We start from the raw sequence: 237,442 nt of genomic DNA, 5'->3' as shown, positions 1-237,442 counted from the left end.
GGCACGCTGAGCCCAGGGTGGAACCCGAGAGGCCAGCTTTGCTGGTGACAAGGGTGGTATCGCCCTTGAAAACAGGACCCGCGAATTTCGGAGCAGATTACGGAGGCTTCGCCAGCCAGGCCACTCAGCTCAGGGCCACAGCAATGGAAGGGACGCGTGTTCGGGCCAAAAAACCGAACGGCCCGTGTGACCAAAATAGCCTAATCTCATGCAACCTGTCAGGGGGACGGAGAACAGGCCTGCTCTGCAGCAGACAATGCCAGGAATCCGGGTCAGAGGGGAGGCGGTATCTGCTCCCGGAGCATTGTGGCGGCCCCTGCGCGGCGGGCCACGGACATCCTGCCACGGCGGCCCCCCTGGGCCCCGCCAGGAGCAGGCTCTCGGCCCCAGGTTATCGTGAGAGGGGCCAGGCCCATGCGGGCGCAGGCAGGAAGGAGCCCCGGTCCTGCAGAACTTTCTTTCCTCCAGAAATAACATCCCCTCTGACAGCTGAGTTTATCAGCGTGATAGCAGGTTAGGCCTGAACAATACCAGCGGTCCCGGCAGCTCGTGCAGCCCACACGGGGTGTCCTCGGCCACCGCTGTCCACACCTGTGCTCCGGGGGAGGGGACGCCCTGGGAAGACCCCAGTGCAGGGGCCCCGAGGGGGGGCTTCTCCCTCGCACCCCGCCCGGTGGGCCCCTGCACAGATACCGCGTCCCACATGGGTGAGTGTCCCCTCACCCTTCCTTTTGTCCTCACAACGGCCTTAAGGGATGGGCACTGCGGCTCCCGCTTTACAGAGAAGGAAACTGGGGCAGGGCGGGGCGGGTGAGGGGGTGCAGGGAGCTCCCTCACCACAGGTCCGCAGGCTCCCCTGTCACCACGGCCCTCGGCAGCTGTCCGCACTCCCCTCCTCCTGCTGTGAAGAATGAGGAGGACCTGGGAGACCGCAGCATTTTGGGATTTTTTTCCCTCTCATAAGAAATCATTTCTGCCCTGGCTGGCGTAACTCAGTGGATTGAGCGCGGGCTGCGAACCAAAGTGTCACAGGTTCGATTCCCAGTCAGGACACATGCCTGGGTTGCAGGCCACGGCCCCCAGCAACCGCACACTGATGTTTCTCTCTCTCTTTCTCCCTCTCTTCCCTCTCTAAAAATAAATAAAATCTTAAAAAAAAAAAAGAAATCATTTCTTTTCTATTTCCAGTCCTGCAGACTCGTCCTTACCCCCCGCCCCCCTGAGGGTGTGTATGTCCCTATGTCCCCGCTAAATGACGGAAAAAGTGCAGACAAGAGCAACAGTGATACTTCCCCGGACATCCGACCCCTGCCGGCCCAGCACGCCGGTGCAGTGCGGGGAGCCCGGCTCGGCCGGCGCTGGGCTGGGCTCGCACAGAGATGCGGCCCGCCGGAGGGCCGCCCCGGGAGCCCTACACACACCCTCTGGGTGTGTGCCCTGAGCCGGAGGTTTCACGGCAGGACGTTCTGGGTGGAAGGAACAGTGCGGGCGAAGGTACGGGGGTTGGCAAGTCCAAGTGTGGACCTGTGACAGAGAGATCTGGTCTGGCTCTTTGCCTTGGCGGGGAGGGGGCTGCTGTCCAGACAGGGCGGCAGGACACGCCTGTCCCCACAAGGGTTGGGACAGGAGACCAGGGCTTGCATGTCAGCCTGGGGACCTGGGATCCGGACTCGGCGCCTGGGCTTGCCCGCAGCCCACAGTCCGCAGCCCGCAGCCTGCAGCCCACAGCCCACAGCCCACAGCCCACAGCCTGGGGGGCTCTCACAGCGTTCACTTCCCCTCCAGGGTCCGGTGACGCACGTGCGTTAGAAGCCCGTTTCTCAGGCGAGGGAGCCGACCAGAGAGGCTCAGCCACAGGCCCAAGGTCACGCCGCCAAATCCCAGTGCGAGCTCAGCCGTGTCTGGCTCCCGCAGGTGAGGGTCGGGGCCGCACACCCTCTCCTCCCCCACCCCCGAGCCCCCCCACCAGGTGTCTCCCCTGAGCAGTGTGGCTGGGGGTCAGCACTCGGGGTCTGTAGCCCTCCCGGGACTGGCAGCTGGGGGGAGGAATTGGGGAAAGTCCCCAGCCACGTGGAGACCCGAGTCGTCTTTGCACAGACAACGATTCTTTGGGGGCGAGACTGGAGGTTCCGAGGTTGGAGGTGAAACCCACTCTAGCCAGCTCAAGGGCGTCTGCCCGGGCGAGCTTTCTGTGGGGCCTGGGCCAGCCTCCTCGCTTCCTGAGCCTCCGTCTCCTCTGTGCTGAACAGGGAGGGGGGTCCACCTCAGGGGGCCGTGCTGTGAACCAGGCCCAAGTGCTCGTGTGCCTGCCTAGGCCAAGTGCTTAGTTTGGCAACGGGACTTTTGCTGTCACCTCCTCACCTGCACCGCCCTCCCTGCACCCTCCCTGACTGCCCCCTCCCTGCCTGCCCCCCAGCCCCCTCACCCTCCCTGCCTGGGGGGGGGGGATGCTGCCCAATGCATGCATCGCCTAATAAAGCCAATTAGATCTTCGATTTTACTTGGTTCCATTTTTTTTCTTTTTTCTGACCCCTCCCCCACATGCTTGCTTCAGTTTTGTTAACAGGTGCAAACAGCCCTATTGCCCATCGACTGATGAATAGGTAAGCAAAATGTGGTCTCTCCACGCAATGGAACATTATTCAGCCTTAAAAAACAAAAACAAAACAAAACAAGGAGAGCCTTTTACATTCTACCACAGGGATGAACCTTGAGGACATCTCGCTCAGTGGCACAAACCAGCCACAGCCCTGGCTGCTGTGGCTCAACGGGTTGAGCACTGGTTTGCACACTGAAGGGTCGCCAGTTTGATTCCCAGTGGGAGCACAGGCCTGGGTTACTGGCCAGGTCCCCAACCTGGGGTGGGGTGTGCAGGAGAGAGGCAACTGATTGATGCATCTCTCCCTCTCTTTCTCCCTCCCTTCTCCCTCTCTCCAAGAAAAAGCAACGTCTTGTGTTGGAGATTTCTCGCTGGCTGATGCTGCACCCTCAGGTAGACCAGTTGAAGTTCATAGCCATTAAATCGAGATATTAATTGAGAACAATCAATGTTATACCACGCAGAAGACAGCCCGCATACTCAAAACACCCACATCAATAAAGTTACTGATGAAAATGAAAAAAAAAAATGTGACTTTTATTTTACAGAAAAAAAAAAAAACCGAACGGACTTTTTGGCCAACCCAATAGCACGTGGGGGTAGAGAAAGGCCTGGAGGCCGTGGGATGAGAGCACAGCGCCCCTCTCTGGCGTGCGGAGCCGTGGGGCCGCCTGCCCGGGGAGGAGGAGCCACAGACAGTAGGGGCCGGACCGGGTCCTCCCAGGATGGGAGCCTGACCACACCCACCTTGATATTTCCAACCTCCTCTGGCAGGACCTGACCCCAAGGGATCGGCCTTGGAAACCAGCCTTCGCACGTACGTCTCGTCCAGGAGACAACGTTTACTGAACATCCATCAGGAGCCAGCGGTGGCGGGCGCCCTAATGGCCTCGTCTGTGTGATTCCCCTGGTCTCTCACCTCCTCCTCTGGCTGCCCCTGGAACACTGAGGCTGAGGGCGGTGGAGGGACAATAGCAGCAATGGGGCGTGAACTTGGCCAGTCGGCTGCCACTAGATGGCGCTAAAGGCAAATGACGATGACGGGAAGTAGCCTGGGAGAGGGTGGTGGGAGGTTCCAGGAATCCCTGTAAGCCCAGCTCTTTTTCCAGGGAGGCAGCAGTGCGAATGGTCAGGGTTTCTCGGTTCAAACCCAGGCTCTGCCACTTATAAGTTCCACAAAATGTTACCCCCTTTTTAATTGATGAAATAAAATAATAATGATAATTGAGTATAACTTTTTTGTAATACAGGTCTACTAATGAGTAAATGGACTTTTTTTTTGAAGAGGAAGTAGAATAAAGTTCACTTAATTGGAGTTAAAAGTTAGCGTGTTCCCTACCATCAATCGATTGCAAATGGTCATCGGTATCAACCATTCTTAGCTTCAAGCTGTGAGCTATAAAAAACAGGTGGTGAGCTGGATGTGGCCAGCAGTCAGTTGACTTCCAATCTAGAAGTTTCCTTGACGTTCAGTTCTATTTTTGTGCCTTAAAAAGAACAACAAGAATATGTTTATTGGTTTGACAGAGAGAGAGAGAGAGGGAGGGAGAGAAAGAAGCGTCGATGGGAGAGAAACATCAATTGGTTGTCTCCGGTACCCAAGGTCAATTGGTGTTGAGGATGGAGCCTTCATAAATGGGATTAGTACCCTGATAAAAGAGACTCCACGAAGCTCCCTCACCACATCTGCTTTGGGGTGCACAACAAGATAAACATTTGTGACCAGGAAGCAGGCCCTCACCAGACACCAATCTGCTGGCACCTGAATGGTAAACAATTAGTTTGTGGTGTTTAGAAGGTACCCCATCTCTGGTGCTTGTTGTCATAGCAACCTGAACAGACCAAGGCACATGGCGTCAGCCTAAACGCTGCAGTGAGGATTCGGTCCAGGTCTGGCTGCAGTTTTGTTTCTCACTGGACCAGGCTACTTCTTCCTGACAGATGGAGTTCACGAATGAGCTGACTTTGAGCAGGCCACGACTGATCGCTGTGAGCAGAGGGCAACATGTCACACCATCCCGGGGACAGAAAAGGGGCCACACACTAAACCTGACAAGCTCAGGGGAGGCCTGCCTGCATGGCGGCCTCACAAACTCGGAGACCAAAGTGACCACATAGGATGGTCTGAAATGAAAACTTTCTAACTAAACGCAGTTCATGGAAGGTAGTCATGTCCTAGGGCAGTATTTTTCCCTAACAAAGGTCAGTCTGCACCACCCTCACCTTAACTGAGCCTGTTGGGTTGTGTTTTTTTTTTTTTGGCACCCACAAAATCATACCTGATAACATACCTTTGGTGTATCACAGTAATTCCCTTTTTTTCTAGGCCCCTCAAAAGTACAACCACTGCACCAGAGCAGGGACCACAAATCCCCAAATTGTTATCATCATGTTAACTGTGGACTGTTAACGATCCCATACCTGCAAAGGTAAATGCAGTCCCAAAGGTTGCCCTCCCCTGCCCAGCTTGGCTTTCTCTGGCCTCCCTAATCTATCACCAAGGTGTAGTTCACATAGCCCCCTTGCGCCTCCTCCTCTGATTGTAACGTAGAAAATCAGGTGCATAACTGCTATTCCCTGGAACATTTTCTGAAACCGTTGAGATTTTGCTTCCCGGCAATAGTTGTCAGTTTGACTCAAATGAACTCATGACAATTATTACAGGTTTGGAGGTTTCTCACGCTGGCAATCCTTATAACAGAGCCTACCCGGTAAGCGCAACCACAGTCCTAATTTTACAGGCAGAAGCTGAGCAGCAGAAGGAATCAAGACACTGGACTCAGCGCCACAATCACCACGCCGCTCTGCCTCAGTATCAGGGTCAGTCCCGCGCCCAGACCCTTCTCAACCTCATTTTTGGGCCCTGAAGGTTGTGCAGCTCCCGGGGATAACCGGGCTGGCTCTTCCCTGGCTCTCAGCCCGGGACAAACAGGGTGCCAGGCTGGAGGGGTCGAGACTGGCGGGGAGAAAATCTGATCCCGGAAGCAGTTGCGGCGCCGGCGGTAGCGTCTTCGGTTGCCAGGGCGCCGCCCCGGAAGTAGGACGCGCAGGCTGGTCCGCTGGGCGGTGGACGGTGCCCTCCTCTGAGCGCCGGAGTGGGGCTGGAGGCGGGGCCGGGGCGCGGTGCGGGGACGCCCTGGCCCGCGCTCCTCCGCGCTGCTCTGCGCTCCGTGCCCGCAGGTGAGTCCCCGCGCCGGCGCCGCCGCATCCCAGGACCGAGGGTGTGGCTGTGCGTGGGTGAGCGAGTGCGCGTGCGCGAGCGGGTGCGGCCGCTCTACTGTGAGGTTCGGCTCTGCTGGTGGGACCCGAGCCGTCCTCGGGAGAATACTCTGAGCACTGTGCCCTTCTTCCTCCTCCGAGTTCCTGCGACTTACCTGGTGCCGCCCGATTCTTGTAACTGCACTCTTCTTGAGATTGGTTATCCCAGCATTTCAGTGTTGCTAGGCTTTCGCTGCGATCGGTACTGTTTCTGTTGGCATCTTGCAGCGCGCAGGGCACCTGTGACGGGAGCTGTGGGCAGAACGCTGGAGACTTGTCTTCCCCGCTCCACCCACCTCTCTCTGGGGTCTGGACCTAGGTATCTCCCCGCCCTGCTGCCCATTGGGTAGAGGGGTCGGGGCAGAGCTGGTGGTCCACCTCATAGAGTCGCTGCAGCGTTACAGGGGACTCATTCTAAAAGTTAAAAGCATCCTGTCGTTGTAAGCCGTTTAGGGTTTGGAAAGCGGTTCTTTGTTCGGGAGACATTTCTTGAGCACATTTCAGTGTTCGGCTGTGGCAGTGCGAAAGATCGGCGAAGAATTAAAGGCACGGGTACACAGTCGGGTGAACAGTGGCGCGGAACAGGGCACTGCCCCACAGAGGGGGCGAGGAGACGGACGGCTGCAATACAGCGGCCACAACGGATGCACTGCGTGGATGTGAAGTCATCTACATCGTTATGTATTGTTCTGTTGAAAAGTGGCTCTTTTTCCTTTTCAAAGAAGGCTAGCGGGAAACGAATCCAGTTGCCCTAGGTCTTGTGGCCTGGCTGGGGCTTCATGGAACGTGATAGTGAGCCCCAACCGGTGTGGCTCGGTGGGTGGGGCGTCCTCCCGCAAAGCAGAAGGTCGCCGGTACTATTCTGGGTCAGGGTACATGCCTGGGTTGGGGGTTCCTGGTCTGGGCAAGTACGAGAGGCAACAGATGGATGTTTCTCTTTCACATCCATGTCTCTTTCCCTCTCTTTCTCTCTTCCTTTCTCTCTCTCTACAGATAAATAAGTAAATAAGTTTTTTTTAAAGAGAAGAGAGAAGGAAAGTGATAGCAATAGTTCGAGGCGGTGGGATGAAGGCGGAGGGCGCTCGGGTCTTACACGGCTGGGCCGGACAAGCGAGGGGAGGCCCTCCAGCTTGCTGCTTCTCCCGAGAGGTGCTCCTGGCTTTTGCCTCAAGTAGTTCTAACTCCAGGATGTGAAAGGCCTCTTGGCAAAGTTCACACGTCAGGCTGCTGCTGGGTGGAGAATGGGCGGCGCTCGGGAAACCAGATCCTGTGCTTGTCCAGGATCTCGGGGGTGCTAGGGAGAGACGCGGAAGGACATGGAATCTTCTGGAGGAAAGCTGACCTGATTTGGTGCCTGACTGAATGACTAGTCAGTGCCTCCCCGTGGCCGCAGTGGGACTCGACTTGCTGGGCTGTTAAAGCACTTTGCCCCCCGGCTTACAGCTTGCTGTTGGCGCCCCTTGCCTCCTCCCCCGGATCAGAATTGTGCCGGAGCACCTCGTCTGTCCCAGGTAGCTGTCCGAGGTGGCTGTCGGTGCTGAGCGGCTGCGTGGAAGCTAGACTGTCGGTCGCCCAGGGGCCCCGCCTTGGAAACTTTTCTCGTGTTTGTGAAGATTCTGCCCACTTGCCCCAGGAATGGGACCCACACTGTGCGCTGGGAATGCCAACAGGCGTCTGTTTTCCGGACGGCTGTCCAGGGCTGGCAGCCCCCAGGTGGTGCAGCCCGCCTGGATTTCGAGCTTCGACCAGAGTGAAGATCGGCCCGTGGCTGTTTCTCCTGGTTAGGTTGGACGATGCCCGGCGTTCAGAGTGGCTGACCACGTGGCTTAAAATCCAGACGCCTCCGTTCCTGTGAACCAGACCAGAAGTAAAGTGTTCAAGTTCATCGCACAGGACCATTAACCCCACTTTTTTTCTGTTTCAGGAGGAAGTGACAGGAAGACGATCAAACAGCAGGTATTTATTTGTTCACTTTTCAAAGTGGAAGAGCTCACTATGTCTTCGGGTTGGGAAGGGGTCAGCCTGGCTTCTCTACTGTGGGGTGGGCCAGCTGGCACCTTTGTCTGCTCTGCAGACGATTTCTGAGCCCCCTGCCCTGTGGGGGTGGGGGTGTGGGGGGCGTTTGTTGGGGGGCAGTGGACGCCTGGTGTGGGAGGGAGGCAGGGTGGGCTGACGGCAGGTTGCTGTCTCTCCCCTGCCTCCTGCTCCCTCCACAGGTGGAGAGAACACCTGCCCTAGGGCCGCAGGTGAGCCATCAATGATGCACCTGGCGGGTCCAGGGCGGTGGCGTGACTCGCTCACGGACACACGGCGGCACTGACGGGTGTGGGGCCGCAGTCAGTCAGTCTGGACTGAGCACCCCCCGAGTGCCAGGCACGGTGCCAGGCCCTGGGCACGCAGCAGAGGGGCAGGAGGCCAGTTCCCTGCCCTCCGGCGGGTTCAGAACCTCGGGGGTGCCAAGGGGCACGTACCTGGTCTGCAGGGTCAGGGCGGCCGAGTGGGGCAAGGGGCAGGTGAGTGGGGGGTGGCCTGGCCGGGCGGGTGGGCGGGGTTTGTGCAGGCAGGGGTGTCCAGCGTGTGGCAAGGCCCCCTGGGGGGGGGAGCAGAGCTTGGGCGGGGAGGTCCAGTGTGGCGAGAGCAGAGCGGCTGGCGGAGAAGGTGCACAGGTGTGCCTGGGGAAGCAGGCCAGGCTGGGGGTCTGCACTGTGCAGCTGCCCTGGAGAGCCATGCTTGTTAGGACACAGAGGAGCGACGATAAGCACTTGGATGTCATGCACTCACAACAGAGAGGGGACTGGAGTGGGGCCGGGAGGAAGCGGCGGGACAGGCTGCACTTGAGGAGTGGGGTGCTTGCACTGGGGCAGGTGCTCTCGCCCCCCATTCCCACGGAAGCCATCCCCAGCCACCCTGAGCAGGGCCGTGCCCCTGCCCCGGCCCCTGCCCCGGGGGCCTCTCCTTGGCGGCTCCTGTCGCAATTGCAATCGAACATTTGTCGGTGATTGTTTCATTGTTGCCTTTCCCTCCCGCTCCGCCAGGGTTTCCCGGTCTTGGCACAGTGGATGCTGGGGCCGGGTGGTTTGTCCTGGGGGTCTGGCCTGCATGTGTGGGGTATGGGGTGTGAGGCGGCCTTCCTGGCCTCTCGCTAGGTGCCAGCAGCATGGCCACCCGCTCAGTTGTGACAAACACAGTTGCCTCCGGAGTTTGCCACGTGTCCCAGGGCACCGAGTGGCCCCTGGCTGAAAACCACTGCTGGGGGGACGTGAACCTGGGGGGCTTGTGGGGTGTGAGCTCAGGGGGTGCAAAGGGTTCCTTTGGGCGAGGGGGACTGGGTGAAGTTTCTCAGCCCTAAGAAGTGAGTTGATCTGTTCCAGGATTATGGCAGGAAAAGTGAAATGGGTCACCGACATCGAGAAGTCAGTGCTGATAAACAATTTTGAGAAGAGAGGCTGGATCCAGGTGACAGAGAACGAGGACTGGAATTTCTACTGGTGAGTGCCAAAAGCAGGGGCGGTGGGCTCCCGAGCCTGCTGGTCGGGGTCCTTCATTCACCTGTAGGTGGCGCCTGTGCAGGCCCACGTTCCCAGGGGTGGGTGTCCCCGTGCCGTCGTGCGCCTCGTCACACATCTCTTCCCACAGCGCTTGGCGAGCGCACACAGAGACGCCCTTGCCCCCCCACTCCACGCCATTAGCGTCTCTCACTGTCTGCGTCTTAGCGCCCAGCGCCCAGGGTCTGCGGTTGGGGGCGGGGGAGCGGGGTGGCTGCACGTCCATGCGCTTCCCTCGGCCGGACAGCAGAGGGCGCTGTTGGGCCTCGATTAGAAACCAGCGGCTGGAAGGGGAGTGTCTCCGAGAAGACAGGCAGAGATTTGGCGTCGCCTCCCAAAGGGCACTCCCTCACTCCCTCCCACAGGGGCCTGGGAGTTGTTCCCGACCCTTCTCCACCAACGCCCTTCCTGGGCTGAGGTCTTGCATTGTCTTCTTCGGTCCAGGCCTGCTCTGCCCCCTCCCTTGGTGGAGACAGAGCACAGCGCCCTCCTTGGGGCAGCCCCCCCCCGCCGGCATGGTCACAGGACCAAACTGAAATCCAGCGGGTCGTGGCGGCTGCCGGCCTGACAATCTGCAGACCTGGGTCTGGAGATTTGCCCTGAATCTTTGAGTGTAGGGAGCCAGGTCATGCCTGGTTTTGCCACCGCTGTCTTTGTGGCCATCAGCTAGCAGAGGACTTGACCTCTGTCCAAAGTTCAGTTGTTCGCGGCTGAAATGAGGCGGTAAGGCGCAAAGCGGGGAGCAGTGCCGGCCAGCGGCGGCTGCTCCATCAGCAGGTGCCACGCTGTCCTTCGCACACGGCCCACGTGCCGCCCGCCCTGGAAGCCACCGCTGCCTCCCAGGTTCCCAGACCGCTCTGTTCGGTGTCAAGCAGCACATGCTGTGACTCCGTGCCCGTCCCCGGTTTGCACGCTACTGGGCAGCTGGGAGAGCGAGCGTGTCGCCTGGCTCATCGGCACCTGCACAGCGGGCCAGGCCCGGGGCCGTGCACACCGGCATCCAGCTCCCACGTCCAGCAGTGATCGGGGGACGGCCTTGCCCGCTCCCAGGGCAGGTAAAGCCACCCGAGCTTTAAACCACGGCCGATTTCCCTCCAGGAACCTGGAGTGCAGCCGGGGAGGGCGCTTCTGGAGTCATCAGCGCCCACAAGAGGCTTGGCGTCCAGCTCATGATCTTGCTGCTCAACAGTGAAATGAAACGTTCTGTCTGGATCCCCGTTTCTCAGGCGCGCTGGGGGGAAAGGCTGGGGCGGGGCCTGCAGCTGCGCCTTTGTGGTTCCCCCGGCGCCATGGTGGGGCTCGGAGGGAGCCCTGGGTCCCTGGGCTTCTCCCAGCAGGTGCACAGGGAGTGTGGCGTGTCTCCTTTCTTTGTGCCAAATAAAAGCATTTTCATGCTGTTCTCAAAAAAAAAAAAGAGAAAATGAGAGTTTTTTAAACTATAATAATTTTGGATAGTTGATATCTTAAGAGCTTTTGTTTTAAGCACTAAGTGTGCCGTCTGGTCTGAAGCTGGTTAGGGTGCAACTGTGGGAAAAACCTAGGGCTCATCGCCGGGGAAAGGTGAACTGAACGGTTCCAGTGTTCGGGACATTGTATGACCACCCACATGCAGAAAAACATCTCATGAAGCCTCTTGCGTTCTGAGAGCAGCTGTGCAAAAATAGTTTCGTATCGACAGGAAGGAGAAGCAGCACGAAACGGGGAAACGAGCCCGCCAGCCCGGGTGCGTTGGTCATCTCTTGCCAAGCTAATGGTGCGTAACGAGCACCACAGAACCGAGGGGCTTGAAACAACCGTTTTCTATTACTCGTGAGTTCCGGGGTTTGGCCCGGTGGTTTTCTCAGTCTGGCAGGCCGAGCCGGTCTGCCTGGGCTCCCTCGTGCATCCGCTGTCACCTGGTGGGTCACCTGGGGCTGGGCTGGGCTGGGCTGCCCTTGGCGGGAGAAGAGGGGCTTCTCCCCGCAAACCCGTCACCTCCCTCCAACAGCTGGCCTGGGCTTGTTCTCATGCTGGGGACGGAGGGTGGTGGCTCTCTAGGCCTTTCTGAGCTAGTGTCAGGGGTGACATCACTTCTGCCAAGGTTTGTTTGGCCAAACAAGGCCGAAGTGAGGCCCAGGTGGTAGGGAACCGGCAGCCCCCACTTCCCCGGAGGCTGCCTCGTGCGGGAGCTCTGCACTGCCCTGCGGGGAGCCTGCGGCCTGGGGCTGCCTTGCTGTGCGGCTGTGGCGGCTGTGCCCAGCCCTGCCTGCCAGGGTGCCAGGCATGAACGAAGCCTTCTTATACCCCCCCAGACCAGTTTGTCTCCCACGGGGTACCACCGAGTGACGCTCGACTGAGCCCTGTCCAAATTCTGCTCCCACAAAACCGCGCGCTGCCGTTCCGCGGTCACTGCCTGCAGCTGCTGTGAGCGGCAGCTTGTTTTGCAGCCGTAGGCACCCAGAGCGCCCTCGTCCCGGGCCGGGCGGCGGCCCAGGGGAGCCAGCTCGTTGCTCTGTAGACCCAGACGCAAAGGCAAGGCCCGGTGTGTCGTCGGCCTCTCTGTGCTGGGGGAGCCGGTTTTCGCCGACGGAGGGGAACCCCTCCCTGTAGGAGCAGTCCCGCTGATGGATGAAGGGGGCGTGAGAGTATAACGTCGCTGCCGTCTCGTCACCCCTGATGCATGAGGACCGGGGCCTGTCCCGGGCAGGAGCCGCTGACTGCAGGGCTGCTGAGCACTTACCCGTGGCTGGTCCCCAGGGATGTGCTGTCCCGTGGGACTGCATGCCACGCCGTGGAGACTTAGTGTGGAGAAGCAAACATAAGGTTTCTCTTCGTTGGTGTTTATGTTGATTATATGTTGAAATGGCAATATTTTGGATATATTCAGTTAAATGAGATACATGATTTAAGTTATTTTTACCTATTTCTTGTAACCTTTTTAATTTAATATGGCCCCTAGAAGATCCACCACGACCTCCGTGGCTCCACGTGGGTCACGTTCCCTTTGTTGCTCCGGGGAACTGACAGACACTGTCAGGCAAGTGCTCATCTGCCACTCGCCTGCCAGTGCCGCACACGCCCCCACCCCCGGGATGCGGTCCTGCCCAGAAAGCCCTTCACACCTTTAGGTCTGACTCCCACAGGCCGCCAGGCCGGGGGAGTGCCCACGCAGGGAGTTTTTAAGAAGAGAGCCCTCGAGAGACAGACGGCCCAGGGTCCCCAGCACGTAACTCAGAGGAGACCAGAAAAGGAGGGAAAACGTGTAGGTTCAGAGATGCGAGGGGGAACGACAGAGCAGACGGCCCAGCCCTTGTGTCCGCACGAGCCGCAGAAAATGTCAGACGACTGGGAAGTCGGGACGCCGGTTAACCTTTGATGCTATTCGGGGGTTGACGCTGCTGCTTCAGGTGTGACCACAGTGTAAAACGGGATATCCTGTAACGTGCAAAGGAGTCCTCCGTGCTGGAGGTTCCCAGAGGAGCCTTGGGGACGAGACGGTAGGAAGTGGGGGACTTGCTTAGAGCAGACCAGGGCTGCTGTCGGCCCCAACGAAGGATGGGGAGCAGGGCAGTGGGCAAGTGCGTGGGGAGGGATGGCGCGGGGCGGAGCCGGCTCCTGGGGTCTGGGTGAACGTTTCTCCCTACTGTCCTGTACGGTTGAGCTTTTCCATAATAAAAAGTTAAAAGAAAAAAATCTTACTCTAATGATCATGGGTGCTCCAGACGCCCTCTTTCGGTCGGTGCACTGGGTGGGGTCGGGGCCAGGGCCACGGAGAGACAGGCCACAGGCTGCCTTGTTGAGTGGCCGTGGTTCCCTTGTGAGTGCAGGTTTTCTGGCCCCCAGGGCTGGTGAGGATGAGGAGGGTGTGGTGGGGACCCTGGCTCTTGGGGTTGGGAGGGATGTGGGGGTGGAAGGAATTCTTTCTCTGTCCACTCTCCCCGTCACTTCAGCGGGGGGCCTTGAATAACCCCCCAGGTTTTGGTTGTCAGGGGTCTCTGTCCTTCCTGGCTTTGGGTGCAAACGCTGTGCAAGTGACTTTCCCGACTTCAGAGTATGAACGAGGGGTTTGCGTGAGCTGGTTGTCAGTAATCGGTGTTGTTGGCCCTGGCTGATGCGGGTTCGATCCCCGGTCAGGGCACACACAAGAATGAACCAAGGAATGCATTAATAAGAGGAACAACAAATCGACGTTTCCTTCACTCTCCAAAAATCAGTAAATTAAATAAGTTATTTAAAAAAAATCAGTGTTATCATTAATTGGTAAACATTTCTTGAGCACCTATTGTGTGCCAGACAGTGAAACCGTTCAGGGTTGAGTCAAAACAGTTCCTGCCTCCAACAGTTCATGTCGTTGCTGGTCCACTGTGGAATGGGGGCTGTGGGCGGGGCACCAGGCACCACTTGCCAGCGTGCTGGGCATGGGGGCGGGCCGTGAGCGAGGGCTCCGGGAGCTGCCCGGGCTGTAAGGACAGCGCCCCCACGCGGACGAACAGGAGCTTCCGTCCCGCATAGCCCCTGTGTGCCCCGCCCCTTTCAGGATGAGCGTGCAGACCATCCGGAACGTCTTCAGCGTGGAAACGGGCTACCGGCTCTCAGACGACCAAATAGTGAACCACTTCCCCAACCACTATGAGCTGACCCGGAAGGACCTGATGGTGAAGAACATTAAGAGATACAGGAAAGAGCTGGAGAAAGAAGGGAGTCCGCTGGCAGAAAAGGACGAGAATGGGAAATACCTCTACCTGGGTGCGTGCCTTTTCCACTGGCCTCAGCCTTCCAGTGTAAATAGTCGAGTTTTTTTCACTTCTGCCCCATGAGACGGCAACTGTTGGGTGAGTGTGTTTGTGCAAGTTGTGCCGGGCGCCTCTTTCGTCCCAGCGTCTCTAGAATGGGGGGCGGGGGCTCAAGGTGGGAATCTGAGTGAGTACCTTGGGAATGTGTTTTGTATGAGGAAGGGGGGGACGTCCCCAGTGCTCAGCACGAGTGACAGCTGCCTGAGCTACTCAGTGCCCCAAGGGATCGCTGCTGCTCCCAGTGACGTCCCTGTCCCGTCTGGCGATGACAGCTGGGCTGTCGGACAGTTTCAGAGCCCCTGTGCACTCCTGGGCACCGCTGTGGACGTGGCCCCCTCGGGCCCCCCCGTTTCCTCATCTGTCGATTGGGGGGATCGGTCCCGAGCTCACAGGTGCTGCGGGGAGCAGGCGATCCACACCTGAGAGGTGCTCACATGGCACCAAGGGCAAGGCAGTGTTGCGCGGGGGCGGGGCGGGGGCGGGGCGATGACGCAAGGCCCGGAAACGGGAAAAGGCCGCGGCAGAATCTTCTGTTCATGGGTTCTCTGGGTCGGCTCACTGTGTCCCTCCGCTCGCCCGTGCAGACTTCGTGCCGGTCACCTACATGCTGCCGGCGGACTACAACCTGTTCGTGGAGGAGTTCCGGAAGAGCCCCTCCAGCACGTGGATCATGAAGCCGTGCGGGAAAGCGCAGGGCAAGGGCATCTTCCTGATCAACAAGCTCTCGCAAATCAAGAAGTGGTCCCGGGACAGCAAGACGTCTTCGTAAGTGCGGGGAACCCCCTGTTCCGTGTGCCTCCTGGCTGGCAGACGGGTGTCATCTGTCCTCCACCAGCCACGGGCTGGGTGGCCCTGGCTTGCTTTTGCGGGAGGTCGGGGCGAGGCCTGTGGCTGCAGAAGCATCAGTAGTGACGGAACCTCCCGAGCTGGGGGCCAGGGGGAGCGGTGCTGAAACCAGCATTGGTCCCGGGAGTGGGAGCCTCCGAAGCAGCTGCTGGGACCCGGGACTCGAGTCCCTGGCACGTGGTGCCTGAGCACGTTTTGTTGCACAGACCCTCGGCTTCCGCACCTGGGTAAACTGAGGACAGCGCCACCCCCAGGGGGCAGCTGGGGGCGGACCCAGTGCAGCCACACCTGAGCCCGGGCAGTGGGAGGAGTTGCATTGGGTCAGGTCTGGCCTCTGCTGTGGGTTGGAGGGTCTCCTCCAAACGGAGGGTTCCAGGCCATTTCGTCCGAAGCTTGCTCTTGGCCTCTGTGAGGTCCTTCACTGCTCTCCGTGTAATACTCTCCCACTGGAAGGCTCGCCTGCCAGGCGTTCCCAGAAGTGGCAGGGTCGCCTCCTCTGGCAGCACGTTTAAATCTGTTGCATTGGTAGCACTCAGGAGGGTCCAGCCAGGGAGCGCTTCCCTGATGAATCCCAGGAGCCACTGCCACGTCTCCTGGGCAGGAGCAGGGGTCCCTCGGTGGACAGCACCTCACCCCTGCCTCCCCATCTGAGGAGAGGCAGGGAGCTTTGGTCTCCGCCACCTGTCTGACCCGGGCTCTCCCCGGCACCCAGGTTCGTGTCCCAGTCCACCAAGGAGGCCTACGTGATCTCGCTCTACATCAGCAACCCGCTGCTCATCGGCGGCAGGAAGTTCGACCTGCGCTTGTACGTCCTGGTGTCCACGTACCGCCCGCTGCGCTGCTACATGTGAGAGTCCCGGGGCCCTGGCGTGGTTCTTGATCGTGCTGTGACGTGACGCTTACCCCTTGGCGCCGCCATGAGGGCTGGTGAAGCGCGTCCGCGGCTCACAGCTCCTGGCGTGTGCTAAGCGTCCAGCGAAGTGCTTGATCATGGCGCTCACGTCGGTCTTCCCGATAAAAGGTGGCTCTTCTCGCCCTGCAGACGGCTGTGCTCAGTGCAGGGAGCCAGCCACGGAGTATTGCGTAGTTCTGTTTCTGCGGAACGCCCGGGGGCGGGTCTTTGGAGACAGAGTGGATTGGCGTTTGCCTGGCACCGGGGGTGGGGAGGGGCTACGCACGGTCAGGGGCTTCCTTTCGGGATGATGCAAATGTCGTGAACTTCATTGCGGTGATGGCCGCAGGACTTGGAATATACCAGAACCGCAGAACCGTATGCTCTAGGGGTGCCATAATTCATATGGTGCATATGAATTGTATCTCCATAAAGTTGTTATAAGAAAAGAACCAGTAAAAACAGAAAAGGACTGCTTGTAAAAGTTTAAAAGAACAAAAATCGCACAGCTCCTTGTAGAGAACAAAGTGGTGTATTTTTTTTAACTTGGGTAGGAATTCAAGAACTTTTTTCTTCTTTTTTAAAGATTTGATTTATTTTCAGAGAGAGCGGAAGGGAAGGAGAAAGAGAGGGAGAGAAACAGCAATGTGTGGTTGCCTCTCGTGCGCCCCCTGCTGGGGACCTGGCCCGCATCCCAGGCCTGTGCCCTGACTGGGAATCAACCAGGGACTCTGGTTCACAGGCTGGCACTCAGTCCGCTGAGCCACACCGGCCAGGGCCGAAGTGTTACATTTTTCTCTGCGTTCCCTCAGAGTATTGAGTTGATCTGCATCCCCACGCAGGTACAAGCTGGGCTTCTGCCGCTTCTGCACCGTGAAGTACACGCCCAGCACCAGTGAGCTGGACAACATGTTCGTCCACCTCACCAACGTCGCCATCCAGAAGCACGGGGTGAGCGCCGCTTTCTCCTCGAGCTTAAGGACACGGGTGGCTTTTGTGGGTTTCTTTCTTTTCCCGTTTCTGCCTGAGAGGGTGGGGTGGGTGTGGGAGTGACATCGAGGTGCCCTGGCACCAATGGGGCGCGGTGGCCCTAAGTGTCCGGTGTGGCCACCCTGCCACCAGCTGGACCAGTGTGGGGAGTGGGGGAGCGGGGCGTGGGGCAAAGGAAGCCGAGTGCAAGCCCTGCCTTTCTAGTTCGGGGACCTTGGGTGAGTTCGCTGCACTCTCAGAGCCTCAGTTTCCCTGGTTGTAAAAGGAGGTGACATTGTCACCTTCGAGGGTCACGGGGAGGACCAAGTGAGAGCGCTCAGGCCCAGTCGTTCGTCCAATAAGCACGCGCTGAGCCCCCGTCGGGGCTGGTCCCTCGCCAAGCGCCGGGGCTACAATGATGGGCAAGCCTACCTTGGTCCCTACACACGGAGCCCAGAGCCCCTGGGGGAGACGGGCACCAGGTGACCTCACTGACGAGTGTGCAGCCCCCAACTGTGACATGTGCTCTGAGGGAAAGGACGCGGGACCAGAAGAGTGTGGCGTGATGAGTCCCCCTTGTCCCGGTGGTTGGAGAAGGCCCCCCTGCAGAAGTGGGGCTTGAGCAGGGGTGACCCAGGGGGAGGTGGGGAAGGAGCCTTCTAGCGGAGGGTGCAGCATGTGCCAAGGCCCTGTGGAGGGCCCTCGACGTCACTCCCACACCCACCCCACCCTGCGGAAGGGCCATGGCAGGAGCTGAAAGGAGGTCAGGGTGGCGGGAGCCCCCAGTGCGAGGGTGGTGGAGTGAGAGGTGCCACGGTCTCAGGGAGGGCAGGGGGGGGGGGGCCCATAGCCTGCAGTACAAGGTACGAGTGATTAGTTGTGAGAATATTCCAGAGCTGAGTATTTTAAACACGTGCACATGTGGGAGGCCCAGATCCCCCAGGGGCAGGTCCACCCGCAGGAGGGAGGGGGCACTCGGCTCCTCTGCCGAGCGATGCCTGAGGCCCCGCCCCCTTCGCCCCGGCCAGGAAGACTACAACCACATCCACGGGGGCAAGTGGACCGTGAGCAACCTGCGGCTGTACCTGGAGAGCACCCGGGGCAGGGAGGTGACCAGCAAGCTGTTCGACGAGATCCACTGGATCATCGTGCAGTCCCTGAAGGCCGTGGCGGTGAGCACAGTGGGGACACAGCCCGGCGGGGGCTTGGGAGCTGGCAATGCTTGTTGTTCCGTGCTAAAAACACCTGTTTTCGGGGCCTCACCTCCTCCTGGTCTGCTCCAGGCTGAGGCCGGTTCGGGAAGGGGGTGGAGCCTCTTCCAACTGGGCGCTGCCCGGGGTGCGCTGGGAGCTGGGCCCCCTGCCGGAGCCACGGGCCTTCTGTGCCCGTTGAGTCAGTAGGAGGTATTTCAGCAGAAGCTGGTGTTTCGGAGGCGGACGTGCAGCAGCCTCCTCGTGTTTAGGCTTCTTGCTTTGCTCTGTCGTGGATGTGGGGGGCTGCGGCGGCCCGCGGAGCCCGCCTTCCCTCCACCAGTGGGTGCCAGGCTGGGCGGGGCTCCCCCGGCCTCGGGAGTCTGCCGTGTCACACGCGGGGCTTTTGGCCACGTCCACGCGTCCACTAACGCACAGCAAGGCCTCACCGTGGTGTCCATGTGCCTCCCTCACTGCGTCCCGTGGCCACAGGCAAGGCCCCTCCTGCTGGCCTTAGCCCGTGCAGCCTGGGAAGCCCGGGAATCTGCATTGCATGCAAGTGCTGGTCGGGGTCTCGTGGACCTGCAGAACAGTTTGTAAAGGGGGATTGAAAATGGAAATCCCCCCAATTTAAGTCAACAGATGGACTGTTGTCGCAGAGAACGGGGGCTCGTAGCCTGGCGCTTGCACCCCCAAGGGCCCAAGAGGGGACCCACAACGGTGGGCGGTGTTGGTTGGTGTAACTCGGGTGCCCGGGCTGGCGCTGGGTCTCCGTTCTCCCTGAGGACGGTCTCGTGCCCACGGAGACGCTCTTTCGTGGCTGGTCTCTGAGCCTGCGGTGAGGGAGGGCTGGGGACACCCAGGACTGTGCCATAAATCGCTCTCCAAGGTCGTCAGAAGTGTCCCCGTCTGGGCCCCGGAGGAGGGGCAAAGGAAGGAGGCGGGGAAGGAGGCGGGGTGGAGGCGGGAACCCACTGGTGGTGGAAGTGAGGCGCGGTGCGGTACAGCACAGCCCTGCAGGGGGCGCTGCGGCCCCCGCGGCCCTCGTCAGAGACTCCGCTCTCTCCTCCGCAGCCCGTGATGAACAACGACAAGCACTGCTTCGAGTGCTACGGCTACGACATCATCGTGGACGACCGGCTGAAGCCCTGGCTGATCGAGGTGCCCGCCCCGAGGCCGCCACCCCGCCTCAGACCCCCGCTGGCCCGGCGTAACGGCCCCGGGCCGGACGGCAGGACCAGGGCATCGGATGGGTTTTTACATGTAATGGGGGCAGGTGTCCGGGTGTGTCTGTCTGCCGATGGTTGAACGTGAGCCCGCCCCGGGTCCGTCGCCTCCGGTGGGCCCAGCCCACGGGCCGGAGCTCGGTTGGATCCACACTCGGCCGCCTGGCCGTGTCCTCGAGGGGAATGTCATTCCTGTTCAGGAAAGGAGCCACAGATCGGAAGCCCTTGGGAAGCGGTGGCTTGTCAGCCAGAGATAAGGAGGGGCCTTATCTTCTTAGGATGAAGGCAGCGTTTGGATCAGTCTCCCTGTCTCAAGGCAGAGACAGAGGTCCTGGTGGCCGTTCTGGGAGGTTTTTGTTTGTTTTTTTTTAAGATTTTATTTATTTATTTTTAGAGAGGGAAGGGAGAGAGAGAGAGAGGGAGGGAAAGAGAGAGAAAGAAACATCAATGTGCGGTTGCTGGGGGTTCTGGCCTGCAACCCAGGAATGTACCCTGGCTGGGAATCGAACCTGGGACACTTTGGTTCCCAGCCCGAGCTCAATCCACTGAGCTATGCCAGCCAGGGCTTGGGAAGTTCTAAAAAGGGTGAGGTGCCTACACCCTTTTCCCTTTCCCGTGACACGCCTGGGTGAGGCCACCTCGGAGGACAACAGCCACCCGTGGCCGTGGGCGCTGGCACGCCCACCGAGGCCCGGAGGTGGGGCTGTCTTGTGGGGTCGCCCGCTTTGCTCTGGAACCAGGAAGGGGCGCTCCGGCCTCCGTGGGGACAGAGGGCCTGAGGTGCCATCAGAACGAAGCCCGTCCACTCGGTCCGTCCAGCTCCCTGTGTGCCTCTAAGCGCCGGGTCTTCTTGCCACGCCCACTGAGAGGCGGGCGGCGCAGGCCCGTTTCGAGCTGGGACAGCCAAGTCCGAGAGCAGCTGGTAGTGAGCGGCCCCACGTGGGCAAGTCTGCGGAGCCCCTGCAGGGAGCTGCCGGGCCGGCCGGGCTCCCGGGGAGCGAGCGGTGCTCCAGAGCAGTGCCTTGCAGGCCGCTGGGCACTCCCGCCGAGGCTGTGCGTGAGCGTGCGTGAGCGGGTGCCACCTGGGGGGCAGGTGCACGTAAAACATCTGTGTTTCCTCCTCGTCCACCTTAAATGGAGTGACGTGAGTGGAAGTCAGGCTTCCCTTGATGAGCTAGGACCCTAACTGTTACTTCTAACCCAGCAACACCTCCGTTCTAGCACATTCCCGGTGAGAACCACGGTACTATGCTTATGAGACAGTGCGGGCCCCGGGGGCCCCTGAGTCCCGGACACTCCCTCTCCCTGTGCATGAGACCCGCTGCCTGCAACTCGAGGACAGCCAGACTGTGGGGGGACGGACATCTGGACAAGTGACAGGCTTGCCGCCTCTGCTCTCCCAGGTGGTCACAGCTTTGTCACCGCACATAAGGGGGAGTAGGCAGTGGCTGAGGGCCAGTGGGGCTCTCCTTGGGGTAAATGTCTGCTTTTTTTTTTTTTTAAGATTTTATGTATGTATTCTTAGAGAGGGAGGGCAGGGGAAAAGGGAAAGAAACGTCCATGAGAGATGGAAACGTGGGTTGGTTGCCTCTCGTCTGCCACCTATGGGACTGGCCCGCAACCCAGACATGTGCCCCGACTGGGAACCGAACCTGCCACCCTTTGCTTTGCAGGTCAGTCCCCAAACAACTGAGCCACCCTGCTCAGGGGGGACGTCTGCTGTGAACACGTGGGTTTTGTGACATTGCCAAGCTCCTCAGAAGCCTTAGGAGACTAACTTCTCATTTGTCATGTGGGTTCCTCGTTTGGGTCAGAATACTGCTTTATGGGTGAGGTCTCACTCTCCCGGCGAAACGGGGCCCGTCACCGTGTACCCCAGCCCCACGCTGCTGCCTGGGCAGGCTCGTTGGGTTCCCGGACCTGGCAAAGCTCCAGGCGCCTCTGGCACCGAGGACAGCAGCAGCCCGTGGGCGGCACTGGTGTGTGTGCGGCCCCCGTCGGCCACGGAGTTGCAGGACGCCGTGCTAATCTCTGTGCATCCTTCGTTTCACCTCACCCCTAACGAAGGCAGAGCGCAGAACCCTCCCTCCCAAGCCGTCCCGGAGGCACGAGGCGTCAACAGCGTGAGGCGGCGACAGCTAGACCTCGTGCGGGTGGCTGTGTTCTCACCCCGCAGGAGCGACGCAGGTGAAGGACGCGCCTCTCTCCCCTCGCAGGTGAACGCGTCCCCGTCGCTCACCTCCAGCACGGCCAACGACCGGATCCTGAAGTACAACCTGATCAACGACACCCTCAACATCGCGGTCCCCAACGGCGAAGTCCCGGACTGCAAGTGGAACAAGTCCCCGCCCAAGGAAGTCCTCGGCAACTACGAGATTCTGTGCGTGGGATTAACTTACTTCTTTAGAGAGAGGGAGGGAGGGAGGAAGAGAGGGAGAGAAACGTGATGTGTGAGAGATTCATTGACTGGTTGCCTCTCGCACGCCCCCCAACCGGGAACCTGGCTGGCAACCCAGGCATGTGCCCTGACCGGGAATCGAACTGGCGACCTTTTGGTTCGCAGGCCCACACTCAGCCCGCTGAGCCACACCAGCCAGGGTGAGCAGGATGTTAATTTTGTTGATGATGTTACGGGATGCATCACGTTGTAGCAGAAAAGTGTGGGTGCCACGCCGAGCCTCTGTCGGGTCTCTGCATAGTACGTGTGGATGAGGCACCTGCCGCGTGCCAGGACCGGGCGCCCCCGACCCCTGGCTGCAGCGGGGTCGCTCAGACCTGCCCCGCAGATGCCGTGTGAAGTATCTCCAGACTCCACTCTCTCCTTCCCTGCCCCGATGGTTCACTCGGGTTCCTTTTGGGGCCGTGGCCAGGTGCCGTCCGGTCGCCTGGATAAAATGGCACCTGCGGGGCTGGGGACGGTCCGCAGTAACAACGGCACAAGGTTGCACTAACGTGCCCGTGGCCTCTGGGCTGCCCACAGCAGCCACACTACTTCTCCGGGTGACACGGCACTTGCCACGCCGCAGCCCGGTCCACCCAGTGCTGGGTCCCAGAGCCTTTGTTTCTCCACTTCTCTGTTTCCAGGTATGACGAGGAGCTGGCGCAGGGCGACGGGGCCGACCGAGAGCTGAGGAGCCGTTCGGGCCAGGCGGCGGGGCCCAAGGGGGGCCGGGCGAGAGACTCGGGGAGAGCCGCCCTCACCACCTGGAAGTGACCCCAGTGAGGGCGGGACCCCAGCCTGGACCTGCCCCTCCCTGAAGACCCGTTTTGAAATTTCGTTTTTCTAGAGCTTTTTTTTTTTTTCCTTTCCTAAGCCATGTAAATAAATAAAGGCACTTCTTTGGAAGATTTAGGAGTCTATTCCTGGGGGAAAACTCCATTCCTCCTTTGCCCGCACAGGCACAAACTTCTGAGGCCAGACGTGTGGGGGTGTTCCCCACGCCAAGCAGCCCCGCATCCCCCAGCTGGTGCGGGTGTCCTGTGGGGGGGGCCTTCAGGTCTGCCCCTTCTGCTGGAGGGGGCAGCAGGTCCCTCCCACGGGCACAGGGCTCCCTCCCTGGGCCTCTGACCACAGACCGCAGACTGTTGGGGTGATTTGTTAGAGTGGCTCGCGGAAGTCAGGACAAGCGGACTTACCAGATTACTGGTTCACGGTACAGGACCCAACCCCGGAGTGGCCAGGCGGCAGGGATGCAAAGGGCAGGGTGTGGGAGGGGCCGCGGGCTTCCCGAGCCCTCCCCGGGTGGAGGGCAGCACCGCCCCCCAGGCCCTCGCATGCGCAGCTCCGTGGGAGCTCCCCGAAGTCCATCGTTCAAGTGCCGGAGCTTGGGGCACTTACGGAGGCTTCTTCGCATAGCTGTGATTGGTCAGATCCTTGGCCACTGGTGATCGATTCAACAACCTCCGGGAGGGTGGGCTGTGGGCCTGAAGGTGTTAACCCTATGACCCTGTGGTGGGTTCCCCCCACAGCCACCCCCCGCCCCCCAGACTGGGGCTATTCTGCAGCCCCTGCACCCTTCATTCATCACAAACTTGGACGAGGCGGAAGGGGCCTGTTCCGGGTGGCAGAGACAACCAGTTTCACCTTCAGGTGCTGGAGCTAGTTCCGGAGCTGAGAACAGAGACGGCCAGGAGGAGGGAGGTGTAGGGGACTAACTGGTAGTAGAAAAAAATACAATAAAGCTTACATTAAAAAAAACTACAAGAAATTTTTTTAAAAAGAAAAAAGATGGGCCCTGGCTGGTGTGGTTCAGTGGATTGTGTGCTGACCTGCAAACCGAAAGGTCACCGGTTCGATTCCCAGTGAGGGCACGTGCCTGGGTTGCAGGTCCCCAGTTGGGGGCACCCAAGAGGCAACCAATCAATGTCTCTCTCACACATGGATGTTTCCTCCTCCCTCCCTTCTTGTCTCTGAGAATAAATAAAACCTTTTTAAAAAAGTCTCTGTAGCTCTTAGCTACAGGCTAAGACAGGCTTCAGGGGCTGAGTGCCTGGGTGGAGGTGAAGCGCGTGCACACACACACACACACACACACACACACGTTTTTCTTGGAGATCACAGGGTCACTGCCCACCTCATTGAGGCCGAAAGAGCTGGCCACACGGATAACCCAGCCCTTTCAGAAGAAAGTAACGGCTTTGGTGTGTGATTCAGTTTATTATAAGGCATCCGTGTTTTCAACATGTAACTGAATTAAAGACACCGCTAAAACCTGGACATCTTGCAGACTCACACCGCTGCGAGAGAGCGAGAGTTTTAACCTGGCCGCTGTTTTGGTTCCGTTCCTTTGGCCGTGATTTTGAGGGAAACGGGCAGCTAGAAACATGCTTCAGTCACCGGTCTTCCACAGGCCTCTGTCTGGGTGCTCGCAGAAGACACCGGCCGCCGTCACCTCAGTTTTGCAGGTGAGTCACCACTGTCCGGTGAGCCCAAACTCCTGCCGCGTGGCTTACGGGGCATCGGCGTCCCAGCTGGCTGCAGAAGAGGCAGGCGCTGTTGGCGGCCATCGGCGGGGCCGGGCTCCTGTGTGTTTACACGAAGCCACTCTGGACACGGGACGTAACAGAGGGATATGGGAGGAAACCCCAGCCGGCTGGCCAGAGTGACTGACGCGTTCAGATGGCCCTCCAGACGGGTGCTCGAGCCTCTGCCGTGGTCCCGTTTGCCGGTGGAAGCGGGGCTGCTGTGGCGTCTGAATTTCCTGAGCCCCTTGCGGGAGGATGCGGCTCTGTGGGGTGGTGTACCAATGATGCCCCATCTCCAGCCGCCTCGCCGTGGAAAAAGGCCAGTTTTCAGCAGGGCCAGGATGAAGGCCACTGGCCAGAGCTTGTGCTCCCCGTCGAGGTCCAGTCCAGTCCAGCAGTGGCTGGCTCAGCATGGGCTTCCAGCTGCGGCCCTTTGCTGGGCTTGGGTACCCGGGCTCCCCCCCAGGGACCATGGAGAGAATGGGTGTGTGCCACGTGAGCACCTCGAGTGAGGGCAGGAGAGGGAGGCGGGGAGACAGAGAGAGAGCATGCAAGTTTTTTTTTAAGATTTTATTTATTTATTTTTAGGGAAGAGATGGAGAAAGAGAGAGAGAGAGAAACATCAATGTGCGGTTGCTGGGGGCCGTGGCCTGCAACCCAGACATGTGCCCTGACTGGGAATCGAACCTGCGATGCTTTGGTTTGCAGCCTGCGCTCAATCCACTGAGCTACGCCAGCCAGGGCTAGCATGCAAGTTTTTTTGTCCCCCTGGAGTCATAACCTGGAGCGTGGACTTGGGACGGGCCAGGTGCTTTTTCAAAAGAAACACTCAACTTCCCGATCTTGAGAGGGCGGCCCATGGGTCCACACGCCCTGGTTAGGCTGAGAGGCCCCCAGGGCCCAGCCCCTCTCCTTGCGCCCTGGAGGGAGGGGGTGCAAACCCCACCCCAGGAGAGAGGCTGCTGGCCCCCGGAGTGTGAAGCGGCCGCGCCCCGGCTGAGTGAGCAGGCTTCTCCCGCCCAGTTTGTTCACCTCCAGGTCTCTTCCCTCTGCTGTCTCCTGGCTGAATACCGACGGCAACACGGGGACCCCCGCTGCTGAGCTTCTTTTACTAAAACTCTGCACCTGTTTTTGTGACGGTGTCGGTGACGGGATCTGGTTCTCACGGTGTGGCTCTGAGGCCTTCCTTAGAGGTCTTTCCCTCCCCGACCCGTAAACAGGCGTCACTGAACATGTCATATCGTGTGTGTGTGTGTGCGTGCGCTGCCTATGTTTAATGACACCTCACTGCCAGTTAGGGAGAAGGTCCCTTTAAGTGGATTTAGTACCTTCTAAAGTGAGAGGAGCGTCATGCAAAAGGTATGCAGCCAGAATCCAAATAAACTGCAGTTTGGGCCGACCTGTCTGCTTGGTTCATGCACGCCTGGCCCTGTTCCCACCTATTGATCCGATCTGCGTGTGCCTTTCCTGCCTTCCTCGATGTCAGGTCTAGGGGCGCCGGTTAGGTCTAGGGTCGCGGTGCTGAGCGTGGCCGGAGCCTCCGACTCAGAGCCGGGCCTGTGGCTGGGCTCTGCCCTTTACTAGTCCGTCCCAAGGCCGTCAGTGGCTCTGTGGACCTTTGCTTCCTAAGTGTGTAAAAAGGGGGTTTATTATATTTGCCTCAGAAGTCACAAGTGCCACCGCCTTTCCAGCCTGGCTCCTGTCACAGCTCTGGCTGTGTCGTCTTTCCCGGGAGGGGGCATCCGTCATCCCTGTGGCCGTGGCCTCCACCCTCGGCTTCTGCACACAGCCTGTCCCCACCCCTGCTGGTTCTGACCACCCGGTTCCTGGTTGAGTGGCTTTATTTTTTCCTCCTGGATGTACCCGGGAAAGGGTGGGGCCCCTGGTGGGGACGGCCGGCCGTGCTCTGAGCTGGGGAGGAGGGAGGCCGTCTGTTTGCCGAGGGCCCGGTTGCTAGGTGAGAACAAGTGTCTGCTAAATAGATTTGTGTCAGACACTGACTGTCACTTGAGTCACGCGTTAGTGAAGTCACGTTCTGGGCAGATGCTTCCTCCCGGCACGTCCAGAACGCAGGAGGGCAGGAAGTGGGGTTCCCGAAGCAGGCCTGGGAAGTGACAGGCTCATCGCTGGGTCTCCCACCTGGACCCCCGCCAGGCTCGGGCCACAGCCCTATGGCATCCAGCCGGGCCCCACCCTCCGGCCAGCGGACTCTTGCGACCTGTGGCCGGGGTCTCTGTGCAGCCCACGCTGCCCGTCCTCGGAGGCCCTCTGGCGTCTCTGCCCGTGTTGCCCCGGGAGCCTGGGGCATTTCTTGCCCGGCCACCGCCCCCCCAGCAGCCAGAGTGGGGCTTCCGCGGAGCTGCCTGGCCCTGGCTCTCCCCAGGGTCAGGCCCCTAGACCCCCACGGTCCAGAGAGGCGGGCCAGGGTCTGCTGCCAGCTCGCCTCCGGGCCCAGAGCCTGCTGCAGCCCAGGAACCGGGGACCGACAGGGTGCCTGTGGTGTCATTTAACCTGCGCCGTGCCCCAGCGGCTTGCCCTCGGGGCATCCCAGGACCCTTTGAGAGGAAAGAGGGGAGCTATTCAGTGGGCTCTGGCTTCTCATTTAGGAAGACGGGTGTTTCTGTGTCTTTTCTGATGGGTGCCAGCCTCCAACCATACTGTATGAAGTAGCTTCCCAAGCTTCTGGGCCTGGGTCCCAGTGCGCTCCCCACACACCTGTTACTAGGAGCGAGCCTGGAGGACGCAGGGTACCCTGTTTGCCACTTGTCCAGCGTCGTTTTTCTTTCTCAAGTTCAACCCCCTGGATTTTTCTTATACGTGAATGCCATGCCGCAGCCCTGGCCGGAGTCCGGGCTCTCTTCCCGCTTCCTCGGGGGAGTCTTGACAAGACAGCAAATGACCGAGCAAAGTCTCTCTCCAGGGCTCAGGGGCTTGCATGGGGCACAGGAGGTGGCCGGGCAGCCCTGGCCTCACTGCCCGCCACCAGCAGCCGCTTCTGAGGCTGGGGGACCTGGCACACCCCGCAGAGCCATGGGGGGCTTGCCGGCCCTGCTCCCTGTGGCCCCCCACACCAGGCTGTGGGGAGCTTGTCCAGGGTGGCCCTGCACGTGGCAGCGGCGGCTTCCTTGGAACACGTGACCCCCCCTGGGTAGCCTCCGGTGCCAGCTGCTGGGTCTTTTCCTGCAGGGGCATCACCCTCAGGGGCTCAACCCTGAGGGCCATAAGGAGCTCAGACTTCTCTGTGGGTGCAGGGGGTTGAATAACCTGCACCCCCCCCCGCCCCCCCGCCAATGCAGTTCTACCAGGAGCATCAGAATGGGACCTTATCTGGCAACCAGTCTTTGCAGGTGCGATCAGCTAAGGGTCTCAGACGAGTGCACGTCTGATGGAGGGTGGGCCCCTGCTCATTTTCCGGTCTCAGCGTATCAACCACCAGCGTTGTGGCTGGACCAGCCCTTGCGGTTCTCACCGTGAGTACCCGATGCCCTTCAGCAATAACGATCAGGGAACTCTGACAAGATACAGGTTTATTTCTTACAAGACCTGGACATGACCGGGGGCCACAGGGCCAAGTGGCAGGGGTGCAGGGAGCCCTCGGGCCTGGGGATCTGCTTTCCCTGGGGCGGGGATGGGGGTCTGGGCTTTCTCAGGTTCACTCTTCATTGGTGAATTTGTTTTTTGTTTTTTTTTTAATTTTTAAAAGATTTTATTTATTTATTTTTAGAGAGGGAAGGGAGGGAGAAAGAGAGGGAGAGGGAAACATCAATGTTCGGTTGCTGGGGGTCATGGCCTGCAACCCAGGTATGTGCCCTGACTGGGAACCGAACCTGCGACACTGAAATGAGAGATTGTAAAATTGACAGATATCGGCTGTCCCTAGCCATAGCCAGAAGTGCACAAGGGTGACTTCAGGGGGTGACGGAACAAGGACAGAATCGGTCATCAGAAGACCCAGGCCCCTTCCGGCCCTGATGCTTGCTCGCTGTGTGACTGCAAGCAAGTTACTTAACCTCTCTGAGCTTTGCTTCATCCTCCGCCAGGTGGAGGCTGTAACCTGTGTGCTACGGACCTTGCACGGCCATTACGAGGAAGGGAAGACAGTAATTGCAAAAGTGCCAAACCAGTTTTGTAATTTTTGCTATGACTTTTGTTTTAAGGCCCGGTGCCCGTCCTCAAAGGGATTCGAACCTGTTTCTTGCAAGGACCAGACATACGCAGCTGCAAAAGAGACAGCGCAGGCTCAGGGCTGGGGAGGCGGCCCGGACAGTCTGCAGGGCAAGAGTCCTGATCGGGGCTGCCCCGGTGAACTGGAGCGGCCTCCTCCAGGTGTGTCTCAGAGGAGTGGACACTGCATGGGAGGCAGGGAATGGTGGGGGCTGATTTCAGAAAGATGGCTCAAGGCCAGATTATGAAGACCAAAGAATGTGGGCAAATTCCATAGGCACTGGGGAGCCATTGAGTGTTCTTGAGGAGCGGAGTGGCGAGATGGGTGTTCTTAGAGCTGTGGCTCTCGGGGGTGGTTCGGAGGATGGACGAGGTGGAGGCGGGGAGGGGCTGGCGGGAAGCCTAGCAGTGGAGCGATGAGGATGTGAGCTTGGGTGGGGCTCAGAGGCCGGGTGCAGTGGGGGCAGGGGTGGCTTCCCGCGCCTGGAGGAGGGAGATCTTCAGAGCCCTTCAGAGCCAGGAGCGAGCCTCAGCTGCCCAGCAGGGGGCAGACTGTAAAAGGGGTTCCAGCCCTGAAAGCGGAATTAAGTAAATTTAGCAAAGTTGCTTTAAGGAAAGTTCTTTGCAGGAGCGGTTCAGTGAGGTCCTGTTGCTACGTGGTTAGGAGTTTATTTATACCGCTCTGGCGGCATGACTAAGTAGTGAGACAGCTGCTGGTTTGCTTCGGTTCCTGAATCCTGGACTAGTTAAAATGACATCAGAGCTCTCGGAATGAGATTTCAAGTACGTCTATAGGGAAGCTGGCTTGTAGGCAAACTCATCTTTGAACTCGGGTGCCCCAGGAGAACCTCTCCCCAGCTGGCAGAAGTCCCTGCTTTTCTGTCCAGTCCCCTGGGGCCGAAGGAGCATCGCGGGCCGACCAGCACCGGAGCTGGGGCGCAGCGATGGGCCGCAGGCGGGTGGGTCTTCGCTCCCCAGAGTCCAGTCTAGTGAGGAGAGAGAAGCGAAGGGAACAGACCCAGAGGACGGAGGGCAAGAAATGCTGGGGCAGGGAGGGCAGCCCCCACCCGCACCCCAAGGGGAGGCCTGGAGGGGCTGAGCCCGGCTGGGGGCCGCCAGCAGAGGCTGCCCTCTGGGGTGTGTCTGCCCGATGCTCAGATTAAGGAAGCAATGCGGCAGTGCTCAGGGGCACAAGTCAAGTGTACCGTTCAGTGTGACCCTTCAGCAAATGCACAGAGTTGTGCAACCACCACCACAATCTACTTTTAGAGCATCTCCATCCCCCAGAGGTCCCTCGTGTCCATTTGCAGTCCCTCCCCCTCCTGCTCGCAGCCCCTGGTCCCCACTCGTCTCCTTTCTGTTTCTGTAGGTTTGGCTTTTGGGGCCTTTTCATGTAAGTGGTACCCTACAATGTGTGGGGTGTTTTTAAAAACTATTTTTAGAGAGTGGGCAAGGAAGGGAGAAAGAGAAGGAGAGAAACATTGATGTGGAAGAGAAACATTGATCGGTTGCCTCTCACACCCCTCCTATTGGGGACCTGGCCTGCAACCCAGTCATGTGCCCTGACTGGGAATCGAACTGGCGACCCTTTGGTTCGCAGGCTGGTGCTCCATCCACTGAGCCACACCAGCCAAAGGAACTGTTTTAAAGAGGTAAATTTTCCAGTGCCCACAGGACGTTGTGGCTTTTCTCTAATTCTGTGGTAGAAGGTTTCGGTGGCTTCCACGAAGCCTTTGCTGGTAGCTCTTGCCTACACTGGTCTCTCCTTCCCCTTACATTCGAAAGCACAAGTCAGACCCTGCGTGAGGTCCGACGCCCTCCAGAGGAACGCACCCGGAACTGGGAAGAGGCTCAGGCTCCCGGCCTTTCCAGCCTCGCCCCCCGCCACACTCCTCCTCCACCCCGGCTTATTTCGCTGGAGCCTCGGGGGCCTCTGAGTGCGCCATGCCCCTCCCTGCCTCGAGGCCTTTGCACTGGCCATGCCCTTGACCTAGAATTCGCTTCCCCTTGAGAATTTCTGTAGGGTTAGGTTTTTATTTATTTTTTTAAAAGATTTTATTTATTTATTTTTAGAGAGGGAAGGGAGGGAGAAAGAGAGAGAGAGAGAGAAACATCAGTGTGCAGTTGCTGGGGGTCATGGCCCGCAACCCAGGCATGTGCCCTGACTGGGACTCGAACCTGCGATGCTTTGGTTCTCAGCCTGTGCTCAATCCACTGAGCTACACCAGCCAGGGCTAAGTTTTTTAAAGTAAACTTCTGTTTTTTTGTTTTTTCTTTCCCCAAAGCATTGCCTCTATCTGAAATTACCTTAGGTGTTTATTCACTTTTTTAACTTTCTTTCCTGCAAAACCACCACGGCGTCTGCCTGGCACTGGCCCGGCGAGGAGCAGGCACTGGCTGATGGACTGAGGCAACCTCGGGTCTCTGCCTGCGGTGACCGTCCCCGCCCCCCCCCGCCCCCCCACCCCGGGATTTGCATGGCTCCTGCTGCCTGTCCGGGCCTTTGCCATCCACCCCCAGGCTGAGAGAAGGCAGAACCTATGGTCAGGGTGGTCTTCAGTCCTGGTCCCCTGGGGACCCTTGGTGGCCATGCGGTGACACATTTCTGGACAGTGTTAGAGCGGCAGACAGTGGAGGGGACTGACGGGCCGGAGTGCGACCAGAGGGCGTGTGGGGAAAGGTGGGAGCACTGAGGACATTTATTCTGCAGAGGAGAGGGTTGGGCGGGACCAGAGGCCGTGCGGTGATGAGGAATAACTCGGGATGGGTGTTTCCGGGGGCAGGACCCGGAGCAGCGGCTGGCGGAAGGGAGGGGGAGGCACGTGTGTGTTCGGTGTAGGGAGGACCTTCCCGTCGGCATTCTCTCGGCGTGGAACAGCTCCCGTGACGTGACCAGGCAGTGAGCCTCCTGTCCCAGGGAGTGCCACCCCCCACCCCCACCCCCCGGGGCGTGCTGGGGAGGACGCGTCAGGAAGAAGGGTGGGACAGGCAGCTTGTAGGAGGGCCTTTCCACCTGGGAGCTTCTAGGAATCGAAGGTTGTTCCAGCTTCCAGGGGTGACCGAGAATTTTCACCGGGTGCCTCCGGGGAAGCGAAGAGCCATTTAAGGGCGCAGGGAGGAGAGAGCAGCGTGGAGCGCCGGCTGCAGGGGGAGGCTGGGCCAGGCTCTGCCGCCCCGAGAGAGAATCTCCTGTTCTCCTGCTGACCGCTCCCGTGCCCCTCCCTCTCTTAGAATATCTGCCCCTGCGGGCAGGGGCCATCTCATTCACCGGGCATGGCCAGGGCCCAGGCCAGGGTCCAGGGGACAGTCGGTGCCCAGTAAACCTGGGCCTTCAAAGTCCGTCTGGGAACCTGGGCCCCGGGGGATCCCTGCCCGCTTTACCGGCTGGGTGCTCTCCGGTTGGCTCCTTCACCTCACTGAGGGTGTCTGCTTGTCCTCTCAGTGTGCATGGTGACAGGAGGGTGACTGACAGCTGTCCCTACCAGCCAGGTGAGCAGCACCTGTCTTTGTTGTTAGGTCCCCTCCCCCACTCCCACCGTCCCCTGGGCGGGCAGCGTCCAGGCCCTGCCCGCTGGCTTGCAGAGAAGGGCAGGCCAGCTGGTGGGGCCGGAACTTGGGTGAGCGCCCAGGGAGGGTGCGCTCGGGGCTGGCAGAGCCCCGGGCAGGGTGAAGGTTGAGTCACATCCATGACATCCTGGGGGAGGGGGGTGTTACGGTGACAGGGCACTCACTTCCGGTGAGGAGGGTGCGGTGTCTCACGCCTCAGGGCAGGTGACCCCACAGAAAGGCTTTGAGAAGGAAAGGGAACGGGAGCCCAGTGGGAAGTGCCAGCCAATCGCCGCCCAGGAGTCCCTTGGGCTGGGGGGGTCTGGAGCATGAGCTCCCACCTGCCCCCGCCCGCCTGCCTCCTGGCCTGGAGCTGCTCCCTACCCCCCCCCCGCCCCCCCCCCCCCCCCCCCCCGTGCAGGTGCGTTCACAGCCGCCCGTGCCCACCTCACGGTCCTGCCTCCACCCCGGCTCGCCCTAGTGCCCAATCCCAGCATCCTCTTCCCTAACCACGCCCCCAGCTGACATCCTGCCGGTGCCGAGGCCCACCCTGTTAACACGCCGTGTCCCTGAGGCTTTAAACCATCTATTTCTTCAAGATTTTAATTTATTTATTTTTAGAGAGAGGGGAAAGGGAAGGAGAAAGAAAGGGAAGGAAATATCAGTGTGTGGTTACCCCTTGCATGCCCCCAACAGGGAGCCTGGCCTGCAACCCAGGCACATGCCCTGACTGGGAATTGAACCGGCAACCCTTTGTTCGCAGGCCAGTACTCAGTCCACTGAGCCACACCAGCCAGGGCTGAAGCATCTTTGGACACAGCCCCTGCCCCTGTCCTCTGCCTGCCCTTGACATTTCAGGCCTCGGAGACGGCCCCTGACAGGTCAGCTGGTGTTCCACACTCGTCCCTCTCGCCCCTCTCTCCTCCCACTAGGCCGTCCTCCCTCTCCAGGGCTTGAATGGGGCCTGCCGGCCTCAAACCAGCTCCTCCGAGCTCCTCGCAGACTTGCCCGAATTGCTCACAGGGGCTGTTTCCGTGCTCACAGTTCCGACACGAGAGGCTGTCGGAACAAACGACTGCTCATTGAAAAGGGTGGCATCGCTCCTTGGTGTTCATTCACCCAAGCAGGCTGAGAACCTACGTACACACGCACGCACACACACACACACACACGCACACACACACCCTGCACACGAACGTTTACAGCAGCGCTATGCATAATTGCCCAGGCTTGGAAGCCACCAAGATGCTCTTTGATGTCTAAATGGATAAGCACCTTGTGGCGCATCCAGGCCAAAATGCATGTCACTAAGCGAAAGACACCAACTTGAGAGGGCCGCGTTCCGTGTGGTTGCAACAATGTGACACTCCGGGAAAGGCAGAGGCATGGAGACCAGGGGAAGGCCAGGGCTCGCCAAGGGCTGAGGGCGGGGCGGGGAGTGGGCAGGTGGAGCCCAGAGGGTTTTTAGGGCAGTGAAACCATTCCATGTGACGGGCTGAGACGGACATGTGTCATCATCATGCATTGGTCAAACCCCACAGAACGCACGACAGAAAGGACGCAGCCTGATGCGCCCTGTGGGCTTCGGTCAGTGGTCACGCCCTCGCGGGGGCCCTGCGGCTGTGACAAGGGCACCTCAGTAACACGTGAATGGCAGCGGCCACTGTGGTGGGGAGGAGAGGGATGTGGGTAAGTGGGGAGGGACTCTGTGTTTTCAGATCAACTTTTCTGTACACCTAAAACCGCCCTAAACAAAGTCACCTCTTTTTTTTCTCTTCAGCACTGAGGAGGTTCCCCGCCTTTGGACGCTGTGCCTCTGTCCTCTCTGTCACCCTGTCTCCCTTCCCCACGGGCCTGAGCCCCGGGAAGAGCCGAGGAGGCGGGTGCCGAGTTTCCTCTCGCGCTGGGTGCTGGGACGCGCCGGCCTGGCTGAGGAACTCACACACCGGGGACGCGGTTGGCAAGTATGAATCGTTCTCGAGCTGTGGACTGGGTGGCCGCTGGGGCGCGAGGGGGCCTGGGTCCGGCCTGCGTCTCCAAAGGGGGAGCGGGCGGCCTGCGAGGTCTTCCTCAAAGAGTCGCCGAGAAGGTCGCCAAGGAGGAGCCGCGGCAGCATGTGTCGGGGGGGGGGGGGGGGGGCGGCGGGAGCCAATGCAAGGAGGGGAGAGCACTGTAGAGCAGGTGCCTCTAGGGGCCTCCGGTGTCCAGGCAGGCCCCAAGGCCCAGCTCAGGGAGGCCCGGGCCTGGGCACGCTGGCCAGGGACGTGACCTCTGCTGCCCCGTGCCCTCCCCACCGGGAGACTTAGAACCGTATGAGGTCATGCAAAGAGCACGGCTTTGGAGCCAGACACAAGAACAGCGTGACCTTGGATAAGTCACTTTATCTCTCCGAGCCCCAGTCTCCTCAAGTGCAAAGCGGGGTTATTTTGAGGACGCCGGAGTATAAGCCATCATCACAGGCCTGTCACCACAGAGGGAAGTCACTGGGGCGGCAGCCCTGATGGCTCCTGGGGGCCGGGAGAAGCCGGGGCCAGGGGAGCCCAGGGAGCCCAGCCCATGGTGGTCTGACCCAGCAGGGGCTCGGTGAAGGCGGCCCTAGCGGCAGCGCGAATGAGCGGGAGGAGGCTGGCTCCCAGCTGGTCCCGCGGAGGGCCGGGCTCCGGGTGCCCGCGGTCTGGGCACACAGCAAGACTGCTGTGGCCTGTAATTAACCCAGGCCCGGCGGGCGGGCGGGCGGGCAGACGGGTGGACGGGCCCTCCTGTGCCCACATGATACTCCTGGCGGCCTCAACGAGTGCACGTGCTGCAATCTGAAACCCGAGCCACAGGCTGGAACCAGTTGCACAGAGAATAGAGTTGTCACAACAGGAAGGGCGGGTCCACAAGGGACAGTGGGAGGAGGCCCCGGCTCTGCTCTCCAGCCCCCCAGGCCACCCGGGAGCAGCCGGGACCCAGATGCCTCGGGAATGGCTACCAAGGGCATGAACTTGTTGGCATGCTGGGTTCGGCCCCTGGCTGGCTGCTGCCCCTGACCTTGGGCTGAAGCTCCCAGGAGGGCTGTTTGCCCGTGGCCTTCAGGCATCTGCCCAAGCTCGACCTCAGGCCTACAGCCCTTCCCCCATTACCTGCAGGCCCCGACCCCATTACCTGCCCCTCGAATGTGACCTTCCAAGTCCGGCTTACGTTTGGGGGTCCGCTCAAACTCTGCCTTTCTCAGGAGCCCTCTGGGACCCCCCAGCACACTGCCGGGGCGCTGTCGAGGCCTGCTCACAGCCTGCCTCCCCTGCTCCCTCGGCTCCCCCCACCCCCGCCCAGAATGAGTTGCTTGAAGGTAGGGAAATGCATATTTTCCTTTTTTTCTAAGGATTTTATTCGTTTATTTTATTTTATTTATTTTTGTTAAGATTTTATTTATTTATTTTTAGGGAGGGAAGGAAGGGAGAGAGAGAGAGAGAGAGAGAGAGAGAGAGAGAGACATCAATGTGCGGTTGCTGGGGGTCATGGCCTGCAACCCAGGCATGTACCCTGGCTGAGAATCAAACCTGGGACACTTTGGTTCCCAGCCCGCTCTCAATCCACTGAGCTACGCCAGCCAGGGCTTTATTCCTTTATTTTAGAGAGGAAAAAGGGGGGAGAGAGAGAGTGGGAGAGAAACATCAATGTGCAGACCTCTTGCATGCCCCTCGCTGGGGACCCAGCCCACAACCCAGGCATGTGCCCTGACTGGGAATCAAACTGATGACCCTTTGGTTCACATGCCCGTGCTCCATCCACTGAGCCACACCAGCCGGGGGAATGTGTAGTTTCATTCACGCCTAGGTACTTGGTGGCATGTGCCTGCGGTGTCAGAGTGGGCGTCACTGAGGAGGGTTTTGAAGTAGCGTGTCTGGGAGGGCACGTTAGCAAAGGGAAGGACGGTGGGAACCGGTGCAAGGATGCGGGCAAGGGCACGGGGACCAGCTGTGTGAGGGTATCATAGACTAGACATCCGGGGGAGGGTGCTGCAGGAGCCCGGAGGCCCGAGCGTGAGAGGTGCCCCTGGCCCTGATGGCTGGCAAAGCTGGACAACTCCCTGGACTCCCCTGGGCCTCTGCTTGAACTTGAACCTGCTCAGGCCTTGGGCTCTCCTGGCTTCCACGCACTGGTCCTGCATGCTCCACGCAGCCCCTTTACCGGTCTCTCCCCCCACCTGCCCAGCCCTGCGCGTCAGTGGCAAATCATCGCCCCCACGCCTGTTAACCTGCCGACCCCCCATTCTGACTGCTCCATCATTCACGCACCTGAAGCAGAAAAGTTTCAGTGCAGATTATTCGGAACCATCTGTAACCCACCCTGGTTGCATTACCCGTGGATTGAGTGCTGGCCTGTGAACTGCAAGGTCGCTGGTTCGATTCCCAGGCAGGGCACACGCCTGGGTTGCTGGCTGAGTCCGCAGTTGGGGGTGTGCGAGAGGCAACTGATCAACGAATCTCTTACAGAATGTGTCAATGTTTCTCTCCCTCTTTTCCTCCCTCCCTTCCCCTCTCTAAAAATAAATAAAATAAAATAAAGTCCCATCTGTAACTCGCCCTGGCAGCCTCTGGCTTGGATCTATTATCTGCTGACCAGCCCTAGAGAGAAGAGAAAGTGGGTGGCCGTAGGCAGTCCACTGGGCAGGGGAGTTGCTTGAACTTGACATGGGACTGTTTGGGTCAGAAGGTGGGTCCGACGGGCCTCAGACCCGGCTGGAAGCTCCTGCAGAGGGCAGGGGGGATGGGGCGCCCATGCAGGGCAGGGATGGGGCCTGGGAGGAGCCGAGGGCCGTGGGAGTGGGAATGCAGGCAGCCGGGTGGGGCGGCCCTCGAGGCAGAGAGACGGTTTCCACGTTCCTCCGTGGGTGATAGCGCCAGTCAGCCGGGTGTTGAGCTGAGCTGGAAGTCCGCCTCCCCTGAAACTCATCGTCTCGGGGGGCGTAGCACCCTGAGCTGTGCTGCTGTTGGGGCAGGGAGCACAGAAGGACCGGCAGCTAGCCGGTCCGCCGGGGCCTGCCAGGCGTGTCCCCTGCTCACTGTCCCTTTCCCAGCCCAGGAGGTGGCTCAGGTGAGCACGTGCATGATGGCCAAGGCCATACCGGTAACAATGGACTGAGCACCTACTGTGTGCCAGGCGCTATGCAAATGATTTCATCCATCACCACGCTAATTTCCTTCCCTGCACCCCCCTGCCCCCCAAGTAGTGGCGAGCCATCATTTCCCAGTCTAGACAAGGACAAGGACACTAAGGCCATGAAGTGAGGGGACTTGCCCAATGCTATAAGCCTAAAACTGCTCTAAAAGAGAAAGTCTACTAAAATAAAACCAAAACAAAGCAAAAAAAAAAAAAAAGTACACAGAACCAGTGAGGCTAATCTTTCCTAATTGCTGGAAACAAAAAAGCCTTTTTTAACAAAAGATAAGGCTGGGTCTGTGTCGCTCAGCCTCTCCTGCTCCTTCTTTCGGACACCAGGAAGTGCCCAGGACGGAGTTAAACATTGAACCAGAGGGTGGGGGTGTCTGTGGAAGTCTGACCTTCACCGCCGCTTCTTGGGCTACTGCTGGGAGGGTGACATTGAGCTACCAGAGTCCTGACCCTGACTGAGGGGAGCGCCCATGGCCACCTCACCCTCCCGACCCCCCGGGGAGGCATGCGTGTCCCCCAAGCCAGAGTCTCTGTCCAATGTCACGCAGATGGTGATTCAACAAGTCAGGCGCGGATATGCAGAAGGACAAGGTCCCTCTTTGTCCCCAGGACCTTGGGAAACAGCTGGACTGGGGGCCAAGAGCAGCCCTTGATGGCTTCCCACTTGTCATGACACCTTACATGTAATCAATAGCAGCGTTTATGTTGGTGTATGTTTATTTTATAATGTAAATATTGGCGTGCAACTTCTAAGTTCAGGCTTATTAACATTCCTTTGTTATAAACTGAGCCCGTAAGAGCAAAGTCACTGTTTTGATGACTGTACATTTTGAGACTGTTGTAGTTTTTTAAAACAAAAGTTAGCCTTCCGTATCAAATATAGCAAGGAAATCTGGATTCCCAGAAATAGTTGCGCGTGATAACAAATATCTTGTTCTGCAATCACAGGGTGACCTTCGATGTATCTGATCCAGGAGCTGACAAAGTGTAAGGTGAGACTGCTTTCAGAATGCAATCTCTCCCGGCTTCCAGGACCTCCTCATCCTCCGGGGTTTCAGGGACCAAGGAAGGAGTTCCCCAGGAAGTTTCTGTCTTCACATCAGGGCAGAAAATACTTGACAGTGTATCGCATAAAGCCTGCATTGTTAGTCTTCATTCAAAGTTTTAAGCACTCACTTTAATGTATCAATTTTGTCATTGACACTTGTTCCACTTGGACACCAATGGCAACATTGTAACCCTAACCCCCTCAGAAGGAGCTTTTCCACTTAGTAAAAGTTAGAAGTATCTATCTGTCGGGAACAGTGCTTTCAAAATGCATGATGTGTAAGAACCAATTGAGAAACTGGTGGAAAACGGGGCAATCCCGAGGCAGGGTGTCCTGGAAATGCCCACTTTGGGAAATGTCCACGTGGCGTGAACATACCCCGCCGACTTCGGGCGGGAGCAGGCTCCAGGGTGACGTATCTTTGCCAGGGGCATGGAGTGGGACGCGGCACGCTGTGGCGTGGGAGTGGAGCCGTGTGCTTGCCGGTACAATTTTATGTGAGCAGGCGTGCGCAGGCCAGAACAGAACGGGGCGAGGAAGGCCGGGGTGATTGCCCCCTAATCAATGACACATTTGCAAGGAATTCAGATCTTGACGCAGCTTGGCAGCGGGGAGCTTCATTCCAAGGTATATCTACAACTGTGTGTCCCTGGCCTCAATGGTTAACGCGCCGGTGTCCCCCAGTGCACAGCGACTGTTAACCACGCACAGAACATATTCTTGGCTCTTCTTTTAATCGCAATTTTTAAAATTGATTTTTAAACTTTATTTTTTATTTAGAGATAGGGGAAGGGAGGGAGCAAGGGAGAGAAAAAACATCGATGTGAGAGAGAAACATCAATCAGTTGCCTTCTGAGTGCACCCTGACCAGGGACCAAAACCCGCCACCCAGGAGCATGTCCTGACCGGGAGACGAACTGGCAACCTTTCAGTTTGCAGGACAACGCCCAACCAACGAGCCACACCAGCCAGGGCTAACCACCCATTTCTGTTTTATTTATTTATTTGTAAAGGCTTTACTTACTATAAAATAATGTTTAGAGAGAGGGCAAGGGAGGGAGAAAGAGAGGGAGAGAAACATCAATGTGCGGTTGCCTCTCATGCGCCCCTCACCAGGGACCTGGCCTGCAACCCAGGCATGTGCCCCGACTGGGAATTGAACCAGTGACCCTTAGGTTCACAGGCCAGCTCTCAATCCACTGAGCCACACCAGCCAGGGCTAATGACCCATTTTTAAAAAGAGCACTTTTACAAAATGTGCACGAGCCCTCGCACACACTCAGCCACCACGGGCTGCGCCCGCTGCCTCCTAAGAGCCCCACGGTGTGATCTCAAGGATCCTTGTACTTCCCTGAGTACCAGATTCTGTGGTTACCCCCATTTCACAGCTGAACTGAGACTTGAGTGGCGAAGCAACTTGCTAGCACCACATACCTGCTGGCCGCTCAGCCGCCTTCCCCACGGCAGGTGCCCTCACCGCTCGTGTCTGCAATGCGCTGGCCCAGCGGAACCTTCCTCCCTCCTTGGGGAGCAGGGTTTCTCGCCTCTGGGCCTTTGCGCTCCTGACTGCCATCCACCTGGGCTCGGTCAGACGTCACTGCCTTCAATACTGTCGCCCTCCTGCTGGAGGGTTTCTCCTCCCACGGGACCACGGCCACGCCTCAGTGGGAGTCTCTCCTACGGCTTTTCTATATGCCAGATCCTGCAGAGCCTCCCCAGGAGCCCGGGCAGGACCCGGGTTCACCTCTCCCTGAATCCCCCAGCCATGCCCCGCCCCCCCGCCCCCGCTGCCTTACACTTTGCAATTAAGGATTGAGTGAATGTCTGTAGCAAACTTTAACATTTTCCCTTGAAAGAAGCATGTATGCCGATGTACAAGAATATTTTATCGGCGATACAACTATATTTGGATGTTTTTATTATTATTATTATTTTGAGAGTGTTTTGTTCTCTGTGAAAGCATGGTTTAACTCCTGGGCTGTCTATTTATCCTGGCTGCTTAGTGGGAAATGGCTACTATGTGACTAACCCGGTCAGCCTTGGTTCCGGACCCAGGCAACGGGCACATTCTGTGGGAGGGAGGGGGGGAGCGAAGTGGCAGCTGACAAAGTGTGACCACACGTTAGCCGCTCAGATGTGGAGCGCTCACCTGCGCGCCCAGAGCTGCCCTGCACGCTCCCGCCTGCTTTGCCCTGTGGACTCCTCGCCACACCCTGTGCCACAGATAGGGACCCAGGGGTGCAGAGAGCTGCAGAGACGTGGCGAGGCCCCTCCGTGGGGAGGGGGAGGAGGCAGGGCCGGGCTCCGGGCTCCTTTGAGTATGATCAAAGGGGGCTGGATGTAATGTTGTGAAATATTCGTGGGGATCAGAGCTGGCTCATCGCTGGCACAGGGGGGCTCTCTTTGGGAAAATACCCCGAGGAGCTGCTGGGACAGAAGGTGAGACCCAGAGGGTTCAGCAACAGCGTCAAACTGGTGCGTGCAAGCGAGTGAGAGGAACTCTGGTGTTGTCCCTCTCACTTGGGCAGAGGAAAGAGGGTCATGGGACAGGTAGTGACCTCTTGGGCCACGAGGTCAGAAGGGCTCGGGAGGTGTTTTGTGCTGCTAGGCAGTGCCAGGCTCCATGCCTCATAGCTGCATCCGGGCCGCAGCGGTCCCTGCCAGACTTGCAGTTCTCAGGATGAAGGGGATTTATGGGAGGTGCGTGTACAGGGAGAAGGGGACGGTGCTGAGGACTGTGGGAAAGAGCAGCAGGCTTGAGGCAGAGGTGACAGCCACTTTTCAGACACCTCAGGGAGGACTCTGGATCTTCACAAGGCGTAGGACAGGGGTGGGCATGGACCTTATCCAGATCTTAGGGGCCTGGGAGACCCTGGCTGATGCCTGGGTTTGGCATGCATGCTCCAGAGTGGTTCCAGTGGGCTGAGTCCTGGAGAATGCCAGGGACTTCTTGGCATTGACTTATCCTGGCACAGCATGGTGGTATCTTTTTTTCCCCTTTTCTTTCTCAATTATTATCATAAGCACAATGCAACAGAATAGTTTGGAAAGGGAACCACCCCTCTTTCTTGTGGCTTCTCTTCCAGTCCCCACCCACAGGCACAGGAGTAGCAGTTTTAGAGTTCCCGCCATCGTGGATTTTGTATCTGGCTTTTTCTTCTGGTGTTTTTAGCATTTTTATCCTGGCTCTGCCGTGTACTCTCTTTATTCCGGCCACTCCCCCAAAAGCTACCTGGTGCCAGTGTCCCAAACCCTCCCTTGGGCTTTGTACGCAAACCACCGCCATCATCCCTCCCACCTCTGCTTTGTGTGAACTAAGCCGGTCCAGCAGCGTGAGTGTGAGGGAGCCCTGATGACATCAGCTTCCCGAGTATCTTAGCAGAGGAAACTTTCAGAAAGTCTTCCCTAAAGTCCTAATCAGATACGGTGTTGCCGTGCCGCGCTCCCCACCCCTGGATGCCCGCAGAACCGTAAACCTCTAGCTCCATAGTTTCACCAGCTGAGCGACCTCTGAGAACCACAACCTCAAAGTCGTTCTGGGAGAGTGACCTAGCAACCCGCTCAGCCGCTTAAGTAGGCACAGACCTTTTGATTGACAGGGGAAGCCGCCAATGGTGTCCAGGCAAGCCCCTTTTGTGCTGGGGGCCGTGAGCGGCTTCTCTTCTTTGATCCAATAAGATGCCCAGAAAGGGATGTGGGGTGGGGCCCTGCTCCCAGCAGCCAATGGGACGAGCACAGCGGGCGCGGAGGAGGCGGGGCGCTCGGCGCTGGCGGCAGAAGCGGCTGCGGCGGAGCAGGGCAGGGCCGGTTAGCGCTGCCGGAGCCAGGGCCGGAGCCGGAGCAGGAGCCGGAGACGCGGTCGCTGCCGGAGCGGGGTGCGCGGCGGGCCCGGAGACGAGCGGCGGCCGAGGTGAGGGGCGCGTGTGGGCGGTTGGGGAGGCTCGGGCGGACGCGGGGACCCTGGTCGGCGGCGCGGCCCTCGCGCTGTCAGGCCGCCGCGCCCCGCGCCGCGGGCAGCCTCTGCGGCCGCTCTGCCAGCGCGCGAACTTCCTGTCGCCGTGGGAGGGGGTGTGTTCGGGGCGCCGCGGGCGCCGCGGGGGGCGCTGGAGAGGACACCCGGGCGGGGGGTCCGGGGGATCGTGGGGGTGGGCTTGAGGAAAAGTGGGAGGCGGTGGGGCGCGGGCCGGGGGCTCGCTGGAAGGAGAAGCGCCGGAGCAGGGCCCGCGGGGGTCAAAGGGGTGCGGCCGAAGGGGACGCGGGCGACCCCGGGAGCGACTTAGGGAGGAGCGGGGCCGCGGCTGGGAGGGCAGCCCGGGAGCGCGGAGGTCCCCTGGTGGAGGCGCGGGCCGGCGCGGGCGGCCGGGGAGACGCGCCGGCGGAGAGGTGTGGCTGGGAAACGCCTGTGCGAGGGCTCGGCCGGGTCCAAGGGTGGCCTGGAGGGAGGGGGCGGAGGGAGCGGGCCGGACGCGCAGGCGGATGCGCTCGTTCGGGGCGCTTTGATGACCGCCCTCCGCTTCCTTCCTTCCCAGCCCCGCTGCCCCTGTCCTGGCTCTGGACGGGCGCAGAGCCCTTCCCCGTGAGCCGGTCCTAGGGCTTCGGGGCCCGGCAGGAGAGCCTGGGGCGGTTTGCCCGTTCGCCCCTCTGAGTTTTCCCGGACTGTCACTGGCTTAGGGAAACGTGAGCGTCCTCCCTCCCGCACTGGGGTTTCGAGCCTGCCTGGCATCCAGAGAGATCCGGGATGGGAGAGTGTGCGATTTCTGCTGCCTGATTTCGGTGGTTCCTGGGGTGGGGTTTTGCCCCACCCTTCCCCCCGAGGGGTGTCCAACCCGGGGCCGCGGGCTGCGTGCGGCCCGGGATGGCTATGAATTCAGCCCAAGGCAAACTCGTGAATTTACTTAAATCTTTTTCCCCATCCCCTCATCAGTGTTCTTTAGTGTTTGTGTATTTAATGTGTGGCCCAAGACAGCTCTTCTTCCAGTGTGGCCCAGAGACGTCACAAGGACGGACATTCAGATATCTTTTCAGACACAGCTGGTCAGGGAAGGAGGCTGGGCTGTGGCCCTGGGGCCCACCCAGCTGCAGCCCTCGAGGCTGCTGCTGCTGGCCGAGTGGAGCGGGGAAGGGAGCCTTCAGGTGGGGCGGTGTGTTCCCTTCCTGGATCTTGTCTTCTTTTGGGTACCCCAACTGCTGCGTGTTTTCGTGGTTAAGGAGGGTAGGCTGCTTACAATCTCCAGGGCTACTCATTACACTGTTAGCCAAACACTCCCTGTCTGCCCTCATGAAAAGAGAGAAGCCAGCTCCGAGAATTTAAAGCTGCAGAGGGCAAGCTGGCGCCTTCCTCCGGTCCTCGTAGGTACCTCCCCTGAGGTTGTCCCCATATGCTGAAGCTGTGTGCCGCCCCTCCTAGGACTGAGGGGTTGGAGCCCAGGGCAAGGCGGGGGCCAGCCGTTGAGTGCCAGCCCTCCCATTCTCACCCCAAACATTCTTACTCCCCTTGATCGCAAGCCTGCCTGCAGCCTCCTTATATAGAGGCACCGGAGCGGGTGGGGGCCGGCAGTGCCACTCGGGTTTCTCTTGATTCACGGGGGAAACTCATCTGCGTGCCTTTAAACTTAACGTTCGAGTTTGGCAGTCTCCTCGGTGAGGTCGTTCTCCTTGAGGTAGAGGCCAGGGCATCAGGACCTTCCCTGTGGTGTGTTTTTCTTGTGCCAATTGTCTTGAAGCTTTCAGGAAAGTGGCCATTAGGCCGATGATATTTATTACTTGGGAAAGTAACATAACACAGACGAGCAGATCAGTGATTAGATCTGCACTCCGTTCACTTTTTGGGAGAAGAATGAAAACTCATTTGAATGGAAATGGCGTTCTTAGCTCATGCTGTTCGGGAAGTGGAACTTTATTACTTTCAGTCTCAAATGTATAAGAGGTTGTAATATGGAAATCATCTAAAAGCATGCGCATATATATATATATATATATATATATAAAACCAGTGTGTGGGTGTTGAACATGTTCTGCCTCCGGGAAGTAAAGTTGACTTTCCCCAGTCCTGGACGCCGACCAAGTCCATATCTCCAGTGGCCAGGCCAGTTTCTGGGTGGGAGCTGAGGTCCCTTTGTCCTTAAGCTTTTTGTTTCTTCTCAATTCACTTCCAAGTGAGTCCATACAGATTGAGTTAGGAGCATGCGGTTCAGGCTTCCTGCTTCTGGGGGGATCCTCTGTTGCTGCAGGGTGTTACGGAATATCAAAAGATTGCAGAGATGCCTTAATAATAACAGTGATAATAGCTCCTCGTGTGTAGAGATCCTGCCAGCGTCTACCGAGCGCTCTCTGGCCACTTTCACCTGAACCCCCCAGCCGACTTGGGCCTGCCTTATCTGCCATCGGAGTGTAGCAGTGGCTCACCTACAGGAGGCCACCCTGTAGATTACGGGGTTAGTGACCGCCGTCACATGCGCGATAGTGCTGGTTCAGTTTTTTTCCAGTGAGATTGCTGGGAGCGGCAGCCGCGTACCTGGAGCAGTAGTGCCTCAGCTATGACGTCAGTTTGCACTCCGCAGGCAGCTAGCCGCCTTTCTTTCTGGCCCTGGCGGTGACCCGTCACGTGCACGAAAGCATCATCCTGACTGCCCCCGGGGTGGTCCCTGGGCGGGCTGTGTGGGGATCCCTTCAGTGTTTAGTGTCCGCACTGAGGGGTTCCTTAGCATTCGGGTACCTGGGCTCTGGCTGCTGCTTGGAGACAGTCTGCAAAGGAGTCTCGAAGTATCCTGTGCGGTGCGACGTTCTTGGCGTCCGTGTGGTTCCAAAGGTGACTGACCGCCTAAGGGACCACTGCCCTCTCAGAGCACAAGTTTTGGTATTTTGATTAAAAACACAAAGAACAACAACAAAAACCTCTTTTCTTTAATTATGGAATGACTTGTATTTCTTTCCATGATTGCACATTTATCTGTTTGCTTAATAAAGCAGCGCCATTTTGTCTTTTTTGTCTCCTAGATGAAAATCCTTATTTTTAAACATTGACATGTACTTGACATATAAACTTAATTAAAAAAAATTTCAACATTAAAAAATCATATTTCCTGTCTCCAGTTACTGAACTAGACAGATGAGAATATAGAAATGTATAAATGTAGACTCAACTATCAAAAACCTCAGCTAGAAGCCTTAAGAAGGAAAATAAGGATAGAAATTTGCCATAACCTGAATAAAATAATATTGAACGTCAACTGTAATTGAAAAATAAAATAGTCCTGGCTGGTGTGGCGCAGTGGATTGAGCACAGGCTGCAAACCAGAAGGGTTGCCAGCTTGATCCCTGGTCAGGGCACGTGCCCGGGTTGTGGGCCTGGGTTGCGGGCCAGGTCCCCGGTAGGGGGCGGGGGCGGCACCAGACTGAAGTGTGTCTCGCACATCTGTGTTTCTCTCCCTTTTAATCTCCCTCCCTTGCCTCTCTCAAGGAGTAAATACATAAAATCTTACAGTAAAGATTTATTATTTATATATTTATCTAAAGATATAAATTTTATTGCATTTCTTCTTTTTCTTAGATTTTATTTATTTATTTTTAGAGAGAGGGGAAAGGAGGGAGAATGAAAGGGAGAGAAATAGCAATGTTCGCTAGAAATATTGAGTGGTTGCCTCTTGCTTGCCCCCCACCTCGGGCCTGGCCCACAGCCAGGCGTGGGCCCCAGCTGGGAACTGAACCTGGGAATCGAACCCGCAACCTTTCTGCTCACAGGCCGACACTCAGTCCGCTGAGTCACCCCAGCCGGGGCTGTAAATAATAAATCTTAGCTGTGTCAAAATGCTTAGAAAGAAAACAAGTGGAAAGATATAAATCAAACCATTGCAACTGTTTTGTTAATCTAGAAATGGCTGTGTTCTCTACATTTTTTATTATAAGATTAGGAATTTTTCATGGAAGGCAGAGCAGTATATTCTTTTAATACATCCAGCGTAACTTTTAAAAACAAAGCAACTTGGCTGTCATGGAGAAGCCACGTGTGCAGTGGCCTGCACCGCGCACCCCGGCTGTCGGAGGTCTGCGTGACCCTCCTCCCCGACACTGGGGGGCGAGGGGGGGCGTGGGAGGGGCATGATGGCCACCAGTGGCCCTGGGCTCTGTCTGGCTGTTCCCTGACCAACCCTGAGGCCTGAGAAAATCACATTCTCTTTGAGCTCAGTTTTCATATTTGTAAAATAAGGGGCTTGAAGGTTCTTAACCTTCTGAGGATCTGATAACAACTGTGGGCTTCTTCCCGGAAAGCAGACAGGCGGGCAGCTTCCGAGGCCCGGGCCCAGAGTAAGAACTGGACCATCTCGTCTCTGAGCTCCTGCTCCGCCCCCCCCCCCGCCCCCCGGCCCTCACACACTCTGAAGTCCTGTCTGCCCGTCGTCTTTGAACTAATAATAGCGATGAATAATGTGCTCACAGGGGATACGTTCTAATACCTCTCCCTCTCTCTCTCTTTTTTTTGTCTTTAAAACATTTCTGAGAGGTGCGGGTGGTGAGGGATACTCTTTTTTGTGATGAAGAAAGAGGTACCAGACCTGGCCACCGCTCGGGTAGGGCTGCACAGCCAGAGGTCTGCCTTGGGATCAGACCCGGGCTTCTGGTGGCCAGCTTGGGTTTTTTCCACTAGGTTTCGTTTCCTAGGTGGTTGTCTTTACGAGTTGTGTCTGGCAGTGCAAATATCCCAGAATGGGTCACTTGCAGAGGAAACTATTTGTTCATCTGCTGAAAGAACTGTTTTTTGTCTGAATTTGGATCACTAAACACCTTTCTGCCTGGCCTTCAAAAGGTTATTTATTTTGTTTCTGTTATTTTTTTTCTTGCCGTATTTTCCATAGGGACATATTTGTAGGCCTTGGTGTTTTGAGCAGACTTGTTTAATGTTTATGATTTTTTAAAAGATTTTATTTATTTATTTTCAGAGAGGGAAGGGAGGGAGAAAAAGAGAGAGAGAAACATCAATGTGCGGTTGCTGGGGGTCATGGCCTGCAACCCAAGCATGTACCCTGACTGGGAATCGAACCTGCGACACTTTGGTTCGCAGCCCGCGCTCAATCCACTGAGCTATGCCAGCCAGGGCTATGTTTATAATTAAAGAGTACATTGAAATGATTACTTCTCAGTATGGCTTAGCACTTGAGAAACTTGTGAAATAAATGTAAGTGAAAATCCCAGACATTTGACTCATTCCGTTCACACACGTCCTCACGGACGGGACATGGTCCCTGTAGCCGAGAGGCCCCTCCCTGGGCTCAGAGCCGCTGGGCACAGGTTGTGCCAGCGACCGTCACTGTCCAACAGTGGCTTCTTGTGGCCTTCTGGACGTTTTAAGGACTGATTTTTTTTTTTAAGTTTGTTGACAGCTCAGTCTCAGCTGCATAAAGAGCTTATGTGCGCAAAAAGACACTGAGCTTGAAAGCCTCACAGATGTCAGACGGTTTATTGTTGATGAAAAGAGTCGCCCATTGTAAAGGCCTTTGGATGCTCAGACTCGGAGGTGACAGGATGGCATGTGGGGGTGTCACTCTGGAGCTGAGGGTGTGTGTGTGTGTGTGTGTGTGTCCGTGTCCTCCTGGCCTGTCGTGTTACGCCTGACGCCCGTCAGGAGACGGGCTGACATCACCCACTGTCCAGGCGTGGGAAGAGGACTTGCTCACTCCACAGTGCGCTCCTTTAGGGTGGCCGAGAGGATGAGGCAGACGCGCACAGCCTCAGTGACACCGCCCGCAGAGCCTGATGTCACGTGTCAGCCTCCCTAAGCCAACTGTCCGCTGGAGAGGGCTCGGTGGAGGCGTGGGGCCGTCGGTGAGTTCCGCGCGCCCAGCAGTGGACAGTCACCGGGTGGAGGCGCCTGGGCAGGGAAGAGGCTGCCGGAGAGCAGGGCCCACGGCCGGGTGGAAGCTCAGGCTGCCGCCACTGTGCGGGATGGCGCCCCGCCCACCGCACGACCCGCTGTAGCGCCTCCTCCGTGAGCCCCGCCAGAGTGGGTGAGCGTGTGCTCTCCCCCGGGAGCTTGCGGCCTGGAGTCAGCCCTTCTCTCCCGGGGGCCTCCCGACGTGATTTACGTGTTGACGCAGTGGCAGGGTTGTCAGCAGTGAGCTCAGGAGTGCCGCTGGTGAGGCCACTCTGTGAGGGCTTTGTGCTTTTTGCTTCCCCGAGCTGGGTGGCGGCCTTCGGAGGGAGAGTGTGTGGGAGAAGGGAAGCGGCCGCCCTGGCCCCTGAGCGTGCGGTGCCCCCGGCACCTGGCTCCACCCACCGTCCTGGGATTCTGAGATTAAGGTGACTTTGCACTCTGCAGAGGCAGCTCGGTCAGCATGCGGGCCGAGAAGCAAGCACATTTCATCAGGACGGTGGAAAATAGGGGTGTGTACGAAGTAGGGGGGCCAAAGGGGGCCGGTCTGACTGCCCTCCGGACCCTGCGGAGGGCTGACCTTGAGGGAGGTGACCGGAGTGGCCGTGCCAGTCCGCAGGTGTTTCCCAGGTGGCAGTGACTGGAGGCAGAGGCCAGGCAGAGGCCTGGGGCTGTGACGAACCTGTGGGTGTGAGTGGCTTCGTGTGAGGGGGGCCGCTGAGGATGGGGGGTGGAGGGCTGGTGGGCAGGTTCGGGCTGTGGGCCCCGCCTGGCACGTGCGCCCGGGCCGGGCCTCTTCCTGGAGGACGAACCTCAGCTGCAGGCCGTTTCGGGGTAGCAGACCCAGCAGGCCCAGCAGGCCGATGCTCTGCAGAGAGGCAGGCTGCCACTGGAGAAGTCGGGGGTACAGATGGGGGAGGGGTGACCCAGGTGGCTCACTCTTACAAAGGTCACCTGTGTCCCCAGGGACACGAGGACTGCCACCGGCGTTCCGAGGGAGCACTGGCTGGACTCTCACAGCAGACTTCCAGGTGGGCTGGGCCTCGGCCTGGCCTCGGCTGCTTGGCCTGCGTTTACGTTTCTGGTTAGGAAGGCGGTGGCTGCCTGGGTTCTGCTGCTCCTTCCACGTGGCTTGTGCGTGCAGGCCCATGCTGCCAGTGTGTGACGTTCTCCCCCCCATCCCGTCCTGCAGGAGAAAGGTCACGCAGCCCTGGGCTCTGCCTCTGCTCCACCCCTAGGTAGCCATGTGGTCCTCCTCGGCCAAGTGCTTCAGCATCCCCCTGAACAGGTGCTGATGGCTCCTCCTCATGTGACCGAGGGAGGCAGTGTGAGGTGGGCCGCGGGGCCGGCTCGCTGTGGCTATGGTCCGGCTCAGAGTGCATGGTCCGCATCTGCTGAAGTGCATCTGCTACTGAAGCGAAATATACTGTCCTTAAAGTGCCCAAGTTGATGCACTGTTACCAGTTCTATTGAAAAGCTTTCTAAAACGTGTTATTCTTGCCCTGGCCAGGTGGGTCAGTGGGTTGGAGCATCGTCCCACACACCAAAATGCTGCAGGTTCGATTCCTGGTCAGGGCACATGCCTGGTTGCATGTTCTACCACGGTCGGGGTGTGCACGGAAGGCAACTGACTGATGTTCCTCTCTCTCTCTCTCCCTCTCCGCCCGCTTTCCTCTCTCTCTACAATCTATAAGAAACATATCTTCAGGTGAGGGTCAGAAAAATGTGCTCTTCTTTTCTCCAGCCGCAGCATACTTACTGAGTGTCTTTGGCCCTTTCTTTGGTGACTCAGGGTCACACGGGAGCTGGCTGGCACGGGCGAGGCCTCCAGCCCCGCGTGGGATGCCCTCCCGTCCTAGCGCTGTGGGCAGCCTCTCTCCCCTCTCCTTCCCACCTCCGCCAAGCGCCCGTCCTCCGTCCTCCGGGCTGGGGTGCAGGCCCGGGGGCGCTCACAGCCCCGTCGGGTTTTGAGGGCGGCCCTGCCCCACAGAGGACTGCGCCCGAGTTGAATGTCACAGGTCCGGGAAGCCCGCCCCGGCACGCTGGCCGTGGCTGCGGCCCAGGGGCTCTCGGCGTGGGAAGGGGGTGTGTTGACGGTGACGGTGCCGCAGCCCAAGGGGGTGGAAAATGCAGAGACTTGAGAGAGCAGATTGTCGGGCTGTGCGGACTCTAACCAGGTGTGCGGAAGGTCAGAGTGACACACGGCCACGAGGCTAAGGTTGCAGAATCACGGGAAGTTCCTTGTTTTTTAAGCTGTACCATTGCCCTTTCACCTTCAGAAAGCATATTTACGTAATAGCTTGATTTTATAATTTTTTAAAAGTTTTAAAGCCCTGGCTGGCATAGCTCAGTGGATTGAGCACAGGCTGCAAACCAAAGGTTCGATTCCCAGTCAGGGTACACGCTTGGGTTGCAGGCCGTGATCCCCAGCAACCGCACATTGATGTTTCTCTCTCTCTTTCTCCCTCCCTTCTCTCTTTCTCCCTCCCTTCCCTCTCTAAAAAATAAATAAATAAAATCTTTTTTAAAAAGTAATAAAAAACTAACTCAAAAAAGATCACAAAAAAAGTTTAAAAAAAATTTTAGTTAGTTATCTTTAGAGAGAGGGGAAGGGAGGGAGAAAGAGAGGGAGAGAGACATCAACGTATAGTTGCCTCTTGCACACCCCTACTGGGGACCTGGCCCGCAACCCAGGCACGTGCCCTGACTGGGAACCGAACCAGCGACCCTCTGGTTCTCAGGCCAGTGCTCAGTCCACTGAGCCACACCAGCCAGGGCTTGATTTTGTCATTTATATATGTATATAACATATCGATATATGAGCAGCTTGGGCGCCGCCTGGATGGCTCAGCTGGTTGGAGCTTCGCCCCGACACGCCAAGGTTGTGGGTTGGATCTCCCTTCAGGCCACACGTACAAGAACAAGCAGTGAGTGCATAAATAAGGGGAACCACACATTGGTGTTTCTCTCTCCCTCCCCTCTCTCTAAAGTCAGTAAATAGAACAGCCAGGGTGTGTAGGCATCTGCAGTTCACCAAGAACTTTCCAGAGCCGTCGTCTTGCTTTTGGAGCAGCCTTGTTGGTTCGCTCCCCTCTTCGCCGTTTGGAGGAGGAGACGAGGGAGGCCCGGGGGGCTGGCGGTTTCGCCTGAGGGTGGTGGGCCAGGACCCCACACGGGCCTCACCCCAAGTCCCGAGCTCCCGGGGCGCCTGCTTGCCGGGTCCTCGCCGGGCCTGCCGGTGGTCCTCGGCAGACGGAGTAAACTGTGGCTAGTGTTTTGAAGTTTCCCAGGCCATGGAATGGAATTTTATTATTATAAAGCGATGCCCAAACCTGAGTTCATGGACGTTTTCGTGTTTTAAACGACGCCTGTGTTCCACTGCACCCAGTTACAGCGTCGCCAACGGAGCGTGCCAGGTCTGCGCGCTGCGGCCTGCAGAGAAACCGCAGAGCCGGCGGGGCCCCGCGTGGGCCTCCGGGCCTGCCATTAGTGGTTTGGTAGCTGGCTCACTGCGGGGGGCGGAGCTGGCCCGCCGGGGGCCCTGCGGCGTGGCCGTGACGGGGTTTCAGCTGAGGAGGCCGTGGTGACCTCTGCACCAGCGAAGGTGTCATCGGCTGAGGGTGGGGCAGCTCCAGGGGGGGGTTCACCATCTGAGATGGTTCTCCCGGTGCAGAGCTTTCTGAGGGGCCAGACGAGAAGCTTTACACGCTCCTGCTCACTTGATTCCTGCGCGCTGTCGCCTTAGTCCACTTCTCCTGAGAGTGGCCCGGAGCTCTGAGAGGTGACGTGGCCTTCACAGCGTCACCATCAGAGCCACAGCTCACGTCACCTCTCCTGCTGCCTTGAGCGAGGGAATTCTGAGTTACTCGCCTGCCAAAGTGAAGATCACCTTTACAGGTTGTCTCCTCCCCCGCCTCTCGGACACAGAAGCAGGGCAGGTTAGGTGGTCTTTCGCTTCGTCGAAGGTAGGATCGGTGCCCGCAGCTGGCTTGCTGAAGGTAATCCGAAAGTGTGCAACGTGTGCACGGGTGGGAGATAAAGGCAGGGAGCGGCTTCTAGCAGCCTCGTGCCAGGCGTGGTCAGGCTGATCTCTGCGGGGCGGCCGCTCCCCTGTCCCTCGTCCCCTCCCCCTGTTGCTGGCCGGCCCCCGCCCCCGCCCGCGAGGGGAAGCGGCGGGGTCCCACGCCGCCTTAGGAGCAGCGCGGTCGCCTCACCTGCTGCTCGCTGCCTTCGGGAAGGGGTCCTGCGCTCGTCCAGAGCAGGCAGTCAGGGGGCAGAGGGCGCCTCTCTGTAGAGCTCTGATCTCGCACCGCACCCCGTAGAGTTGGGAAAGGCTTCTCGCCTTGATGACATTGTGACGTCAAGTGAAGATTATGCAGGTAAACTAGAGTAGAGGGTTGTTTCTGTGCTTGTGAGAGTTGTCATTTTTGTGTCAGAAAGCTTTCCCCCCCCTCTCTTGTCTTTTAAGTTTTTTAACTATTGAAGCTACAACATAGAAAATAGAGTTTTCTGTCCCGGCTGGTGTGGCTCAGTGGACTGAGCGCTGAACTGAGAACCAAGGGATCACCAGTTCGATTCCCAGTCAGGGCACGTGCCTGGGTTGCAGGCCAGGTCTCCAGTTGGGGGTGTGCGAGAGGCAACCACACACTGATGTGTCTTTCCCTCTCTTTTCCCCTTCCCCCTCCTAAAAATAAATAAAAAAATCTTTAAGCAAAACAGAGTTTTCTGAGTAAAGAACGCACTTTGTATTTTACCTTCCACACACAAAGGGGTTTATTACGTATCTTGGAAGCAGCAGCTAGCCCCTACTAACTGCCAACTTTGTTCCACGGCTCAGAAGAGGCCCGGCAGGCGGCCTGCCTCTGTCCACCTCCACGGTTACCAGTTTGCGCGTGAGGACGCTGCAGGCGGTGCCGTCCTGAGCTGGGCCCCAGGCCGTCTGGGTGCCGAGCGGGGGAGGGCTCTGAAGCCCACCCTTGACCGCACACGCCGTCGCCTTGTCGCTGGTCCATGTTGCTGCGATTGTGTTGCTCAGATTTCTTACGTGTTTTTCGTGTTTTACCTTTGTCTTTAAGCAGCCTCAGTGGTTGCATAGCCCTGTTGCTGTCCTGAAGTGAATGTATTCCCCTCAGGCTGGACATTGTAGGTTATTTCCACCTTCCTCTTCCTTTGCCATCATGGATGGCTGTGAGGTTTGTAACTTCATTTTTTCACTTTTCATCTGTGTAATTGGTGCCTGGGGTTCAATTCCCAGAAGCAGAGGTGCTGGGTTAAAGGGTCAGCACATCTTAGAGGGTTTCGAACGCCTGCTCTGTTGCTTGTGGGTTTATTTTCTTGGATTCTTTATGGGTAAAAATGCTGAGAAATTCTTTCTCTTTAAGGCACCTTGGCCTTTAGAACTTCCAAGTATCTGTGAGATAAGAAACTTTTGTGAACGTTTCTTAAATGAGTCACATTTCCTTCCTAAGTTTCTGGATATCATTTTACTTGAATTGGTTGCTTTACTTTTATAAGTAAGAAAAAGTCTTTGAAAAAGTCCTTCCTACTTTATTTATTTTAAAGGTTTATTTATTTATTTATTTATTTTAGAGAGAGAGTAAAGGAAAGAGAAAGAGAGGGAGAGAAACGTAGATGTGAGAGAGAAACATTGACCGATTGCCTCCCACATGCTCGACCGGGGACCAGACCTGCAGCCCAGGCCTGTGCCCTGACCGGGAACGGACCTGGCGACCCTTTGCTCTGCGGAACGATGCCCACCCAATGGAGCCACATCGGTCGAGGTGGAAAAGTCCCTTCTACTTGATTGGTGACCCGAGCTAAGGGTCTCCGTTCCCGGGGCTGCGAGTGTGTGTGGCCGGGGGCCTTCATCAGCTCAGCTGCCGTGTGCCCTGAACCTCGGTGTGTCCGGCAGGGCGTCAACCCGCAGCCTGTGGGCCGCACCCGGCCCAGGATGGTGTTTAATGAGGCCCCACACAAAACCGTACACTTACCTAACACCTAACGGGATTTTTTTGTTTTCATTAGTGTTTGTGTATTTAGTGCATGGCCCAAGACAACTCCTTGTCTTCCAGTGTGGCTCCAAGACGTCGGAAGGCTGGACACCCCTGTTAGAAGGGGTTCTTGCTTCCTTCACCCCCGCCTGCACGCCAGGACAGTCTGGGCAAGGCTGTTGGCCGCGCCGCTCGCCAGCGGGCAGGCCTGGGGCCATCCCGGCGCCCTTCGGCTCCGCCTGCCCGGCCCGGAGAGGCGGTCTCGGGCCGTTCCCGGCGCTGTGCGGGCGGCTCAGAGAGCACAGCGCGGGGTGTGTCGTGCCGGTGCTGCCTCTCCCTGGCGTTCTGCTGGCTTGTTTGTTTTCTGTCCTGAAGTCACGGTGTCCTTCGCCGTGTTTCTTCTCCGTGGGCTGGCTTGCTTTTTCGCCTTCCACTGTCCCTCGGGTATTCACCCTCAGACCGAGTGGGGTCGTCTTTCCCTGGGCGCTCATCTTCCAGGGTCTGCACAGCGAAGCGTGCTTAGCAGGGATGCCGAGGGGCTCCGGGTGGGCGGCAGCAGGCAGGCCTCGGCTCTCAGCCCCGGTCCCCGCCCTTGGGTGCCCTCAGACCCCATCCACTCCTCTGTCAAGCTCCCGGCCCCTGCACCCCCTGCACCCCCGAGGGCTGCTTCCCCTTTAGTCCCCTGGCCTCGCCGTGGACACACACTCTTTTCTTGGTTCCTCTTACACTGGCTGAGAAAGGCTGAGGCTCACAATGAACAAAGGACGTTGTGACGCAGCGAGGCGGGAGCAGGGGGAAGTGACCGCAGCCGACGCAGCGGCATAGCAGGGGTTCTGTTCCCAGGCACAGCGGGTCCTGGTGCCAGCGCCGCGGGGCCGGGTGCTGCCTGGCTTCCTGCTTCCCCTCCCCACCCGTGTTTATTTTGTCAGTAAACCCAAACTCTAGAGTAATGCCGTGCTCTGTGCTCGGCAGTCTGCGTTTTTATCACAAGTGTGGAAGTTGTACTTTGCCCTGGTTTCCACAAATGCCTAAACATGTCTAGGTTGGCCGTTGCCTAGGCAACTGGCAGAGTTGTTGGTTGTGTGCGTGGTGACGGCTGTGGCAGGGGTGGGTGACGACCTGAGGGTTTCTCAGCCGAGCTGGGTGGTGACCACCGGACCCCAGAGGCACAGGCTCTTGGCTTCCCTCTTTCCCTCCCCCTGAAGTCATGGAAAACGTGGATGTGCCTGGGCCGTGGGAGCGCTGTAGAATGCCCCCTTTTATGAAAACGGAGGGCGGGAGTTGATGGAGTCACTTTCAGACTAACCGTTTGTTGTGTGACCTTTGATGCTGCTTTTGTTTCCTTTTGGATTTCTTTCTTTCCTCTTCAGTCTTGCAGGTGTGGGCCTGGAAGTCGGTGCTCACCTCCAGAATTGCTTTTTTGATCTGTGTTTTTTGGTTTACAAAGTCTCCCAGCACCTGCAGGTTCATGAAATTTAGAAATAGTTGGAAATAACATGCGTTCTTGCTAGTAAGCAAAGACAGGTGAAAAAACCCTTGAAATCCGTGCCTTACAAAACTTTAACGTCAGCCATGTGACTGGAGGGGTGGAGCCCCGTTCTTGGAAGACGCTGTTGGCCCGCGTGGAACTGCTGGTGGGAGGAGGGGACTTCCCCTCCCTGCCCGGGACGTGGCAAGTTGCCAGCATCCACAAGGGTAGATGGGGTAGACTTTATAGACACTCGAGGTTACCAAATGCATGCATTTGCTGTTAGCAGGGTTGCCTGTCCCGCCCTCAGTCCCAAGGCACTGGCTCGCGAATGGCGCTGGAAGTGGGCATCTCTGCGTACGGGGCTGAGGCGGCTCACGCGCACCCTGTTGTCCCAGCCGGACAGCTGTGTCCTCGTTTTAACTTTCCAGGCGCTGCCCGCTGGGCAGGAGCGGCTTCCTGAAAGGTCGCTTTGAGAGCTCTGTGTCCCCCGCAGACGGGGGAGGGAACGGCCCTCGCGACCCTGGCCCAGCCCTGCCGTGACGCGGCGCTGTTCGGACTGCAGGTTTGCTCGCTGACCCCCTCCTGGCAGCCCCGAAGCACTTATTTTTCATTTCATGGCGCCACAGCTCTGCTCCCAGGATCCCAGGGCTGGCCTCCGCTTCCCTTAGAACACAAGCTGCACTTGCGGAGTGACTCTGAAGCGTGACGAAAGGCTGGGGCCCAGCTCCTCCCCAGCCAGCCCTCACCGGGGGCCAGCGCTCGGCCTGCGTCCGTTCCGCCGGCCCGTGCTAACGCGGTGGGCAGTGTCCAGTCGGGCTCTCTGGGCGGTGGCATCCGCAGAGGCCCGCGGCTGGGAGGGGGAAGTTCTTTTGTCACGTGACCAGGGGCCGACGGCTGGAAGCCAGGTCCGGAGAGGGGCTGGGAGGTATTCCAAACGCAGTTTCCAGTCCGAAGGGGTGAGGCGGGGTGGGGGGGGGGGTCCAGGTGTGAAGTCCAGCACGATGGAGATGATGGGGGTGGGGGGTGAGGTGGCTGACAGGGGAGGGTTTCTGAGTGGGTGGGGGGCTGCTGTGGCCCCTTCCCCTGGCTGCGGGGCCGTGGCCCCAGGGCCGGGTGTGCCACGTGGGCCCCCTGCCCTGGGCCCTCTTCTCAGGCCGCCCTCCCCGGGGGTGAGGGGTCTGCAGGCCGAGGGCTGTGCCTGCTGAAACCTGTGCCCCACCCCTGGGCCCTGCACAGGGACGGAGGCCTCGGTTCCCTGTCCCGGCGACCCCTAGCCCACTTACAAGTCTGTGTCGGCCCCTCCCCTGGTTGGCCCCCTGAGGCCGGGCTGTCCCTCTGTCCCTGTGTGCCTCAGTCCGAGAGGTGGCCAGATGGTGGCGGTGCTCAGGGCATGGGTGTGTGGACGGAGCTGGGGTGTGCAGGCCGGGGCGTCCCCAGGAGGGCCGGGGACTGCAGGGTGCGGCTCTGGGGTCCTTGTGGACTTGGTTTCCTGAACTGACAAAGGCTGTGCTTATGTACCGTGTGCGCCTGTCCCGGGCCCTCCCCGCTGCTCCTCCCGCCCTGCAGGGGCAGAGGCGTCTCCTGGTGTGGGCAGTGGGGTGTGTGTGGGGGGGGTTCCAGCCCAGGCCCAGACCCTGCTCAGCCGTCCTCCCCACCAACCCAGCCGCACGGAGGAGGGAGGAGGGCCGCTCGCTGAGCCTTTTCCCCGAAGTCTCCTTCTAGGGCTTGGCTGCCTGAGGTCCTTTGGACGTCGTTAGCATCTGGCACGGAATCAGAAGGAGTCCAGCCACATCACAGTGCCTTCAGAGCTCTCTTTTATTCCCATGGTGGCTCCACGGGCTTCGCCTGGAAGGTTCTCAGAGAACAGCTGTAACGACAGGTGAAACTTTCCCTGCAGCGGAGGCCCAGACGCCCTGGCTCTGGGGTGAACGGCCCTTCTGGAAACAAGCCAGGCCACTGCCTCAGCGGCACAGCCGTGCTCCGGGCATGTTCTCACTGGGACTTCTTGTCCTCCCGGAGGGCAGGGGCGCGGGGTCTAGGGCCCCAGCCACAGTGTCCCACGGCACGCATGGCCGCCTGGGCCCTGCGGGCGCTGGGGTGCCCGCCCCTGCCTGGGAGGGGCCGCCAGGTTGGAGGCGGGGACGGCGGGGCAGCTGCCGGGGGACCGTGGGGCTGTGGCTGTGCCCCACCCAGAGGGCCGCGAGAGCTGGCCTGACACGGCGTTCCCACCCACGTGAGGAAGGGAAGGACGGGGTGACTGTGCTGTGCTAACAGGCTAGGAACTGCCTTTTCTTGGGAAGAGCTCTCTTTCCGTACAAAATTGTGACCTTTGTGTCTCTCAGTTTTAAAATGTCCTTTGGTGCGGAGGTGTTGATGAGAGCTGGTCATTTTTAAGAGTATTCTTAGACAAAATAAAACGTTAGTGGCTTTATAGACTTTTCCTCCAGGATTTCATGGTTTCATCGAGTATAACGAGCAGATAATTAGTTGCACGTATTTAAAGTGTACAATTTGATAAGACTGGTCATGTGAACACACCCGTTAAACCAACACCACGGCCAAGATAATGAACATAGCCACTGCCCCTGAGAGTGGCCTGCCCCCCTCACTCCGGGCGAGTGCGCACCTGCCTCCCGTCCCTGTGGGTGAGCTTGTACTCTCTAGAGCTTTACACACATTGAGTCACGTGGTGTGTGCTCCTTGTAGTCTGGCTTTTTCACGCGGCAGTACTGTTTGAGATTCATTTACGTAGCAATGTGTCCTTTTGCGGCTGACGGGCACCGGCTGCTTGTCGCTCGGGGCTGGTGCGCACGGAGCTGCTCCGAACGTTCGCGTGCAAGTCTTTGCGCGGACACACGCCCTCCGCTCCCCTGGGGAGGCGCGAGAGCCCCGTGGCCGCGCCCCGGCCCCCCGCCAGCTGCCAGCCGTGAGTGCGAGACCTGGTTAACTCGGGGTCCGCACCGGCGCGTGGTCAGGTGGGTCTGCTCCCTTTGCGCCACTCGGGTGGGTCTGCCGTGGTGTCTCACTGTGGTTTTAACGGGAGTTTCGCTAACGGCTGATGGTGCTGAGCATCCTTCTTGTGCTTGTTTGTTGTCCGTGTGTCTTCCTTGGTGAACTGCGTATTCAAATCGTTTGTCCACTTAGAACACTGGGTTGTTTACTTCATTATAGCTGCTCCTGGACTTATGATGGGGTTATGTCCCGATAAACCCATCATGAATTGAAAACATCCCACGTTGAAAACGCACTGAACACCCCCAGCCCGCCCAACACGCGCGTGGCTCAGCCCCCCTGCCGCACCGCGCTTGGGGTGCTCGCGCCAGCCGCCGGCTGGGCGGGGTCCTCTGACACAGTCAGGGGTCTGTGGTTCACCCCGGGATCCCGTGGCTGCCTGGGAGCTGCAGCCACTGCCCAGCGTCACCAAAGAGTGTCACTCGCCCCCTAGTTCGAAGTCTGATTTCTACCGAACGTGTGCCACCCTCACACCGTTGTGAAGTCGAGACACCGTGAGTGGGGGACTGTCGGGCTCTGCCACACTCTGGGTGGAGTCCTTTGTCGGCACGCTGTTGGCGAGTGTTTCTCCGGGTGTCCGGCTTGTCTTTTCATTCTCTTACCGTGGTCCTCGAAGTGCGGAACGTTTGCTGGTCATTTTGTTCTTCCGTGGTCCGTGCTGCCTTGGGTGGCGTTGTAGCTGAGGTCTTTGCCTGGTCCAAGGTCACGTTTTGTCGTAGACGTTTTACAGTTTTAGGTTTCACGGTGAGGTCTACGATCCATTTTATTTTTTGTGCATGGCGTAAAGTGTGGATTGAAGTTCATTTTTTCCCCCTATGGCTATCCGATTGTTTGTTGAAAAGTCCCCAAAATTTTAGGGGAAATTTGTAGTTAGTGAAACCCAAAGGTCCGGGAGCTATGGCTCCCGGCACACAAATCTCTTCTGTTTGGTGACTGTTGACTGTGTGCGCCAGCCGAGCAGGGCCTGGCCTTGCTTTGTTCCGTGTGCGGCCCCAGACACCCGGTGGCCCGGGAGGCGCTGCCCCGGGCCGCTAGCGAGAAGGGGGCGAGGACACGCCTGCTGGGACTTCACGTGGTCTGTCCCCCTGCCCTGGGCCTTCAGGGACTTTCTGCTGGACGGGTTCCGGGCAGCGCCCCATTTCCAGAGGGGACCATGAGGGGACAGTGACCCTTCTGTGCCCCTGTGGGTGGGGTGCCGCCAGGCCGGGGACGTGGCCGCAGCTGAGGAGGGTGGGAGGGGCCGTTCCCGTCTAGATGGGCGGGCAGCCGTGTGGTCCGCCCTTAGACTGAGGGACTGTGGCTCCACGCTGGGCCCCTGGCCACCCTGGGCACAGCTCCGTGACCTTGTGCCTGCGGGCAGGTGTTTATCTTTCCTCCCCTTCACTCGCAAAGCGGGCGGGGCAGCTCTGCCTCGTTCCGCCTCGCAGCAGCGTCCCGGGTGGCGGTAGGGCCTCCGCCTGCTTTTGGGCCTGTGGCAGTCGGTCTTGACTCACAGTGAGGTCCTAGCACCCGACACCGCGGGGCATTGCCTCTGCTCCGGGCCCTTCACGTGTGGCTGGTTGGGGTGCTGGTTAGTGAGGGCAACCCTGCTGAGCCCTCCATCGGGGTCTGGATGTGGAGGGCAGGGAAGCTGTGGGGGCCTCCAAGTGCTCCCACCTGTTGGTCTCAGAGCGAGGAGTGTGGAGCCCAGCCCGCATCTGGGGGTGAGCGCCCCGTCCCGAGGGCTGTGCAGCCGGGAGGAGAGGGCCTGCCCCTGGTCCTGGCTGCCCTGCACACTTCCTGGTCTCGTGTTTTATAGGAAGCAGCTGGCTCTCTGACCTTTGGTCACCAAACAGAACAAACCCACCTGTTACCTCCCTCTGGGGTTGAGTTGGGGCAATAATGAAGTGCTGGCCCCACTTTTGCTTTGCAGCTGCCCCCCTCCCTTGCTTTGGGGGGCCAGGGAATTGTCTCTTTTGAAGCAGCCCCCACCGCTTGGCTTTACAACCTCTTTGTTGTTGAATTGGCGGCATTGTCACTGTGCCAAGGGGAGGAGACCCGTGTCCCTGTGATGGAGGGGTGCCCAGTCCCGCCCGGGTCAGGTTAATCTTGTGGCAGTCAGATAGGCTGAAGCTTCGCAACCTTTGGGCACAGGCGAAGAGAGAGGAATGCAATTTCCATTTCCTCCGGCTGCTTTGCTGCTTACTCCCCGACGCTCTGAAGCGCCAAGGAAAGGGAGGGGTTTTTCCGCTGGGGGCCGTCTCCCATGGGTGCAGCTGACCAGCCGTCCCGGGTTGGGGACAGGTGGTCCCAGGCACCTTGCTTTTGTCCCTGGTCGGGGGGTTTCTCACTTTATCTCCAGGGTCAGCTTGGAGAGAGCTGGAGGTGGGAGTGGAGTGGCGTTAGGCTCACATGTCAACCTCAGAGTACCTTCAGGGACACCTGGGGTTTTCCTTTAGATTAGAAAGTGAGAATTCTGAATTAGGTGCTTTTAAAATTTGTCCTGGTCTTTAAGCAGGTTATATAGCTAGCTTTCTCTCTCTCTCCCCCCACCCTGTCTTTCTTTCTAGATTTTATTTCTTTCTAGAGAGAGGGAACGGCAGGGAGCAAGAAGGAGAGAAACGTCGATGTGAGAGACACATCAGTCACGCGTCTCCCCAGCACGCCCTGACAGGGACCCAACCCACAGCCCAGGCACGTGCCTGACTGGGGACTGAACCCGTGACCTTTCCCTTTGTGGGACGACGCCCAGCCCGCTGAGCCACAGCAGCCAGGGCGGCTGTGTTTTCACCTCTGGCAGGGAAGAACGTTCTAGCGCCCCACTAAGTGCTGAGTCCCACAGCCTGGGCATCACTCACTCGGCTGAGTCTCCCGTTTGCTGATTTTCCGTGAGGCAGTGCCGGCCCCAGGGCTGGACGTGACCCCTGACCGGCGGTCACTCGGAATTCGTTTCACGGGGCTGGGACTGGCCCGCAGCCAGTTACCTGAAGAAGCTGGGCAGAACAGGAATCATAAACATCAGCACAGAGTTCAGGCATTTTATTTTTAACTTAAAAAACATCGATCTGTCTCGTATGCCAGTCTTCTGTTGACCTTTTTTTAAACTTCGGACCTGCTGGTCGGAATTTCGGTTGTTTCCTTGCACGGACTGCACCCGCCACTCCCTCACTGTGTTCGCCGCTTGGTTGGTGCCCGGAGAGCTGAGCTGCGCGAGGCAACCTGTGCTGTGAAATCCTAGATTTTTACAAATTTTCACCCATTTCGTTACACTTGTCTTACCTGTCTCACCCACACCTGTAGTTTAGTTAGGATTTTAAAAGGAGTTTTTAGAGTTTTAGCAACTTGTCGTTGTCATAAAAACAACTGTGTGCTTCTCCCACAGATTTGTATCGCCGTGTGTGCGTGTGTATATTTATGAACACACCTGTACCTGTGTGCGCGGCTGGCGCAAACAGGGTAGGGAGGCACACCCCGCTCGGCGCCCTGGGCTCCGCGTGGGTCTGTGTGCCCGGGCGCTCCCTGCACCCCGGGGTCCTTCAGGAAATTAGACAGCGGTTCCGTTCTCAGAAGCGTGCAGCCTAGCGGGGCAACACCCGTGTCCCCCCGACTCTAACACACGCTCAGGAGGTGGACGCCGGCGGGGAGGGCGCGTGCCCCCGGCAGGAAGGGGTCAGGGAGCTCCCGGGGAGCAGGCGTTCGCCTGGGCCGTGCACGCCTCTCTGTGCCTGGTCGGGTCTTCTTCCTGTAGGGAGAGGCGGGAAGCACGTGGGTGCGGGTCCCCAGTGCCCGTGCCCAGGGCTGCTGTAGTGGCGTGGCCGGCTCTCCCAGCTGCGGGTGCCCCGTGCCCCGTGCCCCGTGCCCTGTGCCTGTGCAGGGGGTTGGTCAGGAAGGACAGCGCTCCTCCCAGTCAGGACACAGCGGAGCCGGGTGGCTGTGTTGTCCTAAGCTGACCTGCGCACAGAAGCACTTCCTGGGACAGTGAGCGGGCGGCCCCGCAGACCCAGGGGGAGCCTGCATCGGGGTGGGAGAGGGAGATTGTTCCAGAAGGGTGGGGCAGGGTGGATTCCCCGAGGCGCAGCTGGAATGCTGTGAGGAGGAGGAGGAGGAGGAGGAGGAGGAGGTGGCATGGGCACTGGGCAAGGAGCGGCCCTCTCAGACATGCTTCGTAGAGTGCCCCGTGAGGTGGGGTGACACGTCAGCCAAGGGCCAGGGGGCCCCCAGGAGCGAGTGGACTTTGTCTCTCCCGTGAGTCCACCTGAACTCCTGGGCGCTAAGCAGCGTAGCACACCCTCCTCAGGAGGTCAAGAAGTGCTATGATAGGAATTCGAGAAATGTTGCCAGACTGCCTCCCGAAACCTGCTGCCCGCAGGGGCCCGGGAGCCTTCCTGCGTTCCCCGGCGCGGTGGGCGGACTCAAGTGGGGGAGCGGTGGGTCACCTGAGGGCCCAGAGCCCCGCTCCGCCCGTCGCTCGGCGGCAGAGGGTAGACTCTGGGCTGTGCCACCAGCTTCGTGCGGACCTTGTGCTCCTCCTTTGTTGTGTGTAAACAAGAGCTGTTTGCGGTTTTCTTTATTAGATTCTCAAAGTGGCAGGCTGCTGCAGTTGTTACCATGTGCTCACGCCAAGCGGAACAGAAAGTGTCTACACAGCAAAGCGGTAATAACCCTCCCGCCCAGCACTCCGGGCTGCCGTGGCGGAGCCTTCCCCAGCCCTCCCCAGGCTCCCACCGGCTCCGGCGCACGCTGCAGGGGCGGGAAGGGCTCGCTGCAGGCCTCACTCGGGGGCCGGCCGGCTGTCTCACTTCCCTTCGGCGTACGTTCTCCCGGCTGGGAGCGCCCTGAGGCCGAGGCTCTGGCAGCGCTCTGCCCGTTGTGGGTGTTTGCTGCCGCGTGAGCGGACACAAGCACACACGCCGTGCCCGGGAGAGCTCCCCAGGGCAGCGGTTCCGGGTAGCCCGACCCCGGATCCAACTGCGTGAGCCCCGTGGCGGGACAGCCTCAGGCCAGCGGTGTGAGACTGCGCCCTGTCTGGGCACCTCCCCCAGCGCCAGAGGCTCTGTGCCCGTCCGACGGGTGAAATGCCACCTCAGTGTCGTGTGAATCCTATTTCCCGGAGTACCGGTGAAGCTGAGCGTCATTTCACATGCGTGTGGGCCACTTGTGCTGCCTTTTCTCTGGCTCCTGTGTCCATTCCCTTTGTCCATTCCTTCCCCTATTGGATGTTTTTCTTTTCAGCCGTAGGAGGCCTGTGCAGGCTGGGCCGCACCCCCTCTGCTGTGCGTACTGCCCGTGTGCCTGCCCCCGCCTTCGTCTCTGTAGCTGGTTTGTGCTTTGTGTCGGTGTCGTTATCTGTCACATTTAAAGGTTTTTATGTGGTCAAAGGTGTCTCTATTTATAGTGTTTATTTTAGGTTTCCTGTTTCATGGGTGGTCTAGAGAAGACCACAGACTGATTTCCTGTTACGTGGGTGTGTGCAGATGTCTGTTTTCACACACACACACACACATGCACACGCTTGCACACGCAGGGTGGGGTAAAAGGTTTGCTGTTGTATGTGAAACACAGAGTTTGTTCTCATGTTGCTATTTATTAATTATTGTATTATTTTCCATATGAGCGACTGTAAACCTACTTTTGCCCCGCTCTGTATGTATGTGTATATATATTTGCACCATTTCTGCATAAATGATAATTTGAATATAGTGGTGTATTAAAAGACTCACTCTCCGTGGCCGGGTAAGGTTTCTCCCAGAAGTACGAAGACTGCCTCCGGCCAGGAGCTGGGCCGGCTGGAGGGAGCTCGGCCCAGGCCGTGGGCACGGTGTGTGCCAGCGCTGCGCCCACGGACTCTGACCGGGGCAGACTGACTCAGCCTCCCCGTCTGTGAAACGAGCAGGGCAGAGCAGTGGCGTGAGCAGGGTCGGCGCAAGGAGGAAACGGCACAATGGTGGAAAGGGTTGGAGCACAGGGCTTGGTGCACAGTAAGTGCTCAGTCAATGTCATGTTGACATTCACTGCACAAAAGTAAAAGGAAAGCCTGTGCCGATATCATCTACTTACAGATGTTCGAAAGGCATATAATAGAATTCCATGGCTAACCCTAATCAAAATCTAAGTAAGTGGTCGTAGGAATAATCCACATAAATACAAAAATAGTCACCAGAACCCAGCAGCAAGCACATCAAGTGGCCATTTCATGGGGCTCCGGGCATGACAGGGAGGCCTGCACGGAGCCCTGGTCCCCACACCCGTGCCCCTGGAAGTCAGCGGACAGGCTCGAGGGGAAAGGAGCCGGAGGGGTGGCTGGGACAGTGCCTGTCCAGCCTGGCCTGGCGTTTCTTTCCTGCAGTCCGGAGCATGTGACCGCCTTGTCCCTGAGGCCTGCACTTCGCCATGGCCTTTCACCACGTGAGGTGAAGGCCTCCTGGTCTCACCCTGCAGGAGCCAGGAATGAATTCCTGGAGTTGGGTGGGGAAGAGGGTTGTGAAAGTAACCAGCCACCTGGGAGCGCGGCCAGGGGAGCAGTTTCGGGAGCAGGCGGAGCCCTGGGTGCCAGTGTGACACCTACAGGCCGAGGGCGGCAGCAGGCGGGCGGCCTGGCAGGTGCGCAGGGCTCTGCGCTCTGTCTGCGAGGAGCCGGCGCCGGCACGGCTTCCCACCGCCCTCCCTCGTCCACCTGCCCGGTGAGCATGCCAGCGCTCTCAAACTGAGAGGGAGGGGGGCCTGGATGCCCCGAAACCGGGGTGGGGTGGGGGGGGGGGGTGCCTCAGGTCAGATTGGACCTTCCAGATGGGCCCAGAAAGCCTTTTGGGCGCGGGGGAATCTTGGCATTGGCCTGCTGTTGGCCTGGCATTTGGTGAACACATGTTTCTTCCCTGTGTCTTTCTCATGGCACTCTTCACGTCCACCTCTAGCTTAGAACTGCTGTGTTAGACACCTGAACTTGATGTAAAAACGGTGACGGGTTTGGAAGTGTAATCACGAAAACCTGGAAGCCAGCCTCCACCTCGACACCGTCGTGCACCGCAGGGCGGCTGTCCTCACGGGCCCTTCCTGTCCCGGGGAATGTGTTCCAGTGAGTGTCCTTGTTCCCGATCCCCTGGCTTTTCTTCCCTTCTCTCTCTCTCTCTTTCTCTCAGAATACTTGCACATCTGTGTGTGCATAATACATTCAGCTTCTGTTTGTGAGCTTTATAAAGAAGGAATCAGGTAATCTGCAAATTGGGGTTTTCCTTCGTTATTGCCGAATACTATTCCACTGTACGTGTTACATTAGTCGGGGCTCTCCACTAGGATGTGTGCATGTATGGAGAGCGATTTGTCTAATGGGCGTGGCTCGCGTGACCACGGAGACCAGCACACCCAGCTCCGCAGCCCCCGGGAGCCGCTCGCCCAGCCCAGGCCAGCCCAGGCCAGACCCGGGGCTGGCGGCCGGGAGGCCCAGGAGAGCCCACGGGCCGGCCGAGCCCGAAGGCTGGCGGCACAGGACTTCCTCCTACGTGGCGGAGGGTTGGGGTTTTCTCCATTGTCCTGTCCAGGGCGGGCGATCTACTTAACCAGTTAGCGTGTTAATCTTACCTGAAAGCGCTCCCACAGAAACACCCAGAGCGATGTGTGACCTGATATCTGGGTCATTTGGGGCTCAGCCGAGTTGACACATGACATTAACCGCCACGTGCCTGGGCTGCAATTTGCCGCTCTCCCGTGGGCAGGTGCCGCCTTCTGTTTGTTGACTGTTGGGAGCACTGGAAATAAAGAGGGCTCTGAGCTTTTCTTTGTACGGGTCTCCAGCTGCACTCCCTCCTCCTACAGGAGCAGACTTGCTGGCTCCCGGGGCCGGGTGTGGGCCACAGGCACAGGTGCCACTCCCAGGTGGCTGTGCCGCTGGCTCTCCGTCTGCCGCGTGTGCAGGTTCCCACGTCCTCTCCCACACTGGCTGTCTGTACGTTTCTTTTTTTTTTTTTTAATAAAGATTTATTTACTTACATTTAGAGAGAGGGGAAGGGAGGGAGAAAGAGAGGGAGACAAACATCAGTGTGTGTTTGCCTCTCGTGCGCCCCCTACTGGGGACCTGGCCCACAACCCAAGCATGCGCCCTGACTGGGAATTGACCCTTTGGTTTGCCAGCTGACGCTCAATCCACTGAGCCACACAAGCCAGGGCAATTCTATCCTTTAATAGAAGTATTTTACATCTGGCCAAGATGGAGGCGTAAATAGACACACTTTGCCTCCTCACACAACCAAAAAAAGGACAAAACAAATTCAAAAACAAAAAACAACCAGAACTGTCAGAAAATCTTAACTGTATGGAGGTCTGACAACCAAGGGGTTAATGAAGAAACGTTCATCCAGACTGGTGTGCCAGGATGAAGAAACATGGCCCAAATGAGAGAACAGATCAAAACGCCAGGAAAACGTCACTTAGTGAGTGACGACGAGATAGCCAACCTGTCAGATGCAGAGTTCAAAATACTGATAGGATGTTCACAGAAATGGCTGAGTATGGTCGCAAAATAGAGGAAGAAGTGAAGGCTATACAAAGTGAAATAAAGGAAGTGAAATAAAGGAAAATATGCAGGGAACCAACCAACAGTGAAGGGAAAGAAGCTGGGCCTGAAATCAACGATGTGAACCAGAAAGAAGAAATAAACACTCGCCAGAACAGAATGAAGAAACAAGAATTCAAAAACATGAGGAGAGGCTTAGGGACCTCTGGGACAAATTTAAATGTTCCAACATCAGAATCATAGGGGTGCCAGAAGGAGAAGAGGAAGAGCTATAAATTGAAAACTTATTTGAAAAAACAATGAAGGAGAACTTCCCCAGTCTGGCAAATGGAATAGACTTCCAGGAAGTCCAGAGAGTCCCAAAGAAGTTGGACCCAAGGAGGAACACACCAAGGCCCATCATAATTACACTAGCCAAGATTAAAGATAAGGAGAGAACCTTAAAAGCAGCAAGAGAAAAGAAGACAGCTACCTACAAAGGAGTTCCCATAAGAGTATCAGCTGATTTCTCAAAAAAATGAAGGAGAACTCCCCCAATCTGGCAAAGGAAGTAGACTTCCAGGAAGTCCAGGAAGCCTGGAGAGTCCCAAAGAAGTTGGACCCAAGGAAGCTCATACCAAGGCACATCATAATTACATTACCCAAGGTAAAAATGAAGGAGAGAATCCTAGAAGCAGCAAGAGACAAGGAGACAGTTACCTACAAAGGAGTTCCCTTAAGACTATCAGCTGATTTCTCAAAAGAAACTTTACAGGCAAGAAGGGGCTGGCAAGAAGTATTCCAAGTCATGAAAGGCAAGGGCCTACATCCAAGATTACTCTATCCAGCAAAGCTGTCATTTAGAATGGAAGGGCAGATAAAGTGCTTCCCAGATAAGGTCAAGTTAAAGGAGTTCGTCATCAGCAAGCCTTTATTATATGAAATGTTAAAGGGACTTATCTAAGAAAAATAAGATCAAAACTATGAACAGCAAAATGACAACAAACTCACAATTATCAACAATTGAACCTAAAACAAAATCAAAAGCAAACTAAGCAAACAACTAGAACAGGAACAGAATCACAGGAATGGAGGTGATATGGAGGGTTATTAGCAGGGAGGGGGAGGGGTGAGAATGGGAGAAAAGGTACAGGGAATAAGCACAAATGGTAGGTACAAAACAGACAGGGGGAGGGTAAGAATAGTACGGGAAATGGAGCAGCCAAAGAAGTTACACGTACGACCCACGGACGTGAGCTAAGGGGCGGGAATGCTGGAGGGAGCGGGGTGCAGGGCGGAGGGGGATAAAGGGGAAAGAAATGGCATAACTGTAATAGCGTAATCAATATATTTTTAAAAAGGAGTATTTCAGTCTTATCTTCCTTATGAATAAATCACAAGAACAGGGACTTTGTCTTAACGGATCTCTCTGCCTCTTAAAAGCGCTTGGCTTTGTAGTGAGTGTACGGTGGGGGCTTCATGAAGGCCAGTAACCCGAGCACGGACACTGGGTTTGAGAGAGAGAGCGAGTTAGGCTCGGGTTCGGACCTGCCGGAGAGTGGTGCGGGACCGGAACACCCCTCGATGACAGGCGTGGTGGGCACAGCGTGGCATGGCTCATGCGGGGCACTGGCCAAGGGGACTTGGACCTTCGAAGCCTTGGCACAGCCTCTTTGAAGGTGGGCCGGGTCTGCAGAGCATGCATACCTGCTGCAGATGGCTGTCTTGCACCGGTCTGGGGTGGAGACAGGAGGGAAAGAGGTGGGAGGTGCTGGTCTTTTTACGGTCAAGGATACTGAGGCTCAGAGGGAAGTCAGCTCGTGGCTCCGCAGCTGGCGGGCTGCCAGCTGAGGCCACAGTTCTGTCCCCGGTACCTGGTGTTCCCGCCTGAGCCGCGCTGCCCGGGGGTGAGGTTGCCATTTCTCTCACGGGTGTTTTCCTTTCTTCTTTCAGGATGCACCGTGCCCCTGGGTGCTGAGCCCTGTCCTGGTGCTTTCCAAGGACACCGGTGCAGTGGGTGTGAAGGGGAAGGCCCGGGGGACAGGCTCAGGCCTGCCTGCCTCCTTGGCAGCTCAGAGAGGGGAGCAGCCCCGTCCCCTGGATGTCTGGGGCAGGGGGCTGAGCCTGGCGCCGCTGTGGGGCTCCCCAGACTTGGGGGAGCACAGGCGCGTGGCCCAGGAGCCTGCCCTTGAATTTCGAAACTGTCAGATATGTAAAGTCCAAGGTGTATTTGGAGAGTTTCTAGTTTAATAACACACTTAAACAATGAATGGAAAAAGCACATGTAGCCTTTTTCTCAACGTGAAGTTAAAAGGAGGAAGCCCCAGTGGAGGGCTGGGGGGCCCACAGCGCCGCTCAGCTCCTGGCCGCGGAGAAGTGAGGACGCGGCTGGGGAGGGGCCGCCTCCGTCCCTTACAAGCTGTTCCGGCGGACAGGTGCACCTTTTCTAGAGTGTCTTCTGTCTTTTCTAAAATAGGTTGTTCTTTAAAAACACCACTGCTGGTTTTCTCCGTGTTTCAGCAGAGTGCGGCAGGGCACTTTGGGCGGGAATGTTTCGCACGGAGCCCCCCGTGGCTGACGCTCAAGTGTGTGGCGCGACTGCTGCGGCGAGTGGGCGGACGTCGGTCTGCCCCGGGGAGCTGCTCCCTCTCACCTGAACCTCGGGGTGCAGTAAACCCCACATGCCGGTCGTACTTTGAAAATCCGGGCCTGTGCTTTTCTCTCCAGGACCGTGTCCCGTGGAAGCGTGGGAGGGCGCCGTTGTGGGGAAGGGCCTGCGGCCTCCGGGAAGGCTGGGCGACGGTCTTGGGGAGGCGGCGGAGCGAGGTGTCCGGGCCCTCCCGCCCGCCCCGCACACAGCTGCACGCAGCTCAGGCTTCCTCGGCACACCTCTTTTTTTTAAAATAGATTTTATTTATTTACTTTTAGAGAAAGGGAGGGAGAAAGAGAAGGACAGAAATATCCGTGTGTAGCTGCCTCTTGCACGCCCCCAACTGGGGACCCGGCCCGCCCTGCGTCCAGGGGTGTCCTGCCGCCCATCCCCTCGTGTGGGGCAGCCTTCCCCGCACAGCGGGCCCTGCCTGCATTTCTGGGCGCTTATTTCCTCTGAGGTATTTAAAAACAAACGGCTGTTTCTTTAGGCTTCATTGTTCCTGCCTTAATTTTAAAGCGAAGACCACATTGTCAGGGACTCCTTCCGGTGAAGGATATAATGAGTATTCGTTAGCCAGTTAAAATGTTTGTGTTACCATTTCTGTAGTAAAGTTTCACTTTGGAAAAGTCTTAGACATGGAGAGACACAGAACAGCCGCAGAGGTGGCGGAGTTCCCGGACTCCGGTCCCCCAGACGCCCGGCGTCACCGCCCCGCAGGACGACAGCACCGTGGTCAGAGCCGGGGGATGAACACACACATCCTTCCCGACTGGCCTGCAGGCCCCGTGCAGACCTCGCCAGCTGCCCCGCTGTCCCAGGGCCCGGTCCAGGGCACCGCACTGCGTCCAGCCGGCAGGTCCCCCCGGCCCCCCGGGTCTGTGGGGTTTGCCTCTCCCTCTCTTTCACGGCCCTGACCGTGTGGAAGGGTGCTCATCGCCGGATCATTTGTGGGGCGGCCCTTGGCTTGGGCGTGCCTGCAGTTTTTCCATGCTGTCACACCGCGCTGGCGGGTTTTGGGGCAGCGTCCGGCGGGGCCGAGGTGCCCTCCTCGTCACATCACTGCCCGGAGCACAGCGACGTCCACGGGGCTCGCCCGCCCGCCGAGTCACCGGCTCTCCGTAAGTTTGCTAGTGCCTTAGGGACGGCCCTGCTCTGCCTGCTCCGCGTCTCCCCGCCGTGAGGGCGTGTGCTGTGGGCGGCAGGGGCGCGTGGACCCCCCGGGTCATGCGGAGACACGTCTGGTGGCGTGATCCTGTGAGCATTAATGGTTTTCACAAGCACCGGTGAAAGGAGGCTGGCCATTGCTGGTGTCTGTTGAGATTAGAGGTTATTTTCTAGTCTCTCTACTTTTTATGTTTGTCATTTTCCATAAAAAATAAAGAAAAAAGCTTTCCAGCCTGCAGACATGGTGCACCCCAGATGGTCTTGCCAATGAAGGTGTTGGGATGTTGGGTGTTGCCAGGGCTGTTCAGGCTGCGTTTGGCTCTCTCTCCAAGGCCTCCTTAGGGAGAAGAGCCTTGTGTCCAAACCAGTATTACGTGGCATTGCCAGTAACTATGTAACAATAGCATTCCTTAACATCTTTGAGGAAGACAAATTGTGCCATCAGAAAAGAATTTTAATTAAGATGAGGTTACAGTCCCGGCTGGTGTGGCTCAGTGGATTGAGCACTGAACTGTGAACCGAAGGGTCACCGGTTCGATTCCCAGTCAGAGCACATGCCTGGGTTGCAGGCCACATCAGGCCCCCATCAGGGGGCACAGAGAGGCAACCGCACATTGATGTTCCTCTCCCACTCTCCCTCCCTCCCTTCCCCTCTCTCTAAAAATAAATGAACTCTTTAAGAAAGGTTACAGGTTAGTTGGGGTACGTGTATGGAACAGGAGACCTTCACCACTCACTGTCCCCCTGATTTGTCGGAAGGAGCACCCTGGTCTCCGGGATGTGGGGTGGCCTGTTTCTCATCTGTGTTCAGACGTTACAAACTCGAGGTCTGGTCTCTGCACAAACGTGGCAGAGAAACGCTGATTTCGTGTAAAGATCCTAGTCCCCCCTTTGGAACCCGAGACGCTTTCCCCCCGTGGGCGGGGGGTGTGCCGGGGGCACAGGCACGGAGGGACCACGGGGCTGGGGAGACCCTCTGTCTCCGAGGTCCCCCTGTAGCCCACAGGCGCACCGTCACAGCGTCGCGAGTTGTAAAGGTGTGCACGGCGTAGAACGTAAGGTGGCGTCACAGCAGTGGCTCCCGGGGCCTGCAGACCCCCCCGCCCTGCTCTGGGGGTGCTGGCCTGGCCCTTCTCGCCTGTCTCTGGCCTTCGTCACGGCTTCTGCGTGCGTGCCTGTTCGTGTACAGGTTTGGGGGTCGCCGAGCACGCTGTGGGTCCTGTGCGCTGTCGGGGGCACTGGGACCTCTGTCTCCTCTTCGGGACGGTGCGTCTGGCTGCTGACCCTGCCGCTCGGGGTGGGCACTTGGAGGGGCCTGTTGTCAGAGCCCGAGGGGTCGGTCTCTCCCTGCCGGTGTGAGGCTGGCGCTGGGGCCGGGGCCTTCGTTTACTTCTGCTCGTCCAGAGAAGTAAGAGGGTTTTTTTTTTTTAAAGATTTTGTTTGTTTATTTTTAGACAGGGGAAGGGGGAGACAAAAGAGGGAGAGACACGTTAATGTGTGGTCGCCTCTCATCCCGGGGACCTGGCCCGCAACCCAGGCGTGTGCCCTGACCGCACATTGAACTGCTGACCTTTTGGCTGGCAGGCTGGCACTCGGCCCACCCAGGGCTGGAGGGCTAAGAGCTGTTTGCTCACCCGAGCGTCTTCCCCAGACCTGCCTCTGCATGAAATGAGCTCACGCGATGTCGCGGTTGGAAGGACCTGCTGGCTGTGGAGGAGACGGCTGCTCTGAGGCTGGGCCAGCACCTGCTGCTTTGGGGTGCGGCGGGAGGCCTCGGCTCTTCCTGGGGTTTATGTTCCTTTTTCAGAAATGGCTCATAAAACTCAGGCTTTAGGGAGCCAATTGTGTGAAGCACCCCGGAATCATGGTCCCTTTCCCACGCGAAACACTGCCCTGTGGGAAAGCCAGCTGCAGGGGCGATGCCGCCCTCCGGGGGCTGCGGTGCTGGCGAGGCAGACCTTGGCCGAGACTCGTTCTAGGTCTGTCCGGGACGGGACTCGGCAGGAGCCTTGCAGGTGGGGCTGTGCCCGTGACCTTCTGGGTCTGCCGGCTTGCAGAGGGCACGCCCGTGCTGTGGTCCCGACCCCCCTGGGCAGCCCCCCACACTGCCTCCGTGCTGTCTGCCCAGGCTTCAGAGCTCAGAAAGGAGCTGAGTGGGCTCCTTCGTTACAAAGTTGACTCACGCACCCTGCAGAACACGGACGCAAACTCTCTAAAAAGGAAAGCCGCCCCGACACCCCGACGTGCGGTGCCCCAGACGGGCACGCTGACCTGAGCACTAGCGGGTCTGTAAAGACAGGCGGGGCCGCACCATTCAAGCGTGTCCTAGCCTGCCCGTCTTCAGCCAGTTTCCCGCACGGGGGTCGCCTGCTCCTGTCCACACCATGTCCTAAGCTGGGCCACCTGTTTGATCACAAACGCACAGTGACCACTGCCTGGCCGAGCGGCCGGCTTTCTCCCTGCGACTCCCGCCAGGCTGCTCGCAGCACGTGCACGGCAGCCCCCCAACCCGCCGCGGGGGCCCTCGAGTCCCTCTGGACCCGGCACCCCGGGCAGAGCCCCCCGCTGCTCCCCCCCCTCACCAGGCCTGCCCTCACCTGTACTGCTCTGCTCCGAGCGAGGTGAGTTCTGACAGGCGGCTCCGTTTGGATTGCTGGGGCCTCGGTGCACTGATTTTCCCAGCGTTTATCGGTGCCTGCTCTCTGGGCTTCCTGGGGTTAACCTTGTGCCACCTAAGGGTGCGTCCCCCTGTGTTCTGCCCCCTCGGGCCCCTCTGGGGCCTGAGCTGTGATCAGTGTCGCTGGGCGCTTCCGGTCCTGTCATCAGAGGGTCACCGTGGCGACCATGTGAAGCGCACTGCATGTGGGTCACCTCCCGCGATCTTCGCGGGGCCCGAGGTGGCGCCCGAGGTGTCCTCGTGCTACAGGCAGAAGAACCGCCGCTTAGAAGCGGGCCAGGGTCCGGCCTCTGCTCCCCGCTGTCCCTCCTGTGCTCGGCCCACGCAGCGCTGCTCCCCCCTCACCCCGCCCCCGGCAGGGGCACCAGGGGGTCCTGCAGGGGACCGGCCCGCACTGGTGCCTGGCACACGTCCTCACGGGGAAGGGTCTCGGCCCGAGCTGAGGTACGGCTGCGGACACGCTAGTGAAAGACTGTTTAAGTGCAGTAGACTTTAATTAAATGGTAAAGGTGGGAGAAAAACGAAACATTGGCAAAATGAGATGCACGTTTAAGTTTGGAGCTGGTGTTCCATTTTCAGTCAGCTCCGTATTTCAGACTCGGGATGGAAGCTTTTAGAGGCTGGAGGCCAGGTTTTCTAAACCGAACTTATGTAACACCCAACAGTGTTGCAGCAGTCAGATCACTCACTTGTTAAACACCTAGTGTGTGCTCATTACAGGCCACGTGGAAGCGCGGTGTTAACAACCCTGGAAAGGGGTTCCGGTGCTTCTTGTTTCGTGGCACGTAGGGCTCGCTCTTCTCGCCCACCCTCCCCAGCCCGTTGTTCCCTGGCGCGGGCCCGTGTGGCGGAGACCGGAGGGGATGCAGGCGGCCTACTGGGGTGCCTGGAACTGTCCACACACAGTGCCCGTCCGTGCCTCTCCTGCCCCAGAGGAGGGCCGGAGGCGGCTGTTCGGAACCACGAACAAAAGCCGAGAGGGCAGGACGGCACTTGCCGTCCACTGCCCCAGAGCAGCGGCGGCGAAGTGCAGGGTTAGTTCTGACAAGGACCAGACCTCAGAGGCCACCGAGGGCCTCCCACGGCATCGTGATGTGTGTGTGTGAGGGGGGGCTGGGCAGGCTGCCCCCCGCAGAGCTGAAGTTCTTCATCTGACCAAGGCGGGCGTGCTCCCACCTTGCGGGGTTATCAGGGTATGTGAAGGCCCTGGCACGTGGGGCGTGGAGTAGTATCTCATTTTACTGCCTGTCTGCAGGGGTCCTGGGTGCCAGCGCGTGGGGACGTCTTGACCGTCATGCGGCCGCAACACCGGCGGTCGCTTCTCTTTTACAGAGCTGACGAGGTTTAGTTTGAGGCTTTTTGCTCATTCTGACTTGTTTTTTAGTGTTAAAGTGTCTTTTACATTATTAAAATGCCTATGAATGAAATAATGGGAGGTGGTAGGGTTTTTTTTCTTTTGATGTCCTTAGTGAGCAAACGTTAAGTCGGTGGCCTGGTGTCAGGCGCTTCTCCTGCCCTCAACAGAAGACCCAGGTCAGTAACATTGGGAGCTGGTGCCAGGTGCTGCCCTTGCCCTTGCCCTTGCGGAAGGAGGAAGCCACAGCCAGAGAGGGGAGGCGACAGCCAGTGGGACAGAGTGACCCAATGCCGCCTTCTTTCAAAAAAAATTTATTGTTCAATTACAGCTGTCTGCATTCCCTGCCCACCTCCCCCGCTCCTGCCTACTCTCCCCCCCCCCCCATCTTCACCTGGCCCCGCTGAGAGCCCGGCTTGCCTGGGGAGTTTTCCCCATCTCTTTCCAGCACCCCCTCCCTCCCTGCAGCGCTCCCTGCGTCAGTCTGTCCTGTAGCGCTTGTCGCACTGGGTGGTCCTCCGGCAGCCTCCCTCCCAGACTCGGAGCTCGTGAAGGACGAGTGTGGTGGATTATTAACTCCGTAACCCACAGAGCCCAGCGTGGGGAAGGTGCGTGTGAGTCCATGAGGGACAATTCACAGCAACAAACCCCGATAAATCATTAACATGGCGTGTCCCTAACCTCCCCACAAACCTTGTTCAGCCCTCCTTTCTGGATTCAGACCTCCCTCCCGGGTCCTTTCCCTGGTCCGTGTGTCTCCCGAAGAAGGCGCAGGCGGTTCTGGGGCCGGGGGTGGGGCTGTGTGAAATCCCCCCCCACCACCACCACAGGTGCCGTGCCAGAAGGTCAGGTGTTAGTTCTCACGGTGGCCTTTTTATACCTTGTGTAAGACAGAAATTAACGTGTTTTTCTGTCACTTTGGTGCTTTCAAGTTTTTTTCAGTCGCGCTTTCTGCTTTAATTAGTCTGGCTTCGTTTTCCTCCTCCGCTTTGGGCAGGCGCCAGGGAGCAAAGAGGCTTATACAGAGGGTTTTAACGTGTTTTTTTTTTTTTTACTTTGCCAAAGATAGAATTGGTGCTTAGTTCAGCTTGTCCTGGCACCTTCTTCAACAGAGAACGTTAGAACGTGGGCGTGGTTGGTTCCTTTTTCTGTGTGTGTGTGGGGAGAGCAAAAGAGGACGACTCTGTTTTCGTCTTGGTCCATGGAAAAGACGAAAGTTTAATAACAAGTAGGGTTTGCGCACGGCCTCTGCCCTCTCCGCTGATGCGAAAGGGGACCCGTCGCGGCAGAATGTTCACGTGGCCTGTTTGTGAATGTGGCAGGTCTCCAGGAGCTAAGACTCACTTAAGGCAAAGGGAAGCCGGTACCTGTGACTGTCCCACTAGATTTCGTGTGTACTCACTGAGCAGCCGTTGAGACCCGTCACTGAGAGCTGCCGTTTCTGTGTGAGCCGCCCGCCTGCCGGCCTTGTCACTCCGTTGCACTTGACGGTGGGGAGAGCTGGGCTAACCTGGTTGGGAGTGGACGGTCCTGGCTCCTCACAATCACCTGCGTGTGTTAGAGGATCGATTTTTCCAAGAACCGAGACCCAGTGCAAGGCCTTCGCACTAACGCGACGCGGGCCTTGTGTGGGTCTTCGAGTCGAGGCCCCGTGCGCGGCGGGGGTGTGGGCGTGTGCGGGCGTGCGTGGTGAGCGGCAGTCCTCTGCTGGTGTGGGTGCGGGGGCCAGGGAGCAGGGCCTGCTGTTCAGGCCCTGCCGCGGGGGCTCCTCCTCCTCGCCTCCTCCCTCCCCTCCTTGCCTCCTCCCTCCCCTCCTCACTCTCCCTTTCCTCTTTAGCGAGTCGGGATTTATTTACACGCACCTGAGTGCGCGCTGGGCCTGGGCGGGCTCTGTCCCGGTCCCGACACAGAGCTCGTCCCACTCCGAGCAGCCCGCTGTGCCCCCGTGCCGTGTCGGGCTGTAGACAGGTGCTGCCCGCTGTAGGGTTTCCTGTGGACAGATGCGTGCCGGCAGGTGCGGCTGTCTGCATAGCAGGGTGGCTAGGGACTGTCCACGCGCTTCGAGTGGGTCAGGGGCACGCTTCTACAGTGCCAGCCCCCCCCCCCCCCCCCCCCCCCGTGAACCCTTCCCTAACCCCGCTTCCCACGCTGCGCCATCGCCCCCTTCACGGAGTCTGCAGACTGGGTCCCAGCACTGGCCGGCTTGCGCCGTGTTTGTGGAGCTCCGCCTCCGCCGGCCGTGCCCCGAGGCCCTGCGCCCTGTGCTTGGCTCTAGGTTGGTTGAATGAATGCCCCGCGGTTCCAAGTCTGGTGACAGAAACCGGACGGGAACTGGAAATACCAGTTCAGGTGTGGAACACTAGAGGTTAGCAGACGGGTGCCCCTGGAGCAGGGTTTCTGCCCCAGCACCGCCCGGGACGGGAGAGCTGCCTGAGCCGGCCCTGCCCTCTTGGGCGGGGGGGGCCACTCTGCAACGCTGGTCTCCTCGCTTCATCGTCCCACTGCTACCTGCATGCTTAATTTAGCTCAAATAAAAAATTCGTTAGGACCTAGTCCTTCAGGGAAGCCGGGGTGGAGAGGTGGTGTGGCGTAGCGGTTAGCAGCTGGGCTCTGGAGGCTGACTGCTTTGGTTCAAAACCCGGCCCCCCAGCAAGTCAGCTCCGGGGTGCTGGGCAAGAAGCACCACCTGTGTACTCAGTCAGCTCACCCGGAGAACGGAGGCGGTAGCAGGACCTGCACTCACGTTGCGTGAGCAGCCTGTGTTGGGTTCAAACAAACAAACAAACAAGGAGAACGGGAGCGTTAGACAAACAAAGTCATCGCTCTCCCTTGCGTGGCTGCTGTGACTGTCCCCTCCCGGAGCCGCGCCCCCCGTGAGCCTCGGGACAGAGAAGGGGTTTCTGTCCCGTGGACGGCCAGCTTGCTCTGCCGGGACTCTTTGTACAAGAAAATACCCCTGGAAAAGGGCTTTTGTGATCCCCTCTTTTTGTAGTGCCTACGTTTAGTTAAAGTGCTTGGAGAGAGAACCGCCAGCCCACTGGCCCAAGGAGCCTGCCCGTGCTCTGCGGCCGGCGCACTGAAGCGCGCTCTGGAGACAGCATTTGGCCTGCTGCTCCGTCTCTCCCAGCCTCGTGTCCGTCGCTGGACAAAACGACCGTCAGGCAGTTTGGCCCTCAGCTCCTGATCCCGCCTGTCCCACCGCAGACCTGGGGTGACGTGGCTGGCCTCCCCGCAGACCCGAGGGCACTGCTGGGGGAGTCTGGCCGCCCGGTGCGCCCGTGCACGCCCCTCTGCGAGGGGGTCACTGACTTCACGAAGCTGGCCACGGAAGCTGGCCCCGTCGGGGCTGGACGGCGGTCTCTAACGTTTTTTAAGTGGGAAAGCTTCAGGCAGCTTAGTGGTTGTGCCTCCTCCTTACTTCCGCTGAGGGAAGCATTGTATACAGCATGTATTCCTGTGGCCACGTACATGTAAAATGAGGAGATCAAGGATCTGTTTTTCCTTGACTAAAATTATATTATTATTTTTTTCCCTTCACTGTTAGTTCTTTGTGAAACTCTAGGAAGTAAGGTGTTTTGTGTTTGGGTGTTCCTCCGAGGTGATCACACCTGCGGATTTGCGGGTCCCCACCCGCCTGCCACAGTAAGCCTGCACCCCCCCAATGAGCTGCTTCGCCGTGGTGTGTGGAGTCCGAGAGGGGCTGAGTTCTACGTGTAGGGACAATGTAAGATTATCTCATGCAAGTAAGTCCCTGTCACGTTAACCCCTGTGCCTCCCGGCTCCTTAAGTACAAAGCCTGTCTTTTTTCTCCTAAGGGGAAGAATCCGGAATACAAGAAGAGATTCTGAGAAAGTCACATATGGTGTCACTTAGTGTATCGATTCCACGTTGAGGTTGGGGGAGGATATGAATTCTGTTCTCAGACCTCGTCTCTCTGGTTGTCCACGGGACACCAGGGTTTTTATTGGGCCACTTTCTGAAAAGAAGGCTCTTTTGTGACGGCCGCAGAAGGCCCAGAGCCCGCGGTCCGGGGACCTGGTGCTGCAGGACAGACGCGTGCAGCGGTCCAGCCCCGTCTCGGCCGAGGAGCCGGCGGCCGGCAGGAAATGATGACACGTCCTGGGATCGGTCGCGGAGGTCAGACGCTCCGGCAGGGCTGCGTGGAGCCAGGCGCGGGCGCTGAGCTGGGAAGTCAGGCCGTGGACGCCGGCCTTTGACAGAAGAACGTGCGTGTGCTGTTTAAGGTGGACATCTCCTTTAAGGTAGACCCTTTTGAAAGTAGAGTTTTCTTTGGTTCTGTTTTTCCATGGGCTAGTGCTTTAGCAGAAACCTTCCCTTCTCAGCTCCCCTGGTTTGAGAGCTTCTGAGGAAATGTTTAGGCAGCTCAGTGTTAACTGAGCAGTGTGGACTGTTTATCCAGAAGGCTTTGAGAAAGGGTCCCAGTGTTTGGTTTCCTCGGGGTGTGTATTTGGCCTAAACAAGTGAGGGGCTGTGCTGTTTAGTGTCTACTCTGGCTTCAGAGCATACGTGTGTGCTTCGTTTCAGAGTGGATGGAATAAAGACCCCGGCCTGGTTTGCACTGGCTCGCACGCTTCCAGCTGCGTTTTCTCTCACTGGGCTCCAGATGAGCTAGTTACTTGAAGCGGCTGTAACGGAGGGTCCTTCCGTCCCCTGCTCTCAGGCGCCGTGGTCACTGCTGCCGCCGTGTCCTCTCCTACCTAACAGCCAGGTCTCCCCTGCAGACGTGCGGGGGGACTGGTGAGGGAGGGCGGAAGAACCAGCCTCCCCGTGTTCTGTTGTCGCCGCTTTATGGCCGTCTGCTCCACAGTCCCGGCCGGGAGCCCGAGCTCCTGCCGCGGTCCCCCCCACCGGTCCCCTCCGTCCGTGCTTTCTCTTCCCCACACGACCCTGTGCCCGGCCCCACCCGACTGCTGTCGCTGGACACTGTCCTTGCTTTCTCTAGGGAGCAGCACGTGGAAGTTGTGTGGCTCCAGTAAATAAGGGGCTTGCATACGTGCTTGTTTCCGGCCTTGGAACTGAAAAAGGGCGGCCCCTCCCCTCCCCTCTATTCCGCCGTTACCGTGGCGGGAGGTTCCCCCGGCCTGACACCCGCGCACCCGCGAGGCGGCGACCCTGTTTGTTGGAGCGCCTGTCGCACGCACAGCAGAAAGGCGGCGCCCCCCCTCCCGTCTCCGGGGGGTGCCGCCTCTGCCTCGCGGAGGGGCGTGTTCTCCTGTTCGGTCATCCCTGCGCTTTGCACGTTTCTGTGCTTTCAGAGTTGCGTGTTTTCTGTTTCCTAGAAATCCCCCCAATATGTAGTGTTTCTCTCAGGCCTGAACCCGGTCTGTTCATTTTGCCTCTGCTCTTGTAATTCTGAGCACTTCCTTCAATCCCTTCTTAATTCGGTGTCTGACTGACTTACCTCTAGATGAAGTTTAGATGCTGCGTTTATGAAAAACAATAAAGTGATGTTACAACCTCGAACCAGAGCAAGTCTTGCGGGGCTGAGGTTTACGGCACCAGCAACAATGAGCCTCCCTTGCCCCGACGACGGCCCTTCCTTTGTCTGCGTCAGCAGCCCTCTGTTTTCCCCGCTACGGCGCTCTTACTGTTTGGTGGCGTAGTGCACAAGGCGGGGCGTGATGTGTGGAGTTGTGGTAGTCCTTGGAGTCAGGGTGGTTAGTCTTCTTCTTCCTCCTCCTCCTCCTCCTCCACCACAAGGAGGGAGACGGAGAGTCAGACAGCCTTGGCGACCTGTCCGGGGTCGCACAGCTCAGTCGCTGAGCGTCCGGAACCCAGGTCCCCTGCGTGCCGGGTCTCGCCGGCCTTTCCTGTGTCTGCTTCCTCCACACAGTATCTCGAGGCTGAGAGGACCTGGGAAAGAACGGCTTTTTTCTTTCGATGAGTCCATTTTCATTCTCAAACACTCAGCTTTTATTTAATGGTTTTCTTCTTCTTAAAAAGATTTTTATTTATTTATTTTTGGAGGGAGGGAGGGAGAAAGAGAGGGACAGAAACATCAGTGTGTGGTTGCCTCTCATGTGGCCCCCAGCTGGGGACCTGACCTGCAACCCAGGCATGTGCCCTGACTGGGAATCGAACCAGTGACCCTTTGCTTCACAGGCCCATGCTCAGCCCACTGAGCTACACCAGCCGGCGCTACTTAATAATTTTCTTAAGTGGCATAGGTACACATTGAATTACTTCCAGCACAGAGAGCATTGAAGTTTCTCCCCCTGCGAGAGATTAGGGAAAAAAAAAAAGGATTTCTCTGCTGCATCGAGTTTTTCTTGCTTCCCCCCTAGTAAACTAGGTCTTCATGGTCTCTTTACGCGATCAACTGCTAGGGGAGGAGCCCAAACTTAACAAAGTCACCCCGAATAAAAGACACAGGTGAAGGAAGGCGCTGGAGTCTGCCCTGAAAGGGCGGTCTCCGGGGCGTGGAAGGACAACGCGGACTCAGGGAGCGTGCGGCCCCAGCGAGAGAGCCGGAGGCCGCTGGAAGTCTGCTAACTCCAGGTCTGACCCGGGTTTGGGGAAAACAGACTGAAAAGTGACACATTACGATGCAAATAGAGGAGGAAGTGATTTCCACGGATAAAAAACCAGAATTTACCCACGACTTCCCAGTCACTTACTGATAGTCTCTCCTCAATATCAAGCTTGAATCTTTCTGAAGTTCCAGTGTGGGAATGCGATGCAAACCGAGGCCTGCGGAGAACAGCGGGCGACTGTTCTCAGACCTCGGCCGAGGCTCCTGCTGCCTGTCCCTGTCCCGTCACCTTGAAGTACCTGGGGGCGGGGGGAGGCTCATGGAACAGCGTTTGTTTGTATTTCTCTGAAGTGTTTGGAGTGTAGGTGCCTTGAGGAACTTCTGAAACAAATATACTATGGGAAAACAGGCATTTCCACAAATATATTTTTAAAGATCTTATTTATTTATTTATTTATAGAGAGGGGAAGGGAGGGAGAAAGAGAGAGAGAAACAGCAATGTGTGGTTGCCGTGGACTAATGATGAAGCGGGTCCTGACTTCGTTAACTCACCATCTCCGGCCGTTTAAGCTCAGGCTCCCCTAGTCAGCCCTGACCTCGACTGTGCAGGAAGGACGTCACGCAGCGCGAGACCGCGAGGCCACGCAGACGAGCAGCAGGACAAATCTTCTCGTATGTAATGTTGAGCTCTAAGGCATGACATTTGTTCTTGGGCACATCCAGTGAACTGCTAAGGTTGAAGAGTTTGGAACGGGTGGTAGAAGTCGAGATGGTGAAAAGTCACCACGTGAGGTTTACGCAAACTGTCACTGTCCCGTGTGAAGGCGCCTGAGCAAGCCCCATGCTTGTTTCCCCCTCCACCAGGTCCCTGCCCGGAGGGGCTGCCTGCCAGGGTGCCGCAGGCCGGATCGGTTGTGCGTTCGTGTGTGCGTGCGTGCCTGCCTTTCATTTAGCTGCTAAGCTGGGTGAGGACCACTTGGCATGGGTGTCCAGTGAGTTACCTCAAGCACAAAGGCATTGGGGTGAAGAAGACCAGGCTTACAACCAGCAGCAGCCAAGGCAGAAGGTAACACACACAAGGAGAACTCCAGCTCCTGACAGTAGCCAAACACTTCCCAGGCATCTTCATTGTAAGCCATTCCTTGGTTTCTCCTTTTGAGAGAGATTTTCCTTTAAAATAAAGAGTTCTGGGCATGCTCGGGAGGCGCCAGCACAGTGCGCTGGTCATCCGTCCCTGGGGCCAGACCCTGTCTCCTGTGGCTCTGGGTGGCGCCTGTTGCAACAGGCCCCCGCCACTGCACCCGAGAAGACGTTTGAGTTCTCTGTGAACGCTGGGAGGGAGAGCGCCAGAGCTGCCTGCCAGAAGCTGTCCAAACAAGAGAAATGTCCCCAGGGTGGGTCTGCTTCTCTCCTTGCTCCCGCCTGGCTCTGGCGCTGTGGGCGGCGGTACGGTCTGCGGTACGGTCTGCGCCTGCTCGAACGCCTGTTCCCTGGGAGGTCTGATCGGGAGGCACGCAGGTGTTTTCCTGTGAGATTCCAGAGGGCCTGCACAGAGCCAGGCTAAGATGGCTTCGTTACCTCTTTCGTGCACGAAACCACCCCTTCGTCATCCTGCGCCTCGTCTTGCAGGGAATGGTTTACACTGGAGACGCCTGGGAAGTGTTTGGCTGCTGTCAGGCGCTGGAGTTCTCCTTGTGTGTGTTACCTTGTGCCTTGGCTGCTGCTGGTTGTAAGCCTGGTCTTCTTCACCCCAAGCTGTGTGGCCGACTCTGGCGCCGCAGCAAAAGTAAACGGATTGTTGCTTCTTCATGCTGATGAGTCTGACGCAGTGATGTTCCCAAAGAACATGAGCCCGCTGCGTGTGACCGGAGGAGGCCAGCGTGGTCCAAACCCTGCGGTGTGTGCGGCCGGAGCGCGGCTGTCCAACCGCCACTGTCGGGGCTCACGGCTGCATCAGCCCGGAGTGCCACGTACTTCCCCGCCTACCTCCTGACGCCGATGGCCTCAGCCGCCACCGTGGTCACGGTGGGCACGGTGTGTCTGGTCCAGTCGGTAGTGGTGTCGGACTTGTACCTGGAGACTTATGCTGATGACCTTGGACGCTCCCGGGCATCGACACCATCTTTCTCGTTCAGTGCCTGTGCCTGGCCCTCCCCAGGACCGTCTCGCGCCGGGCTCCGTCGCGGTGCTGGGCTTCCTCCTGGGCGGCTTCCCGCGGTTTGCTCGGCGCCTGACCGCCGCCAGCCAGACCACGAACCAGTGGGGCAGAGGTGACAGGCCGGGGCGGCGTCGCTCGCAGGTGACTTGGCTCCATCAGCGGAGCCCCAGGTCTGCCGACATTCCCTCCCGCGGGCTGGGAAGCAGGCTTGGAGAGATCTTTCTCCCCACACCTGCACTGTGTGAGGGGGAAAAAGGAAGGAGGCTGGGAAGAGTAATACTGCCTTTTAAATATAGTGGACAATGTATTTGTACATACGGACACTTTCTAAAAAAAATAGAGTTTGCTTTTGTCCACTCAGTCGGTGTCCACTATCATTCCGGTGTCTCCTGGCTTTCTCTCTTGTCCTCAGTCTGGTTGCCGTTCCTGCTGGCTGCCTTTGTGATCTGTTCCGTAACTTTGAGGCTTTATGATTTGGCTTTAATTTGTGGTGTTGTGACTCTCTCTTTTTAAAATCTTGCGTGAGTTCATTGGGCTTCCTTGATCTGAGATTTAGTCTTTGAGCATCCTGAAAACTTATTTTTAGATGCTGCTTTTTCCCCATTCTTAACGTTATCTCCTTCTGGAACTGGGTTAGATGTGAGTCAGTTTTCATACCTACTTGTTTTTCTGGGATTGCTTCTTTAACTTTGTCTCTTTGGTGTCTTCAGCTTCCTCTATTTCCTGCTAGCCCGGCGACGCAATCATTTTTGTTCAGCTTTTCATTTTGCAGCAGGAGAGTCGTTGAGATACCTGGTGTGCCTCGCCGCTGGGAGCAGGAGTCTGCCTGTCACCGTGTTTGCGCTGGGGCCCCGTGCCTTCCGTGACTCACTCGTTCCGGACGTGTGTGTCGTGTGCCTGTCATGCACCAATGCCAAGGACACGGGGCGAACAAGGACTCTGTTCTTCAGGGGCTTGCGCGCTCCTGAGTGGGAAGAGATCGTATACAAACATGCAACTGGGCGCGTGGGGCTGAGTGTTACTGGGAAAACGGAGCAGAGTTGGGGGCTGCGTGTCAGAGGAGTGGGGCGGACCGGGGAGGGCCCTCAGAGGACAGGGGCTGCAGGCAGACAGCTGGCCGGCCGTGTGAGGGAGCAGGGCCTGCAGGCGCCGGAGGAGGGCTGCTTCCTAGCAGGGCGTAGCCACTGCAGAGGGGGGGCGGCGCCCGGGCGCTTGGCAGCCCGCAGGGCGGCAGGAAGGTCCCCGTAGCCGGAGGAGTCAGGAGCCGGCATTGGACGGAGCCGAGACTGGAGTGGGAAGCCGGGGTCAAGTGGGGTCTTGTAGGTCGGAGAGGGCAGGGCAGGTAAGCGTGACGGGCACCTGTCGGCAAGTTTTGAGTTTGGTGGCGTGAGCCAGGTGGCCGAAGCGGAGGTGGTGGGAGGCAGCCACATTCCGGCCCCGTTTCAGGGTGGAGCTATGGGATGTGCGGCATGAGGGAAGGAGAGGGGCCGGGGCAGCTGTGCGGGTGACGGACTTGTTTGCTGAAGGAGGAAGACTAGGGTGGGCTCCCGTGGTGGTGGCGGGGGGGGGGGGGGGGGGGGGCAGAAGGCGAGTGAGTGTAGGGCTAGGGCAGTGTGCCTGAGAGGCCGCCCGAGAGAGCGCCCAGGAGCGGGTGCTGGGCCGGTGGCTGCACCGCGCCGGGCTGGGCTGGAGTCCGCTCCGGAGGGCGGCTGTGCTGGAGAAGTGGATCCGGAGGCTGGCGGCTCGAGTCGTGGGAGGAAGGCGGCCGCTGGTTCGCCACAGCCGTGGGTGCTGCCCGGGTGCGCTGCAGGGCGGGCCGGAAGGCGTGTGGGCGCCGGGGTGAGTGAGTGTAAGCGACACTCAAGCCAGCGACCTGACGTGAAGTTCAGGAACTCAATTCCTTTACCGCAAACGCTTGAATCCGTGCTGCGGAAATGACAGCAGGTGCCTAGGCAGAGCCTCTTTTTCCCTTTGGATTTTCAAAAGTAACCCGACTGATACATTTTTAGGGAAGAAAATTAAGAAATACGTGTATGGAAAAGGAAAAACCCACACTCACATATTCCACCATGCAGAGAAGGGGAATAAAGGTTAACATTTATTCCAGTGTCTGCTCAGATGCTCCTCAGGAGAACCTTCCTGACCACCGCCGTGTCTGCAGCGGAGCCCGCCACTCTGACCCGCACTGGCCTAGGGCCTCCCCGGGCACCCCCGCCGCTGCACCCCTTACTGGTCTGTCTGTGAGTCCTCTGGCCCCCCAACAAGGCCGGCATCTCCCAGGCCCTCATTAATTACGTCTTGGTGAGGGAAAGGATGCTCGGGCTTCGGCGCTGCCTCCCAGACAGACCTCTGTTCCAGGCAGCACCCCCCTTAACAGGCCTTGCAGAGCGAGCTCGAGTCCGTGCACGGCGCACGGGGGAGCATCTGTGCGCTCCGGGGCGTTCCCTTCCGCCTGTCTTTCCAGCTTCTCAGGGCAGCCTGCGCCTCGGACTCCTCCCGCTGGGCTGCAGGCAGCAGGCTCCCCTTCCTCCGCCCTCGCTGCCCCCTGGCTCGCTCCCTCCCAGCCCAGTCCCACGTGACCTCGACTTACCTTTCCTGCTGCCGCACTGGGCGCCCGGGCCTGCCGGGCCTGTTTCACTAGGGGCTTCCTTCACCGCCTTCCGCCAGCTCTTAGCAAGGGTTCCGGCACTCGGGGAGTAAGTGTTTTCAGGATATTCGGGAAAACATACATAAACTAATAGAGCACCATTGTTTTGACTTAATGTTCTCCTGAGTTTTTCAGAATAAATTACATATTTTATTGAAAACGTTTGAAAATTTGGGACACCGGCTACTTTTTAAGCCAGCCAAATCGACAGATGTTTTGTTCAGGAAAGGCTGTGTGTGTGTGTGTGTGTGTGTGTGTGTGTGTGAAGGGACGTGTGGAGGGAGGGAGGGAAGGAGAAAGAGAGGACGGGGAGTGCGTGCAAACGGTTGTGTGTGATATGACCTGTGCTCCTGCCCATGTCGGGGTCCGGGGCTGTCCCTGCAGTTAAGAGAAGCCACCTCCTGCAGGGCCTCTCACGTGACCCTCACCTATGGGAGCTGGTCATTTCAGCACACGTGGGAATGCCACCAATTCTTCCCCTTTGTCATCTGGGGCCTGGAAATGTGTCCCAGGCAGGTAGCATCATGAGCAAAATACGCAGGAGGCTTAACACCGCAGGTGTTTGCTTCGTGTTCCTGGATGTCTCAGTGGCACCGAACAGAGAAGTCGGGCCTGTTTGCTGGGGTGACTTGTGCCCTCCGGGGTGGGTCATGGCCAGAGACTGGGGCGTTGCAGGGACAGGCAGGTCCAGGGGACGTTCGCTGCTCGCCTTCTTACTCAGGCATGTCACTCACATATGTGTGCCGTTTGAACCACTCATGATGTCCGGGGAAGTCAGCCAGCCCCGGGCACGCCCGCTGTGTGGGTGAGGTGCACGGGGCGCAGAGACGAGAACTCGGAGCCGCCGCCACTGGTTCAAACCCCATTCTCGCTCGACTCTCCCTGTTTAAGGGGAGCTTCTGCTATTAATTTTGTGCTTGGTTTTGGCTCATTAGTTTCAGGTTGTTGCCTGGTAAGTGGGTCCCGTGTGTTTTGTCAGATTACTGGGCAGACCTTCGAGTTATGTGAGCTTTCAGAGAGGAAAACCACCGTCAGATTAGAACTCGGTTGTCGGTTGGTCACGCCGGGTCCAAACTGGCCCCGTGCCCCTCTTTGGACAGGGGACTCTGGCTCCAGCTCACACACTTGAGAAAGTTGCACCACAGTTGAGTGCAGAGATGTCTGCAAAGTACTTAAAAACCAAATCCTTTTGTGGTTTGCGTGACTATTTTTGACTTCAAAGGCACAGGTCTGCCGCACTGCTGGAGAAGCACTTGACCGCTTCGCTTCCGGACAGAGTCCTCATGGGCTCCTGGGGTGGGGGGGGGGTGGGGGGGCGGCTCTCACTCAGGTCCAGCGGGTGGGTGGGCGGGGCGGGAGTCTCTTCCTGCGGCGGCTGGCAGTGTGGTGAGTGACTCGGCCGGCAGCCAGCCCCTGTGCCCACGGCGCTCTGCCCTTGGTAAACTCTCCCTCCTCTCCTCAGAGGCCACCTCCCGGGGCCTGTTCCGAGGGCCTGCGCGCGGGACCCTGTGCTGAGCTGGTGGGTGCCTCCTCTTTGCTTCGCGGGGTCTTCTCCCTGGGGTGCCTGTGTCTGCCTCTCCAGCTGATGAGGCCCCGTGGAAGTGTCAGCCCCGTGCATCCCTCCTAAACCCCGCCCCCGTTGGTTCCCACAGTGTTTTCAGCAGAATCCTCTCCAAGCACTTGCCCCCCACCCCCGTGTCGGAGGGGTTGCGTGTCCGTCAGCCTCGTGGGAGGGGCGTGCCCCGTGACCATGCCGGGCTTACTGGACAGAGGCTGGCCCGAGGTCACCACCCTCACCCTGGCACTGGGACCGACTGTGGAAGTCCTGCACTGGACAGTGCCAGGCCCCAGGCGGATGCCATCTGACCCTCAGAACTTGAAGGCAGGCTGGGTTCCGTTTTACAGATAAGCAGCATCGGTCACCAACCTCGTAAGGGTTTTGCAGGAGGTGGCGGGGCCATTCCGCAGTCCCGCCGCACGCCTTGGAAGGAAGCACAGAAGCACGCTTCAGAGACCTAGACCTCTCCGAGCGCCACACTCTTTGATGGGGTCCTCTCCAGTCTCCGGGTGGGCGACAGTCCCCTTCGGCCTGGGCTGCAGCCCCTTTCCGAGGGTCCAGCAGGGCTGGGTCAGACTCCGGGTGCGGGAGGAGCCCGGGAAGCACCCCGGCTCTGTGCAGGGAGGAGGCAGCGGGGAGCTGCCCACAGAGGCCCTTTGTGTGGCCGGAAGCCCTGCTCCTCCAAGGGGCCGCCCCGGAGCTGCAGCGGCTGACCCGGGGCCACCCTGACTCACGCGAGCTGTCAATGACGCCCTTTGTGGGGTCTTGGGAGCCCGGCTCAGCGGGCCTGGGGGGGGGCCGCCCGGCCACCCGCTCCTGGGGGTCAGCGCCTCTCCCATCTCGTCTGCCCGTGCTCAGTGCCGCCGTCTTCCTGCCTGGACAAAGGACAGCCTCCGGACCTGCTCTTTCCTTCTCCTGCTGCTTTTGCCAGAGAACCTTCCAGCCTCACCTGGGCCCCTGGGACTTTTCTTTTTCTAGGTGTCAAGTGTGTGTCTTGAGTTGGAAAACTTGCAGCTCAAGGAAGGAGTGTCCCCCCGGGCGATGCTGCTGCCTGAGAGAAGGCATCTCCGGGACGGACGGGCCTGGTTAGCCCCACAGCTGGTGCTGGTGGTGGCGGCGCCCCCACAGCTCGGGGGCAGAGACGAGGCGAAGGTGCCTGAACCGGCAGCCGGGTTCCCTGCGGCTTCCTCGTCCACCATGTCTCTCTCCCCCGCGCCGCCTGTCCCTGGTCGGGTGCTGGGGGTAGGGGGGTGGCGGTGGTGGTGAGCTGACCCGTCCCCCCGTGCTCTCCAGCCCTGACCTCCAGCCCTGACCTCTGGTAAGGAGCGAGGGGGCGGGGACTCCCGCAGAGAGAGGGCGTGTGTGTGCGCACTGCCTGTGCGGAGGGACTCGGAGGTTGAGTTGGAATGACACGGCCTCTGCCCTCGGCGGGCAGCTTGCACGCTGTGGCAGAACCGGGGCCCTCCCTGGGTCGGCAGGGTGGCAGACCGTGCACGCCTGTCTTTGGAGGCAGGGAGCGAGTCTTCACCGGACGTGGCTGCCCGGGCAGCCCGCGCAGGCGCTGACGCGTTGGGGTTGGGGAAGCCACGTCTGCCGGGCGTGTTTCATCGTGACCCGTCCACGCCTTCCTTAGACTCTGGTGACCTGAGGTCGCACCCCCTTCCACGTTTGGAATGGTCAAAATCAGAAGTGCAGAGTCCGTTCTCACGCAGCCCGCCCCCAGCGTTGCGGAGAAGGGGAATCGGGAGGGGGGGGGGGTTGTGTGTGCGCAGGGCCCGGCCCGAGAACAGCTCCTGCCCCCTCCGCACCTGCGTGGTGGAGCCCGGGGCGGGTCCCCCACAGGCGGCCCGTGCAGACTGCAGTGAGCATTAGGGTGGCGTGGAGAGCGGTGGGCACACGGCGAGCTACTGCCGTGGCCGAGTCGGGCGCCCGGAGGGCCCGTGGTGTGCGCCGGGCTCCGGCTGGGGACGCGCAGGCAGTGCTCCCTCCCTGCTCCCCGCCTGGCGCTGGGCCTGCGCCTGCGTCCTGCTCCGTTCTGCCCCCTTAGACCGAGGGGCTTCGGGCCCCTGGGGCTTTGGAGGCCGCGCCGTGGATGAAGTGAGGCATACTGCATCACGCTCACGCTCGGTTTAAAGGTTTCTTAATACCGCAGAGCTAGTTGGAAGGGTTTTTTTACTTTTGCCTTTGAAAGTCTTCAGCGACGAGACCTCAGCTCCTCCTCCCGGCACGTGTTTGTGCGTTCGCTCGAGGGGAGGCACGCGTGAAGCCGCAGAGGCGACGGGCGAGCGGGGCTCGTGTGGCCAGCACTGCCCGTCGTGACCCGCGGCCGGAGCGGGGACAGTGTGACGGGGTGTCGAGTGCAGGGGCTGGGGGGCAGTGGTTAGAACTGGGAGGCCCTGCTGGCCGCAGTGAGAAGTGTCGAGGGATTTCAAGTGGGAGCCCAACTCGGTTTCTGAAAGACACACTGGCCACCGTGGTCGCGTCGCGGAGAACGAAAGGAAAGGAGACCAGCTTGTGGCTGGGGACCGGTTAGGCCACCAGTGATCTGGGCAAAAGACGGCGGCGACCCGAACAAGGGTAACCACCGCCGTGAGGACGGGGGAAGTGGGGGGACTCGGGGGCTATTGGAGACCAGCGTCGCCAGGCCTTGGAAGCTGACCGACTGCGGCGGGCCGGGTGTGCGGCGGGCGCGGGGTGGGACCCTTCCTGCACGGGAACCCAAGGGTGGCAGTGGGCCTGGGGAGGGTAGGAGCGGTTTGCAGGGACCGTGTCACGGCCACGTGGAGGCGTCCCGTGGGCACTCGGATGTGTGGGACTCGAGCTGACGAGAGAGAGCTGGGCCAGAGGGGCCGGTCGGTGGTTGCGAGGTTCGGGGGTCCGATGGGCGGGAGCAGAAGGGCTCGCCGGGGCGGAGTGTGGTGGGGCACGAGGGCCAGGCTGGGACGGAACCTCGAGGCGCCCCTGCCCCCCAGGCCTGGGCTGAGGAGGAGGTGGAAGGCCAGGAGATGCAGTGGGGGGACGGCAGGGGTGCGGCCGGGGGGCCGGCGCGGGAGAGGTGGTGGGAAGGCCTGAGGCCCGGTCTAACACCCGCAGCCGCAGCCCGGCACCAGCGAGGGCTGGGCTCTGCAGTCCAAGCAGGTTCACCGGGAGGACGGGCGGGGCAGCGGTGGGCCGAGCAGCGAGTGGGCCGGGTGAGGACTGCGGGGCTCGGAGCGGGCAGCTCTTGTCAGGAGCTTGGCTGTGGCGGGGAGGGGGGCGAGCGGTCCACGGAAGACGCAGAGAAAGGGACTGGGGGGTGGGGAGGGGACTCGCGGCCGTGAGAAGAGCGGGATGCGGGCACGGCCTGAGACACGAGTGTGCACGGAGGGGCCAGCCTGTGGGTGGAGGGGCTTCCGACTGCCTGCTGGTCCCCGTTCCGTGGGGTGGGATGCGTCCTCTGCTGAGAGTGCGCGGGAGGGAGGTGGCCAGGGAGAAGGTCTGCAGGGTGTCACTGCGGGAGACAGAGGCGGCGAGGGGGGCGCCTGCAGAGGGGCGAGGCCCCCCAGCACCCAGCAGACTGCCTATGACGGTGGGGAGGCTGAGGCCGGTGTGATCCGGAGCTGCCCGGGGGCGGCACGGCCAGCCCAGGGCGGGGCGGGGTGGGGCATGGTGGGTTTAAGGCAACACCGGGAGACCTGGGGAGGGTCTGACGACGGACAGCTCCGTGATCCTGCTCTTGAAACTCCTGGTGAGCCGCCTCTCTCGGCGGGCCGTTGGCCCGAAGGAAGACCCTGGGTTTCCACGGGTGGGGAGGAAGGCCCTGCGCCCGAGAGGAGGAGTCGGCCGAGACGGTGTTGGGTGTGTGCGTGGCGAGGTCTCCGCTGTGCAGCCACCACTCCTCCAGCCCTCCGGCATGGCCTTGGGGGGCCTGGCCCCACGTCTGTCTGCGCCCAGCGCCCACAGGTGGCCTGCCAGCCTCTCCCGGGACTCCAGGGACACCGCCCGTGGAGGACTGCTCCCCGGTGCTGGGGAGATGGGGTTCCCGTGAGCGTTTCTCTGTGTGAAGCTACGCGTGGCGTGCCCATTCACTCCCTGGAAACGTGGGCCCGGCTTTGTTGTGTGAAAACAGATTTCCCGTTCCCTGCAGCATATACGTGCATCGTGAAGGGGACACACGCCGAGGCCTCGGCACAGAAGCGAGGCTCAGAGACGCGCTCCCTCCCCGCAGTCTCCTCCGTCCCTGTCGGCCGCCCCCAGGGCTCGGTCCTTTGTTGCGGCTTCAGACCTTCGGTCGCTCAGCGGGCACTTGAGCGTCTGCCGCACGGGGCTGCGAGGGTGAAGGCGCACAGCCCTCGCCCTTCAGGTCCACGCGTGCCGACTGTGCTCGCGGCGTGCTTTGTGCCGGCTGCTCCCCTGCGCCCCCACCCGGGCTCAGGCGTCAGACAGCCCTCCCGCCATCGTCGGGTCCCCGCTGGCTTCTCCGCTCGTGGCGTGGGACTTGACCCCCGGTCTCTGCTGGCACGGACGTCCCCGAGAGGAACATTCTGTTCGCGCTGTTTCTCTTGGAGTCCGTGCGCTCGAGGCGTATTCCCAGAGCGGGACTGCAGGTCAGAGGTCGGTGGCCGCTGTCTGCCTTGTTCTGTGTTTCCAGATTTTTCCATGATGCCTGTTGGCAACGGTAGAGTACATTCCTTTTTTCCTATAGCCCCACTGTGACTGGCTTGTCATTTTAACCTTTCTTATTTCTTAAGTTATTTCCATTTTTTAAGGGGAGTTAATGCACTACTTTCCCCACATGGTAGTCGGCTGTGTTAGTTGGGCTTGGCCAGGTTGTGCTGCAGTGACAAGTAAGCCCCGAATCTCAGAGGCTTAGCCCGACAAGGTTGCCTCTGCTGCACACTGTGCACGTCCCTCATCGGGCACCGGGCCATCATCCCGCACACTCGGGGCTGGGCTGGCGGAGGAGCCGGTGTCCTGTGGCTGCGGCGGGAGGCTTCTCAGTGCATGGCAGGCAGAAAGGAGCGGCCCGGCCAGGGACTGCGAGGCTGCTCGCCGGCTGCGTGGCCTGGCGCAGCGGGCGGAACTCCAGGGCGCGCTCCGTCCGCGCCCAGCTGTCTTCTCTCCCGCGTGCTGCTCTGCGGCGGCCTCTCTGTGCGGTGCGCTGGGGTTCCCCCCTCCACACCAGCCCGTACCGTACTTTAGAGAGAAGATTGTATCAGTTGTGTTGAATCCGTTTCTTTATTTGCTTTCCACATGACATTTTATCACGCAGACATTTAAATAATCACGTAGGTTTTGGGCCCATCCATCATACTTTCTGGTATCTTCTGTTTCTTTTCTTTTTCTTTCTAATGATCTCTGCCTGTTTATGGGCCTCTTGCCCCCAAGGGGTGCCCCACGTCTGCCGCCCTAACGCCTCAGAACTTCGGTGTCACTGACCTCAGACGCCAGTTTGCAGTCCACAGTCCTGCGGGGGCGGGGGGGCGCCCGGTGGGGGGGGCCTTTCAGATGGGTGGTGTGGAGCCGTGTGTCCCCAGGATCGAAGTCCTCCCCTTCTCCTAGCAGGTGGTGCTGGGTGGAGCAGCATTCCCGCCGTCAGCAGCTCGTGGAGGGCCTGGCGTGTGTGGACCCCATCACAGTGCGAGTTCTAGGAAGCTGGGGACTCGATCTTGTGCACCGTGAGCTTCCGGACCTGGACTGCAGTGGGCGCCCAGGATGAGGGAGTTAGCGACTGAGGCAGTGGCTGGAGGGACGGACCACAGGACGCAGTAGCACGGCTGGCACAGCGATTTAGGGAATGCCTGTCTTCTGGCAGGCGGGCAGGTGGCGTGTGCAGGTCAAGGCCAGAGGGAGCATTGGAATCCAGGTCTCCTGGCTCCGTGGTCCCACCCCAACCTTGAAGGCAAAGGTGGTCCTATTTCTCACAGAAATACTGTCCCGTGGGAGCGCGTGTCATTCCCACTGTGGGGTGGCCTCTCCTCAGGCGGGGGTGGGAGGTGACCGGACTCAGGTCACTGACTCACTCAGCTAGGCCCTGAGTAACTTTTCTTTTAAATCTCAGTACTCTCCCTGTACATATTTTTTTTTTGGTACTATTGTTTGCATTCTCACAAGAGTATCAGCTTGGAAAGTTGACATTTTTGTCCTGTTTAAAGTAACTTTTTCTATTTTTAAACCTGCGGAGCATCGAGTCCGTATTTAGCGTAGGGAGCTCTCCGGCCCGAGTCTCCACGTTCCCAGGGCGCCTGCCAAGCAGCGGTCCGGCAGAGCCTCGCTGGGAAGATCCGCCCCGGTACATGAGACGGGACACGGGTGAGCGCTGTCCGCCCCTCGCGAGACACGTGTGGGGGAGCTGGCCCTGAGCTGGGCTGAGACCAGGCGACCCTGGGCCTCGTCCTGCCTCTGTTGCCCGCTCCCTGTCGCCTGAGACATGCCACCCGGAGCGTGGAAAGCCATCTGAAGACGACTGGGGTGGGGTGGGGGGAGGGGCACCATGACTTGTTTCCCGTGAGCCAGTGGGTATAGGAGACACCAGAGGCAAAAGGTCGTCTTTCAAGGGTTTCCGCACGTCTCCAGATCTACGTTTAATGCGGATTTCTCTCACAGACAGCGCCACTTTCTCTGACCTCTGACCTTCAGGGCCCAGCTCCAACGGCCGTTCCCCTCCCTCCCTCTCTCCCCTCCGCCCTGTGGTCCCGCCTCGTCTCCAGCGCCCCTGCTGTGGGTTGCACACGGGTGAAAGCGCAGAGACCTTCCCCACGGACTTCCAGGTGGGGCAGGACGAGGACCTGTGGGAGCCTGCAGGGACGGTGTGCCGTGGGAGCTGGCGCGCCCGGCTGTCCTGAAGGGCACCTGGGAGTTGCCTGGCGGCCTCTGTGTGCGAGGCCCTGGCCTGGGACGCCCCCTCCCGGCCAGCCCGTTCTAGAGAGGGAACCTCCCTTGGTGCTGCCTCCAGGGGCTGCCGTGCGGCGCCACAGCGGCTGGCACCCGGCCTGCAGGTTGGGCTCGCCTCCCCTAAGACCATGGGGAGGGCAGGGCGGGCCTTCCAAGGCCCCTCGGGTGCCCAGTGGCGGGGCTTTCTCAAGCGTTTCCGCCTCTGGGCATTCCTTCCCCTCCAGGCCGGTGTTAAGAATAAAATAAACGGACACTCCTTTCTCTGGGGTCTGCAGAACCATTGCATCTTCGTCCTCAGGCCACAGGCGTGCGCTGCCGAGTGTTCACTGTTCACGTTCAGTCCTGGACGAGGGACTAATCCGTCACTTCCTAGGCTAGAAGCAAAGCCCCTGGGGCAGACAGAGTGAGGACGTCACAGGGCCAGTCCGAACCCACCTGACGTGGCCGCTCGCTGGGCCTGTCTCAGTCACGTTTCACCCGGTGCTGCTCTGGGGTCAGGTGGCGTCCGCTCTCGGGGCTGCCGGCTCAGGCCCAGCGGTTAGCAGGATGGTTCCGGCTCGCTCCGGCAAGGGTGGCGGGCCGGCAGGGAGTGAGCCGGAGAAAGCGGGCCGGGCCCGAGCAGGCGGCCTCTCACCGGATGGTTGCACTCGGTGGTGGGAGAGGGAGCCCTCTGGAGATGGCGGTCCAGGACCCACTGACCGTGGGGGAGGGGACTTTCGGGCTCCGTGTCCATGCAGCGCACCGTTCCTGCGTCCTGGAGCTGTGTGGGTTCAGTGGGAAGGGCTCGGGGCCTCCATGCCCACTCCACACTCGCGGTGGGCCTTGGACAAGTCTGAGTTGGGGGGGTGCTGGGTGCAGGGGGTGCGGCCGCAGGGCCGGGAGGGAGCCAGCGGCGGACGTCAGCCATGAAAGAGACGGCCTTCCTCGTGTCAGCGGAGGTGCCGCCCGTTGAGCAGACTGCGATGTGGGCGCTGTCTCCTGTTTTGCGCGTGGGGAACCGGAGGCACAGAGCAGTGGCGGGCTTGCTTGGGGCGCACGGCTGCAGCGTGCTGGGCGCAGGGTCAGTCCCGTGCAGTCCCGGTCCCGCCCGGGCCCTTGGGGACGCCCAGGCGGCCCCTCCCGGGACACACGGGGACTCTGCCCCTCAGCGCGGCAGTGGGCGTCTGCAGCAGGCTTCCAGATCTTGTGGGGGTTTTCTGAAGGTGCTCCTGGTCGGCACCTGGGTTTCCACAGGCCCGCGTGCCCGAGTTCTCCTGCCCTGGGCCCCGTCTCGGCTTGACTCCGTCTGCGTGGGCAACGCCTGCCCTGCGCGGTGCTGTCGTGGACTTGAGTGGTTCTCCTGGGCTTTTCGGTAACAAACGGAACTGAAGTCTCAGTGGTCATGGGACTTGAGTCATTCACGTTGCAAAAGGAAAAGTTGGCCCTCTCACAGTGAGTGGTAGGGGGCGCCTGAGTTCCGGGACTATGTGGGAGCTCTCCGCCAGCTGGCTGCGGGGCCTTCCTCGGACGAGCTTCTCCGGTGCGCTGACTCCAGACAGAGTTGTCGGTGAGGGTGTGGTGTGTCCACGCCGAGCCTCTGGGCTTGTGCACAGAGAGGGCCGCGTGCACGGCAGAACCGTGATTCTCGTGGGACCGGGAGGGAGGCGCTGCGGTGAGCGGGGACGGGGGCCGAGCTGGGGCGCACCCCGGACTGTGAGGCACCCTGAGAAACCCACCGCCCGGCTCCATTCCTCCTCCAGCAGCTGTCACTCAGCAGCCGCAGGGCCTGGGACAGGCACCAGGGTCCCCTCAGGCGCCAACAGCTTCTTTGGGGAAATAATGGCACCGTGGAGGAACTGCAAAGGGACAGTGGTGGGCAGAGGGTCACTGGTGTGGCAGGGGGAGGCTCCTCAGGGGGCGGCACTTCACCTGGGCCTTGCAGCACGGGCAGGAGGTGGCGAGAAGGGCAGTCTCTGGCGGCGGCGTGTGGCCCTGCAGGTGGGGGAGGCCGGCCGGGCGGGGAGGGCAGGCCGGAGGGGGGCCCCGGGGCCGAGACCGGCAGGTTTATTCCACGTGTGGGCCCACGAGGGTCTTCTGTGTGTAGCTGCCTCGTTCAAAGGTGTGCGAGCAGAGTGAGAGCACATGCAGTGTGCTCCAGGGCGGGGTGGGGCCTGCACGCAGGTGAGGGGGGAAAGGAGGTCACGGCCCCACGCGGGGGTCATCTCCACCTTCACCACCTGGGGGCGCCGCATGGGTCACGGAAAGCTTCAAACAATCCTCGTCGTGGGAATACATGCTTCCACAGTCCCCGCAAACTCCGATACATACAAGGTTTTACTGGTGCCAAGTTTCTGGTAAAATAGAGAAAACGTCCAAATCCCCTGTTGCTCTTTTCACCGTCTCGGTCTCACGCGTCCCCCGGGAGGAGAGGGCTGGAAGGCTGTCAGGGACTGGCTGTTCCCTGCGCGGCCGAGGAGAACAGTGTGAGTCATTGTGGCGCTCTGCGGGCATTTCAGTATCTGCTGTATTTCCAAACAGTTCTGTGCAACTGGAGTTTCTTCCGTGGTTTCTGTTGCCATGGCGCCATAATATTTCCCCGGATCTGCTTGCTCATGCTTTCACACACTCCCTCGTCAGAGGCACAGCCCTGAGTCAGACCGTCTTGTTCCTGGTGCCCGGGAGTGCTTCTCCAAAGTGGAAAAGTTCGTTGTTCTTCCCACTGCAGACGCCGGGAAAAGGGAGGGTCTGGGTCTGTGAAGGGCACCCGCAGCAGGTGGGGTGGCTGCGGGCTGCTGCCAGGCTCCCCGCAGCGGTCTGAGCAGGGACCCGTGTCACCTGTGTGCGGCCACGTCCCCTGTAGACACCACAGCTGGGGGGACAGGACGGGCGGGCTGCCGCGCCGGCTCAGAGGCGCTGGCACTGGCCGTCTGGGGCCCGACACCCACAGACGCTGGGGTCTTGCCCCCATGTGCCCGCGTGCCCTCGTGTGCGTCCTCCCCCTCCCACCGTTCCCACCTTTCACTCATTTGGTGTCTGCCCTGACCACCCCCGACCGTGGCTCCGCTTTGGCGGGGTCTCCAGTTTCCAGGACCTGCAGCGAAGAGGGGGACCGCGGCCGGCGTGGCCCTGCGGCGGCGGGGGGCGGTGGCCCGCACGCTGGTCTAGCACTGGGCTGCCCTGAGGAGCTGCCCCTCTGCATTCCGTTGCTCGGACAAACTTGTGTGCGGTCCGGCACCGCTCAGGATTTAAGGAAAGACCCAGCGCCACGTGGGATCGTGCATGGAGACACTTTGTTTCTAATCTTTTAAAGTCTCTGGCCTCTTCCATGTCCCAGGGGTCGCCCATAAATGTGCTGTCGGACGAGGTGCTGGGGGCGTGCGTGGGGCTCACTGCAGGGGGCTCGGCTGGGCAAACACTTTCCAGTTCCGCTGAACACACAAGTGCGGACGCGGACACGGGGGCAGGGCAGCTCCTGCTGCGTGGGAGTGTGAAGTGCGGGGCGGCTGACCGGACCCTCGTCTCCACATGTGGCAGCGGCTTCCTCGGGTGCAGAGGGGACCCCCCTCGATCAGCAGACACGGAGTGGGGCGTGGCCCCGGGGGCTCTGGGGGCTGCCCAGGGGGCTCCGGGGTGGTGGGGGGAGGTCTTTGCACTAAGTGACCGCACAAGCTGACCGTTGGAGAAGACTTGACTCTTTAAGGGTCGCTGAGAACCCTGGTTCTCATCTGAGTAACTCGCCGCCTTCTCTTTCCTGGGCGATCCGGGAGGGGTCAACAGGCGGCTTCCGAAACCGGCTGCCGACGACACAATCCTGTGGCTTGGCTTTGCCGCCGTTTGGTTTGTGCAGATGACGGCAGCGGGTCTCTGTCAGTGTCGACGAGTTGGGGGGGCCCATTGTGGGGGAGACGCCCCCGAATCCGCCTTCTGGAAGAGGCAGAGGCCGGTGCCTGGGTGAGGCAGCTCAGGGGGTGATGCGTGCCTTGACGAGGTCTGCAAGGGGAACGGGAAGTGGCAGGGGAGAGGAGGGGTGGGAGGTGGCACTGGACGTGGCAGCATGGTCAGGGAGGCTCCCCGAGGACCCTGGGCAGCGGGCCAGACGCTGTGGCAGGGTGGGGGGTCCGTGCACCCCCTCGGAGAGAGCGTCGTCCCAGGGCGAGGCACCAGCACGTGCCAAGGCTCTGAGGCGGGAATGGCCTCGTGTGTGGGAGAAACGGGGCGGGGGGGGTTCCTGGGACTGGAGCTCACGGGACCGGCCAGAGGGGGTGTCAAGGGGGCAGACGGGGGCCAGGACAGACGGGGGGCTGGCAGCAAAGGGGAGGCGTCAGCTGCGACTCCCAGGGTGTGGGTTTGGCGCACAACATGACACTATTTAAGTCCCTGGAAAGGGGGTCCTGCGGAGACCAGAACCTGGGAGGGGGGTGGCTTTCTCATCTGCCTGACACCCTAACACTAGTGTGTGTGTGTGTGTGTGGTTTTGTTTTTTGAAGACAAACTTGTATTAGCTTGGAAATTTTAGAGTTAGTAATATCATCTGCATCCCTTTTGCTTTGGGATTCTGTGTCGTTTCCTGGGCTCTTTTGGAAGTATTTTATATGTCAGTACAATGTTTGTTAATAATAGCAGTAACAAAATGACCTCTGGTCCTGTCAATTAAAAACTATGACTAGGAATAGGATGTAAAGTAGTTCTCAGCCTGGCCAGCCGCCGAGGATGACAAGCTACGAGGAATCCACCGCGTTTAAGCCACATGGGGATTTCTGTGCAGAAATGCGGCCCCAGTTCCTCCTTCCCCTCACTGTTCCTGTTTCGGGGCGGGCACCCCTCTCTGACCCCACTTTCCCACTCCTCGCTCCCCTCCCCCAAGGACTCTTCTTGCTGCCCCACCCCGCCCCCCGCCCCCCGCCCCCACTGGACTCCCAGCAGCTCCTCAGGATCCAGCTCAGTGTTCCCGCCTCTGCTTGGACGGCCCTCGCCTGGGCTTCCCGGCGTCCCGCTGGACACAGGGCCCCTGAGAGAGCCTCGGGGGTGCTCGGCGGGCTTCAGAGGCGGTGTCTTCCGCCTGCTCCCGGAGGCAGGGGCGAGCCCTTGCGGTGCGGCCCTCCCCCCCGACAGACACATTGCGGCTCGCCGCCCCCCGTGCTGTCGCCCCCTGGCTTGCCGACTGACGTCGACCGGTCCTTCCAGCCTTGAGACCTGTGCGTGTCGGGCTTGCGCTGCAGGTGGCAGACTGCGTCACCAACCCTGGACAAGGGCCCTGGGGACAGAGCGTGCGCCAGGCGCTGGAGCTGGCACGGAAGGGCCCTGCTCGGCTGGTGGTGCGCAGCGGGCACTGCCTCGGGCACACTCCCCGAGGCCTGCCTGTGGGAGGCAGCGAGGGGCAGAGAAGCAGGGACCGTTCTTTCGTCCTGTCTCACGGGGCATGGACAGATGGGTGGACAGACGGGAACAGGGGCCCCAGGAGCCCCGGGGCCCCAGCGGTGGTCGGGCTGGGCGGCAGAGGGGCCTCCTGTGGGGCTGGCCAGTGGGAGGCGCTGGGGACCGAGCCCCCCACTCTGGTTCCCGAGCCATGTGTGGGTTAGTGCAGCCTTTCTCGGCCTGAATTCGTCCCCATTTTTACCCAGCAACTGCCACCTGTCAGACACCGGGTGCGGGGACCATGGCCCTGAACAGGACAGGCAGAGCTCCCACCCTCCCAGGGCTCCCGCCCCAGCGGGGGAGGCGGTGCGTGGGCAGCGTGAGCGAGTGACTGGCGAGGCTTGCGGGACGGGCAGAAGTGCTGGGGACAGCAGAGAGGGCAGAGAAGGGGGCGCCGAGAGGGCGGGGACGCGCTGCAGACGGCCTGTCTGGCCCAGGCCTGGGGGGCCACGGGGAGCGGCGGAGGGAGACCGTCCCAGGGAGCAGGTGAGCCCGTGTGGCTGGAGCGGGGCTGGAGGGGGGAGTGGCCCTGGGAATGGGGGCCGAGGAGGAGGTAATGGGGGGCAAGCAGGCAGCGCTCTGCGGGAGTGATTGGGGTTTTGCTCTGCTTAAGGGCACGTTTCCATGTCTCATGGTCTCACCTCGGTTTTCAGAGGGTCACTGCTGAGAACAGAGCGAAGGGCCGGGAAGCAGCGCAGCTGTCAGGAGAGGCCCGCAGTCGCGTAGGGGAGAGGTGACGGTGGGTGGGCCGGCACCCCTCCGGCAGGCAGAGCTGGTGGCGCCGTGGGGCTGGCGGTCCTCGAAGTGGGCGTGGGCAGACGTCCTGTCTGGAAGCCGCGGTGCAGTCACGTGGTGCGGGGGGGCCCTCCCTCGTTCCCGCACGGGCCCTTCTTGGAGCCAAGGGGGGGCTTTTTATCAGCTAGTTCTGGCGTTCCAAAGTGATTACATGCCGAGCCCAGATTTCAAGTAGTCGAGAAAGTTTCCAGGTGAAATGCCCGAGTCCCCTCCCCACCCCCACCCCTCGCCCCAGAGCAAGTCTGAGAGCACGCTGGGACTCTGTGCGTCGGCAGCCTTCTCGGGCACCCAGTTGTTTCCCGTGGGTGCCCAGTGGGGTCAGACTGGCTGGCTGCACCTGGCGCGTGGGAGCACCTCATGTCTGCACACAGCGCCCCCCCCCCCCCCGCCCTCCTCTGGCCGCTGCGTCCCTCCCCACAGGTGGGCCGGCGGCTTTCACTCCCGACGGACAGTGAGGCGGTGTGCAGTGCGCACGTTTTGTTGCCACCGGGAATGCCTGCTTCTGGCTCGTGGGTGGGTTTACTGGCAGGATAAGGTCGTAGAGGAAATACCTGGGTCACAGGCTGCAGGGGTTTTCTTTTGTGAGACTGACTGCACGTCGAGAGGCCTGCAGGGACACCCGAGGGCAGGTGTAGCCAGAGGTGCACGCATGCGCTTGGTTTCCGATGGCTGCTCTCACAAGCACCTGCGGCCGGAGCCGGCCGGCCGGCAGCGCAGGGAAGGAGCAGGGAAAGAAGGAGCCCGAGTCAGCGCGGGCTCACGGAGGATGCCGGGCCCTCCCACCTGGGGTCTCCAGCGCCGCCTCCAGACAGGCCCGCGCTCCTCAGGACCCAGGCTGCCGCCCGCCCTCCCTCCCTCTCTCCGCCAGACGGGCCCTCCCTGCCCTTCACGCGCCCGCATGCCGTCCGCCTGGGGTCTGTGAGCCGCTGCCTCCCCACACCGCGCCCCAGTCCCCGTGGGGACGTCAGCCCCAGGCGGTGGGGACCCGTCCATCTCGTTAGAGACACAGAAACGCCGCACACAGGAGGCTCTAACGTGTGCTCGGAGAACACGTGGGGACACGGGTCCGTGCCTGGGGCCTGACCCCCCCCCCCCCCGGTACAGTCCGTGCTGCAGTGACCACGTGTGGCGCCGGGGGCACTGGACACGTGGAGGGGCCCCTGCGCACCTCACGTAGCTGTCTGACCGCTGGGCCGTGCGTGCACCGGAAACGAATACACAATTGAGTGTCAACTGTGATTGAAAGAAAACAAGCCTTTCAAATTGTTAAATTTTTTTTAAGTAATAATGGGGGGGGGAGTAGACTTTCCCACCCCGGACAATGAATTTGAGGAAAGAAGCCTTAGGTGGGCGTGCGCTCTCCGAGGCCCGCGGGGCGGCACTGGGCGGGCGGTGAGGACACCTCCCTCCGAGCGGCCTGCGGCGGCGGCGCAGGACCAGGAGGGCCGTCGCTCCCGCCCAGGCCGACTCTCAGGGACGTGCACCACGGTCGCTCCGCTCAGAGTGTCCTTGCTGTAAGTGATAGCCGTTTGGCCCAATGAACTATTCCGGTTTTTTTTTTTTTTTCTTTTCTGGAACAAATTAAGGGCATTGAGGGGGAGCTAGATATGCTTATGTAATCTGTACCTTTCATTCATCTGATACCTGTCATCAGGCCGGGCTGAGGGGGTGCCGTGGGGGGAGGTGATGCCGTTCCCAGCCCGAGCCAAGGGCACCCCCAGCGACGACCTCCATCAACCTCTGGGACTCAGCAGACCCTTCAGGGGGGGCTGTGACTCGCCGGTGTTTGGACTCGTGCCTGTCCCTGTGAGAGGCACCCGGTGCACGAGTGTAACGCACACAGCTCCGTCAGGCCCGGGGCCTCGAGTGTCCTGGCTCCTCCCAACTAAAGGACACATTGTAGACGGTTTTGGGTGCAGGCAGTGGCGGACATGGAAATCGTAAATGGAAGTGTGTTGCTCTTTTCCCTCGGGGATTCAAAGCTGCAGTGTGTGCTTTTCTTGCAGGTTTGTCTGCGGATTTCGAGCCTCTGCAGCTGATCTGAGTTGAAGCGTCCCTGCGGCTCCCTGACCTTCGCAGAGATGTCTGTCACTTACGATGACTCCGTTGGAGTGGAAGTGTCCAGCGACAGCTTCTGGGAGGTAATGCCCTCGCTTCCTTCCCCCGACACAGAGATCAGGCTGGTACCTGCCAGGGCTGGGTTTTTTTTTTGTGGGGGTGGACTGGGGGCGAGTGAACATACCCCCGCACCAGCAGGCAAGTGGGCTCGGGGCTGGACGGCACAGCCTCGGCCGAGCCATCGGCGGCGGCAGGGACAGGACACCAGGTAGGAGAGTGTAGTGCGTGTTTGGAGGGGACACTGTCTGTGAACTGAGGGATTTAGACCAAGAGAGGAGGGGTCCGATCCCCCAGCGAGGTGCTCGTAGCGGAGCTGGGAGCAGGGAGGCCGGCGGTCCCGGTGGAGGACACGGGTGCCCGGGCCAGGCCGCAGCCCGCCTGTCAGTGCCCTGAGTTCCGAGAAGGGGCTGGAGCCACAGGAAAGGCACGGGGCGGCTAGGGCAGGGAGGAGGCGTGGCATTCCAGGCAAAGTCTGGAAGCTGGGACGAGCGTGGCCTTGCAGAGGCCTGAGGACCTTGGCCTGGTGGGAGCCCAGGGCCTGTTTAAGAGGTGAGGGGTTCTGCGGGATTCGGTAAGTCGGGGCCAGATGGACAATGCCCCCCAAGGGCTGGCCCCTTCAGCAAGCTGGAGCCTGACACAGCCTGCCCGTAGGCCTTACGGGGGGGTGGGGGTGGGGTCAGTTGCTTCCGACAAGTGTTCTGGCCCCTCTGGGAGCCTGTGGGCCCGCCCGCGGTGCCCTCTGCTGCTGGGCCCTCTCCTTGCTCTGCGTCACCTTCAGAGTAAAACCACGCTCTTCAGCATGACTAAGACAGAAGCACGCGCTGGGAGCCGCAGGGCGGCCTCGCCCTTCCTGAGGACCTCTGGACCGCAGGCCGGCTGCGGCCCCCACCCCGCTCCCGTCCACAGGGAGCCGCCTCCCCGCCTGGGAGGGGGGTCCTTGCAGGGCGTCCTTTCCTATCCGACCTCCCCTTTCCCTTGGGGAGCTCCCCCTGGGGCGGCTGAGGCAGCCTTCCCCAGCGCCCACCCGGCCTGTCGCCCTGGGCCGTGAACTCCCCGGGGACGGGTGAACTCCCCAGGGTCAGGGCGGGATTCCCACCTGGGTCTCTGGGACTCACAGCAGTGCCCGGCACACCGAGTGCTTGGGGACAGGGCGAGGTTTGATGCTTGGTGACAGCATGTCCTGCTCAGAAGCAGCTCACAAACAAATGTTCGGGGTTGAATCGTGGACACAAATAACCACAACACTGAGCAGAAATCATCTGGGGGGGGTGTGTGTTTCATCCTCACCTGAGGGTTTTTTAAAATTGACTTTTGAGAGAGAGAGAAAAAGAGAAACAAAGATGTGAGAGAGAAACATCCATCAGCTGCCTCCTATATGCACCCACCAGAGTTACCCACAAACCAGGTACGTGCCCTGACCGGGAGTCAAACCTGCGACCCTTTGGTGGGTGCCTCCGACCCACTGAGCCACCCGCCAGGGCTTTGGTGAGCACGTACAGTGCACCGGCCCTGTGCCGGGCCCTGCTCCTGAGCGAAGCAGACACGATGGCTTCTAAACGGCCCAGGCCAGGCGCTGGGGGGACGCAGAAGAGGCCTCTCCCCGCAGCGGGCTGCCTTCCAGAGCTGTCGGGCGGCTCTAGGCCACCGGTGGGTGTGTACTCCCCGATAAGTCGCTGAGCGGAATGCGTGCAAGCCACATGCTCGCAGTCTGGGTCCTTTTCTGCAGGAACGTTAACCTGCAACAGGAAGTCTAGCGATAAGGACCCGTGATAGCAGCCCGCATTTATTGCTTGCTCGCTCTGTGCCCGGGCCGTGGTCTGGGAGGCTTGGCACTGCTCAGCCGCAGTGGGTGGCAGAGCGGGAGGGGGGCCCGGGCGCCTGCTCCCCAGAACCGCCCCCGCCCCCAGCCTCCCGGGAGCCCTGCAGGGAGAGCAGCGCGCCTCTGTGCCGCCTGCACGCACCGAGGTGTTTCCGCCTGGGCGTGAGAGGTCGAGTCCCGCCTGGGCGTGAGAGGTCGAGTCCCGCCTGGGCGTGGACCCTGGCGCCACCGCTTGCCGGTGCGCCACAGCGAGGGCTGCGGGTGGGTCACGTGCCGCGCTCGTGAGCAAGTCACAGGCTGCCACGGGGCCTTTATCAGTGTCCGAGGACCAGCCCTGAGGAGCAGTTCTGAAACAGCTCTGGTCAGACACATCCTTCCTCTACGTCGCTGCGCGCTCTGCCTGTGGGCTTAGACCTGAGAGCAGGAATTCCTGGGGTTCGTTTTCATCCACTTTTTAGTTCGTCTTTTTGAACGTGATTAAATATTGAGAATGCAATCTGATCTTTAAAGTGGTTGAAGTTTGGGGTTTATGCTTTAAAACCGTCCAACGGCGCAGGGTGCCTTGCAGGGTAATAGCCTCATTTTCCTCACCCTCCCGCTGGGGGAGCGCAGATCCCCGGAACCGAGGGCGGGGCAGGCGGTTTGGTGATGGGGGCGAGAGCAGAAAACCCGGGGCTGGGCCTGGAGCGAGACCCCGATGCCGCGACAGGAGCTGGGGCCGGGCCGGGCAGCCGGAGGACACGGAGCAGGCTCCCGGGGGCAAACAGGGGCGGCGGGCTGCGAGGACGCCCTGCCCGCCCTCTCGGGGCCCCGCCCGGCCAGCAGCATGACCCCGTTTTGAGGGTGGGGCTCAGGGAGGTTAGGGCTGGCCCAGGGAGCACTGGGGGGAGTGGGGAGCCCAGCAGCAGGGGAGCTGGAAGGCAGGGTGGAGGCAGAAGTGGAACCCCAAGGGAAGGAGGCTGGCAGAGCGCCACCTTGAGGGTTGCCAGAGGTGCTCCCTGGTGTTCCAAGCACATGTCAGATTTCACGGCCCTGCCACCGATCGTGACCCCTTCCTTGGAAAGGGCGCTTCAGAGCAGGGGTCGGGGTGCGGTGTAAGAAGGTGCCTTAGCTGGGAGGCCCCGCGCTGTCACCAGCACTGTCCCCACGGGGACCCCCGGCGGTGTGTGTACGGGGTGTGGCCTCTGCCGCGCGCTGTGGCGAGGGCGGGTGGGAGGCAGCGACACCGCCAGGTCCGGTCCTCAGGCCCTCCCGGCAGACGGGGGAGAGACTCCCGGCCCCTGGCTTCAACTGGACGCCTGGCGAGTGTAAGCGGGGCGGCCGCGAGGCTGGTGCGCGCTTGAACGGCCCCTGAGCGAGTCTCGCAGGACGGGCAGGCGTGTGTGTCGGCGGCTGCTCGTTTGTGGCCCGTGGGGGTTCTGTCGGAGGGCACGCGCGGAGGGGCGAGCACAAGGGGCCCGCCGGCTGAAGAACTTGCTGAAGGGCCACGAGTCCCTCGTTGCCCAAGCCCCTGAGCCCTCAGCAGCTCCTCCGCGCGGCCCGCTACACGGCCCCAGCGCCCTCCGGGCACTAAGACGACACTGCAGGGGCCCGCCCTGTGCCTGGCCTGCGGGGTCGGGGACAACAGGGGCACGTCCTTGCCCTCCAAACTGTCCCACGGCAGTGCCCGCGCCCGTGCCTGGGGGCAGGGATGGAAGGGCTTCGGCCAGGCCTGCCTGCCAGGCACAGCGGGCTGGTCCCCGACCGCGACCCCGGGGGTGAGGGAGCAGGGTGCAAAGCCCTTCATTCAGGTGGCAGGTCCAAGGGCGTGAGCGTTCTGAGGGGAAAAGGAAGGCATCTTGGGCAAGCTTGCTTGGTGGCCTTCAGGTCTGGGGTTCCTGACACGAGCTCCTGGCACACGGCGGGGGCGGGGGCGGGGGCTGCACACCGCCTCGACCTCGGGCCTGCCCTGCGTCTGTGGGGCTGGTGGGGGCGCACGGTCACGTGACACCAACCCGCTGAGTCCTGGCTGCGCGTCCTCCGCCCTCAGCCCGAGGAAGGCTCCGCAGGTGGGCTCCGCCTCCTTCTGGCTGCGTGCTCACAGCTCACTTGGCTTCTTCAAGCCTCAGTGTCCTTCTCTGTAAAGCGGGACCACTGATGGGACCCACTGCCGAGGATTGCGACAGGCCTTGATGACGTGACACGCGCAGAGCTGTCGGCACTGCCCGGCCGAGCGTGCACCGGCTCTGTGATGCTGCCGCCGCCGCCGCCGCTGCCGGACCCTCCGTGGCTGCTGCTGCCAGGCGGCCGCAGTCCCGCACAGCGGGGAGCTGACACGCATGGTCGACGGCCACGTGGGATGAGCTGTGACTGTGGGCGTGGGGACGGTGTGCAGATGGGCCCTCGTGGGGTGCCGCCAGCAGGAGCCCGGGGTGGGGAATTGGTCTCGGCTGCACGCAAGTACAGGTGACACAGGCGCCCCCTGCTGGTGGCCCACCAGGGGCGGCAGGGGGCAGGGAAGTGGCAGTGGGAGGCGGAGCTGAGCCTTAGGGAGCTGGACTAGGGGCAGGGAGGGTGGGACCACTTGTCAGCACCCATCCCCTGCCGTTCAGTCTCCCTGCCCTCAGTGCCTAGTCCCCTCCCCCTTTCTAACGTTATTAGCGCTTGTGCTCGCTCTCCTCCCCACCGCTGCGGCCCCAGCCTCCCGAGCCGAGCCACTGTCTGTCACACCTGCCCTCCGGGAGCCTCACCCCCCGAGGCCCGCCGGTCCCGAGCACAGCGCCCTCGGGATGAAGGCCCGGCCCCGGAGGCCGATCGCTGTCCGACCCACCGCCAGTTGAGTCTCCCCTCGTTCCTCCACCTCCTGTGCTCCGTGTTCCTCCCCGGTGGGCGCCTCCGTGCGCCCGGGTCTCCATGCTGTCGCATCTTCATCCGGCAGCACTGCTCCCTCTGCCTGGAATCCCCCCTCGCCTCCCCATTCCCGCGGCCAGCTTCCCGCTTGTCCCTGGAAACTCGGCCTGGCTGTGGCCTTCAGTATGGCTCCCCCCCCCCCCCCCCCCCCCCCCCCCCCACCCCCCCAGCCAGGCTGCCCCCGAAGGGAGAGGACAGCATGGGGGTCCTGCTCCCGGGCACACTCGTGCTGAGCATCTGTCTCCAGTGTCTTGATGTCCGAGGGGGTGCCTACATTTAGAGGGAGTTAGGGACACAGATGGCTGCAGCCCTAGTTGAAAAGGGGCATGTTGTGAATGAATCAAGTGATGAGACCACGGGGCTGGAGTGCTGGTCTGTCATGAGCCCCCGCGGGCCCCCGCGCCGAGCAAGGCCAGCGGGCAGACGTCGCTGGAGCACCTGGCGTCCCGAGCACGCCCTCTGCCCTCTGCCCTCTGCCCTCCAGCCCTAGCAATGGCCACGGCGCCAGCTCTTAAACATAAAACACGTGCCTCTAGAAGCATCTTGCTGGTGTTCCTTGCTGCTTGTCAGATTTCAAGAGTCATTATTTAAACACAGGGTGGGGCAAAAAGAGGTTTACAGTTCTTCCTGCGGAAAATAATAGCACTCACTATTGGTTACTAAGTAACAACACAAGAATGAATGGTGCTGTGGGCGCGCACAGCTGCAAACCCACTCTTGCCCCCTGCGCGTGCCGACTGACGGGCTACACCAGCACGGGCCTGGGGAGGGGGCGTCCTTTGCTTCTCCGTGGACCTTCTTACCAGGGCTTTGAAAGTCACAGAGGTGAGCAGGTTTCTGGAGAGGCAGCCTGTTCCGACGATGGTGACCAGTTTGAACGTTGTGGGTAGCAGGGGGCTGACAACCAGCTCTGCCCAGCGGCTGCGGGGCGCCGTCAGGGTGCACAGAACCCCGCGACCTGGGCCCTCCTTGCCACCTGCTCAGCAATGCCGACTGGTGTTTTGTGGGTTTTTTTCTTCACCCTGCTGTAAATTTCGAAATGACAGCAAGGCCCTGTTTTAAATGGGAAGTGAGCGTGTGATGTCACTTCCAGCTGGTGGTGAAATGCTTGCTCTCGCCTTCCTTCCAAGCACGAGGCTGCCAGAGGAGAGAGCTGGGAGCCCAGGTCTAGCCCCCATGTGTGGGAGGGCCGCTAGCCCACTTCCTGGCTGAGGACACACGGCCAGGCCTGGCCTGGCTTGGCTCAGGCGCTCCATACGGCAGGCCTGTTGCCTGTCAGAGTGGGCTTCCGTAGAGGGCCGCCCGGGCTGCCGACTGCCGGGGCTCCTCGCCGGGCCCTGTGTCCTGGGCCTTGGCAGGCCCTTCCCACCGCTGCCCCAGACCCTCCCCCTCGCCTGGTCCTCTGGGCTCGGGGTAGGAGGAGCTCTGGTGGCCCAGCCCGGCAGAGCGGGCCAGGCTCTGGGTGTGGGGCGTCCAGGTTCACTCTCAGCAGGGAGGAGGCACGGGCGTGGTCAGCCAGGCCAGGAGCCTTTCAGAGAGAATGAGACTGACCGAAAGGGGGCTGGGATCTGTGAGGACAGGGAGAGAAGTGTTGGGAACACGGCAGACCACACTTCTGTCTCATTCCCTCGGGGAGCCGGGGAGCCACGTGGTGGGCAGTCAGGTCGGCGGCTCCGAGAATGAGACGTTGGACACCCGGTTACCGCTCCAGATGAGCCCCTGGCGTTTTCCTAACCGTCCTTTTATCGTTTACGGTTCAGACGAGGGGCTGGTTCCTGCTTCCATGATGTGAGGGGGCGTCGCCGAAACTCGCCTTCGTCCCTGTCGACGCAGGGACTGAGGGTCTGCGGCCGCGGGGTCTGGGCAGACCGGGGGGCGTCTCTGAGCCGCGGTGTCCTCGTCTCAGGGCGGTGGCAGCATGTGGAGGCCAGCGCGCCCAGTGTGGCGTCCGGCGCACAGCAGGTGCGCGGTGGGCGGGAACGGTGTTGATGGCTGTGGCCGGGAGGCGCACCCGGGCGCCCTCACACCCCCGATGACCCAAGGCCCCGAGCCAGGAGTCTGTAGTGTCGGGTCACGCTTACATGAGTCCCTGCGAAGTCGTTGTTATTTTACATCTCTCTGGTGGGGCTTCCCCAGGACGCCGCCCCTGGCCCCTAGTCTGCGGGAGAGGCCCCCCACCGCGGGGTGCCCTCGGTCCCTCGCTTCCCTGCACCACCGCCCTTCCCCAGCCGGTCCGCCTCCCTCTCTGACCCACAGGTCAGGGCAGGGACTCCGGCCGCACGGACACGGAGGAGCTTCGAATTGCTGGGGTTTTTAAAGATTTTATTCATTTATCTTTAGAGAGAGAGGAAGGGAGGGAGAAAGGGAAGGAGAGAAGCATCAGTGTGTGGTTGCCTCTCGCACACCCCCCACCTGGGGACTTGGCCAGCAACCCAGGCCTGTGCCCTGGCGGGAATCGAACCAGCGGCCTTTTGGTTCGCAGGCCAGTACCGAGTCCCCTGAGCCACGCCAGCCGAGCTCACATTGCAGCTTTGTGTGTTCCCGCTGGTGAAGCGAGACAGGAGCGTGTCACCTGCCAGTGCAGGCGGCCTCTCCAAGGGCAGGGGGGAGCCTCCGGGAGCCTGCTGGGCACGGAGGCTGTTTGTACAGCAGGGGGGTCAGGCCATTACCATCCCCCCGCCCCCCCCCCACCCCGGGAGGGCCGGCAGGCGGGCCGCCACCCCCGCCCCGAGCCTCCCAGCGGCTTCTGTCCCCCAGGTCGGGAACTACAAGCGGACTGTGAAGCGCATCGACGACGGCCACCGCCTGTGCAGCGACCTCATGAACTGCCTGCACGAGCGGGCGCGCATCGAGAAGGCCTACGCGCAGCAGCTCACCGAGTGGGCCCGGCGCTGGCGGCAGCTCGTGGAGAAGGGTAGGGCCCTGCCCGGGGCGACCTCCCTGTGCCAGCTTCCTGTCTCGTGAGGGAGGGGGCAGGAGCGCTCCCGCGGTGCCGGCCGTGATTCCTCCGGGGGAGCAGTGGGCACTGTCGCCACCCAGCAGCGCGGGCTGCGTGAGACTCCCTCCCCTCTCCTCACGACGGGACCTCTCTGGGGTCGGCACCCAAGTCTCCCGGGGCGGCCCCCGCCACCCACGGGGTGGGCCACGCCTGCTCGCTGAACTCACACAGCTCCCCGAGGGCTCACGCCTGAGTGCGCCCCCGTCGGCCTGGCCCCCCAGCTCTGACCCTAGAGGACCCTGCTGACCTGCGGGTCTGGCCCTGGAGCAGTCCGATGGGGCGGGTGGTGACACCTGGCAGGGCTTCCGATGTGGAAGTTTAGTGCAAAACGAGGTTCTGCCCATCTCGTCTTCCCTGGCCGAACAGGAGACTCGGAGCTCAGTGACAGGCGCTGCTGTGGCCCTGGATGGCGCTCAGGACGCACTCCCAGCAGTGGAGGGGGAGTTTGACGGGTTAGGGGGTTGGTTGCCTGGGACAGGGCGGAGTAGTAGGAGCTCCTCGGGTTCTTCTCGTGACTGCTGTCCTTGGAGGCACCGACCAGGGGAGGCGAGGCCACGGGGCGAGAGGGTCCAGAGGGCAGGCCCGCAGGCTGCTTCGGGTGGGCCTAGACCAGCTCCCTGTCCCCCCCCGATGCTGGAGTGGGCCGGCTGTGGGGCTTCGCACGGGGACAGGTGCGGAGGAGGTGCCGGCGGTGGGGCGGCTGTGCGTGGGGTGGGCCCAATGCCACAGGTCTCTGTCTCCCAGGACCCAGCTCTGAGCACAGCCCCTCTGTCCGGTCCAAGCTTGAGGTCCACAGAGTGCTTGCCCCCCACCTTGTGGGCCCTGCCCCAGCGCTGCAGGGTTAGGGGTCCCGAGGGGCCCACCCTCCCCGCCAGGGCCTGTCCGTGTCATTGCCTGGCTCAGACAGCCACTGTCCCCTGTGAGCACCTGGAAGACAGGACTGGGGGCTCCCCCTGCCGTCCCCACCTCCTGCCTCTCCCTCCCTCCCTCCCCTCGTGCCACCCGCACCCTCGGAATGAGGCCGGAGTGCGAGTGTCCCTCCTGAGAACAGTGAGTGAGGTGAGGCAGGCGCCCCATCCCGCAGTCCAGAGAGTTCCACCCGGGCCGGAACCACTTCCTGCCTCCGCCTCTCGCTCCTCCCCCAGGACAGGCCTTGTCCTCTGCTGAGGGGACAGCCCTGCACGCCACAGGCAGCTCTCGGGCCCCCGCTCCCGGCTGGGCCCTTCCTGGGGTGCATAGCAGAGCCCCCGCGCTGGTCCGCCAGCGGAGCCTGTGGTCCAGGGAAGGGGGCCACGGTGCTATGGGGCCCCGGGGGCACGGCCCGGGAGAGAGGTCAGCTCACTTCAGAAGGCCCCTCCCTGTACAGCCAGCCTTACTCAGATGGAAACTTCAGAGATCTGAGTTTTGTAAGACCCCGGTGACTTCTCAAAAGGGGGCATTTGGGTAACTCCCCAATTCCCTTATAAAAGAATGGCCAGGCTGATCCAGCTTCAGTTCCTCCTTACTTGCATCATCCCCGGAACTGGAAAGGGAACAGCCCTGAGACAAGGGGTCGGGACAGCCAGAAGGAAGCCTTCCGGCCAGACGGCCCGGCCGCAGGCCCCACGCCCCCACGCCCCCGGCAGCGGGAGGGGCGGGCAGGCGCAGTGACCCCGGGCTGTGTCCGCGCAGGGCCCCAGTACGGGACGCTGGAGAAGGCCTGGGTGGCCGTGACGTCCGAGGCGGAGGGGGTGAGCGAGCTGCACCTGCAGGTGAAGGCCGCGCTGATGAACGAGGACTTCGAGAAGGTCAAGAACTGGCAGAAGGAGGCCTTCCACAAGCAGATGATGGGGGGCTTCAAGGAGACCAAGGAAGCCGAGGACGGCTTTCGGAAGGCGCAGAAGCCCTGGGCCAAGAAGCTGAAAGAGGTGCGCCCTCCCGCCGGCGGCCTCCCTGCGGCCCACGGGCCTGCGGCCCGTGGCCCCGGCTGGTGACCGCGTGGCCCTAGTCCCCCCGCCCCGAAGCAGTGCCCCCCCCACACCCCCAGGAGCTGTTTGCAGCTTCGGAAATAGAGGGAGGGCCGCCCCTCGGGCCAGAGGACCTTAGAGGCTAACGTTTACCCAAGGTCCAAACGTGAAGTTAACCCTCATCACCCCATTTTACGGTCGGGAGACGGAGCATCAGGGCCCATGCTGGTGGTAGAGCCCAAACCCAGCTCGGTCCGCTGACAGGACTTCCCCAGCCCCCCCCTTCCCCCGCCCCCCGGGAGTCGCCCGTGGCAGACTTCTGAAGCCCTCCGGGCTGGCAGAGAGCATTCACTTAAACCCGTTCTCTCTCGTGCGGGTTTTTTCCTCGAGGATTTGCAAGCGACACTGAGGTTCGTTTTCCCGAAAGAAGCAGCCGCAGCAGCCGCGTCTCACCCAGCCTTGGCTAGCGGGGGGCTTCGGCCCACGTCCCTCCGGAGCTGCACCCCCACCTCCCCCTCCCCCTCCCCAGGCCCCTCCCCCGCACCTGTGTCTTCTGGTCAGAACTGCAGCCTTCCCTCCGCTCCTCTGTCTTGGCCTTGGCCGCATCTCCTTTCCCTTCCTTCTTGTCCCTGGCTCCTTTGTAACAGCCTTGCCCCCTCGGGAGGCCACGGCGACAAGCTCATCTCCTCTCTGAAGTGGAATCTGTGGCTGGCTCAAGGAAGGAGCTTCTGTTAGAGAAGCTACACGCACGTCGGCATCCGTGTGCGTGTGCACGGGTGTGAATAACAGCCACGGAAACCGTGGAAACCGCGGCCTGTGGCCCCGCCTCCCAACATCGCCCCTTCTCTCCTGTTAGGTTTCCCTCTGACGCTCTCTTTGCATCTGCTGCTCCTGCTGCCCGGCGTGCCCTTCCCTCAGAGGGCCACCCCCTCTTTGCCTGCTCGCTCCATGTCACCTGGGTGGCCGTCTCCGCACAGCCCCGCTGGCCCAGCGGCCCCACAGGGTGCCCGTGTCTCCCTTGCTTTATTCTCCTCCTTGGCACCTGTCGCCCTCTGATACACCCGCAGCGTCAGTCGTTTCTTGCAGTTGCCTCCGCAGCTGTGCTGGGCGCCGTGCACCCCCAGGCCCTTCGTCTGGTGCCGCGCCCCTCCCTGGCGCCCAGGACAGCGCCGCACAGAGCAGGCGCCGGTCAGTGCCTGTTGAACGAAGCCCTCTGTTACGGCCGCTTGTGATCCTGCCACGCACAGCTGTGCACCGGCTCTCTCCCCGCCCTGGGCCGCACGGGCAGGTCCCCGGGCGAGGGCTTGGACCTCTCCGAGTCATGGTGCTCAGGAACCGCTTCCCCCGTAGGTGGAGGCGGCGAAGAAAGCCTACCACACAGCGTGCAAAGAGGAGAAGTTGGCGATATCGCGAGAAAACAATAGCAAAGTGGACCCATCCCTCAACCCTGAACAGCTGAAGAAATTGCAGGACAAAGTAGAAAAATGCAAGCAAGACGTCCTGAAGGTAAGTCGTGTGCGTCTCTGTACGTGATAGGTGCACCTGCCTCTCCCGCTCTCGTGGCTGGCCCACGGGGAGCTTCTGTCGCTGCTTGGTGGCACGGGTGGGCGGAGGGGCGTGGCACTAAAACACATCCCTGCCCTCAGGAAGGTCTCACCAGAGCCCACGGCGCCCACCTGAGGATCGGGGCGGAACCCTGGGCGAGCAGGGGAGTGATGGCCCCTGTGCCTGGGGACAGGGTGCCAGTGTCGTGGCGGTTGCTGTGGGCACTCGGCGGAAGGGAGCCCTGGTGTAGGGCGTGGAGCCGTGGGTGCTCCCGGGGCGGAGGAGGGGTAGCTGACGTATGGGCCTGCACAGACGGTTTTGAGAACCAGAGCGCCAATGGCCTTGAATGTCAGGCAAAGCAAAGAGCTCGAGATGCTGCGGACAGGGAGCCACTGGAGAAGGGAGGGCAGAGGTGTGGAGGCCCAGCCGATAGAGGGACTGCTCTGGTGTGGCAGCAGGTCCCCGTGGACAGGTGACGGCTGGTGCACTGGGGCCGCAGGGACCGCAGGGGACGGGAGCGGGGAGAGTTTTCCTGCAGCCGCAGAAAGCCCCAAAGAGGTGTGGGCAGAGGCCGCAGGAGCGCTGGGGGTGGCTGGATGGGGGCTCTCCGTGCAAAAGAGACGGTGAACAGGTGGCGTGGCGTCTGGGGTGCGCGCACCCCCCCCAGTGGATCGGTGAGAAGGTCAGACGGGATGGTCGCGGAGGGCTGCTCGGGTGCCGGCCGGGCTCTGCCTGGAGGCCTGTGTCGTCGCAGGGCCCGAGCGCAGGGCCCCGTCTTGTACCCGGACGGTTCCCAGGAGGGGCAGGGCTGGCCTGTGCTCCGGCCCCCAGCCCGCCGCCAGCTTGGCCCTGCGGACGGCGGCGGGGGGTGTGTCAAGGGACTCGAGGGAGGGTGCAGAGGCAGTAGACTGGGGTGCCCCCAGATGCTGGCACAGCCCCTCGCCGTGCTTACTCCGTACGGACGTCGCCCGGGGGCGCCCAGCCTCGCTCGCTGACCCGCCGGCGGCCCTCCCCGGCGTGTCTCCCCCCCCCCCGCAGACCCGAGAGAAGTACGAGAAGGCGCTGAAGGAGCTGGACCAGGGCACGCCGCAGTACATGGAGAACATGGAGCAGGTGTTCGAGCAGTGCCAGCAGTTCGAGGAGAAGCGCCTGCGCTTCTTCCGGGAGGTCCTGCTGGAGGTCCAGAAGCACCTCGACCTGTCCAACGTGGCCAGGTGGGCACCCTCTCCGCCGCGGCCGGGCGCGCCCCCGTGGAGTCGGCGCCCGCGGCTCCCCAGGCCCAGCACAGCCGTGCCCGCTGGCCTTCTCGCGGCCGCTGTGCTCCGCCGCCTGGGCCCGGCCCCGCCGCTGGGCCTGGGCGTGAGGGGAGGCCGCAGCTGGACCAGCCAGTTGGTGGATTTGAAGTCAGCCCCTCAGGGCTGGCGTGCCCTGCCCCCGGTGGTCTGACTTTGAGGCCCCTCGTGCGTCCCTCCCCTCCAAGAGGGCTGAGGCTGGGCCGGGTTAAGCGACTTGCCCGAGGCCACGCGGCTGGCTGGGGCGGGGCTGGGCCGTGTCCACTCTTCTGTGAACAGAGAGTAACTCCCACGCGTGAGCGCTTGTCCGAGGCCAGCACGCCTGGCCGCGCCCCGTCCCCCCCGCCACTGGCCGGGAGGTGGTGCAGTCGTGTCCCAGTATACCGCAGACTGGGCGGCTGCCATCAGCGGAAATGCACCCCCGCTCCGGAGGCCGGGGGCCGGACCGCTCTGGGGTGGGGTTTGCCTGCCCCTTCCGGCCTCGGGGGTTCGCGCCGGTCCGTCCCTGGCCGTCCCAGCCAACGACGCGCCGCTGCAGCCACAGGCCGTCTTCTCCCTGCGGTCTCACACCGTCCTACCGCTCGGTGTCCGCGTCCAAGTTCCCCCTTTATAGAAAGACGCCGTGGGTGTGGGCCGCTCTGCGGACCGTTTGACCTGGTACCTCTGGGAGGAGCCCTCGGGGGACACTGGGAGCTGCGGGGGGTTGTGTTCTGGAGAACACAGGTCAGCCTGTCACACATGGCGTCGGGCCCACCTACAGGAGGTGGACGGTGAGGCCCAGAGAGGGTGGTGACTTGCCAGCCACACAGGTCAGCAGCGACAGTGCCGGGACCCTCGGTGATACTCCTGCCCGGCCCGGCCCGGCGGCTCCCTGGGAAGGCCGGCTGCTGTGCGCCGTGGCGCAGAAGGCGCCCCCGCCGCCAGGTGGCGTCTTCGAGTACTACCGTTGCACGGCTGAGCACAGGCCGCCCAGCTTCCTGAGGGGGCGGGGAGGACCTTTCCCGACCCTGGGTTCTGGACCTGAGGAAACGGGGCCACCCAGACTGGCGGCCCGTGCAGCCCCGGTGCTGGCACCGATTGTCAGAGGCCCGCGCAGCAGGCTCCGCGCCCTGGTGGTTGCTCGCGCCTGTGCACGCTGAGGCCGGACGATGGCCCGGCCGAGCCAGGGCGGCGTGTCCTGGTCTGCATTGCCACGTCGGCTGTCGAGGGGCCGCAGAGCTCGTGCGTGCCGTGGCCAGGCGTGGTGCTAGGACGGGCGGCGGCACCCCTGCCTTCCCAAAGCAGCAGCTTCTCTCTCTGGCTCAGCTACCGAAACACCTACTGCGACCTGGAGCAGAGCATCAAAGCGGCCGACGCGGTGGAGGACCTGAGGTGGTTCCGAGCCAACCACGGGCCGGGCATGTCCATGAACTGGCCGCAGTTCGAGGTAAGAGGAGGCTGCACGCACCGCCCCTCAGCCCGGCCGAGGCCTGGCCCACGGGGCCGACCCGCACGCTGTCCTTCTCGTTCCAACTCTGTGTTGGCCCGCAGCAGGCTGATGCTCCGTCTTCTGCACGCTGGGCACTGCCGCCGGGCTCTCTGAGCCTCTAGGGAGGGTCTTCCACACTCAGAACGGGGTGGGCCCTGGTTGACCGTTGGCACTCCTTCAGGGTGAGTCCCAGGGGCTGTGGGGCACGCAGGACACCCTCTACCACCGGTTCCCTACCCCGCCCTGGGACCGGGCCGGGAAGGGGGCAGCCGCAGCGCACCCCAGGCCTGGCAGACCACAGGCCCCTGTCCCGCGGCCGCCGGTCCGAGTCAGGAAGGGCTGGCGGTCTCGCTGTGCGGCTCCTCTCCCCTTCACACTTTCCCTTCTCTCAGACAGAGCTCAGCCAGTGTGGGCTCAGGGTTAGCTTTCCTCCTCTCCCACTCCCGTGGGCCCGAGCCTTCCAGTGTCTGTGCGTGCGGAGTCCCTGGGGACCTCAGACTCTTCCAGCTGCCCCGCTGGGCCACCAGGCGCTGCCCCTGCCCTGAGGGAGCAGACGGGGCGATGGCCCCAGTCCTGGCCCTGTTCGCTGAGGGCAGGTTCTCCCTGCCTCGTGGTGGAGCAGGGCCTCTCCCAGGAGGGTGCTGGGGGCGACTCCCTGCCGTGCCCTCGAGCCGACTGGCTCCCCCCGACGCAGTGCGGCCTGAGCCCCGGCTGCAGGCAGGGCCCGCCTCGCCACCTGCCGGCGGTGGGACCCTGAGCACGTCGCTGCCCTCTCTGTGACTCAGTTTCCCCTGTGTCAAACGCCACGACAGCAGCAGCTCTCTCGCGGGTGGCTGGAGGGTCCGTGACCTGGGCCACGTGGGGTTTTGGCCACAGGCCAGCCTCACAGAAGCCCGCCCGGCCCCGTCTTGGCCGGCAGTGTGGTCAGTCCCGGCACGCGGGCCTGTTCTCCGGGGCTTCTCCGGGACTTCCGCGGGTGACAGTGTGGGTCCCTGTGGCCCAGCCCCAGTCCCTTAGGGTGCCTGTCAGCAGTCGACCCCCGGGCAGCAGAGTGTCTGAGGAGGAGGATTTGACAGGCTGTCTCTCGGGGTGCGGTCCGGGGTGGGGGAGAGCCCTGGGGGACCCTGTCCATGGACCCCGTGGTGCTCACTCTCCTCTAATGAAATCATTTGTTTCTTTTTCCCATGCCACGAGGATGAAGTAAGTTACTGTTTCATAGCTAACTCACTGAATTCCAGCCCCCTGCCGTGCGGGTGCAGCCCGGGCGGGTCTGTGCGTGGGTCCGAGGCGGGGTTCTGGACACGTGTACTGGGGAGAGCTGTGGCGGCGGAGAGCCCGCTGGCCGTGTCCGCCCAGATTTGCAGACGGACCGGCCGACTCGGGAAGTCGGCCGGGGGCCGATCTCGCCAGCCCTTGCCAGCAAGCCCCCGGTCAGGACAGGGTCATGTTCGGGAGGTCGCGGGGGCCCAAGTTCCAGTGCGTCCTCAGTCCTGTGACTGCAGTGGAGCCGTGACGGGCTGATGGGCGACCTGGCCTGGCGCCCCCGCTGTGTGGACGAGGAACTTCCTCTGGTCTGAGCTTGCTCATCTGAGACGCGTCTGACTGCGAGAGCAGTCACTGCGCCTGCTCGGAGCCTCGGACTCAGTCCCCCCCACCCCCCAGCACTCGTCCGGTTTGAGTCGTGTGGTGCTGGGTGCCCCCGGGAGGGAGAACTCATTCGCCGTGCGTACACGTGCTTTTCCAGAAAGTCGTGTGGTGGCTCCCCCCTCCCCACTCTCCTGGTGTTTTCCAGAGCGGCTGATAAAAGCCCGTTTACGTGCTGGGAACTAGTGACCCTCTGGGGAGATGAGCACCTGCCTTTGTTAGCGCCCCCCACCCCCCGTGCTGCCTCCGGTCGAAATACAAAGAGCGCCAGGGAGGGCGCCCCTCCGTGGGGACTTGAGTGGTGGGCTGGCTTATCGCTCCCGGGGTGATGCAGTGACCCCGGGGGTTCGCTCCCCCATTGCAGGCCTGCTCAGGTCCCCACGGCCAGTGCTCTTGCACCCTGGGGACCAGAGACAGCTTAGAGAGTAGACAGGAAGGGTCTTCAGCCCTGAAGGCCGAGCCCCCGCCCCGTGTCGCAGACTGATGTGGCCTCAAACGAATGAGCTCCCCGTCTCTCCCCCTCGGTGCCGGCTGCCAGGAGTGGTCTGCGGACATGAACCGGACGCTCAGCCGCAGAGAGAAGAAGAAGACCACCGACGGCGTCACCCTGACGGGCATCAACCAGACCGGCGACCAGGCTCTGCAGAACAAACCCAGCAGGTGGGTGTGGCGGCCTCCCCCCGGGCCCTCTGCATGGGCCGGGACGCCCCCTGCTGGGACTCCCCCAGCTGGGACTCTGGGGGGAGTCCCCAGGGGGCCTCACAGGGACCCCCATGGGCATCTGCCCAGATGCCCCCTGGGCACCTGAATTCTCCTGGAGCTGGGGAAAGATCCAGAGAGGGAGCCTTGGCCACGCCCTTGCTCTGGGCCCCAGTAAGGGGAGGTATTGACGTCAGGTGCGGGTCACGATGAGTCCCCACCGGTGCACACAGGTGGGAGGTCTCTGTCGGCTTCTTCCGGGTGGGTGCGAGCATCCAGACCCGGCTGTGCCCGCCCCTGTGCGGAGGGCAGGTGCCTGGTGGGAAGGCGGCAGGAGGGCATCGGTGAGCGTCCCCTGTGAGCGCCCCGGGTGTTTCTCGCTGCTGGCGGAAGCTGGGTCTGGCGAGAAGAGGTGGCACCGGGGTCATCAGAACCCCTGGGGAAGCGTGAGCGAGACAAGGCCCACCCCGCCTCAGACTTCCCATCACCCATTTCGGGAGCTTGGCCCCAGGGAGCCGTGGTCCCAGCCCCGCCGCCCTGGGAGCCTGCCCACCACACGGCCAGGGGCAGAGCTGCCGTCACACTGAGCTGTGGTGCAGTGCGCGGGGCTGCATCTCACGGCTGCGGCTGCCTAGGGAGGGTCAGCACCACGTCCAGGGGCCTTTCTGTAGCCCCTGCCCAGACCGCCTGGGCGGACGTGGCCTGTCCTCGCTCAGCTGCTCCGTCGCCACCTGGGCAGGTGGGCTGGTTAAGTGACAAGGGCAGCAAGCGCCATCCCAGGGACCAGGCCAGCACCTGAGTGGCTGGGGGGAGGCTGGGGGGAGGACGAGATGGCCCCCAGGGAAGCCCTGGGGGCGGCCTGGGCTGCACGGGCTGCTGCACAAATCCAGCCCCCCAAAGTGACCCCTCTCAGAACGTCGGCCGGGGAAAGGTGCCAAGGTGAGAGGGGGCCTGGGGTCTCAGACGCCGGCCCAGGTGTGGGCCGGGGCAGGCTGGGCCCAGTGCCCTTCACCAGGCCTGGCGTCCGGAAGGTCATTCGGGTCACTCTGTTGTCCTGTGCGGCATTTCTTCCCGCCGCCCGCGCCCCCCATCCTTGGCTCTGAGCCATCGGTCTAGCCCTTGGAGTGCCCGCTCTGTGCGGCCCTGGACTCGTGGGCGAGAGGTGGTGCTGGCCCCGGGAGCCCACCCGGTGACTCGGAGTTCAGGTCCGTGACTTGGTCACAGGGCCCGACACGTGGCGGCCGGTGCCGGGGCCCGTCTTCCTCCTTCGCCGTCCGTGCTGCTGCAGCGCCTGCGGCCCCTGCCCCGGCCGCCCCGGCCGCCAGCCCTCAGGCCCGGCTCAGGCCGGGCTTTCTCTCGGGTCTTCCTGGCCGGACACAGCAGGCAGTCGTCTGGGTGCTCAGATGGGCTCGCTCTCTGGAGCGCAGCGGGGGCTCTTCCTTCCCGGACAGGGCCGTTCAGGGGGCTCCGGCGCTGCTTCCGGTGCCCCAGGCCCAGAAGGGCCGGGGGGAGGCGCCGGACCCTCCCGTGGTCAGGAGGAGGGGCGCGCTGTGCGGTGGGGTCCGCGGAGCTCCGGGAGCCTCCCTCTTCCCGTCACCAGGGCTCCGAGCCCCGGGCTCCCGTCGGGGCAGACTGGTTCAGGTTTGAGGAGGGAGGGAGGATGCAGACCTGTTGTCTGAGACGCCTGAAGGGCGTGCGTTCAGCAGCCGGAGGACAGCGGAGCGTTCGGCCGGCGGAAACCAGCCTCCTGCTCGCACACCGTGCTCCTCCCACCCGAGTGACTGGGGCTGTGAGCCCCTGGCCGTGTGGGTGGTCCTGCAGCTGGAGCGCCCGGCCCCGGGGGCTGCGCGCCGGGGTCCCCTGAAAGCTCTCTCTCTCCCCGTAGCGACCTTAGTGTCCCGAGCAACCCCCCGCGGTCAGCGCAGTCACTGTCCAGCTACAACCCCTTCGAGGACGAGGACGACACGGGCAGCACCGTCAGTGAGAAGGAGGACGTTAAGCCCAAAACGTTGGTGAACGAACGCTTTCCTCTGGTCCCCGCCTGCCGCTCGGTCTGTCGCCTCCTCTCTCTCCGGGGTCTCGGCCCGCGGCGCTCAGAACTCTGCGCGGGGCCCGCGGGCGGTGGCCCGGCTACAGGCGTGGACGGTCTCGGGTTTTTCTATTTCTCCAGGGGGGGCACCAGCTAGCCGTCTGTGGCTGCCTTCTCTCTGTCTGCTGTTGACCGTGGTCACGGCCTCTGCACAGGAGGACGGGCCTGCCGGGCATCCCCACCTCTGCCCTGGGCTGGTGTGGGCCCTGCGAGGCGCCCGGCTGCGCCCTGCGGAGGAGCCCCGGCCCCGCCCCCGCCCCCGCCCAGGGCCTCCCGCCTCTGGCTCCGCCCCCTGCTCAGGGCCCCGCCCCCTCTTTCCTGCAGCGTGAGCAGCTTCGAGAAGACGCAGAGCTACCCCGCCGACTGGTCCGACGACGAGGCCAACAACCCGTTCTCCTCCTCGGATGCCAACGGGGACTCCAACCCGTTCGAGGAGGACGCCGCCTCGGGCACGGGCGCGGAGGCGCGGGTCCGCGCGCTGTACGACTACGAGGGGCAGGAGCACGACGAGCTGAGCCTCAAGGCGGGTAGGTGCCCCCCGCGGCGCCAGCCGGTGCCTCCAGCCTCCGGAGGGCCCTGTTCTGCGGCGGCTCCGCTCCGGTTCCTGCCAGCTGCATGTGTGGGCCCCCGGTCCCCCCAGCCCCCACTCCGACGCTCAGCGCCAGAACTCGGCACAGGGAGGCGCCCTGGTGCCTTCGTGGGCGCCGTCGCCGCCAGCTGGGCGGGGCCTGGGCGCAGGCGCCTGCAGCAGGAGATGCGGAGCCCAGCCCCGCAGGTCCCCGAGGGGAAAGCCTTCCGCCCCAGGCCCCCAGCTGGGGGAGCCCTTGGTGCGGCCACCCTGCCCAGTCCCCAGAGCAGCACCTGGGGCGCCCAAGGGGGGCAGGGGCTGGTCTCAGCTCAGCGCCCTCCAGACGCCCTCCCGCAGCCACAGGGGCCGTGCCGACCGCCAGCACACCCCCGCTGCCGGTGGCCGAGGGCGGTTTTGTGGAACTCGCCGTCCTGGTTACGTGGCTCTGCGGTCTGGCGTTTTCGGTTAAACGTTGGCTGCCGCTCACGGAGATGGGCTGCCGTCCTCAGTTTGAAAAGGCTCGGAGCCCACTGGGCCCCCGGGGGCACCAGGGTCCTCCTCCTCCTGCCATGCCCTGTGGAGTGCCTGTCCCTCCCACCCACATTGTCGACCCTCGGTGGCCCTGGGGTGGGGGGCAGAGGGAGACCGACCGCGGTCAGCATGTCCCCGCCAGCCCAGCCAGACCCCTCCCTTCCTGTCTCGCAGGGGACGAGCTGACCAAGATCGAGGACGAGGACGAGCAGGGCTGGTGCAAGGGGCGCCTGGACGACGGCCGGGTCGGCCTGTACCCAGCAAATTACGTCGAGGCCATCCAGTGACGGCCGCGGGCTGGCCGGCGGGGGGGCGCGGCCCCCGCGCTCCGTGAGCCGGCGGCCTGGACAGCACTCCGGCACCTCCAGCGGGCCGTGCGGGCGGCCCCTCCTGTTCCTGCAAAAGATGATGGTTCCATTGCTCTTGGCTTCATGGCGTCTCTCGAAGACGGACGAGCCGGCCACTACCCCAGGGCGGCAGCCCTCCCGCGGCGCGGCGGGGACACGTGAGCACAGGAAGACGCACCGTCCGCCGGTGACGGCCCTGCCCGCTGCCTGCTCGGTGCGCGTGTGGCTCTGCTGGGGCTGGGCATCCGAGGCCTTGTCTGTGGGCCCGCCTCCGCGCCAGCCCTGGGCCACCCCGCGCTCGCCCCTGTGGCTCCTCCCTCTGACGCGAGCGCTCCCCACCCTCACCCGAGCGAGCAGATGTGTGTGCCGTTTCCCGAGGTTTTTAATTTAAAGGCTGCGCGTGGCTGTGCCTTTTCACTACCCGTCTGTCCGTTCGTTTGTGCTTAAATTCCGGCGCGGACGGGGGTGCGCCGGGCTGGGGGAGCAGTGCCCCGTCACCGCCTCGTGCTGCCCCTCGCCCTCGCCACGGCCCGCGGCGGCCGCAGCCCGGCCTGCACAGACAGGACGCCGGAGGCAGGAGGCCGCGGCGGAGCGCGGGAACACCTCACGGGTGGGAGTCTGCCGTGAGTGCATGGGCTTTGGGAACAGCGTGTGCGGTGCGTCCCACAGCCACCGCGTGGAAACCCAGTTCCTCCTCCGCCTGCTTCAGCCGCGGGGCCGCGCGGGGACCACACCGCCAGCGAGCGGACGGTCAGACCGAGAAGACGTGTGGGTCGGGCGCGGGCACCTGCAGCTCACGGTGCTGCGCTAGTCAGGCCGCCGCGTCCTGGCGTGTGTCTGTGCGTGTGGTTTCATGTTCAGAGAATCTAAAGAGCTTGTCTGCTGTTTCCATGAGATTTTAGAGGCCTTCGACAGTGGATGTAATTCGTAAACTGCTCGAAGACCGTGGCAGTCGGGCCCAGGCCCGGCTGGCGGGCTGGGTGGGCCTCCTCGGGACTCCGGACGTGGGCCCTGGGCCCCTGGAGTGGACGCTGCCGGAGGGAGGTCTGTCCTCCCTGGCCCGCTGCAGTCCACCCGCCAACCGGCCTTCGCCCCTCCACGGTAGGGCACAGCCGAGCCCCCAGGCCTGCCCCGCAGACTTCAGCCCCCCGAGTCCCTCGGGGCAAACAGAAGCCTGGGCTCGCCCCCGGCACAAGGGGCTCTTCCGAGTGTCCTCGGCCTTCAGGGAGCGGACGCGCTGCGGCCGGAAGCGGCACTGTAACCGCAGGGCGGGGGAGGGAGAACTTCTATTTTGTGTAACTCGGACGTCGGGGAGCGGCCGCCGCCAGCACAGGCTGTGCCTTGCCCCATGTCCCGGCGGCGAGCTGGGCGTCTCGCGGGGACAGCGGGTGTGCGTGTGCGGGCGTCACCAAGACTCACCAGCGGAAAGCGTCATTCCTTTGCTACAGATTACCAAAAATTGTCAAGTCTTTTCAGTTCAGGAGTTTCTTTATAGTATTTTAGGAAAAAATCAATAAACAGTTGATCTCACGACCGTGTCTGTGCCGTGCGTGTGCCTCACACTCGCCTCAGCGTGTGCACGTGTCCCCGGCGGCACGGACCAGCTCGGGAGCGGGCGAGACCCTGGGCCCAGACCACTGTCCGGGGGGCCGTGTCCCTGTCCCACTGGCCCTGCTGCACCGGGGGTGGCGGGTTTGAGGCCCCCGGGCCCCTCAGGGTTCCCCTTCCCCCTGAACCTGCCATGGTGTGGCCTGGGCCTCCCTCCCTCCCTGGGGCCCCAACAGCGGGACCAGACCAGGGACCCCGCCCTGCCCCACAGCCGGGCTCCCCGCCCCCCATCCCCGAGCGCCTGTTCATAGGTCATCTGCCGAGCCTACCATCTCCAAACGCCCTGTCCCCATTTCCCTTTGGCTGTATGAAACAGACTCCAAGCCCTGGCTGGGTGGCTCAGTGGGTTGGGCATCGCCCCACTGACTGGAAGGTCGCCAGTTCGATTCCCGGTCAGGACACGTGCCTGGGTTGGGGGCCAGGTCCCTGGTTAGGGGCGTGTGAGAGGCAATCGATCAGTGTTTCTTGTGCACATCCATGTCTCTCCCTCTCTTTCCTCCTCCCTTGCCCTCTCTAAAAATAAATGAACTTTTTTTAAGATACTATTTATTTTTTTTTTAAGAGAGGAGAAGGGAGGGAGAAAGAGAGAGTAACATCAATGTGTGGTTGTTTCTCATGTGGCCCCCACTGGGGACCTGGCCTGCAACCCAGGCATGTACCCTGACTGGGAATCGAACCTGCGATGCTTTGGTTCACAGCCCGCACTCAATCCACTGAGCTACACCAACCAGGGCTTAAAAATAAGTGAACTCTTAAAAAAAAAAAAAAGAAAGAAACGGGCTCCAAGAGCCAAACTCACCTGAGGAGCCCCCCACGCTCAGGTGGGTGAGGTGAGAAGAAAGGCCAGAGGGGGGAGGAGTCGGTGGGCAGCGGCCACTGCAGCGGCACTTGCCCAGCTTGCGGGGTGTCGGGACGAACCTTTGTCCTGTGGCTGCCTGGTCGGACGGTGCTGGGCCCCTGCTGTCCCCTCCGGGGGAGGCGCTGGAGCCCGGCAGAGCCGCCTGCCACCGCCACCGCCCAGACAGGACACCAGCCTGCACCTCGCCGCGCAGCTGCAGTGCAGAGAGGCAGGACAGGCAGAGGGAGGGCCCGGAGCACGGGGTGAGCTCGCGCACCCGCACCGCAGCCCTCGGGGAGGCTGGAGCCGCCCCACTCTGCCGAGGTGGACGCGGGAGGCCCGGGGGCTCTGCCCGTGGTCCCGTGACAGCTGCGGCGCAGCCCAGGCCTGCAGGGTTCCTAAGTGCAAACCAAGCCCTTCCTCGACCACCCCCCGGCCCTCGAAGAGCAAGGGGGCAAGTGGGGGGCACAGCCCCTGCTCAGCGAGGCCTCCTCCCGCCTCCCGTCTTCCCCAGAGTGCCTGGAGGATTGGAAGGGCCCCCCCTGCCCACCTGTCAGCCCTGTCCTGGCCCTCGGGGGCAAGCTGGGCCTCAGTTTCCCCAGGGGAGAACAGTGCCTGCCTTCCAGCAGGAGGATTCGAATGAGGGGGAAAGGCCACAGAAACTCAGGTGGTCACTGAGTGTGGTTATGGGTGACACCCCATTCTCCCTGTCCCCCCCAGCCAGGACCTCCTGGCATCCTGGGCTGCCCCACCCACACCCTCCACACAGGGCCACCGAGTCCTCTCCACCCCTCCGTTGGTCTCCCACGCCCACAGCCGCTTCCCGGGCCCAGCTGCCCCTTCTGCCCCTGGGTCACGGCTGTGTCTGCACCACCCCAGGCAGCCTGTCCCAGGTCCCTCCCCTCGGAGTGGGGCTGGACGGGGGCATGTCACCCTTGTGCCCTGGCAATGCCCCCGGAGGGCAAGCAAGCTCAGGTCGAGCAACCTGGCCTGAGGCAGGCACCTGGCTCTGTCAAAGCCTAAACAAGGACCCTGGGCTTCCTGAGGTCCCTCCACACAGAAGGTGAGGCTGATCTCTGGGTCCCTAGCATCACGGTGGGGTCCTTACCCACTTACATGCATGCGCAGCCTGTGGGCTGGGCCAAGGCCTTGGGTGCTGGGGGCCAGGCCTGGGAGATACTGCTCACAATCCACCAGGTAGGGATGGGGGAGGCCGAGAAGGGCCCCCGCTGGTTCCTGGGGAAGTGACATGCCTGTGGCCCCAGAGCGGGTCGGGGGGGAGCTGAGCAGGGCCCAGGCCAAGCACCGGGTCAGAGGAGCCAGGCCGACCCCGGCACCATCATGGGGCAGGAAGCTGTCAGCCTGCGTCCCACCGGCCTTGGGCTGAACACGCACCAGCTACGCGCCAGGCCCCGTGCAGAGCACCCTGCTGGCACGGCATCGTATAAACCTGCTCACAGAGTATGAGTACCGTTATACAGATGAGGAAACACACCAGAGAGGTTGATTGACCTGCATCGGGCCACACAGCAAGACGGGGCAGAGCTGGGGTCTGAACTCCAGGGCCTAGCTCCAAACAGCATGTGCCGTTGTCTGAACCCCTGGCCCTCAAACACCCGGAGGGCTCGCTACAACCCCGTGTGCTAGGCTGCTCCCCAGAGGTGCCAAGTCGCCAGGCTGCATGGGGGGGCCCAGAGTGTGCAAACCTAACTGGTCCCCGGGAGGTGCTGATTGATCCAGGACCACACTGTGGGAACTGCTGGTCCGAACAGCAGGTCAGAGCCGCTGAACACCAGCAATGCCCCGTGCTCCCTGATTTGCTCAGGTGACCTGCAGGTGCTCTTGACCCAACTCGAGGGCACAGGTGCTGGGCCCTGGGGACCCGGAGACTGACCAGCCACCCAGTCTGGCCAAGGAGGTGGGGACAGCATGCACAAAGAGAACTCAGGGAGTCCGGGACACAGGCCAATGTGACATCCTGTCTTGGACTATTATGATTCCCGTGCAGGGGGCAGGGGGCACAGAGCGGGAGAGGCGTCCCCCAGGGTCAGCTGGGCACACCGTGTCACTGATGAGCTGCATGCACTCAGGCCAGGGCCTTCATCTCCCTGACCCTCCGTGTGTCCTCATCTGCAGAATGATTCCTGTCTCCCCTCGTTCGAGGTTGCAGGAGGTCAAGGGCGTGACCGTGCTCGGTCAAGCACAAACACAGGGCCCTCATTACAGAGGCAGTCTCGACCCCACCAGCATGCTCATGCAAGCTGGCGGTCAGCAACTCACCAGCCCCCGGAGGAGACTCCAGACCGTCCCTGGCCAGTAGCTGGGCACGCGTGCTTCCTGCGAGCCACGTCCTTGGTCACACGTGGGCCGTGTGTGTAGGAAGCCTGGCTTTTCCACACCAGAATCTGATAAGACACTTTTTTTTCTCCTCTGAAACTTAAGGCCAGTCTTACAATGGCATAAAGACAAAGTCAGTAAAGAGCATGGACTGTGAGGTCTTATTTCCTGCACTCAAACTTGGCTCCAGCAAAGTGACCTTAAGTAGCTGTGTGACCTTGAGCATACAGGGGGTGTCCAACCTTTTGGTGTCTCTGGGCTACGCTGGAAGAAGAAGAGCTGTCTTGGGCCACACATTAAATACGTTGCAACACATAATCACACACACAAAAATCTCATAACGTTTTAAGTAAATTTACGGTTTTGTGTTGGGCCACATTCACAGCCCTCCTGGGCTGCAGGCGGCCCGTGGGCCGCAGGTTGGGCACCCCTGAGTAAGCCTGGGTTGGCTCGTCTATACAATGGGGATAACAATAGTGGACATTTGTGTTTTACTCAGTGCTAGACCCTGCTCTAAATTCTTTAACATTGATTAACTCGTTGAATCCTCGCAGCAGCCCATGAACTGTGTAAATAGTTATTCCTACTTGTATAGATGAGGAACCGGAGGCACAGAGAGGTTCGGTGGTAACTTGCCAAAGGTGCAACAGTTAATTACACAGCTGTTCTAGATTCAGCCGTGGGCCGTGCGGGGCAGGGCCTGTCCACCAGGCGGCGCTGTTGGACTATGGGGGCGCCAGACTCCGAAGGCGAGGAGGTGCCTCCGCCTAGTGGTGCTCCTTCAATGACACCTGTCGGGACTGGAGTTGCCCACACGGAGAGGCCCGACCTGGAAGGCCCCCTTCTGTGCTCTGGGGCCCCTCATCACAGCGCTCTCCCCAACCCCGCGGCCCTGCTGGTGTGCCGGTCGGCCCCAGTGACCCAGTGACTAGCAGCCTCTTCTCTCTCACCCAGGGCTTGTGGGGCTAAAAGGAAAAGGGAAAATGTCCCTGGCTGGTGTGGCTCAGTGGATTGAGCACCGGCCTGCAAACAGAAAGGTTGTGGGTTCAATTCCCAGTCAGGGTCCATGCCTGGGTTGCGGGCCGATGTTTTTCTCCCTCTCTTTCTCCCTCCCTTCCCCTCTCTCTGAAAATTAATAAATAAAAACGTGAACAACAACAACAATGAAATCCATTCTGGACCAATCAATGAAACTCAGATTAGCGATGTTGCTTCACTTATGCTGGGGCTACGTCTTACGTCCTGATAAACCTGTCGCGAGTGGAAAATATCCCACGTCAAAAATGCAGTTATTGAAAATTACGTGGTTATCTAGTATTCATGCTGTACCCCTGAAGCGAATACAAAGTATTGTGGAGAGGGCTCCCACGCCAAGGGGGGACGGCGGGAATGCTGAGCACAGGGGCTCCGTAGATAACGTCACTCTTCTTGAGGACAGGGCGACAACACCAGCGGTCACTGGGCTGACACTCCAGCGTGCTCAGGAAGCCGTTGGGTGGCCCCGGCCGCAGCCGCGACTGCGGAGACCTGAGTGTCCAGCCAGGGGGTGTGAAGGCGATGAACCCTGACCAGGGGTGGGGGAAATGGGGGGGTGGGGGGCGGGGCTCGCCCCGGCGAGGCCGGCCGTTCACAGACTGCGCGCCGCTCTCCGGCCACTTTGGAGTCGGGACAGCCGGGCTGCTCCCGCCCCTTGAAATGTTCTCAAATGACGATGTGGATGACTTTCCTTAATTGTAAAAGGAACGAAAATGCAGGGGGAGTATTTAGAAGCTAAGCAAAAGTATTCCGAGAGACACTGCCACTCGCGATCCCGACATGCGGGGGTCACCCCGGCTGCCATTCCGCTCTGCTGTCGCTTTTCTCGGCGTTTTTCTACTCGCACACGCGTGGACGCGCTTTCTTGTCGTCATCAGCGTGCGCGCGTTTCACGGAATCCGGACCGTGCTGCGACTGCAGTTCGGCGCCCTGCTTCTCCCTGCAACGTGCTTTCGCGAGCATTTTCTCGTGATCCTACATGCACTTCAACGAGAAATGTAGCGTTTCCTGGCTGCGTGCTAGTCCACGTGCCAGAAGTCCCACCTCGCCGAGCACTCGCTTTATTTCCCATTTAGTTTTTCATTTTTAAAGTTACCACTCACACACAGTAAAGCGCGCCCCATTCAGCGCGCAGTCCTGCAGGTTCTGACAAACGCGGACAGTGGTCGCCGCCGCTGCCACGGTTGAGACACAGACCTGTCCCATCGTCCCCCAGGTTTCTCTGTGCCCCTCTGCGCACAGCCCCCCACCTTTTATCCCCAGTCCCTGCAGACCACTGAGCTGCTTTCTGTTTCTATAGTTTTGCTTTTTCCAAAATGTCATATGAATGGAAGCACACAATATGTAGCTTTTAGAAATTGTCTTCTTTCACTGCACAGAATTCTTTTGAGATTCATCCGTGTGGTTTTATGTATCAGTAGTCTGTTCCTTCCTATGGTGAGCAGCTCCCGGTTAATGACTTCACCAAGGTTTGTCAGTCTAGTTGGAGGACATTCCCAGTGCTCCATGGTTACAAATAAATACAACATTTGAGTGCTGTAGGTTGTTGCACACACGTAAGTTTGCATTTCACTTTCCAATTATTTTTGCTATATTGTAATATTGCCACATTACAGTAATGAAGGTATTCCGAATCATTTATCCCATTAGAGGTGGTCATAGCATCAGCTTAGATTTCTATCTTTAAAAAATTAAGTGTGGTGATTGCCGGGGGGGGGAGGGGAAGGTAAGGAGGCTAAATGGTAATGGAAAAAATACAATAAAGATTAAATTAGCCCTGGCTGGCATAGCTCAGTGGATTGAGCGCGGGCTGCGAACCAAAGCATCACAGGTTTGATTCCCAGGGCCTGGGTTGCAGGCCACAGCCCCCAGCAACCACACATTGATGTCTCTCTCTCTTTCTCCCTCCCTTCCCTCTCTAAAAATAAATAAAAATCTTAAAAAAAAAGAAAAAAAGAAAAGAAAGTACTTCCTTAAAAACAGATTAAATTGAAAAAATATAGTAATTAACAAATAGTAATAGAATAAAAATAAAACAAAATGAATCGTGCCTTTAAAAACTAAAAAATCAGTCCAATTATTATTTAAATACTTTACCTTTTAAAATGGGACATTTGTGAACTTCCGAGTGCGCAGTGCCCGAACCCATGGGGCCGGTGGAAACCGGACAAGGCTCGGGGTGCATTCCACGGTTCGTTTCCATACGCACCTGACCTGCACGGAGGCGACGATGACTCAGAGATGGCGGTCACCTGTTTTCTCTCCGGCACTAACCAAAGTCCACTGGGTCCCCCAGGGCAAGGGGCAGTCTCTGTGCTTGTCTCACCTCGTTGTTTATCGTGGGACTATGGGGCGAGCCCGTCTGTCGGCTGCGCGGGCTCTCAGACACTCCCGTCTCCTGTTACTGTTCTCAGGTCTCCAACGGAGGCTCTCAGCCAGGCCTGGTCTTGTCCCCGCAGCAGAGACTGGTCTGGCCCAAAGTGTCGGTGGTGCTGAGGCTGAGAAACCCTGATGTAAAGGACTGGAGACTGAAGTTAACAGTGTTCACACTTGAAAGTGGGCAGGCAGACCTCCGTCAGGTCGTTAGTGTGGGGCTGAGTCAATTCAGGGCGGAGTGAAGTCTGGTTTGGTCATTCTCTGTGCGTCATCAGTGCACCACGGGATTCGAACCCCTTCAGCAGGGGAACGGTGCAACCTCGTGCTGACAGTGCGGGCTGGGGCGCCAGAACTGCTGGCCGCCCCGCTCCTGCCTGCTGCCGGGGCGGGCCGCTGCTGCCTGTCACTCAGCGCCAGGCCCCTGAACGTGTGGGTGGAGTGCTCTGGTGCCCTGGTCCAGCCTAGGTCTCAGGTCTTCTGGGTCTGGGGCTCTGGGGTGGGGCTTTCTCAACATTTCTGCCCTCCTCCTGGCGACGGCAAACCTCTGCCGGGTGCCTGTGATTGGTCCCCATGGGGGCTCCCACCTCCCTCTTCCAGCAGCGGCAAACCTCCATTCAGCCCAAGGAGTTTCCCGAGGCTTCCCCAGCGGCAGAGGGATTTTGCTTCCGTCCTTCCCCCTGCAGCAGAAATTCTGTCTGCCCTTTCAAAAGTTAGAGGATTTCCTATCCTCTCTCGGATTTGGCATTAACTGGGTGTTGCTTCTCCTCCTCCCGAGGCAGAAACGGATCTTTGCCTGTACCCCAAGGGACAGAGAGTTTGCCGCTTTTGCTTTGTAGGGGTGGGATTTTGTGCCTGCGCCCCAACAGGCTGCGTGCCTGCCACACGAGGGGTTCCTCTCCAGTGCCTTCCTTGGTCTCCATCTTTCTTGTGAAGAAAGCGTTCTGGTGGAGTTTCATGGAAAAGAGCTTGTGAGTGAATGAAAACTCTCTTAGAACCTGAGGCCCCCAACGACTGCAAACTGCCACGCCAGCTCGCATTTGGCCTTTAAAAATGCATTAAAATTTTAGGTGCTTTCAGCCCGGGCTGGTGTGGCTCAGTGGACTGAGCGCTGGCCTGTAAACCGAGAGGTCACGGATTTGATTCTTGGCCAGAGCACATGCCTGGGTCGTGGGCCAGGTCCTCAGACAGGGCCATGCGAGAGGCAACTGACCCAGTTCTCTCCCACTCTTTCTCCCTCCCTTCCACTCTCTGGGAAAGTAAATAACTAAAATCTTATTTAAAAAATCTTAGGTGATTTCCTCTTGCCCACTTGTATGGCAGCCACTTCTTTCTCCCATGCTGCCCAAGTTGAGGGAGTTCTTGACCTCCATCTCTTTTTGGGGCGTCTTTTCTCTCTTGGAATTCAGTTTACTCGGTTGCTTTGCAACCTCAGCTCTCTGACGGGCTCAGGTTACCACCTTGTAGATTACCCAGCCTTTTTTCCTTATGATGTTGGAAGTGATGTTCTTTGTACTTATACAGTCTAAGCCCACAGCAAAAATCTTCATCGAATGTATACTGTGTGCCTGGCATTGTTGCAGGGCCTGGGGGGAGAGAGGGAGGCCAAACAGATCTGACCCCATGACATTTATGTTCGGTTGAAGGGAGGCAGGTGTATTTACGGACCATAATACCAGGCGGTGATACGTTCTAGGGAGAACACGGGAGCAGATGAGAGCAAAAGCGATAATGGTAGTTCCCCTCCCCTTGTGCCTGCCCATCAGTGTACTTTTTCTTCTCCTCGGGGATCTCTGTGTCAGAGAGTGCGTAGACATACCCTGCCCTAATGTGACGTGTGCACTGCTAAGATTTCAGGTCCAAAGACCTGACAAAGTAAATGTCACCATTCCCACTAGAAAGGACATGACTGTTCCTTATGAACACGCCCGGTGTTCCGTTTGAGGTCAAACTAATACCAACAGACACAAAATACAGGCGTATATACTTTGACTCAATATAAGGAAGAACTTCCAAGTAGCCATGGCTGTCTGCAAAAATGAAAAAGATACTGTTCTGGAAGGTGATAACTTCCCTTTCCTTGGATAAGTGCCAACCTATTCCTGGCACCTTTCCAACTTAGCCGGAGGGCATCCAACCAGCCAGGTGAGGAGAACACCCCAGCCTCTACAAGACGACCCTGGCCAAAGGCTTTTCCTGGGAAGCTGCCCTCCTGGGCACCTCAGCACCGACCCTTCAGTCTCACCCCATCGTGCACCTGAGCAGACCAAGTGTTAGAGAGGAGGAATGACTTGACCAAGATCACAGCGCCAGGAAGCAGGTGGCGGAGTCAGGCTCAGGGCCAGGGTATTGCATCTGGCTCCAAAACCTCTCATCTTCCCCTCCACGACACAACCTCAGGCGACATCTTCCGGCAGCTCCACACCCACTGTTGTGAAAGAGGCCGCCTTCTCCAAGTTCAAAGCCTTCTTGCCCGCAAAGGCAGCCAAAGGGTAGGATACAGTCCAAGCAGCGGGAAACATCCGGCTGCTTGTCCACTCCCCAGTTCTCACTGAGCGCCTTGTGCCTCCCCCCAACCTTAGGCCCAAACCGGTACTTTAAGAAAATCAACTGTTGGCGTGGAATGCTTCTTAACTTAGAGCAAAAAAAAAAAAAAATCAGGGGACTAGGGAAAACTCGGTGTCTGGACTCCAGTCCCGTGTCGGGCGTCGGAAACCGCGGGTTGGCTCTTTCCCTTAGAGTTTCCTCCTTTGCCCCTTGGAGTGACTGGTTCTGCCTCAGTGGTACGGAGGAGGTGAGAAGCAGTCCACTACATGAAATGGCTATCCACCAGCCGAAATGATGGGGGTTCCGAAGGCCGTGCGCGTGGGAGCAGACCCCACCCAGGCCCAGCCTCGCAGGCCATTGCGCTGCACGAACCGCGGGAGAAGACTTGGGATAAGGTTTGCGAGCCTCCTGCGCACGCGCGTGCAGCATCGGGGGCGGGGCTTCCGCGAGCGGAGTCAGCGGCACAGCGAAGCGTGGCCCTCGACTCAGGCGCGTGCGCTGGTTTGGGCGTGGCCGTGGGCGGGGCCTGGAGGAGCCGGCCCGGCCCCCACGCGCTGCCCCGCCCCCTGGGCAGCAGTCTAGCTCCGGGAGGCGGCAACCGCTCTCACTCGGCTCTTCCCGGTTGGCCAGGCCAGCTCTGCCTCGGTTCTCTGGTGACTATGGGGGACCCCAGCAAGCAGGACATCTTGACCATCTTCAAGCGCCTCCGCTCCGTGCCCACCAACAAGGTAATGTCCGTCGGGTGTGTTCAGGCTTGCGTGGCATCCCTGCGGGACCCCGCGGGCGGCCTTGCGGTGCCAGTGTCCGCGGCCGCGGGAGGAGGAGCCGGCCCGGCCTGTGACACGTCGCACTTGCGGCTGCGGCGGCTGGGCCTCTCCTGGGTCCCAACCGTGCGCCGCACCTCCCCCCCCCAGCCTCAGCAAGGGAGGAGCGGGGAAGGGGGCGCTCGGCCAAGCCCGAAGGCGGGGCGGGCAGCCGGGGGTGCCGGGGGTGCCGGGGGTCCTGGGGGGGCGGAAGGCGAGAGCACCTGGGGTCGTGGGGGCGGGGAGCGGAGGCTTGTGGGTTCCTGACACCTGGCGGAGGAGCGTACGCGCGGCGGGAGCGGCCTTTTGGGGTGGCCGAGTGAACACTGGATTCCTGAGAGCGCTGGGGGTGAGCTTGGAGGTCCCGAGAGAGGGCTCACGGGGATACCTACCTCGGGGTTCCTGCCGGTGGGGCGGACACAGCCGGCCACCTGTGACCCAGCTGGGACGCAGGCGCCGGGTCAGAAATCCAGCTGGTAGCACTGGGCTTTCGGGAAAGCTCGGCGCGGCCCCTCTCCACCCTGGAACGGACCCCTAAAGTGCCTCAGGGCGCCCGTTGGAGCCTGATTGGCTCCTGGTGTCCTCTGGTGGCAGCTTCAGTTTCCCTCTGTGACAGAGCTGCCCAGTGGTCAGTGCGACGGCTTCCAGCGCTTTCCTCTTTCTAAGAAAGCCCAGCACAGACCCTTTCCCTTCCTTCCCCTTGCGTCTCTTTGGAGGTTGGGGTTTTCCTTTTGTCCCCATGTCCGGAGGCTGTCCCTGCTCTTCCCGGCATGGCTTTTGCAGCTTTGGGAAACTGGCTGGAGGTGTGATGACGCATTGGGCTCAAGTGACCCCCTCCTCTGAGGATCACAGGTCGGACTGGAGCCTGGAGAGTGCAAAGGGCTGTCCCGTCCGCGTCCGCGTCAGCGTGGACTCTCTCCTCTCCACCTGTGACAGGTGCTCTGGGCCCCACGGACACCTCCGAAGTGAACAGCTGTTAACGAGCGTGGTCATGAGCCGAGACATGACGGCACAGGAAGTTCCTGAGTTTTACAAAATGGAGAGATGTCCTTGTTTTAAGTCTCGATGGCGGAGGTGGAGCCCATGATGTTACAGCCGGAGGGGAGTGAGAAAGGCAACAATTCGCCAACAGTTGGATGCGATGTGTGACGAAGGCAGGGGAGGCCCAGGGAGAAAGGCTCCAGGAGTTCTCCGGTGCCGGTTTCCTTGCTCGCTGCGTGGTTTTCGGTTTTGGAGTCGTCTGTTAGTGCAGAGTGGCTCCTGTGCACGGAGGCAGCACCCAGACCGGCGGTTAGCGGTGCAGAAGCTGGATTTTCGGGTCTGCTTTGGTTCAGGGACATGACACCAAAGGGGAGGTGCGTTTTCAAGAGAAGAAGTCGGCGTCTTTCTACCTGGAGACACTCCGGGGCCCACACACGGGCGCAGCTGTGAATTGTTACCCAGGCCCTGCTGCTTCCTCGCTGTGTCTCCTCGGGCAGGTGGCTTGAACGCTTGGTGCTTTATTTTCCTGAACGAGAAAATGGGACACGAGCAGGGTCTACCCCAGAGGGTCACTGTGAGGAGTCAGTGAGAAAATCCCGGAAAAGGACCGGCACGTACGGGACTGGTCTTCAGTGAGCGTCAGCTGCTTCTCGTTGTTTTCCTTGGGAACGACACATCTATGGGAGCTTTCCTGTTCTGTAATAGGACTAGGAACAGCATTGAGCAAAACTAGTTTCTGCTAACGTTCCATAGTATTGAGCCACACTTCTTTTTTTTTTTAAGATTTTATTTATTTATTTTTAGAGAGGGAAGGAAGGGAGATAGAGAGAGAGAAACATCAATGTGCGGTTGCTGGGGGTTATGGCCTGCAACCCAGGCATGTGCCCTGACTGGGAATCGAACCTGCGACACTTGGGTTCGCAGCCCGTGCTCAATCCACTGAGCTACGCCAGCCGGGGCTGAGCCACATTTCTTGATCAAGACTCTTTATGTGATCACCACTAAGAAACGGCGACCCAAACGAAGGTGAGGACCAGTCTGAATGACGTGGACGAGTTGGGCGGGGGTGGCATTTTCAAGGTGGGGCTCCAGAAAGACGCTCTGAGACACCGGAGACCAGCAGGCTGGGCACAGAAAGCAACTCGGCTTACTTGTAGAGGGTGGTGTCCCGTTTCCTCCTGTCGTGTGTGATGACCGTTTACTCCGGACCGAGGGTTTTAACTCACAAGGGTCGGTTTTCTAGTTTGGGAAATCCTTCCTAAAAGCTACCCTGTTCCTTAGTTTTCTGTCGACTGCTCGAGTGACTCACTCAACACAAATCCACCGAGCACCTGCGGTGCGCCGGGCCCTGTGCTGAGCATTGTGGGTACGCTGCTGCCCCCTCAGCGAAGAGACAGGCTCCTGCCTTCAGGGAGGGGGTGGTCCCGTGGGCGAAGGGTGGGGCAGGCACCGCCCGGCTGTGTGAGAGGCAGCGTGGCCCAGGCTGCAGACTGCCTGGGGTCCAGTCCCCAGGATACCGTTTCTCAGCCGTGATCCTTCGTCATTCCTTGGTTGTCTCTAAAATCGGGGTCCAAGCTGTGCGCTCCATAATTTGGGGAATGCGAATGAAAACGCAGGGCCCTCGTTTGAAGAGCATCAGGGGTTTTAAGGGGAGATGGCAGAGCATTTGCCAGCCCCGGACCCTGCTGGGCGCGGGCCTGGTGGGCTTGTCTCGAAGATTCGGTCGGCCAGCGACAGCGCCGGACGGGCAGGGAACACTCAGCACCGGCTGTTATTTTCGCAGCAGCTCTTAGCCTCGTCATTAGTTCCTCAGTCTCGTCATCAGCAGAATAATTCATCTTCCGCCTAGAAAAGCGCGGCTCAACTTTGTGCAGTCCCCGCTCTCAGAGCACCGTCTCGGGCTCCGCGGGAGGCCCAAGGCGGCCTTGCTGAGGCTGCGTTTGTGTTTCCAACCAACGGTCTCCCGCCCTCCGGTCCCACAGGGCCCGCTCCCAGCTCGGTAGCCCGTCCTCCCTCCTAACGGCCCCACTGCCTGCGTCTGTGTTTAATGCCACTCTGTGCCAGGCTGGGCGCCCAGCTCAGGGGCCCATGGCAGACCGGGCCCACCCTTCGTGGAGGTACTGTCTAGCAACCGCTCATCGCCGTGGCTGGGGCAGGAGGCTGCTGGAATGGCGGGTCAGCACCCTCCACTGCTCGTTTCTCCTCGGGGCCAGCCTCCCACCACCTCCTCGGGTGTGGCTCCCAGACATCAGCTCCGGGCCGCACACACCCAGTCTCTGCTGTCACCTCTGTCCACAGTGGCACCTCCTGCACGGGCTTCGCCTCTTACGGCCCTTTCAGGTTCTTCTTGAGATCCCAGGAGCCTCTTGGACCCTGGCTAGAAAACGTTTTGCATCCTGTCCTTGCTTCCTACGATTCAGCCTTGCAACTAATTATCTCGCCCACTGGACTGCTACTCCATGGGCTCCAGGACCACGTTCGTATGTCCGCTCTGTGTGCACCAGGTGCCACCTGATTGTACGGACATACACGGCTGTCCGTGGAGTGAGTGAGGGGTTACACATGGCCCCCCTCGGAGGGACAGCACCTTTGACACTGACCCACGGAGAGGGAGTCCTTACTCCAAGGGCCGTGAGCACGGGTATCTGCATTTCCCTGTCCTCCTCTCGCACCTCGGTGAGCTCTGCCAGGGCCAGCACGTGGCCTGGCAGGGGGTGGGGCTCAGCAGGTGTGTGGAATCAGTGATGCCACTGATGTCTTCACTCCTCAGTGCCAGCCGTAGTGTCTGCACTGGGCCCCCTTCATGTCCTCTGTCACCCCAGCCCCACAGCTCCTGCGTGCTCAATGTGAGCCTGTCGCTGGGAGGGGCTTGGGGGGCCCCCCCGCTCACATCTTGGCTCTTGCAGTGCCCTCCAGAGGCCAGAAGCCAGGTCTGTCTGGGTTGGTAGAGTCAGGACAACCTTCAGGTAGGTGGCTCTGCCTGTAAACTGCATCTATAATATAGGCACTTATTTTTCTGGAAAATTTTTAAAACAATTCTACTAGTGGAATTGTTACTGTCCTGTAGTCCTGACTGTAAAGGTTTTATTTATTTATTTTCAGAGAGAAGGGAAGAGAAGGAGGGAAACACCGTTGTGTGAGAAACAGTTGCCTCTCGCACACGTGTGGCCCACAACCCAGGCCTGTGCCCTGACTGGGAATCGAACCCGTGACCTTTTGGTTCACAGGCCAGTGCTCAATCCACCGAGCCACAGCAGCCAGGGCCTGATGTTAATTAATTGTGTTAATGTCCATGGCAAGCACTGCATGCTTCCAAGTACTCTGACGCTCCCGGCATCAGATGAAGGATATCTGACTTTGGTCAGCGTTGAGGAAGGCAGGCTCGGGGCCTCTCAGAGGCCGTGGTCATCTGAAGCTAAGGTGTCCACACCCCAGCTCGCCCACACGGTGGGCAGCTGGCCCCGCTCTGCACCGGCTGCTGGACGTCCTCCCCACCTGGGCCTCCCCACTCAGCCGTCCAGGTGTCCTCAGGCCATGGCAGCTGCCTTTCCCCGGCAGAGCCAGGGATGAGAGAGAGAGAGAGAGAGAGAGAGAAGGAAGAAGGAGGAAGAAGAAGGAGAAGGAAGAAGAGGAGGAGAAAGAGGGGGGAGGAGGAGGAAGAAGAAGAGGAAGAAGGAGGAAGGAGAAGGAAGAAGGAGGAGGAGAAAGAGGGAGAGGGAGGAGGAAGGAGGAGGAAGAAGAAGAATGAAGAAGAAGGAGGGGGAGGAGGAGGAAGAAGGAGGAGGAAGGAGGAGGAGGAGGAAGAAGGAAGAAGAAAGGAAGAGGGGAAGGAGGAAGTCGCAGTGTGTTTTATGACCTACAATCTGGAAGTGACAAGGAATTGCTGCCACGCTAGGGTCACACAGACCACCCAGAAGCAGTGAGGGTGGCGGGTGCACAAGGGTGTGGCCATGGGGGCGGGTCACTGGGAGCACCCACCGTGGAGTCTGGCCACCACCCTCCTCCTCCTCCGGCTGAGGACAGAAGTGTGCACAGCGCCCGCCATCCGTCACAGAGCCACTGTTCAGAGGACGGGAAGGCCTCGAGCGGTCCCAGCCGGGGACGTCCCTAGCCAGTGTTTGTTTAGGCGACGGGTAGCAACCCTGTTCGTGCTTCAAGGACCTGTAGGTCCTTGTGTCTGAGATGATACGCACCTGACTTCTCCTCCCTACCCACACTGCGTAGTGGTGTGATAGGTTCGTAATAATATGTAATTTACTGTATAATCAATGTGTTGTGCTGATGTAATTCAATTAATACAATAATAAAAGAGACTGAAATTGGGGGATTAAAAATCTAGCTGGGACAGTTTCTATTCACCAGTTTGAACTGTGAAGACGAGCAGCTTTCAAGCCAAAGCACGCATGGCGTCCCAGGGGGAGGGCGGCTCGTCTGGCTGACGCGAAGGCATTAACAGTCGGGTCTCCAAACCCTCCTCCAGGTGTGTTTCGACTGCGGCGCCAAAAACCCCAGCTGGGCCAGCATAACCTACGGGGTGTTCCTGTGCATCGACTGCTCGGGGTCACACCGGTCGCTGGGCGTTCACCTGAGTTTTATCCGGTAAGTGAGTCTGTCCCCGTTGGGGGGTGGGAGGGAGTACATCATCGCGTGGGTCTCTCTCCCCTTTTCCCTCCACGTGCCCTTGGACATCCAGGGAAACGCGGGGTTGGCTGTGAGTTGCGGAGGTTTCGGCCACGACTAGGTCCGCTGGGAAGACGAGCCGTTCCCCATTTCACTGCTCTTGGTCCTGCGGCGCCGAGCGGTCGGAACGGAGGGCCCGAGACGGTGTCTCCTCCCCCTGCGTGATTTTTGGGTAACGCGGCAGCACGGAGGAGTCCTGCTGAGACGGGGAGAAGGGGGTTCAGGGGCCGCGGGCCGCCCGCCCCGTCACGTGGGCGCCGCTGCCCTCGCACGTAGGGGGCCCCCGCGTGCATGGCCCCGGGCCCCAGGCCGCCAGCGCCGCACAGCCCGGGGGACGGTTTCTGTGTGGAGCTCACCAGCAGTCACAAATGCCTGCCCGTGATAGGGACGTCTTTCTCCTCTCTCCGCCTGGAGGCTTGGGCGGCACTGGCCCCTTCTGACAAGGCCCTGCCTTCCACTCCAGCACGGGTGTGGGTGGGGGAGAGGCCTGGTGGGGGCCTTTGTGTGCCAGGGAGAAAGGCGCCCCCTCTGGACGCACACACGGTCCCAGGCCCAGCGGGAGGTGGCAGGTGCCTGGGGGGAGAGAGAAGAGATTGAAATGATGAAAGAAATAATCCAGGGATCCCAGTGGAGCTCAGGGCTTGGAGGCCGAGCGAGGTCTGCACTCGGGCGGCTGTGGGCCGCGGCCGGGCACCCCTGCGCTGCCGTGCCGGGGTCCCTCTGGTTGCTGGCCACCTCCCACCAGGCCCCCTGTGTCCCTGCCACTGCTTTCCCAGGGAGGGAGCCAGCCAGGCGGGCAGGCTACTTGGCACTGTGGCAAGCATGTTATCTCATATTATGACTTAAGGGATATTGATAACAATGCAATTACTGTAAAGAACATTTGTTCTTGAAGGATAAAGTCTGTTCTCATTGGTAATAAGATATTTCATATGAGGGCACGAAAACTAAATAGTGATAGTAGCAACATCATTTTCTTTTTTAATATTTTAATTTAAAATTTTCCTGAGGGTTTTTTTTTTTTCTTTTCAGAAATCAGTTTGTGGAGTCTGACGTGCTATTTACAGCCGTGTCACCCCGCAGGTGCCCCTCTAGAAAGGGAGTGCTTCTGTGTGTCCTTACTGGCTTCAGAGTGTCCGTTCCTGGCCTTCTTGTCTTTTCGTAGCTGCGGGCTCCAGAGTGTTTTGAACACACTGTCCTGTCCTTCTCTCTTTTAAATCTTGAGGGATTCAGTTGCCCCGGCAAGTTCATTTCCGGCGTCCTTCCCTCCCACGCCCCGACCGGTTGTCACCAGTTGTCACCGGTTAACGCGGAGGCCTGCTGCGCCCGGAGCACGGGAGGGTGGGCTTGGGGCGCTGTGGGAGTGGTCGCCTGTCCCTCCCTCTTCGCTGTGCTCTCTCCTCCTCTTATCTACCAAGCCCAGCCCTTGCACCCGGGTCCTCCCTTGGCCTCACCCCTGAGGGGCACCGCTGGCTCCAGCCCTTCCAGGAGGTGGGGCGGTTTTCGGGCGTGTCCCGCCGTGGGTCGGGGAAGGACAGACCGAGAGCCTGGGGAGGCTGGACAGCAGCGTCCGGCTGGGCTGCCGCGGGTTTGGTCCCTAGCCTTGTGGAAGTCAGATAAATGTAACGGGATGAGTCACGGCGCCTGTGAAGGACTCGAAACAGAGGGTAGAATGACTGGTGAGAGGCCGGCAGTCCAGGGTTTGGCCAAGGTCAAGGATGATAAGGGCACTCGGCATCTTTTCTTTTATGTTTCAAGAGGTGGAGGGCTGTTCTGTGAACATTTTTTACTGATTAAAATAATTACAAGCTCTAGCTTATCGGGCAAAACCTTGCACCCTGACTCATGTGAGGACTACGGAGGCTGTGGGAAACCTGTCTCCTCCCTTACGTAGTTGGTTAACTGGAGCTGTTTGGTGGAAGTGACAGCTCATCCTTCAACTTGTGTGATTTTTGCTGCTTTTTTCTCAGCGCTCAGATTCTCTCACCTTTCCCGTCCCTTCACCTAAACTGAAGGGAAGAAAGAACCTACACTGAGCCACCTCCTCGTGTAGGAAGGCGCGCCGGTGCGCAACTCAGGTTTCTTCCGCAGGTTGGCTGCATTCGGAGTCCTCTGTCATCACGTTTCATTTTATTTTTTTAAAGATGTTTTATTTATTTATTTTTAGAGAGGGAGAGGGAGGGAGAAAGAGAGGGAAAGGGAGGGAGAAAGAGAGGGAAAGGGAGGGAGAAAGAGAGGGAAAGGAACATCAATGTGTGGTTGCCTCTCATGCACCCCCTACTGGGGACCTGGCCCACAACGCAGGCATGTGCCCTGACTGGGAATCGAACCAGCGACCCTCTGGTTTGGAGGTAGCCAGTGCTCAATCCACTGAGCCACGCCAGCCAGAGCAACATTTTTTTTTTAATTCCAGTATGTGCAAGAGAATTGCTGTCAGCTCGATTCAAGAACAATTCAGGGTTTGTTTGTTTTTTTAATTTTTATTTCTAAGAAACATATAAACAATGTTTGGCTTTATTTCCTCCAAGATCGTTTAGGACTAAAAGTTGTAAGCCCAGTTAGCAAGTCTGAGGACTTGTGGCTGCAGCTCTAGCCCTAGTTTAACTCAGGCACCTCTTACGTGCTCGTGCCAGGCGTACGAGAGAAAAATGGGGGGCATGCCTGTCCCCTGGAGCTGGCTGCTTCTAGCTCAGCGTGGCAGGGTTACCACGACGATGAGGGTGAGGGTGCGACTTTTCAGCCGTATGGTGTTTACCAGGAGCACTTTTCAGGTAGTAGCGAATTTAATTCCCGCAAGGGCAACACAGACAGTCCTGTAAGCGTCCCCGCGCCACAGAGGAACAGAGGAGGACGGCGCAGAGCAGAGGTCGAGTGACTCACCTCTCCGGGGTCGTGCGGCCGGAGTGGCGGAGCGGAGACTCGCCATCTCTCCGTCTGTCTCCAGGGCCACGCTGGGAACGGCCACCTGCGACCGAGGGGGTGGGGACGGCCACCTACGGCTGCCTGGGGGGAGAGGGATCACGACAATGTAGTGACTAAGCAAGATCTTCCAGAGAAGGGACTGCAGAACGAGATACATGATTGTATCACCTTGCTTGGTAATCACATTCCGAAAGGTTTATTATTGTTTTTGAGAAATATGTTTCCTGTCAAGTATGGTTTAATTTTTACTTTTTATGTCACCATGAAGTAGATATGTCGTATGTATATAATAATAATAACATGTGTCATTATTCGCCCTAAGGTAGCTATTGGCTTTAAAATAGCATCTTAACATTCACAAAGGTTAAAGGTTACAAATGGGCATAGACATTGGTAAATGGAAGGGCAGTGTAAGAGGACATTTTGGGTGGGTCTGAAGCCTTTTTTCTCTCTCCCGTGCCCATTTTGTGAGGGGTATTCTACCTACGCCCATTCTAACTGGTCCACATTCGCTGACAGTAAGTGCGGGACAGGCTATCTCGGAATCCAGGAGAGCCTTGCTTTCTGCTCCTGTCCGTTCAATATGGAGAGTTCCAACATCGTTGTGCTGTCCTGTCTGGTTTTACACTGATCACTTGGTTAAAATTTTTTTAAGATATTAATTTATTTTTTTAGGGGAAGGGAGGGAGAAAGGGAGGGAGGGGGGCAAAAAAAGATCAATGTGTGGTTGCCTCTCTTGCGCCCCCTACTGGGGACCTGGCATGTGCCCTGAGGGGGACCTGACCTGGTTTGGTCTACCCGTTGGTTTACAGGCCCACACTCAATCCACTGAGCCACGCCGGCCAGGGCTGAGTTTTTATTGTTGGGAAATACACTTAGTGCCTTTACCGAGCTCTGAGGTGACCTTGGGTTTCAGGTGTGGGGGGTAGGAGGCACTTGCAGCTTTCACGTCAAGAGCGCTCAGCCCCGAGTCTTCTTCCCTTCCTCACGGTGGTGCTGGTGGGTAGGTCCCTTCCACCTGATGGTGAAGCTTTGAGCATCCTCCAGGCTCTGCTAGGGGTCGAACTGGACCTCTGGAAAAATCCAAACAGGACACCTATTCTGAGCAGAGACATCACCTGATTTTAGGTCGTGACCCGCTAAGGGTGTGAGGCAGAGGCAGCGCCGCCCCAGCAGCCCCAGGAAGCGTGTCGTATTCTGTTCCCTAGAGGGTGTGGCCGCCGGAGTCAGTGCCGCGGAAGAGCTGCCGGCCTGCGTGGCCTGCCTGTGGTCGGTGTGGAGGGGAGCAGTGGGCGGGGCCGTCAGGGCCCTGGCTTCCGGGAAGGGTGAGAGGGGCCTGGAGCTGCTGGACCAACGGTCGTGCACTTTGGAGCCCCCCTCCACCACCACCACCACCACGTGGAAGCACGTGTCACTGTGAACATGCACTTAGAATTCTTCAGGGTCCTAATGATCAAGGAAACCTTGTTCTCAAAAGTTTAGTGGCTTGATTCTGGGGCAGAAAAGTATTAACATTTAAGAATGTTCTTTCCATTTAGATCTACAGAGTTGGATTCTAACTGGTCTTGGTTTCAGTTGCGATGCATGCAAGTTGGAGGAAATGCTAATGCAGTAAGTGCATCTCAGACTTGTTTCCCTTCTGTGTGAATGTGTGTTCCACTCGTGAAGAGGTTCCGCGCTCGCACGGTGCGGGGGGCCTGTCGGACGGCCGAACGGTGTGAGGGGCTCTGGAGGCTGACTCGTTTGTCCAGCCACCTGTTAAGTGCCTAATAAACACCAGGCTTTGGGCTGGGTGCTGGGACCTAGTGATGAACAAGACAAGTAGAGCCCCTCTCTTACGGACAGAGACAGACAGCCCTTAGAGAGGCAAATACACAAGAACCTTCAGTGGTGACAGTGCTGTGAAGAAAACTAAAACGGAGGCGGTGACACAGAGGAATTGGGAAGCTTCTTTAGGGCCGTAGTTCTTAGTGCACAGCGGTGACTTCTGTGCTGAGACGGGAAGGATGTGCACAGCTGCTCACACCTGAACTGTACTTAGTTTAGGAAACCTACACATGTTTGAGAAAGCCTATTCTCAAGTTTTCAATTACAGTATATAGATATCCCATATTAATTTGCAAACTTATTAATTTCTGTGCAAAAAATAACCAATTAAATGGCCAGTTTATAGTTGTATATAAAAGAGTAGACTTCTTAAACCCTACTTACAAACCTAAGGATCCTCAAACTTTTTAAACTTCATTTATAGATTCAATATATTCTGATTTCTCAAACTCTAAATTGGCAGCCTTACAAGTCTAGCCAGCAAAATCACCTAAAGCACTGATACCCTATTTATATATATTTTTAAGATTTTGTTTGTTTATTTTTTTAGAGAGAGGGGAAGGGAGGGAGAAAAAGAGGGAGAGAAACATCAGTCGGTTGCCTTTCACACCCCTCCCCAGAAATGTGGCCTGCAACCCAGGTATGTGCCCTGGCTGGGAATTGAACTGGCAACATTTTGGTTCGAAGGTTGGCATGCAATCCACTGAGCCATACCAGCCAGGGCTAATACCGTATTTATAATGCCAAGTGGTAGAAGTTTAATTAATAGGATTCCCATAGACATGCCATTAAACATTCAAAGTATAAGAAATCAAATTTGTGTATATTTCAAATAAAAACTGTATCTAGCATCAATTTTATATTTAAAATCTAATTATAAATCTAAATAGTTTTCAAAATAACAGATTCCCTTGGATTAGTGTTTCTCAAATTTTTTTCATTATTGTTCCCTAAGCAGAAAACTTAAAGTTAGATTATTTTAAATTTAAATTGGATTTAATTTCCCTAGGGAGAGGAAATTAAATACCAAGGAATATGATTTTGTCTGGTAAGGGTGAGCATTGGAAGGTCACAAACCATTGTAATAACCAAGTAAGATTTTTTTTCACTTTCCAAGAAACAGTTTTGCCCCATTAGGAATACACTCAGTCCACCATGGCTGGTATGGCTCAGTGGATTGAGCCTGTGAACCGAAAGGCTGCAGGTTCGATTCCCAGTCAGGGCACATGCGTGGGTTGTGGTCCAGATGAGAAGCAGCTGATCTTTCACACAATGATGTTTGTCTCCCTTCCTTCCCCTCTCCCTAAAAATAAATAAATAAAATCTTAAAAAAAATGCATTCAATCCTTAATATTTTAAGCATCTTATTAGGAACCCATGCTCATTTTCATGATGTCCACAGACTTGTTCCAATACTGTGGATTCAATTTTCTCTGTCCTTATTTCTAAGCCTTCCCAAGGTTGCAGAGCCCCCGCCCCCACATCCGCCCACCTCCGGAGAGCAGCTCTCTCATCTCCAGCCAGCCGGGGAGGTGAAGGTTTGGGGTGAGAAGGGTCAGGCCATTGGCCGTTCCCCTCAGCAGTGGAGTTGGAACCATCCTACCCGAGTCTGAACACCAGCTCTGCCTCCCACTTACCTGCGTGACACTGGGCAAGTTGTTGAGCCTCTCTGGGCTCCATTGTCCCCATCTGCAAAGTGTAGACAGTAACAGTGACGGCTGGTGGTGGGGCTGTGAGGACCTAACAATGGGTCGGCGCCCCCAGAGCGTAGACCAGGATCTGGTACGTGTGGGTGCGCAGGACCGTTACTGACTAAACTGGGTCAGTAACAGGAGTGCTCACACAGGTTTTGGGATGCCTCCTTAACTAAGACGTGACTTCAGTCATGCATGTCTGTGCTTGGACCCTTGTAGGGGCCGGAAGCAGCCCCCTCCAGTTGTTTAGGCATTTGTCGCCTCGCCTGCCTCTGGTCATGAATACGTAGTGCTGAACCAGGTGAAGGCTGGCATAGCTCCTACCCAATTTGCTAGAGAGTGCAATTTCGTGGAATCCAAATTAAAGTGGGTTTCTCACGAATTGAAAGTAGACCTGAGTGGAAAGCGTATCCCCAAATAACGGAGTGACGGAGGCGGTTTCCTGGAGAGACGAAGCCAGCTATTTCATTTTGTAATCCAAGGCTTATGTCCAGTTTTACCAAAACACCAAAGTTACGTCTGTGGAAGGCATTCCCTTCTACAAGGAAAATTGTATTTAAGAATTTTCTGGCCCATGTGATTAGGGTTTCACTGGTCCGTTCAAAACCCTTCAGAACGAAGCGCTTGGGCCGCCGAGCGCGCCCCGCTGCAGTACCGCCAGTAACCGCGCGCTGTCCCCCGCAGGCGTCCTTCTTCCACCAGCACGGCTGCGCCACCAGCGACACCAACGCCAAGTACAACAGTCGCGCGGCCCAGCTCTACAGGGACAGGATCAAGTCGCTGGCCTCGCAGGCCACGCGGAAGCACGGCACTGACGTAAGCGCGGCGCTGACGTAAGCGCGGCCCTGCGTAGATCGGCCCGTCCCCTTCAGGCGACGTGCCTTTGCGCAGAGGGGGCGCCCGAACGTTCTCCTCCGTCCGCATGCACGCTGTCACGTTGTCGTTGTCCCCCGTCACGTTTCACCTGTGCTTCTGGGTGGGGACGCCCTCCTTAGTGCGGGCCGTGGGCTCTGACGTGGCGCTCGGGCCGCAGCACCGGGGCTCAGGTCCTCACGGCCCCGGCGCCTAGGGCCCCGGGCAGTGCGCCCGCACCGTGCGCGGGGCCATCTTAACCCTGAGGCCACGCACGGAAGGCACAGAATGTGACAACGTGGCTCTAAATAAAGAGGCCACAGAACGGGCGCTTGCTGCACAGCACGAACTGAAACATGGCCGAGAGTCGCCTTGCTCAGCCCCGCTGGGAATGAACACCTGGGGCGGCTCACGGCCCCCGCCGCCCCCGCCGCCCCGCACGGGAGTTGTTTTGGGCGCTGCAAGCAGATCGTAGTGCGTTTGCAAGGAAGGGCGCCACAAACCAGGAGGCTCGGCCGAACCCTGGGCCCTGCACTCAGATCCGAAGCCCTTTGCGGCCTCCTTGGGCTCAGAAGCAGGGCTCGCTGCCCTGGGCCATCCCTGAAATGCGCTCGGGGGGTCCCGCACAGCCTGTTGCTGACTTTAAAATGATGGGAAGGACCCATCGTTAGCAGACGGGGCTCTGGAGGAGGAGCGGAGGGTGTTTAGTAAGGCCGACGAAGCCGGGGAAGTGCTGACGAGCTTCATGCTTCGTTCTAGCTGTGGCTGGATAGCTGTGCGGTCCCGCCTTCATCCCCCACACCCAAGGAGGAGGACTTCTTTGCTTCGCACGCTTCCCCACAGGTACGTATTCTGCTTCTCAAAGCTTTGTAGTATGCTTGCTCCGGCGGCTGTGGAGGGTGTGTGTTCACAGCGCTTCAGTGAGGGCACGGGCTTGGCTGCTGGGGCTGACCGCCGGAAACGCAGGCGCTTAACCAGGATGGGAATGGCTTTGTCAGCACCGCTCGGAGGGGGCTGCCCGAGGGGTTCGTTTGGTGGTTCTCACATGTGGCTTTCACCTCGGGGTCCACAGAGGCCGCTCCAGTTCACGGCCTTTCCCACGGTGGGAAGAGGGCGCCCAGGAAAGCACGTGCTCCTCCCCTTAGAGACAGAACCCGGGGGCGCGCCCATCAGCTCTGCTCAGAGGCCCGGCTGGAACTCAGCTGCACCGCGTTCACGCGGCTGCCCGGGAAGCTGACCACTGGCAGTCTGCCGCAGTGCAGTGCGCAGCTCTGGGACTACAGAGAATGAGGGCAGGGTTTCTTTGTTTGCTTGTTTATATTTTATTTATTTTTAGAGAGAGGGAAAGGGAGGGAGAAAGAGAGAAAGAGACGTATCAAGTGTGGTTGCCTCTCACATACCCCCCCATTGGGGGCCCAACGAGCAACCCAGGCATGTGCCCTGACTGGGAATTGAACCAGCAATCCATTGGTTCCCCAGCTGGCACTCAATCCACTGAGCCACACCAGCCTCTCACGTGCCCCCTACTGGGGACCTGGCCTGCAACCAGGCATGTGCCCTAACTGGGAATTGAACCTTAGCCAGGGCAGGACGGGATTTTTTTAACCCAAATTTTAATAGGGGCTAGAATCTCATCACCCCTGGCTGGCTGTGTGGCCAGAACCGTCTCAAGGCGAGTGTGAGAATGAAATGAGTTAATAAGGTTACAGCGACTAGCGCCTGGCACAGAGTGAGCCATCGGTGAGTGCTGTCAGTATCATTATCTTCATCTTTGCGGCCCGTTGGTGGCAGTGGCAACAAGCCGTGGTCCTCCTGTGGATTTTCCCAGAGTCATTATTATATCAGGGGCTATGAGCCTCTGAAGCCTAAACTCTCTACTGACTGGTCCTTCGAGGCTGCGTGTGCCGACCTCTGACTCAAAGCCTCAGCTGTTCTGTCCACTGCCCCGCCTCCTCCTAGTGCCACTGGGGAGGAGCACCAATGGATTGAACTACTGCTCAATCCATTCTTTACTTAATTTTCAAGTTTAAAAAATGTGTAGTTTTATAAACTGCTAGGCCTTGATTTTTTTGCTATCATAATTTGCATATACATTATGCATATGCTGTTATTAATACAGTCAATAGTTACCAGAAATACTTATCCAAAAAGAGGGAAACACCTCGCTGGTGTGGCTGGTGTGGATTGAGCACCGACCTGCAAACCAAAAGGTCGCAGGTTCGATTCCCAGTCAGGGCACATGCCTGGGTTGCAGGCCACGTCCCCAGTAGGAGGCATGTGAGAGGCAACCACACATTAATGTTTCTCTCCCTCTCTTTCTTCTTCCCTCCCTCTTTCTCTAAAAAGAATAAAATATTTTTTTAAAAGAGGGGAACAGAAAACAAAAAAGATAAGGTGTTCTATTATGAGCCTTGCTATTGTTTAATTTAGAACAAGACACAGAACATCCATGGTTAGTAGCTGAGAAATGTTAAGAAGAGAAGTGATGGGCTAAAAAGAGGAGGGAAATGAGTGGTTTGGTGGGGGTTACCGTTGGAGATGTTAGCAGGAGTTCGTGTTTACTGTCTACAGTTACACACACATACACATATGTTGGAGAACTCATTCTAGATGTGTGTGTGTGTACATGGCTGAATACCCACATATGTGTGTTGCCTGGCTCTGTCCACTGAGAGGGCCTGGGGGCAGTGACATTTCAGGACAACCAGCACACCCAGGACCCAGATCTTGGTTTCCAAACACCCTTTTCCAATCCAAAGAACCAGGGCCACCGTTGGAGCAGAGGCAGAGAGCAGGGCGGGCTGCTGGGGCAGATGAGCCGGGAGCGTCCCGTAGGGGTAGAAAGTGAGCATGTGCCGGAGGGAGGGCGTGGGAGTGGGCCCGTCAGGGCTGGAGGACTCGGGAACCAACCAGAGGGGGCTTCCAGTGGTCAAAGCTGGAACAGTTTGAACAACAACATAAATGATGACAGTACTGAATTATAATGCAAAGGATGAAATAACTACCCATAAGTCCACACTGATGTAAACAGGTGATTGAATAAATAAATGGGGAGAAGGGACACTCTTCCTTGTAGAATGGAACATTCCAAATCCTATATAGTCGAACTCCCCTTCCACGAGGTAGAATTGTGTCCCCCTGCTTTTGACCAGAGGCCAGACTTAGTGACGAGCTTCCCGAGACTGGGAAATGGAACGGGAGGACAGAAGCTGACCCGGAGGAGACTGGCGGGCAGCTCCCGAGCCTCGTGCTCCGGGCTGGCGTCGCCAGCGTGTGGTCGTGTTGGCGTGGGGAAGTGCGAGGGGCCCCTCACCCCTGCGGTGCCCTTTCCCCCAATCTCGTCTCAGCACGAGGAGGCATCAGATAGACCCAGACCGAGGGGCATTCTGCAAAATACCAATCAGTACCTGTCACAAGTTTCAAGGCCGTGAAAAACCAGGAAAGACAGGGAAACTCTTACAGACCGGGGGAGGCTGTGGAGAAGGAACAAATGCAGTGTGGGATCCTGGAACGGAAAAGAAGTGCCGGAGGAAAAACTGGTGAAATCCAAATGAAGTGTAGCTAGTAATGTAACATCGTAATCCTTAGTTTTGACAGATGCACCATGGGGATTTTAACATTAAAGGAAGCTGGGTCAGAAGTAAGAAACTCTAGTAGTATCTTAAGCATCTCCTGTGTAAACCTGAAATTATTGCATAATACAGATTTTATTTTTTAAACAGGAGGAAAAGTAGGGAATTTGAGCATTGAAATAGAGACTTAAGATGAGACACGTTTAATACAATATTATCCTTCCTTCCCACTAATCCAGGTACTAAGAAGGTGACTATTTAAATTATTGGTTTTCCCCTTTTTTGATTTGTGTTTTTATAGCTTTTCTCTCTTCGTTTCAGGTGACCAGCACGGGGTGGGCCTCAGCGCCCCCAGAACCATCTTCTTTGGCACTGAGGAGCGAGGACACCCCCCCAGCAGATAACGAAGGTAGCCTGGGGCGCTGTCCCAGCCTGCTGCCCTAGGGTCGGGGCGTGCCGCGACACACACAGAGAGTGAGGCACACTGCGGGGGACGAAGCAGGTTACTGAGCTGGGCTCGGACCTCGTTCTCATAAGGAACAGAAACAAACACACACATACAAAACATTCTGGAAGACACACCAGACTCTTAACTGGAGGAGGAGATTGCTGAGGATTTGCGCTTTTAACTTGATAGAATTTTGAAGTGACTAAATTTTTATAATGAGTATCTGTTTTATAATAAGAAAATAACATCTCAATTTAAAAACTTCTATAAACAGTTGATACCTAATGATTCACATTTGGTGACTTCATTATAGGATTGTATTTATTGTAAATATACTTATAGCAATTGCTTACATTTAAAAATAGGGGGGAGGGTAGAATAAGGGGACTAAATGGTAATGGGAAAAAAGATTAAATGAAGATTAAATCTAAAAATAGATTGAAAAACCACTTATGTCACATGAATAACATGGATGAGAGAGATCCGTAAATCTGACTACTGGAAATGTAGCATTGGTGGTCTGAAGCAGTGCCTTAAAGACAAGCGATAGAAATTTACAGTTCATTCCTGACCTGCGTGGTTCTGTTGGTTGGGGTTGTCCCTCAAAGTGAAGGTCGCCAGTTTGAATCCCGGTCAGAGCACATACTTAGGTTGATCAGTGTTTCTCTCGCACATTGATGTTTCTCTCCATCTCTTTCTCCCTCCCTCTCTCTCTCTCTCTAAAAATAAATAATCGTGTTTTTTTTAATTCGATTCATATGTAGACAAAAAGCTCATTAATACTCAAAGAACTCTGACTGGTTTTGTATGGTGTGCAGCCTGTGACTTTGTTCACATTACGTCTTTTCTGCACCTGGCCCTGAATGTCTGCGGAGGTGACATCCTCACACCCCCAGGCGGAGCTGAGTTCTCCGGTTTCCCGGACTTGCGCTGCCCTGCAGCCACCCTGGTCCCGCACTTCTTCCCTGTGTTTGCCTTCCACTGGGTTCGGGTGGGACTCTGGCCCGCTTGTCACGTGGCCGCCTCCTTCCTGGAGCCTCGGCTCCCAGTCCTCTCCCCGAGAACCCCCGAGCACCCCGGCCACAACCACGCTGACGGTGGGCCTTCCTCGCGGCCCAGCGCGCCTCGGCCTCAGGGACTGATGTGTCCCTAAGCCTCCCCCTTCCGCCAGACTGTGAGTCCACCAGACTGTGAGTCCGCTAGACTGTGAGTGCCCAAATTCTCTTTTTTTTTTCCTATTTTGATTTTGAGAGAGAGAGAGAGAGACATCAATTTGTTGTGCCACTTATTTTTGCATTCATTGGTTAATTTTTGTATATGCCCTGACTGGGGTTTGAACCCACAACCTTAGTGTATCAAGATATGATGCTCTAACCAACTGAGCTACCCAGCCAGGACGAGAAATTCTTCTTTAAGATAACGAATCCAAAGACTATACTTTCAGGGATCATTTCTATAGTTTGTTACTAGAGAAGTTTCTCTGAACGTGTAGAGCACCCGAAACCACGAGGAGGAGATGGAGTGTTCTCTCCTGAGCGTGAAGCCGGCTCTTGGTGTTGTTTCGGCAACTGCCATTTGCCATTGATGATCGTTCTTCTTTCTCTTTGGAGAAAGTAAGAGGGAGAGAACACCGTCTGAGTGGTAAAAAAAAAAAAAAAAGATAACGAATCTACCTGAGCTGGGGATTGGTTTGTCATTATCCATAAGGGGGAAGAGACAAACTGATTCCAACACTCCCGACCAACAGAGGAAAGACTGGGGTTTGTAGCTTCTGAAATACAGACGGTCATTTGAACATTGTTACTATTACAACTTAGTAGTATAAAAGGCCTTTTGAGACTGAAGGTTAGCTGCTGTGTGAGAGCCACATAACCTGTCACGCCCCGGTGTCGGTGTCTCGGCTCATTGTAGCAACAGAAAACAAAGGTAACTAAATGCAGAACAGGATTTTGTCCTTGTAAATATTTTTTAAGTAACCCCTGAAGAGTTTCTCCTAAAAGGTTTTATTGTTTAGAACCCCTCTCCTTTTGCACCTGTAACAGCACTTTTCCTGTCTCTTCTCCATCCAGAATTTTTCTTCTCTGTTTTTTAAAAATCCTCACTGGAGGCTGTGTGTACTGGTTTTAGAGAGCGGGGCAGCGGGGAGAGAAACCTCGATGTGAGGAAGGAACATTGATCAGTTTCCCTTACACGCCCCTGCCAGGGACCGAACCTACCATCTAGGTGTTTGCCCTGACCAGGAGTCACACCTGCCCCCTTTTGGTGTTGCTCCGACGCCCCCACCACCTGAGCCGCCCGGCCAGGGCCAGAGTCTTGCTGAAGGAGCCGTTAGGGAGACTCGCTGTCTCAGGGCCTAAGCCAGCATCGCGTCCGCCAGCACTGGGCGGCCGGAGCAGTCCTAAGTAAACTGAAGGACTGCCCTGTGAAGGGGGGGAACAGCATAATTTTAACAAATAGAACGTGAGGCCTTCAGTGCTCTGCTGGGGGGCCCTCCCTTGCCGCTGTTTCTCCCCCCAAGGCCCACCCAGCACGGTCCCCAGCCCGGAGGCGGAGCTCGGTAGCCGTGCGCTCGGCCCTTTTTCTGCAGGACGCTGTCATTTGCCCTCGTCCTCCTCTGCCGACTTAAAAGCCCTCACCAGAGTTTACCTTCTAGTATCTGCAAAAATAAAACAGTTGCGTTTCCTCTGCCGGGCGTGCCCCTCTTTAAATGACAGCTTTATCGACATACCATTCGCGCACCATAAGATTCACCCTTTGAAGTATGCAATTCAGTGGAGTTAAGTATATTCACAAGGTTGTGCCCCCCTCGTCACTAATTCCAGAACATTTTCATCACCCTGCAAAGAACCCCCTTCCACCCTGGCTGGGTAGCTCAGTTGGTGGGAGCGTCGTCCACATACGCCAAGGTTGTGGGTTCGATCCCCAGTCAGGGCACATACGAGCATCAACCAATGAGTGCATAAGTGAAACAGCAAATTGGTGTCTCTTTCTCTCTCAAAATAAGTTAAATAAAATATAACTTTACCAAAAAAAGCCCATATTCATTAATAGTCGCTCCCCTTTCTTTCCTGCCCCAGCTGCCAGCCCCCGGCGGCCTCCAGTCTGCACTCTGTGTGTGAGGTTCCGTCTGCCCTGCACACTTCGTGGAAGTGGAGTCGGACAGTAGGCGGTCTTTTGTGACCAGATGCTTGCGCCTAACACAGTTTTTTATAGGTCCATCCATGTTGTAGCATGTGTCGGTGTTTTTTTTTTTTTAATGACCAAATAACGTTCCGTCGCGTGGATGTACTGCATGATGTTTACCCATTTTTAAAGTAATACAGTTAAAATCGCAGAATGTTTTTAAGTAAAGACTTTAATAGAGTTCCTAACCGGGGTCATTTTTTAGGTCAACTAGAAAACAGGGCAGGTTGCTTGGCAACTGAAAATGTAGGCTTCCATCATTGGTATCGTTGGTGTCAGAGTTTCCAGATACCGCCGTATGTTGGGTGTACGTGCCACACAGGTACTAGCTGTCTGAGAGCAGTGTGCTTCAAAACGGGGTTGTCAGACGGAATTCCGAATGTGACAGTAAGTAGGGAGGCCACTAAGATTTTTATTCTGTAAAGCAACTGGATAAAAAATGCACTTCTCTCTTAATGCACTTTTAAATCAAAATTCTTATAATGATAAAATAGGATATGGAGCTAAAAGAAAGGGACTCATTGAAAAAATGCGATAAGATAGGTAGTACTCAGCAAGTTGAATGTATTACATATTCAAAAGCAAGCTTGAGGAGTATATTTTCTGCATTAATATCAATATTTTTAACCTGCAGGTGGACCAGAGCAAGGACCAAGTGTGGAAGGTCTTAACGTGCCAACCAAGGCTGCCTTAGGTAATGTGCATAAGAATAGTCTGATGTGGCCTGGCTGCTGTGGCTCAATGGCTTGAATGCCAACCTGCGAACCAAAGGGTTGCTGGTTCGATTCCCAGTCAGGGCACATGCCTGGGTTGGTGGGCTAGGCCCCCAGTAGGGGCATGTGAGAGGCAACCACACATTGGTGTTTCTCCCCTTTCTTTCTCCCTCTTTTGCCCTCTCTAAAAACAAATAAACAAAATCTTTTTTTTTTAAGAATATTCTGATTTAGAGAGTGAGATTCATTAAGGAAAAAAATGAATCTTGTCTTTGCATTCTGCCTAGAATTTATACAGCACGGGGCACCATGATTACTAGTCTGTAATCTCCTAGTGAGATTTATTCAGCCGCTCTGTGTGAGCCGGCCCGGTAGCTGTGCCCCGGTGCAGCGCCCCCGGGGACCTGGGCGGGACGGTGCCGGTGCTGGTGGCCTGCGGTGACTGTGTGGGGCTGATCTGTGTTCCCAGGGCCCACAGAGGGCAGGGCAGTCCCCGTGCCTGTGTGCTCAGGGGCTCGTGGCCCTTTCTCCTCTTGCTGATTTGACAACAGGCCAACGTAGTCTTTAGTTCTTCATTACCAGGGAAGTATAATCTGAGATTGGTGCGCATTACACTGTAGTCACTGGAAAGCAACTGCTTTAGTGAAAAATGACCGTTAGAAGTGTTTCAGATCTTCTCATTGCGCACTAGGAGCCTTGTAGGAGGTTGGGAGCAGGCTCCGTGAGCACTGCAACACGGAGCTGGGCGTCCTGGATGGAAAGGTGTCAGCGGGCCTCGTTTTCCTGCTCAAGGTGGGGGTGGTGTCCTCTCGCTAGGGCTGAAGACCTCGACCCCTCGTTGGTGGTGGTGGTGGTTTTATGCTGTCTTTTCCTCGTACAGCACGTTTTCAGCTTTGTAAAAAAAAAAAAATTAACATTTTATTTTTACTGAGTCTCTTCCCCGTGATTCTAAAAACAAAATATATATTCTATGATTAAAGTTGACCCAAAAAACAATATTTTAGAAACTTTCTCTAAAAGTGTTACATATTTTTGTGCACTTTAGAAAGTAACGATACTAAAATAACATGCTTTATGTTTCTCATCAATTAATGTGATAAAATCTGTACGTAACTGAAGATCATCGATTAATGTGATAAAATCTGTACGTAACTGAAGATCATCAATTAATGTGATAAAATCTGTACGTAACTGAAGATCATCGATTAATGTGATAAAATCTGTACGTAACTGGAGGCGGAGAAGCACATCACTTGCTGCTTTAGCCGCATACGCAATGCCCGGCTGACTGGGTATTCTGAAAGAACTCTGAAAGTTTTCGGAGGCCGAGGTTCCTGGGAGAGTGTGCTCTGATGAGTGTGAGGCACCACCCGAAGGGAGCGGGGGGGGGGGGGGGGGGGGGGGGCTGGCGCAGGCTCTTCTGTCCTCTGCAGCGTGGGGTCCGGAAGACGTGTGTTCTGGGTTGGGGCGCTGTGTGGGAGGGAACACCGAGGGCCCCACCCCGGTGAAGCTCTGTTCTCGTAGAGTGCGCCCCTGCACCGGGCGGCACCGGAGGGGGGCGACGGGCGGGGGCGCACAGAGCCCGGTTTATCCCCATGTTGCTGCTGAGTAATCACCGAGCGTCCCCGTGGCCGGCGGCGGCACTTCCCGTGCCCCACCCTGCGCTTGTCTTCTGGATGACGGCCCGGTGCGGGAAATGTTAGCCTCTTAAGTAAAAATGTGCGCTGTCTTAGAGTTTTTTAAAAAGAAACACTAAAAATACAAAAGTATGTATTTCTATTTGTCTGACTTTCTACTTTTCATTTTTTTGACAGAGGTTTCTTCCATCATAAAGAAGAAGCCAAGCCAAGCTAAAAAAGGAGTGAGTATGACGTGTGTGTGCGGCGCCGACGGTTCAGCTCTGGGCGGCGCCCACACTTGGGAGCGCCCCCCCCACCCCACCCCTTGCCGTTTTGTCCTCACTGGGTGGGAGCCGAGCTGCAGATAGTCAGTCTGGCCTGGCCACGGACTCTGTGTTTTGCTCAGTGAGGTGAACGTCGCACCAAGTGAAGATGTTCCAGGCCTGGTGCTTCACATTGCCCCGTTGATGAGGAAACTAAAAAAACAACCAACCAACCAATCAGCAGAGGCGCCCTGGGGGTTTCTGTTATTGTTCCCTTTGCAGTGCCACCTGGGGGGGGTGCTGTCAGGTGTCGTGCCCTGGGGGCAGGTGCCAGGGTTTGAATCCTGCCTTCGTCACTAACTGGCTGTGCGACCGCTTCACTTGCATGAGTTTCGGCTCCTCCTCCGGCGACTGGGGAGCAGAGCGATGCCCGCTCCCGGGGTCGTGGGGACCGAGGAAGGGAACGGGTGTGGAGCGCCTGCCTGCCGTGAGCGTTAGCCGTTGCCACAAACCGTCCGAGTTTGGACAGATGCGGTCTCGTGTATCTTCCAGCTCGGGGCCAAGAAAGGCAGTCTGGGGGCCCAGAAGCTGGCGAACACGTGCTTTAATGAGATAGAGAAACAAGCCCGAGCTGCGGATAAGGTGAAGGAGCAGGAGGACCTGGCCAGGACAGCGCCTAAGGAAGAATCGATGTAAGTTTAATTTAGTTACAGCAGCACGGTTTTGGTGACTGCAACTATTAATTAAAGCGACTCCCAGAGTTACTTTGGTAACGCCACTTATTTTTACATGGATATGAGGAGGGTAATGTGAAATTTAGTTTTATGAGAACAAATACCACAGCGATGTGTGGTCTGGAAGGGAGAGAGCCCGTGGCAAGGGGACGCAGTGACGGTTCCTGGACGGGGACGGCCGCGCCAGGAAGGGAGAGGCGCGTTAGGACAGGTGGGGACGGGGAAGGTGCTCAGCACCGTTAGTCATTAGGGGAATGCGCAGGGAGACACCACTTCCGTCACTAGGCGGCTGCAACCGAAAGACAGACAGTAGCAAGTGTTGGCAAGAATGTACACAAACTGCAACCCTATACATTGCTGGTGGCAAGGTAAAGAGTTAAACATAAAGTATGAGCCAGCGGTCCTGCTCCTACGAGAAGTTGAAACATACGTCCACACGTTCACACAGAAACTTGTGTGTGGAAGTTCATAGCAGCACGAACCCCGTAGCCAGAAAGTAGAGACGACCCAGATGGCCACCAGCGGGTGAGGGACAAACAAGACGCGGTGCGTCTGTACGACGTAATGTCACTCGGCCACAGCGGGGAACAGAGCACTCACTCGTGCTACGGCACGGCGAACCTCGGGAAGTCTGTGCTGAGAAGCCAGGCACAGAGCCCACACGTGCGCGACTCTGTGTGTATGAAGTGTCCAGAGCAGGCGAAGCCCCAGGTGGGAGGTGGCCAGGGGCTGCCCGGGCCGGGGGCAGGGGCAGGGGCAGGGAAGAGCAGGTCATCGGTAATGGGAGCGGGGCTTGCTTTGCAGGGGGGGGTGAAGATGCTCTGGAATTCGGTGGTGGTGACGGCGGCCCCGCCTTACGAACATACTAAACACCACTGGGTGATGTACTCTACAAGGGTGGCTTTTATATTATGTGAATTATATCAATAATGAGAAAAGTGTTCATACCGTGAGACCCCACTGAACCGGAATTCTGAATCCACGAGGGAAGGCCGTGGGTGTGGCCGTTCAGAGGGGTTGAGTCCCACTCGGCAGGGAGGAGGGGGGAAGGGAGAGGGAAGAGAAGGAAAAAGAGGGAATTAAGGCCCGCGTGTGCAGGGGACAGGCCTGGGCTGGAGAGGCTGGAACGAGGAAGGGGCCGTGAGGGCAGGGGGCAGTGTCGCCTGCCCTCTGTGAGGAGCGCCGGGCTCAAGGCGGCCGGGACGGAGAGAATGGGGAGGAGGCTGGTGTTAGCGAGCACTGGAGGAAGCAGAGGAGAAACGTGGGTGTCTGGGACGTGCCCGCGAGCGGCTGTGAGCGAGCCCCGGGAGCGTGGCACAGCCCGGAGGGAAGGGCGGCTAGGAGTCCTGTTCTCACGTGTTTGTGTCAGTCACACGGCACTTCTCGAAGTTTCATGTGTCTTCAGTTTTGGCTCGAGTGGCGACAGACTGCAGGATGAAAACTAGAGCACGTATGAGGCGGTTCCGAGGACTAACTGGGTGGATGTGCATGAAAGTGCATCGCACGGCGCCCAGCGCACGGGAAGCGCCCGTCCTGGCTCCGTGATGCCTTGCTGCTCGCACCGCCAGCGCCCTGAGTGGACCTGCAACTGCGTTTCTCGCTGTCATTCCACTCCTGGCACATAGGGGGCAGCACACAACCGCGTTTAGGTTTAAACGTGGTTTGAAAAGATTTGTGTAAAGTGTTAGCTGTCTCAGACGTCACTGTACTTTCTCTCAGCTAGGTGTTTGAGCCCGGGGGAGGGAGGGTAAATCTGAGCGTGTGACGGCTTCTCCTGGTGGTCGGAGCGGGCTCTGTCCCCTGGCTCGGGCGAGCCCCGCACGAGAGCGCTCTGCCTGCAGGCAGGTGGCGGCGGCTGGTTGCGCACGGGGCAGCAGCGCCGGCCTTGACTCGTGTCCTTTGTTAGGGCTGCTCGATGGGCTGTGGGGGCGAAGGCACAGGTCGTAGGTGCTTGTGAATTTCTTTGGGGAACCCCGTGTGGACAGCTTTCTTGGCCCTGTTCCAAATATGCCTGAATCCCCGTCCTGCCGCGGCTCGGGGTTGCCAGACTGGTGATGTGCCCGCTACGAGAAGGGGTGTGCGTGACCCCTAAGACGTGAGAAGGTTATTCGTCTGCAGGGTAATGGAGTTACTGACTTTGTTATAGTAAATAAAGTTATTTCAGCTCAGGAAGCTGCCAGACAGTGTCGTTTCCAGCATCACCAGACTGTGAAACCGGACTGTCCCTGCCGTGCCCTCGCCCTCGCCTGCCGGCAGGTGCTCAGCCCACCCGAGTGCCGCGCCCAGTTCCCAGGGAGTGGGGAAGCAGCGGGCTCCCCCCGGCTGGAGCTGAGTGTCTCGCCAGCCCTCCCTGGAGCTGGTGCTGGGAAGGGCTCCAGCAGTTCTGAGAAACTCGCGGCCCGGCTGCCTGATTGCATTAGTGCGGTGCCCCCAGGGCGCGGCGGGCAGTGAGCGCGGGTGCGGGCCCTGTCCCTCATCCGGGTCCCGGGGCGGCGTCCTCGGGAGGCAGACCTCCCCCCGGAGAACCCTTCCGTCCCCATCCATTAGTCCTCCAGAAGAACCTGCTCCCACAGCGGTGTCGGTTCCTGATTTTAAACAGACCTGGTGTTTCCTTTCCAAATCACACCTGAAGGGGCACTTTTTCCCTGGGTGGTCAAGTGCGTGTGTTGCCGTGAGCCGCCCTGGAGGGCTGACAGTGAAGAGGACGGACAGACTGCCGAGGAGGACGGAATGACGGAGCCCTGCCTGCCTCAGGAGGAGGGCTCCTCTTCCTCAGCGGCAGACTCGGTCGTGGTTCCCGTTACTGCACCGAAGTGCATCTGTGTTATTGTGCAGCTCGCACAGCGCCTGGGTTACGAGGCATTCGTGGCATTTTACGCAACTTTATAAGCTGAGTGACAGCTTAGAAATCCCAGTGTGGTGGCCGGTTGCCTTTCAGCCCCTGAGGTTCTGTTGCCCTCTCACCGGTGTGATCAGGCACTCTCGTTACGGCCACTGGGGGCGCAGTGTTCTCTATGAAGAATGGAGTAGCTGCGGCACTTTCGGAGATGTGAGAGTGAGGGGCGTGTTTTATACACCATTTTGGTGTGTTTTTGGCAGGTGTTTGATGAAGAGACACTCAGTTTCTGGCTGGTTGTGCAGGAAAACCTGTTGGCAGAGGAGCGACTGTTCCATTTCGAGTGCTCCCAGGAGCCTGGTCACAGACAGAGCGCCTGTGGGAGACGTTCCTGTGAATCAGAGCGTCTGGGGCAGTTAGTGAGCCCTTCCTAAGTCCTCCATGTGTAAGGTTGAGTGTACACGTACTTTTGCCTCAAACCAGAAGAAACCAGGGAACTAACCTCATACTTTGACGTGCATTGTGGAAGTGTAATGAAATATCAGCCCAAGTAAGAAATTCTGCTTTTCACGATCCTGTATAGAAATAATGGTGGCATACGTCGTTACACATAACAGGTAACACAAGCTGTTGTTACATGGTAACAGGTCACGTAAACTAGGCCAGGAGTGTAGGTGCAGCAGTGACCAAAAGTGACCACCACTCACTCAAATTACCTTGAGCGCCTGCTCAAAGCAGACCTCTCACAAGTGCCAGCCTGCCGCCAGGGTCGTCCGTTCGCTGTGGAGAGACGCACAGGCTCCGAGTGTGCGCCGAGTGTGCACCGAGTGTGTTTGATCCTGCTGAGCGTCTTCACTGGAGGGCACGGAAGGGACGAGGAACTAAGGAGCGTGTGGTTTTCCGGCAGCGTTTCATCCTTGCGATTGGCCTACAAGGACCTTGAGATTCAAATGAAGACAGAGGACCCCCGGGCGCACCTGAGCGGGAAGAAGAAGGCGGAGTCCGAGAGGCTGGGCATGGGGCTCGGGAACGGCCGGAGGTACGTGCTCGCTCGCTCGCCTCTCTCTGACCCCAGGGCTCCGGCCGGTCCGCTGGTCCCGAGCGGACCCGTCCTGCCGTCCTCAGCCTGCACAGTACTTCCTTAGCTGCCGCCTTCTTCTCTCTGTTTTGCTTTACACTGGTGTTCAGTCTAGCATGAAGACGCCCAGATTTGATTTTTCGGAAATGGGAAATGGGGCTGACTTGTCATTCAGGGGACGCCATGGCGGAACTGAAGTGTGTGACCGTATTTTGTGTAACTAGTTACAGTCCTCACTAATGTCCATGCCAAAAAAACATGTTCTTACTGTTCCTGTTTTTAACCTCACCAGTCAATGAGTCTTTGTTGAGAGTATAGACTAAAACGTTCCCTGGTGAACACAAGTGTCTGTGCGAGCAAACGACCGTAATTTCTCCCCATCTTATTCCCCGTGCTTCCCAGTGGCATTTCGCACTCGGCAATGGCCGACATGCAGACCATCGACCAGGAGTCACCGGGCGCGGCCAAACCTCGGAAACAGTACGGCGAGGACAGTGAGGAGTCCTGTTTCACCTCCAGCTCCAGGTAACCTGTTAAAAAGCATCCGCAAGGGGTGTTTTGAAAAGCAGTGGCTAGTGTGAGCGCGTCCATTTATTTGCGTTAGGAGCAAGTACAGATCAGTTCACTTTGCTGTGTTTAACAACTTTGGCTGGAGGCAGGGGTGCCCTTTGAAAAAAACTGGGGGCCCATCTGTAAGTGGGCAGTGTCTGCTAGCATGGAAACACTTGGTGATAAGGTAGGAAAGCGGGGTTCATCTAAAACGGGGAGCAGGAGAAGCGTGCCACCGCCCCCCCGGAGACGGGTGCCGAGCTGCGGCCCTGGCTCCGGGCTGGGGCGTCTCACGGTCGGCTGCAGCGGACGCCTCGTTTCAGGACGCCCGCTCAGGGGTCTCGGGGGCAGCGCGGAGTGAGAGTAAGTTCTGTGTGTGTATGTGTGTGCGTGCGTATTTATTAATAAAAAACACTGCTGTCCGCCCTGGCTGGTGTGGCTCTGTGGGCTGAGTGCCAGTCTGTGAGCCAAAAGGTCTCCTGTTCCATTCCCGGTCAGGGCACATGCCTGGGCTGCAGGCCAGGTCCCCAGCAGGGGGTGTGCATGCGAGAGGCAGCCAATCAATGTATCTCTTGCCCATTGATGTTTTCCTCCTTCTCTTTCTCCTTCCCATCCCCTCTCTCTAAAAACCAAAAATAAAATCTGGTAAAAAGTACAGAAATTAAAGTGAAAGAAGCGCTGCTGGCACTCTGAAGGGCTCCCGGGACAAAGCCCCTCCCCGCTCCCCGTCCTTGAGCGCTCGCCATCCGACCAGGCGTGAGGCCGACCATGGAGAGGGTGGTGGTCAGGCTCTGGCGGCTGCGAGGGCAGGGAGAGCTGGCTTGAACTTGAATCGTCTCACTCGTGAGGTTCCTCCAGCAACCTGACCAGCACAGGGAGAGTCCTGCTACAAGGGCGCCAAGTAAACTTGGGGTGCGACCGGCAGGGGCAGGCGGCAGCTGGGAAGCGAGGGGCTGAGCATGTAGGCCCCGGGACCAGCGACCGGGGTCTGAACCCCGCCTCGGCCACTTAATGATGGCGTGGCCTCGGCCGAGTCGTCCACCCTCCCCGTGCTGCAGCGTCCTCGTCCAGAAGTCGGGGGCACTGGCCGCGGCCACCTCACCGGGGGGTGCGAGGGTCCAAGGGGTTAATACAGGCAGAGCGTTTGGGGTGGTGCTTGTCTGTCACTGATGTCCTTTTCCCTGCTGTCATCATAGGTAAACCCAATTCAAGAGACGCGTGGCTCAATCTGAATGTTTAATTACTGTTGTCAGACGCTTGAATAAACCACAGCGAGGGCCGCCTGCACGCTGGCACTGGGGGACCCGGACGTGTCCTGTCGTCGGCAGCGGGTGGTGCTCACGAGGAGGCCCCCAGGCAGCCGCGCCGAGGGGCTGCGCAGTTGTGTGGCAGTCACCCAGGCGTGCAGCGGCTTCACACACGTGACACTGGTGGGCTCATCACGCTCTCGTCCGAGTGTCTGGAGAGGGCTGTCCTTGAAAATCTCTCAGCATAGCTTCAAGTTATTTCGAGTCCAGACATTTTACAAACACAAAACAAAAAAATCACTGGCTTCGCAGTGTCCGCCGTCAGCCCCTCAGGGAGCCGGCGGGCTCCCTGTTCACCTGGTGGGAGTGACCGGTGCCGCGGACCAGCCCGGCTCCCTCAGCGGGAGCACCGGCCGGGCCTCCGGGAGGCGTCTGCGTGCTCGTCCTGCCGGGTTGGCGGAGGGGTGGGGCTTGGCGTGGAGGCGGCGTGCAGGGCGGAGCGTGTCAGCCGCACGCGTGGCGAGGGAGCGCGCGTGGTCAGAGGACACCGGGTGGCGGTGTGGGCTCGACATCCGCCCCTTGGGAAGCAGAGAGGACAAGTCTCAGGTTGAGCCAGTACCGCTGGTGCGCAGCCGGGGGACAGGGAAGCGTCCCCAAGACACCTGGCGGGGGGGAATCCCTGCTCCCAGCCACCGACGGGCTCCCCAGGGGCCTCGCCGGCCGGCCAGTCAGCAGCTCAGAACCGCTGTGGGTTTCTGCCTCTCCGGGAGCCTGGCCGGGAGAGCCGGCCCCGAGGGCCGTCGTTGCCATGACGCAGTTATTTGTGTTCAGAACCTGGGCGCAGGTGGTGTTTTCACCCCGACTGCTCTTGCTGGATGCCTGCCAGCGAGGCCTCGGTGTGTTGTTTGTGGTGCAGCAGCGCTGGCCTCCGCTGGGCTGGGGCTGGGGCTGGGGCCGGACCCACCGTGCGCAGGGCAAGGGCGCCGTCCGGACCCACTGTGTGCAGGGCAAGGACGCCGTCCGGACCCACCGTGCGCAGGGCAAGGGCGCCGTCCGGACCCACTGTGTGCAGGGCAGGGGCGCCGTCTGGCCGGTGCAGCCGCTCGGCCTCGCGGAAGGCGGGCCTGGTCGTCCCACGGCGAGCTCTCATGGCTCCCAAATTATTCATTAGCCCATTAGAGCTTGAGTATCGTGAATTATGAAAGAGGGCTGTTTCTGTTAGAAATAAGGTCAGCCGTGACTTTGTTTTCTGTCTTTTATCGAGTCCCAGTATTTCCAGGACGCAGTGTGACTGAACATTGAGTACGGAACGGGGACGCTGAGACAGCTTGCTCGGCCCTCTGTGGCCAGCGTGGCCCTCGGGGCGGGGGGCGGGCTGTTGTCCGGCTCTCGAACCCGCACGTGCGACCCGAGGGCGCTCTCATCGAGGGACGCCGAGGGACGACCGGGGTCTCAGGGTTGGGAGAGGCAGAGCGGGGGCAGAGTTCGAGTACAAAGCATCGAGAACTAGGGTCTGGAGACCAGGACATTAGAAGGTCAGTCAGAATGTGGGGATGAGACCTGGAGACTGCCGCTTTGAGTACTTTAGTCATTTTCTTAAAATCCGATGCCGCTTGGTTCCAGCGCTTTGGTTTATGTGAGCGAACATTTTACTTCCTTAAACAGTGACACTAAATCTGCAAAGTCCCGAGTCCCTGCACCTCGGGGTTTTGAAGACCCTGAAGTTCCAGCCTCCCCGGCCCCCAGCCCAGTGCCCCACGGTCCCCCCGCCCCCGCCCCCGCCGCCGCCCCGTCCAGCACCCTCCGGGGGGCTGTGCAGCCCCCCCACCCCCAGGCCGCCCCTACGTCCTCACCTCCCTGGGCTTCTGCGCTCAGGTCCGCCACCCCGCAGGAGCAGGGACTGAACGTGTCCCCCGCCCCCAGCCCCGTGTCCTCCCCGAAAGGGGCCAGCCCCTCCCAGGGACTTACAGAGCTGTTTTACCTTCCTCACTGAATCGGTCTTAGTTCTTTCCCTTGGGCCCTTACCAGTAAGTCCCTCAGATGGTTGCAGGCAACTCCCTAGGCCCACACACCACCCTCCCACCCCTTTCCAACCCCCTTCTCCGGGGTGACGTCAGGTCGCTTCGTCGCCTGGGTCTCCACCCAGAGCAGTCACAGCCGTTGTCCCTCTGGGCAGGGCCCGCGGCTCCTGCGGCTCCTGGCCCCCCACCAGTCCGCACGGGGCGGCAGGGAGGGGGGGCCCCTGGCCAGCTTCTAGCTGGGGCCCAGACGCGCTTGGGACGCCGCACGTCTTCCTGCCGCAGAGCAGGCTGGTGGGCGACGTTCGTCCGTGCTGACCCTCTGGCCGGAGAAGGCAGAAGCCACACTCGGGGATTCTGCTCTCTCTGCCGCCCACGTAAGGTCACAGCGTCTGTCTCCAACAGCAGCTTCCCCCTTCTCTCTCGCTCTGTTTCTGCCAGGGAAAAGGGCGTGTTTGTTCTTACCTCCCCCCCCCCCCCAGGCTTAGCTCATCAGGGTCCCTGCCTTTTTGTTTCATATTCATCTCTTCTTAAGATTGTATTTATTTTTAGAGAGAGGGAAAGAGAGAGAGAGAAACACTGGTGTGAGAGAGCAACATCGATCCGTTGCTTTCCGTACCCACCCTGCCCGGGGCCGCCGCCCCTGGAGATGGGTGGAAGAAGGGCCAGGCGAGCGGAGCGCCGTGGCCGTCTCACCGGGCGGGCCGGGGCTGCGTGCCCCTTCCAGGGGGTCCTCCGGAGTGCCTGTTCCGCTCGTGTGTTGCAGGTACTTGGACGAGCCGCTGGAGCTGCGGAGCGGCTCCTTCTCCAGCTGGGACGACGGCAGAGCGGACGCCTACTGGAAGAAGAGCACCAGGGACGTGGACGCGGCCCTGAAAGCCTCGGGCCCCCCGGACAGGTGCGAGGGCCCGGGGGTGCGGCCATCCCCTGGGGGACGTCTCCGGGCTCGTGACTGAGTTCCTTCCCCTGCTGCAAGGGTGTTCGTGGCGTCGGGGCCGTTTTCTGGCCTCACCTTTCCCAGAGGGTGCGGTAAGGGGAACTGCGCAGCGACCGGTCTGTCGAGACCGTCTGACTCTCCTCGGGGCCTCTCGACGCGTTCATGTGCTCGCGCTCCCGCCTCTTCATCGTCGGGTCTGTTTCCCCTGCACCGGGCGAAGAGCCGCCTCCGGTTTGGGGGTTCGGGGCGTTGTGCGTGGAGGACTGTTTCACTTCCTGTCCAAGCCGGGAGTGTTGATAGTGCAAGGTGACACTGTCGGGTCACCTTGGGACAGCAGGCACAACCAGGGCTCGTCCCGGGAGACTGGGGCGCACATGCACCCGACCGGCCCTGCGCCCCCGTAGTGTGGAGCCGCGTCCAGGCGCGGCGGCGTGGTCAGCGTTTGCTCAGCGCCGGTGGGGCTGGGGGGGAACAACGTCTGACACGGAGACGCCCTTCCAGTGTCGTGTGGTTCGGGCGTGGGTTTTTTGGTTTTTTTTGCTAGAATTTTCAGGCTTTTTAAAAGTGACCTGTTCGCTGTTTTTAAAAAGGGAAGTGGCATGTGTACACATTATCAATAAGAACCACGTTTGCCTCACCTGTTAGTTTACCCCCTTATGCTGGGGTTTTGTGTGTGTGTGTGTGTGTGCGTGCGTGTGTGGTGAGCGTGCGGGTGCACGTGTGTCCCCCGTCTGCCCCACCCTGCCCCTGCGGACACTCGGGCGTCTCCAAGCCCTGGCTGTCGTGAGTCGTGCTCCAGCGAGCGGGGGGTTGCAGCCGTCTCTCCAGCACACTGACTGCGTCCCCTCTAAACATACACCCAGAAGCGGGGTCCCTCGCCCTGAGATATTTCTGGTTTTTTAGGGCCCGTCAGACGGGTTTCCCAGTGGCCGTCCCAGTGCACACCCCAGCAGCAGGGTGCGGGGCCCCTTCCCTCCCGAGCCCCGCAGCACTCAGCTCTGCCTTCTTGACAGCGGCCACCGTGCCAGGCCCGGGGGCGCCCCTTGTGGCGCGGGCTTGCATGTGCCAGGTGACCAGGGCGTGGAGCAGCACCCTTCTGGGTGTGTGTTGGCTGTGACCTCTCTTCTCAGAACCGCTTTTGCCACATCCCGGAACTTTGGGTGTGTTATGTTTCCACTTTCATTGGTTTCAAGACATTTTTAAAATTTCTTTTTAGCCCTGTGGTTGTTGGGGAATGTGTTAATTTCTCTACAAATCTGTGAATTTTCCAGTTTTCCCCGTTGTTGATTTCTACTTTTATATACTGTGGTTGGAAAAGATACTTAACATGATTTCAGTCTTCTTAAGTTTGTTAGGACCTAACACACGACTTAAACGTGTTCTGGGCCCTAACACGTGACCCATCCTGGAGAACGCTCCGTGTGCGCCCAGGATGCGTGTGCTGCCGCCTTGGCACGGACTGTCCTCCACGCGTCTGCCGGTCCGTCCGGGCGGTGCGTGCGGGCTGGGAGTGGGGTGTGGGGGTCGTTGCCGCTGCAGCGCTGCCTGCGTCCCCCTGCATCTCCCTGCAGACCCAGTAGACTTTGCTCGGCACCCTCGGGAGCTCCCGCGGCGGGTGCGTGTGCGTTTACCACTGCTGTCTCCTCCTGATGAACTGGCCCTGCATCGTTACTGGGTGACCTTTGTCTCTTGTTACAGTTTTTGGCTTAAAGTCTGTTTTGTCTTAGATAAACACGGCTGCCCTGCGCCCCTCTGGTTTCCACTCCCACGGAGTGTCTTTTTCCATCTCCTTCCTTCCAGCCTGCGCGTGTCCTTAAAGCTCAGGGAGTCTCTCCGGGCAGCAGTGGGTGTGTCCTGTATTTGTTCAGTCCTCACCTGGGGGGCGTGCTCTTTGATTGTGGAGGGGAGGGGAGGGGAGGGGGAGGGGAGGGGGAGAGGCACCACAGCCGGGGACCACACCCACAACCCTGGCGCCAGCCGCGACCGGAATCAAACCCACGACCTGCACATTCCAACCGCCTGAGCCACGCCCACCAGGCTTGTCTTGTTTGTTTCATCCATTCAGCCACTCTGTCTTCTGGTTGAAGAATTTAATCCATTTACATTTAAAGTTACTATTGATTGGTAAGATTACTATTGCCATTCTTTATTTTCTACTCATTTTGCAGGTTTCTTACGCCTTTCTCTGTCGCTGTCTTTGTGATTCCGTTCCTTTCTCTTCACCTTTTTCGTACCTGCTGTAGGTCCCGTGCCTCCATCTCCCCGAGGCTGACGTTAAACGTGGTTGCAGCAGCACGTTCCAGGCTGGTGACCGCCTCACTTAGATCACGGACAAAAACTCTGCCTTTCACTCGCCCCTCCTGCGTTCTATGTTTTTGATGTCACCGTTTGCATCTTTTTATATTGCGCATTCGCTGACAGCCTATCCACTAACAAACTGTGGTTGCTATAGTTATTTCTACCATTTTCATCTTTTAACCTTTATGCTAGAGTTAAGCGACTTACACACCACCATTATGGTATTCTGCGTGTGACTTGACCGGTGAGATTCATACTGCGTATATCTCATGTTACTAATGAGCAGCCCTTCCTTTAGGCCTAAAGGACTCCCCTTAGCGTCCTCCTGAGACGGCCGACGACTGGCGGCTCTCCTCCCGCCGGCGAGGCCCTGCCGGGAAGCCGCTGGCAGCCGTCCCGGAGTTCCCGGCACACGGCACGCCCCCGGCACGGCTCTCGCTACTTTCAAAGTTCTCTCTGTCTGTGACTTTCGACAGTTTTATCATGCCGTGTCTTGGATTGAATCTGTGAAGACCTTCTTGGATTGAATCTGTTTGGAGATCCAGGAGCTCCGTCTACCTGGGTGTCCTCCTCTCTCCAGGCTGGGGAAGCGTCCTGCCATCATTTCTTTAGACCCGCGCTCCGTCCTTCCTCCCTCTTCTTCTCCGTCTCCCGTAACGTAGCGGTCATCTGCTCCGTGGCGTCCCGTGATTCATCTGGCTTCTCCACTCTCGTTCTTCTCTTCCTTTCCGACTGGACGGTTTTAAACAACTTACCTTTGGGTTCACAGGGTCTCCCTTCCGCCTGGTTACATCTGCTGTGCATGCTCTCTGCTGCGGTTCTCGTCGTGTTCTTCAGCCCAGGGGGGTTTTTGGTCTTTTTGGTCCTGCTTTGTGATTTCTGTGTCTCTTGCACTTCTCTGTTTGTGTGTGTGTTACATTCCAGGTTTTGTTGAGTTGTCTCTCTGCATTCCTGTAGTGGCTGGGCTTCCGTACGACGAGGATTTTGAATTCCTTGTCAGGCGACTCCCTGGGGCCAGTCACTGGAAAGGGACTGTGTTCCCTTCGTGGTGTCACCGTCCCTTGATGTCTCACATTCCCCGGAGTCCTGTCCGGGGACGGCCCCTTCGCGTGACCCCGCCGGGCCTCCGGGGCTGTCTCAGACTTCCTCTGTGGACGCCCCACTGCACACTCCCTGCTCCCTCCCGGGGGAATTCTGAAGGCGGGGCACCTTCTCTCGGCCCCACCATGCCAGGCCGGGTGCCGGGAGCCTCCCGTGTGTCTCCTCGGGCGGTGCCGCAAATGCTCGTGCCCGTGATCTCTCCCCCAGCCGCACAGCACTGGGCTGGCTTTCTGCACAGGCGCACCCCCACTGTCCACACGTGCGGGGGCTGGCTGTGGGTGGGGGGGTGCGTGGGGGCGCACACAGAGCGCTGGCCGGCCCCAGTGGGCCGGCTGGGAGCTCCGGAGGGAGTGTCCCGGCAGCCTGTGAGCGGGCCCCTTCGTGGGGTCTGCAAGGAGCTTAGTAGGACCATGTGCCCTTGGTGAGTTCCCAGCCCTCCACTGCGTCCCACACAGTGGGTGCCTGGGGAATCCAGGCACCCACTCACCGCCCTCCCCCTCGCCCCCAGGTGGGCCTCTCTGGGTGCCGCGTTGGGGGACGGATGACGGGGGCAAGGAAGCCCATCTCCTCCACCTTCCTTAACCTGCGCGGGCTTGGCCCTTGGGCCCCAGGGGTGCGCTGGACCCTCCCGCCGGCCGCCTGGGCTCCCGCGGAGGCACCCTCCTCGGGGGGGTGTCAGAGTCAGTGCTCTGTCGTAGCAGGGTGGCGGTGGAAGCCCCCCCTCCGCCAGCTGGCTGATGTCGCTCCTGTCTTGGCTGTTTCCGATTGCAGACCTACTGCTCGCCGCAAGCCGGACTACGAGCCAGCTGAAAACACAGATGAGGCCCAGAAGAAGTTTGGCAACGTCAAAGCCATTTCGTCAGATATGTACTTTGGAAGGCAGGCCCAAGCTGAGGTGAGTGTCGGAGAGTTCCGCACGGGTCCCCGGAGCGGGGCCCGGGGGCCGTGGGGCAGGCAGTGGGCGCCGTGTGGGCGGGAGGCCCCTGGCCCCTGGAGCAGAAGGAGGACTCACACCGGGGCTTCCTGACCCCCCACCGCACCTCGCTGCCCCGGCCGGGGGAGTGGCCGGAGGGCGGGGACTGTCTCCCCTGCGTCTCTTCCCCCGTCCTCGGTGTTCTGAGCAGCCGTCAATCTCTTTCCAATATCCATTCGATATCTATTTAATAAACCCACGGCGACTTTGACACAGCTGTGATGCGGTAATTCCTAAGCGTGGTTAAATGACGTGTGTCAGTGTATTTTGGAGGGCGGGTGTATTTACTCCGGATGGCCGCGTCGCTCCTCGGAGACGGCGGTGTGCTGTCCTGGCGCAGTCCCGCAGACTGGGGGGGGGGGGAGCAGGCTCCCTCCCCAGCCCGGGGCACCCGAGCGCGCCGGAGCTCCTGCGGTTTCTGGTGCGCGGCCAGGCCTCCCGGGCCACCCAGAGGCATCTTTGCTGAGGTGTGCTGATTGGATTTGGGGCAGCGGAACGTTCACCGCGTTTCAGAGATTTCGGGGCGAGCCCCGACCGGCGAGACTCGGCCGGGCGGCGGCGGTTCGATCCCCTGTCAAGGGACTCGCCCAGGTGGCAGGTTCGGTCCCCGGGCAGGGCGCACACGGGAAGCAGCCAGTCAGTGTTTCGCTTCCTCTTTCTCCGTCCCTCCCCAGTTCTCTGAAAATAAACACATAGGGTTTTTTTAAAAGTGCACAGAGTGTCGCTAGGCTTTTCCCCAACCCCTGAAGTCTGCCTTGCTTTGAAGCTGACCGCACTGGAGCTCAGTCACGGAACACAGAGTGGCTGTGGGGGGGCTTCCTGGAGCGGCCCCCCGGAGGTGGCTAGTGTCACCCTGCGTGTCCCCTCACACCGATCTTGGCCCCCGGTGGGGGTTGTTGACCCGCCTGCCTCCTGCCGGCCCTGCCGAGGGGCAGCCTCCGGCAGCCGTCGGGGGCGTGAGCGGGCCCGTGGGACACACGGGAACGGCCGGTCCTCGGCGGTGCCCCCTGTGAGCCGCTCGTGGTGGCTGGAGCCTGACGTTGGCCTCTCCCGTCTCGTCCAGTACGAAGCCCGGGCGCGGCTGGAGCGGCTCTCCGGGAGCTCCGCCATAAGTTCGGCCGACCTGTTCGACGAGCAGAGGAAGCAGGCGGCAGGTAGGCCGGGCGGCCCGGGGGCTGGTCTGCGCTGTGTCCGTGGGGGGACGCGCTTGCTCCACAGCGGACTCCACGCTCGTCCCAGGCCCTCGTCCCCTCCGCAGGCGGGCAGAGCCCCAGCTGCTCTTCCAGGCTTTGCCCGAGCGGGGGCCACGCAGCATCCCCCGGGCTGCCTGACAAGTCGCCTTCCTGACACGGTGTCACAGACGAGCGTTCCCGGCAGAGTGGGAACGCGGCGCCTGACCCGGGGCGGGGGGGGGGGGGCGGCACGCTGACCACTCCCTAACCCGGAGACCCCGCACACTGCGCAGCGCTTTCAGCCTCAGTCCCCTCCGGAAGGTGGGTGCATGGTACCTTCCTCCCGCGGGTCACGGAGGCTGCAACGGAGTCCCGTTCAGAAAGGGCCCTCGGGGTCTGGCACATAGTAGGTCCTCCTGGGCCCCTCCCTTCGGGCGGGGGGGGGGGGACCGCCCACAGGGAGGGGAGGCACACTGAGCGCACGGAAGGCGCAGGCGCCCGCCCACTCTTCCCGGAGCACTCCCTCGTCGGGTCCCAGGCTAGGCACCCGGAGCAGGAAACGGGCGTCCAGAGAGGGCAGGAACCTCTCCAGAGGCACACGGCTTGGACGGTGGCCGTGCCAGTAGTGACCCCGCGGCGGTCTGCTGACCCCGAGCCACATCTCTCCCGGGGGGGGGGAGGCGTGCAGCTGGTAGGGCACGCAGGACAGTGGGGCTGGTGCCAGACCCCGCGTCCTGACCCCACTGCCGGTCCCCTCCCTGGGCCGTGTGTGCTGCTGGGGGCGTGGGGCGGGGCCGTGAGATCTGGAGGCCCCGAGCGCCTGGCACCGGCCCTGCTGCCAGGGCGGAGTGACAGGCCAGGGTCCCCTCTGTGTGCAGGGAGCTACAACCTCACGAGCGTGCTGCCCACCGCGCCCGACATGGCGCAGCTGAAGCAGGGAGTGCGGTCCGTGGCCGGGAAGCTGTCCGTCTTCGCCAACGGCGTCATGACCTCGATTCAGGTGAGCGGAGCGCGGGCACGATCTGGGTGTGGCCGTCCCGAGGGCCGGAAAGCAAGAGTGTGTGTGTGTGTTGTGCACGTGGTCGCTGCTGCAGCCTGGACCACTGCGCTGGTGGCGTGGTTTCCGGCTCCAGTGCAGAGCTCCTTCGTGTCCCTGGGGGAGCCGAGCCCCCAGCAGTCCTTCTGAGTAGGTGACATCCCCGGTCTGTAGACGGTTGTCCCCATTTTAGAGTCTGCCCCTTTCTCTGTCCCCTCCTGTGGCGGAGGACGCAGGCCCCAGCCGGGCTCTTCTGTCGCTCCACTCTGCGGACCCCTGCAGGGTTCGGCCCCGAGAGTTCCCGTCCCCGAGAGTCCCCGCCCCGGTCGCACGCACTTGCCTCCCTCCCGGGGCTGAGCCCTTGGCCTGCACTGCTGGGCCCTCCCCCGCACCCCCCACCCCGCCCAGGAGCTGCGCAGTCCCCGCCTGGGGCAGCTGCAGTGGAGTGGCAGGGCCGTGCGGCGGGGGTGAGGGGCCCTGCACAGGGTCTGTGACTCTGCCCTGGGCTCTCCCCCCTCAGGACCGCTACGGCTCTTAACCCTGATGCCCTGCGTGTGGTGGAGGCTCCCTCTCCGGAGAGCCCGCGGCCAGCACGCGGACCGGAGCGAAGACCGGCCAGTTTTGCGGATCGTTTTGCTGTCTTCTCACGGGGCCTCTGTCCTTCGCTGACGTGTAGCGTTCCTCTCGATGTCGTAGAAGCTTTATTGTCATTTCCATTCCGTGTTCCTTCCTGCACACGCCCTCCCTGTGGTATGTCCACGTGCGTATCCTTGCCGTGTTTTCTTGGAATCTTTACTTCCAGCAGCGGGGGGCTGGGAGACACAGGCCCCTCCTACCTCTCCAAGGACAGAGAGCCTTTGTGGGGGTCTCCGAGTGCACGACCTGCAGGCTGGGGGCCCCGGAGTCAGCTGACGCCAGGCGGGCCTGGGGGAGCACAACCCACAACACACATTTCATTAAAAGTGGAGCAAAGGATAAAAACGAAAGACCAGAACTGACCGGTGTCCAGCGGGGCGTGTTGCTGCCTTTACATTTCCACCGACGGAGGGGGTTTCAAAATGATGCTTAAAGGCGCCTGTGCCCTTGTAAATGGTCTCTTGTGTGTGACCTGTCCATTCAGAAATAATCTCCCGTGAGCCCCGCCACAGACCTGAGCTTCTGCGTCGCCAGGAACACTGACCGTCGGCGAGGCCCCCCATGCGTTTGGGGACCGGCGGGGCGCACGGGACTGGGGGGGGGGTGCGGGGACCCACAGAAAACCCTTCCGTGCGCGGGAAGCAGTAGTTGTGATCGGGTAGTTCTGTCAGTACTTTTTTATCTTAATCTTAGTTTTTAAAAAATTAACAATGTGTATAAACGAATAAAGAAGAGTAACCTGGCTGTGTTTTAGACAGCTCTAGGATATATTGTTCAGAGGAGTAAAATGTATTTGAAATTTGATGAACCAGAAATGTGGTTTCAACGGAATATTTTGTGAATCTTTCTTAAAAGCTCCAATCTGTAGACTTCTAAATAAACAGCTGCCGCAGACGCACCGCCGGCTTTTCTCGTGAGTGGGGGCTCATGCCGTGACCGTGACGCAGGTCCGAACGGGGCCGTGGTTCCCCGTGGGTCTGCGTTTCATGCATGTTTGGGTCGCTAATGGAGAGACGCAGTGGGGGTGGGGGCGGGGCCTGTCGTGACAAGATACCCCTGACGGGGGGCTTCAGCAGCAGAGGGCGTGACCCCGCCGTGCCGGAGGCCGGAAGTCCGAGGGCACAGTGCCCTCCGACGGTCTCTGGGGAGGCCCCCCCTTCCCTCAGGTGGCCTTTCCTGGGAGAGAGCCAGCAGCCACGGGGCCCTGTGGGACCTCGGCCCCCCGCCCTTACAGTCTCGTGTGACTCGAGTCACTGCCCGGACACCCTGCCTCTGAGCCCCCTCCCACGGGGAGTCGGGGCCCCGAGTGTGGACTTGGGGGAGACCGCACCGCCGTGTGGGCGAGGAGCTCACGCTGGCCTCGCTGCCCCAGGCGCAGTGCCCGGCTCAGTCCACCCCCCCACCCCCAAAATGTCCTGCGCACAGGTCAGGTTCCCGTTTTTGGGGGGTGGGGGGCAGGGCCAGACTCTGCTGAAGGCCACTCCCACTGACCTCTGGGTGCCCTGCTCTGCCCATCGCAGGACTCCTCCCAGGGGAGGGCCTCAGCGGCCGCCGCGCCCCAGCCCTAGCAGGGACACCTCTCCTGAGCTGTCCGTATGTGGCTCCGGGGCCGCCCCTTTAATTTCTCTAGTTTTTAGAGAGAGGAAAGAGAAGAAGAGAAACATCTGTGTGCAAGAGATACTATCGATTGGTTGCCCCGAGCTGAGAACCTGGCCCGCACCCGAGGCACGTGCCCTGACTGGGAATTGAACCGGTGCCCTTTGGGTTCGCAGGCCGCACCAGGCAGGGAGAGCCGCCCCCACAGAGGTGTTTCCAAAAGGGCTCTGATCTCAACGCTTCACATGCAGGGCCCGTCCGCTCGGCTGGGGCAGGTGCTGGGGGCTCATCTCACTCCCCCACCCCCCCGGACTAGCACACACGTGCATCTGTGAGTGTGCATGTGAGTGTGTGCATGTGTACATGTGTGAGAGAGAACGTGACTTTAGTCTGTGTTCCCGGCCCCTGTATCCTTGGGCCGTGGGGTTTCGTCTTACACTCAGCTTGCGGGAGTGCTCACACAGCAGAGAACAAAGAGATTTGACAGCCCAAAGCCCGGGTGGTGTCCGAAGACCCCGAGGAGCGAAGGAGGGGGCGGGACGAGGCAGGGGGCGTTTACGGGACCTCACCGGGCCAGTCTGCTTCCACGGCAAGGCGTTTCTGGTCACCGGGCAGAGCAGTCAGGAACACAGCGGAGCAGATATGGATGGAGAGGGGGATGCTGCTTCGGAGAGGGGCGAGCCCAGTGAAGTGGACCCCGACACGGAGACCGGGGCTGCGCAGCTCCTCTCCGGACCCGAACGGCCTGCGGTGCCAGGGCCTGGGCTGCAGCTGGGGGGGGTCCCGCCCGCTCCTGCTGGCTCCTGAGGAGGTGCACGCAGGCCCCGCCAGCACCTGCTCTGCCGGAAAACCTGGCCCTTAAGTGCAACCCTCCGCCAATCCTGCGGAGCGCCCGGAGTCACAGGCTGGAGCCTGGGGTCTCCCCATGGGTGTTCCCCTAGGTGGGGGCACATCCAAGCCCCCGTGCCCCCACACCCTGTCTGAGGCAGCCGTCCCAGCACCTCCTTCCCCGCTCATTTCATCGTCGCAGCCCTCTCCTGCCCACACCTGCTCCAACCCCCACGGAGAGCCCGTGGCCCTAAAAACGAGGTCGCTACTACGCTGGGTGGACAAGCGACAACCTCCCAGGATGCATGGTGGGTGGTGGGAGTGAGCCAAGACGAGGACTCGGGCACCCTGGCATCGGGTCCAGGCCTGCCACTGGGAGTCAGGGTGACTGGGACCCCCTCCCCACTGCCCCAGGCGGTGCTTCTGCAGGGGGACGTGAGGTCGCTGACCTCCCTCCCCGACCCCAGGAAATGCTCCGCTCCTGTGGCCGCAGGGCTCAGAGGCCGCGGTGCATGCTCTGTCCTGTGATTGGCTCCCGGGGCCCATGTGCCTGCTCCCTTCCCTGCCTGGTCCCTGCTCCTCTGTTTGCTGTTCCTGTCCATCTGCTGGCCCAGGCCACTGGTCTCCCCGCAAACAAAGGTGCAGTGGCAGAAACGACAGCCGGGCCCTGGCGTGGACAGATGGCCGGCCGGATGGACAGAGACGGGTGAGGAGGGAGCAGACACCAGGAGTGGTCCCTCCGGCCACACAGGCTTGTCCTGCAAACAAGCCCCCTCTGCCTGGCCTCCGTCCCTGCCGCCCTCCCTCCCTCTGCGCTGGTTCCTCTCTGGGACTCAGCTCCCCCCCACCCCCCGCCAAGGGATCACGGTTGTGCTCTGTCCAGCCCCGGGGGGACCCCAGCTGTGGGGCCCTGCGCCCTGGGGACGGCTTCTTTTCTGGCACGGTCCCCACAGTGCCACCCGCCCCAGACATGACCTGAGCCCTGGTCCCGTCTCGCATCCTCTCCCCGACCGACAACCTGTGGGCCGCATCCGTGTCTGCACCACACGCCGCAGGTGCGGAGGCTGGGCTCCGGGCAGGCCGTGTGTTTGCTCAGGCACCGGGTCCTAACAGCCGCTGGAACCCTGCACGGCCTCCGTGGGGGGAGCCCCCAGTTCCTCCGGAGTCAGGGCAACAGAGGACCCAGGCACCTGTTTGCAGGACCGTGGGCGGTCCCCGGGAGGTCTCTAGGATTTGCTTCAGCAGGTCTATGCGACTGAATTGCTTCTCAAGGACACAGACGCCGAGAAGGAGGGGCCCCTGGGTGTGGTGGGGGGGGGGGGAGAGAGCTCAGGCGGGGGCCTGCTGTGTGTGTGGCGGGGAGAGGAGGAGGAAGAGCGAGATGAAAACATCGCACCTCATCAGTCTCCGGTACACTGTCAACGTGCGACGATATTCATCATGACTTTGGTTTGGTTTCATGGGGGTGGGGAGGAAGTTTGTGGAGGGTGGAGTTCACTCCAGGTGGCGTGGGCAGTGGAGGCGGACAGGGGTGCAGTGGGGGCCTCGGGAACAGTCGCAGCAGCGCCCCTGGGGCCAGCAGCACGGCCTCCCTGTGTCTCCCGCCACCGGCTCCATCCCCTCTCACTGCAGACTGCCCTCCTCCCCAGGCAGGAGCAGGGCTGCCGAGAGCATCTCCCTCTGCAGCAGCCCCACTGGCCCCGGGCTAGAATAAACTCCCAGGAAAGGGCTATGATTGGCTATGCTCCACTCAGCACCCACCTCGCCCCCCACCCCCGACCAATCATGAGCAACCTGAGGGCAGAGTGATGTAAGAACAGGTGCTGCTTGCCGCCCTGGCTGCTGGGGCTCAGTGGATTGAATGTTGGCCTGTGATGAACCAAAGAGTCGCTGGTTCGATTCCCAGTCAGGGCACACGCCTGAGTTGCGGGCCAGGTCCCCAGTAGGGGGAGCGCGAGAGGCAACCACACATTGATGTTTCTCTCCCTCTCTTTCTCTCTCCCTTCCCCTCTCTCTAAAAATAAATAAATAAAATATTACAAAAAAAAAACAAAACGGTGCTCCCGGGGGGAACCACACAGGGGGGTGCCCCTGGGAGAAGGGGGAGGGGCCGGGGCAGCAGAATGGCAGGTGCCCTCCTGAGGGAGGCGGCGCACTGCCCCAACATCTGCTCTGAGTCAGGGGCGTTGCAGAAGCACCTCCGACACCCTGCAAAACCCCTCCCGCAGCCCACAGGTGAGGAGACCCGGCTTGGAGACAACGTCGCAGCTAATGAAGGGCGGAGCCCGATTCAAACCCCGGTCTCCCGGCGCCCCAGCCTGGGCCTGCCCCGTGCCCCGTCTTTATAGCCCCTCCCCCAGAGTCCCTCCCTCTCGCAGCCCCACTCACCCTCTTGCAACAGCGCAAGGCCCCGAGGTGGGGTCTCTGCTCCCAGGGCCAGGGCGCAGGGTTCTCCACGTCAGGCCCCGGGCGGGTCCCTCCTTGCCTGGGCTGGGTCGGGGCGGGGGGGCGGGGGGGGGGTCGCGCTGACAGAGAAAAGAGCCACCACCCGCCTTCACACAAATCTCACAAGTGCATGCTGTAAGGTTGATAACGACTCACAGAAATCTCCCTGTGTTCTTTTTTTTCTCTTCTTTGTTTGTTTGCTTTTGGCTGCGTCCCTCTGGCCCCAGGCTTGGGAGAGGGCTGCAGGGCGGAGAGGAGGATGCTTAGTGCTTGCAGGGAGAGGCGGGGCAGGAGCCTGACGCCAGGGGGTGCGCAGGGACCCCTCGCACCTCTGGGCTCCAGAGGCTCCTGGTCAGGCTCGAGGGTGGGCCTTTCAAAGAGACCCTCCCCAGCCCGGCCCACAGGCCCCGCCGAGGGCAGCTAGGTGTCATCTTCTCGCCCACTCACCCAGGAAGTGGCTCACCCAAGAAGTCGCAGAGCTACAGCCAGAACCCCGGGCCTGGCGGTGGCCTCCGCACACCCTGGAAGAGGGAATGGCCACGGGGCCGGTTTTGCATCTTGAAAGGCCACTCGCCCTGGTGCTGCTCCTCGGCCGGCCGGGGGAGGAGGTGGCCCACGTGCCCCCGGAGAGAAGGTAGGTGTGGGAGGTCACGCACGGGGCCTCCACCTCGGCGGAGTGATTCTGACGACTTTGGGAGCTCATGGTTGCTCGGCAATAAGGAGTTGGTCTCAGAAACAGTGTCGGCTCCTTCTGGAGGCCTAGGGCGGCTGAGATGGTGCCGGAGGCAGTGGGAGGAGACTGCAGGGTGGTGGCTGGGGGCTGGAAGGAGGGGCGCCCCTGAGTTTGTCCCGTCCAAACACCGCTGAAGCAAGAGACAGACCCAGGGGACAGCCGAGGGCACCGCGCCCCTGTCCTTGACAGTGGACGTGTCCTCCAGGGCTGCACGCGACGAGGACCATGCTGGCCGGTCGACCTCGGCTGCTGGATTTTCATGTCATTTGCCTGATGTGCTTCCTTGCGTTAAATTTGCATTTTCTTTGTCACTATGGTGTTGCATTATATCCCCAGAACTCAGAGCCGGAGTGCACGGCTCCAGGCGGTCCCTCCAGGCATGATACGGGGGTGTGAGGAGGCATGTGAGGGCCACAGCTCGGGATGAGGGTGCCAACAGCGCCCGTGTGGGAGGGGGTGCGTGTGCAGAGGGGTCTGTGGGGTCTGCGCCGGCAAACCCGCGGGGGCGACGCTCCTGCAGAGCAGCTGGAACGGGAAGGAGCAACTCAGGGGGGCGGCGCGGACCTCACAGGCCGCAGCCCGGTGAGTGCGCCGCTGTGCCAGGTTGTGTAACAGTGGTGGAGCTCACTTTCAAAGATGGCACCCGCTGTGGCTTCTCTGGGTGAACCATAGGGTTTTTCTTCCTGGAACAAGCCAAAAATGATCGTTCACACACCAAACTGACACATCCCGAAACTCAAGGCAGAGGAAATGTGCAAACCACCACCATGCCCTTTAACCCTGCCTTCTTTCTAGCGGGGCGGGGGGAGGGGGAGAGAGAAACTAGGTTACACTGTTGCTGAGAGCGTGGAAGAACCTGCCCTCTAGGGGCTGAAGTTTGCCCCCCACCCCACCCCCCCGCCCACCACAGATTCATCAGGTGAGACAATCACCTCGGGGACCATAGAGGGCATTGCATCTGGAGGCGGGGCCTGTGCAGGGTTAGTGATTTCAATGTGGTGGGGAGGTGGGCCTGGCATTCTTGCGTCAGGACCCTCAGGGAAGACAGGGGGGCGGGGGGGTGGGGAGAGGGCCACTTGCAAGCCCAGGAGAGAGGCCTCAGGAGGGACCAGCCCTGCCAACACCTGGATCTTGGCCGTCCAGCCTCCAGGCCAGCGAGACAATGCTTGCGTGTTGTCCCAGCCCCGGCCTGGCAGCCCCCCGGCAGCAGGACAGAGCCCGGGGCGAACTGTCCGGTGTTCCCCTCACGCATCTCGGCACGCACTTGGCAGGACTCCCAGACCCAAAGACAAGGCTGGAGGTTGCAGACCTCTCCGCTCTCGGCCTCTCAAGGAGCGAGCGATAGGTCAAGGTTGATGTACGAAACATCCAAATCGTTGGAGAGTTTCTGTAACTTTATTTGAGCCCAAACCGGCCACAACTGCCGGGAAGCAAGCGGTCAAATATTTCTGGAGGAGAGCACGCTGCGGCTCCTCCCGCGCGTTTGGAAGTGAGCAGGGGCGTCAGGACGGTCCCAGGGAGGCTGGAGAGTCTCTGACGGGACCGTAGGAGCGTGTAGGGGTTGGCGTGCCCTCTCGCGGGCGGCTCTGCGCATTTCCAAGTGCGCTCACCGGGATGCGCAGACGCCGAGGGCGGGGCTGGCCGAGGGCAGAGACAGACCTTTCACAAAACAGTTCTGTGCCCGGGGCCTGGCGACCCACCTCAAGCTGCTCAGTGAGGAATGCGTGATCGCGTCGCCTGTGAGGCTGCGCTCCCCAGGACCCCTTTCTACCCGCACGTGTGAGGCAGAAACGCTCGGTGACTTCGTCGGGTTTGTCACCGAGAGCCCAGTGCAGAAGAGGGGGTGGCGGGTCCTCGACTGGTAACTGCCCCCTACCACTCCCCATTCTGACACGGAAAGAAAAACGTTCCTATGGGACCCCAGCTCTGCGAAAGCGCCACATCCCCGAGCACGGCCCCCCACCCCCACCCCAGTCTTGCTCACATGGGCCTGCGGGCGAAGGGCAGGGCGGCGGGGAATGGACCTGCGGTGGCCGGCACCCACGTCTTTTTGCAGCTGGCTCCCGAGGCCCACCACCCCAAGAGCGAGCCCCCCTGCAGGTGTGAGCCCGACTGATGTTTCTCTCTCACTCAATGTTCCCCTCTCTCTCTAGCTCTTTCTCTCCCTTCACTGCTCTCTAAAATCGGTGAATATATCCTTGGGTGAGGAGTAAAACAAAGTTTTTGAATTAAAATATTCCATAACTACAAAATACACGCCGAAGGGTGAATTGTCACAAATGACGCCCCCCCCCCCATAACCACACCAGAAAGCCCCCTGGAGCCCTACGCCACCCCCCCCCATCCCTCCCTCCCACCAGGAGGTCTCCCATCGGGCACTGCCTATGTTGGGACCCCAGAGTCTGGCTTCCCTCCCTCACTGTCACGTCGGGGAGCTTCGGCCACGCGGCTGCGTGCAGCCATGGTTTGCCGGTTCCCGGTTGCGCGTGGGAACACACACCACGGCTGTCTGCCTTCTCCTGCTGGGAGACCTCCGGGTTGTGTCCGGCCCGGGCTTGTGGCGGAGGAAGCGGCCGTGAACAGTCAGGTGCACGATCTGGGGAGGGGTGGGGGGCATCGTGCACGTGCCGTTGAGCGCCCCTGGAGGAGAAGTGGCTGGGTCGTGGGGGCGCGAAGTCGGCGGGCGGCCGCCAAAAGCTTTTCCGAAGCGGCTGTGCCCGCGCGGCCCTCCCCAGGGTGTTCCAGTCCCTGCGCCCCTTCCCCGGCGGATGGTGCTGAACGTCTTTCCGCGCATGCTCCGCGCGAGCCCCGTGCACCGTCCCGCTACGGTCGGCTGCTACGGTGTCATTCCTCACTCCCTTACTGGCGAAGGCGGCTGTGCGTGCGTTTGTTGGCTGTGTCCAGGCCCTCTTTGCAAAGCCGGTTGTCCGTTTTCCGGCTCTCTTGGTCCTCTGGTTTTGGAGGCGTTCGCTGTGCATTCTAGATGCAGGTGTTTGTCAGAAGTTTGTGTTGCAAGTACCTTTTCCCATCGCTGGGTTACCTTCACTTTCTCTCTTAGGAAACGGAAGTTTTTCATTCTCATGTGGCCTAAATATCCATCATTTCCTTTATGGTTAGCATTTCTTAAAGATTTTATTTATTTTTTAGAGAGAAGGGAAGGAAAGGAGGAGAGGGAGAGAAACAGCAATGTGTGGTTGCCTCTTGCGCGCCCCCTACTGGGGACCCAGCCCACGTCACAGGTCGCACCCAGGCATGTGCCCTGACTGGGAATCGAACCAGGGACCCCTGCATTCACAGGCCAGTGCTCAATGCACTGAGCCACACCAGCCAGGGTTGCTTAGAGTTCTTTGCATCCTCTTGAAGACGTTTTGCATAACCTAAAGCAATGTTGATAGCCCTGTATGTTTTCTTCTACAAGCTTTATTGTTTTCCCTGTTCCCTTTTTTGATTCTTAGTCCGCTGGGAATTGAGTTTGGTGTGTGGTGTGTGGAATGGCATCGAAACTCACTTATGTTCGTGTGGAAAGCCCACGGGCCCCACACCATTACAAAGACGTGCTATTGTCACCGTTGCGAGTCTGTGAACTCGCGCACTGTTCTCTCACTTCCGCAGCTGTGAGCCTCCGTTGACCTGAAACCGAAGGACCTCAGTGTGCTGGGCTGACGGGCAGGGGCTGGGCGGCCGCTCGTGGAGATGGACCGTGTGCTGAGCCCGTCTCAGGGCCCACACACTCACCTTCCTGTTAGAAGCTCACCTTGGCCCCGGCCGGGTGGTTCAGTTGGTTGGAGCATCGGCCCTGCACCAGAAGATTGCGTGTTCAATCCCTGGTCAGGGCACATACCTAGGTTGCACGTCTGATCGCCCATCAGGACACGTACAGGAGGCAACTGATCTCTCTCTCTCTCTTTCCCCCCTCCCTCTCTCTCTCTCCCCCTCTCCCCCTCTCTCTCTCCCCCTCTCCCTCTCTCCCCCTTGCTCTCTTTCTCTAAAGTCCATAAATCTATCCTGGACGTGAGGGTTGTTTTTAAAAAGCTCGCCCTGCCTGTTGCTGTTGTCACCCCCATTCTGCAGGGGCGGGGCTGCAGCTCAGAGGCCTGGGGGCTGGCCCAGAGGGGCTAAAACCCAGCTCCAAGGTTGTTTTGAACGAGAATGGTGATCATGGCGATGAGTCTGCGGTTTTGGGGGTGACCGTGCAGTTTCCAGAGCACTGCTCGCCCACACGGGGGCCTGTGACTCACCCGCGGCTCCTGCCTGGCCCTGATTGGAGGACAGGAGCTCCGAGCCGGAAGGAGGGACGCACCCCGGCGCACTGGAGGGCACTAGGATGCTCTGGGGCTTCCTGGAGGAGGCGCCGACAGGGCTGGAGGGAGGAATCTCCCTGGAACTCACCTGGGCCCGAGGCAGCAGTCTGCCTCTCTGACTCCCTCCTCTCACTTAGGAAACCCCCACGGAGGGCCCGGAAAGCCCAGCCCTGGGTCGTGGGGAAGTAACTGGCACTTAATCTGACAGTCTCATCCGTTTGGAGAGAGCGGAGCAGCCGGGGAATCTGCCCGAGCTGGAGCCAGATGTCCCGATAATTTGTTTAGGGCCCAAGCTGTGTGGGCAGGCGGCCTGCCGGGTGTCCTGCGCGGGCCAAGGGCGGAGGCCACAGGCTGCCGCACTGCAGGCCCCCATGGCCGATGGGGTCGCCCCGTCCGCCTCCCTGGTGCCCAGCACTCCACCGGGGCCTGGGAGGGTAGTGAGAGCATTCTTCCTGGTTTGCAGAGAGGACACTGAGGCTCCGAGTGGCCTGCAGCCTCCTGGCAACGAACAGCTGAGTGACAACTAAAAGCCCAGGCAGGGCCCAAAGGGCAGGGTCGGGAGGTGTGGGGTAGGGCATTGCCATGGCTTCCGGCCCCTTCCTCCACCTCCCCTGGGGCCTAGAAGGACCGCGGGCCCTGGCACTTGGGCCCCTGCCCGCCAGCGCCGACTCAGGGACAGCTGCAGGTCGGGGAGCCAGCCTCTCAACTCCGCCTGAGCGTAGGAGAGGCTCGCCACCCCTCCCTCCCACGGCGAGATGCTGATTTTCAGGGCTGGACTGAGAGCCCGCTCTGGACGCCAGTCCCCCTGTTCTGCAGAACCGGGTTGGGTTGATCAGCAGACAGTTTCTGTCTCCCGGTGGTGGTTGTACTTCCAAGGCCAGGTCAGAGCAGCGGGGCCGTGGCCATGGCCGGAGGGAGTCAGAAAGTCCGATAAGGCCGTGGGAGGCATCCACTCCCAGGGAGGAGGAAGCTGGCCCAGGAATTTCCTCATGTGGAACGCTGGTGGCATGGAGGGGGGCGGGCGGGGTCCAGGCTCTGTCCAGCAGGGTCTGGTATGGCCCGGCTTAAGGAGAGGGGCTGGGCCCTGGTGCCCCGCCCCCAGCCCGGCACCCGCCCCCACCCCTCGCTGCAGCCCGCAGCTGCTTTACCTTCCTGTGAGGAGTGGAGACGGTCCTGCCTGCCTCCCCTTGGGAGGCTATGTGGAGGGCAAAGTGCCCAGCCATCTACCCCCCCCTCCCCGAGTGTTCCTACTTTCCCCTCCTGGAGACTCATCAGTGTGGTGCCCAGAAGGCCGTGGAGCCAAGCCAGCCCCCTCGGGTGCTCGGTGGCGGAGAGCCACAAGGAAATGGCAGGAGCCAGAGCTCTGGCTGACGGGAGAGAAGCGGGGGGTTCAGAGCTTAGAGTGATGATGGACCTGCTCTCCCGGCGCCAGGCTGTGGCCACTGGCCATCGTCCGGCTGTGGGCCTGCACCCTCTGGCCGGGCACTCGGGGCGCCCGGGAGAGGCCTGGCTGGCTCTGCACGTGGGGATGCCACCCAGCAAGACAGGCCATGCTGGGGACACACTTGGCATCCCAGAGAGAGAGCAGGCGCTGCCGGGAGAGGAGGCGGCTGGAGATGCGCGAGCAGGAGGAACACGGTGCCCGGCCCGCTCGCCACGGCCCTGGGCGCCTCCACGGGCGGTGGGGGCCCTGAGATAACTGTGCGGACACCCAGGCAGCCTCCACGTGCCATATTGTTCAGCTTCTGTGCTTCAGGAGACGACCCCATTGGAGCTATGTGCCCAGGCCGGTGCGGCTCAGGTGGCTGGGCGTCTCCTTTCCTGCAAGGGGAGGGGCCATAAGTTCAGTCCCTGGTTGGGGGGCACCTGCCGGGGTTGCGGGTTCTGTCCTCCGTCCGGACGGGTCCGTGAGACCCCCCGTTCGGGCACATGCGGGCGGCACTCAGTCCATACTTCTCTCTCACTTCAGTGTTTCTCTTCCTCGCTCTCTGGAAAGCGATGAAAAAACGTCCCTGGGGAGGATAAAAAAAAAGGCAACCCTAGGCAGTGCATACTCTAAGGAAGAAGGAAGGAAGGAGAAAGGGAGGAAAGCAAGCAACCAACCTACCGTGAGCCAGGAGCTCTCTGCACACCGGGACCGCTGTGCAGCCGCCAGAATGCCTCTTTCTGCTTCACAGAGGGGCGGGGAGTCTCCCCCCCGAGACCCCCTGCTGCAGGCCGGGCGGCAGCACTGGGGGACCCAGGCCAGGCCCGCCGCTCGCAGCCGCCCTCAGCCAAGCCGAGACTTCAGGGCAGAATTGGCGGGCCTCCCTCCTCCTCCCACAGCCCCTCCACAGGGCTGGGTGGATGGCCCAACTCCATCGTCCAGAGGAGAAAGCTGACGCCCAGAGAGGACAAGGGACTTGGCCAAGACCACACAGGACTGGTGGCGGGACTCGGACCCAGGTCCTAAGGTTGAAGACAGAGAGGCTGTGGGTGTGGACCTGAGGAGGACTGGGTGGTGATTCAAGGGCATCCCTACCTGGCGTGGGGGTGGTAAGGGCCAGCCGCTGACCTCCGAGGCTGGGGAGGGAGGACGAGCCACTCTGGGAGAGGAGGGGGCTGGGGGCGTGGCACAGGGGCCCCCGGGGGAGCTGGCTGGGGCCCGGAACCACAAGAGCTCCCGGGAGGGGTCTGCTTCTGCAGTCGGCTGAAGACACACCTAGGTTTAGATTATTGTATTCTGCTCAATATATGTGGTAACTCCTATATTGGTGGATTCATGATTCGCACCATTTCTGGAAAATTCTCAGCCATTATCACTTCATTGGCCACCTCTCCGTCCCCCCACCTCCCACAGCCCTCCCCGGCCAGGCCAGGCCTCTGACTCTGCCCTGTCTCCTGGCCTCTCACCTGCTCCCTGGGTGGCTGGGTCTGTGGGCCGCCGGCCATCTCTCTCCCCCGCTCCTTCTGCGCGGTGTCTCGTCTGCTGTCCAAGACCCTGTCCGCTGAGAGTTTAAGTTTAAACACCCTATTTCTAATATCTCCAAGTTCTGTTCGCTTTCACTCTACATCAGCCGGGCCATTTTGGACGGCCTCTTGCTCCCTGCTCACTAGTGGTGTTTCATCCTTGATGTGTCTGAACATTTGACACCGGTTATTATTTTATCCTCCGTATCGTGTCCACGTAAGCGCACCCAGACCCGCAGGGGACGTTTATAAGGGTTTATTCCAGGCAAAACTGACGGTTGCCAGAGAGCAAGATCGCAGATGCCCCGGAGAAGAGCAGCCAGCAGGCACTGGGGAGGGGAGGTCGGGAGGGTTACCTGGAGGCGGGAGAAAAGGGGGGTCGGGTTACAGGAGCCTTAACTAGACTGTGTGCTCTCTCGCGCTCTCGAGGGTGGGCAGGGTTGTTTCAAAGGCGCCTTCACCTCCATGCACAGAAACTGCAGGCAGGGTTTGCTTAAGGCTGAGAGGGGCTGAAGAAGTTACATTCCTGGGCTGACCACCCGCATGACCTGGACTTATGATTAGATCACCCTGTGAGGTTGCTTTCTGTGAAATCCCCTTTTTGCCTCCAAGATGCCTTGTGTGTTTTCTTTCGGCTGGCGCTCCCTCGGAGCGGCTGGCTTCTGAGCGTGCTGTAAATTCGCACGGTGTTGACGGCCCTCTGGCAGGCCAGAGAGAGGGCCTGAACACAGGGTCTGCTTGAGCCAAACGGAGGGCGTGGCCAGGAAGCGAGGTCTTTGGGAAGGAGGTGGGAGAAAGCAAGGTGGGGGGATTGGACTGAAGGGTGTTTAAGATGCCCTGCTCTCCTCCCTTTTTAAAGATTTTATTTCTTTTTAGAAAGAAGGGAAGGGAGGGAGAGAAACACCAATTTGTTGCCTCTCATACGCCCCCTGCTGGGGACCTAGCTGGCAACCCAGGCATATGCCCTGACTGGGAATCAAACCGGTGACCTTTTGGTGCTCAATCCACTGAGCCACACCAGCCAGGGCCACCTGCTTATCTTGAGGGTGTTGAGGCTAATTCCCAAGGCGTGTTAACCTGGACGCGCAGAAACAAGGCACAGGACTTGCTCGAGGCAAAGACAAACCTCTTACCGGGGAGTTACGGGCCGGGGCGGACACCGGCCCTGTTAGGGACGTGTGTTGCGTCACACACCCTTTGTGGGTCCACATCGCTAACCCGGGACCGTAGTGAACGCCCTTGGGGATCGCGGCTCCGCGTGGGGCTGCCCGGCGTGGTTCCCACTCCTCTCGGGCCCACGGCTTCGTCTCCCCGGGAGGCGGACGGCATCCCTGTCCGCCTCCGAAGTCCCCCCTCCTTTCGTGCTCCCCTCTCCCGGCTCTGCGCTGCCGCTGCCCGCTGTCCAGTCCCTTCACGGTCGTGCCGGATGTTCTCGGGGTCCCCCCGTCCTGCTCCCACGCTCAAGCTCACTCTCCACCGTACCCCACCCTGCCTGTGCCTAATCCTAACCCCAAACCCTAACCCTGGTTCAGGCCTTGGTTGGTCCCCTAATTGGGGGTGTGCCCCGAGACAGAGCACGCTGCCCTGGCTGGTGGCCCCATGCCCTTGCTGAACCGCAGGCCTCTGGCGGGCCCGGTCCCCAGGGGGCGACACGGCCTGCCCAGGGGGTGCTGGAGGGGTGGCAATGTCAAGTCACAGGCACCTCCGCCGGTGAGGGTGTCCTGGGGCCGCCGTCCGCCCTCAGCAGCCCCTGTGTGTCTGGCTGTGCTGAGGGAGCCCGGGGCCGGTAGCCACGATGGTCACGCGCTGTGTGGCCTGCTCGGCCCAGTGACATAGTGTTTCCACTCGGGGCTCATGGGCTCCCGTGGGTGGCAACCCAGGCCTCAAGGCCCGGCTACCACTCTCAGCACCCGTCTCTCTGGGCCCCGGGGCCACAGGGGACCCCAGGCGCTGCAGCTGCGGAGGAGTAGTCACCGGCCTCGGCCTCTGCTTGGAGGTGAGACCAGCCTAAGGCCCCCGTGTGATTACGGGGCTTGAGGGGGCAGTCCCGGGCCCCCTCCCAAGGCCTCCTCTCCCCCCCCACCCCGTCCTGTCCTGGTCTCCGTCTTCCCTCCTGACCCTTCCCCACGGCTGTCTCTCCCCCCACCCCCCCATCTCTGGTCCTGGTTCTGTGTCTCTTCGTGGTGCTTGTTCCTCCTCTTTCTTGCCCTCTGCCCCTCTGCCTCCTCACACTCCCCGCCCCTCCTCCTGGCTTCCCTCACTCGCTCGCTCTCTGCAGACCCTGCTCGCTCTGCCCGCCCTCCAGGGAGGCTCCCGGCCCCCCCCCCCCGTAGTCACCAGCCACCGGCCTGCCAGCCCCAAGGGACGGACGTAGACCGGAGCCTCACGCTCTTGGTCCCGCTGAGACCTACCCGCAGGGGCCTCCCCAAAGCAAATTTCCTAGGATACGGGGGTCACACAAGGCCAAACCCTGGAGAGAACAGAGGCTCCGGAGGGGGCGGCCAAGCGGGTCCCCTGCTGGGCTGGCTGTCCCCAGAGCTGCGCCTGCCCTGCCCCCACAACCCAGCCAGGGGATTCCTGCCCCAGAAAGTCTCCAGGGGACCCCAGATGCCTCCCGGGACTCTCGGGGGACCTCTGCAGGGGAGGCGAGAGGAAGCAGGGCAGGCAGGCAGGGACAGCGCCCCCTGGAGCCACTGACTTAATTGAGGGGCAAAGGGTCTGTGCTCTGGGGTGTCAGCAGAGATGCCCAAGACAGAGGGCACCCCGGGCCCCAGCCCAGTCCGAGTGTCCTCCTGCCCCAGACCCCCACTTTTTCCATCTCCTCCCATGCTAGGAGGCCGCTGCTGGACCTGCAGGGGCTCCCGGCGGGGACGACAGGTAGTCAATGTCAAGGCCTCCCGGGCCGCCCCCCGGACCCCCCACCACACCCAGCCGCTTGTCCTCAGGAAGGCCGGTCAGAGCCCAGGTCAGGCCTTTGCACACTGAGGCTGAGGAGAGTCCCGTGTCCCCCAGCAGTGGGAAATGTCACAGGTGGAACTGGGAAGCCTCCCACAGCGCCATCTCTGGTCACCTGGGAGAAGCTGGACTGCAAGGACACAGGTCACGACCCCTTGACTGGAGGGTGTTTGAGCCCCACCCTTGGGGTGTTTCTGCCTCCCCAGAGATGCTGCTGGGATGTGCTGGTTACGTCGGGCTGGAGGCCGCGAGCAGCAGCAGGTGCGGGAAGGGCTCGCCGTCCCCCGTTTCTGGCCAAAAGTGGGCCGTGGACCTTCCCAGAGAGCGGTGCTCTCCCTGCACCGGGGAAAGACTGTCTGTGGCCCCCGGAACCGGGGTGGGGGTGGGGTCTGATGACAAAAGGGACCTGTGCCAACGAGCCTGCCGGCCAGGGGGGCCCTGGTTGTCTGTCGGCATCCCCCACAGACTCTGTGGTCACTTCACCTGTGACTCACCGGCCCGCGGCTAAGCCCCTCCGTCCCGTCACTTCCTCCTAAGGTTTCTTCCCTGGTGTAAAAAGCTGCCCCCAACAGGGGTGGCTCAGCGGGTTGGCCCCCGCCCCACAGGGAGAAGCCCCCGGCTGGATTCCCGGCCGGATTCCCGGCCGGGTCCCCTGTGACAGGCCATGGGTGCTTCTCTCCCTCTCTGGGAAAACAAATAAGTAAAATCGTAAATTAAAAATCTATGTAAGCTTTGGGGGACTTGTGGCTTCTCGGGGTCTTCGTTTTCCTTCTGAAGACTCACACCCACACACAGAAAAATATTGTAAAAACCGTGCGTGCGTCCGTTCTGTGACTCTGCGTTGCGTCAGTTTAACTCTCAGGCCGGCCTGGAGCCTCGGGGGGCAGGGAGTCCCCCCCCCTGCCCACAGGCGGACTCCTCGTGCGGCTCCCACCAGCCGGCGAGTCCCCTGAGCGTCTGAGGGCGTGTGAGCTGGGTTTCTGATGCTGGCAGCCCGAGGTTCCTGCTTCTAGCAGCCCCCACCCTTATCCGTGGGGGAAATGTTCCAAGACCCCCCGGGGATGGCTGACACCCCGAGGGTGGGACTGAACTTTAAATATACTTTGTTTTTTTCCTTTACATACACACCCGTGGTCAAGTTTAATGTATAAATTGGGCCCAGGAAGAGATGAACAACAATAACTAATAACAAAGTAGCGCACCTGTAGTGCTACATTGTCATAAAGGCGGGTGAGTGCGGTGTCTCTCGCTGACGGCCAGCTGGTAACTGAGTGGCAGACAGGCGGGCGGACAGGCAGGCAGCACTGACAGCCTGGGCGTGTGTGTGCCACCAGGGAGGTCTCACGGCCCCGGGGCCGGCGGGACGGCTCGAGATGTCGTCACGCTACTCGGCGCGGCGCACAATTTGAAACGTACGAAGTGTTTATTTCTGGAGTTTCCCAGTTAACCTTTTCGGCTGCCATTGGCCGTGGGTAGCTGAGGCTGCAGAAAATGAAACCACGAGGAGGGGGACCAGGGGCCCCGTCATTCAGTGCTCCCCCAGGCCCCCGCGGCAGCGGCACCTTGAGACCGTGCGGGCACTCCTGCCGTCCGGGGCCCGCTGTGCGTCCTTGGCTGCACCCGAGAAAGACTTTAGAAGCGTTTGAAGTGGCGGTGAATGTATCCGAGAAGCAGTTACCCCGAGGATGGGCCACTCCGCAGGCAGCACGGCCACTTTCAAGGGACCTGGTTTCCTGTATTGGGGTCCATGCAATGAGGGGGCGCAACGGGGTGTTCGAGGGGGAGGAATACCCAGGATTTCTCGGGGAAGGGGTGGAGATTTCTCGGAGGAGCCCGGCGGGCCATTCCGTGTCCTCGCCTTGGCTTTCCGTCTCCGGTCCCAACAGCCCGGGGCACGTCTTAGCCTGCGGGTGGCGTGCACAGTGAGCGTGTCACGAGGCGAGGGGTCACAGGTGGGTGAGATTAGTCACCATGTTGGGTTGAGCTGGTCTCTGCTGGTTTTCACCCATAAATCCCAGGGTAGGGGAGAGTCTTACTTCCTGTGGACAGTTCCTGTAGCTTTTTTTTTTTAAAGAAGGAGGGGAAGGGAGGGAGAAGGAGGGAGACGGAGGGAGAGAAACACCGGTTGGTTGCCTTTCACATGACCTGGCCTGCACCCCAGGCATGTGCCCTGGTGGGGAATTGAACCAGCAACCTTTTAGTTCACAGACTGGTGCTCAATCCACTGAGCCACACCAGCCAGGGCCCTGAAGCTTTGTATATGTATTGATTTGAGAGAGAGAGAGAAACATCAATGTGAGAGGGAAACATCAATCAGTTGCCTCCCATACACACTCCCACCAGGGACTGAACCCTCAACCTAGGTACGTGCCCTGACCAGGGATCGAACCTGCAGCCTTTTGGTGTGTGGGGATGTCGCTCCAAACAACCAAGCCACCCGGAGGCCAGGGCAGCGCCTGTAGCTTTTATCAGTTGCGGCTGTTCTGCCACTAGCCTATCACCCCGTCATCCTCCTCTGGGACCCCTCCAGGGCCCTCCTGCCCGGCCAGCCCTGGCACGTCCTCAAACCCCCGGGGTTCCGTCCTGGCTCTCTCCTCTTCCCCCCACTCTCACCATGCCCAGAGCAATCACGCTGCTGCTCCTGCTGCAGGCCCACCGCTCTGCTGACCTCCAGGTTCACGGGGGCGCCCCTCGCAGGGGCAGCGGCAGTGGCAGGGCAGGCCTGGGGCCAGAGGCGGCACAGGGAAGCTGAACTGGCGGTCTCCCCGGGCAGCTGCGCTCCGGTCCCTCCGCGAGGGCGGGGCACGCCCTCGACGCCCAGCCCTGTCACAGACAGATGCCTTTCGGGCCTGGGGACTTCGCTGCGGGGCAGGGACCGGTCACTCCCTCCTCCGTCTCTGTGCCCCGAGTGCGGCCTCACTAACCAACGCCCACTACTCCGCTGGTGCCCCCCAGCCGGAGGGACCCGGTGGGGGACAGAGGCCGGGGTGCTCCCATCACCCCCCCCTCCCCACGCCAGTCTCCTCGTTTGTATCCTGAGGACATGACCTCCCTCCCACCTGCTGTCCAGGCCGCACCCGAAGGCCAGCGGCCTGGGCCCTCCTCGCGCCCGTGGGGAGCGTGGCTGGCTTCCTCCTCCTCAGACCCGGGGGAAGGGGCGGAGACCCCGCCGCCTCCTCCTCGGGCAAAGGCGCTCTGGGCGGCCGCGCTGGAGAAGCCTCGGTCTCTCGCTGCGCCGTCAGACGCTGCCCGAGCACGTGGCGTCTCCCCGGACTCTCAGGCTCTGGGCTTGAGTCGAACCCGGGCCCGCCCTCCAGAAGCTCTCGGCCAGTGGGGCCCAGAGAGGAGAAAGCGGACCGGGGTCGCGGCGGGGCAGGCAGCCGCACCCCTGGGTCTCACCAACCGGGAGGCTGACCCTCCGCTCTGTCCCCGAATCGGGAGGCAGAGCTGGAGCTCGAACCCAAGCTGCAGGCTCCTGGCCCAGCGCGGCCCTGGGCAGGGGGCTCCCCAGCACCGCTGCCGACGGCCCCTCGCCTTCCCGGGCCGGAGGGCTTCCGGCAGAGCAGGCTCGGCAGCTGCAGGCTGGGGGGGGGGGGGCGCGGGGGCGGGCAGCCCGTGGCTCCCGGGCTGCCGACCTGCTGGGCACGTGACTGCCCCGAGTGCGGTGGCCGCCTGCAGCGCAGCGGTGGCTGCCTCTCCAGGAGAGGACCGCCCCGCGCAAAGTGAAGGGTGGAGGCCCGCGCACCTGCCTGGGGGGTTCTCCCGGGACCCGGCCTGCAGGGCCGCCGGGGCGGCGGGGGCGGGCGGGCAGTGAGGGCGAGGGAGGGCTTCCCCGCGCGCCGCCGCTGTGCGTTGTCTGGCAGCGCCGTCACGCAGGCTGCCGCCACCCGTAAAAAGAGGGCTCTCTTTCCTCCGCAGTGAATTATCGTCAGCTTCCTGCAACTTTTTTACCGGATCAATAATTTTTTGAGCTTCTCGACCCTTTGGTAATAACACTGAGCTTCAAGCACAGGTACAACGGTGCAAAAAAAATATAACTCCTAATATCGTTATTCCGTAAGCATTTTCCTATCTTCAACTTTTTTTTTTTTTACTTTTAAGGAATTTCTGTTGAAAACTAAGACACGGGGACCCACGTTCGCCCAGGCCGCCACAGGGCCAGGCTGGCCGGTGTCACTGTCACTGTCTTTCTGTCCGTATCTTGTCCCCGGACGGTCTCACTCGGGGGCAGCACCCCACATGTGGGATCTCCTGGGGTGGCAGAGCCCCCCCCACCCCCGTCACCCCCTCTCCGCCAGGGCCTTGTGGGTTTCTGCGACCTTTGTGCTGCTGAGCGGTCAGTGTCGCTGGCCGGTGGGCAAGCTTCTGCTCCATTATCGTCTTACAGGGCCGCCGTCCCACCTGCGGCCCCACACACAGTCAGTCCACAGGAAGGGAGTCCTTATTGTCGCTACCTGGTTCATGACTCGCACCGAAGAATATTAAGGAAAGGAAATGACAGGCCCCCCCAAGACAAGAAACCCAGCCCTAGGGGCAGTCTCAGCCCTCCCAGGGACCTGACCTTAAACTAATCAGCCCGGGTTTCCGGCCACCAGGGGGCGGTAATCTGCCTGAGACCCCTGTGCCCTCCCGCAACATCAGGTGCCCTGACCTGCCTTCTCTTTTTCTTTTCTTTTCTCTTTTCTTTCCTTCCTTCTTTTCTTTCTTTCTTTCTTTCGTTCTTTCGTTCTTTCTTTCTTTCTTTCTTTCTTTCTTTCTTTCTTTCTTTCTTTTCTTTCTCTCTCTCTCTCTTCCTTTCTTTCTTTCTTTCTTTCTTTCTTTCTTTCTTTCTTTCTTTCTGCTAATGACTCTCTTGTCCTCCCCTCGTCCCCCAGTTTCTGCCCGTGGAAAGGCTTCCACTCCCTCTCCTTCTCGGAGCCCTGTTGGGAACCGCCCTGCCTGGTGTCAGAAGCTGTAACCCCCGCCAAGGCTAAGGCTGAGGGAGCGACCTTGGAGCCATAAGCCACCAAGGAGACAAAAGCTTATCTCCCTGGCAGGAGCACCACTTCTGCTCCTTTTACTTCACCCTGCCTGGCCCCCAATGCTTGGTCAGTTAGCCAATGATGGAAGATTCCCCAAGGGGGGAATGACCTAAGACAGGCACGATCATGTGGGAGGCCCCCAAGGAAAGACTTTGGGGGCTACAGCAAAAGGGGTGATGGACCCTCACCCCTCTGCCTTGACAAAGCCTGAGTCCTCATTGTCTGCAGGAAAATCCCCTAATCTCTTGGCTGCCTTACTCCCCTTGCTCCACCTAAGCCTGAAACAATGACAGAGGGTGGTGCAGCCCTGTGCTGGAAAGGGCGGGTTCCCCGGACAATCAGGCCTAAGAAAGAATATGTAAAATCCCGTGAGACCTGCTTTGTTTAGAATGCTCTCAATTAACTGATAAGGGTCCAAACAAGAAGTAAGTTTGTTCCTCAAAGTTTTATAGCTCTTTAGCTATCTGACCCTGACTCAAAATAGGCCCTCAGAGTTCCTTGTTATCTATTGTTTGATCCTTACTTCCTGGCAATGATTCATGAGCTTTACCTGAATTTTTGTGTAAATGAACCCAATAAGAGCCCACTGAGGAACAGGCTCCTGGCCCTTCTCCTTTGAGAGATCGGCCACCTTTCCTCCCCAAGCAGATCATGTCTTAGTAGACATATTTTTATCCGTGGTGGGCAGGGGGGCCCTGCGGGCAGAGCCCCCCCCACACACACACAGAGCCCCTTTCTCTTTATTTACTAGGCGGAATGTCGCCCAAACCACCTCCCCTTCTTTCCAAAACTCAGCTGAAAAGACACAAAGGGGAGGTTGCTCAAGGCATAACCCCTCAAGGACAGAAATGGGGGTGGGGGGGAGGTAAGGGGGGACTCAGAAGGCAGACGCACAGGAGTGAGGCCTCAGGAGCCCCCCCAGGGAGAGGTGAGCGCTGGGATGTGGCCGGAGTCCGCAGGGGCAGAGCCCCGCCCACTTTCCCTGTGTCCTTGCAGACTCTTCCTTATGTCTCTATGTCCTAATCTCTTCCCTTTTTTTCTTTTTAAAAACAATTCTGTTAAGGATTTTATTTACTTATTTTTAGAGGGAAGGAAAAGGAGGGAGAAAGAAAGGGAGAGAAACATCAATGTGCAAGAGATACATCAATTGGTTTCCTCTCGCATGCCCCCTACTGGAGACCCTCCCCACAACCCAGGCACGTGCCCTGACTTGGAGTCGAACCTGTGACCTTTCAAGTCACAGGCTGGCACTCAATCCAGTGAATCGCACCAGCCAGGGTTTAATCTCTTCCTTTGAGGACACCAGTCCTATTGGATGGGGGCCCATCCATGTGACTTCATTTTCCTTATTTTGCTTTTTAAAGATCCAGTCTCCACAAACAGTCACGTTCTGAGGTACCAGGGATTCAGGCTCCATCACGTAAATTTGGGGGACACAATCCAGCCCCTAACAGACAGTAAAGTAAACAAACTCCCCAAAGTTCCCAACACCCAGAAAACTTTACAGCCTCTTCAACAATACTGGGAGAAAAAAGAAATAAAACCCCAAAGTGCAGAAGACCTAGAAGACAGTACTGTGTGTTAAAGGGCAGGTGTTGTTTGCCTTGACAAACGAGAAAGGACACATGAGAGGAAATCGAGGCACAGAGAGGTGACAGAGCAAGCCCAAGATCACACAGCTCGTACACAGCAGAGGTCAGATTCGAACTTTCTGCTTAAGAGGCACAAAGGGCCCTGGCTGGCGTAGCTCAGTGGATTGAGCTCAGGCTGTGAACCACAGTGTCACATGTTCAATTCCCAGTCAGGGCACATGCCTGGGTTGCAGGCCATGACCCCCAGCAACTGCACATTGATGTTTCTCTCTCTTTCTCCTTCCCTTCACTCTCCAAAAATAAATAAATAAAATCTTTAAAAAAAAAAAAAGGGGCACAAAGGTTTTCATTGCAGCACATGCCTAGGTTGTGGGTCAGGTCCCCGGTTGGAGGCACGTGAGAGGCAACTGATCTCGCTCACACTCTGGTGTTTCTCTCCCTCTCTGTCTCCCTCCCTGTCCCTCCCTCTGAAAGTAGATACCTAAAATCTTAACTTAAAGAAAAAGAATGAAAGGAAGCATTAAAATAGGCGTCCAGCAACAGAGCACCATGTGCACAATGGTGAGGGGCCGGGCCGGGAGGCACGGCTCAGCCCGGCACACAGGCGCAGGAAGCCGACTTGCCCAGGTCCCCAGAGCTAAGGCCACGCACGGACCGGCTTCTCTCCTCTGCATCTACAGAGGTCCCGGCGGTGTCCCGTCGTTGGGACCGTGGAGACAATCACCCTCCAAACCTTTCCTGCAGGACCTCACTCTCTCGCACTCTCTCAGTGAACCCGGCTGGGAGCGCCCCAGCTGTGTGCTCGGCCAGGGAAAACCTCCAAGGTGCGTTGTTAAGGGGAGAGCAGGTGCAGGAGAGCGCACCCAGAACGCTTTGTGTGTGTGTGTTTGCATTTTAAGGCTCCATGTGCTTGTGTAGGCAAAGGGTACTTCTGGAAGCACACAGAGAGCGGGCGAACAGCAGCAGCTGCCCCGGGAGAGGGAAATCTGGTCGCTGGGGCGGGGCTGGGGGCGGGGCCGGGGGCGGGGCTCCCCACCGACCCCCAGACGCGCTGCGTTTGTGCCGCCTGCCTGCACCGCCTACACCCGTAAATCACGAGGTACGTGTATTTTGTGTTCTTAATAGTGTTTTTTTTTTTTTGATGAACAGATTTTTAATGTTTTAGAGCGGCTCTCGGTTTACAGAACATTGAGCAGGTAGCAGATGTTCTTTTTTTTTTTTTTTAAGATTTTATTTATTTATTTTTAGAGAGGGAAGGAAGGGAGATAGAGGCAGAGAGATAGAAACATCAATGTGCGGTTGCTGGGGGTTATGGCCTGCAACCCAGGAATGTACCCTGGCTGGGAATCGAACCTGGGACACTTTGGTTCCCAGCCGGCGCTCAATCCACTGAGCTACGCCAGCCAGGGCAGCAGATGTTCTTATGAAGTGGAGGAAGTTCCCCTCCGAGTCCGTGTTCTGGGTGGGTGCTGGCATGTCGTCAAACGCTTCCTCTGTATCTATTCATGCGATCACGTGGTGTTCCTTCTTCGGCCTGCTGATGCGATGTGTATATGAGTTGGCCTTTGAATGGGGGGCAACCGTCGCATGCCATCTGATTGCAGGGTACAACTTTTTGGGCGCTGTTGGGTTCGGTTTACTAATGTTTCCCGGAAGATGTTCGCATCTGTGGTCGTCAGAGGCGTTGTTCGGTAGTTTCCCGCCCGGGAAGGTCTGTATCTGGTCTTGGCTCTGGGGTGGTGCCGGCCTCGCGGAAGGTGAGCAAGTGCTTCTCCTGTCTCTGTTTTCCGGAAGAGGCTACGGAGAACTGCTGTCATTTATTCCTCCCTCAAACGTTTGGTGGAATTCACCAGGGAAACCATCTGGGCCTCGTGCTTTCTGCTTTGGAAGGTCGTGCGGAAGAACGTCCTGTAACTTTATAATAGACGCTCCATGTTTTTGGTGGGGGCGGGGGCTGTGACCTATAGGTATAGTCAGAAGCCTTACTCAGTGGAGTTTCTTAGCCAGTGTTTTCCTTCTCTGTAAGACCAAAAGGCCAGAAAGGGTGGAGGCGGCTCACTTCCATTTTCCTAAGTCTGACTGCAACCTGGGGAGCTTCCCATGTGAAGCAGAAACGGGCCCCCAGGCCTGGAAGGGAAGGGGAGGCTGGAGAAAGAGGCGGACCACTCCAGTGGGCAGGCGGCAGGGGCCGAGGCCGTGCGGGACAAGTCGGTCTCCCCACTTGCCCACTAGAGACCTAAAGGTGTATACAGAGGACTTCACTGTGCTCAGTCCCGGGCGCCTTCTTATCTCAACGGCACCTTATCTCCGGGCCGTGTCCTTGGGCAGCTGGTCGCTCCGGGAAGGCAAGCAGAACACATATTCCAAGACCAGGGAGCGGAGGAGGGCCCAGGTCCAGCTCAGGGGTCAGCCAGTAGTCACCCTCTCGACCATCTCCTCCAACCCTTTGCCCCTCGCCCGGGGAGACGGGTCTTACTAGCACGAGGGTGCATTGCTTGGCCGCTGCCAGGCTGCAGGGAGGCAGAGGCCGCAGCCACGGCACAGACACGTGTAAGGGCAGACACAGATGAAGACAGTGATTCCCAGCATACATAACCATTCCTCCCGCCAAGAGCCCCTGAGAGCTGAGCTGCTGGTTGGTTGAGTTCCCTGGGGGGGGCAGGGGGGGGGGCTGGATCCCTCGGGGCATTCAGCTGAGACCTCGAGACTTACTGAAGAGGACACCTGTGCAGACTCCTCGGCTGTGAGCACTCGGCGGTCCTTTTGGGCGATGGCACAGGCCCCCTTGTGAGGCCGAGACCACGCCCAAGGCCACCCTGTTCGGGGGGCGGGGGGGACAGCTGCCTTCATCAGAGGCACCCCAGTGTCCGGTGAGGGCAGGCTGTGGGCTCTCACTCAAGGCTCGCGGGCGAACTGAGTCAGGGCTCCTGTGTGTTGGGATGTCCCGCGGGCTGATGGAGGGAACCCAAGCGGTGGCCGGAGGACCGTGCCCGTGAAAACAGAATGAGCCCACCTGGCCTCAAGGAGAGCGAGGTTCGCAGCCATGGTTGCTGGGGGCAGTCTCCCCCACGCCCAGGGACGCCCAGCCGGAAGCCGTAGTCAAAGGTTCCGTCACACAACCGTTGGGTCCCGTTCAGAGTCGCCCGATAAATACACACCTGGGCGGAGCAACTGGTCCCTGTCCTTTCCTGTGACAGACGGCCGCCCGTATTTCTGGCACAGTCGCACCTGTTCCGTTTACAGTGATTTCCTGTGCCCAGCACAGGGCTGCCCAGGTGCGCAAGCTTCCAAAAGCTGGGGTGAGTCACGTGAACCCACCCACAGTGGCATTTCTAGGACGCTTCCGGCCAGCAGCCTGGTGGGCTGCGGGTACAGTTCGACCGACAGGAAAGCAGACCGACACCCCGTGTCATCGACTGTGAGAGTGGGAGGCCGCGTTCCCGAAATACAGATGAATTAAGAATGCTGGTCCTAGTTCGTTTCTCCGGAATCCACCGCCTGAGGCCCCTCTCAGCCCCTGCTTGGGGCGGGGATCCCCACTCGGAGGCCAGAAGAAAGAGGCGGGGCACTCCGTAAGCTAAAGAACTTTCACACGAGGCTTCCTGGGGGTCCACACCCACCTGTCAGGACCTTGAAAGTCTACGCAGAGGCCTTAACAGGGCCGCAGCATTCAGATGGGCGGCAACGGCACCTTACTACCCCCAGGCTGCGGCCTCGGGGGGGGGGGGGGGCGAGCAGAAGGCACATTCCAAACCCAGGGCGGGGCGGGGTGAAGGGCTGGCCTCTGATTGTCCATTCCGGGTGGACGACCAGTCACTCCCTGCCAATCACCTTCTCCAACGGCCACGTGGGCTGAGGCTCTGGTGATGCCCCCGCCCTTAGGACTGGCCTTTGTCAACGAAGAAGTTCGTGACATCCCTCCAACGCCCCGCCGCACCCCACCCCAGACATGTCACTTTGGCATTTTGGTTATTTTGCGTTAAAGGCACTTACAAAGCAGCAGGTACAGACAGGCGCGCTCGGACCGGCCCTCTTCTTTATGAGAACAGGCGGGAAAGCTCGCTCCCACGGTAAAGCTCACTCTCACAGGAAAGACGCCCTCCCTGTGCCGGGAAGAACATTCTCACCCTGGGGATGGGGATGGGGTGGGAAGGCCGAGGCACCTGAGCTAGCAGACCTTGTCAGAGTAACTCTTACCTGCCTTTCGTGCCCCCTCTGTGGCAGTCACTTTTCCACAGCTGCTACTGTTTCTGCCACTTGGTGTGTGTGCACTCGGGCCTCATCACTGTGTCGAGTCCTCGTTTTTCTGGGAGGGCTTCCGCGAGCGTGCAAATGACACGTGGGTGTTTCTCTGCAGGTGTTAATCCACGTGCTGTCAGTCCCGGCCGGAAAGGGTCAGAGGGCAGCGGAAAGCTTGCACTTCCCCTGCGCCCCAGAGGACCGACCGAGGGAGCAACGGCAGCTCCGGACGCACTTCAGACGGTGGGCTGGGCCCCGCCCCGCCCCGCCCCGCCCCGCCCACAGCACGGTGTCTCATCGTGGGGCCCCCGGCAGCTCTAACTCCCCAGCCAGTCCACACCAGCCTCCAGGCACCACCAGCTGCGGTTTCGGGGCCCCCGCCAGCGCCGGCCCCTCTGACGGGTGCGCGCTCGCGCTCCTGGCCGGCTGCGGCACGCTGGGTCTGCATCTCTCTCCGGTTCCTGGGCCGCAGGTCTGCCCTCTGACCTCCGGCCTCAGTTTCCCGAGAAGACCTGTGGACTTGCCGTTTGCGACGCTTTTTCCTAGCGTGAGGGTGGGAGTGATGACTTCCAATTCACTACGTGCCAGCCTGGACACGGGAAGTTCCCGCTTTTTAAGAGAAAACCCCACCACCACTCTGACCCTGAACACCGGGCGACTCTCCGGACACACAGGTGGACCCTGCTGCCCCTCTCGGCCTGTCCCGGTGTCCGTCCCTGTAAGGCGGTGGCCTCCCACTGTGCATCTCCGGCTTGTGGAAAGCAGGACCCGGGAAAGGGCGCTGGGTCTGGCCTAGATAGGGTCAGCCACAACACTTCGGTTCGAGAAGGAAACTACCCAAGTCCCACCAGATGCGCTGCCACACGCCCGCCAGGGCGGCCCCCCGAGACATCAGCACACGGAGGTGTCCGCAGAGGGAGCCCCCCTGCCGACGCCCAACAGGGCCCTGGGCGCACTTGGCCCTGAGCCGGGAAATGTCGCAGCTCAGTTGGATGCCGAGACTGGGTATAACTGAGGCGGACATCAGAGCCACCGTGAGACGCCGCTCCACGCTACTCTGGGCCGTGCCACAGGAGGCCCTGCCCCACGGAGCTCCAGAGCTTCCTTCCACGCCACCGGGGGCACCGCTGCCGTCGGACCGAGACACCCACCCCCGGACCCATCTCCGGCCCTGGGCCGAGATTCCGAGACTCGGGCTCGCCAGCCGCCCGCTGACCACTGTGTGGCGCCCGTGTGAGTGGGATATGCTCCAGCAGAGGGTGCTAATGTGATTTCGATGCTCCGTCTCGTGCGAACCTGCACTTAATGAGAGCTGAGTTTGAGCAACAGCTCCTGCAGCTCCCACCTCGTTCCTGGCCGCTGCCGGGCACAGACCCAGCTGGGCAGCTTGCTTCCCCGGAGCCAGAGGAGCGCTCTGACGCACGGGAAACACCACATGGTGACCCTCCGGGAGAGGTGCTGCCCACGGGTCACACGGAGGTGTTGGGAATCTCTCTGCCTGGTTTCAGAAGCTGTAACCCCCGCCAAGGCTAAGGCTGAGGGAACGACCTTGGACTGTAAGCCAGCAAGGAGACAAAAGCTTATCTCCCTGGCAGGAGCACCACTTCTGCTCCTTTTATTTCACCCTGCCTGGTCCCCAGTGCTTGGTCGCTTAGCCAATGACAGGTAAGATTCCCCAAAGGGGGGAACGAGCTAAGACAGGGACGATCACATGGGAGGCCCCCAAGGAAGGTCTTTGGGGGCTACAGCAAAAGGGGGTGATGGACCCCCGCCCCTCAGCTTTGATATAGCCTGGGTCTTCATTGTCTGCGGGAAAATCCCCTAATCTCTTGGCTGCCTTACTCCCCTTGCTCCACCTAAGCCTGAAACAATGACAGAGGGTGGTGCAGCCCTGTGCTGGAAAGGGCGGTTCCCCGGGTGATCAGGCCTAAGAAAGAATGTGTAAAATCCTGTGAAACCTGCTTTGTTTAGAATGCTCTCAATTGAATGAGAAGGGTCCAAAGGAGAAGTAAGTTTATTCCTTAAAGTTTTTACAGCTCTTTAGTTACCTGACCCTGACTCAACATAGGCCCTCAGAGTTCCTTGTTACTTGATCCTTACTTCCCGGGAATGAGTAATGAGCTTTACCTGAATTCCTGTGTAAAGGAACCCAATAAAAGCGCATTGAGGAACAGGCTCCTGGCCCTTCTCCTGTGAGCGCTCGGCCACCTTTCCTCCCCAAGCAGATCATGTCTCGGTAGACGTGAAGGCCGCCATGTCTCATCCATGGCAGCCAGGGAGGCCCTACGGGTGGAGCCCCCTGCCCCCCGCCCCGCGCACACACACGGAGGGTGCTCACTGCACAGCCCAGACGCTGCCCGTGGTGCTCCGGCTCCAGGGCCCGCCTGCCCCTGGTCACTCACGGTCGGCCCACAGCCACCCAGGCGGTTGTCCCAGAGCGGCCCTCAGCCCCTCCGCTGGTCGTCTCGGGGGCTCCTCACCCTCCCAGCCGTCTTCGCTCCTCCCTCGACTCCAGGACAGCTTCCTCTAAGACGCCCATCTGTGTCTCCCCCCACCCCCACCCCCCGCCCACACACCCGCCCCCGGCCCCCGGCGTGTGCAGGGTGAACCCAAAACCACTTCTCCTGTGTCGAAACCCAGGCCAGGAGACACTTCTCCCTCTCCTGCCCCCCAGACAGAATCCCTTCCCTGTTCTCAGCATCATTGAAACTGCTGACTTCCTTTCTGGGACAGACCGGAGGCTCTCGCTCACCCCCGTGTGAGACTTTGGCGGGCGGGCAGAACGTTCCAGGTGCTGGCACCCTGCTCCCCTGTGCAGCTCCCGCCCACCCCTGCCAGGTTCGGTTCGGAGGTCGTCTCCGCCAGCAGGCTGTGCTGGCCTGCGTTTCACCACTCGCTGTCCAGGAAGGAAGCTCTGATTTGCAGGCGCTTGCCAGTTTCCATGATGTAAATCCTGCCGGCACGGCCAGCCTCACCCCCCCAACATGCTGTCGCTAAACACAAATCGGGAAGGGGGGCTCACCCTGGGCTCTCTCCGGGTGCTGTGAGTCGGCTCCAGCACACCACGGGTGGACACGCCTCCTCCTTGCAGCCCACCTCAGGGCATTCCCCTCCATCAAAGTACTGATCACAAGGGAATGGTCAACACAAACCAACCTCGGGGGGCCCAAGGGAAGGACAGAGGGGAGGGGAGGCTCTAACCCCCACCCGGGGCCTTGCTGGCTGTGTGACCTGCGGTAGGTGACCCAGCCTCTCTGAGCCTCAGACCTGTCATCTGCAAGGTGGTCAAAGCGGTGTGACCTTCCTGGGCTCCCATAGGAACTCAGTGGATGTCACTGCTGCCAAGTCCTGTGAGCAGCGAGGGGCCAGTCCAAGGAGTGGGGAAGGACACGCGGAGGCCAAGGACCCGCGGGAGGCAGGAGGGGAAGCGGGAAGGAAAGGATGCGCCCCCTCGGCTGGAGTGAGAACCTGTGGACCCTGCGCCGGCAGCGGGGGTGAGGGCTGAGAAAGGTGGTCTGGGGAGGTGGGCCCCGAAGGGCAGCGGAAGGGCGCGGTGGGGCCTCCTCCTCAGCCCAGGGGACCTCGGGAAGCTCAGCAGGAAAAGTCGGACCGTGTGTCCTGGGAGCGGGAGGCTGGTCAGGACCTGCCTGGGCCAGGGCGCAGAGCTGGCCAGGCGAGAGCTCTTTGGGGCCCGGAGCTGAGGGAGGGAAAGGTGTGCGTCTTCCTCCCCAGAGACGGGACGGCAGCTTTGGGCATCTTCGTTATCAAGCGCAGGAGGCGGGAGGCTCGCTGAGTGTAAGCATCATGGGAAACTCCCTGACCCATCGGAGGACGGGAGAAGAGCTCTGTGCCAGGGAAGAGGAGTCCATAAGAGAAGCCAGAGTCGATTGCATTTGTCCTGGAGAAAGACTCAATTTCTGCCCGTCCGTCCTGGGCCCTCTGCCCAGGCTGCTTGGCGAGGCTCACGGCCTGTGCGCAATCCAGGACCTTGCTGCTTGCAGGGTGAGGCTGGGTCACCAGCGCCAGGGGGCCCGGGAGCCCCTTAGAAATGCAGAGTCACAGGCCCCAGTCCGCCTGTAGCTTCAGGTGTGCATTCTAACCTGGCCCCAGAAAGGGCGTGCACAGGAAAGTTCGAGAAGTGCCGGTGGATGCTCCGTGTGGCAGGCCCTCGTCCATCCGTGCTCCTGGGATCTGGAACAGGTGGGCGCTCAACACGGACTCGGGGATGGACTGACAGCGGGCGGCGGGCAGCTGTGCGAGGGCGGGAGGGAGAAGGCATGTCTGAGGGAGACGGGAGGTGAAGTGGGCAGGACCTGGCGGCTGGCCGGGTGGCCAGATGGGTGGCCCTGACGAGGGTCACCCTTGGCAGAGGTTGATGTGGGAGCCCTGGGCTGGGGTTCAGCTTTGCAAGGAGGCCACCAGGGCAACGTGCAGGGCCAGGGCCGAGGGTGCCGGGAAAGGGCCTAGGGACGCGCCGGGGAGGGCGGGGAGGCCGAGGACACAGAGAGCTCATGGTCAACTGTCAGGTGCCACCACCAGGAAGTCAGAGAGTCAGCCTGCAACCGCTGATGGCATCTGCTGATGGAGTGTTTTCTGTCGAGAGACCTGGGTCCCCAGAGGGGACCCCCGCCGCTCTGTGCGCTCCCCGGAAGCTCTCATGTCTCACCAGAAGGCCGAGGAGCCCAGTTTCTCCCGGGGCTCCAACCCGGGTCATGGACTTGATTCAGTGAATTCCTTTCGGCGGTTTAAACTGCAGTCACGGATTTCTCAATGGCTGACCCGAGAACACTGCCATCATGACGCTGATTCTTAAAACGCTTCTGAGAGGCCGAGGCCAGGGACCGTGTGTCTCTGCATCATCCCGGCCTGGCTCTCATTGCCCCCCGGGAATGGCGCTGTCCTTGTTTGGGTGTCTCCCTGGGGCTTTGGTGGTGGAGCCTGGACGCCCTCCCAAGACAAGCTGAGGTCACTCGATCTGGATGTTTGACCTTTGTCCTTGGCTGGGACACGGGGCCAGGCTGCCTCTCCCCGGGGGACACTTGGCCAGTTCATCATTTTGGATCCTCTCTGGTGAATGCTCCTTCTCTGGACAACCAAGGGCCACCCGCGCCGTGTGCCTGAGGGAGCTGCACCCGCCCAGCGGTCCGGGGCGGCCACCAGGGGCCTTGAGTCAGTCCTTCTTTTCCTCACCCTGCGCCCCTGGGCCCCAGCCCACAGATGCAAGTTTATGCTTTTCTGATTACACAGATAATGCACGCACACCTCTCTAATTTGCTAACGGCAATCAAAGAAACAAAACACAGACTCCAACTTATTAAGCTCAGTAAAAATTCAAACAAGTCATATGATCACCTTTCTTTTATAAAAATACATTTATTTATTTATTTATTTTTAGGCAGAGGGAAAGGGAGGGAGAAAGAGAGGGAGAGAAACACCCATGTGAGGGAGAGACAGCGATGGATCGGTTGCCTCTCACAAGCACCCATCTGGGGACTGGACCTGCAACCCAGGCACGTGTCCTGACCGGGAATCGAACCTCCGACCTTTCGCTCTGTCTAAATGACGCTCAACCAGCTGAGCCCCACGGGCCAGGGCAGTCGTCTTTCTGATATTAAAACTCTCTTTGGCCCTGGCTGGTGGGGCTCAGTGGTTCTCAGCCTGAGAACCGATAGGTCACCAGGTTATTTCCCACCCAGGGCACATGCCTGGGCTGCAGGCCAGGTCCCCAGTAGGGGGCGCACGAGAGGCAACCACACATTGATGCTTCTCTCCCTGTCTTTCTCCCTCCCTCTGTCTCTCTCTAAAAACAAATAAATAAAATCTTTAAAAAAAAATCTCTCTTTGGATGCTCTGTGTTAGCTTTTCTGTTTGAGTTTCATTATAGCCATAACCTTTCATAGAGTGAGATTATTCAAATTAACTGTATTTCAGTTACTAAGTTTGGATGCCCCTATTGTTATGGCTTGGCTAGCACCGGGGAAAACTTTTGATTGCTCCATTGTTCCTTCTCTGCTCCCCTAAAATTTCTGAGGGTTGCCTTACTCTCAGGCCACAACGGGGCATTCTGGACTATTCTCATTTTCTTTTTTATGCTCCGAGGAGTCCTGGTCTCCTTCAGTGGAGAAGGTTTTAGAGACCAAAGTCTGGCCACAGCAATGCTCTTGAGACTTGGGGTGGGGGTAGGGGGTGGCAGTGACTGTGGCTTTGGGGCCACTCTTGCTGGAAACAAAGCCAGAAATACCTCTATATTTTTAAGGTCACAAGTTTACGGTAAGTTCTTGCGCTCTGTGATTTTGTTAACAAAGGTTAACAATATTGTCATTAATCCTGTATTAACAGGGTTTGGCTGCCAGCGGGTCACTGTGACACTTGCACGATCCCCACCCTCAGCAGGGGACAGGAAGCAGATGGGAACAGGCCAGGGGGGGGACTAGAAGGGGAGGGTCACAGGGCGGGGGGAGGGGCTGCTGTTTCTTCTCTTGTCTTCTTTGTGAAGACAGGAGAGGCCACAGGGCTTCTGGGTAGAGCCGAAAGCGCCTCTGGGTGAAAGGCGTACCAATTAGCGCTCCTCGGTGTGCAAGGGAAAGAGAATCTAGCTCATCTGGTTAGACTCGTGCAATGAGAAGCGCAGGGGCCCATCGGCCAGCCCTGCGGGGACAGATCTCCTGGGGACACCCAGCTGGCTCGGCCTCCCAGGGTGGGCTCTATCCTGAGATGATGGACCCTCCCCTTGTGTGGCGGTCGGACACTGTGGACCTGTCATGGACAACCCCCCCCCACTCCCAGTCCTGCAGAAAGAGCGAACACCAGAGCCCACGTGGGAGAAAGGCCACGTCTCTCTCCCAGCCTCCCGTAGAAGACGGAGGAGGGCCCCAGGCTCTGCGCTCCTGGCAGCTCTTTACAGATGGGTAAACTGAGGCCAGGCCAGGGCCTCTCCCTCCAAGCCCTTCCCCCCAACTCCCCGACAGCCAGGCTGGGCATGACTAGAAGCGATTTGGCCTCAGAGTTTGCCGAGGGCTCAGGGTCAGGCAAACTCGGATCCCAACCTCTGTCCTTCTCGACATGCCCTGAGAGCCGGGGCAAGTCCCCACCCTGGCCTCGGTTTCTTTACCTGCAAAGTGGGGGTGTGACAGCCTGAGCTCAGAGCGCTGTGGTGAGACTGGCCGGCTGCTGGAGGCTGGTTGGGGGGCGGGGGGGAGCGCGTGGCCGGGCGCAGCCCAGGATGCGGCTCCCAGAAGCATTGGTCTCCTTCTCAGGTCTCTCTGACCCCTCTGCTGGGGTCCCAGGGCAAGCACCCGCTGGACGGTCACCCTGAACACCTGTCCACTCCGCGTGTTCGGGCCTCAGACCGGCAATGGGGTTGCCAGAGCCTGAGGGTGTTGTCTTATCCTCGCTTTTAAAACCTGTCTCTTTGTAGTGGGAGAAAGGGAGAGAAACACTGATGTGTGAGAGACACACGGATCGATCGCCTCTCACGTGCCCCCAGCTGGGGACCTGGCCGGCGACCCGGGCACGTGCTCTGACTGGGAATCGAACCTGCGGCCTTTCAGCCCACAGGCGGGGCTCAGTCCACTGAACCACACCGGCCGGGGTAAGTTTCCTTTTCAAATGCATTCTCTGCGGTGAAAAAGGCAGCTGAAAGAAAAGTGAATGTGAACGTTCCTGACGCCGCAAGGAAGCGGCGTTGTGGTGCCCCGCACCCCGCCCGGCCCTGCTCCAGCAGGGAGGCGGCCGTGAGTAAGGCGGCAGGAACCCCTGCCCTGCGGGGCTGAGCTCCCGTTCTTTCCGGGGCAGGAGACGGGCGATGAAATCACGGGTGGCTGAGACCCGAAGCTCGTCTGTCTCTCGGGGCGATGCGGGCTCGGGGAGGGAGGACCGAGGAGGGAAGGCAGCGCCGTGTGCGGGACGGCCCCGTCCGTGGGAAGCCCGGACCTGAAGGAGGCGAGGGAGAGAGTGTCGGAGCGGCGGCCGCGGCGCTGTTCCAGGCGGAGGAGCAGCCCTGGAGGGTTGGGGGGTGGGGGCGGGGGCAGCTGCGAGGCCAGTGGGGCTGGGCAGGGTCCTGATGGAGAGGACAGGGCTGGAGTCAGAGGCAGAAGCCGGCTCTTCTCCTGAGTGAGGTGCGAAGCCAGTGGAGGGGCTGGGGCAGAGGAGGGGCGACCCCTGACCTGGTCCTCCCATCACCCCTCTTGGCTGCTCGAAAGGGGGAGGGGCTGAGGCAGGAGTACCCGCGCTCAGCCTGGGGAGAGTCTGGCGACTGGGACTGGGGGTGGGGTGAGAAGCGTGGCCACAGGCCACGCACGGGCATCCCCTGAGAGACGTCTCGTAAGGCACTGGGCTGCGTGAGAGCATCAGGGTGAAGAGCTGAGCACAGGCCGCAGCAACTTCAGAGGGTGAGGAGGGCAGCAGCGGGGTGAGGGGGGGCATGGAGGAGAAGGGGGCGGTGGGGGTGGGCGGCCAGGGCGGAGGGCGGCCCGTGTGGGGAGCGGGAAGCCAGACCTGAAGGCCCTTGGCAGTGGCGGCAGCCAGAGGCTCGGACAGGTGCCGCCAGAAGCGGCAGTAAGACCAGGGTGGAGGCGCAGCACGGACCCAGTCACGGGGACCTCCCCGGGGACCGGGAAATGGCAGGCTTGGTGGATGAGCGGGGGGCGGGGTGGAGAGGGGCCGGCGCCAGACTGCAGGGCGTTCGGGGAAGGGGCAGGAGGGAGCCCGCAGCCAGGGCGGAGAGCCGACTCGGCGGGGCCGTGGCCGCGCGGGAGCCATGGGCAGCAGCAGCTGCAGGGGACCGCGGGGTCCCGAGAGGGGCTTCTGCTTCCTCACGTTCGTTTTAAGGTGGAAGGAGCAACCGCGTGCGGACCGAGGGCAACGGCGGAGGAGAGGGGTGCTGGATCGGAGCTGGGTCGGAGGGCGGGCATCCTGAGGGCCCGAGGACGTCCCGGTGGGAATGTTCTTCTCCGGCATTCACTCCAAGGGCGATTGGGGGCACCTACTGAGTGCCAGGCTGCCCCTGGGGCTGGGATGGAGTGTCTCCATTCTCTCAGGGGCCTGGGCACCGGTCGTCAGCGGAGCGAGGGGGTGGGCAGGAGCGGGCAGGACAGCAGGTCAAGTGTGCAATGGGCGGGGGGGAGGTGGGAGGACAGGCCAGGTAGCGGCGAGGACCCTAGGAAGCTCAGACCGAAACGCAAGAGATGGTGCAGGCCTAAGTGTTTAGCGCGGGTCGCAGCTGGCGGGGCTGGAGGGAGGTTCATGGGTATATTCTAGGCGGTGGCATCAGGCGGGCCAGGGTTCAAATACTGACAATCACTCTGAGCCTCAGTTTTCTCATCTGTTAAATGGGAGGATGGGACTATGCGCCCCGGGGCAGGCGGCAGGGAGGCACCGGAGCGCTCCCTACCCCACCTGCCCGCGGTCTGGGCGCGGTCCCGCCCCCGGCGGGCGCCGGGAGGGTGAGGACCCCGGGAGCGGGAACGCCGCAGGGGCGGCGGGCGGAGCTGTAAGGGGCGGCGCTGACCGCGCCCGGGCGGAGGGGCGGTGCTCCCGCCGACCAGCTCGGGGTAGTGTTGGACGCCGCCGGACGCCGTGGGATCCGGAGGTAGGCGGCTGCGCGCGCTGGGGTTCGGGACGCGGGCTTGGGTGCACCCCGGCCCGGGTGGGGAAGGGCGCTTCGAGGAAGACCGGGGAGGGCCCGACCGTCTCCCGGGCCACCTGTTCCAGAGGGACACTTGAGTGAGCAGCGACTGGGGACTGGGCGCGGCGGTCCCCGGCTGCCGCCTCCGCGCCCCTGCGCCCCGAAGTTGAGCGCGGGAGCTGGCGCGGGAGCCCCGGCTCTACTTCGGAGGCGCGCCCCTTTCGCCGAGCCCCCTTCGCCGAGGATCCCCCGGTGCAGCCCCGCCCGGGCCGGGTTCGCGGCGGGAGTAGGGGACGCGGGGGCGAGGAGCCTGGGTCCCAGTGCGGGTCGCACCGCGCTGTTTAGGGGCGCGGAAGGTCCCGGGGGCCTGGCCGCCCCGCGGGCTCGCCTCCGGCGCAGGAGTGCGTGCAGGTGGGGAGAGCGGCGCGGCCGGCTGGAGGGGGGCCGGCGGGGGCAGGAGATGCTGAGGCTTTGGACCCGCGGGGAAGGGGAAGGGCCCTCCAGGTGGAGGGACGGCCTGGGCGCGCGCTGGGAAGTCAGAAAGTCCGGGCTCGCGCTCCCTCCCGGGATCTGGATCCGCTGGCGACCCCCTCCTTCCGGCGCGCTTCCCTCCCTCCCTCCCTCCTCCCTCCCGCGGCTCCAGATGGGAACGGCCGAGTGAATTAGGAGCTAGGCTTCGCTGTGGGGAGGTCCGGCCTCAGAGCCCACCCCTCCTCCCTGCCCGGGGCGGCGGGGGTACCCTGGCCTCGGGTCCACCTCCGGTACGGGGGGGGGGGGGGGCGGGACGAAGGTCCCCACCCGCTTGCCACTCTCGGCTGAGCCTCTGGCTCCCAGGGGTTTAAAGGCCGGCTCCCTTGCGCCCACCCTCCCTCGGGAGGACGCCCCCGTTGTCTCCCAGAGACACTGAGTGACGGCCCCACGCCGGCCCCCGGGAGTCACCAACAGCCGTGTGTCCCGTCACTCTCGACCCGCCCTGCCGCGGCCTGCGCTCCGAGTCCCCACAGCCCAGCCCCCGCCGTGGGAGTGCCCAGGTCAGGCCCAGATACCAGCGGGAAGAAAGGGAGGGTCTGGGTGGAGCCCTGTCTGCTCTTCATCTTCCCCCTAAGCCTGGGGCTCCTGTCCCTGCTTGTCCGCCAGGACAACCCCGTATTAAAGGACGGACTCCAACATGGAAAGTCTTAAAACTGTGTTCTGTTTCCTTGCACCGACCAACGCCCGCCAGCTGCCTGGGGTAGTGGGGCTGCGCCCCGCGTGTGTGTGGGGGGGGGGCAGTGTCTGAAGTTGTGACCCACCACCTTAGCGCCAGCCGGCGGCTCCCAGACCCATCCGCCCCGCATGGGAGCCCGGGATGCAGCGGGGGGTGCAGGCCCCCCAAGGTCTGACATGGGAGCAGGGCCCAGTGCGAGGAGGTGGCCGCCGAGGAAGTGGCCGCCGGGGGCGTTTTTGGCAAAACGGAGGGGGGGGCGGGGGGGAGGGGCTGCTGAGAAGGGGAAGCTGGACGCCTGGAAACAGCCCTTTCCCGCCCCCAGCCTTCCCCCTCTCCCAAGGGGCTGCTCTCCCGGTTCTCTGCCCTGAGGGCAGGGTGGACAGGCCCCTCAACTCTGCCCTACTGTGCTCTCTGGAATGCACTTCCTCCTCCTGTCACAGCTGCTGTCTCCCCAGTGGGGGTGGGGAGGGCTGTCCTGCCCAGGCCAGGTGTCCCCCCTGCCACTGTGGCAGCGTTGGTGTCCCTTGAATGTACCTGAAGGGATTAACTAAAGAAGGTGGGGTGGAAACCCCATATTTACACCACCTGGAGATAACCGTCGTTAATATGGCCCTCTTTGCCTGGCATTTTAAAATGCATTTTTAGCCCTGGCTGGTGTGGCTCAGTGGACTGAGCGCCCAAAGAGTCACTAGTTTGATTCCCCGTCAGGGCACAGGCCTGGGTTGCCGGCCGGGTCCCCAGTGTGGGGCGAGGGACAGGCAACCGCACACATGGATGTTTCTCTCCTGCTCTTTCTCCCTCCCTCCCTTCCCCTCTCTCTAAAAGTAAATAAATAAAATCTCAAAAACGAAATGCGTTTTTACATATTTGAGTGTCTTGGCTATATACATGTTTCAAATGACCTCTCAACATTATTTATATTTTTCTTTTTTGTTGTTAAGATTTCATTCATTTTCAGAGAGAGGGGAAGGGAAGGAGAAAGAAAGGGAGAGAAACTTCGATGTGTCAGAGAAACATGGATCGGTTGCCTCCCACACCCCCTCCCCCACACACACACCCCAACGGGGGACCTGGCCCACAACCCAGGCATGTGCCGGGACTGGGAATCGAACAGGCGACCTTTGGGTCCACAGGCCGGCACTCAATCCCCTGAACCACACCAGCCCGGGCTGTTTATATTTTCAACACTTACATATTATCATTTCATACTCAGTTAATGGCTCTCATTCGACAGGGTTTGTTTTTTAATATTTGCTGCTTTTGGAGAGCGCGACATTGAATGTATGCATAGATTGATGGGCTGCTGGGTGTTTCTTGGTAGTCGGGTACACGAGCCTCTAGAAGGGCCGTCCCTGAGCCGGCTGGCTCGCCCCCAGGACCCTGCACGCTTCCTGGGGCTGTGACTGTGCACTTCTCATTATTTCCTAGAAGTGAAATGACCAGGTCAAAGGTCAGGAAGGGCCAGGATCTCCGAGGGCTTCTCCTTCGGTTGTTCGCGCCCCTCCTTGAGGGGGGCTTCCCCCCTGTCTCTCTCAGGTTTGGGTTTAGCTTTTATTTTTGCTGCTGCTGGTGTGTTTAATTTTTGTTTGACTCCACCTCTGTGGGTACGCTTGTTGATAAGGCGGACAGTGACGAGCTGGCGGGACAGAGCCGAGAGAGGAGTCAGCTGAGAAACAGGGGCAGGTCCATCCACTGAGGTCCCGGAGGATGCAGGAGGTGGGGAGGGCCCCGGCCCTGGTCTGCAAGGACCCGAGCTGGCGGGGACAGGCCTCGAGAAGGCAGGGCTGGAAGGGCACCTTATGACTTGACTTTGACCTTCCTAGACAGGGAGGCAGAAAAGCATGGGTGGAGAGAGAGAGAGAGGGTCCTGCTCCCCGTGCTGCTGGCTGGCCTAGTCCCCTTGGGCCTTCCCCTCGAGTACCGGTGCCCCCGCTTCCCCGGGAAGTCGCAGGTGTCCTCCCCCTCGGTGACAGATTCCCTCATTCAACAGCTCTGATGAGCGGCAGGGCTGGGCTCACAGTGGGCTCTGGCTCCCCCGGGCACTGAGGGCGTGCCCTTGAGATTTCGTCCCCCGGGGCCTCCAGTCTCTACTGGGCATCAGGAAGTGCCGCGCATCCCATGCTGCCCGGAGCTTGGGGAGCCTGTGGTCCCCTCCTCTCCTGTCTGCCTGTCTGTCTTCTTCCTGGACAGACACCCCCCCCCCCCCCGCTGTGGGGCCCGGAGTTCATCACAGAACTAGGAGAGCCCCCGCCTTTCCAGGCCCATGCTCGCACCCCTTCCTGGTGCCCGAACTCCCGCCCACCAGGAGTGGACCCCTGAGCAGAGTCCCCAGCCTCCGGGATGCGTGCCTATGTGGGCAGGAGTGACCTTCCCGCGCCGTGAGAGGCTGGGTGTGAAGGAGCAGAAGCCCCTGGCCCGGGTACAGGGCTCCATGGAGGCGCAGAGCCTGGGGAGGGTCCCCCAACCCCCCAGCTGTCTCTGGGCTTCGTTCGTTCCCTGCGAGGCCCCCAAGGACAGTGGTGGAGGGCGGCTTCCATTGACCGAGCCCCCACGAGGTGCCAGGCACGCCATGAGCTGCCCTTATTTATAACCCTCTCAGGCCTCCCGGGCTGCTCTTCTTGCTTTATGGGTGGGGAAACTGAGGCTCGGGGTCAGGCCCTGCTTCCTGTCACAGTGGGATTCGGACTCCTGGGCCCCCTGCTGCCCCAGGCGAACCAGGCTGAGCCACCGGCAGCCTCCTTTCCCCCTGAGAACCGTGTTCGAAGCCCTGCTGTGCCTCGGGGCTGCTGGGGCAACCGAGCAGGTGACGGCCTGAACGTGACTTTGACCAGTGGCCCTGCCTGGTAAGCCCTTAGGAAATGCATGGGGTCACCCTCCTCGCGCAGCTCCATGTGGACAGGAAGCTTTTCAACCGATGTCCGCCCCCCCACCTCCCCCCCACCCTCCCTCCCTCCCGGATGAGAGCCGGGAGGGTGGGCGCGCCCCCACAGTGGAGAGACCAGGCTTCTAAACTTCCCGGGAAACAAGTTAGTGGTCTGCCTCCAAACCTTACGTTCCATTTCCATGGACTCCGGAGACTACTTTCTAGGAAACAGCCCCGTAGAGGTGATGAGAGAGGCACACACCAAGGTGCTGGCCCCTGTGTGGCCGGTAACACAGCGGGAAGACCAAGTCTGAGCTGGTGGTCCAGCTGGAAGTCGGGGAGGTGAGGCCTGGGGCTGCCATGTGACAGCTGACAGTGGTGGAGCTGGATTCGTTATCATATGAAGGGCCGAGCATCTATTTCTTTACTTTTCTTTTCTTTTCTATTTTCTTTTCATTTTTTATTATTTATTTTTAGAGAGGGAAGGGAGGGAGATAGAGAGAGAAACATCTATGTGCGGTTGCTGGGGGTCACGGCCTGCAACCCAGGCGTGTACCCTGACTGGGAATCGAACCTGCGACACTTTGGTTCGCAGCCCACACTCAGTCCACTGAGCTACACCAGCCAGGGCTTTTCTTTTCTTTTTGTAAGATTTTATTTATTTTATTTTTAGAGAGAGGGGAAGGGTGGGAGAAAGGGAAACATCAATGTGTGGTTGCCTCTCGAGCGCCCCCTACTGGGAGCCTGGCCCGCAACCCAGGCAGGAGCTGGGGCTGGTGATCCAGGCCCGCGCGCCACCCGTGGAGGCACAGCAGCCGGGGCCAGAACGCCTGTTTTCAGGCAGCTTTGTTCGGCCCTCACTTACACCCGCCGCACCCACACGTCTTGATGGATTTTACGGCGCGTGCGCAGCTGTGCGGCCTCCGCCGTCAGGGGAGGAGCACACGGGCCCAGCGTGATTCTCCGCGAGAAATCTAACGCGGTGTAGGACAGCGGGTCTCCTTCTGTGTGTCGCCCGTGCGTGGCTCTGCGTAAACACCGCCGCCCGGGATCGGAGGCATGGGAACCGAACCCGAGAGAAGATGAGAAAGGCCACGGGAAGACTGGCCGTGGCGACTGCCCCCTCCCCCCCGCCCCCGGCCATGCACACACACCCTCGACTTCTCTATGAAGGGGGACTGGGCGCAGGCACCTGACCGGCTGTGGCCCCGCCCCTGTCTAAACGTGGCTGCGCTCGAGTCCGGCAGTGCACGGAGGTATAAAGGCAGAGCGAAAAGCACCCATTGCTCACGGCCAGGAATAAAGCCGTCATAACCTTCAGTGGAATCTTGGCAAATGGCGACTCTTGGCACCTATGATGGTTAGGAGGCGCAGGGCGGGGGAGGGGTGGAGGGACATTTTTGGGAAGAGGGGATCGCATGTTGCAGAAGCTCAGCGTTCCTGGGACCCAGTGGTTTTAGCCGCACAGGAGAGTTGGTTTTCTTTCGAGTTCTTCTCACATCATTGTCACAGACACTGGAAGTGTCAGGGTGGTGGCTCCTTATCCCCCATCCCTCTGTCATCGCGCTTGCGTTGTGTCCCCGTTGGGCACCAGGCCCTCCCTGGCTCAGTGTCATTGACAATCTTGGGCAGCTTCTGGCCCAGCGTCCGTCTTCCTCTGCCGCCAGTTCAAGGCCAGAGTCAGCCCTGGGGCTCCGAGGGCCTGCCTGTGGTCTGGGCTGTGGGTGCAGCCCAGGGTTTGGAGGGTGCTGCCCACACACCCACCCATTTGGAAGGGGCCCTGGGCTCCTACTGGATGTCAGCGTGCACAGCGAGCGCCGGGAATGCAGTCCACGGCACAGAGCTGTGCCCAAACCCAGGGGGGCTTCCTGGAGGTGGCTGCCCTGCTCACGTAGGGCAGGAGACCCTCCTGGAGCAGGAGGGTCTGAGACTTGCAGGCAAGCATTGCTGGGTGCAAAGGCTGCCCCCTGCGGCGCCCCACGCAGCTCCCGGAAGGTCCCTTTCCTCTCGGCACCTTGGTGTCCCGTTTGTTCGTGAAATGGGTCCACCGTGGAAGACGTGAAGCCCGAATGAGGTGGGGCTGGCAGGGCTTCCTGCCACGTTTGTGTTCCTGGCAAACGGCAAGCCCGTCTGTTCTGTGGGTAGGACACGGTCCTGGGCAGAGGCAGGGGTGGGGGAGGGGTGTTTGGGGAAGAGGACGGAGCCTGTTGCAGAAACCTGGAATTCCCAGGGCCCGGCGGCTGGAGCAGCCCCGAAGAGCTCAGTGTGGCTGGTCCGGAAGCTGGGGTCTGGGTCGGGAAGGAGGCTGGGGTGGTGGGACCTCCGACAGACAGACAGATGGAGAGACCTGAGCCACGCCGTGGGTGTGGCTGACTGGGGAGGGAGAGGCGTGGAGGGAATGTGTTGGCAGAGGGGCCCGCCCCCATCCCTGCCCTCTGCCCCCCCCCCCATTATCACCATGGCTTCCTAACTGCTCTCGTGTAGCCACGCGTCCCCCGCGGTCCAGCCTCGAAGCGCAGCCAGTGCGGAAGATCTCTGTAGCACGCGTCACACAACCGTCCTTCCTCCTCAGCACCCCTCAGTGGCGCTCCTCCCAATCAGAGAGGCAAGCCCTTCCGCTGGCCCTGCAGGCCCCCGTGGCCTGGCCTCCGTGGTCTCTCACCCCCATCCCCCTGGATGGCTCCCCTGCCTCCTACCCCCTGCTGTGCCAGCAGCCCGGCAGGCACGCGGCCCCAGGGCCTTTGCACTCACCGTTTCCCGGACACTTCCCCCCGGATACTGGGGGGATTGCACAAGCATCAGCTTCTCAGAGAGGCCATCCCGAACTGTTCTGGGTAACGTAGCGCACACACACCCCATCCTCCCAGCCCGGACTGTTTCATTTCTCTCTCTGTAGCCACCTCACCACCTCGGGTATGTCTTTGCTTGTGAATTTCCTCCCGCCACCACGTCAGCTCCATCCAGGAAGCCAAAGACGCTGGGTCGTTCACTGCTGTGTGTACGTGCAGACCTTGCATTGGGGCCTGGCACATAGTAGGTGCTTAAGCATGTGCTGGGTGAGCGATCGAGGGGCTGGGCGTGATGCCAAGGGCTTGACCAGTTTCTTTCCACAAGGACTTTTCGTATCGGGTGGAGCAAGGACTTTCTTACCCGTGTGTGCTATCTCTCTGGCCTCCTCGCCCATGCCTTTGGCCGGGCACCGAGAGGCCCGTGGTGATGGGTTCTGACGGGCTGTGCAGAACCGGTGCCAGGGAGACCAGGTGAGGAAGGTCTTTCTAGAAGGGTCCTTAGACATTGTCCTTTACACGCTCCTTATTTTACAGGGGAAGAAATTGGGGCTTAGAATTGGGGGTGGGGGCTGGAAGCCAGGCAGGCCCCTTACTCGGGCGATATCCCATCAGCAAAGACTATTAAAGGAAGAGCACCTCACACTGGCAGCCCTCTGTGTGTGATTTTGGGAGTGGCGTTCTCTCTTGCCGCCAGTTATTTTTTTATCTTTGATACCATAAAAAAAGGAGAAAGTGAGGCAATGGGAGAGATTTCTTCCACAGGACCTGAGTAAACTCTCATAATTCTCATAATTCGGGCCAGAATTTCGAGATCCTTCTGGGAACCCCGGGCACAGCACGTGACTGGTACCGACAGCTCGTCCACACTCACCACCTGGCACCCCCGGAGGCCCCAGCGTGCACGTGCACGTGTCCACACGTGTGGGGGTTCGGACTCACGGGGACTTTCTGCTTCCTGAATGTAGCCTAAAGCTCAGGGAGGGCGACCTCATTCTGACGCCGAGAAGTCCACCCCAGGCAACCTGACCTTCAGTCTGGCCTCTGGGGTAGAGCTGGGGGACATGGAGGGTCTGAGGCTTGGAGGTGGAGGTACGTGGGTGCATATCCTGCCCCCCATGATTACTAGCCTCACAGTGCTGGGGAGGCTGGGGAGGTCCCCTGTCCTCTCTTGGGGCCGGTGAGTGCTCTGATAGTTTTGTACGCAGAGTCCAAGGCACGTGGCCTTCTTTTGGACAGACTGTCGGAGCGGCACGCCCCCGGGCTTTCGGGGGCAGTTTAGGGATCGTTTACTTATTCAAAAAATGTGCATGGGCCCTGGCTGGTGTGGCTCAGTGGACTGAGCTCAGGCCTGCAGACCAAAGGGTCCCCGGTTGGAGTCCCTGTCAGGACACACACCTGGGTTGCAGGCCAGGTCTGCAGGCAACCACACGCTGACCCTTCTCTCCCTCTCTTTCTCCCTCCCTTCCCATCTCTAAAAGTAAATAAAACCTTTTTTAAACAGCGTGTATGCCGAGGTCTGTGCTGACCACGTGGGACTGGACAATGAGGAAAAGCCGCTGTGGTCCCTGCCCGCTGACCTTGTTCTCTGCGGTGGTGTCACCGTGTCATTGTGCATTTAATCAGTCGCTCCAGGAAAGACCTTGAGGGTGGTTTCTCACTGTTTGCCGTTGCAAACAAATCTGTGACCTGTATAAATGTCACTTATCTGTAGGATAAGGTCGCAGAGGGGGGGGTCGCAGTGATGAAAGGTACATGCAAATGTAATGTGGATGGAGGTGGGTCACTTGCCGCCCCCAGGGCTGGTGGCAGGCACCAGGCTCTCCCCAGCCCCCCAGCCAGCCAGCCAGCGCTGTGTGAGGTCCCTCTCCCTCCGGCCTCCTCCGCGCTGGTGCTTTGCCAACCTGGCAGGTGAGAGATGCTATCTGAGTGTTCCATTTGCATTTCTCTTCCTTACCCAACGATCCTCAGTCTTGCTTAGGAGGTTCTGGTGTAGGGCGGCAGGTGTCGTTTTGACTTTCTGGCTGGTCTGTCTTTTTCAACAAGGAGTCAAGTGTATTCCTGTTTTCTTTTACGGCCTTTGGATTTCACGCCTAATTCAGAAAACTTGGCCAACGCCAAGGTTACAAAGGAACTCACCCATGTTTGGCTCTGAACGTTTATGGGTTTTATTATTTCACATTGGGAGTTTATCCTGGGGCATGTTCTAAGCCATGAATCAGCTTGTTCTTTTTCCCTCTAGAAGCTCCTCCGGCTGCCCAGCCCCGGGGTCCAGAGGCCCACCTGCTTTATCAGCTGTGCCCATGCTGTGTTCTGTGGTTTCCGCTTGGTGGTCGACTCGGCCGTTCCTGGGGCGGCACCGTCTCAGGGGCAGAAACTCCAGAATGCGTTGCCGTCTGGAAGGCCAGGCCTCCCTCCTTCCTCCCTCCTTCTCAGGAGAACTCCTGCAGGTTTTTGCTTGTTTGTTTTTCTGTCTGAGCATCAGAATCAGTGTGTCCAGTTCCAGGATGCCATACAATTTATCAGCTGGCTTCGAGAAAACCGACCTGTTTATGAAGCTGAGTCTTCCGTCCAAGAGCATGGTTTGCCTTTCCATTTATTCGCAGGCAGAGTTTATTTCACGTTCTTCAGGGACTGTCAATGTTTGCTCATACAGATTTTGGACACCTTTTGTCAAGGTGAACCCTAAGTAACGTGCTGGTGGGGTCTTTTCGTGCGTTACATCTTCTGCTTCTGACTGTTCCCTGGGTAAGGTGTGTGTGTGTCCTGCCCCTTCCCGGCATTCTTTTACTTGTAGTTTTTCAGTCGTTTCTCTTGACTTGTCCAGGTGTACAGTAGTGCCTTATGAAAATACCAATAGTTTTAAAGATTCCTGTTCTTTTCTTTTCTTTTCTTTTCTTTTCTTTTCTTTTCTTTTCTTTTCTTTTCTTTCTTTCCTTCTTTCTTTCTTTCTTTCTTTCTTTCTTTCTTTCTTTCGTTCTTCTTTCTTTCTTCCTTCCTTCCTCCTTCCTTCCTCCTTCCTTCCTTCCTTCCTTCCCTCCCTCCCTCTTCCCTCTCCCTCTCCCTCCCTCCCTTCCTTCCTTCCTTCCTTCCTTCCTTTTCTTCCTTTTGCCTCTAATTTCTTTCTCCTCCCAAATCCTTTTGAGGAATACCTCCAGTACTGGTGACGGGGATGGGTGCCTTTGTCCCCTGCACCCCCACCCCAGGTCTTTGGAGGAGCGCCCCCGTGTAGAAGGCTGCGTGCAAAGCTATTTCCTGGCTTTGGTGATGGTGTATGTCCCTTGGTTAGGGAAGTGTCTGTCGATTCCTAATTTATCCAGGATGAGTGTTAGAAATGTTGTCAAATGTTTCTTAGCATCTCCAGGGATGACTGTGATTTTCCTCTTTTGACCCATGAATATGATGAATTATATTAACAATTTTCTAATGTCCAGCCATCCTTGCATTCTGGGAATAAGCCCACTTAGGTTTTTCTTTCCTAGTCCTCATTAGAGGATATGTTTATTGATTGTTTTAAAAGATCTTATTTTTTTTAGAGAGGGGGGAAGGGAGGGAGAAAGAGAGGGAGAGAAACAGCAATGTGTGGTTGCCTCTCACACGCCCCCTACTGGGGACCTGGCCTGCAACCCAGGCATGTGCCCTGACTAGGAAATGAACCTGCGACCCTTTGGTTCGCAGGCTGATGCTCAGTCCACTGAGCCAGGGCATGTGTATTGAATTTAGAGAGAGGGGAAGGGAGGCTGAGAGAGACAGAGGAACAAGGATGTGAGAGAGAAGTGTTGATTGGCTGCCTCCCATATGCACCCCAACTGGGGATCAAACCTGCAACCTGGGTATATGCCCCGAGCAGGGATCAAACAAGCAGCCTTTTGGTGCAGGGATGGTGCTCCAACCGGCTGAGCCACCGACCGGGGCAAGCCCAGTTACTTCTGATATTTTATTCCTTTAATGCGCTCTTGGATTCCACTTGCATATGTTTTATTCAGGATTTTTACGGTAATATTCCTAAGCGATATTGGTCAGTAGGGCATCTTATGAAATCTTTTTCAAGTTTTCCATTTCTCTTCTACTTTAAAAGTTTCTTGAGGTTTTCTGGCTCATATTTTGCTATTCGATACAGTTCTAAAAAGCTTTGGGTTTCTGTTACTGCTAGAGCCCTGACCCGCACGCCCCAGCGGGCAGAGTGGGTCATCTTGCACAGCACAAGGTCGGCAGTTCAGTTCCCAGTCAGGGCACACGCCTGGGTTGCCGGCGGGGTCCCTAGTGGGGGCGTGAGAGAGGCAACCACACATTGATGCTTCTCTCCCTCTCTTTCTCCCCCCTTCCCCTCTCTCTCAAAATAAATAAAGTCTTTAAAAAAAAGAGTTTGCCAGAATTTTCCTCCAAAAATACCTTGCTCTGCTGCTTCTGTTTCATACTGCTCTTGGATCATTCCATGTCTCTCGCAAATGCTGGCCTGTCTAGGCCGTCGGTGGCTTTCAGGGCTGGGCTGGAGCTGTGACAGTTGTCTAGCGGTTATTGTTTTCAGGCTTTACATTGTATTTGCAAAGCACTGTCTTAGGACGAAAATTCCTTCTTCCCCCTCTCCTAATAGACTTTTCCTGTTTGGCATTTGTTGGTCTGCTTTCCTCGCCAGCCCTTGTTTCCTTAATCAGGTTAGTGGTGGTTTATACATTTTATTGAATGTTTTCCCCAGACACGCAGCTCTTTGTCACATTTCTTCGTTCCGTGGTTTCTCTGTCTTCTAATTTTATTTCCGCTTTAGTCCATATTAGTTCTTCTCTTATTTTTTTCTGTTTATTCCATGGTTCTTTTTCTATTGTTTTTCTCTGGTGTTTTACTTATTTTTATTATTTATTTATTATTTATTATTATTTTAAGATTTTATTTATTTCTTTTTAGAGAGGGAAGGGAGGGAGAAAGAGGGAGAGAAACATCAATGTGTGGTTGCTGGGGGCCGTGGCCTGCAATCCAGGCATGTACCCTGACTGGGAATTGAACCTGCGATGCTTTGGTTCGCAGCCCGCGCTCAATCCACTGAGCTACGCCAGCCAGGGGTTATTTATTATTTTTATCTGTGCTGTTGTAAGTTACATGTATTGGAAGCTGTAAATATTTTTCTGATTGCTGCCGCTGTGTCCTGTAGGTTTAGATTCGTGATGTTTTGATGATGGTTATTGTATGGAAATCCTAAAAACTCAGTTTGTAGTTACCTTGTGATTAAAGAATTGTCCACGACAGTTTGTTTTTTTCCAATTTCCAGACTTTTAATTTTTTAAAATGATTTCAATTCATTCACACCAGACAGCTATTATTGTGTTGGCTATTGTCATTTTTTTCTCTTATTTTAAATTTATTTTTTATCATGTTTTCTTCCATTACCATTTAGTCCCCTTATACCCCCCACCCCAATTTCCAGACTTTTAAATTAATTTCTAGTTATTTTGCCTGTGATCACAAAAATCTGTATTTTTTATACTTTTGGTTGTTCTTGAGGTGTTCAGTTTTCATGAATGTTCTATCAGCTCTTGAAAAGAAAGAACATGCCCTGGCTGGTGTGGCTCAGTGGACTGAGCACCAGCCTGTGAACCAAAGGGTTGCTGGTTCGATTCCCAGTCGGGGCACATGCCTGGGTTGCAGGCCAGGTCCCCAATGGGAGCCACATGAGAGGAACACATCGAACCACACATTGATGTTTCGCTCCCTTTCTTTCTCCCTCTCTTCCCCTCTCTAAAATAAATAAATAACATTTTTAAAAATAAAAGAAAGAATATTATCTACTGTTAATGTAGAGAGTTTCATATATTGTAGTACCTTACTGATTATTTCATCTAGGTCTTCTGAATTTGTATTTATGTTTGGTCTACTTAATGTTTCTTGGGCTGAGAGATGAATTAAAATCTCTTATTAGTGCGTTTCAATCTGTTTATCCCAATGTCCCTGTCATTTCTCCTTCCTGAAAATTGCTGCGTTGCTATGTGGTGCCTGGTGAATTACACCGCTCAGCGTTCTAAACGGCCCTGCTTTCGGCCCCTCCAGTGGCGCTGGGCTTAAGTTCTCATGGTCTGACATTGAGATTGTGGCCCCAGCTTGGTTTGGTTTGTATCCATCTTGATGCCTTTGCTCACTGGGTCACCTTGAGCCATTTCAAGTTACTTTGTTGGAATTGTGTCCCTTGAATGCAGGATGGAGTTGGGCGTTGCTTGACATCCAGACTGAATCGTTGTTTACAGAGATTGGTGACGTCACCCTGTTTATTGACCCACGGGGCAGACGCCCCCGGTGCCCTTCTGTCACATCGTGCGGACACCCGCGGGTCTTCGTGCTCCTGGAAAGGCCGTGTTCTCTATTCCTTGTCTCCGGTCGGTTCTCTTCGCTTTTTAAGAATACTGTAGCCCTTCTGACAGTTAGGAAAGCTTGTGCTTTTGTTCTAGGGGTTACATTGATATTTATGTCTCTATGTATATTCCCGCTTACCTAATACCTATTGTTTCTCTTCTGTGGGCAATAAATTTAACTTGTTTCCTCTTCCTTTCTCCTCCCTCCCTCTTTCTCCCTCCCCTCTCCCTCCCTCCCTCCCTCTCTCTCTCTCCCTCTCTCTCTCTCCCTCCCTCCCTCTCTCTCTCTCACCCTCCCTCTCCTTCTCCCCCCCTCCCTCCCTCCCTCTCTCTCCCCTCCCTCCCTCCCTCTCTCTCTCTCCCTCTCCCTCCCCCCCCTCTCTCTCTCTCTCTCTCTCATCACTACCCCGTTTTAGCCGATACGGCATTGAGTGGTTCTAAGGTATTTTACTGTATTCCTTCTCACGCCTGTGGAAGTCTGGGTCCGGTAGAGCTCCTGACAGTTGCCATCACTCACCTGTGCGATGGCGCGAAGAAGTGGCAGCAGGCTGGCAGAGAAGCCTGGAGACAGCCTGAGGGACTCTTTTAAGAAAAGCTGCACCCCTCATACCTGATGATGTGGGTGGGGACAGAGGCATCAGTGACACTGAATTGATGTCATTTCAGAAGAATCGGCTTTTTTTGTTTGTTTAATCCTCACCTGAGGATATGTTTTTATTGCTTGAAAGAGAGAGAGAAAGAGAAACATCAAGGCGAGAAAAGAATCAATCGTTGCCTCCCGTGCGAACCCGACCAGGGTGGACTTGGCCGGGGATCGAACCGGCAACCTTTTGGAGCCCAGGACGTCACTCCCACCACAGGAGCCGCCTGGCCAGAGCAGGAAAAGGCTTGTGGTGGTGACGGCATTTCAGGAACACCCAGTTCGCTTCACTTAACCTCTTAGGTCTGCACAGGAGGGGTAGGTGGTGCGTAAACCCAAGGAAACAATCCTTTCGAAGTAAACAGTCTGTAGAATGAGGAAGCAAGGTGACGCTGTTTAATTGGCAGCCGTTTTTAATGTTTAGTGGTGTGTGACAATGACGCAGCTGCATGACAATTCCTCTTACTCAGCAAAGCAGGGGAGTGGTCTCCTTCTTACCGGCCACCTCCGCGCTGACACGCACTTCATCGTTTAGCGGCCAGACCCGCGGCCGCCGCTGAGCTTCGTGCACCGGCCACCTCCTGCCCCCCTTGCCTGCCAGCTCCTTCCTCGTCTGAACCTCTGTTATTTCCGCTGCGCTCTGGAAGGGGTCCACTTCTGAACTGTTTTAACCCTTTAGTTCCCTCCTGACCTCTGCCCGACCTCTGCCCGACCTCACCCGTCATCCAACCGTGGCTCCGTCTCACCGGTTCCTCTCCGGTTCTCGCAAAGCGAAAGGTCTTCGGGTTGAGATTGCTTTTTTGAGTTTTGTTTTTTTTATAAGTCATGCTGTAATTATGGATTCTAACTTTATTCTTTATTTTATTTTTTATTTTAGAGAGAGGGGAAGGGAGGGAGCGGGGGGTGGTCAGGAAACATTGATATGAGAGAGAAACATCGATCCATTGCCCCTCGCTGGGCCCTCACTGGGGACCAAATCCAAAACCTGGGTATGTGCCCTGACTGGGAATCGAACCGGCGACCTTGTGCTTGTTGAGCCAACCCCCAACCAACTGAGCCACACCATCCGGGGCTCGATTTGAATTTGTATTTGCTGTATACCAAATATCTATATAGTGAATTTTCTTTATACATAACAGTAGGGTTCCTTTTCCTTTTTCATTCTTGTAGCATCTTTGGATGAATGCAGTATTCCTTAAACAATTTTTTTTTTAATTCGTTGGGTTTTCCTACATGGGCCGTTGCCAGGGAGTTGTGGTGCGAACTGGGAGAGAGGCCGTGTGGTTCTCCAGGGCGCTCTGCTGACGGGCTCCCCCTCTGTTCTGGGGATGCACCGCTCCTTGAAAGCCTGGCCCCCCTCGGGCCCTCAGAACCCAGCCTGGGTCAAGAGGCAGCCCGCCTCCAGCCGTGAGCCCCTGGTTCAGTCACATCTTCCGTGCAGACGGACAGGAGGGGCTCCCGGAGCCCCCGCCCCCACGCCCCACTGGAGGCCCAGGTCCCTGTGCAGGCCCCACCCCCCACTGCTGTGGGACCTCGGCTGAGTCCCTTTCCTCCTCTGGGCCTCTGGGTCCCCGTGCGAACACGGGAGTCTCCCAGGGCCCAGCTCTGGCGTCCCGGGAGCCGCTCTGGCAGCGCCCAGCCTGGCAGCGGGGTCGGTAGGGACCAGGTCTGACCGTCACTGTGACCTGTTCTGTTTGGGTCATGCTCCGCCAGATTTGGGCTGGACACGGGAGCCCAGAGAGGGTCAGAGGTGGAGTGTCCCACCGCAGGGGCACGGGGGGGGGGGGGGGGGGGCCGTGAAGAGGTGACAAGCGTCAGGTCAGGGAGCCTTTTCCAGCCTCTGGAACCTGGATCCTGATGCTGATACTCCCACAGCGGGGCCTGCAGAGGTGACACAGAGCCAGACCACAGGGGCCCGGTCAGGAGAGCCAGGCCTGCGGAGCTGCTGCAAGAGGCCGGGCCACACCAGCCTCACGTCCTGCCTGAGACGGCTCCCCAGCTCCCGGGCCAGCTGGAGGCGCCTCCCCAGGGCGGGGCTGGAAACCAGCAGGGTTGGGGGGGGCTGCAAGGTGGGAGGAGGCGGTGGCAGCGCTGCGCCAGGCTTGTCTGACACGGGCCAGGACTTGGGCCCTGGCTGGGAGGCCCATCCAAGGGGCCAGGAGCGTGCTTCGGGCCTGAGGTCACATGGGTACTGGGCCGGGGCCAGCTTGGCCCGTACGCAGCTTCTATTCCTGGGGCCCGGGCTCCGGCACCAAATACGGTGGTGCTGCCCACAGCCGGCACCTCCATCCGTGGCAGGCGTGGCTCAAGGGGCACGTCCTGCCTTCCCAACAGGCCCGCCCCATGCCCCATGCCACCGGGCCCCCAAGCAGCCAGGGCTTTGCTCCATCCGACTGACTGTCTGTCTGTCCGTTCCTCAGTACGGTTCACGCTGGGTTAAGAATCCTCGGGACCAGAATAGCCTCTCTCCCTGCAGGGGAAAACCAGGGCGGGGAACAGGCTTCTTGATTTTCCATCAGGGCTCTGGCCTGGGGACTGACGTTGTGGGGAGGTCCAGGCAGCTCCCCTGACCCCTGACCCCCAGTTTCCTCACCCGTTCTCCCTGGTCCATTTGGTCACTCATTGATTTGCTCACTCACTGGCTACTCATTAATTCACTCACTGATCATTCGTGGATTCACGGACTTATCGATTGCCCCATCCACGCCCTTGCTCCTCACCTGCACGGAGTCACTCGGGGTGTACTGGCCGCATCCTGAGGCCAGCCACCGCTCCGGACGCTGAACAGAACACAGAAGATGCAAAAGTGTGCCGGTCCCCGTGGGGTCATGTTCCAAATCAATAACCAACCCAGATAAGTGCACGGCTGCACCGTAGGTTGGGACAAGTGTGGGGGAGGCCGGATGAAAGCAGAAAGCTATGAAGTGATGGGGAGAGTTGAAATTTTAGGGGTGCGAGGGAGGGCCCCACGGCAGGATGACTTTTTAAAATTTATTTTATTGTTGTTCAATCACAGCTGTCTGTATTCCCCCCCCCCCCCCCCGGCCAAACCCGCCTCCCTCCCTTGCTTCCACCGCCCCCCCTCGGTTTTGTCCGTGTGTGCTTTATACTTGTTCCGGGAGGATGGTTTTCTGAGTGAGGGCCGGAGGAGGGTGAGGGAACGGGCAAAGGGAACAGTGTTCCAAGCAGAAGGAACGGCAGGTGCGAAGGCCCTGCAACGGCGGCGTGGGGGGATGGGTTTGAGAAAGAGCAAGGAGGCCAGGCGTGGCCGCGGCGGAGCAAGCAACAGGGAGAGAAGCGGGGCCTCGGGTCAGGGCTTGGGGGGCGTCCCGAGTCTCTGGGCCCGAGCAGAGGGGCCGAGCGGCTGACCTGCCCCGTGTCCTCAGCGGCCCTCTGGCTGCCGCGCGGGTGAGTCAGTGAGTGAATGAGTGACCAGAGCCGTCTTCCCATGTGGCATGGAGCCAGGCACACGGGGGGGGCGGGGGGTGCCGGCCCCAGTGGCCCTTGAAGAGGTCTGTCTGGTCAATTCCTTTCTCGTCAACTCCTCTGGTGGCCGATGTGCTCCATTTCAGCCATCACCTAGCGTGTTATCTTTGTCTCTTTTCAAATGGTGTCCCCACGGGCAGGGCTGCACCCCACTGCTCCCTGCCCCCCGCCCGTGGGGCCAGAAGAGAGGGGCGCACACCCCACCGGGAAAAGCCCCAGCCCTGGGAGAGCCCGAGGCGCACCTCACTGTGTCTCTCACCGTCTTTTGCAGATGGACCTGTGGGCGTGGAGAGCGTGTGCACGGGCCGTGTTCCCGCCGGCGGAGAAGGCTGCCTGCTGAGCCGGGGCGTGTCTCCAGGAGGCTGCCCGGATCCCCACCGCACCGCCATGGGGCGCCCAGGCTGGTCAGTGCCAGCCCCTGACGTTGTCCCAGGGCCCTGCCCTTGGCCCCCCGGGGGAGGGCCAGGCCCAGTCGCTCAGGTCCTAGGCTCCGGGCACCCGTCTCTGGCCATGAGCTCCATCTGTCCTGGGAGCAGTTGTTCCCGGCCCCCCATGGCCCCCAGACTGTGTCCAGTCCCTCCGCCCCTTTCTGTCCAAGTTTCCTGGCCTCTAAAGTAGGAGTGACGCAACTTCTCCCCGGGGTTACCGAGGGCCACAGTGGGTGTGAACCTGGCACTGTGCACATAGAAGGCACGGAACCCACGGTGGCTGGGATTCTGCTGGGGGTGGGCAGAGCCCGGGCCAGCGAGCGCTGACTCCCCCCAAGCGCCAGACGCGTGCGCACATTGGCTGCACACTCTCTCTCTCCCCCCCAGGCAGGATGGCGCAGTGGTGAGGGCACAGACTCTGGACCCAGGTGGCCTGGGTTCAAACCCACGTCTTGCCGCTTGCTGGTTGTGGGACTCTATGTGAGTTACCAGACTTCTGTGTCTCAGTTTCCTCACTTGTAAAAAGGGGGTGATGATCGCCACCCCACAGGGTAGCGTAAGGGTCTAACGAGTTCACGTGTGTTGGTGCTGACGCGGTCGCCTGGGGTGGGCACAGGGGACGGCGTGTGTTCAGAGCGTGAGCGAGCACGTACCAGCAGCGGGCCCGAGAGGTCCCCTCTTGCAGATGGGAAGATGGAGGCTCAGCGAGCCGAGGGCCGTGCGCGAGTCTCACAGCCGCATCAGGGGTGAGACTTGAGGTCACCTGCATCCCAGGCATTCACACCCCCTCGGCGACGGGGCCCAAGCCTGTCCCGTTCCTTCTGGCCACCTGCAGGGTGCCCACGAGTGTTTCTGGCCGCTGGCCAAGTGGGCACTGCCAGGAGCGGGCGAGGCTCCAGGGGCGGCAGGGCTAGCAGAGGTCACGGACAGCAGCCAACTTCCCTTTCCGTTCCCCCGCCCCCAGACCCGTGTCTGGGGGAGGCACAGCCCAGGGCAGGGGCTGGGGAAGCCAGGGGTCCAGGAGGCCCAGGAGGCCCAGGAGGCCCCGGCGTGTCTGAGCCCAGAGCTTTGGGCCGGCCCTGGCGAGCATCCCCACGTGCCAGCCCTGGGGGTCCTGCGGCCAGTCCCCGGGGCTACTCGGCAGTCTGCCCCCCCGTGGACCAGCTCAAGGCCCGGTCTGTGGAGCTGGGGGGTACGTGTGCCGGGCCCGCCACTGCAGGCTGCCAGCCTGGCCTGCTGGGGGGCACAGATGAGGCCAGGCAGTCAGGCCTGTGTGCCCATGGCAGAGGCATTACTTCCGACCACCCCTGCCACGGGTCCCTGATGGCCGCAGGTTCTAGGTGGCCCCGGCCCAGTCCTTGGGAGCTCAGGCCACGGTCCACGGGTCCTGTTTTCCAGGCGAGGAGGGAGGTGGGGCTCGGAGCCGTCGGCAGGCTCGTGGGCTCCAGACACCGGCGGCGGCTGGCCGGGCCGCAGTTTGTGGGCAGTGTTTCCTGGGGTGGGGGCGGCTGCAGCCCGCCCCAGCATGGTGTCCGTCTCTTGCAGACCGGCCAGTGCCTGCTGGAGGGAGGCTCCTGCTGCCGTCCGGGGAGACCATGTCCAGGTCCCCAGACTGTCTGCCGTGGCTGCTCCGGAGCACCCCGAGCCAGCGGGGCTGCACCCTGTTCATCATCGGCTTCAAGTTCATGTTCCTGGTCTCCGTCATGATCTACTGGCACATCGCGGGGGAGCCCAGGAGCCAAGGACGCTTCTCTAACCTGCCTATCGACGTCCCCTGCCCCGACCTGGCGCCCCCCACGCGGCGCCCCAGCGCCCCACCTCCGGGCAACATCTTCTTCCTGGAGACCTCAGACCGGACCGCCCCCAGCTTCCTGTTCATGTGCTCGGTGGAGTCGGCCGCCAGGGCGCACCCCGAGTCCCGGGTGGCGGTCCTGATGAGGGGGCTGCCCGGCGGCAACGCCTCCCTGCCCCGGCACCTGGGCTTCTCGCTCCTGCGCTGCTTCCCCAACGTGCAGATGCTGCCGCTGGACTTCGAGGAGCTGTTCCGGGACACGCCGCTGGCGGCCTGGTACGTGGCCGCGCGGCGGCGGTGGGAGCCCTACCTGCTGCCCGTGCTGTCCGACGCCTGCCGGCTGGCGCTCCTGTGGAAGTTCGGGGGCATCTACCTGGACACGGACTTCATCGTCCTCCGGAGCCTGCGGAACCTGACCAACACGCTGGGCACGCAGTCCCGCTACGTCCTCAACGGCGCCTTCCTGGCCTTCGAGCGCCGCCACGAGTTCCTGGCGCTGTGCATGCGGGACTTCGTGGCCCACTACAACAGCTGGATCTGGGGCCACCAGGGCCCGCAGCTGCTCACGCGCGTCTTCAAGAGGTGGTGCTCCATCCGCAGCCTGGGCGAGAGCCGCGCCTGCCGGGGCGTCACGGCCCTGCCCTCCGAGGCCTTCTACCCCATCCCCTGGCAGAGCTGGAGGAAGTACTTCGAGGACGTGGGCCCCGAGGAGCTGCCCCGGCTGCTCAGGGGCACCTACGCCGTGCACGTGTGGAACAAGAAGAGCCAGGGCACGCGCCTCGAGGCCACGTCCCGGGCGCTGCTGGCCCAGCTCCACGCCCGCTACTGCCCCACGACGCACAAGGCCATGAGGATGTACCTGTGAGGGGCCGCCTGCCCGCACCCAGCACCCGGTGGGGAGAGGCGCCCGCCACCCTTCCTCCTGGGGAGGCGAGGTGGGGGGCGGGGCACAGGTGGTCTCTCTGAGAGGTGTTGTTGGAGGGCTCTGTTCCCTCGGACCCACGGTGAGGCTGGCGGGACACCCGGCGGCCAGCCAGCGTGCTGTCTCTCAGGGCAGGGGAAGCAAGCCGGGGTGCAGGGCCCCCAGCCAGAATCAGCTGGAACAACCCAGGAAGGGGTGGGTGGGGAGCACCCTGGGTCTGCTGGACAACACGTGGAAGCTGGGAACATGGAAGCGTCCCCCAGGCATTCTGGGGCAGCCGGGTGTTTGGGGTCCCAGGTGGCGGTGGTGGGAGCAGCCTCGGAGGAGCCCAGGGCAGGAGGAAGGCAGGCAGAGCCCCCAGAGGGGCTCGGGGGCCGCTGTGGGGGGGGAGCAGCGGGCAAACTCGGCTTCCAGAGCCCGGGGTGGGGCCCGGCTCTCCCGGTTCTGGTTTTTCTCAGGCTGAGGCTGGCACAGCCGGCCCAGGGAGCACTTGGGGGGAGGCCCCTCGTGCGTGCCCGCCCCGTCCTTCTTTCCACAGATGTCACCAGGGTGACAGCTGCCTGCTCCAGGGGCACAGGGGTGTGGAGTATTTTTGGCTTGGGAAAAGCATTTTAAAGGAAATACTCCCACCCTGCTGTTAATAAACGAAAAGTAACCTAACAGAGTGACTGGCGGACATCGCGTGCTCTGTGGTCGAGAAAACACACTGGCTCACGTGGCGTTCTCGGCGCCGTTCTGCAGGTGGGAAGCACAGGGGGCGGGGGCGGGGAGGGGGCTGGAGGTGACTTGCCTGGGAGCCAGCCTGGATCAAAAGGTCTGGATGGGGGAAGGCCAGCGCTTGGAAGGGTGCGGCCCCAGCTGGTTGGGTTGAGTGAGGAAGGCGCCTCAGGGCTGGGCCTTCCCTCAGAAGGCCTCCCCTGCGGGACTGGGGGCCTGCCAGGAACTCGGGCTCCACGTGCTGCTCTTTGCCAGCAGAGGGGGAGGTGTTCAGAGGCCTCTGGATCCTGCCTGCAGACGGTCGTGGGCAGCCTGGTGAGGTGGTGAGCTCCCTGGCTCCAGGGGTATTCAAGAGCAGGTGATTTTTTTTTTTATATATATATACAGATAGTGGATTATGTGTCATGTATTTCTCCATAACAACATTTCACCTGTCTTAATTTGTTTTAGAATAAGCAGATTTTAATTTTAATATGCAAGTAAATAGGTAACTACGCGTGTATGTGCTTAAACAAGTGAGATGACCCCTTAAGTCAAGCATGGTTTAGTCATTTGGCCGTCATGTAGTGAGTGTCTACTGTATGTCACTGTAAAGAAATGAAACAGACACATGTCACTCCATCACCCTAAACTCTTCTGTGGCCCCCTATTGCTAGGGCACAAAGCCTGTCTCCTGGGTCCAGCATTCAAGGCTCTCAGGGATCTGGCCACGCCTCCCTCTCCACCCTTGAGCTTTGCCCTCCATCCACACTAAACAGTATGTATATATTTATAAAGATTTTATTTATTTATTTTTTAGGGAGGGAGAAAAGGGGAGAGAAACATCGATGTGTAAGAGGGACACTGATCCATCGGTTGCCTCTCACATGCCCCCAGCTGGGGACCTGGCCCGCAACCCAGGCATGTGCCCTGACTGGGAATCGAACCGGGGACTTTTGTGTCACAGGCTGGTGCTCAATCCACGGAGCCACACCAGCCAGGGCCTCACTATATATTCTCGACTCCCTTCCCCACCCTGATGTCCACATGTGATACTCTCAGTGCCCTTCCCAACCATCCTCACCATCAAGGCCTTGTCCCTTCCCATAAGGCCGATGTACCCTCCAGGAAGCCTTCCCTGATTGCCCTGCCTCCAGCCCCACGGCTCCCACGCATCCTCCATGACCATTGGGTTCTTGGTTCGTCCCTCCAAACGTCTCAAAGGGCAGAGCCATGTCAGGCTCAGGCTCCCAGGAGGGGGGCACCCATGTAGCTCAGCGAGGGCCTCAAGAAGTTCCTGTCAGTCCCTGGAGAGCCGAGGGCCCTCCCATTACCCCAGCACCTAACCCAGAGGGCCAGGCCAGAGCAGCTGCAGCCGGCCGGCAGGAGTGCAGGCTCCCAGAATGTCAACAGGCCTCCTCAGAGAACCTCGTGCTGGAAACATGGCCCAGGAGGCAGCCTTGGCCCCAGCCTCCTCGCATCCTGCCAGCCTGACCAAGAACAGGAGAACTCTCAGATGTTCCTGGCACCCTGGGCTCTGAGAAAGGGGGAGGGGGAGGCGGGGCGGAGGTGCAGAGGAGGCTCCAACCAGCAGCGTGGAAGTGGGGGCGGGTAGGGAGGGGCCGGACCTTGATGAGCCAACTTCTTAACACCGGGGCTGTAAACCAGCGGGGTTCCAGCTGGTCAGAGGCCACAGCTGCATTCTGGAGGATGCACGTGGGCGGGGCCAGGGTAACAGGAGAAAAGCTGATTGGGTCTGTGCCCTGGCGCAGGCAGGTGACCTCACCAAGCCTGGAGGACCCCAGCCTCCACCCACCCTGGTGCTGTGTGCTTCACCTCCTGAGCTTGAAGCAAGTCTCATAATGCCCTGGGCAGGGAGGGGGAGCCCAAGGACCCCCTTTCCCTGCCTCCTGGCCTCCGCGCCCCAGCAGAGCTCTGCCTGCTGCCTCTTGAAAAGGGGGGAGGGGTGGTACCCACCTCCCAGCACGGTCGTGATGACCAAGTGAGCCAGCACGGAGCGCATTGTCACAACACACCTCTGCTTTCTGCTTGGTGGCCCAAGCAAGTGGGAGGCAATACCGGGATTTGAACCCAGGCCTTGGCTATCCTGAGGACAGCTTAGAGCAGGAAGAAGGCTGGCTGGGGGAGCTGAACCTGCGGGCCCATAGACAGAGCCCGGGGCCCTCCTTTGGCCCCCTCTGCTGGCCTCACATTCCAGAGAGACCCTGCTCTTCGTCCCGTCCCATCCCGGACTGAGTGCCCTGCTCCCAGGCGGCCTCAGGCTGGCCCTCCTTGGCTAGGAGGTGGAGCTCAGTTCTGGAAAGGAACAGGGTGTGGCGGGTTTCCTGGAAGCCTGCCCTGGGGCAGTAATCAGATCCCAGGAACCCCGAGGTTGGTGCGCAGTGTGCCCACAGATGTTTTCGTCCCTGAGTTGGGGGAGATGAGGACCCAGCCCTTTCCTGGGGGGCAGAGAGGGGCCGGCAGGGGCCCCAGACCAGCGAGCCGTCGGTAATTGAATGAGCTTTCCCTGGCTGGCCCAGCACAGGCTCTGGGGTAAGAGCGCCATTCCGCTGGCTGCCACATCAATATTCAACTTCTTGTTTAAATATTAAATGAAACGTCCTCCATCCGAGTGTGCACAGAAACCCAGGATGCGTGAGGAACTTAGGGCTGCGTTCCTGAAAGTCGGGTTTCACGGTTCACTGGTTCCTAAACCTCTGCTCGTCCTGACGTGGCCAGCCAGTGCAAGGCATGCTGGGAATCCTGCTGTGAGGCTGGGGGTCAGGACCGGACAACCAGCGGAGGACTCGGGTTTGATCTAGGCTTTGGCGGAGGAGGGGGACACCCACTCCCAGGGCAAGGACCGCAGCAGGAAGGACCCGAGTTGGTGTGTGAGACTGCACCTGGGTAGGGGTGGCTGGGCACCCCCAAACAGGAAGACCTTCCTCACAGCCACAGCGTACCACCAAGAAGCATCGGAACCCACCAACTTGCAAGGAGAGAAGATCAGAGAGGAGGCCTCCAGCTGCTAGAAACAACTCTGGTGGCTGAAGCCTTGGGGGCACGGTTATCCCTCGGAGGAGGTACCGGCTAAGGCACTGGGGAAGCTGGTCTAAGGAGAGGCTTCAAAATACAACCACTTACATGAGGGAGAAGATTGCTTCTCTCTCATGTCACAGCCCCAAGGTGTGCTCCAGACCCACGAGACCACTCTGCCGTCCCCACGGCCGAGCGTCCACAGGGCTCCGGCTGCTGCACTTTCCAGGTCAGGAAAGTGGGGAGGTGGTGGGGGGAGGTTCAAGGCAAACGTCTTTAGGAAGATAATCCCTGAAGTTGCTTGCCTACTTATGCTCACATCCCATTGGTCTGGACTTAGTCACGTGGCCACGCGCAGCTGCCAAGGATGTTGGGAAGTGTAGTGTGCATCTGGGGGGCCAACTATCTAGCTAGACTTCAGTATGTCCTATTGCTAAGTGGGTGAGGGTGACAGGAAGAATGGACACCAGAGGACAGTTAACAGAGCCTGCCACAGTAGCACAGAACCTGGGGAAAGGGTGCCTCCAGGGCTGGTTAATTCAGCAGCTGATCAACATCTTTATATCTTCAAGGACCTGGTGTGTTGACTTTCATCACAGGCTTATTCCCTCCTGGCCTCAAGAGGGCTGCCACTGCTCCGAGCATCACAGCTTTATCCACTGACACAAAAAGACAGAAAAGAGACTGTTGCTCCCTTGCATCTAGGAAAACTTTCTCAGAAGGCCCCCAGTCCCACTGACTTCCCTACTCCAATTACTAGCAAAGGGAATGGAATGACCAGGACTCGTTTATACCAGTTGATACCGGTCTCAGGTCAGGGTCTGGGAAGGGCCTCAGCTCCTCTACAACACAAGGTCGCCTGAGGGCTGAAGAAAACCCGGTTTCCTTCAAGAAAGAAGGAGGATAGGATGGCAGTGGGCAAGGAGCCTCTACGTGAGCTGGCACTTCCCGCCCGCCTGCTCTGCCCCGGGCCCAGCCGCAGACTCTCCCCTGCTCACACCTTCTGCTGGGGTAGACGGGATTCCATTCAGCTCACTGTCTGCACTTTACATAGGAGAGAACCGAGGCTCAGAGAGGTTAGGGGACTTGCCTAAGGCCGCGCAGCCAGTGCCTGGCAGAACTGCGGTTCCGGTCCGGGTGTGTGGACCTCTGGAGACAGGCTCCTTCTCCTTGCGGGGTTCCCTGGCAGAAGTCTTGGGACCGGCCCTTTCCAGTTCTAAGACCGACAGAAGTAGACCTGTGAAATATTTCAGGATGATGTGGCTGGCGGAGTATTTTTGGAGAAACACAAGTTTTATCCGACATTGAAACTGAGTGAACAGTTCGCAGTAGCTTGAGGCTCTTTGCAAAATCATCCCTTGATACTCGTTTTACTAGCTGAGGACACAGTTTAATTGGCCTCTTGCTCATCCTGGGACTGGTTGGTGCTGATGCCGTTTTTTATGGGGATGTCACCTGGGATTTATTTCTGTGGCAAATAGTGCTGACAAAAAAGAGTGGCTTAAACGAGACAGGAGCTAATTTCTCACTTGCAGAGAAGCCTAGAGGTGAGCAGCCTCAGGCTCGTGTGGCAGCTCCACAGTTTCCCCAGGACCAGGGTTCCCATTAGCTTGTGGCTCCACCAGCCCCAGCACTTGGCTTCCACCTCCTGGCCCAAGACGGCTGCTCAGGGGCCAGCCTCACACTCGCGTTCCAGCCAGAAGGAAGGAGGACGGACTGAAGCGGGGCGGCACTCTGCCGGTTAGTGGGAGTTCCCTAAAGCGCCATGTGGTATTTGCACTCCGTGCAACATTGGCAAGAAGTTAGTCACAGGAGAGTTTGGCTGCAGAGGAGGAGTTAAACTGTGATGCGGCCTCGTCACAGGCCAAGAAGGCCTGGGGCTGGCGTGGCTGGTCCTTGACAGCCACACTGACCAGTCACTGGACACAGGCTGTCCCTGGAAGAAGACACGACCGTGGGCAAGGCAGTTCTTCAGCCCGGGCCTCCCTGAAGGGGTCTGAGACGGCGGGCTGCACTGCAGCAGCGTTCTCAGCCGCCGGGGGCACACCCTTCCTTCCAGGAGGCCAGCTGGGCTGCCCAGCACAGCGTCCGCTCCCTATACTGTAACGTTCGATCACACCAGGTTCAAAGACAGGCAAAGTAATCCGCGGTGTTAGAAGCCAGGGTCCTGGCTGCCCTGGGAGGGGGCTTCCGGGTTCCGCTTATTGTTTCTATATCTGGCGCTGGATCCACGGGTGTGTCGCTTTGGGAACGTTCGCAGGTCGCACACGGACAGTTTGTGTGTGTCAGTCACGTGCACACGGAACAGTGAGACAGAGACCGTGAGGGTGGAGGGAGGAGGGCGGGAGGCTGTCAGGCCACCGTGCGGGCCCGGGCATGGGGGGCTGCAGGCCTGGGGATGGCGGGGGGTGATGAGCAGGTGAGAAGCTCCGTTGAGACTTGAATGTGAGCAGCCCCTGGAGGCACAGCTCGGCGCTCCGTGAAGCCTGGACGGAGGAGACCCCAAGGCCATAGCCAGTGATGCCTCACAGAGGCTGGCTCATGGCCAGTGATGCCTCACAGAGGCTGGCTGGCCCCGGGCAAGGGAGCACAATGAGGACTCAAGGGCAGAGACCCACAGTGGGGGGTGCCTGCGTGCAGAGACTGGGTCCTGGAGAAGCGCTGGGGGAGGTGGAAAGAGGACCGGAAGCCAGTGGTGTATGAGAAGGGGTGGGGGGAGTCCCAGAACTCACAGGGGCCTCGGTCGGAGGAGGATCAGAAGCCGGGGCCCGCAGGCACTCCCCCTTTGAGCAGGCCACACCTGTCTACTTATAGAAGGGGGTCGCCCACAACTGGGGGGGCCCTGCAGGGATTCCAGGTGGGCAGGGGGCTGGTGGGGCTGTGAGAGGTTCACCTGGGTCTCTGCCAGCTGGGCCCACACCCTCGGAGGCGAGGACTGGCAGGGGCCATGGTGACCTGGGCCAGCTGCAGGGGGGCAGCCCAGTGTGGGGCCTGAGAGCAGCAGCCCTGGGCCCATCGCTGCTTGGTGGGACCCGGGGAGCTCTTTTCCTCGGGGCCTCCGTGTCCTCACCCAGGGGGCTCACGAACCTTTCCGCCTCTGCCATCAGACTGTGAGCTCCTGGGCTCTGGGAGCCTGGGCTGGGGTCCCCTCTTGGCCTGGCCCAGTGCAGGGCTGGACAGGACGTGCACGCTTGCCGAGAGCCCCCATGTCCCCAGAAGGCTCAAGGGCCCGCATGCAAGCAGGGCCTGCTCCCACGGTCCCCCAGGGGCCTCAGGCCCTCCTCTGGCTACGTAGGCCCCTCCAGTGTCGCCCTAAAGACCTCAGGGCCCCCACAACAGGGCTGGTGGGGTGGGGC

General features: G+C 59.6%; 4 protein-coding genes and 1 non-coding gene across 15 annotated transcripts; all 5 read left to right on the top strand.

Annotated features, from left to right (window-relative positions):
• The first annotated feature begins 5,632 nt into the window (after positions 1 to 5,632).
• On the top strand, positions 5,633 to 22,643 carry TTLL1 (tubulin tyrosine ligase like 1). 7 transcript variants are annotated; one of them, XM_028532313.2, is made up of 11 exons: positions 5,633 to 5,779; positions 7,782 to 7,813; positions 9,229 to 9,345; positions 13,919 to 14,127; positions 14,759 to 14,939; positions 15,733 to 15,867; positions 16,755 to 16,863; positions 17,910 to 18,053; positions 19,146 to 19,232; positions 21,514 to 21,677; positions 22,382 to 22,643. In XM_028532313.2, the coding sequence occupies exons 3-11, from the start codon at positions 9,233 to 9,235 to the stop codon at positions 22,509 to 22,511; spliced, it is 1,272 nt and encodes a 423-aa protein (XP_028388114.1). In that variant the 5' UTR covers positions 5,633 to 5,779; positions 7,782 to 7,813; positions 9,229 to 9,232; the 3' UTR covers positions 22,512 to 22,643. The 7 variants fall into 7 exon arrangements, with proteins under 7 accessions (XP_028388114.1, XP_035875600.1, XP_035875606.1 ...); XM_036019707.1 differs by lacking the exon at positions 7,782 to 7,813 and adding an exon at positions 7,643 to 7,724 and having other exon boundaries at positions 5,639 to 5,779; XM_036019713.1 differs by lacking the exon at positions 7,782 to 7,813 and adding an exon at positions 7,643 to 7,724 and having other exon boundaries at positions 5,639 to 5,779; positions 21,543 to 21,677; positions 22,382 to 22,518.
• Positions 22,644 to 41,946: 19,303 nt separating this feature from the next.
• PACSIN2 (protein kinase C and casein kinase substrate in neurons 2) lies at positions 41,947 to 124,231 on the top strand. 4 transcript variants are annotated; one of them, XM_028533190.2, is made up of 12 exons: positions 41,948 to 42,087; positions 102,752 to 102,886; positions 110,329 to 110,485; positions 112,241 to 112,476; positions 113,866 to 114,021; positions 115,099 to 115,274; positions 116,658 to 116,778; positions 118,015 to 118,020; positions 119,003 to 119,124; positions 121,049 to 121,171; positions 121,577 to 121,779; positions 122,526 to 124,231. In XM_028533190.2, the coding sequence occupies exons 2-12, from the start codon at positions 102,827 to 102,829 to the stop codon at positions 122,636 to 122,638; spliced, it is 1,473 nt and encodes a 490-aa protein (XP_028388991.1). In that variant the 5' UTR covers positions 41,948 to 42,087; positions 102,752 to 102,826; the 3' UTR covers positions 122,639 to 124,231. The 4 variants fall into 4 exon arrangements, with proteins under 4 accessions (XP_028388993.1, XP_028388991.1, XP_028388992.1 ...); XM_028533192.2 differs by lacking the exon at positions 121,049 to 121,171 and having other exon boundaries at positions 41,947 to 42,087; XM_028533189.2 differs by lacking the exon at positions 118,015 to 118,020 and having other exon boundaries at positions 41,949 to 42,087.
• A 9,757-nt stretch (positions 124,232 to 133,988) lies between these two features.
• ARFGAP3 (ADP ribosylation factor GTPase activating protein 3) lies at positions 133,989 to 174,506 on the top strand. 2 transcript variants are annotated; one of them, XM_028532548.2, is made up of 16 exons: positions 133,989 to 134,164; positions 139,701 to 139,819; positions 144,361 to 144,433; positions 147,028 to 147,159; positions 147,955 to 148,038; positions 151,089 to 151,176; positions 155,033 to 155,092; positions 156,926 to 156,972; positions 157,546 to 157,685; positions 161,471 to 161,602; positions 162,044 to 162,166; positions 166,222 to 166,353; positions 170,563 to 170,686; positions 171,828 to 171,918; positions 172,815 to 172,936; positions 173,493 to 174,506. In XM_028532548.2, the coding sequence occupies exons 1-16, from the start codon at positions 134,096 to 134,098 to the stop codon at positions 173,508 to 173,510; spliced, it is 1,554 nt and encodes a 517-aa protein (XP_028388349.1). In that variant the 5' UTR covers positions 133,989 to 134,095; the 3' UTR covers positions 173,511 to 174,506. The 2 variants fall into 2 exon arrangements, with proteins under 2 accessions (XP_028388349.1, XP_035875599.1); XM_036019706.1 differs by lacking the exon at positions 161,471 to 161,602 and having other exon boundaries at positions 133,990 to 134,164; positions 173,493 to 173,954.
• On the top strand, positions 152,644 to 152,858 carry LOC114514326. The gene has a single exon (XR_003686031.1). It is a non-coding gene; the product is annotated as a small nucleolar RNA U3 (small nucleolar RNA).
• A 52,923-nt stretch (positions 174,507 to 227,429) lies between the features above and the next one.
• A4GALT (alpha 1,4-galactosyltransferase (P blood group)) lies at positions 227,430 to 231,017 on the top strand. Its single transcript, XM_028532798.2, has 2 exons — positions 227,430 to 227,616; positions 229,186 to 231,017. The coding sequence occupies exon 2, from the start codon at positions 229,236 to 229,238 to the stop codon at positions 230,295 to 230,297; it is 1,062 nt and encodes a 353-aa protein (XP_028388599.1). The 5' UTR covers positions 227,430 to 227,616; positions 229,186 to 229,235; the 3' UTR covers positions 230,298 to 231,017.
• The last annotated feature ends 6,425 nt before the right edge of the window (positions 231,018 to 237,442 follow it).

Source organism: Phyllostomus discolor, chromosome 2 (genome assembly GCF_004126475.2).
Source record: "Phyllostomus discolor isolate MPI-MPIP mPhyDis1 chromosome 2, mPhyDis1.pri.v3, whole genome shotgun sequence".
NCBI classification, from domain to species: Eukaryota; Metazoa; Chordata; class Mammalia; order Chiroptera; family Phyllostomidae; genus Phyllostomus; species Phyllostomus discolor.
This window is presented reverse-complemented; position numbering and strand designations above follow the sequence as displayed.

Coding starts and splice junctions, on each gene's coding strand:
- A4GALT (XM_028532798.2), top strand. CDS start 229,236: ATGTCCAGGTCCCCAGACTGTCTGCCGTGGCTGCTCCGGAGCACCCCG.
- ARFGAP3 (XM_028532548.2), top strand. CDS start 134,096: ATGGGGGACCCCAGCAAGCAGGACATCTTGACCATCTTCAAGCGCCTC. Junction 147,160..147,954: donor CGCGGAAGCACGGCACTGAC/GTAAGCGCGGCG, acceptor GCTTCGTTCTAG/CTGTGGCTGGATAGCTGTGC. Junction 161,603..162,043: donor GGGCTCGGGAACGGCCGGAG/GTACGTGCTCGC, acceptor CGTGCTTCCCAG/TGGCATTTCGCACTCGGCAA.
- PACSIN2 (XM_028533190.2), top strand. CDS start 102,827: ATGTCTGTCACTTACGATGACTCCGTTGGAGTGGAAGTGTCCAGCGAC. Junction 102,887..110,328: donor CCAGCGACAGCTTCTGGGAG/GTAATGCCCTCG, acceptor TCTGTCCCCCAG/GTCGGGAACTACAAGCGGAC. Junction 112,477..113,865: donor GGGCCAAGAAGCTGAAAGAG/GTGCGCCCTCCC, acceptor CTTCCCCCGTAG/GTGGAGGCGGCGAAGAAAGC.
- TTLL1 (XM_028532313.2), top strand. CDS start 9,233: ATGGCAGGAAAAGTGAAATGGGTCACCGACATCGAGAAGTCAGTGCTG. Junction 14,940..15,732: donor CGGGACAGCAAGACGTCTTC/GTAAGTGCGGGG, acceptor CCCGGCACCCAG/GTTCGTGTCCCAGTCCACCA. Junction 19,233..21,513: donor TGAAGCCCTGGCTGATCGAG/GTGCCCGCCCCG, acceptor CTCCCCTCGCAG/GTGAACGCGTCCCCGTCGCT.